Source organism: Drosophila persimilis, unplaced genomic scaffold (genome assembly GCF_003286085.1).
Source record: "Drosophila persimilis strain 14011-0111.01,24,50 unplaced genomic scaffold, DperRS2 tig00000746-arrow-arrow-pilon, whole genome shotgun sequence".
Taxonomy (NCBI): domain Eukaryota; kingdom Metazoa; phylum Arthropoda; class Insecta; order Diptera; family Drosophilidae; genus Drosophila; species Drosophila persimilis.
Window position 1 is genome coordinate 273,471 of NW_020825348.1, and position 288,358 is coordinate 561,828.

At 43.3% G+C, this 288,358-nt stretch overlaps 1 protein-coding gene across 2 annotated transcripts; it reads right to left on the reverse strand.

The window, feature by feature from the left end:
• Nucleotides 1-30,751: 30,751 nt before the first annotated feature.
• Nucleotides 30,752-211,376, reverse strand: LOC113566534 (ran-binding protein 16-like). Of its 2 annotated transcripts, none has more exons than XM_026992561.1 (4): nucleotides 211,235-211,376; nucleotides 142,022-142,141; nucleotides 91,537-91,607; nucleotides 30,752-30,995 (listed from the first exon to the last, which is right to left on the reverse strand). In XM_026992561.1, exons 1-4 carry the CDS (start codon nucleotides 211,339-211,341, stop codon nucleotides 30,946-30,948), a joined length of 348 nt encoding a protein of 115 aa, XP_026848362.1. In that variant the 5' UTR covers nucleotides 211,342-211,376; the 3' UTR covers nucleotides 30,752-30,945. The 2 variants fall into 2 exon arrangements, with proteins under 2 accessions (XP_026848362.1, XP_026848363.1); XM_026992562.1 differs by lacking the exon at nucleotides 30,752-30,995 and adding an exon at nucleotides 40,588-40,663.
• Nucleotides 211,377-288,358: the final 76,982 nt, after the last annotated feature.

Below are 288,358 nucleotides of genomic sequence, written 5' to 3' on the forward strand. Positions count from 1 at the left end.
AATATGTTTCGCTGAATAGTGATCTTGAATTTTAGAGATGTACTCAGACTATCTCTGTTATGAATTAATTCACAAAATATTTGTGAAAAGCCGTTCCACTCTTTTTCTTCGCCCGAGAATGTGGGTAGTTCCACTTTCTGAAGATCAGGCAAATCAATATCTTCTTTTTTTACCGGTGCCCCTCTGGTTGTCGAAGCTGTCGTTTGTTTCATAGCTATGATAATACTCCTCAATTTTTGAGCTCAGTCTTTTACTGAGGAACTCAATTTTTTCTTTTCTCATTCTACACTCTCCCATTTTAGCCTGATCAAACCTCTGCATGGTTTGCTCTAAATATGTCCTCAGGTTTTCCACTATTCTGACGATTTCCTCAGATACTTTTTCTATGCTATTGTCAATTTTGGGCTCTATGTCTTCCTTCAAAGTTCCAGTCTCCTCTGGTTGTAAGTTTGTTTTTTCTACCTTTCCTTTCGTTAATTTTTCATTATTTTTTGACTCTACATACTTTTTATGTATGTCCTCTATATTTTTAATCATTTTTTCGTACTGCTGTCTCTTATAGTAGTCATGATCGACTACTCCATATGTTAACAGTGCAGAATTATTGCCTGTAACTTTGTTTTTAAGGTCTCCTAACCTTTGGATTACATCGCTGGTCAAATGATCAGCTTCAATCTTTTTAATCTCCCTTGCTATCGCTGCTTGAGCCTCTAATAGCTTAATTATTTGTTCCGACAACATCTTAGTTTAATTTTTTTTTACTTTTACTTAATTAGGCTTAAAAACAAATTGAAATATGAGACTTAGCTGATGAATTCTGCTTCTGCTGTTGTTGTTACTGCTGCCTCTGAAGTCCCTGCTGCTGATACCGCTGTTGCTGCTGCTGGTGTTGCCTCTGCTTACGTCGCTGCTGCTGATATCGCTGTCGCTGCTGCTGGTGTTGCCTCTGCTTAAGTCGCTGTCGCTGATCTTCCTGTCGCTGCAGTTATTGTTGCTGGCACAGTGGGCACACACAAACCCATTTATATATTTATTTTTCACAGTCACAGTTATTTGCCACTTTTTTTCAATTCTAGCCATTAAGCTTTTTCGATGTTTCGGATTATTATTTTTTTTCTTTCGATGTTCCGGCCTCGAAAACGCCACCGTCGCGAAAAATTTTTATTTTTCAATTACAATAGATATACATATTTCGTTATCCATTAAAATACAGCCTGTCCAGCTCGAATTTTTCAAAATTATTAATTGAAACTTCCGTTTCATTAATTTTTATTTATTTTTTTGTATTCTCCGATCACAATAGATACACCCAGTTATCTATTAAAAATACAGCCTGTTTAGCTCGTATTTTTCCAAACTATTAATTGAAACTTACGTTTTATTAATTTATTTTATACTCTGTTCCTTCCTATAGGAGGGAAATCAAAGTTTTTTATTTTGCTACCTTTAGCTGACAGTGAACTAGACACTTGTTCAGTCTCAAGGAAGCTGGTTTAACTCCGTGCTCTTACCACAAGGGGGAAACAACGGAGAGTCTCGAAGGACCAAAATGTTAAGACCTTAAAAGAAAAGTCTAGACATTTGCGAGTTGAGTTGTAAATTCAAACTAAATTTTATTCTTAAAATCAGAGCCTTATATATGATTTGACAATGAGGTAGGAGGTACAATTTGGTAGTCTATAATTATCGTTAGACATACGCAGAGGATACACTTTACTGAGGGTGTCTATTTGAGTACATGCTTACATTAGTTTTATTTTAGGACCGCATTTGTTAAGTGTTTTCTCCACTTGTGTTTTGTTGTCGTATTAATAGGTTACAGATCTCTGTTTACACCAGTGCAGTCATAGCTTGTCTACTTTATGTGATTTCTTTAGAGATCGGTGTTGTTACATGAGTCAATGTGTATAATAATCTATTTATATTTAAACATTCTGAAAGGGGCCCAAAGTGGCATTGTATTGACGATAATATGTTCATGTTTGAACACCAGGGCTCAAATAATTGAGCTGTTTTCAGAAGACTGGGAGACGACATTAAGAACCCCAGCTTTAAAGTTCAAGATAAAGAAATATTTGCGATTTACGATGTTCCACATTTGATTAAATCGCTAAGGAACATTGTCCGAAATAGAAATCTTTATACCCCTGATGGCGTTGTTTCATGGAAAATAGTCGAAGAACTGTATGAAATCGATTCCAGAAATTCAACGCGACTCTGCCCGAAATTAACAACAAAGCATATGTTCGGAGCAGAACCCAGCCGATTAGTTGCTTGCCAAATAGCACCTAATTCTTGGCCCTCAGCCGCTTATTTTGTTTGTTACTTATGTCTATGTCACTCATTTGTTTGTTAAAGTTTTGCGCGTGCTTGCCCTGCTAAACGCTCTCTGCCAGCTCGCTCTTCGCTATCTCCGCTTTGCGTCTGCCTACCGACGTCAGCCGAGCGAAGCTGCGGTCAACGATCGGAGCGGCAATGTAAAGGGCAGGCAAGCCACACTTGCAATTTGGATGTCACGCATTAAAGAACATATCGTAATTTTATTTCTGCGCCGAGTTTTATTTAATTCGAAATAATTAGTCGGCCGATTGGGGATAAAAAACATTATCTCCACATAAAATTTGGTGACCCCGACGTGATCTCTGAGTTGCAGTGTCAATTAATAATCATTCGCGATCGACATTCGTTAGCCTTAGCAAATTTTCGGCGGTTAAGCACAATGTGGTGCTAAATTCGTATCGCTTCTAGCTCTTGCTTAAGCCGGTTGTGTTTTTTTCTTGCTCCCGCATTCTCCGCCCTTTGCCTAAATATCATACAACATTGTTGTGACTTTGTTTTGATATATTATCGCATCTCTTTAATTTGATGCTACTTTGTGTTAACCACCAGTGTTTTGTTTGTAAACAAGTGTTTAATATAAATTCAATGTTGCAACATAACGCATCGGACTCGTGCAGGCAATTTGTTATTTTTTTTTGCCCAGTCTGCTTTTCGTTATCGCTTCTTCGGTGTGCACTGTTCTCGCGCATCAGCGTTTGCATCGCCCACACTCTCTCTTGAGCATAAGCGGGCTGCTCGCATTGTTGCTCTCACTCTCTCTGGATTGCCTATACTCTCCCTCTCTGTGGACTTTTCTTTTGTGTCTCTGCTTTGGTGAGCTTACTGCTCGTTTTCTGCACTTCGTTGGATCATCTGCTTTGAATTATTGCCGCTGCAGCTGATTGTCTGGCTCGCTCTGCTGTCTGCTCTCCTACTTTACCTGCGATCTCACTCCGTTCTTTTATTATTCGTGCACAGTGATTCTACTGCTGTCAATAATGGCAATCGTTTGTAGTGCAAAGAAATGTGAATTCGGTGGTGTAATCATTAGTGATTCATTTCTTAGCTGCTGGCTGTGCGACAATATTGCCCACATAAAATGTGCTGGTGGTGGAAATTTTGGCCGGCTGAATGATCTGATCACCCTTTCTCTTCAACCCTTTCTCTTCAACCTCTCCTTGGAACAGTCTTGTCTCCCAGTAATTTGGAATGAGTCCTACATCATTCCGCTTCACAAAAAAGGTTCAAGATCAAACATTGAAAACTATCGTGGTATCGCAAAGCTTTCCGCCATCCCGAAGCTTCTTGAGTTCCTGGTCACCCGGCAACTGCAACATCTTTGTTGCAGCTTGATATCTCCGTCGCAACACGGTTTTTTCAGACATCGTTCAACATCGACTAACCTTCTTGAGTTTTCTAACCTAATCCACCGTGGTTTTCAAATTGGTTTGCAGACGGATGTAGTTTTTACGGACTTCAGCAAGGCATTCGATTCTGTGAACCATGCTCTGCTTATTCACAAGCTCTCTTTATTAGGGTTCCCAACGAATCTTCTAGATTGGATTTTGTCCTATCTCTCTAACCGTACTCAACGTGTTTTGTTTTCTAACGTGTTGTCAAATACTGTTAATGTTACTTCAGGTGTGCCACCGGGAAGTCATCTGGGCCCGCTTCTGTTTATTTTATTTGTGAATGACCTTCCTCAAGTTATAACATACTCTACTACACTAATGTATGCTGATGATGTCAAAATCTGTCTTTCTTACTCTGATTGGTATTTGCACACACGCCTTCAATTTGATCTAAGTGAACTACTATTGTGGTGTTCAACTAATCGTCTTTTTCTGAACCTTTCCAAATGCAAACTTATGACATTTTACCGTCGCGCTCCTCATTTTGTCCCATATGTTCTAGGAAATCATTTCCTTGAGCGAATTTCGAGTTCAAATGACCTCGGAGTCCTTTTTGATCATAAGATGTGTTTTAACACCCATATAGCTGCAACTGTAAATAAAGCTAAGCTAAGCTAAGTGTTTTAGCGTCCATCAAGCGTTGGTCCAAGGAGTTTGACGACCCGTACGTTACGAAACAACTGTACATGTCGTTAGTACGTCCTATATTGGAGTATTGTTCTTGTGTGTGGAGCCCGCAGTATAAAGAGCAGCAGGCTGTTATTGAATCCGTGCAAAAGCAATTTTTAATTTTTGCCCTTCGGAACTTTAACTGGGACTCGGATAGAATCTTGCCACCCTACCGGTCTAGGCTAAATCTTATTGACCTGCCGTCGTTGCACCATCGCAGAATATGCAATGGCGTAATGTTCGTGCACAAGCTCCTTCTTGGGGCTGTTGACTCCCAAACTCTCTTGGGTCAGATTGACTTGGCCGTTCCATCTAGACCTACCCGTACTTTTAGGCCTATCCGTCTACCCATATGTAGGTCTAATTATGCTGATCATGAACATTTTCGGGTTTTATGCCATAATTATAACTCCCTCTGTCAAACCCTATCCCCTGAACTGTCTCTTAAACTAATTGCATGCAATATTCATAATCATTTAAACTTAGCTAACTTTTAACTTATCTTTTTCCGCCTTTAGTAACTAAGTACCATTATTAACAGATAATTTGTTAATTTAATAAATAAATAAATAAATAAAAAAAACATACTTACTTACACCTACATACACGCATTGCTGGCTATTAATTTCTCTGTCGCGACAATTCGGTCAGTGCGGTGCAGCGAACTCACTAATACACACAATCGGAGTACAAAGCGGAATCGGACAGCTCGCACAGCCGCACAGCTAAAGGCATTAGCTGTAATCCCTTTGCTTTCGGTTCCCACGTTTATACGTATACAGGGTGTCTTTTTCGGTCGTGCTGAGTGACTCTTTTAAAACATCAACATGGCAGCACCTGAGCCTACCAATGTCGCGAACGCAGCACTGCCGAGTGATGTAGATTTCTACAAGCACAAGGCCGAGTCCATCGCGCGCCAACTAAAGGCCATGGATCGCTTTCTCACCAAGGAAGAGCTTGCCGAGTTAGATGAGGCAGAACTTCAAGCTCGCTTAGAGCAAATCGAGCGAATGAATGCGGATTTCGATGCCGCTCAAACGAGCCTTGAAATGCTGGATTTCCTGCAGTTAGCCCATGATGCCCGACTGGACTTTTCGAATGTTTATGTCAAGGTTAGGTCCAGGCTGTCGCGGGAGTTGATGGCTGCTCGCACGGTAAATGTTGCCAACTCAACGGCTCGGCATACTCTCGAGGGGAATTCGTCGTTGTTCGCCTATAATAGTATAGGCCGTTCTCGAATGCCCGAGTTGCAGCTTCCGCGACTCGGTGGGAACTACATGGGTTGACCAGAATTCCACTCGATGTTCTCGACAATGGTGCACAAAGACCATCGTATACCAATCATCGAAAAATTCCAATATCTTCGTGGATGTCTAGATGGTGCTGCGTTGGAACTTTCTGAGGAGAATTACGACAAGGCGTTGAATTTACTAATGTTGCGATTCGATAATAAACTGTTACATTTTCAGGCACACGTCAAGGCTATTTTCGGGCTGCAATTGGTGGAGAAGGGCTCGGCTATCGGCTTGCGCGCGCTAAGCGACAAAATCAATTCGCACTTGCGTGCACTTCAGACCTTGGCGACCCCGCAGGAGATTTCCGATGGGTTGCTGATCTTCATCATAGGCACGAAATTGGACCACAACACCAAGGAGAAATGGGAAGAGAACTTACCGACGTCAGGATTGCCTCGGTGGTCAAGCATGGCCTCATTCTTGGAAGCAAGATGTCGGATGCTAGAAAGTTTGGGATCGGCTATGGTAACAATTACTAGCCAGCAGGTGGGAGAAAGTAAACCTAGCACCCTAATCACCTCCATTAACGATCATAATAACTCGACATGCAAGTATTGCAAATCCTCCGATCACTACATATCCCGATGCCAGGCATTTCTAGATCTCCCTGTTTTTTCTCGATACAAGGAGATGAAGAAGCGGCATTTATGTCTAAACTGCCTCAACAAAGGCCAGTCATTGCAACGCTGAAAGTCAGGGGCATGTAGAAATTGCCAAGCCAAGCATCACACACTGCTCCACATGCAGTCGGGCGCTGACGCTGAGTTGCCGACGCCGAGCACGGAATCGACCCAGCATGATCCTGCGATTGCCCTAGTAGCAAGCAAATATACTAGCCCTCCCCCCTCGAGTCAGAAATCTCAGCCTAGCCAGAACGTGTTGCTACCTACTGCCCTCGTCCATGTAACAGATCGTTATGGAGCACTTATCCCATGTCGTGCCATTTTGGATCCTGCATCACAGGCAAGCTTTGTAACATCTAGACTTGCTAATCAGTTGCAGTTGGATCACCGCTCGTCTTATATTAACATCTCCGGTATCGGAGATTCCATTCTACCTTCGAGCAAGTCTGTACATATAGTTGTACAATCCCAGGACGCAAGCTATCGAGATTCCTTCGCTGCAATTGTCACCAACTCAATTACGGAAATGCAGCCTAACTTCGGCCTAGACGCAAAGGATTGGCCCATGCCGATTAATCTAAAACTAGCTGCTCCTAATTTCTCCAAGCCCCAACGTATCGATCTGTTGATAGGTTGTGGTTTGTTCTTCGATTTAATGTGCGTCGGACAGATTCGACTATCAGACCAATTGCCAACATTGCAGGAGACAAAACTTGGTTGGATAGTGTCAGGAAGCATTGATAGCTCGGAGAATAAGCGTGCAGTTTTAGCCGCTTTTGAAAATTCCTCTTGCATCTCTAATGACGATTTTCGGCCCACAACGCTGGAGTACCAAAACTTAGAGCAGCAATGCAGGAAGCAGCTGCTCGAGTGCCAGGTGCAAGTGGAAAAACTGCGATCGGAGAATCAATAACTGCAGCGCGAACTTTTCGATATATTAAAAACCTACATATCCACGCTAAATGAAATTCAACTTTCAACAATTTCTACATTGCCAAATTTCTTGCCATTCTATGCAATTACAGAGGTTTCCGATAATCAAGATGTAATCACGACAAGGCGCCTTCGTAAAGAAGCGTCGATTGCTGCATTCGACGATCATCCCAGCGTAGCCGCCAGCTGCGCCGAAGCAAGCATCTTCAAGAGGGCCGTTGGAAAAATAGCGGTTCTGCACCTTCAGGATGGATCTGTTGAAAGCCTTTGCCTTCCAATGGGGGGTGAATGTTCGGAGCAGAACCCAGCCGATTAGTTGCTTGCCAAATAGCACCTAATTCTTGGCCCTCAGCCGCTTATTTTGTTTGTTACTTATGTCTATGTCACTCATTTGTTTGTTAAAGTTTTGCGCGTGCTTGCCCTGCTAAACGCTCTCTGCCAGCTCGCTCTTCGCTATCTCCGCTTTGCGTCTGCCTACCGACGTCAGCCGAGCGAAGCTGCGGTCAACGATCGGAGCGGCAATGTAAAGGGCAGGCAAGCCACACTTGCAATTTGGATGTCACGCATTAAAGAACATATCGTAATTTTATTTCTGCGCCGAGTTTTATTTAATTCGAAATAATTAGTCGGCCGATTGGGGATAAAAAACATTATCTCCACATAAAATTTGGTGACCCCGACGTGATCTCTGAGTTGCAGTGTCAATTAATAATCATTCGCGATCGACATTCGTTAGCCTTAGCAAATTTTCGGCGGTTAAGCACAATTCGGTGCTAAATTCGTATCGCTTCTAGCTCTTGCTTAAGCCGGTTGTGTTTTTTTCTTGCTCCCGCATTCTCCGCCCTTTGCCTAAATATCATACAACATTGTTGTGACTTTGTTTTGATATATTATCGCATCTCTTTAATTTGATTCTACTTTGTGTTAACCACCAGTGTTTTGTTTGTAAACAAGTGTTTAATATAAATTCAATGTTGCAACATAACGCATCGGACTCGTGCAGGCAATTTGTTATTTTTTTTTGCCCAGTCTGCTTTTCGTTATCGCTTCTTCGGTGTGCACTGTTCTCGCGCATCAGCGTTTGCATCGCCCACACTCTCTCTTGAGCATAAGCGGGCTGCTCGCATTGTTGCTCTCACTCTCTCTGGATTGCCTATACTCTCCCTCTCTGTGGACTTTTCTTTTGTGTCTCTGCTTTGGTGAGCTTACTGCTTGTTTTCTGCACTTCGTTGGATCATCTGCTTTGAATTATTGCCGCTGCAGCTGATTGTCTGGCTCGCTCTGCTGTCTGCTCTCCTACTTTACCTGCGATCTCACTCCGTTCTTTTATTATTCGTGCACAGTGATTCTACTGCTGTCAATAATGGCAATCGTTTGTAGTGCAAAGAAATGTGAATTCGGTGGTGTAATCATTAGTGATTCATTTCTTAGCTGCTGGCTGTGCGACAATATTGCCCACATAAAATGTGCTGGTGGTGGAAATTTTGGCCGGCTGAATGATCTGATCACCCTTTCTCTTCAACCCTTTCTCTTCAACCTCTCCTTGGAACAGTCTTGTCTCCCAGTAATTTGGAATGAGTCCTACATCATTCCGCTTCACAAAAAAGGTTCAAGATCAAACATTGAAAACTATCGTGGTATCGCAAAGCTTTCCGCCATCCCGAAGCTTCTTGAGTTCCTGGTCACCCGGCAACTGCAACATCTTTGTTGCAGCTTGATATCTCCGTCGCAACACGGTTTTTTCAGACATCGTTCAACATCGACTAACCTTCTTGAGTTTTCTAACCTAATCCACCGTGGTTTTCAAATTGGTTTGCAGACGGATGTAGTTTTTACGGACTTCAGCAAGGCATTCGATTCTGTGAACCATGCTCTGCTTATTCACAAGCTCTCTTTATTAGGGTTCCCAACGAATCTTCTAGATTGGATTTTGTCCTATCTCTCTAACCGTACTCAACGTGTTTTGTTTTCTAACGTGTTGTCAAATACTGTTAATGTTACTTCAGGTGTGCCACCGGGAAGTCATCTGGGCCCGCTTCTGTTTATTTTATTTGTGAATGACCTTCCTCAAGTTATAACATACTCTACTACACTAATGTATGCTGATGATGTCAAAATCTGTCTTTCTTACTCTGATTGGTATTTGCACACACGCCTTCAATTTGATCTAAGTGAACTACTATTGTGGTGTTCAACTAATCGTCTTTTTCTGAACCTTTCCAAATGCAAACTTATGACATTTTACCGTCGCGCTCCTCATTTTGTCCCATATGTTCTAGGAAATCATTTCCTTGAGCGAATTTCGAGTTCAAATGACCTCGGAGTCCTTTTTGATCATAAGATGTGTTTTAACACCCATATAGCTGCAACTGTAAATAAAGCTAAGCTAAGCTAAGTGTTTTAGCGTCCATCAAGCGTTGGTCCAAGGAGTTTGACGACCCGTACGTTACGAAACAACTGTACATCTCGTTAGTACGTCCTATATTGGAGTATTGTTCTTGTGTGTGGAGCCCGCAGTATAAAGAGCAGCAGGCTGTTATTGAATCCGTGCAAAAGCAATTTTTAATTTTTGCCCTTCGGAACTTTAACTGGGACTCGGATAGAATCTTGCCACCCTACCGGTCTAGGCTAAATCTTATTGACCTGCCGTCGTTGCACCATCGCAGAATATGCAATGGCGTAATGTTCGTGCACAAGCTCCTTCTTGGGGCTGTTGACTCCCAAACTCTCTTGGGTCAGATTGACTTGGCCGTTCCATCTAGACCTACCCGTACTTTTAGGCCTATCCGTCTACCCATATGTAGGTCTAATTATGCTGATCATGAACATTTTCGGGTTTTATGCCATAATTATAACTCCCTCTGTCAAACCCTATCCCCTGAACTGTCTCTTAAACTAATTGCATGCAATATTCATAATCATTTAAACTTAGCTAACTTTTAACTTATCTTTTTCCGCCTTTAGTAACTAAGTACCATTATTAACAGATAATTTGTTAATTTAATAAATAAATAAATAAATAAAAAAAACATACTTACTTACACCTACATACACGCATTGCTGGCTATTAATTTCTCTGTCGCGACAATTCGGTCAGTGCGGTGCAGCGAACTCACTAATACACACAATCGGAGTACAAAGCGGAATCGGACAGCTCGCACAGCCGCACAGCTAAAGGCATTAGCTGTAATCCCTTTGCTTTCGGTTCCCACGTTTATACGTATACAGGGTGTCTTTTTCGGTCGTGCTGAGTGACTCTTTTAAAACATCAACATGGCAGCACCTGAGCCTACCAATGTCGCGAACGCAGCACTGCCGAGTGATGTAGATTTCTACAAGCACAAGGCCGAGTCCATCGCGCGCCAACTAAAGGCCATGGATCGCTTTCTCACCAAGGAAGAGCTTGCCGAGTTAGATGAGGCAGAACTTCAAGCTCGCTTAGAGCAAATCGAGCGAATGAATGCGGATTTCGATGCCGCTCAAACGAGCCTTGAAATGCTGGATTTCCTGCAGTTAGCCCATGATGCCCGACTGGACTTTTCGAATGTTTATGTCAAGGTTAGGTCCAGGCTGTCGCGGGAGTTGATGGCTGCTCGCACGGTAAATGTTGCCAACTCAACGGCTCGGCATACTCTCGAGGGGAATTCGTCGTTGTTCGCCTATAATAGTATAGGCCGTTCTCGAATGCCCGAGTTGCAGCTTCCGCGACTCGGTGGGAACTACATGGGTTGACCAGAATTCCACTCGATGTTCTCGACAATGGTGCACAAAGACCATCGTATACCAATCATCGAAAAATTCCAATATCTTCGTGGATGTCTAGATGGTGCTGCGTTGGAACTTTCTGAGGAGAATTACGACAAGGCGTTGAATTTACTAATGTTTGCGATTCGATAATAAACTGTTACATTTTCAGGCACACGTCAAGGCTATTTTCGGGCTGCAATTGGTGGAGAAGGGCTCGGCTATCGGCTTGCGCGCGCTAAGCGACAAAATCAATTCGCACTTGCGTGCACTTCAGACCTTGGCGACCCCGCAGGAGATTTCCGATGGGTTGCTGATCTTCATCATAGGCACGAAATTGGACCACAACACCAAGGAGAAATGGGAAGAGAACTTACCGACGTCAGGATTGCCTCGGTGGTCAAGCATGGCCTCATTCTTGGAAGCAAGATGTCGGATGCTAGAAAATTTGGGATCGGCTATGGTAACAATTACTAGCCAGCAGGTGGGAGAAAGTAAACCTAGCACCCTAATCACCTCCATTAACGATCATAATAACTCGACATGCAAGTATTGCAAATCCTCCGATCACTACATATCCCGATGCCAGGCATTTCTAGATCTCCCTGTTTTTTCTCGATACAAGGAGATGAAGAAGCGGCATTTATGTCTAAACTGCCTCAACAAAGGCCAGTCATTGCAACGCTGAAAGTCAGGGGCATGTAGAAATTGCCAAGCCAAGCATCACACACTGCTCCACATGCAGTCGGGCGCTGACGCTGAGTTGCCGACGCCGAGCACGGAATCGACCCAGCATGATCCTGCGATTGCCCTAGTAGCAAGCAAATATACTAGCCCTCCCCCCTCGAGTCAGAAATCTCAGCCTAGCCAGAACGTGTTGCTACCTACTGCCCTCGTCCATGTAACAGATCGTTATGGAGCACTTATCCCATGTCGTGCCATTTTGGATCCTGCATCACAGGCAAGCTTTGTAACATCTAGACTTGCTAATCAGTTGCAGTTGGATCACCGCTCGTCTTATATTAACATCTCCGGTATCGGAGATTCCATTCTACCTTCGAGCAAGTCTGTACATATAGTTGTACAATCCCAGGACGCAAGCTATCGAGCTTCCTTCGCTGCAATTGTCACCAACTCAATTACGGAAATGCAGCCTAACTTCGGCCTAGACGCAAAGGATTGGCCCATGCCGATTAATCTAAAACTAGCTGCTCCTAATTTCTCCAAGCCCCAACGTATCGATCTGTTGATAGGTTGTGGTTTGTTCTTCGATTTAATGTGCGTCGGACAGATTCGACTATCAGACCAATTGCCAACATTGCAGGAGACAAAACTTGGTTGGATAGTGTCAGGAAGCATTGATAGCTCGGAGAATAAGCGTGCAGTTTTAGCCGCTTTTGAAAATTCCTCTTGCATCTCTAATGACGATTTTCGGCCCACAACGCTGGAGTACCAAAACTTAGAGCAGCAATGCAGGAAGCAGCTGCTCGAGTGCCAGGTGCAAGTGGAAAAACTGCGATCGGAGAATCAATAACTGCAGCGCGAACTTTTCGATATATTAAAAACCTACATATCCACGCTAAATGAAATTCAACTTTCAACAATTTCTACATTGCCAAATTTCTTGCCATTCTATGCAATTACAGAGGTTTCCGATAATCAAGATGTAATCACGACAAGGCGCCTTCGTAAAGAAGCGTCGATTGCTGCATTCGACGATCATCCCAGCGTAGCCGCCAGCTGCGCCGAAGCAAGCATCTTCAAGAGGGCCGTTGGAAAAATAGCGGTTCTGCACCTTCAGGATGGATCTGTTGAAAGCCTTTGCCTTCCAATGGGGGGTGAATGTTCGGAGCAGAACCCAGCCGATTAGTTGCTTGCCAAATAGCACCTAATTCTTGGCCCTCAGCCGCTTATTTTGTTTGTTACTTATGTCTATGTCACTCATTTGTTTGTTAAAGTTTTGCGCGTGCTTGCCCTGCTAAACGCTCTCTGCCAGCTCGCTCTTCGCTATCTCCGCTTTGCGTCTGCCTACCGACGTCAGCCGAGCGAAGCTGCGGTCAACGATCGGAGCGGCAATGTAAAGGGCAGGCAAGCCACACTTGCAATTTGGATGTCACGCATTAAAGAACATATCGTAATTTTATTTCTGCGCCGAGTTTTATTTAATTCGAAATAATTAGTCGGCCGATTGGGGATAAAAAACATTATCTCCACATAAAATTTGGTGACCCCGACGTGATCTCTGAGTTGCAGTGTCAATTAATAATCATTCGCGATCGACATTCGTTAGCCTTAGCAAATTTTCGGCGGTTAAGCACAATTCGGTGCTAAATTCGTATCGCTTCTAGCTCTTGCTTAAGCCGGTTGTGTTTTTTTCTTGCTCCCGCATTCTCCGCCCTTTGCCTAAATATCATACAACATTGTTGTGACTTTGTTTTGATATATTATCGCATCTCTTTAATTTGATTCTACTTTGTGTTAACCACCAGTGTTTTGTTTGTAAACAAGTGTTTAATATAAATTCAATGTTGCAACGTAACGCATCGGACTCGTGCAGGCAATTTGTTATTTTTTTTTGCCCAGTCTGCTTTTCGTTATCGCTTCTTCGGTGTGCACTGTTCTCGCGCATCAGCGTTTGCATCGCCCACACTCTCTCTTGAGCATAAGCGGGCTGCTCGCATTGTTGCTCTCACTCTCTCTGGATTGCCTATACTCTCCCTCTCTGTGGACTTTTCTTTTGTGTCTCTGCTTTGGTGAGCTTACTGCTTGTTTTCTGCACTTCGTTGGATCATCTGCTTTGAATTATTGCCGCTGCAGCTGATTGTCTGGCTCGCTCTGCTGTCTGCTCTCCTACTTTACCTGCGATCTCACTCCGTTCTTTTATTATTCGTGCACAGTGATTCTACTGCTGTCAATAATGGCAATCGTTTGTAGTGCAAAGAAATGTGAATTCGGTGGTGTAATCATTAGTGATTCATTTCTTAGCTGCTGGCTGTGCGACAATATTGCCCACATAAAATGTGCTGGTGGTGGAAATTTTGGCCGGCTGAATGATCTGATCACCCTTTCTCTTCAACCCTTTCTCTTCAACCTCTCCTTGGAACAGTCTTGTCTCCCAGTAATTTGGAATGAGTCCTACATCATTCCGCTTCACAAAAAAGGTTCAAGATCAAACATTGAAAACTATCGTGGTATCGCAAAGCTTTCCGCCATCCCGAAGCTTCTTGAGTTCCTGGTCACCCGGCAACTGCAACATCTTTGTTGCAGCTTGATATCTCCGTCGCAACACGGTTTTTTCAGACATCGTTCAACATCGACTAACCTTCTTGAGTTTTCTAACCTAATCCACCGTGGTTTTCAAATTGGTTTGCAGACGGATGTAGTTTTTACGGACTTCAGCAAGGCATTCGATTCTGTGAACCATGCTCTGCTTATTCACAAGCTCTCTTTATTAGGGTTCCCAACGAATCTTCTAGATTGGATTTTGTCCTATCTCTCTAACCGTACTCAACGTGTTTTGTTTTCTAACGTGTTGTCAAATACTGTTAATGTTACTTCAGGTGTGCCACCGGGAAGTCATCTGGGCCCGCTTCTGTTTATTTTATTTGTGAATGACCTTCCTCAAGTTATAACATACTCTACTACACTAATGTATGCTGATGATGTCAAAATCTGTCTTTCTTACTCTGATTGGTATTTGCACACACGCCTTCAATTTGATCTAAGTGAACTACTATTGTGGTGTTCAACTAATCGTCTTTTTCTGAACCTTTCCAAATGCAAACTTATGACATTTTACCGTCGCGCTCCTCATTTTGTCCCATATGTTCTAGGAAATCATTTCCTTGAGCGAATTTCGAGTTCAAATGACCTCGGAGTCCTTTTTGATCATAAGATGTGTTTTAACACCCATATAGCTGCAACTGTAAATAAAGCTAAGCTAAGCTAAGTGTTTTAGCGTCCATCAAGCGTTGGTCCAAGGAGTTTGACGACCCGTACGTTACGAAACAACTGTACATCTCGTTAGTACGTCCTATATTGGAGTATTGTTCTTGTGTGTGGAGCCCGCAGTATAAAGAGCAGCAGGCTGTTATTGAATCCGTGCAAAAGCAATTTTTAATTTTTGCCCTTCGGAACTTTAACTGGGACTCGGATAGAATCTTGCCACCCTACCGGTCTAGGCTAAATCTTATTGACCTGCCGTCGTTGCACCATCGCAGAATATGCAATGGCGTAATGTTCGTGCACAAGCTCCTTCTTGGGGCTGTTGACTCCCAAACTCTCTTGGGTCAGATTGACTTGGCCGTTCCATCTAGACCTACCCGTACTTTTAGGCCTATCCGTCTACCCATATGTAGGTCTAATTATGCTGATCATGAACATTTTCGGGTTTTATGCCATAATTATAACTCCCTCTGTCAAACCCTATCCCCTGAACTGTCTCTTAAACTAATTGCATGCAATATTCATAATCATTTAAACTTAGCTAACTTTTAACTTATCTTTTTCCGCCTTTAGTAACTAAGTACCATTATTAACAGATAATTTGTTAATTTAATAAATAAATAAATAAATAAAAAAAACATACTTACTTACACCTACATACACGCATTGCTGGCTATTAATTTCTCTGTCGCGACAATTCGGTCAGTGCGGTGCAGCGAACTCACTAATACACACAATCGGAGTACAAAGCGGAATCGGACAGCTCGCACAGCCGCACAGCTAAAGGCATTAGCTGTAATCCCTTTGCTTTCGGTTCCCACGTTTATACGTATACAGGGTGTCTTTTTCGGTCGTGCTGAGTGACTCTTTTAAAACATCAACATGGCAGCACCTGAGCCTACCAATGTCGCGAACGCAGCACTGCTGAGTGATGTAGATTTCTACAAGCACAAGACCGAGTCCATCGCGCGCCAACTAAAGGCCATGGATCGCTTTCTCACCAAGGAAGAGCTTGCCGAGTTAGATGAGGCAGAACTTCAAGCTCGCTTAGAGCAAATCGAGCGAATGAATGCGGATTTCGATGCCGCTCAAACGAGCCTTGAAATGCTGGATTTCCTGCAGTTAGCCCATGATGCCCGACTGGACTTTTCGAATGTTTATGTCAAGGTTAGGTCCAGGCTGTCGCGGGAGTTGATGGCTGCTCGCACGGTAAATGTTGCCAACTCAACGGCTCGGCATACTCTCGAGGGGAATTCGTCGTTGTTCGCCTATAATAGTATAGGCCGTTCTCGAATGCCCGAGTTGCAGCTTCCGCGACTCGGTGGGAACTACATGGGTTGACCAGAATTCCACTCGATGTTCTCGACAATGGTGCACAAAGACCATCGTATACCAATCATCGAAAAATTCCAATATCTTCGTGGATGTCTAGATGGTGCTGCGTTGGAACTTTCTGAGGAGAATTACGACAAGGCGTTGAATTTACTAATGTTGCGATTCGATAATAAACTGTTACATTTTCAGGCACACGTCAAGGCTATTTTCGGGCTGCAATTGGTGGAGAAGGGCTCGGCTATCGGCTTGCGCGCGCTAAGCGACAAAATCAATTCGCACTTGCGTGCACTTCAGACCTTGGCGACCCCGCAGGAGATTTCCGATGGGTTGCTGATCTTCATCATAGGCACGAAATTGGACCACAACACCAAGGAGAAATGGGAAGAGAACTTACCGACGTCAGGATTGCCTCGGTGGTCAAGCATGGCCTCATTCTTGGAAGCAAGATGTCGGATGCTAGAAAGTTTGGGATCGGCTATGGTAACAATTACTAGCCAGCAGGTGGGAGAAAGTAAACCTAGCACCCTAATCACCTCCATTAACGATCATAATAACTCGACATGCAAGTATTGCAAATCCTCCGATCACTACATATCCCGATGCCAGGCATTTCTAGATCTCCCTGTTTTTTCTCGATACAAGGAGATGAAGAAGCGGCATTTATGTCTAAACTGCCTCAACAAAGGCCAGTCATTGCAACGCTGAAAGTCAGGGGCATGTAGAAATTGCCAAGCCAAGCATCACACACTGCTCCACATGCAGTCGGGCGCTGACGCTGAGTTGCCGACGCCGAGCACGGAATCGACCCAGCATGATCCTGCGATTGCCCTAGTAGCAAGCAAATATACTAGCCCTCCCCCCTCGAGTCAGAAATCTCAGCCTAGCCAGAACGTGTTGCTACCTACTGCCCTCGTCCATGTAACAGATCGTTATGGAGCACTTATCCCATGTCGTGCCATTTTGGATCCTGCATCACAGGCAAGCTTTGTAACATCTAGACTTGCTAATCAGTTGCAGTTGGATCACCGCTCGTCTTATATTAACATCTCCGGTATCGGAGATTCCATTCTACCTTCGAGCAAGTCTGTACATATAGTTGTACAATCCCAGGACGCAAGCTATCGAGCTTCCTTCGCTGCAATTGTCACCAACTCAATTACGGAAATGCAGCCTAACTTCGGCCTAGATGCAAAGGATTGGCCCATGCCGATTAATCTAAAACTAGCTGCTCCTAATTTCTCCAAGCCCCAACGTATCGATCTGTTGATAGGTTGTGGTTTGTTCTTCGATTTAATGTGCGTCGGACAGATTCGACTATCAGACCAATTGCCAACATTGCAGGAGACAAAACTTGGTTGGATAGTGTCAGGAAGCATTGATAGCTCGGAGAATAAGCGTGCAGTTTTAGCCGCTTTTGAAAATTCCTCTTGCATCTCTAATGACGATTTTCGGCCCACAACGCTGGAGTACCAAAACTTAGAGCAGCAATGCAGGAAGCAGCTGCTCGAGTGCCAGGTGCAAGTGGAAAAACTGCGATCGGAGAATCAATAACTGCAGCGCGAACTTTTCGATATATTAAAAACCTACATATCCACGCTAAATGAAATTCAACTTTCAACAATTTCTACATTGCCAAATTTCTTGCCATTCTATGCAATTACAGAGGTTTCCGATGATCAAGATGTAATCACGACAAGGCGCCTTCGTAAAGAAGCGTCGATTGCTGTATTCGACGAACATCCCAGCGTAGCCGCCAGCTGCGCCCAAGCAAGCATCTTCAAGAGGGCCGTTGGAAAAATAGCGGTTCTGCACCTTCAGGATGGATCTGTTGAAAGCCTTTGCCTTCCAACGGGGGGTGAATGTTCGGAGCAGAACCCAGCCGATTAGTTGCTTGCCAAATAGCACCTAATTCTTGGCCCTCAGCCGCTTATTTTGTTTGTTACTTATGTCTATGTCACTCATTTTTTTGCTAAAGCTTTGCGCGTGCTTGCCCTGCTAAACGCTCTCTGCCAGCTCGCTCTTCGCTATCTCCGCTTTGCGTCTGCCTACCGACGTCAGCCGAGCGAAGCTGCGGTCAACGATCGGAGCGGCAATGTAAAGGGCAGGCAAGCCACACTTGCAATTTGGATGTCACGCATAAAGAACATATCTTAATTTTATTTCTGCGCCGAGTTTTATTTAATTCGAAATAATTAGTCGGCCGATTGGGCATAAAAAACATTATCGCCACAGCATATATATCCGAAAAGCTTTGAAAAAATGAAGGTCAAATAAGCCACTCAAGTGTTTAGCCATAGTGTGGCCGCTGCTCTTCGAACAATGATTAGTTCTGGAGCATTCTTAAAGTGCAAAGAAAATGCAGAAGCGACGGCTACATTTATTGCAAAAATGAATAGATTATTCGACTGTCTAAATAGTCATGTCCTCTACGATAGAAACCCATTTAGGAGTGCACTGCAAGACAAAAATCTTGTCAATGAGACCCTGTCGGATATGCGAAAATATTTTGAAGAATTTAAATATCCACAGGAAGTCTACTGCATAAAGGGTATGATTTTAACAATCAACTCCATACTTTCAATGGCCCAAAATGTTTTGAGTGAAAGTGCTGAAGTTTTTTATATTGCTACATCCAAATTAAACCAAGACCGATTAGAACATTTATTTTATTTAATCAGATCTCGCGGTGTTACCAACAATAATCCAACTATGTATTAATTTAATGTAATTATTAGTAAAATGCTTTCTATGAAAGTTCTAACTTCCACTACAGTATTTGGGAACTGTTCGCCCGATGAAGATACGATGTTAATTAACATTATAAAAGATAATGTGTCAAGTGAGTCGGCATCAGAGTCTAAAACATTTTGTAAAATGTATGTATAAGTTTATTATATTTTGCTTATTATACCCGATACTCAAAATGAGTATTGGGGTATATTAGATTTGTGGTGAAAATGGATGTGTGTAAAGTCCAGAAGGAGTCGTTTCCGACCCCATAAAGTATATATATTCTTGATCAGCATCAATAGACAAGTCGATTGAGCCCTGTCTGTCCGTCTGTCCGTCCCCTTCAGCGCCTAGTGCTCAAAGACTATAAGAGCTAGAGCAACGATGTTTTGGATCCAAAATTCTGCGATATGTCACTGCTACAAAAATATCTCAAAATTTCGACCCGCCCACTTGCGCCCCCACAAAGGAGGAAAATCTGTGACATCCACATTTTTAAAGATACGATAAAACCAAAAACGCAGAATCGTAGAGGATGACTAAGTATATCTTCTAGAGTGTAAAATCTCAACCAGATCGTATAATTATTATAGCTAGAATCAAAAAAACAATTTCATTCTTTATCGCTCTGTCTCTTTCTCTAACACACAGGTTTCATGTTCGGTTTTGCCAATTGCAAAATATGATTTCAAGGATCTCAGAACCTATAAGAGCCAGAGCAACCAAATTTGGTATCCACACTCCTGTGATATCGGACCTTGACCGTTTCGTCAATTTCGCCACACGCCCTTCCGCACCCGCAAAGGACGAAAATCTGGGTCATCCACAAATCTCAGAGACTATTAACGCTAGTGTAACCAAATTTGGTATGCGCACTTCTGTTAGATCTCACTATAAAACGTATTTCTCAAAATTTCGCCCCACCTCCTTCCGCCCACACAAAGAACGAAAATCTGTTGCATCCACAATATTGCACATTCGAGAAAAATAAAAACGCAGAATCATAGATAATGACCATATCTATCAGATTGCTGAATCTGGATCAGATCGGATCATTTTTGTAGCCAAAAGCAAGAAATCAATTTGCAGTGGCTACGCAGCGCCCGACGTCACGCTCAGACTGATTTTCTGTCTCTCTCGCACGCACACTTTGTCGTGTCGTTCGATATTAGCGGCATCTGCCGGAGGAGAGCTATACTGACTATGTATCGGGTATAAATGTAGAGTTGCGGTCTCCGCAGCAACTCACAACGTTCCCCCTCGTTTTTTATTTTCATTTATATGTATGTACATATGTATATCTAACAGATTTAATTTTAGGCGGGGAACATGGATGTGACTTAATTACTTAAAAGTCTTGAAATGAAGTCATATCAAGTCGACTCAAAGGTCAGATTAATTTTTGACCCCATTTAATATATAATGGCCTCCTCGTGGTGTTCCCTGGGTACCGATCTTTAATCGGGAGCCAATTTGAGCGGCGACTTTAAGTACATATGTATTTACGAATATATATGTAGTTATATATATGAACATTCTTAAGGCGTAACCTCTCTTTAGAGAAAGAAATATATATATTTATGCATATTTATTTAAGTATATATATATTTTTTCTTATGTTGTATATTTAGATATGTACATCATTGTTTTAGTTATAATAAACAAAAAAATCGAGAACCGACGGCGTTTGCATAATTTGTATAATTTATAATCAACGTGCTTAAGATAAGGAAATAAATGTGTAATTATATTATTGTAATATTTTATATTTTGTGGTATAAATCAAACAAAAAACAGCTTTTATTTCATTTCCCGCGCCCTAGTGTACCATACCATGAACTGGCACATCTATATACCGTATGGTTAGTGGTAGGAGTCTGTATTCCTCATAGACGATCCCTTCGTTCGCTTGTTTGGCGATCTTAAAGAATTCCTTGAGGTTGTCCCTTTGAAGAGAGAGATCCCGGCTCCACCAGAGTGGCTTGGACCTGTTTTTCGTCCTCGAGGGTTTGCACGATGTTTGGTAGGCATCCAGTAACGCGTTGTATAGGGTCTCTAGAGACTTCTCTATGTCCTCCGCGGATTTCACTGTGCCCGGACTCGCGAGCCTCGAAGTAACTGTCTTTTTAAACTTTTCCCAGTTTGTATTCCGGGGGTTTCTATAGACTGTAACCTTCGAAGAATGTTTGAAGTCGCACTTAAACTGAATGTACTTGTGATCTGAGAAGGAGGGTATTTCGGGGACCCTCCACCTAGATACCGTAGTACTGTTTCCCGTTGCAAGTGTTAGGTCTAGCACGTTGGATGAGGTCGGACCTACGAAGGTATGCTCCTCCCCAACGTTTGCTATATATAGATTAGTTGCTAGTGGAAAGTCTAAGAGTGACACACCTCTGTCATTGATGTCGGTGCTTCCCCACATATTGTGATGGGCATTGGCTTCCGTCCCGATGACGAGTTGATAGTTTTTGGTGCCGGCTTCTGTCACCAGGCTCCTGAGTTCGTCGGGTGGTGCGGGTCTGTCGTGAGCCATGTAGCAGGAAGCCACCAGAAGGCGCTTTTCCTCACTTTCCAGCATCACAACCGTCAGGTCATCCGAGCTGTAATGAGACATAAGGTAAGCATGGATTCCTTTTCGTACGAGTACGACGGTTCTGTTCCTGCTTACCGATGTTGAGTAGAACAGGCTGTGATTTGAGGACTTTAGCCCGGGTGACTGGCTCACTTGCACCTGACGGGTTTACTACTAGCGTCAGGTCACCGTCTTCCTCTTCTTCGTCTTCACGCGCAAGACCCTGGGCGGCCTCCACGATGGACTCGAGACCTAAGTCCTTTTCCTGCAGGGTATGCGCGTCCTTGTCCTCAGGGTGGCGCTTTTTGAGGCGCTTTTTGGGATACAGCAGATCCTCTGCTTCATTGTTTATTTGGAAGATCACACATTGGCCCCCCTCGTTGGGTAGTGGGCTACCAATGTGTAGGATCCTCCAATCGGTCGTTGGCACGTCCGCGTTTTGCCGCTGAAGGAGCTTCAACGCTCGGTCCCCCTGGATTGTGATGGGGAAGAGTACCTTCGCCTTAGGCTTGGACGGGATAAGCTCCCGCTCCACAACCTCAAGCTGGCAGACCGTACGCGTCAGCCACCTTAGGGTTGGATCGTCGTTGCACTTTAGGATCTTAACCCCATTTAGCCACCCAGCACCATCCAACATGGGCATTGGGGCCGCGCTCCCTCGCTCCGGTCGATGAGTGCCACGATCAAATGTCGTTTGATTACATCGCTTTCGGTTTCGTTGGCTTCTTGGCCGCTTTCGGTGGAGGGGCTGCACTCTTGGCCCGCGTTGCCGCTTGCTCGCTGGAGTGTCTTTAATGGCACTCTCAGTCGAGCGTTGCCTCTTGGTGGCCATCATCACCTCCACCTTATTGGCATATTCGCCATTCGACGCTCTCATCTGTGGCACCTGAGCGTAATGTAGCCAGCCCTCCTCTACTCGCTGCTCGGCCCAAGCTAGCTTGACCTTCTCCTCCTGGGAGATGTCTGCTTTACCTTGCAGCCGGCTTTTGATTTTGAGGGCCGCTTTGTATTGTGCTTTGGCCTTCATCCCCTCGTTGGAACGCTTCGGCCCTTCCCTACGCAGGGAGCTGGTGCCTGGTTCCGGCGAGCGGAGAAGGCTCTCTTCCTCCGTCCTGCTTAGAGAGAGCACGCTCTCCAGATCCATGTCTGTGTCGACTACGGCATCTGTGCGGCTCAACTTGCAGGCTGCGGAGTGAGTTGTTTTTGTTGTAGCAGTAACTTTACAACTGACCTGGCCTGCTCCCGCCAAGACTGAGGTGTGACCGCTGGCGACACGCAGAGAGGATTTTTCGTCCCCGTGCCCGCCGGTGGTAGCAGTCACGCTTCCCACCGATGTTTGGGTTGACATCCCAACCTGTGCTTCATCCATCTTCGCCTCCATATTTGGCCCGAGGGTCCATACTGGCTAATATTTTTCGGGGGGACCACCCCCTAGCGTTTTAGGCCTCACCGCCAGGCACCTCTAGCCATGGCCCTGGTTCGGTTCCCCCCACATTGAATTAGGAAGACGCCGGACCATAGCCTTAGCTAGTCACTGGATAGAGCAAGCGACAGTGCATTACCCTTGTCCGGGGTAATGCAGTGTCCAATGCCCAGCCGGCACCCTCGTGAAGGGTTCAGCTAGAGGATTTTCGCCAGCCAGGAATCATAATAATAATAATATTAATAATCTAGGCCATAAGAAGAATTAAAGTAGCACGAAGACTACAAACGATAGCACTTCCCTACCCACTGTAATTGATTGTAAATGATTATCTGTACTTGTAATTATAGCTATAAAGAAAATGTACACAAAAGGTTAACAAGGATGAAAATACAAAGCCATGCTACTTTCGGCCCTTTGCAGAATGTTGAAACATGAACATATTATCGTCGAAACCATGCCACTTTCGGACCCTTGCAGAATTTTCAAACATAAACATGTTATTGTAAACATTCACTCATGTATCCAAAAAAAGGATCTCTAAAGAAATCACATAAAGTAGATAAGTAATGACAGTTCGGGGTAAACAAAGATCTGTAGCCCATTAAAAGATACTACAACAAAACATAAGTAGGGAAAACACTTAACCAATGCATTCTTAAAATAACCCACTCAAATAGACAGCCGCAGTAAAATGTATCCCTTGCGTAGGTCTAACGATGATTAGAGAATACAAAATTGTACCTCCTACCTCATTGTCAAATCATATACATATATGGCTCTAATTTTAAGAATACAATTTAGTTTGAATTTACAACTCAACTCAAATGTTTTTCAAACTTTTAAGATCTTAACATTTTGGTCCTTCGAGACTCTCCGTTGTTTCCACCTGTGGTAAGAGCACGGAGTTAAACCAGCTCCTTTGAGACTAAACAAGTGTCTAGTTCACTGACAGCTAAAGGTAGCAAAATAAAAAATTCTGATTTCCCTCCTATAGGAAGGAACAGAGCATTAAATAAATTAATAAAACGTAAGTTTCAATTAATAATTTGGAAAAATACGAGCTAAACAGGCTGTATTTTTAATAGATAACTAGGTATATCTATTGTGATCGGAGAACACAAAAAAATAAAAATTAATGAAACGGAAGTTTCAATTAATATTTTGGAAAAATACGAGCTGGCTGTATTTTAATAGATAACGAAAGATTTATATCTATTGTAATTGAAAAATAAACATTTTTCACTGACGTTTTCGAGGCCGGAACATCGAAAGAAAAAAATAATAATCCAAAACATCAAAAGTTCTTAATGGCTAGAAATTGAAAAAAAGGTAGCAAATAACTGTGACTGTGAAAAAACCAATAAAATAAATTGGTTTGTGTGTGCCCACTGTGCCAGCAACAATAACTGCAGCGACATCAGCAGCAGCGACATCAGCGACAGCGACTTCAGCAGCATCGACATCAGCAGCAGTGACAATAGCTGCAGCGACAACGACATCAGCAGCAGCGACTTCAGCAGCATTAAAAACAACAGCAGAAGTGGAATATATCAGCTTAGTCAGATATTTTAAATTTGTTTTGTTAAGCCTAATTAAGTAAAAAATTAAATTAAGATGTTATCGGAACAAATAATTAAGCTATTAGAGGCTCAAGCCTCGATAGCAAAGGAGATTAAGAAGATTGAAGCTGGTTATTTGACAGGCGATGTAATCCAAAGGTTAGGAGACCTTAAGAACAAAGTTACAGGCAATAATTCTGCACTTTTAGCATATGGAGTAGTCGATCATGACTACTATAAGAGACAGCAGTTCGAAAAAATGATTCAAAATATAGAGGAAATACATAAAAGTATGTAGAGTCAAAGAATAATGAAAATAATGAAAGTCATATAAAAGGACAAAAGAGATCCAAGCATTGCCAGATGTAAGGGAATTTTTAGAACAACGGTGCACTTCTCTTTACACGTCGCAGGATGAAGAGTGGAAACCGTTGAAAAAAGTAGTGCAATATGGTAAAATAAAAGAAAATTGTCCGCTATGTAAAATGGCAGGACATACCATAATTCACTGCTATAAGTTTAAGGGAATGAGTCCGATAGATAGAGGCCAGTTTATTAAAACACAGAGCCTTTGCACAAAATGCTGTAGGCATGATATGTATAAGAAGTGCTTATCTGAAATTTTATGTGGGACTTGTAAAAAACCGCATCATACGATGCTAAATATTCCCTACGAAAAGAGGGAAAATGTTAACACTTGCTTGACAAAAGAACAAGCATTCTTAGCCGCAGCACTTATGAAAGTAAGGTCAAGGAATCAAGGAATGGCTATCAAAGCCTTATAGCTCTAATTGAGCACTCATTGAGCTCTCATCGCAATGTACCATACTTTCAGAAGAAGCTGCGCAAATATTAAACTTAGTACGAAAAAGAGCGAACACCGAGGTAAGTGGAGTGTTACTTATGATACTTAATTTTTGACAGTGATGGAGATTAAGAGCACCAAATTATTAATAGTAAAACAACAACAAGCTATCCAATTCAGTTCCGAAGTAGCTAGCCTAATTAATAAAAAGGAAATAGAAACAAAAAATAAACTATTAAGCTTAAATTAGTTTTTAGACAAAGATGAGTTGTTACGAGTTGGAGGTAGATTGCAAAACTCCAATGCGGAATTTGAAGTTAAGTATCCCTTAATTTTAGATAAGTGTCACTTGACATCTTTCATTATCCATGATGCACATAAAGTAACATTGCACGGTAGAATTAATCTGATGCGAAACTATATCCAGAGAAAGTTTTGGTTATTTGGGCTAAGATATTGTTTAAAGAAAAATCTTAGCGAGTGTGTCACCTGTGCTAGGATTGACTAGAATATTGCAGAACAAATTATGGGAAATCTTCCGAAACACAGAGCTACAATGTCGCAATATCGTAGGTATTTGGGAAGCTGGGGTAAAATCAGTGAAATATCACTTAAAAATAGTAATTGGTGACGATAATTTAACCTATGAGGAAATGGCAACTCTATTATGGCAAATAGAATCGGTATACAGCTAAAAATTATTTTGCCGATCTGGATGTATTAACATATAGAACATATAGGGCATTTTATTATTGGAAGGCCAATATTTGTCCCGATTGAAACAATTTCAGAGGAACAAATCGGAAATCTGGATAGGTGGATATTAATTCAGAAAATGAAAAGACAATTTTGGATTCAATGGAAAGAAGATTATTTGCACACACTGCAACAAAGAAATAAATGGAAAATAGGAATGCAGAATATTAAAAAAAGGAAAAATTGTATTAATAAAAGATGAAACCTGTCACCCAGCTAGATGGCCCTTAGGAAAAATAGAAGGAATATATAAAGATAGGGACGATAGAGTCAGAGTAGTAACTATAGAACATCAAGACGGGTTGATAAAACGACATATAACTAAAACTTGTCCATTAGGTAGAATTGAGCCAGAAGAGCAAGACTCAGAAATGAATCCAAAAGAAACCAAAAGATCATTTAAATTGCTTAAATAGAAAGATAGCAGAGACAAGGTCATTTTGGGTCAAATTAGAAAGACAGGGTAGTTGGCTCTTCAAAGTTACAATAAACACTAATGCTAGAATTCAATGTAGTAACTCAAATCAATAACTAATTGATCTTCCGCAACAAGGAATTTTAGCAATAATAAATGGTTATACTTTGCGAGCCGATGATAAGTATGATAATAAAATATAAAGTTTCAGCCCAAACGACAACGACAAGATACGATATTTGGCCAATGGTTGCTATGGCAGCTGTACTATATATTGCTCTGATCGGATAGATTTTTGTTTGCGATTTATAACATTAAAATATAATCAAGCCCCCAAAAATTCAGCCCGATTGGTTAATATTTAAGCCAACAATAGGTATGAAAGCAAGTTAATCGAAAACGCACAGTTTATAGCTGTTTCCACTGGTTTTTGGGTTCTACATCCATTGAAGGAGGTATTTGGTATTTTTCCCGATAGGCTTCCATCACACATGCAGCAGTCAGCTTGATGACTAGAAAGCAATAAAATTCCGTCTGCAGTCCATCCGCAGTCAGCATCCCACTACCTAATTCGTTGGAAAGGTAAACGGAGGAAAAAGCCAGTGTGACCGTTCCTCTCCTCAGCTTTTGGGAGAATGGGAGAAGTGCCATTGGAATCACTCATTGTTTGAGAGCCTTTACCAAATAACCCGAGTTGATCCAATAATTGAATTCCAGCCAAAGCTCGAGCCCTTTCCGTCTATGACGACAATAGTGGTTACAAAAAAAAAAAATTCTTTCTGCTCTTTTTGTGGTGTCCGTATCCACTCTCCGTATCCACTTTCCATATCCATCCAAGGTTGTGGCCAATCGTCCCACACTTCCGCATCCGATTTGGAGATATTTTTCTGCGTATGATTGCCTAATATGCCAACAGGTCGAGAGAAGACCAAAAAACCTTTGCCGGTGAACCCTCAAAGTTTGAAAAGTCCACGAAGATCTTCCGCCCTAGAAACGGCCACCTCGGTGACTCGCAAAGTGAAGTCCTCAGGTACTCCAGGGTCCACCACAAACTCCGCTGGTTCGACGACCAAATCGGTCCTGTTCCCGTCGCCGGTCACGCTGAAAGTGCCAGTTCGTACTCAAAACAGTACAATCAGCGCTCGACACACCATCGCAATGGCCCAATCCGCTGTCTCCTAAGCGCGGGCCAAATTTGTGCAGCCATCGATCGGCTGACCAATTTGGAAGCCCGACTTACCACTCCCTGTACCAGCACTTTGTCCGCCCAGACCAACTGCAAAGCATGTGGGCAAAGGTGGATGCGGAGTTCGGGGCCTGTTCCATAGCATTGGTGGACGAGGATCCAAAGGCCAAGAAAGTCCTCCAAGACATGTATGGCGATTGCTATGAGCGTTATAAGCAGTGCATAGCTGATCTCACTGATCAGCTACAACAATCAGCACCACGTACTTTCGCACAGCCAGACTTCCACGGCGGCTTAACCGCACTGGCACCCCCCAGGGTCTCAACCGAAAATTGGGACAGCTTGCTGGTAACTATTTGCGCCTCCAAATTACCGAGGGGCATGGGCTTTGTGGGATGATTCCGTCACCAGAAAGAAAGAAATGATAGAATTCTTCCTCAGCCAGTGATATGTGATGCTCGAAACCATCGAGGGCAACCCGTCCGCTTTACACAGTTCGAAATGCGATTCAAATTCAAAGGAAGTCCTTATCCTAGGAGGGTTCACTCGTTCCAGACCACAGTGAATCCAAAGAGGAGCACGTGTGATCTCCGCTACGAAGAGAATCACCCTATCCGGCTATGCCATCACTTCCTCCAGATGAACGCTGATGCTCTTTTCAGCTGCATCAAACAAAGACAGCTTTATCTCAACTGCTCCGCACGATGCCATCAGATCCGGGAATGCCAATGTGCCCATAGCTGCATTACGTGTGATGACCGACACCACACGCTGCTGCACCGTGGCAATCCAATTTCCAGGGAATCCACTTCGGCAGTCGTACCAAATCCGAGCTCTTCCGACGCGCCGCCCAGCTTTCAAAATTATTTCGCCTTCGGCCAAAAAGCTGTCCTTCTGGACACGGCAATCATTAATATTTGCCCGCGTTTTAATCAACCCGCGATCCGAGACAACGTTTATCACGGAACGTCTCTTCAATAGAATCAAGTTTCCGTTCCAGCTCATCCTGGCACAGGTCTTCGGCCTCAATCAGACTGGACGGTTTTCGAAGGGTTAAAACTACAAAGATAGTGAGAGCTCTCTAACTGCGATTGCCCACTCGAAGAACGGCTTCGTTTCATGCTAGGGCGGCGTAACCTCGTCTCCGATCACCAAGAACATTATTCGTTTGCGTTTCGACGAAATCACAGCAACAATCAAGCAGTTGCAGCTGGCCGCGCTTAAACCCGTATTACCCATTAAACTGTACCCTATACGCGATTACGATTAAAGTTTAAGTTGATTGAAGTTCAAATGAATAAATCTCGAATTCTCTATATCGTGAAGTACATTATTAAACGCAAAGATTACCCATAGCATTTCTGCTCAACATTGAAATCTCGTATCGAGGATTTCACAACACAGACAGTATCCGCTCAATCCAAGAAGCTCTGTCATTTGGCCATCCGTTCCCGACGATGCCGGGCTTGCACTTTGACGATACAGCCTACGTTCTGCCAGAACTGGCGTGTAACCTGCCATCCTATCCGATCACGCAAAATTCGTTGCAAGACCTGGCGAACCTGGCATGGGCGGATCCGACATTCGACTGGGTACGCACAGGCCCAGTGCCTAAGGTGACGAATCCAATCTCATCGTTTTCGCGTCAAATTTCCAGACAACCTTTCAAACGAGTAAAAGACTCGGGCTCCTTTTACAAACGCAATTTCCTTCCAGCTCCCTCCGCAGAATTTCTCGAACGGCCTCCTACGCTGGACCGAAGGTAATATTTCCAAAATATTCACTGTATGAAAGTTCAACGCTCGGTTCCGAGTTCAAGCTTGAACTTGAATGTGAATCTGTCCTTAGCCCAACATAGCTTCATCAGACAATGTAACCGCGTTGCAATTTCCAATGTCCTAAATGTGCCTCCCATCCCTTCCAAGCTCGGTACTAATGTGTCTTCGTAGCTTTCCGTGTCCAGAGATGGACCCACGTTTTGGGTCTTTCTAACAACTGCCTGGCTCAGCAGCACTCCGAAAAGGACTGCCGAAGCAGCTATCGGTGCAAGAAGTGTCACCGGAACCATCATACGTTCTTGCACCAGGACGATGGCCCACACACGCGCTTCTCTCGACTAACAACTAGCGCAGCATCTCCAGCACGGTCTCCACCTCTTGAATCCTCGAAAAACAAGGCCCACGGCAACTCATGCACGCAATTGTGGAGTCCCGTCCACCTTTTGCAGCCTTGCAAGGGCGGGGGGAGAGAATGCTCAGGACAGCAGCTGTAACCCCAGGCTAATAGCCTGTTATCGCTGCTGGGTACTGCACTCAGTTAACAGCCGGTTACATCGCTCTGCCTTGTTTTCGCTCTCTTGGTTTTGTGCGCTCTTACGCACGTCGCTCACCGTTGTCTGAGCATATATGTGTAGCAAGGTAATAAATAGTGAGGCATTCAACTAGTATTTAAAATAGCATACAGCGCGCATTGGTATTTACCGCACCATCGATACACTCGGCGGGAAATACCAATAGTGAGATATCGGATAAGAAACATCGATAATAGAGTAAGTGCACTTTGTAAATGGCGATTGCGAGAGACGGACGCGCAGCTAATAAAAAAGAGTTACATCAAATCGCCGGGCTTGTGTTTTTATACCTATACAGTTCACTCACGCACCGATATTGGTCACTACAATTCCCGGGTTAGACGGCCTACATATGTTAGAATCAGTTACGTTTCCACCCTCGTTTCAACCTGTCGCGTCGTGCACATATTCATACACAATTATCATAAATACGAAAATACACTGAATCATTTTCTTTTCTTGGAGCAACAACAACTTGAATCTTTTCTTTTGGATATTTTCCCACTCGTCGCTGGTTACCAGCTCCGGTGATCCGCCCTCCTACAAACAATAATTAAAGAACTTTTGGAACTAAATAGTGTGAATATTTTTTTTATATTTAGAGTAAAAAAATTGTTAAAAGTACAATAGTTTTTATATATATATACATTTTACTACATACAAATGTATTTATTATCATAGAAAAATTATTATGTTTATGGTAATTATTCGGACCACTTAATTGAACTTTGATGTACATATATAAACCTTTCTTATAAAGCTATCATTCGTAACAAGTTCAATAATATCTGAGTCAGATTTAAAGTTACAAAAAATTGTGTATGTCTAACAGTAGGGCTTTATTTCTGAAACAATTTTAGTAAACGAACATCTAAACTGATATTGAGTAGTTTGTTTCTGTGTAGGCCTGATAGGAATTTTCTGTAAAAGATAAAAAATGTATAGCATTAGTAAATATGTGTGTTGTAGATGTTCAAATTGCTTTTATTCATGTAACAAATACAAAACAATAGTCTTAAAATTATGTAAAGTTATGAAAAGTATTTGTTTTTGGCAGACAATACGCCTTTGACTTAAACTCATAATTATCAAAGCCATGCAATTTTTTGCTGCTTAATTCTTAATTCTTAAGTCTTATGACCTGCCAAGACGATCATCTAGTGGTCCACAGAATGAGGCTATCAATATTAAAAGTTGATGAAATCTATTTATTTATTTATTTATTTATTTATTAAATTAACAAATTATCTGTTAATAATGGTACTTAGTTACTAAAGGCGGAAAAAGAGAAGTTAAAAGTTAGCTAAATTTAAGTGACTATAAATATTGCATGCAATTAGTTTAAGAGACAGTTCAGGGGATAGGGTTTGGCAGAGGGAGTTATAATTATGGCATAAAACCCTAAAAGGTTCATGATCAGCATAATTAGACCTACTTATGGGTAGACGGATAGGCCTAAAAGTACGGGTAGGTCTAGATGGAACGGCCAAGTCAATCTGACCCAAGAGAGTTTGGGAGTCAACAGTCCCGAGAAGGAGCTTGTGCACGAACATTACGCCATTGCATATTCTGCGATGGTGCAACGACGGCAGGTCAATAAGATTTAGCCTAGACCGGTAGGGTGGCAAGATTCTACCCGAGTCCCAGTTAAAGTTCCGAAGGGCAAAAAATAAAAATTGCTTTTGCACGGATTCAATAACAACCTGCTGCTCTTTATACTGCGGGCTCCACACACAAGAACAATATAGGACGTACTAACGAGATGTACAGTTGTTTCGTAACGTACGGGTCGTCAAACTCCTTGGACCAACGCTTGATGAACGCTAAAACACCCTTAGCTTTATTTACAGTTGCAGCTATATGGGTGTTAAAACACATCTTATGATCAAAAAGGACTCCGAGGTCATTTGAACTCGAAATTCGCTCAAGGAAATGATTTCCTAGAACATATGGGACAAAATAAGGAGCGCGACGGTAAAATGTCATAAGTTTGCATTTGGAAAGGTTCAGAAAAAGAAGATTAGTTGAACACCACAATAGTAGTTCACTTAGATCAAGTTGAAGGCGTGTGTGCAAATACCAATCAGAGTAAGAAAGACAGATTTTGACATCATCAGCATACATTAGTGTAGTAGAGTATGTTATAACTTGAGGAAGGTCATTCACAAATAAAATGAACAGAAGCGGGCCCAGATGACTTCCCTGTGGCACACCTGAAGTAACATTTACAGTATTTGACAACACGTTAGAAAACAAAACACGTTGAGTACGGTTAGAGAGATAGGACAAAATCCAATCTAGAAGATTCGTTGGGAACCCTAATAAAGAGAGCTTGTGAATAAGCAGAGCATGGTTCACAGAATCGAATGCCTTGCTGAAGTCCGTAAAAACTACATCCGTCTGCAAACCAATTTGAAAACCACGGTGGATTAGGTTAGAAAACTCAAGAAGGTTAGTCGATGTTGAACGATGTCTGAAAAAACCGTGTTGCGACGGAGATATCAAGCTGCAACAAAGATGTTGCAGTTGCCGGGTGACCAGGAGCTCAAGAAGCTTCGGGATGGCGGAAAGCTTTGCGATACCACGATAGTTTTCAATGTTTGATCTTGAACCTTTTTTGTGAAGCGGAATGATGTAGGACTCATTCCAAATTACTGGGAGACAAGGCTGTTCCAAGGAGAGGTTGAAGAGAAAGGTCAAGGCTTTGCAAAGGGACTGGGCACAGTGTTTTAAAATCCAACTTGGTACCTTATCTGGACCCGCAGAAAACGATATGTCCATAGATGACAAACCTTCCAGAACAACGTGTTAATGTGTGTGTGTGTGTAGGAAGCTGGGTTGCATACGGTACATAAACCGTCTACAGTTTGGACGTCGCAACTAGAACTTGAACCAGTTGGACTGCGGAGTGGGTATCCTACGGTGCGCAAGGGAGGGTCTGAAGACACGGCGGCAGCCTCTGATGATTGCGATGGAAGATGAGTGACAGGCAGTTATGGTACTGTTTCTGATACTGATTTTATTGACAAAAATGATTCTTATTTATAGGTAATAAAAGGTACAAAAGTGCTGAGTCTGTAAAATATATGTTTTGTGTATTATGGATAATTTTAGTGTCTGGTGGGCAATTGCGACATTTTATTGGTCAGCAACTGCCTCCGCTGTCTTCGCACTCTGCGGAGAGAGTGCATTGTCAGCAGAACTCACTGCAGTGGCGGAGAGAGTGCATTGTCAGCAGAACTCACTGCAGTGGCTAGTGTGTTGTCAGCAGAACTCACTGCAGTGGCTAGTGTGTTGTCGTGAGGTATTATATTGCATGTTAAATGGAACACTGTGTCGCGGTGTCACTGTGTTATGCCGACGGGTCTTATAAGCTATTACTTAAGCATACTTCTGCAACTGAACATTCTCCCGGCCGTTGAAACTGTGTTCAACCATCGTTCAAGTCGACGGTAAACCGGCGTGCAAGGGGTATAGGGGGTGATGACATGGCTGGATCGGGATTTGATGGCCTTGGTTTCCATAGTTGATACTTCTTCCGGAAAATGAAGGCAATGATCAGTAGAATTGATATTGCTAGGGCTGCATAAGCAACGAGTTGATGGTGCTGCACGGTGGTGAGATGGTGTGGCAGCTCGTGCTGATTGATGGCTGATAGTTGCTGGCGTAGATCACCAAGCTCTTGAAGGAAGTCTGATGTCTGGTTCTTCAGTTGCCACATTGGTGGCGAGGGTGATGTCTCCGGTGGGTTCACGTCACCAAATCGAGTGTAAGTCGATTTTACTTCGCTGATTGTGGTGCTGAAGGTACTGATGCTTACTTTAGGATTGCGAGCAGTGCAACCAGGGGCCATGGAGAGTAGCCCAGTTCCTTCCAGTGTTATGGTTGACGGAACTCCGTTGCATACTGCTTGAAGTTTAGTTGTAGAATGCGTTGCGAAGATCCATTTATTTGGATGCTGAGTTTTTAGCCACACCGTGTCAGCCTTTGTGTGTGTTACCTGACACAGTGTTTCTGTTTTATTGTTAAACAGTTGAAACTCACAGCGATTGTCCACATTGAAGATCGTCTGGTGGTCAAAGCAGATGAACTCCTCGTTGTGTACTTTAAGACAACGTCGGAATTCCTCTTGGGTAGTGCCCATGAACTGGTCTCGGTGGATGTTAACTGTTACTATGGTGGTCCTGAGGTCAAATAGACTCCAGCTTGTTGAATCCCAAAACGGAATTGGGATGATGCTGAAGACTTCGAGCTGAGCTGTTGAGACCAGCGGTAGCGTCAGCTTGAAGATGACGTGCTTTGCAGTAGGGGTTCCTTCGGCTCGCATGATTCTGTATAGTTGAATCACCTCCTTCGTTGTGACCGGCAGCATTTGATCTTGTGGCAAATGATCCCGTATCTGGTCTAGTTGGTCTATTAGTTGCTCGGGCGACACCAGAGTGGGGCTTATTCTCCGATGATGAATACCGATTGGGACATCAGATATGTCGGACTGCATTCGTTGGAGAGTTGTTGTGAGCAGCGTTAATTGTGCTATTAGTCCTAAGTACGCTTGAGTCAGATGATCGCTGTGATACGACCCTCTTTCTCGGTTGATAGTAGCCAAATGCTGTTCCAAAGTTTTTAGGCGATTATCAGTTGTTAATTTGTCCTTTCTGACTACGTTTATTGTCGCGTCGACAATTGATGTTTGGTTTTGGAGCAGATGTAGTAGAAAGTCTTCATTGGTTTTCACTTTCTCAATCACTTGAGTCATCTCTTCTGCGTATTTTGCGTCGAGAACACCAAACAGGCTGCTTGCTACATTTCCTATGATGTCCAGCGGCGATCTGCGTTTTCGAGAGTTTTTCATTAAAACGCTTCCTGCTTGTAGCTCGTTATACACATGTTGAAAGTGTTGAACTATGGAGTTGCATGCCGGAACATTTTTTAGTTCAGGGCACATGTATCGTAACTCTGAAATTCCGGCAGACATTAGTTGCATATCCTTCCAATATGGGTCCAAGTCATAGTATACGATTATGGTCCACTCAGACGTTGCTATTCTTGATGTTCCAAGTTTTTCATAAAATATTCCAGGCTTGTTTGCGAATTGTGTCACATTTATTGACTGTGACAATGCTAATGGAAGCATGAGCAACAGCACCACTAACGTTGATGTTAGTGTAGGTGACAATTTTGTTGTTCGCTGTGTGGGTGGCTCATCAATCTCCGTGGTGTCACTGATCACGTCGGGGTCACCAAATGTTAATGTGTGTGTGTGTGTAGGAAGCTGGGTTGCATACGGTACATAAACCGTCTACAGTTTGGTCGTCGCAACTAGAACTTGAACCAGTTGGACTGCGGAGTGGGTATCCTACGGTGCGCAAGGGAGGGTCTGAAGACACGGCGACAGCCTCTGATGATTGCGATGGAAGATGAGTGACAGGCAATTATGGTACTGTTTCTGATACTGATTTTATTGACAAAAATGATTCTTATTTATAGGTAATAAAAGGTACAAAAGTGCTGAGTCTGTAAAATATATGTTTTGTGTATTATGGATAATTTTAGTGTCTGGTGGGCAATTGCGACATTTTATTGGTCAGCAACTGCCTCCGCTGTCTTCGCACTCTGCGGAGAGAGTGCATTGTCAGCAGAACTCACTGCAGTGGCGGAGAGAGTGCATTGTCAGCAGAACTCACTGCAGTGGCTAGTGTGTTGTCAGCAGAACTCACTGCAGTGGCTAGTGTGTTGTCGTGAGGTATTATATTACATGTTAAATGAAACACTGTGTCGCGGTGTCACTGTGTTATGCCGACGGGTCTTATAAGCTATTACTTAAGCATACTTCTGCAACTGAACACAACGCTTTCCTCGAAAAAGGGCAGAAAAATGCTGTTAGCTTGAGGTAGCTGGTACGGATACGGAGTGGATGCGTTGTAAATTTGAGACGAGTACGTTGTTTTGAAAAAGGTAGCGAATAAATTTGCAATACCATCAGCAGAAGCTTCTGTTTTGTTATGGTAATGAAGGGACGGAGGAAAAGCATTTTTTAGGATCACTACGAAAGTTACTACTTCATTGTGAAAGGTAATGATTATAACACTGACTATCAACGGCAAGGAACAGAGAGCGAGCGGAGGAGTATAGAGCTAAGGCCGACGTGGAGCCCGACTTCTGGTACTTTTTATAGAGCCGGGATTTATTGTTTTTTAAGTATGAAAAATACTTAGAGAACCAGGGAGGCTTGGACGATACGGGTACAGTGATATCTGGAACAAATGTATTTAGGGAGGAGTAAATAGAGCTATAAAACGAGCTAACAGTTGCATCTATGTTCGGTAATGAATAAAGAAACGACCAATCAACACGAGAGATGTAGATCTAAATCGATAAAGTTTGTTTTGCGAAAACACTTTATGTGACAAGGAGCCTTGGAACTGTCAGCACCTCCAGATTGTGTACACTCCAGGGATATCGACAAAGTTGGATGGTAAGGATCTTCAGGGAGTGATATTGGGCTTGCTCTAGATACCGTAGCAAGAGAAGCATCGTTAACAAAAACGAGGTCAAGAAGTCTGTCCCTAATGTTTTTAACGGCATTAATTTGGACAAAGGAAATATCCGTTAGCCCATTGATAAAGTCATTATGGCAATTGGGAAACAACAGGTTAGCGTCATCACAAGGCAGCTAAGAAAGAAATGGGAGGTTAAAGTCCCCCATGACAATAAATTCGATCATTGCACCCTAATGCAGATACGACAGTATTAATTGCTGAGAGGTGGTGTAAGTAAGTAAGTAAGTAAATAAAGCCACCGTTGGCGGATTTACAGATAACGGCGAGCCATGAGGCAGGTGGGTACCAATCGGATTAGGTTGCAAGAGATTGGTATCATTATGCGGAATTTTCCGTCTAGGCGATTCGCTCAAGAGTTTGAGCCCAAGAAACTGTGATTCAAGGGCAAGAAAATTTCTCGTTGAGAGCCAAAAATTGTTTTCGGACATCCAGAAACCCAGTTCGATTCTGTCTCATAAATGTGCGCATTTCGGCCTCAATCTCCCGACAAGCCAGACATGACCAAGACAGGCCCATGCGTTTCGAGATCAGATCATTCAGCTGGCCAAAATTTCCGCCACCAGCACATTTTATGTGGGCAAAATTGTCGCACAGCCAGCAGCCTGCACGAGTCCGATGCGTTACGTTGCGAATATTGAATTTATATTAAACACTTGTTTACAAACAAAACACTGGTGATTAACACAAAGTAGAATCAAATTAAAGAGATGCGATGATATATCACAACAAAGTCACAACCGGCTTAAGAAAGAGCTAGAAGCGAATCTATGGAATGGTTTTTGGACGTTAGGAAAAAAAATGATTCGTAAAGAAATATCTTAAAATTCATGATGCTGTATGCATTTCAACTAAGCAAATAAAAAACATTTTCTTTGAATATTTGGTTTATCAACGCAATGGATGCCATGATTTCTTCCACTCCACTATGGTCCAGAATTTGTTTTTTTTTGGCATAAAGTCGAAATTTTGATTTGAATGGATTAGTTTTTTCTTACAAATTCTCAAAGTAAACTCATCATAGATGTTAAAAATTAAAAAAATTATTATTAAGCTTCCCTAAAGCTTATTTCGAGCTTTTGAAAGTGAGCAATCGATCAGCTTATTGTGATACAAAAATTGGCGCCAAATTACTTGTTTACATTTTTAAGTGACGCTCGAGTAGATTTGCTCAAAAAAATGAAAAATGAAGATAAAGGTATGTAGTATCTGATGTGTATTCCTAAGATTCAAGTTTTGTTTAATGTCCAATTTATGTGTATTTTTGTAGAAAATTTAGCTGCGTCCCCTGTGTTTCGTAGAATATAGCTAATGAACTTTGTTCTGCTGAGAAAAACTAACTACGTGAGCTTGTACCTACAAATGTTGTAATTGACTGGAAAGTAACATGTTTGGCCCGTTTTGGCACCTTTTCTTTAAATTTGTTAATATTCAGGAAAGTTCGAGTTTTTTCAACCACATTTGGCGAAACAGCAATCGACAAAAAAGTCTTTCTCACATTGGATTATCAGTAAAATCAATAACAACCATTTGGAAAATAAAAAAAAAGAGAAATACATTTTTAAAAATTTAATTTATATTAGTTTTAATTTTAATTAATTTTTAATTTAATTTTAATTTAATTTTATTAATTTAAAAAAAAAACGTTCCCCGTTGTGAGTTGCTGCGGCAAACGCAACTCTACATTTATACCCGATACTAAGTCAGTATGGCTCTCCTCCGGCATTCGCCGCTAGTATTAAACGACACGACAAAGAGTGCGTGCGAGAGAGACAAAAAAATAGGGTGAGCGTTTCGTCGGGCGCTGCGTAGCCTCTGCAAATTTATTTGCTCCTTTTGGCTATACAAATGATCCGATCTGATCCAGATTCAGCGATGTGATAGATATGGTCATTCTCTATGGCTGTGCGTTTTTAGTTTTGTCGAATCTTCAATATTGTGGATGCCACAGATTTTCATCCTTTGTGGGGGCGGAAGGGGTGGTGCGATACTTTGAAGTATACGTTTTATAGTGAGATCTAACAGGAGTGTGGATACCAAATTTGGTTACTCTAGCCTTAATAGTCTCTGAAATTTGTGGATGCCCCAGATTTTCGTCCTTTGCGGGGGGAAGGGGGTGTGGCGAAATTTTTGAAGAAACTTGTCAAGGTCTTATATCACAGGAGTGTGGATACCAAATTTGGTTGATCTAGCTCTTTTAGTCTCTGAGATCTTGGAACTCACATTTTGCAATAGGCAAAGCCGACCATGAAACCTGTGTGTTAGAGAAAGAGACAGAGCGATAAAAAATGAAATTGTTTTCTTGATTCTGGCTATAATAATTATACGATCTGGTTCAGATTTTGCACTCCAGAAGATATAGTCATCCTCTACGATTCTGTGTTTTTCTCGTATCTTTAAAATGGTGGATGCCACAGATTTTCGCCCTTTGTGGGAGTGGAAGTGGGCGGGGCGAAGCTTTGAAATATACTTATAACAGTGACATAACACAGAAGTCCGGATATAAAATGGCGCTCTAGCTCCTATAGTCTTTGAGCACTAGGCGCCTATAGGGGCGGACAGACGGACAGACAGACAGGGTTCAATCGACTCGGCTATTGATGCTGATCAAGAATATGTATACTTTATGGGGTTGGAAACGATTCCTTCTGGACGTTACACACATCCACTTTTCACTCATTTTGAGTATCGTGTATAGTAATTTTGAATCCTCCATTAAAAGAACCCTTCTGAAGTGCAACAAAATGATGGAACGACTTCTAAAATAACAATTATTGGTGATGAAAATTGTAAGACACCAAAGATAATGGGACGTCCAGCATTACATTATAGAAATGTAGGGACAAGATTAAAAAGAAAACTGGCACCTGATTCTGCAAATGATAATAATAATTGCACGAAGAAGAAGATTCATCATGAATGTATGACCTCGCTGCGGCAGTTTCTGCTCAGAAAGAACGCAGGACCGACGTGGCTTTTGTTCTGACAAAAACGATTAGAACACCTGAATACCCGACTGAATCGAGAAACCATCTTCAATTGCAAAAGACCATTCCACTTACACCAGATAAAGCTTTAGCTTACCTCCTGGAAAATTCACTCAACAAGCAGCAGTATACAAACACTAGGCTTTTAAATAAAAGTCATAACTGCGACATTTATCCTAGCTATAATCAAGTAATGGAAGCTAAATTGCTAATGCTCGAGTGCCAGTACAAAATCTTTTCGATCATACAGCACATCGTATAATTAAATTTCAATCCGATGGTTTCAAGCAGTTCCCAGATGCTTCTGAAATCAAATTAATTTTGTAGCTATGGATTTGATGGTTCAACGGGTCATAGTATTACAAGCAGAATTTTTTAACTGAAATATCTGATAGTCAATATTAAGATAATTCTTTATTTGTAACTTCTGATATACCCATAAAAATTACAGACACCTTTCATCGGAACACCCGGACAAATAGAACACCGCAGATTTAGAAGACGGAATAAAATGTAAAAAAAATACAGATTATCACATTCAAGGAAAAATAGTCCGGTAAATACTATGAAAAGGAAAGGAAAAACAAGAAAAAGCATGTTTCCAAAGAAGTATTAAGTCTTCTGGAGTTGCCGTCTACAGAAAACAAAGATTCATGTGAATACGAAAACGACTCGCAATCTGATTCTGATATGTACGAAATATAACTAGAAGAAGAAGAAATTAAAATTAAAAACACAAATTAATGTATAATAAATTTCCATAGATAAAAAATAAATATAACAAACTTTAAATAAAATATTAAATATAATGATTTAACAACAAAATGTAATAAATTTGACGTATGTAATTTAATTTTCCGACTTTATGAAAAAAATACGATTTCTGGAGGGTGGTGAGGGGAGGTGTGCTGCAAGTACAAGTACAAGTATACAAGTATATGTACAAAATTTGAAAGCGCTAGCGTTAATTTGGAGCTCTGTGCTAAAAAAAACTGAGTTGCTGGCTATAGCATGCTGGGGAAGGGGGGTGATGGCGTGGTCGAATCTAAAAAAAAAACGAAAAATGATAAAAATACTCAAAATAATTGTGAAAAGTTTCAAGGCTCTAGCTTTACAACTAGACTTTATGACAAAAAAACGACTTCTGGATCATAGTGCAGTGGAAGACAAAGCTCTTGTTTGACTGGCAATTATTATTATTTATTGTGGCACGGAGACTGGCAGTCGTAGTCAGAGTATTTTGTGTGAACTGTCCAGAATTTTGATTGGATTTGTATTTTCCTCATACTGGGGTGGGCAGTGTGGTGCCACAGTACTGTCATTGATGTAATTAAGTATATTTATTGATTATGTTTAGTTAACAATTACTCAGAAGCGTTAGCTAGCTGAGTAATATTAAACGTTAGGGTTATAATTGTTATCGAACTCGGTAGAGAGAGAATTAATTGATCAAGGGCGAGCGATACGCTGCGCTTTATTTAAATTCAAACTTAAGACTGATCATTAATAAAATTAAAAGCTATGATTGCAGACGGCTTCGCGGACAGTGCTGCCGCGGCGCTGCCGTCACTGCAGAATCGTCGCCGCCGTTCCAAGAGCTCCAACGTCGCTGGCAACTGTTCGGCACCCGTGGGAACTGCTGGCCTTCGCCTTTTGGGTGGTGTTGAATTGCTGCAGCTGCTGCCAACATTGTTGCGACACATCCGTCGCACCTGTGACTCTGATCGTAGACCTCGCTAATATGCTAGATCAGCACACGTCCAGTGTCGGTTGTTAACTACTCCCCCTCTCAAGATCGACCGCCCTCGGTCCCGTCATAGTTCTGGACTATTTCGGAGACTTGTAGAGCGTTGCGACGTCTTCTTGCGAAGTAGTATGCTCCCGAGCCCAAGGCGCATACCACTACTACTAGGCCGAGTGATATCGTTGAGGTGGTAGCTGTCTCTGACTTCATTGATAAAGTTCAGATTCTCTGCGCTCAGCCGGTGAATAGGGTAGGCTAAGTGTTGTGTCGTGGCCGCTGATGTTTAGACGGTGGGGGTTCGATTCCGAATGCTGTTTCGGTTTAGGAATCGAGCGTTGTCGACGGTGGCAAATGAACGGAATGTGATGAGGTTTGTTCCATGGACCCTTATGGGAGCACAGTCGTCAAACACACAGTGACAGGGTCGAGGTGGCTTGGTTGCGTCTGACAGTGAGCGATGTCCCCTGAATGGAGAGCTGGCGCACTGGTAACGTTCTCTGACCCCTTGCAGTATGGGGTACTTGTCATAACGCCCACGGGCGTTAAGACACTAAATTTTGTGTCATAAGGCCCTCGGGTCTTAACACCCCTGGGCATTATGACATGCACCCTGCAGAATGTGGCTGTCGCTGTTTGGGTGCAATTCGTCGCGGCCATGACCTTCCCGTTGCATTCGGCTACCAGGTTGTCTTGTAGCTGGAGTACCAGCCCGTTGTGCGCGACTGGGTAGATGGTGATTTTCCTGATAGCATGCTTACAATGGGGAATCGGATTCTACAATTTATGATGTTTTCTTTACGATCCATCTTAATATTAGACACTTTCATTAAGTCTGTAGTAGAGGTCCCTGTATCTTGATCAGTGAGAATTGATTCGATATTAGTGTGGTCTATAATCTCTGGATAAATTACGTTAACCTTTTCAAGAGTTAAGGTGAGCATGAGAGCCCCCAATTCGGTTATTAGCATTCTATTGCGCGTAGTGAGAGTCTCGAACAGGTGACCCGTGTCCACCTGCTGGTCTTTTGCGGTCTTCAGTATTTTATTTACTGTGTCCGTGAGCTGGCTAATTTTTTCTTGCGTCCTGGTGTTAATGTTGATTAGTCTATTTTTTGCAGTGACTAGCTGCGTCTGTATTCGTTCTATATTCCTAAGGTCGTTTGCGTCTGGCGTACCCGCTACAGCCTTAAGAGCTTTCCCCAGGAAGTCAAGGCTTCTTACCCTTCTATGGTGAATGTCGAGGGCAGTTGGCATGTCTTGTACGTGTCCCGTGTCTATCTCCAACAACTTCCTCATGTGGGATTGTGGAAACAAGACTGTCAACTTCATTGTCTCGTCGGTCATGGATCTGTAGTCGGTGAGGTTAGTCGAGTGTCGTAAGTACCCTTACTGTCCATGATGGGAATATAGTTCGAGGGCGTGTAGTCCGTTACCCGTGCCGTCGTCGTGGTCAAGAGTGAAAGTGTCAGTATTATAGGCCTAAAATGTTATAAGGAAGAAGGGATTAAAATTAGACATTACCGACAGAGATTGTCCTTGTGGACCACCCTCCCCTTGATGAGGACCGTTGTCCCCAAGTCCGCTTCAACCGTTCTTTCATCACAAAGGGGCGAAAGTTTGTTTCCTAGCCTGCGGCTGGTTCTTACTAGGACTCCTTCGCTTACTTCGAATACCCTGTTCTGTCGGTTTTTATTTATTCTGGCATTTTGCTCGACCTGGGCTTCTTCTATCTTTTTTATAATGCCCTGGATGCATTCCGGCGAAGCAGGGGTTACGACATCCTTGGGCCTTTGCTCAGTTACCGAATGAATGGAGCTGTTATATTCGACAGGCTCATTATCGCAATAGACTTGCGTTGTCGTATCAGTAGAGAGGGTCGTAGGTCCTCTATTGTCCTGGATGCAATGGATTGCACCATTGCGAACTTGGATAGTTTGTCTATGCTGGTGAGGAAGAATTTTTTGTCTGTGTGTGACTCTCCGGCCTGTGAGGGAATCGGCGTTTGGCCGAGCTTTTGGTTTTTTGGGTGCCTATCGTACTTTGCTCTTTCGCAAACTTTACAATTTAGGACCACCTCGTTGGATAATGTAGACATTTTGGGGAAATAATATTCTGTCATTATTTGTTTGACATTTTCCTGCGCTGCCCTGCGCTGCCCTGTGGGCTCTGTTATGCTCTTTGGTGATTATTTCTCTTCTGTCACTAGCGTTGAATACGTCAGCCACGAGGATCTTGCAGTGCCAGAATTTTGTGGCTGGGAAGGCTTTTATCACCCCGTGTTGGGTTTTGACCAGTGCTGGCAGGCTGCAGTGAATTGCATTTATTACGCCTCGATTGATGACAGACTTGACTGTCTCCACTAAGGTTTCTTTGTCGGTGGAAGGTTACGGAAGCAATTCAACGGTTTGTCAGTCGTGTCGATTGTGTAGGTCAGGGACAACTCACTGTGGATCGTGGCCGCATCGGACTCCGGCTACTGGTGGTTGTTTTGTGGGGCGTCAACGTTTTGGCGCGATAGAGCATCGGCCACGTGGTTTTCTTTGCCTGGTTTGTAAAAGAGCTTGGCCCCTGTTTTGTCTTTCCAGCGTATGATTTTGGCATTTGGGTTGCTGTCAGATACTGAGAACGTGAGCGGCTGATGGTCGGTAAATATGTTAATATTTTTCGCACCGCAAAGGAAATGCCGCAGTGGCTAAGGCTCAGACGATAGCTAGCAGTTCTCGCTCGTTAGGAGCGTAATTTGCTTCTCTATCTTTCAACGATCGAGATATCATTGTTATTGGGCGGCCGTTCTGGAACAGAACGGCTCCGATGCCATAAGCCGAGGCGTCTGTGGTCAGGTTTTAATGGCTTTTGGTGGTCAGGGTACATGAGGGTAACGTCCTCCGAAGCTAGAATGTTTTTTAACTTTTCAAACGCGTTGCGTTGGGCCTCATTAAACTGTACCTGGATCTTTTTTGATCTGACCTTGCTGACGGATCCGTTTTCTCCTTTAAGAATGTCGGAGATTGGTTTCGCGATTGCTGCGAAATCCTTAATAAAACAATGGTAATAGCTGGCTAGACCCATGAATGATCTGACGCTAAGTACCGTTTTAGGCTCAACGTAGTGCTGAATGGCTTTCACCTTTTCAGGGTCCGTTTTTGCGCGGTGTTTAGTTACGATAAAGCCGAGGTACTCGACGCTCTCTTTAAAAAATTGTGACTTTTCGCGGGCCACCCTCATGTTTGCACTATGAAGGTTTTTTAATACCCAACCAACGTGTTTGACGTGATCTGCCTCGTTTTCGGAGAAGACGATGACATCGTCAACGTACACGTAGCACGACTTATCGATTTGTTCCCGTAGAACGTCATCGATCGTGCGCTGGAAAATACCTCCGGCATTTTTTAAACCGAAGGGGAGTCGACAAAATTCGTACTTCCCCCCGCTAAATGAGATTGCCGTTTTCTCACGATCAGATTCTGCCAGAGTGATCTGGTGGTATCCTGATTTGAGATCGAGAGTGGTGAAGTACTTTGCTTTACCTAAGTTTGCCAGTATCATGGTGATGCTCGGCATGGGGTATGTGTCGGAGATGGTTTTTAGATTCAGTTTCCTGAAACCGATTACTAGGCGTTTCCTCCTATTGCCCGTCTCGTCTGTCCCCTTTTGGTCCACTACCCATACCGGATTGTTGTATGGCGATCTGGACTTCCTGATGATGCCATTTCGTAAGAGATCGTTGACCTCTGAAGTTACGAAATCTTGGACACCTTTGGGATATGGGTACAGCTTTGAGTAGACCGCGTTTTCGTCGGTCGTACGGATTGTAGCCACTACGGCTGTGTTATAAGGCAGCGACTCGTTAAAGTCTGCGAAAGCCTTTTGGTAGCGGTCAAGCATTTTTAGGAAATCTGCTTTTACCGCAGTTGGTGCTTGTATATCTTCGTTTTTAGTGTGGTTGACGTTAGTACATTTGAGGTACTGCAGCGCCTCCGAAGTTGCACCTATTTTTATTGTGCCTTCATCAAGACATAATACTGCCCCTACTTGTTTTAGTAGGTCAAGTCCTATGATCCCATCGAATGTAGTCATGGAATCTAATAGGAAGAAGAAGGTGTCGTGACGAAACATGGGTACCTTGCATTTCTGCGTGATGTTGTTTGAGCCATGAATGGAGTGCACGGCGAAAAGGGATTCGACAGGGGTAACGTTCTTTAGCCGTTCGTTTGGTCTGATATAATTTTTGGCCGAACCCGTGTCGATTAGGAAAGACATGTCTATCCCTGCTATTCTGCGCCAAATGAACGGCAGCAGGGACCTTTCCCTAAAAAATTGGCGTTGTCGCTATCTATGTCAAAGTCGTTGCCGTCGTCTATTTCGGCTACCGCTTCCTGTGCTACTTGAGCTTTTTGTAATGGGGATTTTTACCCTGGTGGTTCTGGTTGGACTGGTTCGTGCCTTGGGATTACTAATTCTGACGGCCGTGTTGCCGTTGGTCAGAGCGTCCCCTTTCTTCCACACCCCTAGCATAGCTTGTTGCGAAAGCATATCTTTCGTGGTTTGCCTCCAACTCGGGGGGTGAGCGGAGAACAGTACGTCCGTCAATTTCCGCTTCAGCCCAGAGATGAATACACGGAGTGGGTCGCCTCTGAACTTTTCGCATATGCCCTGTGCCAAGCTAATGTCGTAGGTCATGTGGGCCTTGTTGGTCAAAAAAGTAAGTTTCTTTTCAACCTCATCATAGCTGCAGAATCGGCATTCCGCCTTGATTCAGCGTGTCCATTAATCCGGATTATGAGTATGGCCTGGTAATTTCGGGAGCTTCCGTCATACCCTTTCAAAATTTTGTTTGTGGCATGGGACGCCTGTCTCCATGCTACGTATGTTTTCTGAGTTCCGTGGAACTCAGGGACACACTTCACTGCGTCGAGAGGCTCATCGCAAAGGACCCCGTCGGTTATTTCTACATCCCAATAGACTTTCACCTCGGGTAGCGCGAGGAGTGGGTTTTGTATTTTAGAGTTTACTAATGCTATTTCTTGCTGAAACTCCTGTTTGAGGACGTCCTCCCTCCTAGTGTTCTCTTGCGCCTGCACAGTGAGTGCGCTTTGGACGGCCGTGTCAATTATAGCTCTGAGATGTTCAGCGTCCATATTTGTTTTTTTGGTTTGGTCAGGTACTTGGTCAGGTACTTGTAGCTCAATGAACCCCCAAGCAAACTTTGCTAACGTTCTCGCACCAAGTTCATGTCGTTTCTGTTGTTTAGTCTATATCTGTCCATTCGGTTTTAAGCAGATTTATTGCAATACTACGTCATGAATGGTCACCGAAATGAAAATTTACTAGCTCACTCGCTTTAGTTTTATTTTTACTTTATTTAAAATTGACTTTTTCTCAATATTATCGAAATCCTCACTTTTCAAATCACTTACATGCTTTCTAACTTAGAAATATCCAGCGCAGCAGTCGTGTTAATATTTGAGCGTATAATTGTTTAAGCTTTCACAATAACAAAATTTTTACACTTTTGTTTGGGTTCTTTTTATGTTCGGCGCCAATGATTTAATTACACGACAACACAACGCGTATGAACAGAAGCGTTAGCTAGCTGAGTGATATTAAACGTTAGGGTTACACTCGTTAGTAGCCACCATTGAGAACGCTCTTCACAATAAATAGTATGCACTGGAAGTATTTGTGGAAATATCTGGAGCATTCAATAAAGCGGCCACAGCCACAATAACAAATCGCCTAGAAGCGATTAACATACACCTAGCGATCAACCTTTGGATCAAGAACCTCCTAAGTTGTAGACGGGTGCAATCGGAGTGGGGCACCGCTTCCATGGGAAAAGGGGCTCACAGAGGCACACCTTAGTGTGGAGTCTTGTCGCCCCTCCTGTGGATGGAGGGGTATCTGGCGATCAACAACCTCATCAAGAGATTTTAAAGGATTATTACGGGTGTATGTCCATCGACCCTCAGCCCATTAATGGAACGTACACTCAGGGAGATTCGTGAGTGGGTGGAAGAGGTAGGACTCGGTATCAACGCGGACAAGACGGAGCTCATCCTTTTTACCAAGAGATACAAGGTAACGATAAGCAATCGAAACCCTACTTGGAATCGACCCCCTGGACATTTACGCTCGTCTGACTGCAGGAAAGGCAGTGCAGCATATTACCGCACCAGAAAACATGTTGTCACAAGGATACGGACATAGTTCAAATGGCAGGGATATGACTAGATCTACAGACTACATAACCCCCCAACCTTGTCTCGATATCAAAACTATCTCATCTCTGGTACCCGAAGACTGGAAAATTGGAAGGGACCAAGCTGAGCACCTCAACATATTCACAGACGGCTCCAAGATGGTCGGAAGGGTAGGAGCGGGCCTATACTGCACAGAGCCTGAGATAAGGCAGCATATTCGAGACGGAAGTTTTCGCCCTCAGGAAAGCAGCAGAGGTCGCTTAGCTTATAGAACAAGCACACGATGCGGTCAACCTAATCGTCGACAGCCAAGCGGCGATAAGATTCATGCAGTCGTCCGCGGTCAGCTCCAGAAGTGTCTTGGCGAGCATGGAGGCACTAGACAACCCTAGCAAGGCAAAGTCGAAACTAGGCAGCGGACGTACTAGCTAAGAAAGGTGTCGGGTTGGCAAATGGGAGAACCGAGAACGTGCCTGTCTCTCTTAGAACGCTACAAAGCGATTTAGAGAAGCCGGCCGGCTCACAGACAGAAAGTAGGTGGAGGAGAGTACCACCACCTACAGAACCTCGAAAACCATGTGCAAAACTGCACCTGCCACGGAAGGACTTCAGATTGTTAGTGGGAATACTTACAGGTCACTGTCTGGCTGCGCCACATACAGTGAAGCTAGGAATCACCAAAACCACCAAAAATCATCTCATCTGCGACTGCCCAGATCCTTTCCAATCTTTTCGATTTCTCCGTGAGACAGTTTTTCGAAGTTTATACTTGGGTCTTTACATTTTCCTTTAAGCGGAACACATACACGTACACTCTAAGCAGCTTGAGGTGTGACGAAAATCCTCGATGACATCTAAAAGCTCCGAGCTTCGCGTAGCAGCGGTCCACCCGACCGCAGTCTTCATCTTTGCCAGCTCGAAAGGTTCGAAAAGAGAGTTCTTGGGCCAGTTTTCTTCTTCCTTGTTTAGTCCTTCGAACCAAATTGACTGAACGATTTCGTTGGCGTCACAAAATCTTGAGAAAATCAGCCAGGCTCCGTTTTTCACATTCACAAAAGTTTTCCGATTTATGTTTAAATACACATAAATTGGGGCTCCCGTTTTCACATTCCGCAAGATTTATTCGTTTTTAAATCGAATATATTTTCGTTGACAAAATGAAAAGTATACAACGAAACGAACCTTAATTGCAAAAGGAAAAATAGATGACTTATTGCTGCATTAACATAAACTTAACACCTATATCAGGGTACTTTAACTTTTGCTTTCTTTATAAATAATTGTATTTTAAACCAATCTCAAATTTGGCTCTGAAAAATTTGGCCAGGGAAATAAAAATTTTCGTTTTGGTGCAAACAGAAAAAATATGTGAAAGCTGGAGAACCTTAAAACGAAACGTTTTCGCGGCATATATCAAGCCTTGGGAGTGTTTTGGTCTTAAGCGACGGTACTTTGGACTTGGAAGTCAACAATGATATTTTTAAACCTTCTGCAGTTCTGCTACCTATATAGACGCACGATCTATATGGTGCGTCAGCAAAAGCATGTATTTGAACCGGTGACATCGGATCGAAATACACAAGCCGAGATTTTGATATGTCTTCCAATTGAGACAGTGAAAATTTCAACCTATTCCATGCTGTTTCCAAATGTAGCGGAATCGACTCATTCCAATCTAGTTTTTTAAGCCAAAGGTGCTGAAATAGGATCTTGGCTTATATAAGAATAGGACTAGGCTAGCCAAGGGGGTCAAAAAATTTTGATTTCACCGAAAGTATGTTCCGTTTTGTCGCTCAGCGAACCATAACTGAATTGTCAATTTTGAAGTTAAATGCAGCGTCATTAGGTAACCATAAGATTCCTAACGGCTTTGTTGACTCTGTATCCGAGATTGTCATGAGTTTGGCTGTGTTCTCAGATGCGGTGATCTCGGGTAAGTTTGAAAACCACTAGCTCAACTCAAACGCTGCGGTCTGAAAAATTTGAGACACTTCCGACTTAATTGCCCTTAGCTTCTGTACGCATGCAGTACCAATCAACAAGTTATCAAAGTAAAAGTCGGACCCAATAACGTTAGCAGCTTTAGGGAATGAGAGCTTCACAGACTCACTCAATCTTTTCAAACACCGGATAGCCAAGAATGGGGCTGGTCCAGTCAGATAGGTTACAGCGTTAAACTAGTATAATCTCAAGGATTCAGGAAGGTATCTTCTCCACACTAAGAGCTGAAAGTGCCGATAAGCTTCATTCAAACCTCTCGAGACAGAAACGGAGCAGTGTCGAGGATAGTTCCTCTTGAATGGTAGGTACCGATCATTAGAAAATCATTTAAGGCCACCTGTGAGGGCGTCTTGGACGGAGCATCGAACACGACACGAAGCTTTTTAGACGTACTTTGGGGCCTCAGGGATGATGAGGGATGACGTAGTGTGAAGTAGAAGGAATCGTATTGTCAGTAGGAGACGTGTGACCTAAGGAGAGGTTCTCTTCCATGAATTCCAAGTACATTTTCTTCAACTAAGGGTCACGATACATTTAGCAACCTCAAAGGAGATGCCTAAACAACTTGGATCTCATTTAAGCGGCGGCCTTACTTCGAACCGACCTGATGACCTGATTCGTCTTACGATAGTGTTCTTCACATAACTTGTTCTCAGGTGTGGCAATTTTCATAGTAGATGGCATTTCTTCCAGTGACCTAAACTTTTTCAAGGTCCTATCGATAGATACTAGCAGCTCTTCGCTGCAACTCAAAATATTTTAAATTTGGGGAGCAGAACTCTTCGAAACATATTTTCCCGGAACAACCAAGCCAAGAAGGGTTTTCTGAAGAGTTAGAAAGTCAGGACCTTGCTTAATTTGACCAACAGCTAATAATTCAAAGAGTGAAATTAGTACTGATACCTCTTCTTCCTCGTCGCGACAACTCCTGCAGAAGTCATTGTCAGTCAATTCTGCTAGTGTCCCGTGATGGCTCGAGCAACTGCAGAGCTGTGCTCTGCTGTGTCTATACAGCTCTTCAATCGATATGACCGAATCAATTTCGAGACTTTACAGGAAACGGTTTGCTGCCATCTCCTATTTGCACTTTGCTCGAATAATTTGTGTGTGAGAAGCCTGCCCGTAACCAAAAGCATCGCTACTTGCTCCCTCTCTGATAAGAGGAACTAAGGAAGGATGGAAAATATATTAAAAGCAATTTGTCAAGACCTTAAAAGAAAAGTCTAGAGATTTGCGAGTTGAGTTGTAAATTCAAACTAAATTGTATTCTTAAAATCAGAGCCTTCTATGTGATTTGACAATGAGGTAGGAGGTACAATTTGGTAGTCTGTAATTATCGTTAGACCTACGCAGAGGATACACTTTACTGAGGGTGTCTATTTAAGTACATGCTTACATTAGTGGTATTTTTTTTGTTTTCTCCACTTTTGTTTTGTTGTCGTATTAATGGGTTACAGATCTCTGTTTACACCCGTGCAGTCATAACTTGTCTACTTTATGTGATTTCCTTAGAGGTCGGTTTTGTTACATGAGTGAATGTGTACAATAATATATTTCTGTTTAAACATTCAGCAAGGGGCCGAAAGTGGCGTTGTATTGACGATAATATGTTCATGTTTTGAACATTCTGCAAAGGGCCGAAAGTGGCATTGTTTTGTATTTTGACTCTTGTTAACCTTTTTGTGTACATTTTCGTTATAGCTATAATTACAACTACAGATAATCATTCACGGTCAATTTCAGTGGGTAGGGAAGTGCTATCGTTTGCAGTCTTCGTGCTACTTTAATTCTTCTTATGGCATAGATTATTAATATTATTATTATAATGATTCCGATAATCAAGGCCGCATGTCCAGATACATGATGGAACTTAAGTCCTTTTAAATCATGATGCCCTTCTTTTAACAATTTAAATTCGTCTCTTAACTTCTCCATTTCTTCTGTATGTTTAATTAATGGTACTCTTAATGGATTCCAAACAATTTTTGATATTTTACTTATATTACTTGTAAAAAAGGATGAAATTGGCCAATTGGCCTTTACCTTGACCAATTCTTGTTCATGCTCAAGCGGCATTGGAATTATCCTAAATGAATGAGATGCGTGCCTACCAAACAGGGGAATCTTCACATTCAGAATTAATTTGTGATCAACAAAAATTCATTGCGCTGTTAAGGCTGTTAAGGCTGCAAATTTCCTTCAATTCTTTTCCTGTTCTTTTTCCTGGAAACACCAATGTTTCTAACAAGTTATCTTTTATTTTTGCTATTTCTCCCTTTAGCTGTATAAGTTTTAAAATATTTGGATTTAGTCTACCATGATTAATATCTATCAGTAGATTAATAACTGCTGATTGAATTTTGTCGCACTCTTCAATCAAGGAGCTTAGTTGCTTTGTTACCATAAAGAAATTTATAGATTTTTTGTACACATAAAAACTTTCTTTTAATGCTTCCGTTATGTTTTCTACTCTAGCGCTCATACTTCTAAAGTTTAAATTTATTTTCTCGCTAGTTCTTTTGAGGATATTTACCGTTGACTCTGCTACTGATGTTTTTTTTCTTGATTAAATCATCTAGGTTGTGTAAGTTTTCTAGTAAATTTGTCATATTTCCTTCCAAATTTTCCTAATCTTCGGCCTCCCGAATATTATCCCAAACAATATATGATAAAGTGAGCCCATAAACTCAATGGTGCTCGCATCTTTCTTTTATTCTCCTTAGTCATGAAAAGTTTATTATTTGCCTCCAAGTCTGCAATTTGTCTTTCCGCGTTATCTAATACATTATTGCATTGATCTTCAAAAGTATAAAGTTTACCACACCAAACTCTCATTTTCCCAATTAATTCTTTCCCCTTTTTATCATTTGAAAATACGGGTCCATGTTATAATAAACAATTAAATCCCAGGATGAGGCGACTATTTCAACCTCCCCCATCGGGTCCAAATATATTGAAGTGGAACTGTTCATTTTTTCAATTGACCACTTCGCCTTTCCTCTGGCAACAAGGTTTGCATTTGATACTTGGAAACATAACACAAGCACTAACAATGCTGGCATTAGTCCCAGCTTAGACATTTGAGGTCTACTACGAGTACTTCTGGTCTCTTTTGGAGTCATTCCTGAGTCTTGCTCTTCTGACTCAATTCCAGCTAATGGACAAATTTTAGTTATGGGTCATTTTATCAACCCGTCTTGATGTTTTATAGTTACTACTCTGACTTTATCGTCCTTACCGTTATGTATTTCTTCTATTCTTCCCAAGGGCCATCTAGCTGGGTGACAGGTTTCATCTTTTATTAATACAATCTGACCTGTTTTAATATTCTGTATTCCTATTTTCCATTTATTTCTTTGTTGCAGTGTGTGCAAATAATCTTCTTTCCATTGAATCCAAAATTGTCTTTTCATTTTCTGAATTAATATCCACCTATCCAGATTCCCGATTTGTTCCTCTGAAATTGTTTTAATCGGGCCAAATATTGGCCTTCCAATAATAAAATGACTTGGTGTTAATACATCCAGTTCGTCAATATCATTTGTAGCTGTATACAAAGGGCGTGAATTTAGTACCGCTTCAATTTGACATAATAGAGTTGCCATTTCCTCATAGGTTACATTAATGTCCCCAATTACCCTTTTTAAGTGATATTTCACTGATTTTACCCCAGCTTCCCAAATACCTCCGAAGTGAGGTCCTGCCGGGGGAATAAAATACCACTCGATCTGTTCTCTTTCTAATATTGGAACCACTTTTATGTTGTCTTTGAGGGCTTTTTGCTTTCCCCGCTAATTTGCGCGAAGCTCCCACAAAGTTGGTTGCTCTTTTTGAAAAAAATCTTCTAAGTGCAGCTAGAAATGCATCTGAAGTAAGATCGCTGACTACTTCCTAATGAATAGCCTTTGTCGCCATGCATAAGAATACGGCAATATATCCCTTATACGATTTCTGCCCCCGGTTTTTAGAGCATCGGATATGGTAAGGACCGGCGAAGTCTACACCTGTATTTGTAAACGGGTGCGACATTGTAGCTCTGTGTTTCGGCAGATTTCCCATAATTTGTTCTGCAGTATTCTGTCGATACCTAGCACAGGTGACACAATCTTTAAGTTTTTTCTTTAAGCAATTTCTTAGCCCAAATATCCAAAACTTTCGCTGGATACAGTTTCGCATCAGATTAATTCCACCGTGCAATGTTTCTTTATGTGCATTCTTGATAATTAAAGACGTCAAGTGACACTTATCTAAAATCAAGGGATGTTTAACCTCAAATTCCGCGTTGGAGTTTTGCAATCTACCTCCAACTCGTAACAATCCATCTTTATCTAAGAACGGATTTAAGCTTAATAGTTTATTTTTTGTTTCTATTTCCTTTTTATTAATTAGGCTAGCTACTTCGGAACTGAATTGGATAGCTTGTTGTTGTTATACCCGATACTCAAAATGAGTATTGGGGTATATTAGATTTGTGGTAAAAGTGGATGTGTGTAACGTCCAGAAGGAATCGTTTCCGACCCCATAAAGTATATATATTCTTGATCAGCATCAATAGCCGAGTCGATTGAGCCATGTCTGTCTGTCCGTCTGTCCGTCCGTCCGTGTGTCCGTCTGTCCGTCCCCTTCAGCGCCTAATGCTCAAAGACTATAAGAGCTAGAGCAACGATGTTTTGGATCCAGACTTCTGTGATATGTCACTGCTACAAAAATATTTCAAAACTTTGCCCCGCCCACTTCCGCCCCCACAAAGGGCGAAAATCTGTGGCATCCACAATTTCGACGATACGAGAAAACCAAAAACGCAGAATCGTAGAGAATGACCGTATCTTTTAGACTGCAGAATCTGAACTGGATCGTATTATTATTATAGCCAGCATCAAGAAAACAATTTCATTTTTTCTCGCCCTGTCTCTCTCTAACACACAAGTAGCATAGGCGGCTGTTGACGCCCCTTAAAAGAATATAGGATTAAATTACTTTATAATGGTTAACAATTTGAAGATTTGAATTAATATGTAAATAGTACTAAAATTGTGAATTAATTTGAAGTTGGCGCGTTACATTATGTACGTATAAAGAAGCGCAATCGATAGTATCAATAGTATCGAGCCAAAACGATCTGAATTATGATCACTAGATTTAAGAGATATATACGAAATAAAACGAACGAGCAAGGAACTACATCGAGCGGATTAAGGAAGGTCTGAATTGTGTAGGCGGATTCCACTGGAAAACTGTTGGAGGGACTTAGCTCGTACATTTGGCGCCCGAGCAGGGACCTTTGGAGAAGGTTCAATTACCGGATGGAGTTCACGACTGGAACTCAATAAATATTTCACCCTGAGTCTGGCTGACGGCGAGTGCGACAGCGGCTTCGGTATCGAATTGTGAGTGTGAACTGCTTTGAGCATCTAATATTTCTTGCAGGCATGTTTAGTTCCAATTCGATGTGTGTGAATAATCTTAAAACAATACAATTGTGTTAGTGTCAAGTGGTCGCGGCTTTGAGACTTCTGCGCTTTAATTGTTCTGTAAGCGGGGTCTCGTGTAGAAAGCAGATTACAATTACAGTTAGCTTGAGCGCTTAGGTATCTGCATACACACATACAGCCTATTGCGTGCACTGCTATACGTTGAAGCAAGGCACATACATACTTGCATATATATGCAGTTACAAGCCGGCACTTAAAGAACAGTAATTGCTATTTGACATTGATTTAACTTTGTAGTCGTTTCTTCTTTGACTGCCGGTTCGTTCGGGCGCAAGTACACATTTTGGTACAGTGGCGCACAGTGGTTAATTGTTGATCAATTATTGAATTGGGCAGTGTAGTGAGAATTTAAAGTTAGCCGATTATTGAATAGAGTGGCTAAACTTGGTACCGGGTTACTTACTCATGCCAATATTGAGTATTTTTTATTGTTAAATTGTCACGGGTAAAACCGGTGTAAATAGTCAGTGCAAATGGCACCTAGAAAGGGTAAAGATGCGGAGGTGCTCACTTCTCGAACGGCGTTAATGAATTCCTTTGTCCGTAACAAGGTCTATATCGAAAAAAATAGCGACTCCATGACGGCTGCGGAGCTGGAAGCCAGGTTAAGTCTAATTGAGACAAACTTTAATCAGTTCTGCAACATTCAGGCTAAAATTTAACACGATAGCGAGGACGCCAGCGAATATGAAAGCCTCTATGAAGCTGAGGAGGTTTATTGCGATATAAAGGCCAAGTTACTAAGCTGTCTTGGACATAGGGGACGGCGGCAGTCCAATGTAGGTGATCTTCTAAATAGCACACAGGTGTCTCGTTCATCGAGACTTCCCAAGCTAAAGCTGCCTGAGTTCGCTGGAAAGTTTACGGAATGGACCAGCTGGTACAACACCTTTGCTACTCTAATAGAATCAGACTCTGAATTGGATGAGTTGTCTAAATTTATTCATTTGAGATCAGCGTTAGGAGCTGGACCGTTAAGTGCGATTGAGGGTTTGGAATTAACAGGGCCTAATTATCGCAAGGCACTACGATTATTGAAAGATCGCTATGAAAATAAGGCAATTATTCTGCAATCACATGTACAGGAGCTATTCAACTTAAGGTGGCTAAAGAGACCCGACTCAGAGGGACTGAGAGTGCTGGTAGACAATGTAAATGCCCAATTAGTAGCACTCAACTCGTTAAGCGACGATAAGGAGATTCTGGATGCAGTAATTTTCCATCTGATTCGCACAAAGCTTGATGAAGATACAATGGATAGGTGGGAAGTTGAGTGGGATTGCCAAAAGTTACCGTCGTGGTCATTGTTATCGCAGTTTCTGATAAACAGAGGAGTCAATATGGCAAATAGGGAAGTTCGGCGAGGCAATGGAGCCCGACCCAGTGGTAAAGGTGAGATGAAAAATGCGACCTTAGCTGCAACAATAGGCAGCAATGGCTGCTACGTTTGTCCTGGGACCCATGGATTGAAAGGGTGTCAAAGGTTTAACGAACTATCACCAGTACAACGTTACCATGAGGCGAAGAAGCATTCGCTGTGCCTGATTTGCTTTAGCAAGCGACATACAACTAGAAACTGTAATGGTTCGCGTTGTAGGATTTGCAGCAAGCCGCATCATGAACTTCTGCATCGAGAGATACCTATTGTTGCCAAGGAGCCGGGGCTCAAAGGGCAGGAGTTGCAAGAGCCAAAGTCACTGCATAGCTCCCTATTGTCTAGATCATCCACCAACTTTCTTGCGACCGCTGTAGTTCACATCAAAGCTATAGACGGAGGATATCGCAATTGCAGGTGCGTGTTAGATTCCGGTAGTCAATTAAATTTTCTGACGGCTAGGATAGTCTCGGCCCTGGGCCTAGAAATGCGCGACTCAGTCATACAACTCAGTGGTATTGGAAATGCAACATCTCAAGTTATGGGAGAGGTGCAAGCGACGTTTAAATCTAGAGTCACCAGATATATGGCTACCGAGGACTTCTGTGTGCTGAAGGAAATAACTCAGTATAACCCAACAAGCTCAGGAATTTGTTCGGAGTGGGTTCCACCCAAGGGAGTTACGCTGGCCGACCCTACATTTCAGTCCGGGGAAGATATTGACATGCTAGTTGGAGTCACATTGTTTTTCAAGCTAATTGTAGCAGGGCAAATTAAACTAGGAGCACACCTTCCAAGGCTTCAAAAGTCTCTGTTAGGCTGGGTCGTCGTAGGTGAATTCACGAAATCTTCTGAAGTTGCACTGTTAGCAACTGACATTGAACGAAAGGGGTCGAAAAATGATCAGCTGCAAGAGCTCGTACAAAGGTTTTGGAAGTGTGAAGAAGTCCCTGAAACAGTAGATAAGTTCACTGAGGAAGAAAAACAGTGCGAAGATTGTTTTGTGACGCATGTTAAGCAGGAGGCCTCAGGACATTTAGTGGTAGCTCTGCCCTTTAAGAATCCTAAAGTTGAGTTAGGCGAAACTTATCAAATCGCACTTACCAGGTTCTTGAATTTAGAGAAGAGGTTAAATCGTAGCCAAGCGCTGAAGGAACAATATGTTCAATTTATTGAAGAATATCGCCAGTTAGGGCATTTAACGGCAATAGAGCCCGCCGGACAAGAAAAGGTCGAATACTTCATGCCACATCATCCGGTTATTCGCCCAGAGAGTTTGACGACCAAGTTACGGGTCGTATTTGATGCCTCATGTAGATCTAGCAACGGCAGGTCACTGAACGACGCAACTTTGGTTGGTCCAACGTTGCAGCCAGATCTGTTCGAGACTTTGACCAGGTTCCGTTTCTATAGATACGCCCTTACGGCCGACATAAAGAAAATGTACCGTCAAATATTGGTTGCGGAACCACATAGAAACTATCAATGCATTCTATGGCGATGCAACGTTTCGGATCCTATCCAGGTGCTACGCCTAAACACGGTCACTTATGGAACAAATTCGGCGCCGTTCCTGGCAGTACGTTGCCTCTATTACTTGGTCGATAGGTACGCGGAAAAGTTTCCGTTAGCTAGAGAGGCAGTAAAGCGAAGTTTCTATATGGATGATATGCTGTGTGGAGCCGAATCAAAAGAGGAACTAACAAAGTTGAAAGAACAAGTGACCGAATTATTAGGGCTAGGAAAGTTCGAGCTGCACAAATGGCGCAGCAATTATCAAGGAATGGACAACAACACCAGCGTAGAGCCCCTGATGCTAAAAACAGAGGACGCAGCTAAAACTTTGGGGATATATTGGTCAAGTCTAGAGGACAAATTCCAATTTTGCTTTAACATAAAGGTCTCCGCAATCGCCACGAAGCGATCAGTGCTGTCCGAATTGGCTCAGGTGTTTGATCCGTTAGGGTTCTTGAGTCCCTTGCTGATCTTGGGCAAGATCTTTGTTCAGGAACTTTGGCTTCTAAAGCAGGATTGGGACGAGGAGTTACCAGCAAGCTACGCAACTCAATGGCTTCGATATAGAGAGGAACTGAAACTAATTGACAAATTTTCAATTCCGCGATCCTCAATTCCGATTACGGCCGACCTAGGCACTTTGCAACTGTTTGGTTTCTCTGACGCATCCAACAGAGCTTACGGCGGCGTAATTTATGCTCGTGTTAGGGATGAAGGGGGAGGAATTTCGGTGCGACTGGTAACGGCCAAGTCCAAAGTAGCCCCAGTTAGGGTAACCTCATTGCCACGCTTAGAGTTATAAGGGCATTATTAGTGGCCAAGCTAATGGCAAAGGTATGCGCCTGTCTTCACATACCAGTAGAGAAGGTTAACTATTTCACGGATTCCACAATTGTGTTAAATTGGCTGTCGTCACATGCTAGTCGATGGACCACCTTCGTTGCCAACAGGGTGGCTCAAATACAAGAGCTCACACGTGTACAGGATTGGTTCAAGGTCGACACAAAATCAAACCCTGCAGATATTGTATCTCGGGGATTATTGGTAACCGAATTGAGCAAGTCAACGATGTGGTGGAACGGTCCAGAATTTTTAATGGACGCAGCAGATGACTGGACCAAATTTAATTGGAGTGAGGAAATACAAACAGTTCCAGAGGAGAGGAAATGTAAGTTCTCGCTGACAGTTGGAAAGGTAGAAAGTAATGAGAAGTTAGATGTCGTGGGGAGATGCAAATTTGCAAATGATTTCCTCAAATTGCAGCGAGTTTTTAGCTATATTTTTCGCTGGCGTAGAATATCGTTGAGATCAAACTCAAATGAAACAGGCAACCTTACTGCAGCTGAAATGGAGGTAGGATTGCGCTATATTGTGTATAATGTGCAGCAGTTGAGCTTGCATGAGGAATTCATTAAGCTTAAAGAGGGAAAGGTGATAAAATCAGCGAGAATTCAGAGTTTAAGCCCGTTTTTACAAGAGGAAGAGGGAATAGCTATTATTCGAGTCGGCGGAAGGTTGTCCAATGCCGAATTGCCATTTGACACAAGGCATCCCATCTTAATGCCGAGCAACCATAAAGTGGTAGAGGCGCTTGTTGAACTCACACATCGAAAGAATTTACATGCTGGGGCACAATCGCTATGTGCCTTTTTGCGACAGAGATATTGGGTAATCAATTGCAGGAAACTTGCCCGCAGGGTGATCCGTGGCTGCATACCATGCTTTCGTCGTCGGCCGCTCGCTGCAACACAGCTGATGGGAGCGCTGCCAGCTAACCGAGTGCGAGGCAATATCTACCCCTTCGAGCGCGCTGGACTGGACTTTGCTGGACCAATATGGATGCACTTTCACATGCGAGGAAAACGCCCAGTAAAGGTGTATCTGTGCATATTTGTATGCTTTGCAACAAAGGCCTGCCATATAGAGATCGTGTCGGACTTAAGCTCAAATGCGTTCATCGCGGCGTTAAAACGGTTCTTTGCAAGACGTGGATTGAGCTCTGACCTATATTGCGACAACGCCACCAATTTTGTAGGTGCGTCACGAGAGCTCAACAGAGCTTTCGACTCGCCAAGTCAGAAGCTCATTGACGACGAATGCAGCCAGCGAGGAGTCAGGTTTCACTTCATCCCCCCACGCTCCCCTCACTTTGGAGGATTATGGGAGAGCGCCGTGAAGGTGGCCAAACAGCTGCTGGTGAAATGCACCAACAGCACAGCACTTAACTACGAAGATCTTGCGACTGCCATCACACAAGTAGAAGCGGTGATGAATTCTAGACCTCTGCATCCCTTGTCATCGGACCCGAATGACTTCGAGGCGCTAACTCCCGGTCATTTCTTGGTTGGCCGACCCCTGAACGCGTTAGTAGGACCAGTAGACGACGCACTGTTGAAACTGTCCATGAGCAACCATTGGAAACGCATTCTAATGGTACACCACATGTTCTGGCACCGCTGGTCGGCGGAATATTTGACGTTGCTGCAGAAGCGGACAAAGTGGAGCACTGTAGCCAACAACATTCAACTTGGTACACTGGTCCTTATTGCGGAAGACAACGCTCCGCCCGGACAATGGCTGCTGGGAAGAGTTGCAGAGTTACACCCAGGAGCTGATGGTGCAGTTCGGGTTGTAACACTCAAGACCAAGACTGGATTATTTAAGCGCAACGTACATAAGCTCTGCCCGCTGCCTACAGATGCCGATGAACTTAATGTTGGAAGGAGCTTCCAAGGTGGGGAGAATGTTGACGCCCCTTAATAGAATATAGGATTAAATTACTTTATAATGGTTAACAATTTGAAGATTTGAATTAATATGTAAATAGTACTAAAATTGTGAATTAATTTGAAGTTGGCGCGTTACATTATGTACGTATAAAGAAGCGCAATCGATAGTATCAATAGTATCGAGCCAAAACGATCTGAATTATGATCACTAGATTTAAGAGATATATACGAAATAAAACGAACGAGCAAGGAACTACATCGAGCGGATTAAGGAAGGTCTGAATTGTGTAGGCGGATTCCACTGGAAAACTGTTGGAGGGACTTAGCTCGTACAGCGGCTTTGCTTAGAGTAAAACATTAGCGCCTAGATCTCAGAGACTATAAAAGCTAGAGCAACCAAATTTGGTATCCACACTCCTAATATATCGGACCGAGACGAGTTTGTTTCAAAAATTCGCCACACCCCCTTCCGCCCCCGCAAAGGATGCAAATCTGGGGATATTCACAAATCTCAGAGACTATTATGGCTAGAGTAACCAAATTTAGTATCAGCACTCCTGTTAGATCGCACTATAAAACGTATATCTCAAAATTTCGCCCCACCCCCTTCCGCCACCAGAAAGCACGAAAATCTGTTGCATCCACAATATTGCAGATTTGAGAAAACTAAAAACGCTAAATCATAGATAATGACCATATCTATCATATTTTTATAGCCAAAAGGAACAAATCAATTTGCAGTGGCTACGCAGCGCCCGACGCCACGCTCAGACTGATTTTCTGTCTCTCTCGCACGCACTCTTTGTCGTGTCGTTTAATATTAGCGGAGCTGCCGGAGGAGAGCCATACTGACTTAGTATCGGGTATAACTGTAGAGTTGCGGTGTCCGCAGCAACTCACAACGTCCCCCCTCGTTATACCCGATACTCAAAATGAGTATTGGGGTATATTAGATTTGTGGTAAAAGTGGATGTGTGTAACGTCCAGAAGGAATCGTTTCCGACCCCATAAAGTATATATATTCTTGATCAGCATCAATAGCCGAGTCGATTGAGCCATGTCTGTCTGTCCGTCCGTCCGTCTGTCCGTCCCCTTCAGCGCCTAATGCTCAAAGACTATAAGAGCTAGAGCAACGATGTTTTGGATCCAGACTTCTGTGATATGTCACTGCTACAAAAATATTTCAAAACTTTGCCCCGCCCACTTCCGCCCCCACAAAGGGCGAAAATCTGTGGCATCCACAATTTCGACGATACGAGAAAACCAAAAACGCAGAATCATAGATAATGACCATATCTATCAGATTGCTGAATCTGGATCAGATGGGATCATTTTTATAGCCAAAGGAAACAAATCAATTTGCAGTGGCTACGCAGCGCGTGACGTCACGCTCAGACTGATTTTCTGTCTCTCTCGCACGCACTCTTTGTCGTGTCGTTTAATATTAGCGGCGTCTGCCGGAGGAGAGCCATACTGACTTAGTATCGGGTATAACTGTAGAGTTGCGGTGTCCGCAGCAACTCACAACGTTCCCCCTCGTTTTTTATTAATTTGGCGATAGTCAACTACTAATCGCCATTTTTTATACCCGATACTCAAAATGAGTATTGGGGTATATTAGATTTGTGGTAAAAGTGGATGTGTGTAACGTCCAGAAGGAATCGTTTCTGACCCCATAAAGTATATATATTCTTGATCAGCATCAATAGCCGAGTCGATTGAGCCATGTCTGTCTGCCCGTCTGTTCGTCCCCTTCAGCGCCTAGTGCTCAAAGACTATAAGAGCTAGAGCAACGATGTTTCGGATCCAGACTTCTGTGATATGTCACTGCTACAAAAATATTTCAAAACTTCGCCCCGCCCACTTTCGCCCCCACAAAGGACGAAAATCTGTGGCATCCACATTTTTAAAGATACGATTAAACCAAAAACGCAGAATCGTAGAGAATGATCATATCTTTTAGACTGCAGAATCTGAATTGGATCGGATTATTATTATAGCCAGCATCAAGAAAACAATTTCATTTTTTCTCGCCCTGTCTCTCTCTAACACACACGTAGCATAGTCGGCTTTGCTTAGAGTAAAACATTAGCGCCTAGATCTCAGAGACTATAAAAGCTAGAGCAACCAAATTTGGTATCCAGACTCCTAATACATCAGACCGAGACGAGTTTGTTTCAAAATTTCGACACACCCCCTTCCGCCCCCGCAAAGGACGAAAATCTGGGGATATTCACAGATCTCAGAGACTATTAACGCTAGAGTAACCAAATTTGGTATCCGCACTCCTGTTAGATCTCACTATAAAACGTATATCTCAAAATTTCGCCCCACCTCCGTCCGCCCCAACAAAGGACGAAAATCTGTTGCATCTACAATATTGCAGATTCGAGAAAACTAAAAACGCAGAATCATAGATAATGACCATATCTATCCGGTTGTTGAATCTGGATCAGATCGGATCATTTTTGTAGCCAAAAGCAAGAAATCAATTTGCAGTGGCTACGCAGCGCCCGACATCACGCTCAGACTGATTTTCTGTCTCTCTCGCACGCACTCTTTGTGGTGTCGCTTAATATTAGCGGCGACTGCCGGAGGAGAGCCATACTGACTTAGTATCGGGTATAACTGTAGAGTTGCGGTGTCCGCAGCAACTCACAACGTTCCCCCTCGTTTTACTATTAATACTTTGGCGCTCTTAATCTCCTTCACTGTCAAAAATTAAGTATCAAAAGTAACACTCCACTTACCTCGGTGTTCGCTCTTTTTCGTACTAAGTTTAATATTTGCGCAGCTTCTTCTGAAAGTATGGTACATTGCGATGAGAGCTCAATGAGAGCTCTAAGGTTTTGATAGGCACTATTCCTTGACCTAACTTTCATAAGTGCTGTGGCTAAGAATGCTTGTTCTTTTGTCAAGCAAGTGTTAACATTTTCCCTCTTTTCGTAGGGAATATTTAGCATCGTATGATGCGGTTTTTTGCAAATCCCACATAAAATTTCAGATAAGCATTTCTTATATGCGTTTATCCAGGATAGCACAACGGTGGAATCACTCCAAAAGCATCCTGGAACCGTGTTAATGTCCATGTACAGATCCTGTCGGACTCGGTTTCTGAGTTCGGAACCAAGGACTGCAGCACACAGTTCTAACCGTGGTAGTGATTGTTTGGCTGTCGGCGCCACACGTGATTTGGAATGTAGCGCGTACATATACTGCTGCGCCATATGCTCGTTCTGATGACTCTACAAAAGTATGGAGTTCTTGGATAACTGGAATTTTACGATCATAGATAAGCCGGAATTTTGCATTTTATTTAATGTATGTAAGTCTTCCCGGTATTCTTTCTATTGGGTTTGGTGTTGTAATGGTAATTCGTCATCCCAATCTAGTTTGAGATCCCAAAGTTGTCGCATGAATATTTTGACTTTTGCTACCACCGGTGCAAAGAGTCCTAGTGGGTCAAAGATTTGGGCCAGTTCGGAGCACACCACCCGTTTGATGATACGTGTAGCCTGGCTTTTCTGTGTTCGTCCACACAATTTATCCTTCTTTGGCATCCAGATGAGACCCAGAGTTTTCACGCTGTAGTGCTCTAGTGTCTCTCCTAGTTTGACATCACTTACAATGTCCTCTTGAGGGATTCCTTGAAGAAGTTGCTCATTGGCTCCAGACTATCATCTGATGAAATTGATCCTCCAGATTCATCCACACTTGTCGATACATCTTTTCTATGTTCGTTGTGTATACGTACTTATGAGTTCGAAATCGTAACAGGATGGACATAAGTTCGCTCTGAACTGTGGGTCCAGCATGCAGAATGTCGTTCAAAGATTTCCCCGCTTGATGGCTTGCATGAGGCATCGAATACTACCCGAAGCTTTGGGGTGGTGCTCTAAGGTTTAAGTACACAGTGATGTGGAATAAAGTTGTGTTTTTTAAGAACATGTGTTACTGGCACCATCTTCATGTCTCCTAGTCTTTCATACTCTTCCATGAAGTCCACTTAACTCTTCTAAGTTTCTGTTGAGATTCGACGCTCCAACGCTAGGAATCTTTTTTTGCAGTTTCCAAAGACTCCCCCAGGGATGAAGGGTGTTCGAAAAATCCCAGTTTTGTGTTTTGTAGCAACGGGCCTCATATCCTTAGCTGCTGTTGATCTGGTTGTAGCAGCCTGTCGAAATTACCTGTCTTATGGAAGTTTTGATTTGCCAGTGGAAGCTTGCTTGGTAAGTTCAAGTTCTCTGAATCGAGTGCCTGAGCTGGTTGATCCGCTATTAATTGTGGTAATACGAAAGCTTCAATTCTTTGCGTAAAACCATTGTGAAGGGATTTCATGAGCATATTTACTTGTGTCCTCATGCTCTGCAGTAATGTGTATTTTTGTTTGAGTGACAACATTGATGCTATTCGTTCAGAGATCAAGTTTATCTGTGACACTGAACCTTTTTCTGTGGCCAGTAGATTGTAGCTATTGTTAGTTGCTGCACCAACCGTCGGTGCACTTCGGTAGCTGCGCCCGATGCTGTTTCCAGATTTAGCATCGTGTTGTGCTTCCTGTCGATTTTGAAGCAGTTTCGACCTGCGCATGCGTTTGTTTTTTGATTCGTTGTCAAACAATTAACGCCCATTTTTTTGTTTTTGTACACAATTTAGTCGTTCTGATGGAAATTTGGAGCGAAACTCTTCGTATCCGTAGAGCGAATGGCTTGCTTTCTTGCAGAATGTGCATAAGGGTGCTCGTGCTCTCCCTGTGTTTGCTGATGCACATGTAGTGTCTTTTAGCTCTCTCCTCGGCTCGATCGACTCGAAATGAGTATAGGGTATATTAAATTTGTGTTGTAAGTGGATGTGTGTAACGTCCAGAAGGAATCGTTTCCGACCCCATAAAGTACATATAGTTAAATATGCGACACTGCAGTTTGCGTTTTAAAAAAGATTTTATTCTTTCACTTAAACTTAGTGCACATTGATTAGTTATTTCCCCGACGATGACTTATGTCTAGTGTCTTGAACGGAATTAACTTATGTTGAGTTCTCCGACGGTGTCGCGATTGACGTTTGTCTTGAACAGAACTGATTTGCCTTCCCAAATGTAGACTATTTATATGATGATGCTCGGCTTGGGATTCGGATTTGGATTCGGAGGCGTTGGCTTCGACTTCGGCTTTGGAGTTGGAGTACGTGACTCGATCGATATGTGGGAAAGGCGGCTTTTGATGAAAGGCTTCCGCTGCGTATGATCGGTGTTGCATTACTTGGGGGTGGCTGAAAATAGGGCCTCTGATTGGTCAGCTACGATGGCGTGGTTCTTGAGAATCGATTAGTAATTGATCTCTGAAGAGTGGCGTGATTCTAGTGCGGCTGGATTTAGTGCGACTGGATTCTAATGCGGCATCTATTGTTTTATGTTCCACTTCTAGCTTAGGGTGTTTGTTTACATTGCCTGCAATCGGTTACGCGTGGTCCATTTCGAGCGTGAGATTGTTTATGGGGTTTCGAAGCTGAGAGTGTCGGATTGTTTATAGTATTGTGGGTGCAGGGTAATAGACATAGACAAGGGTATGCGGAGCATGGACTATAGATATGTCACTCCCCCATTGTTAGATTTAAGCCTGTCCTCAGGCGATTATCCTTGGATATAGTTCGGGTGCGTCTAAAACTGTGCCTGCTGGGGATTCTTCGTCTTCGTCTAAGGATGTTTCTATGTGCGGGTTGGTTTTAGGCTTATTGCTTTTACTTAGACTAAACAATTTGTAGCTTAATCCTATTATGATTATGACAAATAGTAGTATTAAGCTTACATGTAATACATTATTTAATTGCGTACTTTCTATTACAATTTCTTTGGTTTGCAAATAAGACAGTGGTTTAATTTTTGTTACGTTATTGTTGATGTATATGCTCTGTGCAAATTCTGGTATTGAGTTGGATATTAAGAACTCGTTTAATTGTACGCTGCAATTATGTATTTTTATTAATGCGTTACCTTCTACTTTTATTTCTTGGTTTAGGCAATCTTGGTTTAATAAGGTTTTAGGTAATTTCCAAGTTAACAATATATTGGGTTCTATGAAATTTATTTGGAAGTTTTGGTGTGCCTTGGTGTATGGACATTTTGTTTCTACTTGTTTGACTATTCCTGAAATACATTCGTCATTTATTTTTCGTTTCGATTCTTTTTCATATACCTCGTTTTCTAGAATGTAATAATTGTTTTGCGTTAGGTCAGTGAGGATGTTATTATCTTCATCTGGATATGGAACAATTTTAAGTATAGGAATATTTCTGATCTCTCGTGGGATGTTGGAAATTATTAGTATTTCGTTAGTGTCTGATTTCAACCAAGTAGATGTTTTAATATTTAATAGTTTCTCTGAATCGATGTGTTTCAGGTAATCTTGCCTCAATAATTTCGGATTAAAGATACCTAATCTTGTTAGCTGCATGCCTAATTCGATATCCTCTATGTACTCAGTAAAATGTTGAAGGTTAAATATTAATATTTCTAGTTGTTTATTTCTGTCATTATCTTTGTTTAACTTATTGACAACTTCTATGCCGGAATTTACTGCTTGAATTATTAAGTTTAATTCGTTAACTTGAACACTGTGGCTAGCCAGATTGTCTAATTTCCCTTCTAATTCGACCTTATCATCTTGATCTAACGTTCCAAATAGATATTTATATATTGTGCCTACTGCATTTATAAGGCCTCTTCTGTTTCTTTTGGCTATTTTTATGCCGTTGAATTCACGTTGCAATTTCTCGACTAAATATTGAACTTGGATTTCGTTATCAAATTGGGTTGCCTGTTCTAGTAAACTCTGGTATGTTTCATCTGTTTTTGTTATATTAATTGTTAGATAGTGGTATTCATAGTTAATGGGTATGTTAATGGTATTCGTTTTGAATATGAGATATCCATTCTGTCCGGTAGCTTGTAGGACGGTGAACATTAGTAAGATTATAATCTTAATTATGTTGTAGGTCCGGATTCCCAGTACTCTGTTCGGGTACTCTGCAATTATCGTATTTACTTGTATTAGATTTCTTCTTTCGTTTGAATTTTGTTTTATAGTGAGTTATTTTCCTACCCCTATTCTTTTCTTCATAATGTTTTTCGTCTACCTGTCTAATTTCGCCCGTCCTTTTGAAAGGATTTGTTACTTTAGACTTAACTAGAGGTGATAGTTTATAGCGGGTATCTACTTCATACTCTATGCGGTTTTTATTTAGTTGAGTGATTTTATTCACTTTATTTAGTTGTGTGTCATAATCGGGTGAGCCTGCATAAATGAATATATCAGCTGGTGTCCTATTTGTGGTATTATGTTTGGTTTTATGATTATAAGTATACAAAATTAATTCAAACTTCGTGAATCTATCTTCTGGGTTATCCTCGCTAGCTATTATTCTTAATTTTTCATTTACTGTTTTATGAAATCTTTCTACGTCAGCTACTCCATTTTTGCTGGAAGTGATCTCTATTTTGACATTTTCCGCATTCAACCATGCTTGCAATGCTGCGCACATAAAGGCTGAATCTTTGTCGGCTTTAATTCCCTGTGGCTTGCCCATTTCGTTAAAGACTTTCATGATGGCTCTCTTTGTTTCTAACCAGTCACGACTCTTAACTTCTACAAGGGTAGCGAATTTAGAATATACATCAATGCATGATAGGAATTGTTGATTGCCTACCAGATAAAAATCCATGACATACTTTTCTCTGATATTTTGTATTTCCGGGGTGATTTCGAAGGTTAGATTGGTGTTACGATGCTCTGTTTTAGCAACGTTGCACGTAGGACATTCATTGATAATATTTTGGATTAATTTTTGATAATCGGGGTAGTAGAATTTTCCTTTAAACCAATTAGTGGTCTTTTCGATACCTGGGTGAAGTAGCTCTTTATGCTTCTTCAATATTTGTTCCTTGAATTCGGAGTAGTTTGGAATATCTATGAGTTTGGTACTGGATTTAATCAGTTTTGTGAAGTTATTTGGACTGATTATCTCCAGGAATGCCTTTTGGAACAGTGGGAAGTCTACTTCGTTATGGAAGTATAGTGCACTCTTTTTGGTACACACATATTCCTTTATTATATCTTTCGCTAATGACTCTGTCATTTCAGTATATGTGATTTTTATCAGTATCTGGTGGAAATAGTGGGATATTTCTACCTTATCTTCATTACTTTTAATCAGTTCTATTTGTCTATTATAGTAATTGATTGGTCGCTCTGTAAGTGGAATATAATTTGTATTATCTTCTTGCGCGCTATGGACCGTTGCACAATCACTATTAATGGTTTCCCCGAGGAGGTTTTCGTTAATCTTTACTCTTGATAGCGCATCGGCTACATGGTTCTCCTTTCCTGGTAAATATTTTATTTTGAAGTCAAATTCATTTAATTTGATCTTCCATCGTTGTAGCTTCATATTTGGCTCCTTGAGGTTATTCAACCAAATCAAGGGTTTGTGATCACTTAATATCTCAAACGTTCTACCAAACAGGTATGATCTGAAATACTTAGTTGCCCAAACTATGGCTAGTAATTCCTTTTCTATTGCTGAATAATTGATTTCATGTTCGTTTAAGGTTCTACTTGCATAGCAAATTGGTTTGTGGTCTTGCGACAACACTGCTCCTAATGCAATGTTACTTGCATCGGTTGTTACCGTAAACATTTTGTTGAAATCTGGGAATGCGAGGATGGGGTCTGAGGTGATAAGTATTTTCAACTTTTCGAAGGCCTCGACGTATTTTTCCTCGGTTGGGTCTATGACTGCTCGGTTCTTTAACTTGAGTGTCATTGGTTTTGCTATATTAGCAAAATTGGTAATGAATTTCCTATAAAATCCACATAAACCTATGAATGATTTTATTTTTGTGGTTGTATCGGGTATTGGGAAGTTTATTATGGCGGATATTTTCTTTGGATTAGGAACTATGCCGTTAGTTGTTACTACATGGCCTAGGAATTCCGTTTCTTTCTTAAGGAATTCACACTTATCCATTTGAAGTTTGAGGTTTGCATCTCTCAACTTTCCAAAGACCCTTTTAAGAGACAACAAATGTTCTTCCAATGATGTGGAATAGATAATGATGTCGTCTAGATACACAAGGCAATCTTTGAAGATTAAATCTTCTAACAGATTGTTCATGCATCTTTGGAATGTGGTGGGGGCAGTGGTTAGCCCAAGAGGCATACGAGTGAACTCGTAATGACCATGCTTCGTGGAGAAAGCTGTTTTTGGGATCGAGCTAGGTTCCATGGGAATTTGATGGAATCCCTTAGCTAAATCGATTGTTGTAAAATATTGGCACCTACCTAGTTTATCTAGGATTTCGTCCATTCTGGGTGTAGGAAATTTGTCCTTGATTGTCACCTCGTTTAGACTTCTATAGTCTACTACCATACGATATTTCTGCTTTCCCGAAGCATCTATCTTCTTTGGTATCATAGCAATGGTATCATAGCACAATAGGGAGAATTCGACTTACGAATGATTCCCTGTCTAATCATATCTTTTATTTGTTGGGTCACTTCCTGATCGTGTATTTGAGCATACTTATATGGTCGACGATATACAGGATCTTCGTGATGGGTTTTAATTTCGTGCTTTATAGTGCTAGTGAAGGTCAAAATGTCACCTTCTTTATACTGCACGTCCTTAAATTCGTAGAGAACTTTCTTTAGTTTCTCCTTTTCTTCTTCATTTAAATGTTCCAACCTTAGCTGGTTACATTCCCTTAATTCATTCTCTAATGCGGAAGCGAAGTATTGCTCTCCTTCAGGAGATGGGTCAAGGCACTTGGGTGTAGTTGTATCTTCCTTTGAAGATGACTTATCACCTTTGTGTGCGGTCTTGCCGTCGGCAATTGCTTCTCCACTTTGGATGATTGGGTATGACCTTTCTCCTAACGTTACCGTTCCATTTCGGTAATCGATGACGGCTTTGCTGGCCATCAAATATTCTCTGCCTAAGAGTATGTCATAATTTTCAGAAAAATTATGAATATAAAATTTTTGTTTTGTCGGACAGGTTTTGGTTGCATTACGTGTAATGCTCTGAGTCAGACGGACGGGTCCTTTGATGGTATGGACGGTAAGGTTGTCGCTATCGACTTTGGAATCTGTATAGTTTTCTTTTATTATATTTATCGACGATCCCGAGTCCGCGATACCTCTTAACTTTTTATTATTTACAATTATTTCTATATATGGTCCTCCTCGATTTCTTCCGAGGCACTCTGCTGAAAATTTACATCCATTTTCATATGTCCACTTTGGCTTTCCCTAGATCGTTTGACTGGCTGATTCGGTGCACTGGTACCTGCCTGAGTCTGGTTAATTTGATAGTTAGTGGGATTCTGTGCTCTGCCTTGGTTTAAGGAATTTCTAAATTCATTAAATAATCCTTTATTATTTACTGCATTATTTCCTGAATTATTTCGATTCGTTCCATGATTATTTCTGGAAGTATTTGGGCTTTGATTGTTATAATCGTTACTACTATAGCGAGGGTAATAAGTTCCAACGTTCCTACGATGGTTATTTCCGTTTCTTGAGTGTTCGTGATTCTTGTTATCATTTACGAAATTTTCGTAGATTCCTAACTCTTGAGCTGATTTTTCTAGTTTAGCCATAGTAGAAATGTCCTTCTTTGCTAAGATAATGAATAGTCTATTGGGTAGAGCATCTTCTATGGTATGTCTGGTGGCATTTTCCAGAGCGTTTTTAAAGATTATCTTATTTTCTGCGCTAGTTTCCAGATTTAGTTTGCTTATTATAACATTGGACTTAATTTCTAGTTCCTCTATGAACTTACGAATACTCCCATTGAATTTGGTGTCGTGTAATTGTTGTAGTAGCGTCTCGTATGGAGTGTGGTTGTTGAATTTGCTGATTAGGGCTTCCTTTAGATCACTCCAGGTGTTGGGTTGAAGGCTCTGTGATAAAAGTTGTGCTCGTCCGCACAGTTGACCCTCAGTGGCTCCGTACATGATGCTTTGTTGTCGGAGGTCTTCTGTTGGGTACAATCCGGAGATGTACTCAATTCTGCTTATGAACGAACTCAGACGTTCTTGGCATCCGTCGTATGGTGGAATTTGCCTGATTGACTTCAAGGCTTGGTTCAGGTGTATTTCTGATAGCGGCATGTTGATTTGTTTTTATTTATTGGTTTTTTCTAATATTAATTGAGTTTGAATCGTGTGTAGAATTTTTGGCGGATCTCTTTAGTATTAGCGTTACTTTTTCTCTGATCACTGTAGGTTATTACGCACTGTAACTGTCACTACGCCAATTGATCGTCTTAAAAAAAGGGTTCACTTTTAACTGAGATCCTACCGACTGCGCCAGTTAAATATGCGACACTGCAGTTTGCGTTTTAAAAAAGATTTTATTCTTTCACTTAAACTTAGTGCACATTGATTAGTTATTTCCCCGACGATGACTTATGTCTAGTGTCTTGAACGGAATTAACTTATGTTGAGTTCTCCGACGGTGTCGCGATTGACGTTTGTCTTGAACAGAACTGATTTGCCTTCCCAAATGTAGACTATTTATATGATGATGCTCGGCTTGGGATTCGGATTTGGATTCGGAGGCGTTGGCTTCGACTTCGGCTTTGGAGTTGGAGTACGTGACTCGATCGATATGTGGGAAAGGCGGCTTTTGATGAAAGGCTTCCGCTGCGTATGATCGGTGTTGCATTACTTGGGGGTGGCTGAAAATAGGGCCTCTGATTGGTCAGCTACGATGGCGTGGTTCTTGAGAATCGATTAGTAATTGATCTCTGAAGAGTGGCGTGATTCTAGTGCGGCTGGATTCTAATGCGGCATCTATTGTTTTATGTTCCACTTCTAGCTTAGGGTGTTTGTTTACATTGCCTGCAATCGGTTACGCGTGGTCCATTTCGAGCGTGAGATTGTTTATGGGGTTTCGAAGCTGAGAGTGTCGGATTGTTTATAGTATTGTGGGTGCAGGGTAATAGACATAGACAAGGGTATGCGGAGCATGGACTATAGATATGTCACTATATATATATTCTTGATCAGCATCAATAGCCGAGTCGACTGAGCACTGTCTGTCTAGTACGCCTAGTGTTCAAAGACTATAAGAGCTAGAGCAACATTTTGTATCCAGACTTCTGTGATATGTCACTGTTGCAGTGTATTTCAAAAATTCGCCGCACCCCCTTCCGCCACCACAAAGGACGAAAATCTGTGGCATCCACAATTGTAAAGATACGAGAAAACCAAAAACGCAGAATGGAAGAGAATAATTTTATCTTTTAGACGGCAGAACCAGATCGTATCATTATTAAAGCCAGAATGATGAAAACAATTTATTTCTCGCTCTGTCTCTCTCTCTCTCTAACACACGCGTTTCATGGTCGGTGTTTCCTATCGCTTAAAGTGAGCGCGTAGATCTCATAGACTATAAGAGCTAGAGCAATTAAATTTGGTATCCACACTCCTGTGATATCGAACCTACTTTAGTGTATTTCAAAATTTCGCTAGAGCAAAGCTAGAGCTAGTGTGGTATCCACACTTCTGTTAGATCTCACTATTACAAGTGTATTTCATAATTTCGCCCTACCCCCTTCCGAACCCACAAAGAACAAAAATCTATGGCATCCACAATTTTTAAGATACGGGAACTATAAATAAACACAATCATACAGAGTGACCAGATTGCCGAATTTTGATCAGATCGGATTATTATTATAGCCAAAAGTAACAAATAAATTTTCCGTCGCTACGCAGCGCTCGATGACACGTTCAGACTTATTTCTGTCTCTCTCGCACATTGCCGCTCAATGTCTGGTGGCGGAGATTTGGGTTTTTTTCAAGTTTTTGTATTTTTTTGATGGGTTTTCTATGCAAGGCTTTTATACCCGATACTCAAAATGAGTATTGGGGTATATTAGATTTGTGGTAAAAGTGGATGTGTGTAACGTCCAGAAGGAATCGTTTCCGACCCCATCAAGTATACATATTCTTGATCAGCATCAATAGCCGAGTCGATTGAGCCCTGTCTGTCTGTCCGTCTGTCCGTCCGTCCGTCTGTCCGTCCGTCCGTCTGTCCGTCCCCTTCAGCGCCTAGTGCTCAAAGACTATAAGAGCTATAAGACTATAAACAACGATATTTTGGATCCAGACTTCTGTGATATGTCACTGCTACAAAAATATTTCGAAACTTCGCCCCGCCCACTTCCGCCCCAAAAAGGGCGAAAATCTGTGGCATCCACAAATTCAAAGATACGAGAACGAGAAAACTAAACGCAGAATCGTAGGGGATGGCTATATCTTCTAGAGTGCAAAATCTGAACCAGATCGTATAATTATTATAGCCAGAATCAAGAAAACCATTTCATTCTTTCTCGCTCTGTCTCTCTCTAACACACATGTTTCATGGTCGGTTTTGCCAATTGCAAAATATGAGTTCAAGGATCTCAGAACATATAAAAGCTAGAGCAACTAAATTTTGTATCCACACTCCTGTGATATCGGACCTTGACCGTTTTGTGTCACAATTTCGCCACACCCCCTTCCGCCCCCGCAAAGGACGAAAATCTGGGGCATCCACAATTCTCAGAGACTATTAAGGCTAGAGTAAACAAATTTTGTATCGGCACTTCTGTTAGATCTAACTATAAAACGTATATCTCAGAATTTCGCCCCACCCCCTTCCGCCCACACAAAGGACGAAAATCTGTTGCATCCACAATATTGCAGATTCGAGAAAACTAAAAATCATATATGGCAGAATCATAGAGAATGAACATATCTATCCGGTTGCTGAATCTGGATCAGATCGGATAATTTGTGTAGCCAAAAGCAAGAAATCAATTTGCAGTGACTATGCAGCGCCCGACGTCACGCTCAGACTGATTTTCTGTCTCTCTCGCACGCACTCTTTGTCGTGTCGTCCGGCGTCTGCCGGAGGAGAGCCATATTGACTAAGTATCGGGTATAAATGTAGAGTTGCGGTTGCCGCAGAAACTCACAACGTTCCCCCTCGTTTTAATGTATAAAAATGGTATTTTTTCTTTTTTTAGAGGTAGTGCTTCTTTTTTCACAGAACCATTTGGTTTGGCCATCAGCAACCATCATTGGGTGTTAGAGTATGATCAACGGTTGACGTATTGGCTCGCCATAACTTTGGATTACGGCTGGCCCTGACACTGCCGGATGCCTAGAAATGTATTTCCGAGGGGGTGCTTGGTCACTAATATGCGAACTCTGAATACTCTTGAGGCAGCAAGCCGAAAAGCCAACAGGGCCAATCCAAGTCGGGAGCCTCAGGGAAAACCGGTTACCGAGGTGTCTGGTAAGCGCCTTGGGACCGTGAAGCAACCCTATCTGGCGGTGCTCCTGTCTCGAAGGATAAGCCGAAGTTTCAGGGAAAAACGAGCGGGAACGTTGTGGGTTGCTGCTGCGACCACAATTGTACATTTATAACCGGTGCATAGTCAGTATAGCTGCATTGCGTGCGGGAGAGCCAGAAAACGTGTCTGAACGTGTCGTCGGGCGCTGCGTAGCAAATGCAAACTTTGTGCGGGTGGAAGGGGGCGGGACGAAATTTTGAAATAAACTTGTAAAAGTGAGGTCTAACTGGAGTGTGTATACAAAATTTGGTTGCTCTAGTTTTAATAGTCTCTGAGATCTGTGGATGCCACAGACTTTCGTCCTTTGCGGGGGTGGAAGGAGTAGGGCGATATTTTGAAATACACTTGTGCAGGTTCGATATCACAGGTGTAATATTCGACGCCTGTGGTGCCTTTTTATTTGAATTATCAACGGCTAACTCCAAATTTACAGCCTAAAACTAGGCCGTACGAAAATTCGGGTTAAAGATCGTGTGAGCTTTGGTAAAGTTTAGCAACAGCTGTTTTGCGACCAAGTGGCAACACTCTAGTATGCCCTTTTTTCGGCCGTGCATTATATGTTTTTAAATATTGCTTTGCGTAGATTCTGTATAACAGAAACCGACCATAGAAAGTGTGGAAAAAACGTGGGTTGCTGTATTTGGTAGTCCCAGCCTCGTTCTTTTTCTCCTCGTGGCCGTCATAGTGACCGGTAGTGCAAACATCTCCGCTTAAAGCCGGCTTCGTACCATTCGAAGGGCAAGCCAAATTCACGGATCACTGCCAGTGCAACGTGCAAAGATCCTTTCCAGTGCAAAGTGTTAGGTCCACGTCGTGGAGAAAATATATATCCCCAATGCGTTGATCGCCGTCCGACAATTGGAAACGAGCGCTCCAGTGGGTTAAGATTTTTCTCAAATAGTGGTGCAATTCTGTTGAGGATTAGCACCACTAGTTTCAACGAATTGGAACGCCTAGCGGATTGGGTTTTCCCGGAGACCCCTATTGGACACGTGCCCGTACCAAAGTACCACCGGTTGAACCCCCCACCGACGCGTGGATGAGGCAGTAGCCGAGGGGATTGAATTGATCCTCCAATAAACCAGATCGGTGTGATCTACAATCTTCGCCTGGACAAGTTCGACCCCTGGGGATGATCTGAGTGACGCTTCAAATACACCCGTCGCCCCACGCTCGATCTATTTGTGCATGCGTACATAACCTCACGTCGTAGATCGACCACGGTCATTGACCCTTGGCATCGGAAGCAGCTGATGTTACCTGTGCCCGGAATAATCTTGTGCCAACTGCAGACCTCGAGTAGGAACTCGGTCTCCAGCCGGGAAGCATCACCTTAGCTCGGATTTAGTTTTATGTTCTATCTTTCTGTCGAAATTAGACCCGATATGTGAAACCCTGTTTTTTTATCCGCTTTCTGTTAAACAAAGTTCTTTTGATACGGCAAAAATGTGCAAAAGCCAAGTAAATCCGGTATAAAAAAAAAGGCAATTCCTGTCCATGGGCTAAGTCGAACTAGACACAAATGAGTAGTGTATTAATACCGATTATTGTTCCAGTTTTTGATTTTGGTTGCCACGCATTCATCTCATCATCTATGCAGCTACTCATCACAATCACACACATCATCATACTCATCCACCCATCAAATCACCTCATCCAACACACAACGAAAGATCTTTTTGCGTGGGAGCCAAAGTTATTAATCGTCTCGTAAGTGATTATAATGAAACAAGTAAGCCATATGAAAAACATGAATGTGCGGTAACTATTCGTTGGTCTTCAACCATGATCACGGTGTTATACATATATTACTCATGCCTTTGACGACTATCCATATACCCGGTTTTTGTCTGGTTTTGGCGCTGACCAAGTTAACGTAATGCAGTTTAAAGTTTTCTTGTTCCTATGATGAACACGTTACATAGCCATGCATGCCACTATATATACACACTCCTAACCATTTTTATAGATTTAAGATAATTATACCCTACCTCGCCCCTAGGATACTCTTTCGTATATGCTGTATAGTAATACCCTTTACAAGTAAGAAAAAATCGAATTACAGGCTTATATTGGCTTAGTTTGGAAATAAACCAAGGCTAAATATATTTTAGCGGAACAATGCAACCTCGTCTGACGGAGATGTGACCCACCGCAGTCTTTGTTGGAGGGATCCTGTCGATTAGTGGGTGGCCCCGCAGGATCATGGTAGGGTGGGCGTTCTCGCCAATGGGCGATACCGCAGCCAACAAAGAGCTGACGGGTGATGTTCTTCGTTCATGCTGATCTGTCCCCTTGACCCCCTTTATCTCGTTTCCTAGTATCCTTTCTCGAACTTTTGCCAGAGCTCTGAATTGGGAGTAAACTGTCCCCCATGCCCACACCCCGCCGACCAGAGACAAAAGCCGAAGCCAGCGTGTACTTCCCACTCCAGTTTAGTGTACATCGGATCCTAGAACCTGTACATTGTATGTTACACAGGAGTGTGGATACTCTAGCTCTTATAGTCTCTGAGATCTAGGCGCTCACTTTTAACGATAGGCACAGCCGACTATGAATCGTGTGTGTTAGAGAGAGAGACAGAGCGAGAGAAAATTAAATTGTTGTCTTCATTATGGCTATAATAATGATACGATCTGGTTCATATCCTTCAGTCTAGAAGATATAACCATCCTCTACAATTCTGCGTTTTTGGTTTTCTCGTATCTTTGAAATTGGGGATGCTACAGATTTGTGTTTTTTGTGGGGGCGGAAAGGGACGCGGCGAAGTTTTGAAATACACTTGTAACAGTGACATATCACAGAAGTCTGAATACAAAATGTCGTTGCTCTAGCTCTTATAGTCTCCGAGCACTAGGCGCTCAAAGGGATGGACAGACAGACGGACGGACAGACATTTCTCAATCGACTCGGCTATTGATGCTGATCAAGAATATACATACTTTATACGGTCGGAAACACTTCCTTCTGGACGTTAAACACATCCACTTTCACCAAAAATCTAATACACCCCCTGCAACACGGGTCTTCGATGACTTAGCTGCTAGGCATAGTTGATGACATTGTCATCGAGCATTTACGAAAAATCATGCATTTAATAAGCGGTGATTTTTACCGAAAAAATAATGCATTTTATAAGTGACGATTTTTGTCGAAAAGTCATGCACTTAATAAGCTATGATTTTTGTCGAAATATACATACACTACTGGCGAAAATAATAAGTACACGCTTATGAGCTTTTTTCACGTCCTATAAAACTTTTGTAATAAACACAATTAAAAAATCAAATTTACTTTTAGTTTTCTAACCTACAATAGACTATAAAAATGTTTATCATAAGCATTTTTCATTTCAAATATATATTTTATGATCGATTAAACCTTAAAATCATATATAAAGGCTGGCCAAAATAATAAGTACAGCAATTCTACAAAGCGAAAAACTAAAAGCGTATCAAAATTTGTCCACTGTTTTCTTAGAATTTATAATCTTTTAATAGTATCCTATATAACCACACTTATTTTTGATGATTTCGGCCATTCTTCTTGGCATACCAGCAATAAGTTTGCGGCAAGTCTCCACTGGAATCTCACACCACGTTTATTGCACAACTTCTCCACAATTCTTTTTCTTTTCGAAAAGCATTTTTACCATTTGACGTTTTAAGTCACCCCAAAGGTTTTCAAATGGGTTTAAATCAGGAGACTGACTTAGCCAAGCCATAACGTTTACATTTTTTCCCGTAAACCAAGCCTTCACCACCTTTGAGGTGTGCTTTGGGTCATTTTCTGGTAGAAAGACCCATCTCAAGGGCATGTTTTCCATAGCATTAGGTTGTATAATGTCTGTCAATATGTTTTTATAGCCGAATTGGATCACATGATCAGTTATGCGATGTACCGGCTCAACGGCATGCCAAGAAAAATAGCCCCAGATACTTATACATCAGAATCCGTTCTTTAACCGTTTTCTTTGTGTACCGGAAGTCGAATCCTTTGCCTTTGGGTCCTTGCATACATCTTCTGGAGTCATTATCAAAAAGATTTATTTTTGTTTCGTCTCTCAATAATATATTATTCCACTTTTAAGACCCATCTGACCCAGACCATGCCAAATGATTTTCAACGAGTTGTTGCCTCATCTTCAAAATTTTTACTCGGAGTAAGGGAGCTTTTCGGACTATACGTCCTGTTAGGTCTGTATATTGTAGTCTCCGACGAACCATCAGACCTGATTTTTCTTTCCCAATTTGAGCGTATTTGGCCTTGGAAGACATGAACTGATCCTTTTTTGCAAGACTGATGATGCGGGTGTCCGTTGTTTGTAAAGATTTCTTCTTCCATCCTCGATTTTCAATAAGCACTTTAGATTTGAAAGTATTCTGAACCAAAAATACCGATCGTCCAAGACTTTTCGCAATTCCCCGGAGAATTTTCCTTTCTTTTTGAAGACTTATGGAAAACTTATTTTCTTCAGGAGTACGGCCTATCTAAAGAATTTTTTTAACTCTCATGTACTTAAATATGAAGGAACTCAATAAAAACCAACAATCCTTTGACCAAATCCTTATCTAATCCTTTCAAATATATAAATAACACCAGTGTACTTATTATTTTGGCCAGACCAAAAATGTCCATTCAGCAAAAATGTATGCATAGAATTTTATTAAGATGGTTCCCCACTTTAATTTTTGATTTAAATATTTGGCAAGACCTTTCCAAATATAAACAATTGGCATCCATACATTTACAAAAATTCGAGCTATTCCATAACAAACTAGCACGACACCGATGTACTTATTTTTTTGGCCAGTAGTGTATGTACCTGCTTGAGCCAAGCGTCGCAAATAAGGGTTATTTTTGGTTGCTTTTGTTTTTCTGCTGGACTGCTCACATATAGACCTTCGTACTCACCGCAGATTATAACAATTTAATTCGCTAATCCGGATTTACATTCTATTTCTTTATTCTTCTTTTATTCCCGGTCATAAGGGAAGAATAAAGTCATATGTATAATGTGATTGCAGCGAAACATTAATATAATTTGAATACAGTTATTTCACAAATTTAACTTTTTATATAAGTGAGATTTTTTTTATTTACCACGCGCAAAACACATATTAATAAAATTACAGCACTTAATTTCGCTTCGTTTGCGCACAATTTGCAGATTGCAGATAGCAAATGTAAAGCGAACAAAGCAAAAGAGTTCTGACGACGCAAGCGCAAAAGAGACAAAAAGTAAAAACGAAGTTCTCTTCTACTTCTACTTTCGGCACGCGCGGAAAAGAAAGAAACAAAAGAAAAAACGAGGCTGAACGTTTTGAGTTGCTGCGGAGACCGCAACTCTTCATTTATACTCGGGTACTTAGTCAGTATGGCTCTCATCCGGCATACGCCGCGAATATTAAACGACACGACAAGGAGTGCGTGCGAGAGAGACAGAAAATCAGTCTGAGCGGGACGTCGGGCGCTGCTTAGCCAGTGCAAATTGATTTGTTCCTTTTGGCTATAAAAATGATCCGATCTGATCCAGATTCAGCAATCTGATAGATATGGTCATTATCTGATTGTGTGTGTTTTAGTTTTCTTGAATCTGCAATATTGTGGATGCAACAGATTTTCGTCCTTTGTGGGAGTGGAAGTGGGCGGGGCGAAGTTTTGAAATATACTTATAACAGTGACATATCACAGAAGTCCGGATATAAAATGGCGCTCTAGCTCCTATAGTCTTTGAGCACTAGGCGCCTATAGGGGCGGACAGACGGACAGACAGACAGGGCTCAATCGACTCGGCTATTGATGCTAATCAAGAATATGTATACTTTATGGGGTCGGAAACGATTCCTTCTGGACGTTACACACATCCACTTTTACCACAAATCTAATATAGCCCAATACTCATTTTGAGTATCGGGTATAAAAACAAACAGTTGGATTTGGCTGGCGTCAACGCCTAGATGACATTGTATATGACATTCGTTATCGCTCACTGCAGGGCCCCTATACTCATTTTGAGTATCGTGTATAAAAAAACATCCTAGCTAACGACGATCTCTGAATCGAGTCGAGGCGATGGACCAAAACGGTCTTGCCAGACTACAAGCCAGCCAAATCTAGCGCAGCCAAGGGTTCAAACAACGGCAACGCTCAACGGAGGATCCCGCAATAAAATATAAAGTTCTAGCCCGATTATACAACGTTTAGAGGTGCCGACTTGAGGTGAATGTTGACAAAATCAATGGTTTCTATGGCAACTATACCATATATCGCTCTGATCAAATTGCATTTTTCTTGCCATTTAAATTATTAAAATATAATTCATCCTCTTAAATTTCAGCTCGATTCAGCTACATTTAAGACAATAATTAATAGTTCACATTTAACATTTTTAAATCTAATGTGCAATTACACGTGTAGATTGTTAAAATATCGAATTGCCACCTTCGTCTACCCAAAATACTTTCGGAATGGGAATGAAGTGGAGAATAATCACGGTAAAATCAAAGAAGCCTGTTTTGATACAACTGCATACAAATCTGGAACCATTTCCATTTCTTGAAGATTTAACGGCAGTACGTTCCGCCTAGAGAAACTATTAGACAAAAGACTCTTATACCTCCCATGCAGACATCAAACCAGTGAAATACATTTGCGGACAGCATTTGAGTCACATGCCGAAGTTACATAAGGTAAAAACATTGCATTTTTTGTCAGATTTAAAGATTCCTGGAAGACTATTGAACAAATCAAGTTTAAGTTTGGTGTGACTGATCAGTACGTTGCAACGCATTTAAATGACAGAAGAAATGCAATAATTAACTTCTGTCAAGTTTAATTGAGAAAACTCATTTACGTACTGATTACGTTCAATTGTTAGAGTTAACTCAGGTTTTTTTTAGGATTCGTTCCGAAAGGTAATTTTTCCGACTCCCTGGACCAATGTACCATCCACGCTGGATGTATAAGGCGATTTAAGTTTAAGTTAACAACTTGAAAAGTAAAATATTTGCGCGACGTTTCTATTTGTATAGTGCGTTCTTATATAAATGATTGGTTTCGGTCAACATTAGCTGTTGAAGCTCCAATACTGGACCTTTAATTTATATTCAAAATGTACAAATATAACGAAATTGATCCAAAAATGGCAAACGTCGTTTTAAGAAAGACCTGCAGCCATTTATGTAATTATATGATGAAAATATCGCACTTGCATTTTTTGACGATAAAGTTACTTTCATGGAGAAACGAGAATGGGCAAAGCAGTTCTTGGCACTTTGTGTTGAAAGAATTTTGAAAGAAAATGATTTACCCACGGTTATTACATGAAACCTATCGAAGATGCACATTATATTTTTTTTAACAAATATTCTTAATGGAAAACATAGAGGAACAACTTGATCGATGTCAAGAGATAAATGCAGCAATGAAAAGAGCAATTCCTAAAGATCTGCAGCAACTACTTCATGAATATCATGCGTTGTTCAGGCTGTTCAGGCATGCCAAATGATGACCACAAAGAAGTGATCAGAGCGGATAAGCGACCATCTGGAACACACGAACGCAAATTTAACGCTCCAACATGGTGAAAACATGTAAAGACGTGATACTGGGAAACTGCAAAAATATTTGAAACACATCTTTCATATGACACGTTGCAGTACCCGCTCATGTTTTGGCAAAAAAAAAAGATGGATATCATTTTAATATCAAAATAATAAATCCATTGAATGGTGAAGAGATTACAAAGAAAGTTTGCTCTATGAATTATTATTCATGATTAATAATTCGACAAAATGCTGACAGCTTTTAACTTTCATAAGGTTGAGCCAACGCAAATTGCGTTCTGAAGAGTATATGCATTTACGTGATGCAATTGGTAAACTAACTATTCTGCCGGCGACGAATATAGGTAGTCCACGTCATATGCATAAAGATGCAATGACATATGTTATTACTATATTACTTACTACTTACTTGCTCTATATTACTTTTACCTATAATCCAAAATGGATAGAAATTGTTCAAGTGCTGCTTTCCGGACAAACATCAAGTGATCGATACGCCATTACGTGTATTCAGCCAAAAAATCAGGTTACTGATGAACTACATTGTTAAAGAACGCGAATCTGGAGATACTCGATGCTGGATGTATTCAATCTACTGGAAAAAACGAGGCCTGCTAGTCTTATTTTGTTAGTGGAAAGAGTTCAACCAGACTAATTAGATGATATCATAAGTGCTGAGATTCCCGAAGCCGATTCAGACCTATATGATGTCGTAATCAATCGCCAACCAATCGTCTTGCATGGTCGACGGCAAGTGTTCCAAACGATATCCACGGATATTAGCGGCGGTGCCCATCACTGAAAGCGACAGTTATCCACTGTATCGGCGTCGATCACCCGACGATAACGGTCTAAATAGTTAGTTAGTAGTGATAGACTAACTAACTATTTCCAAAACGTTCAAGACTCATTGCAACGTTGAATATTGCAATTCTGTAAAGTCTATAAAATAAATTTGCAACTGTGTCACGAAAGGAAGCGATATAGCGGTTTTTGGCATCCAATCATCCAATACCAACGATGAAATTACGCGCTATCAAGTTGGTCGTTATGTGAACTGTAATGAAGCAATTTGGCGTATATTCTCATTCCTTATTCAAGAACGTCATCCTACTGTTGTGCATTGGGCGGTGCATCTGGATAATGGTCAACGAGTATATTTAACGGCATCAAATATTGTTCAACCTGCTGAAACACCTCCAGTTTCTTTGCCATCTGACAAAGCGATCTATTTGCACGAACTTTGCTATACTCGAAGATGCTACGCTACAATATTACAATTGGAATGCTTTATCGAAGAAATTTCAACGACTGAACTATGGCGATGCAGTTCCAACCTGTGGCATACAAGGATAATATGTTATAAAAAATTTTACATCAAAATCCCGATCTTGAAATTAATGAGGAGATACAAAATCAAGCTTTAATACTGATCGAAGACATGTGTTACCTCCCTCATATGCGGTAGTTTATTATTCAGGTTAGGAATGCCAGCGTCAAATCGTGGAATAAATGACGCATTTAATCGAGAATTGGAACGGGAACGATAATATGATCACCAAGAATCCCCAACAAAAGGAAGTTTATGATACATTAATGAAGGCAATTGATAATGGAAATGGTGGTTTTTATTTCCTGGATGCCTCTTTTGGAACTGGTAAGACATTTCTCAGGTCAATGGTTTAATCTACTGTTCGGCTCATTCAGCATTAAAATTACCGTTAAATCTTCAAAATATTGCAGAACCTATATGTAATATTGCAAAAAACTCCGCAATGGCCAAATTTTTGTCAGCATCGAAAATAATCATGTGGGGCGAATGCACAATGGCGCATAAACGTGCACTAGAAGCACTCAACCAAACATTGAAAGATCTACGCAATGACTCCAGATATTTTGGAGGCGCTATGATTCTACTGTCTGGCGCTTTCCCCCAAACACTGCCAGTAATTACATCATCAATGCCGACGAAATAAACACTTGCCTAAAATCATCATTCCCAAACATTATTTCCAACTACAAAAATTAAGCATGGTTGCGTGAACGAGCAATTTTAGCTGCTATGAATAAACATGTAGATGAACTTGACTACATAATTCAGACCGAGAACATTGGAACAATGCATTCATTCAAATATATTGATTGTGTTACAAATGACGATGAAGTAACTGTGAAGAACTATCCAACTGAATTTTTATGCTCTTGGATGTCCCAGGCTTACCACCGCACAATTTACGACTAAGGCTTGGCTCCGTAGTAATCATGCTTGAAAACATAAACCAACCAAAACTGTGCAACGGTACGCGTTTTATGGAAAGAAAATTGATGAACAATTTGATTTACGCGACGATACTCAAAGGAAAATTGGAAGGAGAGGTTCTCATTCGCAGGATTCCGATGATCCCAACAGATATGCCGTTTGAGTTTACGTCTTGCATTTGCCATGACTATTAACAAATCAGAAGACCAATCCTTGAAAGTATGTGGTCTGAATCTGGAAAATCCATGTTTTTCCTATGGCCAATTATATGTGGCATGTTAACGGGTCGGAAGACTATCTGCGTTGCCTAATAATAAAACAAAAAAGTTTGTGTGTAACAAGGTGATTAACTGAAGAAAAAAATAAAGCCTACATAATTAAAAAAACACCTATTAACGCATCGTTAAAATACAAAAATTTACATGATAAAATCAAAAGTCTGCCTATTGCCTCTAAGGCGGAAAAAAGTTCACCAGATCATCTAAAAATTGTTCGCTATAAATTAGCCACATTCAATTAAGAACATTTGGTTGTTGCATGGCAGAACAACGTCTGCCGGGTTCGCTAGTTTATTATATTTTATTATTCTAAATCACATACAAAGTACATTCCGATCAGAGCGATATGTATAGCTGCCATAGGAACCATAGGCCAAATATCGTATTTTTCAAATTTGACCTCAAGTCGGCACCTCTAAACGTTATCGAATCGGGCTAAAACTTTATATTTGTAGACCCTGAGACAAATAAGACATACAAATAAGCACAACCCTAATGTATATGAGTCAAGACCTTAATCACACGGTTCTGAAGCTTGAAAGCCTCTATCGGTGTCTTAAGTCTGATTTTCAGAATGCCCTTTCGCACAATTCACTTGAGCGGGTGAAGCCGATTACTCTAAGGAAGAATTTGAACAGGCCAAAGCGGGCGACCGACTTAATGTCTCCACGGTTAGTGACCCCAACATCGGCTGAGGTCATTGACTTGGGATCTGCTGCTGCTCCCCCACCTGATTTAGAGGGCTTTGTTACAGTCAGAAGGAGAGTGAGGAAGAATCGGAAGAAACATGCCAATCGTCTGGTTGGTGTTGCTCCGAGCTGCGAACAGCTGAGTGTGATGCAGAGCGCCAAATACCTGCATATTGGTCAATTTTCTACCGCTACGGGGCCAGAGACGGTGGTGAAATTTGTTGCCGATAAGCTCAAGGTGCCGGTGGCGGAAATTTCTTGTTTGAAATTAGTCAAGCGAGAAGTGCTTGCGTCAGCAGTAAAGTGCATTTGCCGCACGAGATTCTTTTGATAGATGATTGTTTTAGTATGGTATAGTATAAATAATGTTTTTAATAGGCTAAATAAGATTCTAGACTTAATTTTTGTTAGTTCGGATATAGATTGCCATGTTACATATCGCGAACTGCCTATCGCGGATTGTGACATGCATCATATGCCGTTAGAATTCTCAGCTAATTCCCAGTCTTACTCGCCTTTGGCGGAACCATATTATGAATACTTCTTTTCTACTTTAAGACTGAATGCTATTCGGGGTAGTTTGTTAAACGTTAATAGGCCTTCTGTTCTCTCACATCCTAGTGCTGACACTTCCTATAGTGTTTTCCTGCATACGGTCTGTCGTATTATTGTTAACAATGCTTCCAAAAGGGTGCATGGCTCCTATAGGCTACCGTGGTATACGAAAGGTCTTGTGAAATATAAGAATCTGCGTAACAAGTATTTGTAACGATTTGGTAAGACCCGGGACCCTGTAGACTGGGCGAGATATGTGCAGCATAAGAGGGAGTTTGATGAATAATTCTTCTAATCAATAATTTTAATAAATCCGACTGTGATGGCATTTCTGCCTTTCTGATTCGCAACTGTGATGTTTCGCTCTGTGAACCTCTTAAAATTCTCGGTTTATTGGCAAGTGGAAAGCTGCCGCGATTACGCCAATCTTTAAGAAAGGTGCCAAAAACCTCATATATAATTATAGACCAATTGCCAAACTCGGTAATGTTTCAAAACTTCACTTTCTTCATGAAGTCGTACATTAGCCCAAATCAGCATGGTTTTATGCCGGGTAGATCAACGACCACCAATCTCATCGCTTTCAGTAATTTCTGCAATGCTTTCTCAAGTAGATGTTGTGTATACTGTCTTTGCTAAGGCCTTTGACAAAGTCTCCCACTGTGCCTTAAAAGCCAAGCTGCATCGGTTAGGAATTCATTCCTTCCTACTCAGTTGGTTTAGGTCATATCTTGAGCGGCGAGAGTTTGTAATATTGTTATATGGGAAGCTTTCGTTCGGATAGAGTTTCTCGTTGGTGCAGACTTAATTCGCTCCCACTCAACGTTAGCAAATGCTGCTTTGTTTCCCTTAGCAAGTGTATCTTCAAGGTGCTGGCCTCATACTCTATAGATGGCAATCCTCTCTTAAAGCAGAAGGAGATACTTAACCTGGGGGTCTTATTCGACTCAAGATTTCTTTTTGCTGAGCATCTGAATTTTATATTGCCAAAAGCCTATGCTATGTTTGGCTTTGTTAAGCGCAATTCACCCCAGTTCAAGGACCCATATACGAGGGTGAGCTTGTACTCATTACTTGTGCGCTCGCCCCTTGAGTACGCTTCCATGGTGTGGAATCCCAGTGGGGTCGTTCAAATTTCATGCATCGAAAGATCGCAACGAAAGTTTCTCAAATTTGCACGCTGCCGTCTTATGAGTGCCGACATCTGCACTCGTTCATCTCTCCTCTCTCGAGGATAGCAGGACCATTGCGGCTCAGATTGACATTTTAGTGGGTAACATTGATTGTCCTGACCTGTTTAGTAGGATTTGCTTCTGTGCCCCTGCTAGGATCCTAAGGGACCAATTATGGGCAATTAATGTGCCCATTTGTATGGCGCTTCGACAGCACAATGCGCTGCCAGCTGGAATGCATTTTGACTTTTGCCAGGGGAAGGGAGCCGTCAGACGGTTGCTTGTAGACCTCTTCCTTTACCATAATTAGCTCTTGTAAGGTAGTCTAGCCAGATAAGGATTTTTTGATTCCGTTGACGAATAAGAAAAAAAAAATAAATAAGACCAACCAAACTCTCCTCCTCACACGCCGCTGCGCTCATCGCAGACTGCAAGGCCAAGGTCATCGACGGCAAAGCACACGACTGTCAGTGGGAAAGCACGGACACTACTAAAAGGGCTGAGTCCCTTCTCAGTTATCTACTGACCACTCAGATGGTCCTTAAAACGGGCAAATGATCCCAACTTAGGCCTCACACTTGCCTTTCACAACATACAGAGGAACATAGCATCCTGCAGTATCCTTACATAATACTCGTTCGCGGACCACAGGTACGTGGAAACTGCATTCTCTTTTTTCTCCTTACCGAGTCCAGTTCAATTCCGGAACCTCAGGAGGACAAACTGGACTCGGTAATCAGATCACCTGGGCTGCGTTCCCCCTGAGTACCCCCTGAGGATGAGATTTCACGGGTAGCCACGTTGTTAAAAAATTTACCGACGACTGCAGTGAGGCCCTTAATAAATCCTGCCCCTCTAGTAAAACCAGAGGCAGGAAAAAACCCTAATGCTGCACTCCGAAACTACGGGAACTCCGGAAAAACTCGCGGAGACCTTTCAACAGAACTAAAGCTCTAAATGTTGAGCAGAACTGGAAGAGAGTAAAAACAGTCCATCTACCTACAACCAAGGAAACAACAAATTAATGAAGCGAAAAGTGCCTCATGGGGAAAGCTCTGCTAAGAAATCGAGAAGCTTCGCGCTTGCGCAGAGTTCTCTCGAGGACAACACCCACCCTGCGCTACCTGAAGAAAGCCGACTAGTCTTGGACAACGTCCAGCAACGAGTAGTTAAACCTTCTCTTTAACACCCACTTCTCTGCCTGCGACGTTAACATATTTAATATGTTTTAATTAGTATCCAGACTATCGATGTAAGGAAAACGTTAGTTGCGTAATCCAAAGATTTAAGACCTACAAGTCTGCTGGAACAGATGATCCAAACTGATCCACGCCGGAACGAGAGCCACTTACTGGCTCAAAAGTATCTACGAAGGAGTTTTCTCCCACGGGCACATCCCAGACGCCTGGCATTAGATCAAAGTTGTTCTCAGTCCTACGGCAGGCAAGACCTCACACACCAACCCCAAACTTTTCAGACCCATAAATCTCTCGTCTCTCTGAAGACGATGGAACGATGGAAATGGGGTTACATCTCATGTCTTACTGCTGAAATGCTGCAATCGATTCCCAAAACCGATAAACTGAGGCTGTATCCTGGAGATAGAGAGGTGACCGAAATAGAGGTGACCAAAGATTCTTCAAGAGTTCGGGGCAGACATAGAGCAACTCTCATAATGGTTCGGATACAGAAAATAATGTTTGAGGAAGCAGTCAGTAAGGCGTTAACTTATGAAGCATTGTTCTTAATATGCTGTCCAGGGACGTAAGTGCATCTTTTATGGACTGAGGTGGATGATGGTAAACGATTGATAAGAAACCAGGGGCATGGAGTATTCAACGAAAGGTGCTTCCTCTGCAATAATACAGGACATATGGCAAAAAACTGTTGTGATCGACAAAACGGTGCCAGATTTCGGGAGCTGAAAGCATCTCCAGAACAAATAATGGATTCGAGATTTGGAAATCTGACTATTAGAGGCGTAATGGATGGAAATGAATGTGTGTTGACTTTGGACACAGGTGCGTCTCAATTAAAAAGTAGAAGGGGCTTACCTAAAGGAAATGTGGAGCCTCTTAATGGAATACGACTACAAACAGCTGCAGGTGGAGACACGCAGAAAAAGGGAAAAATTACACAGAAGCTTGGAATTGTAAAGACGATCCTAGAGCACGATTTTATTGTAGCTGTTATAATGAACGACATTATCATAGGAGTATATTTTATGACCCTTTATGGTTTTATATTCGACGTGAAGGAATGAGTTCTTAGATATGTCCACAATTGTCCATATGTGAAAACGGTGACAACGGGTATGTGAGAAAGATTTACGCATCGTACAACGAAATGTCAAGGAAAAAGATTGACACTGCAGTTCACACCGAAAGACCTAAACACGTTGTAGAATTTATCGGGAATTTATAGGGTTTTGACTCGCGGGGTGAACCAGAGCTGTAGGCGGCAAAGACGAGAACGAAAAACATGACTGTTTTTAATCAGTTCGACATTGCGACCCTCTTCAAGATTATTTTTTGACCAGGCTATGCTGCGGCGTATGTTGCCCAACATCGTTATGTTGCTTTATAAGTGTGAATGCATGTAAATATGTTAGGCGCTATCTTAGGCGGTAGCGTCTTCATTGTCTCTTCTTATTTCATCTCTAGTTTAAATCGCCAGCTTCAGGTTACCGTCTGGAAAATATTACGATTTTAAATTCAAAATTGATATTTTTTTGTGGTATTTTTTTCAAGATGTTGACTATAAAAACTTAAGAAGTGTAGTTAAATAGGCGTGAAATATACTTGTGCACGTTCGTCATCACAGGAGTGCAGGTCCCAAATTTGGTTGCTCTAGTTCTTGTAGTCTCTGAGGTCTAGTCGCTCACTTTTAGCTATAGGCAAAGTCGACCATGACACGTGTTTGTTAGAGAGAGACAGAGCGAGAGAGAATGAAATTACTTCAGTCTGGCTGTAATAATGGTATCAGATTCTGCTATCTAGAAAATACAGTCATTGTCTACGATTCTGCGTTTTTGGTTTTCTCGTATCTTGAAAATTGTGGATGCCACAGATTTTCGTCCTTTGCGGGGTGGGGTGTAATTTTGAAATACACTTGTGCAGGTTCGATATCATAGGAGTGTGGATACGCTAGCTGTTATAGTCTCTGAGATCTAGTCGCTCACTTTTAGCGATTGGCAAATCCGACTATGAAACCTGTGTGTTAGAGAGAGAGTTTTTTGTATCTTTGAAATTGTGGATACCAAAGATTTTCGTCCTTTATGGGGGTGGAAGGGGCGGGGCGAAGTTTTGAAATACACTTGCAACAGTGACATATCACAGAAGTCTGAATACAAAATGTCGTTGCTCTAGCTCTTATAGTCTCCAAGCACTAGGCACTCATAGGGATGGACAGACAGACGGACGGACAGACAGACATGGCTCAATCGGCTTGGCTATTGATACTGATCAAGAATATATATACTTTATGGGGTCGGAAACGCTTCCTTCTGGACGTTACACACATACATTTTCACCACAAATCTAGTATACCCCTAGTATACTCATTTTGAGTAACGGGTATAAAAAAAACAAATTCATTGAAAAATTTTGAAAAAGTCGGATTGGTTCGTGGCGTAAAATCGTTTTGAATAGCTTGAATAATTTTTAATTAAGGTGTAACAAAAGTCTTGCAACGAGATTTTGGAAAACGAGTCGATGTGCGGCGCAGCCGGCCATCTTAGTTTCTGGTCTAAGTCAAAATTTATTTTTAAATTAGCAACCAATAGTAAACCGACGGGAAAGTGGTCGAAAGCCAATAGGCGCACTATTCAAAACATAGAAGGTTGGATTCACCGCTGTGGATTTAGCGTTCTTATTGGATTATATGTTTTTCGTTTATCTAAATATTAAAGGGCTAAAATATAATATTTCAATACACACCTGTTGAATATGCCATTGTTTTGGGAAGGTTAACTACGTCGCGACGAAATGTAGACAGGTTTTGCGTAAACCTAAAATAATAGAAAATATATGAAAATATATGTAACGTGAGGGGCATAAATGCCGGTACCCGTCCCTCAGTTTTTGATCTTATGATTTATCTTACTCATATAGTATATTCCTGCATTTTGTCTCTACCCTCTTCCACCTAATTACGCATATAGTCTATTACGCATTAGTCCGACACGTGCAGCTCCAGATCGCCAAAACTGCTGGATCAGCGTCTGGACGATATCCACCAACGGCGAGGGATTCCGAGCAGGGACCCGCGCGTGAAACGATAGAGCAAAACGGTTTCTAAGTTCGCGTACTCGGATTAATTAAAACCCTTATGTTAATTGTGACGACGGCATATCAGTGGACCGACGTGTAACGACAGAACAAAACGATTTCTAAGTTCGCGTATTCGGACCTACTAAAAAACACTTAATTGTGTCAGCTACAATTTGGTGGACCAGAGGACTGTAGATCCGCTCGCAGGACACCTTCACTGGATTGTGGAAACCGAGGCAAAAGTAGGAAAACCAAAAAGGAATATGCTCGGACCATCTGCAGGAACGGCCACATCCCTAACCTTACTGTAAGCTAGTTAATAGACCCTATAAACAATCAAAAGAAAAATCATAAGACAAAATAAATCGTTTCAAATTGCAATCTAAAATTATCCAAAGTAGAAGGAAGAACCCAGCCACTGGGTTTAATAGAAATACACTTACATATAATAAACAAAAAACAATGTGAAACCTAAAGCCACAAGCACAATAAAGGCAAATAAAAAATCAACACAAACAAAAAAATAATAAAAATTGTTAAATAAAACAGTACATTATCAACCCCAGTGGGCCAAAATTTTCATAAACCATAGATAGAGTTGGCATATTAATCCCACAAATTACAATCGAAAATATAACCCACACAATCATACTCTATATTATTTACATTTATATATAACATTTTTGACGGTGACGGTGATAAATTTGGTCCGCGCCGAAAAATTTGTGTAACTAATCAACCAAGTTCATGGCAAATCCGAACAATCTTATCCAACCCCCTGTACTAAATTTAGCACAACAGGAACAGGAGGGCGACCGAGAATGTCCCGGCTCAAGGAATCAGTACAGAACAAAGAACAAACTTATCAGACTTAGATAAAATACCGGACGTAGTCAAATGCATTCGGTAATTCTCAGGAGATCCATGTCAATTTAGCTTGTGGAAAAAAGGAGTAGATAGGATTCAAAATTTACGTCTTTAAAGTGGACTGCAAAGTATTTCGGCATTTTACATACCATTAGAAACAAAATAACCGGAAATGCCGACTCAGCACTACAGTCATACAATTTCCCGATAGATTGGGGCGCAATGTCAAAAGTTGTAACGCTTCATTATGCTGACAAACGGGATATAAGCACTTTGGAATACCAAATGCAACGATCGTTCAGAGTAACAAAAAAACCGTTGAAGAATTCCATCAGACAGTCTTTAGACATTTAATGTTTATTTAAAAAAAATCGGATGAATGGAGGTAATACGAGAATCCGCAGCATTACTCACAAAAATTTACCGAGACAAAGCCTTTGTTCGAGGACTTAAAGGCGATCTTTCACGCCTTCTCGGCATAAAAGAACCGCTAGACCTTCCAAATGCTCTGCATTTGTGCTTAAAATTGGAAAATTAATATTATAGCACCACTCATGCAAACGGTAGGACACAAATGTTCCGGCCTATGGACCAAAGACCGGTAGCAGCACCAAGAACAATACAACCATTTCATAACGAAGTGCAAAGACAACCTCCATCCGTTCCACCACGGAACTCGACCCTATAATACCCTAATAACACAATACGGTACAACTATCAAACCCAACCGCACATTGCATCACGACAATACTATCCGCAATTCAGGGAGCAACCATTAGCTGCGACAGTATCCCAATTACCAATACGCACAACAATCAGCCCCATCTCGACCTATAGCACCCAAACCGTTACCGCACCCAGAGCCAATGGACGTGGACCCAAGCATTCAGACTAGACATGTGAATTACATGAACAAACCTCGATTCGAGGCAGACAAAAGACCACCACCGCCAATAAACCAAACGGACAAGCGACAAAGGAACTTTAACATAAAAATACGAACAGGTAGAACCAGCCATTGCCGAAACATACTCTACCATTGCTGATTATGAAAATGCAATTCAAGACTACGAAACTCAGAATGACCATGAGCAAACATTAGACGATTAAATAGCACAAATAGACGGCAACGAAGGGGAGGGCACCAACCATTATGACCAATAGGCACTTAATTTTTTAGAGTAAAGAACTCCACCCTACCATATTTTGAGTGTAAAGACGGGGGGCAGAGAAACACTCAAAATCCGAATAGACACAGGATCAAAAAGAAACTATATTCAACCTAAATGGGTACCAAATCCGAAAATCAATAAAAACCCATTTAACGCTATTACTGTAAGGGGCAACGTTCCAATAAATCATCAAAAAAAATTATACCCTTAAAAGAGATTGTTAAGACCTTAAAAGAAAAGTCTAGACATTTGCGAATTGAGTTGTAAATTCAAACTAAATTGTATTCTTTTAATCAGAGCCTTATATGTGATTTGACAATGAGGCAGGACGTACAATTTTGAATTCTATAATTCTGCTGCGCAATACTCTTGTGGGCAGCCGGCTTGAAACAACCCTTTTTTCTCGGTTCTTCTTTTCACCCACTCGCTGTCTCGCTTCCTCTGCTTGCGGCTTCTGAGAGTCAAATGCGCAGTTTTTTTGCACCGAATTTTTGCTTTTCCGTCTCGCTTCGTCTGCTGTCGGCTTCTGAGACATGAGACACACAATTTTTGATTTTTTCCACTTTACACAGGCAGTACGCGACCGGTTGAGCCCCCAAATGTAAGATATTATTTAGAGTATTGTTTATTCGTATTATTATCGCGGTGGCCTGGTATGTGTGCTTACAAAAGTTCTTAATGTTACGGCTTATTTCTGCTGATTTTCTGCTGCTTGCTTGAGTCGCGTCCGTATGCTGCTGTTCTCTCCTTTTCACTGCCTCGCTCTGTTCCTCTTCTTCTCTGTCCGCTGTTGATCTGCTGCTGTTACTACTGCTGTTGCTACTGCTGTTGCTGTTGCTGTTACTACTGCTGTTGCTGCTCATCAGCTGTTCCTCTGCTGCTGTTATTACTGTTGTTGCTGCTCCCCGCTGCCCCTTCAATAGGCCAGCTGGCCCACTCCTTCTTACATACATTAGCGTTATTTAAAGAATGCGTTAAGTTTTTTTCCCACTTGTCTTTTGTTGTAGTATCTTTTGATGAGCTACCATTTTACCATATTGCACTACTTTTTTCAACGGTTTCCACTCTTTATTCTGCGACGTGTAAAGAGAAGTGTACCGTTGTTCTAAAAACTCCATTACATCTGGCAATGCTTGGATCTATTTTGTCCTTTTTATATAACTTTCAAACAATTGTAAGGTATCTTTGTTGAACTTTGAACACTATGTGCGCGAAAATCACATCAACTTCTTCTGTTAATTGTGACTTTAATTTGATTAAATGTATTGACTCATTTATAGAATTAGAAAACCATTTAATATGTTTCGCTGAATCGTGATCTAGCAGTGGTAAGTCTAGTAAACGATTCAGCTGATCCGAAAATATTTTTAGTTTATTTTCATACCGCTTGGTCAGCAATTGCCAAGCGGCATTATAATTCTCCAGCGGCCCAGTTAAAAGGTGAGCTACCATACTCCGTGCCTCAGGTTTTCCACTATTCTGTTGATTTCCTCAGATACTTTTTCTATGCTACTGTCAATTTTGGGCTCTATGTCTTCCTTCAAAGTTCCAGTCTCCACTGATTGTAACTTTGTTATTTCTACCTTCCCTTTCGCTAGGGTTTCATTATTTTTTGACTCTACATACTTTTTATGTATGTCCTCTATATTTTGAATCATTTTTTCGAACTTCTGTCTCTTATAGTAGTCATGATCGACTAGTCCATATCTAACAGTGCAGAATTATTTCCTGTAACTTTGTTCTTAAGGTCTGCTAACCCTTGGATTATATCGCTGGTCAAATGACCAGCTTCAATCATAATCTCCTGTGCTATCGCGGCTTGAGCCTCTAATAGCTTAATTATTTGTTCCGATAACATCTTACTTTAATTTGTTACTTAATTAGGCTTAAACAAATTTTAAATATCTGACTTAGCTGATGAATTCTGCTTTTGTTGTTACTGCTGTTAAAGTCGCTGCTGCTGATACCGTTGTCGCTGCTGCTGGTGTTGCCTCTGCTTATGTCGCTGCAGCTATTGTCACTGCTGCTAATGTCGATGCTGCTGAAGTCGCTGTCGCTGATGTCGCTGCTGAAGTCGCTGTCGCTGCTGCTGATGTCGCTGCAGTTATTTATTTATTTTTTCACAGTCACAGTTATTTGCCACCTTTTTTTCAATTGCTAGCCATTAAGAACTTTCGATGTTTCGGATTATTATTTTTTTCTTTCGATGTTCCGGCCTCGAAAACGCCACCGTCGCGAAAAATTTTTATTTTTCAATTACAATAGATATATTGTAATATCTTTCGTTATCTATTAAAATACAGCCTGTCCAGCTCGTATTTTTCCAAAATATTAATTGAAACTTCCGTTTAGCTCGTATTTTTCCAAATTATAATTTGAAACTTACGTTTCATTAATTTATTTTATACTCTGTTCCTTCCTATAGGAGGGAAATCAGAATTTTATTTTGCTACCTTTAGCTGTCAGTGAACTAGACACTTGTTCAGTCTCAAAGGAGCTGGTTTAACTCCGTGCTCTTACCACAGGGGGGAAACAACAGAGAGTCTCGAAGGACCAAAATGTTAAGACCTTAAAAGAAAAGTCTAGACATTTGCGAGTTGAGTTGTAAATTCAAAACTAAATTGAAAACACTTAACCATTGTATTCTTTAAATCAGAGCCTTATATGTGATTTGGCAATTAGGTAGGAGGTACAATTTTGTATTCTATAATTATCTTTAGACCTACGCAAAGAATACATTTTACTGCGGGTGTCTATTTGAATGCATGCTTACATTACTGTTATTTTAAGAATGCAATGGTTAAGTGTTTTCCCCACTTGTGTTTTGTTGTAGTATCTTTTGATGGGCTACAGATCTTTGTTTACACCCGAACTGTCATTACTTATCTAATTTATGTGATTTCTTTAGAGATCCGTTTTTTGGATACATGAGTGAATGTGTACAATAATATGTTTATGTTTGAACATTCTGCAAGGGGTCGAAAGTGTCATGGTTTTGACGATAACATGTTCATGTTTGAACAAGAAAGAATACGATGCTGTCAATAGCATCATTACAAGAACAGAACATCTGACAGAGAAAATAAAAGATGACTTGTCAAAACTCACCCAAACCTTTAGCGGACCCCAACCCAAAACTGACTTACGCAACCAACGTAAGAGCACGTTCACGTCGGGCACACCCGTTTTTTTTAAATTCTACCAATATCCCATGTCCTTAAAGGACGAGGTAGACATGCGAGCTAAAGAATTAAAAAATTACGGAATAATTCAACCCTCAAGATCTCCATACAATTCACCAGTGTGGATTGTACACAAAAAGGAGGATGCTTCAGGAGTAAAAAAATATAGAATGGTAATAGACTTTTGAAAACTTAATAAAGTCACAATAGCGGATAAATATCTGATTCCAGAGATAAACGAATTGCTTGCCCAATTGGGAAATAACAAGCTTTTCTCCGTGTTAGACCTCAAAAGTGGATTTCATCAAATCCCGATGAAAAAGTCAGACATAGAAAAAATCTCCTTCTCCGTTAACAACGGAAAATATGAGTTTACACGACTCCCCTTTGAACTTAAAAATGCGCAATATTTCAACGCGCACTAGATGACACTAGAACATTAGATGAACATATTGGAAAGATATGTTAAATTTATATATTTATATACTAAAAATCTAAATACCATTTTCGAACTCTGCTAGATGCAAACATAAAGTGTCAGTTGGACCAATGCGAGTTCTACAAAACCAAAGTAGAATTCCACGGTTTTGTAATTTCAGATAAAGGCATCGAAACCAATCCAACTAAAGTTCTGGAAATAACCAACTACCTACAGCCTAGAACCTTAAAAGAATTAAGAGCATTTCTAGGACTGGCTGGATACTACAGGAGGTTCATCAGAAATTTCGCCTTTTAAGAGGGGAAGACGGACGAGTGTCCAAAAGAGAGTTCGCAAAAAAAAAACTATTAAGCTTCATAGAGAAGCTGTAGAAGCCTTCAGCAAATTTAAAAATGCATTGGTATCTGATGAAGTAATCCTCCATTATCCTGATACCAACAAAGAATTCCAACTTACAACCGATGCTTCTAATCTCGTCGTAGGCTCTATGCTATCCCAGAACAATCGTCCTATTTCTTTCCTTTCCTGAACGCTGTCAAGAGCCGGGGAGAACTATGCCACTATTGAAAAGGAAATGTTGGCCATAGTTTGGGCTCTGAAAGCCCTCAAAAATTACCTATACGGTAAAGCAAGGGCTAAGATCTACACGGATCATCAGCCATTGACATACTAGCAGTTGGAACGGAAACGCTAGGATTAAACGATGGAAATCATATTTAGAGGAGTATAATGCTCCTCAGCTCGGCAATGCTCCGTTCTCTTTCGTAGTGATCAGACGTGTTTTTGTTTTGCGCTCCGCATTTTTTCCTTTTGTTTCGAATAAACAGCCGGTGTTTTCCTAACTAAATTCTAATTATACTCCCTAACCAGACAACAATCTGGAAACCAATTCTTTTACGCGAGTGCATGCCTTTTGATTTGTGTTAAAATATTATTTAACTTTTTATTTTTCGGCGTCGGCTTGTGTTGTGTTGTTGCAGTGAGTGAGTATTGCATTGCAGTCCGCTCTCGTCTGGTAGCTTTTGTTGTTTTATCACTCTCTCGCTATCACCTCAACTTCAATAACTGTTCTTTCTTTCTCGCTCTTTAAACTTTCTGAGCAATAGCGCTCTCTGTTTAGTAGCTCTCGCTATAACCGCTCTCCACTCTGCTCTCTTTTTTTTTCTTACCAATTCCGCTTTGAGCGTTGTCTGGCACATTGGTCTGATACCAATTTGTTTTGGAAATTTTAATTTTTTTAATTTTAATTTTTCTTCGTAAATTTTCTTAAGAAAATATTTAAATAATAAAAATGGAATTCGCTGTGGTCTGCGCCAAAAAAACCTGCAAGAAGCAGATCACTCACGATCAGCCGAATGTCCCCTGCTGGCTCTGCGACAGCGTAGTCCACGCAAAATGCGCGGGATTTTCTGGCCTCGTGAGTGATGCTATAGCCAAACGTAATGGCTTGCATTACAGTTGCGAGGCATGCCGTGCGGTGGAGAAGGAAATGGTATCTTTCATGAGGCAGACGCGGAGTGGCTTTAAGGAGCTGACCGTGGGTTTCAAAAACCAATACGATCGGCTCCTAGCCATGGAGGTTCAGTTTAGCGGTTTAAAACTGCTGAATGAGTCTCCGAGGCGCAAAAAGGTCACTCCGCGGGACCTGCAAGTGCCAACCGTCACTCAGCCGTGCGCCGCCGAAAAACTGACTCCGACCACTCCAAGTGTGCAGCAGTTGATCTCGTTTGCCACTCCAAAGGCAACGACAGCTGCTGGTGATGCAGATTCGGTAGCCGAATTCATCGCTTCGGAGAATGTGCAGCCAAGTACGTCTGCAGCGTCCGTGTCCGTGGTGTCCGCAAGTTCACTAGTTGTCCCGTCTATCCCGATCCCACCAGTAAATAGACGTTCCGGACCTCCGGATATTGCCACCACAGGTACTAGACCTGTGGTGACTAAACCACTGGTGGGAGTCCCACCAAAACGACAAGTTTTTGTTTCACGGCTGGCCCCTGACCTCACATCTAATGATGTAACTGCTTTTATTCAAAGCAAAATAAAAGCCGTGGGTTTAAAGGTGGAGAAATTTAACTTCTCTTATGCCAGGGAGATAGCGTCGTTTAAGATAAGCATCTCCCCAACTCAATTTGACACCATTTGCTCCACCAAATTTTGGCCGGAGCATTTGGTGGTGAAGGAGTTTAAGGCTAAGAAGAAGAATAGGCCCCCCATATCGCTTCCAAATCTTTCCAGCGTGCCACCCTCAACCTCAACTTCCTCTTCCTCAACTTCCCGTCTTGCTCCAACCTTTCCAAAAAACTAACTTCTCTTTTAGTAACCTATCAGAATGTAAGAGGCTTGCGTAGTAAGCTCAGCATTCTTTTCCGGGATAGTGTTGCATTTGCTTCCCACGTTATTGTGTTTACTGAAACCTGGTTAAAGCCGGACATTCTTAGTTCCGAGGTTTTGGCAGGTCGGTACACAACTTTTAGAAAGGACCGTTCGTCTCGACGTGCAGGAGGGGTTCTAATTGCAGTGGACTCTTACTTCACGTCAGAACACTTCACAGTCCAAGTTCAACAGGAACTGGAATTCCTGTGTGTAAAACTGATTCTTCCCGCTTTCGCTATATTCATTACTTGCTCGTATATCCCACCTTCTTCGGATATTTCAATTTATGAGCAGCACTTGTCCGCTTTAACCGCTGTTGCTTCCTTGCTATCTGATAAAGATCGTATGATAGTTCTTGGTGACTTCAACTTGCCAGGAACTGTTTGGTCTTCGGTAGACGAGTCTAGTATCCTAGTGCCCATGTCACGACATGACTTTGTTGACGGCTTGCTTGACCTGTCCCTGTCTCAAGTCAATCATGTGAAAAATTCCTTGAGTCGATTGCTTGATCTATGCTTTGTATCGGATCCGACCATAGTGTTGTTAACCCGAGCCCTTCCGCTCACTATACCTGAAGACGCCTACCACCCTACTTTCGAGGTGTCGCTAGACATAGGACCAACTGTATTGGATCGGTCGAGTAGACTACCTGAACGTGTCCGCTGCTTTCGTAAAGCCGAGTTTGCGAAGCTTAATAACCTAATTAGGGATTTTGATTGGTCCGCTTTGTAGTTGTGCACTGATGTCACAAAAGGCACAAACATTTTTTACAATGCTCTTGGCACATTTTTTGATTCTTGTGTCCCGCTTTCTTGTCCGATTAGATCTGGAAACCCCCCTTGGTTTACCAAAGAGTTATCCAGTCTAAAAAACTTAAAATCAAGACTTTATACAAAATTTCAAGAAGTGGGTTCTCCTACTTCTCACTCTCGTTATGTAATAGCTCGGTCAAACTTTTCAGTTCTTAATGCTCAATGCAATAAGAACTACCTATCTCGTTGCAGGATACGTTTTTCTCAGGACCCTAAACAGTTTTACTGCTTCGTAAACAGTAAGCGTAGAACATCCGCACACCCATCCTCGCTATCATTTTGTAATACGTCGGCAAATAATGATGAGGCAATTGCCGATCTTTTTGCCCAATTTTTCCAAACCACCTATTCTGAAGAACGCTACTCTGGTCAACCGTACCCATACGGATTACCGAGGTCGAACGGCATTTTCAGTCCCTTGTAAAATGAATATTCCCTACTTCAAGATCTTCGACTAGTTAAGCCGGTGTTTTCACCGGGTCCAGACGGGGTTCCAGGTTGTGTACTCAGGTACTGCGCCGAGGCTCTGTGTGGACCCTTGCTTAAACTATTCACCCTGTCCATTGATTCCTCTTGCTTCCCCCCAATCTGGAAGGAATCGTTTATAATTCCTCTCCATAAAAAAGGTAGCAAGTCTGATGCAAAAAATTATAGAGGTATAGCAAAGTTATCCGCTATTCCCAAATTGTTTGAGAAGGTTTTAACTCCGCACTTGCAACATCTCTGCAAGTCACTTATATCTCCAACTCAGCATGGATTTATAAGGCGGCGATCAACCACCACGAACTTGTTAGAGTTTACCTCTTTCATTATTAAAGGCTTTCAAGGTAACTTACAGACGGATGTTATTTACACCGACTTTAGTAAAGCATTCGACTCTGTAAACCATTTCCTTTTAGCACATAAACTTGACCTTTTAGGGTTTCCGCCCAACCTCCTGAGATGGATTTATAGCTATCTTTGTTCTAGGTCTCAAAGAGTCCTCTTCAAAAACTCCCTCTCTTTACCAGTAAAGGTTTCTTCGGCAGTACCACAGGGCAGCCATCTAGGCCCCTTACTCTTCACACTCTTTATTAATGACTTGCCTTCAGTATTAACATACTCTCGAGTACTTATGTATGCGGATGATGTTAAACTCTGTGTCCAGTACAAGGACATTTCATTTCATTCTCGCTTGCAATCCGATCTCAATAGCTTTCAGTCATGGTGTTGTGCAAACTTGTTACACCTTAATGCCTCGAAATGCAAAGTTATGACATTTCATCGTTCTAGCCCTTTGTTGGCTCCCTACACCCTATTTGGGGGTTCTCTTGAGAGAATTACCCTGGTGGATGATCTGGGTGTTATGTTAGACCCCAAGTTAAAGTTTTCCGAACACATTTCTACCATGGTAAATAAGGCCATGGGCGTGCTTGGGTTTATAAAGAGGTGGTCAAAGGAATTTGACGACCCCTATATAACAAAGACTCTCTACACCTCGCTTGTTCGTCCGATCTTAGAATACGGCTCCTGTGTATGGTGCCCTCAGTACAAAGTACACCAGGACCGTATAGAATCAGTACAGAAAAACTTTTTACTCTTTGCTCTGCGGGGCCTTAACTGGGATGCGGGTGTAAGACTCCCATCTTACTCTAGTAGACTATTATAAGTAAACCTCCCATCCTTAGTTAACCGTAGAAAAATGCTTGGTGTGATATTTATGCACAACTTGATCGGGGGTGACATAGACAGCCCTGATCTGTTGAGCCGCATAAACTTCACGATTCCTATTAGACTGACTAGAAACTTTATACCGTTGTTCCTTCCACTTTGTAGATCGAATTATTCCTTGCATGAACCGTTTAGGGTCTTATGCTCGGATTATAATTCCCTCTACCATATTATATCCTCCACTAATTCTCTTCCTCTTATTAAATTACTAATCCTTACACACCTTTCTAGTAATTAGTAATTGTAGTGGTATTTGTATTTTGTATTTTATTGCATGCTTAATTTCTTAATTAGTTTAGTGCTAATTTTCCTCGAATGTTAGTCTAATATCTATCTTTCTTGCATGTTCGCGTTTGGTTCGGCTACGCACCGCGCGTCATGCGGCAGCGCCCCTCGGTCGGTTGGGCGGGAGGAGGGCTGCGTTTTGCCTGGGATCCGCGCGTAACAGCCTTCTGCTGGTGTCACACGGGCCACTTGACGGTGCAGCAATTGCATCGCCTCTTGATAGATGCAGTCATAGCATGTCAACGTCCAATTATAATTACAAGCTGTTGTACAAACCAGGTACAAGCAATGTAGTTGCTGACGCACTGTCAAGGGTTAGCCAAATTAACTCTGTAGCATCTACACAACACAGCTCTGAAAGCTCATCAGAATTTTTACTTCGAAGCATGGAGCCCCTATTAACGCATTCAAAAATCTCATATATATTTATTTACAAAGGACAAACTACTCGTTTAATATTCCGATCCCAACCTTCCGTAGACATATAATTTACCAACCAAATTATACAAACGAAGATTCCCATCTCTACAGGTCAAAGACCTTGTTAATGAAACTGAACAGGACGAAGCAACTCTTCAGCTTCATAATAGAGCCCATCGCAATGCCCAGGAAAATAAAATTCAACTTTCAGAAAAGTATTACTTCCTCAAAATAAAAAGGAAAATAACAGATTTGATTAAGCAATACCGCGTTTGTAAAGAGCAGAAATATGACAGACATCCCCCAAATCCACAATTAAAAGAAAACCCTATTTCAAAATATTCTGGACAAATAATACACATAGACATATACTCTACTGAGAAAGTACTGGTCCTGACTGCAATAGATAAATTTTCGAAACTTTCCCAAGCTAAAATCATTAAATCAAAGGCCATAGAAGAAATAAAAAAACCTTTACATGACATTTTATTCTATTACGTTCGGCGTACCCGGGTACGTAGTAATGGACAACGAAAAATCCCTCAACTCTAGAACAATAACCTTTATGTTACAAGATCAGATACATTTTAAAATATTTAAAGCACCAACTTATAAGAGCTCTGTTAACGGGAAAGATCATGAGATGCATAAAAATAAAGCATGAACTTTGGAACATACAATTACTCTGTAACAAACAAAAGACCACTAGACGTATTCTTTGGACGAAACGTAACTACTAACCCAGAACAATACGACAGAAGAAGGCAAAATAACATTTACAGAATTAAACAGAAACAAACAATATACCTAGAAAACCACAATAAAAATCGTAATAAAAAACTCGGTCTCAGGACAGGAAATATTTGTTAAAAGAAACACAAGATTAGGTTTAAAACTACCACCGTGATTCCAAAAGGAAATAGTTAAGATAAATCATGACACGACAAGTAATCTCAAATATATCTAAATTTCAGACTCGCAATAACATGAGTAATAACTAGAACGAATGGATCATTGGAGATTACCAAGAACACAGATGCGAAGACAAGAATCATCCATCTTATTAATTTAAAGAAAATAGAAAAAGCATTAGATACACTGACATTTCACACAGAACAAGGCTTAAAAACTGGTTATCTCTACTACACATTAAATCATGAAATTAAACAAACATACTCCACCTTCTACACCATAACCTCTTCCTTTCATAAAAGAACACCTAGAGCTATCAATATGTTAGGAACAGCGTGGAAATACGTAGCAGGGAGTTCTGACCATGACGACTTCATACAATTAGAAGAACACATTAATAAAGTAATTTTGAATGGCAATAATCAAGTAATCGTAAATAAACAATTAGAGCAAAGATTAAATAGTCTGACCACGATCACCAATACAATAACAAATACAATAAGAAAAGACGATAGATTCAAAAGCGAAATTGCAATTAGCCTACAAAATAATATAAGATTAATCAAAGAAGAGGTCATTAATATAAAATACGCCATACAATGGGCCAAAATAAATGTAAAAAACACTTTCCTGATAATGGAGAACGAAATAGACCAAATATTTAAATCTGGAAATATGCCCTCTCTATCAATCGAGGAAATGTTAGAGTTCTCTGACGTATCAATTTTACATAATAAACCCACATTGCTTTATGTCATTAAAATACCAAACTTGGAACAAGCCGAATACGAGAATATTTTAATAAAACCAGTAGTGAACGAGGGGGAACGTTGTGAGTTGCTGCGGACACCGCAACTCTACAGTTATACCCGATACTAAGTCAGTATGGCTCTCCTCCGGCAGACGCCGCTTATATTAATCGACACGACAAAGAGTGCGTGCGAGAGAGACAGAAAATCAGTCTGAAAGTGACGTCGGGCGCTGCGTAGCCAGTGCAAATTGATTTGTTTCGTTTCGCTATAAAAATGATCTGATCTGATCCAGATTCAGCAACCTGATAGATATGGTCATTATCTATGATTCTGCGTTTTTAGTTTTCTCGAATGTGCAATTTGTGGATGCAACAGATTTTCGTCCTTTGTGTGGGCGGAAGGGGGTGGGGCGAAATTTTGAGATATACGTTTTATAGTGAGATCTAACAGGAGTACGGACACTAAATTTGGTTACTCTAGCCTTAATACTCTCTGAGATTTGTGAATATCCCCAGATTTGCATTCTTTGCGGGGGCGGAAGGGGGTGTGGCGAAATTTTGAAACAAACTCGTCTCGGTCCGATATATTAGGAGTGTGGATACCAAATTTGGTTGCTCTAGCTTTTATAGTCTCTGAGATCTAGGCGCTAATGTTTTACTCTAAGCAAAGCCGCCTATGCTACGTGTGTGTTAGAGAGAGACAGGGCGAGAAAAAATGAAATTGTTTTCTTGATGCTGGCTATAATAATAATACGATCCAATTCAGATTCTGCAGTCTATAAGATATGGTCATTCTCTACGATTCTGCGTTTTTGGTTTTATCTTATCTTTAAAATTGTGGACGCCACAGATTTTCGGGCGGGGCAAAGTTTTGAAATATTTTTGTAGCAGTGACATATCACAGAAGTCTGGATCCAAAACATCGTTGCTCTGGCTCTTATAGTCTTTGAGCATTAGGCGCTGAAGGGGACGGACAGACGGACAGACGGACGGACGGACAGACGGACAGACGGACGGGCGGACAGACGGACGGACGGACAGACAGACATGGCTCAATCGACTCGGCTATTGATGCTGATCAAGAATATATATACTTTATGGGGTCGGAAACGATTCCTTCTGGACGTTACACACATCCACTTTTACCACAAATCTAATATACCCCAATACTCATTTTGAGTATCGGGTATAAAAATAGGAAAATGATCAATTAGGTTCAATGAAATTTTGTCAAATAAAAAAAGCTATTTTTGGAATAATTAACAATTGTCAAAAATATAATAACATTAAGATTTGCAGTAAGAACGATGTTGTAAACCTTAGAAATAATACATGTTTGCCTAGGCTCCTATGAGGAGAAAAATAACTGTGCGAGTTCAGTAACGCCGATCACATTGAAAAAATAGAAGAAGCGGACTCTTGATGTAAAACGAGTTAAACCTAACATCAGCGGAACAGCACGACAAGTTTGGCCGGGATGTACCCCGTCAACTTCTTGAATGAGTCCATATCACACCTTTTCTAATCTAATATAAAATCGCTTGAGGACAAGCTCCATTCAGAGGGGGAAGATTTAACGAAAAAGTTGCCAAAACACCAGCAACCGACACGTGCCACTCCAGATCGCCAAATCTGCTGGATCAGCGTTTGGACGATATCCGCCAACGGCGAGGGATTCCGAGAAATACCTCGCCACGGCTAAACTGCTGTCGTTGCATCGCTGCAATATTCCGCGGTCGCGAACCCACAGTAAGAATAGGGCCTCTAAATATATTGTAAAGCAGTCTTCAATTATTCGTCAAATAAAGAACATGAAGCTCGTCCGCAAAAAACTCAATACGTTGAATTTATAAATATAAAAATATAACTTATATATTTGGCGGAGCGACCAGGAATCGTTGCTGGGCAAGAAAGAGTGTGAGAAAGCGAGCACGAGGCAGGGTATAATAACACAGACCAACAGAAAAAAAGTGTCGTGACCAGAATATCATATCCCTATGTATTTTGGGTCCCTGAACAATCGAAGGTCAGATTTGCTCCATCACGTCAGGCTTTTTTTTCTATCCTGTTGCATTCTAATAAGTTTACGCCATATTTTGACCATATTGATTTTTTTACACCAAAGCGGACGGCTATTGGGCATCTGCCACGGAAGACGATATAAAACACGGCCCCACAACTGAAGACGAGCTGCTAAAAGCTTGTAAAATACAAACTAGAAGCCATCTAGGAAGAAAAACGTGTATGTTTAGGGTAGCAGCTGTAACAGGCAACCGAGCTGTTAGCACCCCAGTCTAATAGCCTGTTATCGCTGCTGGGTACCGCGCTCAGTTAACAGCCAGTTACATCGACCTCTGCCTCGCTCGCGCTCGGTTCGCGCCCGGTTCTGTGCGCTCTCACGATCCGCACGTCGCTCACCAGTCATAGCATGTAAGAATCAGTTACATTTTTCCTCCCCGCTACAAGCTGACGTCATGCACATACGCGCGAATTACCAGTTCCTCCTAGGATTGGTGGAGTATGGTGTTAAGTGTAGTTGTAACTGGAAAGCTTTTTGCATTCGCCAAGGTTTGCTGCTATATTTCCGAATAAATTATTTATAATATAATTATTAATTATATTTATATATAATTATATATAACCGGGTTCCAGATTCGATGCTGTTTATATTGAATGTGTAGGCGGTTGTTAATGCTGCGGGAGGTAAAGTGTTGCAACAGTCAAAGTGTTGTGATGGACATTACAAATTATTGATTTCCGTTTGAATATCCATACGAGGGTTGTGGCTGCAAGCAGGATTCCGATGAGCACATAGACGGCTGTCAAGTGTGCAGTTGCTTGATCTCTTAACCGGATTACCTCCAGGCTGTTCTCCAGATCGTTTAGGTGTAAGTCCTAGAGGCTCAATTTTTTAATTGAGGTGAATGTCGTTAAGTTTTGGATATGTGGCATGTCGATCTGGAGTTTGTCTGCTATGGTGGTGGCGGCGTCGATGTATTTGATGCCGTCCGCGGAGATTGAGCAGTTCTCATAGTGGATGACCATGGAACCGCTGAACGTCTTGTCTGACATGCAATCAGACGTAATATTTATATTCTTGGTGTTGAAGATTAGTAGTAGGCCCTTTATTGGCACGAATATTTGCGGTTGGTGTCCGCCCTCGATGGTATTGCAAGTAGCTTTGTTATTGTTGAGAAGGTTGAGTAAACTTTCGGGATTTTTTGGTATTGTCGGGGTTTCACATACATTTAATTTGCCCAGTTTAATACAAGGTTAATTTAAAATCTTAATTTCTGACTTATTTTTAATAATGTATTGTGGGAGGATTACAAATTTTGTGTTGTTGAACGGTAAAGGTATTAACTGTTATAATTGCTATTGTTCTTGCGATAGCAATGGGATTCTAATTTAAAAAGTTCGAGTTTTCTTCACTGTTGTTGATTCCAGTGAGAGTACGTTATATAATTCATGGTCAAACTTTATTGTAATATTTTGTTGTGTCAGTAATTGCTTAATTTTTTGGATCTCCTCTGAATTTAAAATATATTTCGAGATTAGTTTTAATTTAATATATAGCAGGCTCTCCGCTATGTTGCTTAGGTGATTATATAATCAGACATGCTCCGTTTTTCACTTAATTTTGCGGATTACGTTTTCAGCCCAAACGTTTCGTTGTTGTTTTAAGGTGTTGTAGTTGTTGGCCTGGCCAATTTTTTCCGAGCCAAATTTGAGGTTGGGTTAACATAAAATTATTTATAAAGAAAGCAAAAAATAAATTACCCTGATATACAGGGTATAAATTACCCTGAATCTTCACCAGGGGACCTAAGCCCGGTGCGGTGAAACCGCCCCAGATCATGATCGAAGCGCCACAATGTTTAACGTATTTATGTATTTTGGGTTTAATTGTTTGTTGGGAGGACGTCGAACATATAGTTCATCACTTCTAAAGACATTAAACTTGGATTTTTCGATCCAATCGTATTTCAAAAATTGGGACCTTGGTGAGTATGCACTGTGGCGAATTGAAGGCGCTTTTTAACATTCGTGATGTACAGCAATGGGCTTAGGTCCCCTGGTAAAAATTCAAGGTATTATGAACGCCGAAATGTAGAGACATTCTGAGTAACAAATTATCTGGAGAATATGCCGATAATTTGCCACTTGCCTGGATATTTTAACAGGAAAACGACTCGATACATTGCTCTGGATAGTCAAGTCGTGGCTTAACCAAGAGGGAATCAATGTTTTTCAATGGCCACCGCAGAGTCCCGACCTGAACCGTATAGAGAACTTGTGGGGAATTCTAAACCAAGTCGTTGCCCAAAAAAAAAACCAGCAATTAAAAGGATTTGTGTCGAATTTTACAGGAAGAATGGAAGAAAATCACCCCTCAACAGTACGCACGTCTTGTAGATCCAATACCAAATCGTTGCTCCACTGTTCTTAAGAAGAAAGGTCATCCTACTCAATATTAAAGTTATTTTATTAAAAATACTAGGAATATTGGGCAAATTTTAACTTTTTTAATCATTTTTTTCCAGGTGGCTTAAGTATATGAGCAGGACATTTTAGAGATGGTTTCAGATTTTTTAATTATTTCGCTGACTATATATGTATTTTCATTACTTGGTTATTGTTGTATTAGAACACTGACATATAGAACTAATTTGAGACAACAAATGGGACCTGTAAAATAAAAACTTTTCTTGATTTTCGTTTAAATTCTTGGTGTAGTTCTTGTGGCTTAAGTGTATGAGCACCACTGTAGGTGTCAAGTTAATGTTAATGCATCTATAAGTCATATATTTGTTCCTTTTGCAATTAAGGTTCATTTCGTTAGATAAAAAGCCATTTACTTATCATTTCGTCAACGAACATTTTTTCGTTTTGAAAAGGAATAAATCTTGCGGAATGTGAAAACGGGAGCCCCAATTTATGTGTATTTAAAAGTAATTCGGAAAACTTTTATGAATGTGAATAACGGAGCCTGGCTGATAATGTCTATATTGTAAGTTATTCGATTAATATGTTGTACAAGTTGCATAGTGCTAATTTTCCTCGAATATTTGTCTAACAGCTATCTTTCCTGCATGCTCGCGTTCCGCGCGTAACAGCCTTCTGCTGGTTTCAGACGGGCCACTTGACGGTGCAGTAATTGCATCGCCTCTTGTAAGATGCAGTCATTGCAAGTCAACGTCCAACTAGTGTATTGTTCTGAATCTAGTTCTTTAGAGATTTTATTTTGATAATTGTTTATGAAATTGCTGATTGTTTCTTGTTCGATATTAATATGGTTTGTGATATTTTTGAATCTAATTAATGTCTCTTTCCTAAACTTCTGACTGAGCTCTACATTTTTGTTAATATTTGCCAAGTCATTGGATATTTTTATCTCATCGTCGGCATCCATAATGCCCGAGACGATCTTCACTATGCTACCTAGTAAATTAATCAATCCTCTCCTCGGTCTGTTATATGGGAGTAAGTTGTTCAATCTTTCTAAAACTTGCTGTATGTTTTCGTGTTCTGTCAGTTTTAAGTCAGGGAATTCCTTGTCGTTAGGTAAGTTGTCGATTACTTTGATAATTTTTTCCGCTGTTACTTCGTAGTCGTCTAAGTGGATGTCATGGTTTATTGTTTTAAATGAATTTACTACTCTAGCCGGTCCCAAGCTGACCTTTATTAAGGGCTGGTCCTTATCCAAAATGTCGAGTAAAAGTCGTTGTGCATGCCCAGTTAGTCTGTAAGACTTTAGTTTAAGAAGTAGTTAGTGCATGCTGTAAAAATTTAGCTTTTGTTTGTGTTTTTTTATTATTTTTTTGTTTATATATTTTTCTTTGTTTTAAGTGTTTGTTATCGTCTTCGTTAATTTCCTAATCTTTTTTTCTGAAATTTCTGTTTCTTAGCTGTTCGTAGGGTTGTCCCGTTGTCTACTAAAGCTTAATTAGCCGTTGGTACAATAGCAGCCTTTTATGAGTCTGGGTTTCCATGTTTAACTTAACGGCTGGGTAAAGTGTAGTTTGAAATTCCTTGTTTTGTCAAGTAGCAGCTCGATATTGTATTGCTGAAGAAAGTCCTTAAAAACAGCTCCCGCAAATTCGGCGCCTTGGTCGAATATTATCTTTTTAGGTAAGCCGAAGTGGCTCATGAAATCTTTGAATCTGTTTGTCAGCTTGCGCAAATTCAGAATATGTATCAATATTTGTCCGGTTGTAATTATTGTTGATTGTGTAGATGTCTGGGTGAATGATATCTAATGGTCCGTTCGGTATTTCGGGTAAAACAAGGCGGTTTTTGTGATTTTCTATAATTTTTAAGGGTTAGGCATACTTCGCAGTTTCGAATTATTTGAGATATTTCGTTTCACAATTGAGGTATATAGAACTCCCGTTTCAGGTGTTCGTATGTCTCATCGAATCCCCCTGTGGTTATTGTACGTGTGGTAGGTTTCAATAATGTCTTTAGTCTCGCCTGGGTCTGTTGGTTTTGTGAGGAAAATCAAGCACCTACAAATCTTGTAAAGGTTGCTGTCCGAAAAATATTTTAAAAGCGATATTATCGAATATTTCGTCGGTAGTGTGGATCGCCAAGGTTTTGTTAGGTATGAGTAAAGTTTTTAATATAGTAGAGGCAAAGCAATAACAAATCTCCTGGTAGAGACTAATACACACCCAGCGATCAACCTGTGGATAAGAAACCTCCTAGGTTGCAGACGGGTGCAATCAGAGTGGGGCACCGCTTCCATGGTAAAAGAGGCACACAGAGGCACACCCCAGGGTGGAGTCCTGTCGCCCCTCCTGTGGAATCTGGTGGTCGACGACCGCATCACGAGATACGAAAGGAAGGCCCCAAAAATAACAGCTTATGCAGATGACATAAGCATACCTATTACAGGTGTATGTCCATCGACCCTCAGCTCCTTAATGGAACGTACACTCAGGGAGCTACGTGTGTGGGCGGAAGAAGTCGGTATCAACGCGGACAAGACGGACCTCATCCTCTTTACCAAGAGGTACAGGGTAACGATATGGACCCCCCGAAAATTGACCAAACTACGCTGACCCAAACACACAGGTCAAATACCTAGGCAGATTACTGGACAGCAAGCTGGCATGGAAAACCAATGTAGTGGAAGGGGCGAAGAAGGTTACCATTGTGCTTTATGCATCCAAGAAGATGCTCAGCAGCACATGGGGCCTGTCACCTGCTCTAATGCACTGGATTTACATCTCGGTGGTGCGACCTACTCTGTTGTATGGAGCCTTAGTGTGGCGGCAAGCTACTGAAAAGAAGACATTCCATAAGCTTATGGAAAAGGCTCAGCGACAGGCTGCTCTGCAAAAGCACTCGAAAATCTACTTGAATCGCTTAACGCTCGTCTGACTGCAGGAAACTGCTCATCGTGACAAGGATACGGGCATAGTTCAATCGACAGGGAAATTACCAGAACCGCTGATTACATGACCCCCCAAACTTGCCTCGACGTCAAAACAACATCATCTTTGGGACCTAAAGACTGAATAATTGGAAGGGACCAAGCTGAGCACATTAATATATACACAGACGGCTCCAAGATGGACGGAGGAGTAGGAGCCGACCTATACTATACACACCTTCAGGCTGTCAAATAAGCTACCGGACAAATACAGCATATTCCAGGCAGAGGTTTTTGCCATCAGGAAAGCAGCAGAGGTCGCTCTTCTCACAGAACGAGCACCCGATGCGGTCAACCTATTCGTCGACAGCTAAGCGGAAATTAGATCCATGCAGTCGTCCGCCGTCAGTTCCGGAAGTGTCTTGACGAGCAGGGAGGCACTAGATGCCCTAAGCACGATAAAGTCAGTACGGATCTACTGGGTTCTCAGCCACCAAGGCATCGAAGGAAACGAGGCGGCAGACGTTTTGGCTGTGGAAGGCGTCGGGCTGACGAATGAGAGAACCGAGAACGTGCCTGTCTCCTTTAGAACGCTACAAAGCGACTTAGAGATGCAGGTCAGACTACAGACTGAAATCAGATGGAGGAGCACTACCACCTGCAGAACCTCGGAAAACATGTGCAAAGACCGCAATGAGAAACTCAGCCAGAAGGACTGCAGATTCTTAGTGGGAATATTAACAGGCCATTGTCTGGCTGCGGCGCATGCAACAGGGCTAGGCATTACCAGCAGAGACATAGGAAATATATAGGAAATGTGATGAACCCAGGGCAACCGAAACCCTGGAACATCTCATCAGTCCTGCTCTCTCAAGGGCAAGGAGGAAATACCTGGGCGCACCGGTGCTGGCATCCAAGAGGACGCCACAGCAACTACTGGCCTATGTGAAAAATACCTCGACTCTCGAGGATTTTAAAATCCCCTAAAATCCCTTAAAATCCGACGGTTCATACCCCCCTATCCGGACAACTATAGGCCTATGTGGCCTATGTGGCCTATGTGGCCTATGTGGGGCTCCGCTGAGGGCCGTCCGGGTCAACCTAACCTAGCGTAGAGGTTTTTTTTGGTTTTGTAATTCTAGCGAAATCTCTGATAAGTTTTCTGTAATATCCCAGGAACCCTAAAAAGTGTTTCATTTGTTTGGTGGTTTATGGCTTTTATCTTGTCTGAGTTTGGTTTAACACCTTCTTGGGTAAATATATGTTCCAAAAAGTTTATTTCTTTTCTAAGAAAGTTTGATTTTGTTATCTGTATTTTTAAGTTAGCTTCCCGCAATTTTCGGAAGACGGATTTTAGGTCTGTCAAGTGCTTTTGGAGGGAGCCAGAGAAAATGATGATATCGTCAAGGTAGACGACACAAATATCCGCTTTCTCAATCCGAAGGGAATTCTCGCAAATTCGTAGTGCCCATTTTCGACTGAGAAGGCCGTTTAAGGCATGTCTTTGGGGTGCATTTCAATTTGGTGAAATCCACTTGCCAAATCTAAGGTGGAAAATTATTTGGCCCTGCCTATATTATCTAGGATATCGTTGATGTTGGGTATATAACTTCCTAAAATCAATTACCAATCTCTATTTCTTTTTGTCCGGGGAATCGGACATCTTTGGGAGCACCCAAACAGGTGCTCCCCAAGGGGAATAGCTCTTTTTTCTATAATATTTTGTTCCAACATTTTTTTGATCTGTTTCCGAACTTCCTCCTTGTGTATATGTATATATATGTAAGATATTATTAAGAGTGTTGTTTATTCGTATTATTATTGCGATGGCCTGGTGTGATAACAAAAGTTCTTAATGTTACGGCTTATTTCTGCTGATTTCCTGCTGCTCCTATTGTGTTTTTGGCTATCGACCATTGCGAAGATGTACTTGCACTGCTTTGAAGTAGCATCCATAGGCTCAAGGTGATCCACATGTATAGTATACAGCGGTTGTGATCCTTTGTCGATTTGATGCAGAAATCCCTCTTTTTTGCACAGCTTTTTGTTGTAGATTATACATTTCATACAGTTTCCTGTGATCTGCATTACTTTTCCTTCCAGATGTGGAATCCAATAGCTCTGCTGTACGGTATGCATTGTTTTTTGAGCGGCAAAGTGTTCTGCGTTGTGAGCGTCGGTTATTATTTATTATACCCGATACTCAAATTGAGTATTGGGGTATATTAGATTTGTGGTAAAAGTGGATGTGTGTAACGTCCAGAAGGAATCGTTTCCGACCCCATAAAGTATATATATTCTTGATCAGCATCAATAGCCGAGTCGATTGAGCCATGTCTGTCTGTCCGTCTGTCCGTCCGTCCGTCGTCCGTCCGTCTCTCCGTCCCCTTCAGCGCCTAGTGCTCAAAGACTATAAGAGCTATAAGACTATAAACAACGATATTTTGGATCCAGACTTCTGTGATATTTCATTGCTACAAGAATATTTCAAAACTTTGCCCCGCCCACTTCCGCCCCCACAAAGGGCGAAAATCTGTGGCATTCACAATTTCGACGATACGAGAAAACTAAAAACGCAGAATCGCAGAAGATGACTATATCTTCTAGAGTGCAAAATCTGAACCAGATCGTATAATTATTATAGCCAGAATCAAGAAAACAATTTCATTCTTTCTCTCTCTGCAATTGGCAAAACCCACCATGAAACCTGTGTGTTAGAGAGAGTAACACACAGGTTTCATGGTGGGTTTTGCCAATTGCAAAATATGAGTTCAAGGATCTCAGAACCCATAAGAGCTAGAGCAACCAAATTTAGTATCCACACTCCTGTGATATCGGACCTTGACCGCTTTGTGTCAAAATTTCGACACTACCCCCTCCGCCCCCGCAAAGGACGAAAATCTGGGGCATCCACAAATCTCAGAGACTATTAACGCTAGAGTAACCAAATTTAGTGTCCGCACTCCTGTTAGATCTCACTATAAAACGTATATCTCAGAATTTCGCCCCACCCCCTTCCGCTAACACAAAGGACGAAAATCTGTTGTATCCACAATATTGCAGATTCGAGAAAACTAAAAACGCAGAATCATAGATAACGACCATATCTATCAGATTGCTGAATCTGGATCAGATCGGATAATTTGTATAGCCAAAAGGAACAAATCAATTTGCACTGGCTACGCAGCGCCCGACGTCACGCTCAGACTGATTTTCTGTCTCTCTCGCACGCACTCTTTGTCGTGTCGTTTAATATTAGCGGCGAATGCCGGAGGAGAGCCATACTGACTTAGTATCGGGTATAACTGTAGAGTTGCGGTGTCCGCAGCAACTCACAACGTTCCCCCTCGTTAAATTAATAGCTCCTAATCCATCACTTAAAATCACAGCCTTTTTGTAATTATATTTAAAACATAGTTCGCAGGCCTTTTTAAGGCCTACGAGCTCGGCACCTACTGAGGATAATCTGTTTTCTATTTTGTACTTGTGGATATTTCCACTTGGCCATTCTACTATTCCTATGCCACAAGTACTTTCTGTAACTGAGGCATCTGTTGATAGAATGTCGTCCAGTCGTCCTTTCTGTACTTGTTCAGAATCTCATAAAATATAGTTTTTATACCCGATACTCAAAATGAGTATTGGGGTATATTAGATTTGTGGTAAAAGTGGATGTGTGTAACGTCCAGAAGGAATCGTTTCCGACCCCATAAAGTATATATATTCTTGATCAGCATCAATAGCCGAGTCGATTGAGCCATGTCTGTCTGTCCGTCCGTCCGTCTGTCCGTCTGTCCGTCCGTTCGTCTGTCCGTCTGTCCGTCCCCTTCAGCGCCTAATGCTCAAAGACTATAAGAGCTAGAGCAACGATGTTTTGGATCCAGACTTCTGTGATATGTCACTGCTCCAAAAATATTTCAAAACTTTGCCCCGCCCACTTCCGCCCCCACAAAGAGCGAAAATCTGTGGCATCCACAATTTCGACGATACGAGAAAACTAAAAACGCAGAATCGTAGAAGATGTCTATATCTTCTAGAGTGCAAAATCTGAACCTGATTACAGCCAGAATCACGAAAACAATTTCACTCTTTCTCGCTCTGTCTCACTCTAACACACAGGTTTCATAGTCGGTTTTGCCAATTGCAAAATATGAGTTCAAGGATCTCAGAACCCATAAGAGCTAGAGCAACCAAATTTGGTATCCACACTCCTGTGATATCGGACCTTGACAGTTTTGTGTCAAAATTTCGCCACACCCCCTTCCGCCCCCGCAAAGGACGAAAATCTGAGGCAACCACAAATCTCAGAGACTATTTAGGCTAGAGTAACCAAATTTGGTACACACACTCCTTTAAGATGTCACTATAAAACGTATATCTCAGAATTTCGCCCCACCCCCATCCGCCCCCACAAAGGACGAAAATCTGTTGCATCCACAATATTGCAGATTCGAGAAAACTAAAAACGCAGAGTCATAGAGAATGACTATATCTATCCGGTTGCTGAATTTGGATCAGATCAGATAATTTTTGTAGCCAAAAGGAACAAATCAATTTGCATTGGCTACGCAGCGCCCGACGACACGCTCAGACTGATTTTCTGTCTCTCTCGCACGCACTCTTTGTCGTGTCGTTTAATATTAGCGGCGAATGCCGGAGGAGAGCCATACTGACTTAGTATCGGGTATAACTGTAGAGTTGCGGTAACCGCAGCAACTCACAACGTTCCCCCTCGTTTTTCTAATGACTTCGGTATTGCCAGCAAGTCCGTGCCTTGCACTATTTTGTATACGAGACCAGCTTTCCACTTAAAGTTGTCATATGGTTTACTTTTCAAAATTTCGGAAACTGCTTTGATCATCGTATCCTCCTGCTGGACTTTCTTAATTCTTGCTGTGACTTCCGAAGATACCATCATGACATCAATTGGGTACCTACTCAGGCAATCCACATGCTTCAGCCGTTCTCCTGGTCTGTGTTCCACTTCGTAGTCGTAGTTCTGCAGGTACAGGACCCATTGGGCTAACTCCCGCGGAACGTCCTTCTTGCATAAAGTTTGCTTGAAAGCAGCGCAATCCGTTACGAGCTTAAAGTTGGTTCCAAGTATGTACTGACGAAATTTTTTGCACGCTAGGAAAATTGCTTTGGCTTCCTGTATATAGCTATGCTGTTGTGCTTGAGACTCCGATGTTTTCTTACTCCAAAATAAGATTGGATGCAATTGTTCTTCGTGCCATTGTAACAACGCCGCTGCAAACCCGTCCTTTGACGCATCAGTGTGCATCTCGGTTTTTGCATTCCTGCGATAAAGTTTCGAGACCGGCTCTTTCACCAATGCTTCCTTTAATGTAGCAAACGCCTGCTGCTCCTCCAGACTCATTTTAAATGGGACATCTTTTCGCAGCAGATTGGTCAGTGGTTTGGCGATTAGCGAATAGTTTCTTATGAATTTACGGAAAAACCCAGTTAATCCTAAAAACGACTGCACAGCCTTTATGTTTTTCGGCATCAGGAACTTGCTGACGGCTTTGGTTTTCTCCAATCCAGGCTTGTTTTCACCTCCTCCAACTTGATGACCCAAAAATGTAATGGTCGACTGCAGAAATCGGCACTTCTTCCGAATCATCTTCAGCCCGTATTCAGCTGCTGTATCAAAAACCTCATTCAGCTTTCCCAGGCATTCGTCGGAGGTTTCAGCGTGTATAACGATATCGTCCATGTACAGGTCAAGAATGTTTTCATTTATAAGGTTTTGAAATACAAAACTTATAAAACGGATGAAAACTGCTGGCGAATTGCAAAAATCGAAAGGCGCACGGTTGAACTCAAAGAGGCTTTCCTTCGTTATGAACGTCTATTTTTTGCTGCTTTCTTCCACAGGAACGTGGAAAAACCCATTTTCTAAGTCCATGATGGTGAACATCTTAGCATTTTCCTGTTTTTCCAGCACCTCTTCAACGATTGGAACGGGAAAGCAATCTTTCAAGACCATCTTGTTCAACTGACGTAGTCCACGCAGACCTGGCTGCTCCCATCCTTTTTCTTGACAATTACAGTCCGACTGGCGAAATTTGATGATGAGCGTCGTATTATCCCAGCGTTGGCCCATTCATCGATCTGCTGCAACGTCGGCTTCGCTGATGGCCACTCGACTTGGCGAATGTCGAAACGGCACTATTTTCTCGTCCGGTACGATCTTCAGCACGATCGGACACATTGCAGTCTGCTTCTTTTCAGTAAAGTCCTGAATCATTGATTGGACGGCATCTCTGAACTGCGATGGAATGTGTATGTCAGTATTTGCTTCGACCACGTTGTAAATACTTATCTGTTTGGTGTCCTCAGTTTCCTCCCCCGGCAGGGGAGAAAACTTATCTCCTCCTGGCGTTGATGTCATTGTGAACTTGGATATAAAGTCGTGTCCAAGTCGTGTCGCATCCGACGGCATGATCGGCCACCACAAGGAATTTGTGTGCCAATCGCATTCCGTCGATCTCCACTTCTGCCGTAAACTGCCCAGCGGAGCGTGTGATGTTGATTCCAAGTTCCCTCAAAGTTGACGAGCTGGCTTGCAGATGGACACCACTCATTTTGCCGAACACTGACATCTTTAATAGGGAAACATCTGCACCGGTGTCTATGAGCCCCTTGACTTGCACGTCGTTAATTTTTATAGACTTCAGGCGTTTTTCCTCGTATGCAACGTTTACGGCAGCAGCACTCGGGCAATCCTTAGACATGTGTCCAGCCTGATTGCAGCGGAAACACTTTAATGCAGCTCGGCAATCCTTGCGTATATGCTCCTGGGATCCACAATTGTAGCAGTGTTACTTCCTTTCATATTTGGTGAAATTGGACTTCTTTCCGAACGGCAGTGAGTCTTTTTGTTTTGGGGCCAAACCCCCATCAACCGCGAGCGTTCTTTCGTAGATTTCGTACTTCTCTCGCAGCTGCTTCTATGAGCTGCATCCATACAAGGTGTACTTGTAATCCGTTTTTAAATTCAGTCCGTCGACAATGTATCGAATCACCGACTCCGTGTCTGTTGTCCCACGTGCAGCAATGCGTTTCATCTGCAGTATATATTCGTGAAAACTTTCGCCGGCAATATTCACTCGCAGAGACAATTGATTGTGAATTTGCGCACTGCATAAACGCTCACACTCGAACTCATGTAAAAGTTGGTGACGCAATTGGCCGTATTCATTCACTGCTGTGGACTTGAGAAAAAGAGCGGCTGTACCTGTCATTTTTGCTCGGGCTTGCACGTATTTTTGTTTGTCATTTGGTCCGTATGCTTCAGCGTTTAGTTCGAAGTAAATAAACCACTGCTGTACCGATATATTTTCTCCGTTGAATTCTGGAATAATTTTGGCAATATTTTCCACTACCAGCTTTGCATCATTTTTCTTGTCTATTTCATCAGCATTTATTTTCAACGAGAGCATTTGAACCAGCTGTTAGAGCGTCTGTGTGTTTTCGTCTAGGAGTGTTGACCTCATCGCTTTCTCGTTCGCGTTTTGCTGGCGATTGATCCTGTTTGCTTCTGATCCACTTGGGCCTTCGTTTTGCTGCATATTCCCGGCTGGTGGTCCACTTGTACTTTCCATTACAATTCTACTGCGCAATACTCTTGTGGGCAGCCGGCTTGAAACTACCCTTTTTTCTTGGTTCTTCTTTTCATCCACTCGCTGTCTCGCTTCCTCTGCTGGCGGCATCTAAGAGTCTAATGCGCAGTTTTTTTGCACCTAATTTTCGTTTTTCCGTCTCGCTTCGTCTGCTGTCGGCTTCTGAGAAATAAGACACACAATTTTTGATTTTTTCCACTTTACACAGGCAGTAAGCGGCTGGTTGAGCCCCCAAATGTATGATATTATTTAGAGTATTGTTTATTCGTATTATTATCGCGGTGGCCAGGTATGTGTGATTACAAAAGTTCTTAATGTTACGGCTTATTTCTGCTGATTTCCTGCTGCTGCTTGAGTCGCGTACTGCGACTCAGTATGCTGCTGTTCTCTCCTTTTCACTTCTCCTCTCGGTTCCTCTTCTTCTCTGTCCGCTGTTGATGTGCTGCTGTTACTACTGCTGTTGCTGTTCCTCTGCTGCAGTTATTACTGCTGTTGCTTATCCCCGCTGCCCCCTCAATAGGCCAGCTGGCCCACTGTATATGTATATGTATATATATATATATAGATATATATATATATGTATATATATATATATATGTATATATGTATATATATATATATATATGTCTATATATATATATGGGTAAGTCTATGTATAAGTCTAAGTATAAGTATAAGTCTTAACATGGATCGGTAAATTGTCAGTTGTGGGAATCTGGTGTTAAGCTATGTTGGAAAACGTCAAAGCCGAAGTGTCATTATAGAAAAAAACGAGGGAAAACGTTGTGAGTTGCTGCGGACACCGCAACTCTACAGTTATACCCGATACTAAGTCAGTATGGCTCTCCTCCGGCATTCGCCGCTAATATTAAACGACACGACAAAGAGTGCGTGCGAGAGAGACAGAAAATCAGTCTGAGCGTGTCGTCGGGCGCTGCGTAGCCAATGCAAATTGATTTGTTCCTTTTGGCTACAAAAATTATCTGATCTGATCCAAATTCAGCAACCGGATAGATATAGTCATTCTCTATGATTCTGCGTTTTTAGTTTTCTCGAATCTGCAATATTGTGGATGCAACAGATTTTCGTCCTTTGTGGGGGCGGATGGGGGTGGGGCGAAATTCTGAGATATACGTTTTATAGTGACATCTTAAAGGAGTGTGTGTACCAAATTTGGTTACTCTAGCCTAAATAGTCTCTGAGATTTGTGGTTGCCTCAGATTTTCGTCCTTTGCGGGGGCGGAAGGGGGTGTGGCGAAATTTTGACACAAAACTGTCAAGGTCCGATATCACAGGAGTGTGGATACCAAATTTGGTTGCTCTAGCTCTTATGGGTTCTGAGATCCTTGAACTCATATTTTGCAATTGGCAAAACCGACTATGAAACCTGTGTGTTAGAGTGAGACAGAGCGAGAAAGAGTGAAATTGTTTTCGTGATTCTGGCTGTAATCAGGTTCAGATTTTGCACTCTAGAAGATATAGACATCTTCTACGATTCTGCGTTTTTAGTTTTCTCGTATCGTCGAAATTGTGGATGCCACAGATTTTCGCCCTTTGTGGGGGCGGAAGTGGGCGGGGCAAAGTTTTGAAATATTTTTGGAGCAGTGACATATCACAGAAGTCTGGATCCAAAACATCGTTGCTCTAGCTCTTATAGTCTTTGAGCATTAGGCGCTGAAGGGGACGGACAGACGGACAGACGGACGGACGGACAGACGGACAGACGGACGGACGGACAGACAGACATGGCTCAATCGACTCGGCTATTGATGCTGATCAAGAATATATATACTTTATGGGGTCGGAAACGATTCCTTCTGGACGTTACACACATACACTTTTACCACAAATCTAATATACCCCAATACTCATTTTGAGTATCGGGTATAAACACGGAAGTCTATGCAAACCGTCCGTGAACCTTCCGTTTCTTTTGTATTTAGGTATCTGATTTGAATAAGGTCGAGAAAGCGTATGTTTTCGCATAGGGGTTCTGAGTGTAATGCAATATTATGTATTTGATCATAAGATTCCTCGTCGTAGGGAGTTACATATAGTGGTTGGTCCAAATAATATATTTGTTCTAAATTGGAATTGTTGGTGATTTTAAGAAAACTGGAACCGACGGTGGCTATGTATAAGCCTCCCGAAATGGAAAGATTAGTATCGAATGCTGTTGAATTACAGAGGAAGTCCCCCTCATTGACGTCAACTGGAAGATTAACCCGAGTTATAGTTTGTGGGTGTATTAAATAGAAGTCCGATTAGTTTCGGTAAAGATGTCGAGGGAAGTGTGTGGTGTGTCGAGTTAAAATGTTTCCATGTTTATTTTTGCTTTTTAGGATGTTGAGAAGTCCATACCTAGGAGGCCATTGAAATATGGGTGAAATTTAAAAAGCAATTGGCTTAGTTTGCCAGGTTCGTTCAATTCGGTTGGTAATTTTTTCGCTTAGATCCAGTATACTGTCCTTCTTGGCGAAACTTGGGTCGATGAATAAAAAGGTGGAACCGGTGTCTATCATAAATTTGAAACGAGCTTTTGACTTGAAAGGGTTTAGAAGAACATAAGGAAGTGTGGACCCAGGGGTTTTTTGCCCAGAGCTGTTACGATTTTGGTTGTTCTGTGAGTTTTGACCGGTCTGTTGGCGATTCTGATTATGATTGGGTTGTTGTCTAAATGCGTTAGAGTTTGGTGAGTTTGAAACATGTTTGTTCCATCTAGAATTGGGTGCGTTATTAGTCTGGTTGGAGTTCCTTTCATATGGTCTAGTTCTATTTACATTTTTGGTATTTTGTGCGCTGTTCTCCCCCTGGTAAGAGAAGCTTTTTTTGGCTTGGCACCATTCGTATGCCTCCTCGATAGTAGCTGGGTTCCTGGTCCTAATCATGATTTTGAGGGGGTCACGGAGCCCAACTAAGAATGCATGAAGACTCTTCATATTCCGTCATAAAAGGTTTTTTTATCTGCCGCGCTTGTGCTTTCAAACTGATGGCCATTAGTGGGGGCAAGGTTCAGTAGTTGGCTTCTTCGCTTCGTAATTTCGAAGAAATGTTTCCCCAATGTTAATTTAGGTAGGTTTTGGATTTCTCGGACGATGATGGGTTCTGTTTTCTTGCATCCGTGCATGTGGTTTAGGTTCAGTTTAATGTTGTCCCATTCGAGTCCCAAGGTTACTTAGTGCCTGCCCTGCTCTCCCTGTAACTTTATTACGAATTGTTCGTAGCAGTAATTGCCCTTACGGTGTCTGATCCGTTCCTCTAATAAGCATAATGATTTCCTCTACGCTTGCGATGAACCTATTGAGAGTACCAGCGGTTCCGTCACATGTCGGTAGATATTTCACAAAAGTGTTGAAGTATTGAGGGACGTGCTGCTTCTAGACGGGTTGGTTACGTTTCCAGAGTTTGTCATTGTTACCGTCCGTGGTGGTTCTGCTTCTTCTCTAATTTCTAGTAAACTAGTGCTGCTTCTAAGGCCTAATCTGGACTTGGTCTTGCTATGTTACCTTTAGACATTTGCAAAAGAGATTATTAGATGTAAAAGTTTGACTTTTCGTTACTTAGTATTAGGTTCAAATAGGAATGGGAACTTAACTTATTTTTGTATATATTGTTATAAAGTAGTTTTTTTTTTATATACATTTTTTAAATTAAGTAAGAGAATTTATTGGTGTATATACAAGAATTAATTTTACTTGTTTGTTACCCCTTCTCCTTTTCTTCGCTTTTTTTTTGTGTTGGCAGTTTTGTTTATTCATTAGTTGTTGGTATTAATTGTCGGCTGTGGAGGAACGTTAAATTCGATCCCACCATTGCAATGGTGTGCATTGTGCACACAATGCATTGTGTAAAAATTATCCAACTTTTTACTTCGTATAACGGCAATGATCTGCTCTAGATGTTTGCACAGTTACACAGATCATTTAACGTTTTACCCGATACTCACGGCAATGATCTGCACTGAAATGGTATTGTTTTTCAAAACATTCCCCCTGAGGATCAATACACTTTTGCATTCGCTTGAACCATTGGTCATAGCAGTTTTTCCACTCCTCTTGAGACACCTCCAAAACATGGTTTTTAAACTCTTCAACTGCTTCTTCGGCGCTCGTAAAACGTTGACCACGCAGTTTTTTTTTATGTTAGGGAATAAAAAGAAGTCATTGGGTGCCAAGTCAGGACTGTAGGTAGGATGAGTCATCAATTCGACGTTTTGACTGCTTAAAAATTCACCTGTTTGTCGAGATGTGTGCGAGCTCGCATTGTCATGATGGAGAATGATTTGTGCTCGGCAGTTGGTTTTGCGAATTTCTCCCAAGACCTCCGGCAAACAAATGGTCGTGTACCACTCAGAATTGACAGTCCTACGTTTCTCTAGCGGAACAGTGGCCACATGACCCATTCTCCAGAAGAAACAGGCGACCATTTGCTTCGAAGTGCTTCGTGCTCGAACAACTTTTTTTGGATTTTGCTCTTCTTGAAACTCCCACACGGTCGATTGCTATTTAGTTTCCGGCTCATACGCATATATCCATGATTCATAGCCTGTCACGATTTTACAAACATCTTTTGAAGCACCTCGGTTGAACTTTTTAAGCATTTCCTTACTCCAATCGACGCGAGCCTTTTTTTGAGCGATTGATAAGTTATGGGGTATCCAACGAGAGCAAACCTTTTTTACAACTAAGTGTTCATGTCTTCACACAAAATTAAAAGAATTTTTGTCGGACGAAGCAGTACAAAATTCAGACTATTTGCGAATTATATATTCGACCTGAGCTGTAAAAGGATCCAACCCATTCGAGTCTTGAAATGAGCACAAGCCGGTAAAATATTGGAAAATTTTCGTTTGATCGCGTCTCGACTCCTACTACATAAACTTTAAATTTTAGAATCCCGTGACTCTACAGAGAGCTAACTCCGACATCAACAATCTGCCTATTCCGAGCATAGCCGAAATTAAATGGCAGAATTATACATGGGGCGTACCCGAAAGTACTAGGGGCTTTCGTCGGTGTGTTCCAAAACTATCGAGGTCTTGAGATGGAAGTCGACCCACACGATTGTGTACCCACCCTTCCATGATTTCCAGTTGTGCGAAGGTTCTGGAAATCCCAATAACTCTCACCCTACCCCATTACGTCACCATGTCACTAGGAAATCAGAAGGCTACTCCATATTCATGGCTGACAAAATTCAATATATTGCTCTGTACTTTATACTAGTCATGTTGCTACATAATCAAAAACGAGCGAACCCGAGTTTCACTACCGAAAATAACACAAGTCCTTAATTACAACCAGTAGGCAAATCAAGGATAAAAAAAATTAATGGAATGGAAAAAATATGAGGCTTAATCACTAAAAGAGGAAGAGAAAAGTTTTAGATAGATGTATATGTAAACGATAGAGTATATGAATGTAATATATGATATTAGAAATAAGGAAATTAAATATGCATAAAGAAAATACGAAAAAAAAAAAAATTATAAAAAGCAGCGGGGGTCAGACCAGCGATCCGCCATGGTGAGCCAAAACGAAAATGAATTAAAAATTATAAACTTTTTTTGTTGGTTTGAGGAGATTTAAAAAAATTGTATTTTGTGGAAACTGTGGAAACAATGTTAATGTGTGCCCCGGTCGGAGGGGGAATGGTAAATGGGGGAGGTGATCTCTATGATTAAGTTTTTCTTTCTTCAACCAGCACAATAAAGTCAGTTTTGGGAACTTTCACGGCTATCGAGGTATGTGGACTGTGGCGCAGCGTTAATGAAAGTTACATAGGCATATAAGGGTTCAGAAGGAACCAAAGAAAATGACAATTAAAGCTACACTATGCTACAAAATCTGGGTCCGGATCTGGTTAGCGGCGCCTACGGGGAGGGGGGTGATCTCTATGCCCTCTAGGCGCGTATGTGCGGGATGGCGCAAGGGTTACGGCCGGTGGAGGTTATGTAGCCGGGCAGGTGGACCTTCCAACGATTTCCAAAGGAGAAAAAAAATCTCTGCCCCACACCAAGGTCGACTCCCGAAGAGTACTCCCGTCAAGGGTGGGAGTTTGTTGTGGGGGGCAGAACTTTGGGAGAGCTAGGTGGGCTACCGCTCGTGGCCAGGGCCCTATGGGCGAAACAGAACAAAACCACGAGGGCTAAGAAAAAATCTAATTTTTCCCTACAGGGCACTTTAACATACCGTTTTTCCGACTTTTCCACGGAGACACGAGTGTTGTTCGCTCCTGGCAGAGCTGTGTGACGCACGGGTAGGCGACAAAAAAACTCTTTGTGGCGAGGCGAGGCAAATATGCACTTTACGCCAGGGTAGGTATCTTGCCAGCTTTCTCAGCGCACGGTTATCAATTTAACCCGAGCGCACACCGCGTGGGATTTTCACCGTTCCGTTTTATTCCGTTTTGGTTTGTCGTTGTGGGAAGTTATTTGAGTTTTTTTTCTGATTGCACGTGGTCGATTTAGATATATATTTGCTACCGACGCGGAGATAATCACCGGCTGCTCAGATTCAAGTTTTCAAAAGAGAACGCTCTGGGGCTTTTGCACTGCTTAAATAAGAGCTTACCGATCTTAATGATCGGCTTCGAAAGCTCCGTTGCGATGCGCTGCACAGCACTTACGGAAGCTTAGCTCAGCTGTTCCCTACTTCGAGCTTGCCTGCACACACCCCAACTATGCTATGCCATGCAGCGATAATTGGCCCAAGGTTTTTGCATGCGATATACCCGAGCACCATAGCGATAACCTACCCTGAATCGGTACTGTCCAACCGCAACCGTTACAAACTTCAGTATATTTTTCGGTACTTAAAAACTAGGCATTCTACCACATATTCATGAAGCAACTAGCAAACACAAATCTTCCTACCAAATATAACAAAAGTATTTCATTGCGAATACAATTCTACGGTTCTGCGTTTCTGGTTTTCTCGTATCTTTAAAATTGTAGATGCCACAGATTTTCGTCTTTTGTGTTGGCGGAAGGGGGTGGGGCGAAAATTTTAAATACACTTGTAACAGTGACAAATTACAGAAGTTTGGATAAAAAATGCCGTTTCCTTAGCTCTTATAGTCTCTGAGCACTAGGCGCTCATAAGGACAGACAAACAGACATGGCTCAATCGACTCGGCTATTCATGCTGATCAAGAATATATATACTTTATGGAGTCGAAAACGCTTCCTTTTGGACGTTACACACATCTACTTTCACTACAAATCTAATATACCCCTATACTCATTTTGAATATCGGGTATAAAAAAGGAACAAATCAATTTCTAGTGGCTATGCAGCGACCGACGACTAGTGTTGTGTTGCTCATGACTGAGTGAACAAAAAAGAGTTGTCCACTTAAGTGAGCAACTGAACATGTTCCTTCCAAACTGTTGTTTTTTGCTCACTTCTATTTTTTTCACTAGCTAATTTTTGCGCTCTTTATCTCTACTAATTTTTTGCGCAATTCTGCTCTTCAAAGAGCATTTTGCGTTCTGGCAGCTGTTGCTTATATTTGCATTTACTTCACACTTTTTGTATTACCGGCAAAGTTGTTTACTCTTTTAAAAATTCAGTATATCACTAATTCGAAAGTATACTGAGTAAGTCAGCAACTCACTCATATTGCGAGTGAGAAAGAGAACTAAAAGAGAACAAGTGAACATGTTCACCGAAATGAGCAATGTTTACCCAACACTACCGACGATACGCTTTGACTGATTTTCTGTCTCTCTCGCACGCAATCTTTGTCGTTTCGTTCAATATTAACGTCGTCTGGTGGTGGAGAACCATACTGACTATGTATCGGGTATGAATGCTATAAGCGATCGCTGCAGAAAAGCAGTTACACATCAGGTTGATATCTCTAACGCATATTTCAGCGGCAAACCATAAATAGAACCCACACAATGTACTCTATGGATAAGCATGCGCTTTAAAAGAAGGCAACACGAGCCAAGTCTATACATCAAACAAGGCTTCAGTTATATAGCAGTTTACGTCAACGACTTGATAATCATCTGTCCTAAAGATAAGGACGTCAGCGCGATGAAGCAAGAGATCGCATCCGCTTGTGAGATGAAAAATGGAGGTCAGCTCAATTTTTCCTAGGCATGGAAATACATCGAAAAGGCAAACCAGGCGCCCCCTTTAGTTCTGTCAGGAGAAGTTTGTTGAAAGCGTTTTGAATACTTTTGGTATGCAGGATTGCCGTCCAGTCGCAACACCACTTGACCCAGGTTTTCAATCAATAATTGGTTCAGCTGCTAGGGAAGCAGTGTATCTACAAGGTCTGCTGCAAAAGAATGGCTGCTCAAATTAAGAGCCGATGACTATCTATGGTGATAACCTCAGTGCAAGAAAATAGATTTAAAATATCATTTTGTTAGAGATAAAGTAGAAAGTAGAGAGATAAAACATGAAAACGTATTAAAAAACTCAAAAGTATTAGGGCAGCATCCAGTAGTAGTAGTAGTAGCTGTTTATCTTTTTGCAAGCCAATAAGATAATAAAATAAACGAGGGGGAACGTTGTGAGTTGCTGCGGACACCGCAACTCTACAGTTATACCCGATACTTAGTCAGTATGGCTTTCCTCCGGCAGACGCCGCTAATATTAAACGACACGACAAAGAGTGCGTGCGAGAGAGACAGAAAATCAGGCTGAGCGTGACGTCGGGCGCTGCGTAGCCAATGCAAATTGATTTGTTCCTGTTGGCTATAAAAATTATCTGATCTGATCCAGACTCAGCAATCTGATAGATATGGTCATTCTCTATGATTCTGCGTTTTTAGTTTTCTCGAATCTGCAATATTGTGGATGCAACAGATTTTCGTCCTTTGTGGGGGCGGAAGGGGGTGGGGCGAAATTCTGAGATATACGTTTTATAGTGAGATCTAACAGGAGTGAGGATACCAAATTTGTTTACTCTAGCCTTAATAGTCTCAGAGATTTGTGGACGCCCCAGATTTTCGTCTTTTGCGGAGGCGGAAGAGGGTGTGGCGCAATTTTGACACGAAACGGTGAAGGTCCGATATCACAGGAGTGTGGATACCAAATTTGGTTGCTCTGGCTCTTATAGGTTCTGAGATCCTTGAACTCATATTTTGCAATTGGCAAAACCGACCATGAAACCTGTGTGTTAGAGAGAGACAGAGCGAGAAAGAGTGAAATTGTTTTCTTGATTCTGGCTATAATAATTATACGATCTGGTTCAGATTTTGCACTCTAGAAGATATAGTCATCTTCTACGATTCTGCGTTTTTAGTTTTTTCGTATCGTCAAAATTGTTGATGCCACAGATTTTCGTCCTTTGTGGGGGCGGAAGTGGGCGGGGCAAAGTTTTGAAATATTTGTGTAGCAGTGACATATCACAGAAATCTGGATCCAAAACATCGTTGCTCTAGCTCTTATAGTCTTTGAGCATTAGGCGCTGAAGGGGACGGACAGACGGACAGACGGACGGACGGACAGACGGACGGACGGACAGACGGACAGACAGACATGGCTCAATCGACTCGGCTATTGATGCTGATCAAGAATATATATACTTTATGGAGTCGGAAACGATTCCTTCTAAACGTTACACACATCCACTTTTACCACAAATCTAACATACCCCAATACTCATTTTGAGTATCGGGTATAAAAAGCTTGGATCATACCGTCAGCTTTTCTATCCTAATATATAAATATCTATTAAAATAATATTACAACACGCTAACTATTTTACTCCTATATGTCATTGCCCTTTCGATTTAGTCTCCCAAATTGCTCTATCCAATATTATCATTTAGCGCTGTAAATATTTCGTCTTCCGTAGAATTGGGCATTTTCATACGCTCAATGCTACATTTTGCCAGCTCATTTCGGTTGCAGGGTGAGCATACTTCTCCTTTTATTGTGTTCAATGGGCAACCAAAGGAGGTCTCCTACAGCTTTGAGAATCCATTTTATGGTGGGCTGTTTTTCATTTGGTTATATTAAGTGAAAATTTAAGCTATATATGTGTCCCTCCTCCAGCCCTGCATCGATCAAAATGTAGTTGGGTGTACTGTCAGGCAATTTAATTATACTTTTTTGTGAAATATCTGTGCAGCTTATCCACCTCTTCAGATGTCTCACCTCACCACACTTGTGCACCGTAGCAAGGAATAGCACTGCTTATGGCTTTGAATACGTTCCATTTGGAGATGAGGATTACACTTTGCCTATCTATAAAGCTACTCCACAATGAGTTTATGCTTGCCTTAGCTTATTTTGCTTTGGCTGAAACGTTTTGGCTGCAAATTAAAGCGCGAAGAGTAGCGGCGACAGAAGACCACACTGTTTGACTCCCGGTTGGGTTTGAAAATTCATCACCTATCCACACCGAGCTCCATTTATTTTAAGAAACATTTCTGATCATTGCTATCATTTTCGTTGACACTCCTAGACGCTGAAATTTTTATATGAGCAATCCTCTAAGCACACGGTCAAACGCAGCCTTGAAATCTGCAAAGTATGCATATACCTTCGTTTCTGCGATTCGGAACTTGGAACTTGTGTAACTTCCCGTGTTTTTCTACCCATGATGATAGCCTGGTGGTCAGAATGCTCATTAGTATTTGTTCGGGCCAGCCGCTGAACTAACCGTAACTTTAACATTATTATTGTATGAGCAGAGAGAGCCGCCTATGTTGTAAAACGTTGACTTTCTGCAGAGCTGCTGCGCTCTCCCGCTAAAGGGGCTCTCTGCCGCCGCCACTTCGGCAACTACTTTGATCTGCTGCCGCCACTTCGGCAATCACTTTGATCTAACGCCGTCGTCTATAGTTTAGTTCTATGCTAACCCCTCTGCGCATTGGTTGCATATCGATCTCGCATAAATTTTATTTGGCAAAAGCAAGAAATCGGCTTCCGCTAAGCCACCAAGATTAAATACGAATTATAAAGTTTAACCCAAAATCTCTTTTAATTTTTAAAACACATAGGTGCCAAAAAAGCTTGGCATCTCAAACATTGGTGACCCCCCGACGTGATATAAAACCATTGCTTAATCGCGTTTCGTTAAAACACTTATTAATTATACAATATTTTGTTGTTGGGTAGTTTAACTACCAACAAATACGTTTGGGTGCACGTTGAAAAACAGTTTAAAGTGCAAATTCAGTGAGAGTGCGGCTGGAATATTTATATACAAATTCCGGTACTTTAAGCGTCGAATTTCTCATTCTCTGCGCAGCTGCAGCCGCGGTTCTTGACTTTTCGTGTCTTTCATTCTCGCTCTCGCGTCTATACATCGTCGCTTAAGCGGTATTTCATTTTCCGTTGTTGTGTCGAATTGCACAACGGTTAACATGGACAACGATCCGAATACAGGCGCGGGCGGAAATATTGTGGTGGCTGATTCCAGACTGAGTCTGTATAATCGTAAAAGTCAGTCATTATATGATCGATTGCACAGGCTTGGCGAATCCTTCGCGGGGAATAAAATCGATAAGCTGACCGCCGCGGAAGTCAAGGTGCGCCTTGATATGTTGGCAGAAATTCGAGAGGAATTTAATAAGGCCCATAATGAATTGGAGGCTCTCGATCAAAACGAGATTGGGAGTGAGCTGCGGGAAATCTTCGATACTCTTTTCATATCGTTGAAAGCTGAGTTGCTGGCTGCTGTTGAAGTAAGCCAGTCACACGCCGCTGCCCATTCTATGATTCTGCCAAGCCATTCCGGACCTAGTACCATCATCATGGCTCACAAGCAGCGACTTCCTGAGCTGAAGGTGCCTAAGTTTTCTGGTGGATACGTCGAGTTCTCGGATTTTATGGCAATGTTCAAATCGGTGATTGAAGCGGATGCGGATCTCAGTGACATCGAGAAATTCCAGCACCTTCGCTCTTGCCTCGCTGATGCGGCTTTGGATTCGGTTCGATCGTTGGAGCTCTCCAGTGCCAATTATCGTGCGGCTCTGGATATACTTAATAAACGCTTTAATAACAAAAGACTTGTTTTCCAGGCACACATCAAGAAGATGCTTGGGCTAAAGAGGGTAGACTCGCCTTCTGCTAAAAGGCTTCGGGAGTTTTCGGATGCAGTCAATTTACACATGCGAGCGTTGCAGACATTGGGAACTGCTGAGGAGATTTCAGGATTCATGGTCATCAACATGCTGCTGCAGAAGTTGGATTCGAAGACGCAAACCAAATGGGAGGAGCACACATCGTCGGATGCTATACCTACCGCAGAGGAATTCTTCGAATTCTTGCAGCAACGCTGCCAGAAAATGGAGCGATTGGAATATGCTACAGCGACACACGGTAGTAGCGATCAGGTGGGAAAAAACCATTCCTATACGCAGGCTAAGAAAACGTTTGTAGCTTCCAACTCTCTTGCCACTCAGCGGGCCATGGAATATACTCGTGCAAGATATTCGGAAATCTCTCACCGTTGCTGCGCCACAAAGAAGTGAAGAAGCTTTACCTATGCTTCAATTGCCTAAAACCGGGGCACCGGACCCGCGCTGCAATAGTGGAAAATGTCGAGTATGGGGCGGTAGGCATCATAGTTTGTTGCACTTCGATAGTATACAGCCCACAACACAAAGCTGCCCAGGTATTACTCCTCCCGATCTGGCCGTTCAACCGGAAACTCTTTCCGTTGCTCAAAATTCTGCTAGCAGCTCGTCTCTACCTTCGTCTACCTCTCTTGCTGCCCAAGGTCTTCACTCTGATGTCGTGCTTCTGGCTACAGCCGTGGTTCTCGTGAAGAATCGGTCTGGCGTTTTAGTTCCTTGTCGTGCCATCTTAGATTCAGGATCGCAGCTGCATCTCGTCACATCCAGGTTCCCCCAGCAGCTTCAGCTTAGGAGAACTCAATCGTCTGCACTTGTGTCTGGGCTGGGCGATACCAGCGTTTCTACTGAGGGATCCACCATACGCATTTGTATGCATTCTCGCACCTCTGCTTACACTACTACGCTTACTGCTCTCATCGCCCCCACGATTACCGATTCTCAACCAAGTATGACAATAAATGTATCCGATTGGAGTATTCCATCTAACATTCAGCTCGCTGATCCTGCATTTTTCAATCCTCAACGGGTTGATCTTCTTATTGGTACGAGCGTTTTTTATGATTTCCTCGGCGTAGGGCAAATCAAACTCACCGATGGACTGCCTCTTCTGCAGAAGACCCGGCTTGGGTGGATCTTATCTGGCGGTGGACAGAAGGTATCAAGCTCGGCGCTTTTGGCCACGCACAATTGTCCAGATTCGATAGCTGAGATGGAAGCAAGGTTGGATAAAACTCTTCGTATGTTTTGGGAATTCGAGATTTGTGTGGAGGCTGGGTTGAATACCAAAGAAGAAGACGATTGTGAAGCACATTTCGTAAGCCACCGTTCACGGTTGCCATCCGGGGAGTATGCAGTTCGTTTGCCGCTAAATAACAATACTGATCGTTTAGGAGAATCTTATGCTCAGGCTTATCGACGGTTCATCAGTCTGGAGCGAAAACTGGAGCGTAATCCTACACTCAAGGAGCGGTATTCCGCCTTTATGAGGGAGTACATTGATTTGCATCATATGCACCAAGTCAACCCTGATTCCCGTAGCCTCTGCAAATATTTCTTGCCTCATCACTGTGTCCTAAAGGAGGACAGTACGACGACAAAACTCCGTGTCGTTTTCGATGGATCCGCAGCTACATCAACTGGATATTCTCTAAATGATGTGATGATGACAGGCCCTGTTATTCAGCCTGCATTGTTTAACATATTGATTCGCTTTCGAACATATCCAGTCGCTCTCACTGGGGACATTTGTAAAATGTACCGCTGCGTACGAGTGTCTCCACCCGACAATTTGTATCAGTGCATCCTATGGCGAGATTCCATCGAGTCCGAGGTTCAAGTCTACACATTAGACACCGTCACATACGGGACGAGGGCTGCATCATTTTTAGCGGTCCGCGCAATGCACCAGCTGGCCGTCGACGAGGGTGAGTCCTACCCTCTTGGCTCAGCTGCTCTGCGGCAGGAGTTTTACGTGGATGACCTTATTTCGGGCGGTAATTCGGTCGCACAGGTCATGGACAAGATGCACCAAACATTAGCTTTACTGTCCCGTGGTAATTTTAGACTTAGGAAATGGTGCTCCAGTCACCAGGAAGTACTTGAGGGAACCCCTGAACATGACATAGAGAAGTTCCTAAAGTTTAATGATGGAAGCGACATAGCCAAAACTCTCGGCTTAGCGTGGGACCCTGCTTCGGTGCATTCAGGTGCATTGTCAGGTGCAAAATCTTCCTTCAGCAGCTTTGGAGAGAAAATTTGGATTGGGATGAAAGCCTACCCTCAGCGTTGTCGGTTCTATTGCTGGTCGGATTCGTCAACAGCATTATCTTGGATTAGGGACGAGCCAGCTAAATTTCAAGTTTTCGTGGCAAATCGAGTGGCATCAATTCAGGAGTTGACGGCAGCCATGGAATGGCGCTATGTTCCCACATCTTTAAATCCTGCTGATATTCTCTCGGGAGGCTCGCTTCCCAACCATCTTATCCAGTCAGAGCTATGGTTTCACGGCCCATTCTTTTTGCTAGGCTCCAAGGATAAGTGGCCTGTATCTCCTACTAACAACATAGCAACTTTGGAGCTTCGCAAGAGAGGATTGCTAATCACGTCTCCACATGCCGATCTCACATCCGGATGCAAATTTGCGAATTCATTCTTTCGCATGCAGCGCACATTCGCCTACATGCATAAATTTATACATCGTCTTAGGCATCCAGGACTCACCGTTTCTGATATTCGGCAAGGAACGCATCTTCTAATTCGACACATTCCGCTGGCAAATTTGTGGATGGACATAAAGGAGATTCGGCACAATGGTCAAGTCATGAAATCCAGTTCTATTAGTTCACTCAACCCGTTCATCGATCATTCTGGACTACTTAGAGTTGGAGGTCGTCTTGGCAACTCATCGCTAGGATTTGACGCTCAGCACCCGCTCATCCTGCCAAAGGGACATTCCATTATCTTTGCGCTGATAAGATATTATCACGAAAGAAATCTCCATGCCGGACCTCGCGCCTGCTATCCACATGGTTGAATACATCATGTGAGACCTACCTAAGGAACGTTTGGAAGGATCTCGAGCTTTTGAAGTCACTGGAGTAGATTACTGTGGACCTTTTTTGTACCGATCAGAAATCCGCACGAGGCCTCCGATCAAGTGCTACATTAGCGTATTCATCTGCTTCACTTCTAAGGCTATACACATGGAGCTCGTAAAGGATTTGACCACCGTTTCTAGGCGCACTAAAGCGTTTTACTTCCACTCGAGGAAGGCCAAGTCAAATTTGGTCGGACAATGCGACAAACTTCGTTGGGGCCAAGAACGAGCTTCTGGAGCTAAAGAAGCTTTGTCTGAGCGAACCGCATATGAAGGAGGTCCACGAATCCTGCTTGGCTGACTCGATCGACTGGCGTTTCATCCCACCTCGCTCTCCGCATTTTGGCGGGCTGTGGGAAGCGGCCGTGAAGACCGCAAAATATCACCTGTACCGCTCAGTTGGACCATCTGTGCTTAGCTTCGACGAGCTGCGCACTCTGATCTGTCAGATCACTGCAATTGTTAACTCTCGCCCTTTGCTCTCGCTTTCAGAAAATCCTGATGATTTAGACGTTTTGACTCCTGCTCATCTGCTTTTAGGCGGCCCCCAGGAGCAAATCCTCGAGCCTGACCTAACGAAGCTGAACTACAATCGTCTGGATGGCTGGCAGCGGGTCACCCAACTACAACAAATATTTTGGAGCCGTTGGCGCGAAGAGTATCTCACTTTTTTTCAAGAGCGCGCGAAGTGGCGTACCCCCGCGCAAAACATCTGCAAGAACGACCTCGTTCTGGTGAAGGACGAAAATCTTCCTCCAATGCGTTGGCCACTGGCTAGAGTGGTCGATGTCGTTTTGGGCAAGGACGGAGTGTGTCGCGTCGCTGACCTGAAGACATCCTCAGGAAACTTCAGGATGGCCGTCACTCGGCTATGTTTGCTGCCCCTTAAGGAATCTGTTGAGAGACTAGCTCCCAACGGGGGTAGTATGTTCGGGCCAGCCGCTGAAGAATAACCGTAACTTTAACATTATTATTGTATGAGCAGAGAGAGCCGCCTATGTTGTAAAACGTTGACTTTCTGCAGAGCTGCTGCGCTCTCCCGCTAAAGGGGCTCTCTGCCGCCGCCACTTCGGCAACTACTTTGATCTGCTGCCGCCACTTCGGCAATCACTTTGATCTAACGCCGTCGTCTATAGTTTAGTTCTATGCCAACCCCTCTGCGCATTGGTTGCATATCGATCTCGCATAAATGTTATCTGGCAATAGCAAGCAATCGGCTTCCGCTAAGCCACCAAGATTAAATACGAATTATAAAGTTTAACCCAAAATCTCTTTTCATTTTTGAAACACATAGGTGCCAAAAAAGCTTGGCATCTCAAACAGTATTTTTACTTCACAAGTCATGAAGTAAATGCCACGATAATTTTGTACTTCATTTATGTTTCTTGAAAATTAGGAAGATAATACATTCTACGAAAGTGTTCCTCTGATGTGTATAGAGAAGGTTACTAGCGTATTCTTAAAAGTCTCTCGCGTCTATGGCTTAGCAGACCCTTATTTTTCGTTCTCTTATTTCTTTAGCCAGCCTCCTCCAGTCTTTGCTTTTGGGATTCGGGATCGGTGCTTCTAAGTTGTAAATATATTTTTCTTTGCTGCTTCGCAAAGCTGTACATTCTTCATTGTAGTTTTATGTAGGATTCCTTATCCTCCCGAGAGTCCGTTGTCCGGAAGTTCTTTAGCGCAGTAAACACCTTTTTGTCTTCTCTTAGCAGTTATGATTGTAACACTTGATTTTGCAACGCTTTTCGATTCGTATGCAGACTATTTATTATCTCCGTAGAGCCCATCCGACCGAATCTACTCAAACGGGTTGCTGGCTGTCAGTACGTACAAAAGGGGCTGAAAAATTTTAATTGTTGAGCTGCTTCTCTTCCACAAGGGTTAAAGATATCGGCTCCTTCTAGAAATGTAAAGAATTCTCTAAATATTTTTTTTTACTATCCATGAACATTATATGCTACAACTTTTAAAGGGGACATTACATTAACATTTTCGGCATTTACATTTGGTGGGATATTTTTACTAGCTAGTTTTTTGAATGATTGTATTCTAATAAGTTTTTGTATACTAGGGGTATACCACTCAGTTTTTAGCCATGAACTTCTTCCAGAATCGTAGCTGCATAGCGCTATCTGCCTCTTAAATATATGGTTTTCATCGCACATCATCAAATGAGATTCATGCATTTCCAACCGTAGCTCTTATGTTGTCATCCCGTTGTCTTATCAAACTTTTTAGGTTAAGAAGGTATTTTTTCTGTTTTTTTTTTGTTCCTTGCTTCTTTGATCTTTTTTCACATGAGCGGTAGTGCTTGTAAGCTTCTTGGTGTTTTTAAGTACTGTATTTGGTCCATCTTCAAAATGAATTTCCACCCTTATTAGAATTTCGAGTCCACGCTTGCTCAGAATCCTGGAATCCTTTTTTATTTATTTATTTATTAAATTAACCAATTATCTGTTAATAATGGTACTTAATTACAAAAGGCGGAAAAAGAGAAGTTAAAAGTTAGCCAATTTAAGTATTGCATTCAATTAGTTTAAGAGACAGTTCAGGGGATAGGGTTTGGCAGAGGGAGTTATAATTATGGCATAAAACCCTAAAAGGTTCATGATAAGCATAATTAGACCTACATATGGGTAAACAGATAGGTCTAAAAGTACGGGTAGGTCTAGATGGAACGGCCAAGTCAATCTGACCCAAGAGAGTTTGGGAGTCAACATTGTCAACATACGCCATTGCATATTCTGCGATGGTGCAACGACGGCAGGTCAATAAGATTTAGCCTAGACCGGTAGGGTGGCAAGATTTTACCCGAGTCCCAGTTACAGTTACGAAGGGCAAAAATTAAAAATTGCTTTTGCATTTGGAAAGGTTCAGAAAAAGAAGAAGATTCGTTGGGAACCCTAATAAAGAGAGCTTGTGAATAAGCAGAGCATGGTACACAGAATCGAATGCCTTGCTGAAGTCCGTGAAAACTACATTAGTCTGCAAACCAATTTGAAAACCACGGTGGATTAGGTTAGAAAACTCAAGAAGGTTAGTCGATGTTGAACGATGTCTGAAAAAACCATCTTGCGACGGAGATATCAAGCTGCAACAAAGATGTTGCAGTTGCCGGGTGACCAGGAACTCAAGAAGCTTCGGGATGGCGGAAAGCTTTGCGATACCACGATAGTTTTCAATGTTTGATCTTGAACCTTTTTTGTGAAGCGGAATGATGTAGGACTCATTCCAAATTACTGGGAGACAAGACTGTTCCAAGGAAAGGTTGAAGAGAAAGGTCAAGGGTTTGCAAAGGGACTGGGCACAGTGTTTTAAAATTCAACTTGGTACCTTATCTGGACCCGCGGAAAACGATATGTCCATAGATGACAAACCTTCCAGAACAACGCTTTCCTCGAAAAAGGGCAGAAAAATGCTGTTAGCTTGAGGTAGCTGGTACGGATACGGAGTGGATGCGTTGTAAATATGAGACGAGTACGTTGTTTGGAAAAAGGTAGCGAATAAATTTGCAATACCAACAGCAGAAGCTTCTGTTTTGTTCTGGTAATGAAGGGACGGAGGAAAAGCGTTTGACTTATGCTTAGAGTTAACGAACGAATATAATTTTTCAGGAGCACTACAATAGTTTGTACTACATTGTGAAAGGTAATGATTATAGCACTGACTATTAATGGCAAGGAACAGAGAGCGAGCGGAGGAGTATAGAGCTAAGGCCAACGTGGAGCCCGACTTTTGGTACTTCTTATAGAGCCTGGATTTATTATTTTTTAAGTATGAAAAATACTTGGAAAGCCAGGGATGCTTGGACGATACAGGTACAGTGATATCTGGAACAAAAATGTATTACGGGCGGAGTAAGTAAAGCTATAAAACGAGCTAACAGTTGCATCTATGATCGGTAATGAATAAAGAAACGACCAATCAACACGTGAGAGATGTAGATCTAAATCGATAAAGTTTGTTTTGCGAAAAGACTTTATGTGACAAGGAGCCATGGAACTGTCAGCATCACCAGATCGGGTACACTCAAGGGATATCGACAAAGTTGGATGGTAAGGATCTTCAGGGAGTGATATTGGGCTTGCTCTAGATACCGTAGCAAGAGGAGCATCGTTAACATCGTCAAGAAGTCTGTCCCTACTGTTTTTAACGGCATTAATTTGGACAAGGGAAATATCCGTTAGCCCATTGATAAAGTCATTATGGCAATTTTGAAACAACAGGTTAGCGTCATCACAAGGCAGCCAAGAAAGAAATGGGAGGTTTAAGTCCCCCATGACAATAATTCGATCATTGCACCCTAATGCAGATACGACAGTATTAATTGCTGAGAGGTGGTGTAAGTAAAGCTCAGCATCAGACCAGGGAGGAATGTAAGAGCAGGTTAACTAGAAAAATGCCGAGCCAACACGAACTTTGACTGCAACAAATTCAATTCCATGGATGTTATTGAATGGGAATAGCTCAGATGAGAAAACAGATTTGACTGCAATCAGAACCCCACCTGCAAAAGATGGGCGGTCCATTCTATAAATAGTGTAACTATCAATGAAAATTTAATGATCATTGACAGAAGATATGTTCAGATTTGGCAATTTCAGTGTTTCATGGCAGATATTTCTTATCTTCGCTTTTGATGAGCCATCGGGGGTGCGATGCAGGCCGCCTTTTCCTATCATTGTATGCCTGGATTGCTGCAATATATATTGTGTCACGATATATGTACTGCTTTTACTGACTGCAGTGCTTGCACTTCTTCTTAGACTGCGCTACCGACCACTCGTACTGCTACTTCTTACCAACTCTTCTCCGATCTGGTATCCTCCTGCTCTCTTTGAGTCCGACAAAAGTTCGTCACCAGGTTGGCTGAGAGTCGAGATCTCACAATAAAACTCACAACAAATCCAAGGGCTCGCGCTTTTATTTCTGGAGGCTAAGTATTAGATTATTTCGATTGGATTGCTTCATTGGGTAGTTTCACTGCACCACTCTTTTACTCATTAGCACAATTGTGGCACCATTTGATTTCTGCACTTTTCGGCAATTTCTTTACAAAGCTTTCTGCAGTTCGTCAGCTTTCTCTTACTCTCTTTCTTACATAAACAGCGCGAGCCTCAGTTATCTCTATCTATATATATTTGCTATTAATTTACAGGAAACAAATTAACTTATTGGGAAAAGTTTAGTTTAAAGTTAATTTTTTTCTTCCCTTTCGTCAAATTACAAAAAAAGGGTTAAAAAAGTGTGATTTTAAAGATAAATTGTTTCTTAGTAAATGACTATGATGAACAAACAAATTTGTACGGAATTTTGTTTGCCAACAAAAAAAATACAAATTGCACGATAGCATAGCATTTGCGAAAACCGACTAGAGAAGTCACAAATGCATGCATTTTCAGAGTGCGGTGTTTTTTCTCTGGGTGCGTACGTTTTCTTGCTTTACCATGAACAAATTGTATTTTTTTTTGCGTCAAATAAAATACAATATTCAATAAAAATCGGTTTTCCCTGTTTATAGAACAAAACTTGATGATTTAAATCATCCGAATCTAACTGAAAGCTGGATTCGTAACGATTGAAATTGAGAATTTAAAGGTACTAGTCGATTTTAATATTTATTACCGAGCCCATGTTTAATGCAGTGTATGCTCGGTGTGGAGATAATGTTTTTTATCCCAATCGGCCGACTAATTATTTCGAATTAAATAAAACTCGGCGCAGAAATAAAATTACGATATGTTCTTTAATGCGTGACATCCAAATTGCAAGTGTGTATTGCCTGCCCTTTACATTGCCGCTCCGATCGCTAAGCGCAGCTTCGCTCGGCCGACGTCGGTAGGCAGACGCAAAGCGGAGATAGCGAAGAGCGAGCTGGCAGAGAGCGTTTAGCAGGACAAGCACGCGCAAAGCTTTAACAAACAAATGAGTGACATAGACATAAGTAACAAACAAAATAAGCGGCTGAGGGCCAAGAATTATTTGCTGTTTGGCAAGCAGCTAATCGGCTGGGTTCTGCTCCGAACACTCGTAATACATTCATTTCTATACCCGATACTCAAAATGAGTATTGGGGTGTATTAGATTTTTGGTGAAAATGGATGTGTGTAACGTCCAGAAGGAATCGTTTCCGACCCCATAAAGTATATATATTCCTGATCAGTATCAAAAGCCGAGTCGATTGAGCACTGTCTGTCTGTCCGTCTGTCCGTCCGTCCCCTTCAGCGCATAGTGCTCAAAGACTATAAAAGCTAGGGAAACGACGTTTTATATCCGGACTTCTGTGATATGTCACTGCTACAAGTATATTTCAAAACTTTGCCCCGCCCCCACAAAGGGCGAAAATCTGTGGCATCCACAAATTCAAAGATACGAGAACGAGAAAACTAAACGCAGAATCGTAGAGGATGGCTATATCTTCTAGAGTGCAAAATCTGAACCAGATCGTATAATTATTATAGCCAGAATCAAGAAAACAATTTTATTCTTTCTCGCTCTGTCTCTCTCTAACACACAGGTTTCATGGTCGGTTTTGCCAATTGCAAAATATGAGTTCAAGGATCTCTCATATCGGACCTTGACCGTTTTGTGTCAAAATTTCGCCACACCCCCTTCCGCCCCCGCAAAGGACGAAAATCTGGGTCATCCACAATATTGAGGATACGAGAAAACTAAAAACGCAGAATCATAGATAGTGACCATATCTATCACATTGCTGAATCTGGATCATATCAGATCATTTTTATAGCCAAAAGGAACAAATCAATTTGCAGTGGCTACGCAGCGCCCGACGTCCCGCTCAGACTGATTTTCTGTCTGTCTCGCACGCACTCTTTGTCGTGTCATTTAATATTAGCGACGTCTGCCGGAGGAGAGCCATACTGACTTAGTATCGGGTATAAATGTAGAGTTGCGGTGTCCGTAGCAACTCACAACGTTCCTCCTCGTTTTTTAACTATATTTTTTTAGAATATTTGTTAGTGCATGCAAAAAAGGATTGATAGATTTTGCAACTATAATTTTATATACTATATGTTATGTATTATATACTATAGACTATATGTTTTATATACTCACTTCTCCTTATTTTTACTGGAAACATTGCGTTCGATTCCTAACATCAAATCATCAAACCATTGAGCCATTGTGTGTTGTTTTTCAACTGGTTGTCCACAGATAATGCTCTCTTTTAAGGAACTTAAAGAACAAAATAATTCTATAATGTATATGTATTTATACGATTTTTTGTATTTGTCCAGATTAAGGCACAAGCAAGAAGAAATAGCTTCGGGTGACAAAATTTCTAACACCGTTGAAAATCAAGTTGTCAATGCCTTGCCGTATTTGTTAACTCCCGATGTTAATATCCCCTTGTATATAAAATATTATTCTCCTACCATTCCTATACGCTTAGCAGCTATTTGACAAAGTAAATCGATTTTTCGCGAAAAAAGTTTGAAGTATGTATCTACTACTGTATGCAGTATTCAAATATTTTTCTACATTTTTAGATATTGTTGAAAAAAAATGTTTCGATTTACTTTTGAAACCGCAAAAGTTTGTACTTTTTTAGTTTTCACAAAACGCAAGATTTTTTCGTTTTCAAAACCGAAACATTTTCCTCGTTATTGTTTTTACTGAAACATGTTTAAAGCCGCACATTCTTAATTCCGAAGTTTTGTCAGGTACACAAATTTTAAAAAGGACCGTTCGTCTCGCATTGGGCTCTTCACGTCGGAACACTTCACAGTGCAAGTTCAACAGGAACCGGAGTAAAACTGATTCTTCCCGCTTTCGCTATATTCATTACATGCTCGTATATTCCACCTTTTTCAGATATCTCAATTGATGAGCAGCACTTGTCCGCTTTAACCGCTGTTTCTTCCTCGCTATCAGATAAAGATCATATGATAGTTTCCAGGAACTGTTTGGTCTTCGGTAAACGAGTCTAGTAACCTAGTGCCCATGTCACGACATGACTTTGTTGACGGCTTCATTGACCTGTCCCTGTCTCAAGTCAATCATGTGAAAAATTCCTTGGGTTTCCTTGATTTGTGCTTTGTATCGGATCTGACCATAGTGTTGTTAACCCGAGCCCTTCCGCTCACTATACCTGAAGACGCCTACCATCCCACTTACGAAGTGTTGCTAGATATAGGACCAACTGTATTAGATCGGTCGAGTAGGCTATCTGAACATGACCGCTGCTTTCGTAAAGCCGAGTTTGCGAAGCTTAATAAACCCATTAGGGATTTTGACTGGTCTGCTTTGCACTTGTGAACTGATATCTTAAAAGGCACAACCATTTTGTACAATCATTTATCACATTTTTTGATTATTGTGCCCCGCTTTCTTATGCGACTAGATCTCGAAAACTCCCTTGGTCTACCAAAGAGTTATCCAGCCTAAAAAACTTAAAATCAAGACTTTATAAAAAATTTCATGAAGTTGGTTCACCTACTTCTCAATCTCGCTATAAAATAGCTCGATCAAACTTTTCAGATCTTAATGATCCAATGCTAGTTTTTCACAGGACCCAAAACAGTTTTACAACTTCGTAAACAGTAAGCGGAGAACGTCCGCACACCCATCCTCGCTATAATTTTGTAATACGTCGGCAAATAATATTTTGCCCAATTTTTCCAAACGACCTATTCTGAGCAAAGCATTTTCAGTCCCTTGTTAAATGAATGCTCTTTACTTCATGATCGTCGACCAGTTAAGCCGGTGTTTTTACCGGGTCCAGACGGGGTTCCAGGTTGTGTACTCAGGTACTATGCCGAGGCACTGTGTGGACCCTTGCTTAAACTAATCACCCTGTCCATTGATTCTTCTTGCTTCCCCCCGATCTGGAAAGAATCGTTTATAATTCCTCTCCATAAAAAAGGTAGCAAGTCTGAAGCAAAAAATTATAAAGGTATAGCAAAGTTATCCGCTATTCCTAAAATGTTTGAGAAGGATTTAACTCCACACTTGCAACATCTCTGCAAGTCACTTATATCTCCAGCTCAGCACGGATTTATAAGGCGGCGATTAACCACCACGAACTTGTTAGAGTTTACCTCTTTCATTATAAAAGGCTTTCAAGGTAACTTACAGACGGATGTTATTTACACCGACTTTAGTAAAGCATTCGACTCTGTAAACCATTCGCTTTTAGCACATAAACTTGACCTTTTAGGGTTTCCGCCCAACCTCCTGAGATGGATTTCTAGCTATCTTTGTTTCAGGTCTCAAAGAGTCCTCTTCAAAAACTCCCTCTCTTCAGCAGTAAGGGTTTTTTTTCGGGAGTACCACAGGGCAGTACCACCTAGGCCCCTTTGTAGAAAAAGAATTGAAATATAATTTAAACAGAGAAAACACTTCTGTTTAGTCGTTTGTTTTTGGTAGGAATGAATCCAATTTATTCTTCATAAACTTCTTTAGCCTAAAAGTACATAATATTCTTGGTTGAGTTTTGTCGCTAAGAGCAGCGGTAGAATGTTTGTTAGAATTTATATGCAGAAGGCATATACAATGGAATGCTCATTTGGCCACTTGGAATATATTGCCGACACTGCAGTTCTCACGCTGCAGGCCAGTCCACATACAAGTAACTGATCGTATTACAGCTCTTGAGTGCGGCTGTGTTACGTAAACATTGCGACAAAGTGTCTTTATGTTTATGAGCGTGATACTCTACATTAACTTTGGGCATATGACCACTTGACATATTGTATACACTACAATCCTGTGGGCATATGCTTATTTGGCATACAACATACTACACCTTACTCTTCGCACTCTTTATTAATGACTTGCCTTCGGTATTAACATACTCTCGAGTACTTATGTATGCGGCTGATGTTAAACTCTGTGTCCAGTATAAGGACATTTCATTTCATTCTCGCTTGCAATCCGATCTCAATAACTTTCAGTCATGATGTTGTGCAAACTTGTTACACCTTAATACCTCGAAAGGCAAAGTTATGACATTTCATCGTTATAACCCCTTGTTGGCTGCAAATACCCTCTGTTGTGGTTCTCTTGAGAGAACGTGATCTGTTGGGCCGCATAAACTTCACGATTTCTATTAGACCCACTAGAAATTTTAAACCGTTGTTCCTTCCACTTTGTAGATCGAATTTATTCCTTGCATGAACCGTTTAGGGTCTTATGCTCGGACTATAATTGCCTTTACCATATCATATCCACCACTAATTCTCTTCCTCTTATTAAGTTACTAATCCTCACACACCTTTCTAATAATTAGTAATTGTAGTGTTATTTGTATTTTGAATGCATGCTTAGTTCTCTTAGTGCTAATTTTCCTCGAACATTAGTCTAACAGCTATCTTTCCTGCATGCTCGCGTTCGGTTCGGCTACGCGCCGCGTGTCATGCGGCAGCGCCCATGACATGCAATGACTGCATCTTACAAGAGGCGATGCAGTTAATGCACCGTCAAGTGGCCCGTGTGACAGCTGAAGGCTGTTACACATGGATCCCAGCCAAAACGCAGCACTCCTCCCGCCAAACCGACATAAGGACGACGCATAACACGCGACGCGTAAACCGATTCGAACGGGAAATCCAGGAAAGATAGCTATTACACTAATATGCGAGGAAATTTAGTACTAAACTTACTTAGAGAACTAAGCATGTAGTCAAAATACAAGTACCACTGGAATTACTAATTACGAGAAAGGTATGTGAGTATTAGTAATAATTCTTCAAAATAATTCTTCAACGTCCAGCAATGAGTCGCTAAATTTTCTCCTGAACACCCACTTCCCTGGCTGCGACGAAGACAGACCTAACTACATCGCGCCCCCTTCTGTTTCCTCGACTGAGTGCTATCCTGAAACTGCAAGGTCAGGAGGACAATCAAAAGCTTTAAACTCTACAAGTCTGCGATACCAGAGGGCATCATCCCTACTCAACTGATCGACGCTGGACAAAAAGCCATTAATTGGCTCAAAAGGATTTACGAGGGAATCTTCTCCCACTGGTACATCCCTAACTCCTGGCTTCAGACCAAAGTCGTTTTCATTCCCAAGTCAGGTAAGCTATCGCACACTGCCCCCAAAGATTTCAGATTCATAAGTCTATAGTCTTTCCTTCTGAAGACGATGGAATAGCTGTATCTCATGGAGAGTACTTCGCCCAGTCTAATATCAGACTCCCAGCATGTACACTCCAGGGAAGTACAAAATACCGGCACTGACTCCCCCAAAACTCTGTGGGGAACCGCTAGCCCTAAGCAATAATGCGAAGTATCTTTGCCTGATCTTCGTCAAAAAGCTCGATCTTGGCCATCTATACATGTAGAAAAATCTTCGGACTAAAATGGGGAATGACAGCGTAAATAATTCGGCCACCATACGACCAATCATGCTCTATGTAGTGGTAGTATGGTGGCCAGCCCTAGACAAACGAGCTTGTCTCAAAAGACTCAGCAAAGTTCAACGCATGGCATACTCCAGTGGAGGCACTGAATACCGTGCTGGACCTCCTTACCGTAGATCTCATGGGAAAGAAGGTTGCAACCTTTCCGTACTCAAAATGAGAGAGAAGCCAAACTATAGAAAGCATCCGAGCTTGAGCACTCAGGAATCCTGATGTGACTCCCGCAATTACCAGAGAGAACGGATTACTTTGGATTACTATCGCTTCTCGCTTCCGGATCATTGTAGTATGTGAGGAGATTGAGGCAATCAAAGAGGCTATTTCTATTGTCATAAAACTCCCCCTAGACAGGCATTTATTGTGCGTCTTCTCGCACAGCCAAGCATCTATTGAAGCACTAGGCTCAATATCGTCAAACCAATCAGACCAATCAGCCTATCGTTCTTCCTCCTCGAAACTTTTGGGAGACTTGTCGGGCTAAAACTGAGGACAACTATAGACCCTCAGATGGTGGCAGGCGCACAGCCTACCGAAAAGGAAAATCCACGGAGACGGCACCACTTGAAGTAATCTCAGTGGTAGAGAAATCTCAGCATCTCAGTACCACAGCAAACAGGTCATCCCTCAGAGAGGCGAATGGCTCGATGGACTCCCAGGCCCAGATGGGGCAATAAACATCGGGCTCCAAGAAAGTCATTGCAATCAGGAAGCTCTGAACTGCCTTCAAACAGTTGCCGTTATGGCAACCTAGTTAAACATTTATAGCGACAGCCAAGCTGCGATTAAATCGCTAAATGCCGTGGCAAACTGCCGCCAATCTCTTCACGAGATGGCTCAGCAATTTGCTATCAGCCTTACATGGGTCCCGGGCCACCGGGACATTGAGGGCAACTGTATAGCGGACGAGCTGGCTAGATCTGGTACTAAAACCCCTCTTTTACAATAAAAGGAGGATATTTGTATTCCTATGGCCACCCGTAAGCTTTTCATAAAGGAGCAATACAAGCGACTGGCAGACGTTAAGTGGCGCGTTAAGTGGCGCGTTAAGTGGCGCGTTAAGTGGCGCGTTAAGTGGCGCGTTAAGTGGCGCGTTAAGTGGCGTTAAGTCACGCTGTCCCACAACTCGGTTAACATTGCCGGCCTCTGAGTTCTGCAAACAGGCAGAAAAAGGTGCGCGCAGTCATACGTTCCCTCACAGGACATTGGCTAATTGGCATCCACGCTTATAGTCTAGGTGCCTCACATAATGATTTCTGCCGTAGCTGCAGAAACGAGGAAGAGGTGGAGACTGTGGAACACCTGTTCTGCTCCTGTCCAGCTCTCAGCAGAAGAAAGCTTAAACACTTGGGCTCGCCCATCTTAACTGACATTTCAGAGATAACTACACTATGTCGCAGCAAGGTCTCTAACTTTTTTAGATCATCTGGATGGGATAACTGCTAACATCAGGGCTCACAACGCAGGATAAGGAAAATCCCAAGCGGCATCACAACGGCCAGAAACCGACCTAAATGTGGGAGCCGCCTATTCCTAGATATTCCTCGATGGATGCATATTTTACAGAAAACTAGATATTAGACCAACTTTTAGAATACAACAATTTTTTATAAATACAAAATAAATATATATATATATATTTTATAGTTCTATTTACTCCGCCCTAAATACGTTTGTTCCAGATATCACTGTACCTGTATCGTCCAAGCCTCCCTGGTTCTCCAAGTATTTGTCATACTTAAAAAATAATAAATCCAGCCTCTATAAAAAGTACCAGAAGTCGGGCTCCACGTTGGCCTTAGCTCTATACTCCTCCGCTCGCTCTCTGTTCCTTGCCGTCAATAGTCAGTGTTATAATCATTACCTTTCACAATGTAGTAGAAACTTTCGTAGTGATCCTAAAAAATTCTATTCGTTCGTTAACTCTAAGCATAAGTCAAACGCTTTTCCTCCGTCCCTTCATTACCAGAACAAAACAGAAGCTTCTGCTGTTGGTATTGCAAATTTATTCGCTAACTTTTTCCAAACAACGTACTCGTCTCATATTTACAACGCATCCACTCCGTACCCGTACCAGCTACCTCAAGCTAACAGCATTTTTCTGCCCTTTTTTGAGGAAAGCGTTGTTCTGGAAGGTTTGTCATCTATGGACATATCGTTTTCTGCGGGTCCAGATAAGGTACCAAGTTGCATCTTAAAACACTGTGCCCAGTCCCTTTGCAAACCCTTGACCTTTCTCTTCAACCTCTCCTTGGAACAGTCTTGTCTCCCAGTAATTTGGAATGAGTCCTACATCATTCCGCTTCACAAAAAAGGTTCAAGATCAAACATTGAAAACTATCGTGGTATCGCAAAGCTTTCCGCCATCCCGAAGCTTCTTGAGTTCCTGGTCACCCGGCAACTGCAACATCTTTGTTGCAGCTTGATATCTCCGTCGCAACACGGTTTTTTCAGACATCGTTCAACATCGACTAACCTTCTTGAGTTTTCTAACCTAATCCACCGTGGTTTTCAAATTGGTTTGCAGACGGATGTAGTTTTTACGGACTTCAGCAAGGCTTTCGATTCTGTGAACCATGCTCTGCTTATTCACAAGCTCTCTTTATTAGGGTTCCCAACGAATCTTCTAGATTGGATTTTGTCCTATCTCTCTAACCGTACTCAACGTGTTTTGTTTTCTAACGTGTTGTCAAATACTGTTAATGTTACTTCAGGTGTGCCACAGGGAAGTCATCTGGGCCCGCTTCTGTTTATTTTATTTGTGAATGACCTTCCTCAAGTTATAACATACTCTACTACACTAATGTATGCTGATGATGTCAAAATCTGTCTTTCTTACTCTGATTGGTATTTGCACACACGCCTTCAACTTGATCTAAGTGAACTACTATTGTCGTGTTCAACTAATCTTCTTTTTCTGAACCTTTCCAAATGCAAACTTATGACATTTTACCGTCGCGCTCCTCATTTAGTCCCATATGTTCTAGGAAATCATGTCCTTGAGCGAATTTCGAGGTCAAATGACCTCGGAGTCCTTTTTGATCATAAGATGTGTTTTAACACCCATATAGCTGCAACTGTAAATAAAGCTAAGGGTGTTTTAGCGTTCATCAAGCGTTGGTCCAAGGAGTTTGACGACCCGTACGTTACAAAACAAATGTACATCTCGTTAGTACGTCCTATATTGGAGTATTGTTCTTGTGTGTGGAGCCCGCAGTATAAAGAACAGCAGGCTGTTATTGAATCCGTGCAAAAGCAATTTTTAATTTTTGCCCTTCGGAACTTTAACTGGGACTCAGGTAGAATCTTGCCACCCTACCGGTCTAGGCTAAATCTTATTGACCTGCCGTCGTTGCACCATCGCAGAATATGCAATGGCGTTATGTTCGTGCACAAGCTCCTTCTTGGGACTGTTGACTCCCAAACTCTCTTGGGTCAGATTGACTTGGCCGTTCCATCTAGACCTACCCGTACTTTTAGGCCTATCCGTCTACCTATATGTAGGTCTAATTATGCTGATCATGAACCTTTTAGGGTTTTATGCCATAATTATAACTCCCTCTGTCAAACCCTATCCCCTGAACTGTCTGTTAAACTAATTGCATGCAATATTTATAATCATTTAAATTTAGCTAACTTTTAACTTATCTTTTTCCGCCTTTAGTAACTAAGTACCATTCTTAACAGATAATTGTTAATTTAATAAATAAATAAATAAAATAAATAAAATATTAGAGTGTCCCTTATTTTTCGAAAGTAAAATTTGAACACGCATACCCTCTATTTTTTTTACTTTTGTATCCAAATAACTAAAAAAAATTATTTTGGCTTTTTTTAATTACATTAAACCGTGCCGAATCGTGTTAGAAGTTGTGATTTTAATCGCGCATAAATTTTACATTTAGGCGACTAAATAATAATGACTAAATATAATATATAAAACAAATATATACATTTAAAATTATATGTTTTAAATATATATAACACACATGTATAACAAAAAGGTTAAATTTAAATCACAACGAATACGTTTGAAAGAAGAAACCCGGCAAAGAAAGCATGATTCTTCATTGGATGCTCCTTCTTTGAATTTTGATCTTCACACACAGGTAATTTATATGAAATTGTTCTTAATTATTTTTAGAACTTCACTATTTAACTTTGTAGGATGATTCACTGTCAAGCTTGGAAGATAGAGCTGAAAGCTCTCATAACTCCATGATAACCGAAAGTGGTCAGCCTCAAAACATAAAAAGACGTGGTAGCAAAAACTTCATCACTCCGAAGCTCGTGGCTGCCTTAGATAGGTGCCAGCTTAGTGTAAGGGACTCTGTTTACGTTCTTCAAGCTACTGTAGATGCACTTGGTTACAATTTTGATGAGCTTAGTATTAACAAGTCTACCATTCAACGAATTTGTACAGAAAGTCGGAAGAAACGTGCTATAGCGATAAAAGAGGATTTCAACAATAATATCCCAGAAGTTGTCTGTCTGCACTGGGATGGAAAGCTTTTACCAGCTCTAGATGGTTGAAGCTGTAAGGAGGAACGTCTTCCAATTGTAATCGCATTTGACAATACAGAACAACTCATTGCAGTGCCACATCTGCAAAATTCGACAGGTAAAGAGCAAGCACAAGCTGTTTGGAATGCGGTTCTCAAATGGAATCTTGAAGATTGCGTAGAAATTCTTTGTTTTGATACAACAGCTTCAAACACACGTCGGTTTAACGGCACGTGCTTATTGTTAGAGCAAAAATTTAATAGAGATTTGCTATATTTTGCCTGTCGCCATCATATCTACGAGCTTGTGCTGAAAAGTGTTTTTGAAGTAAAAGTTGCAGAAATAGCAAGAAGTCCAGATATTCCCCTTTTTAAAAAGCTTAAGGATACTTGGAAAAATCTGGACCTTTCAAAAATACAATCTGGTCTACAAACTGTGGAAGCGCACTTTAGCCGTTCTAAATATAATGAGGGGTTGGCATTTTTTCAAGCGAAACTGAAAGAAAATTTTGCTAGAGGAGACTTTCGGGAGTTAATTGAACTCTCCATAATATTCCTAGGTGGCGATATTGGACGGGAGCAGAAAATAAGACCTCCTGGCGCGATGCATCAAGCTCGATGGATGGCACGAGCAATTTACACCTTAAAAATGGCAATTTTAAGCTCTCAGCTCAAGCTCAGTAAAAAAGAAATCGCAGCTATATACGACCTGTCATTGTTCATAGTATCTACCTATGTGAAACTATGGCTTGAAAGTTCCTCGGCTGTGAAAGCACCGTATCAGGATTTATGCTTTTTAAAATCATTGAAAGAATATGAAAGTATTGATGAAGCTATATCAAAAGAAGCTTTGAAGAAATTTTGTCACCATTTATGGTATCTACATGATGAAATATCAATTCTCGCACTTTTTGATGACGACGTTACTTTTGATGTAAAGGAAAGAATGATCACGAATTTGACTAAAAAAAATAGATCCAGTTTAGAAAAACGATATTTACCATTGATGGAAGATCTTAACGGTGCACTTTTTGGTAATTAATATTAAAACCTTTTAGTATTAACTCAAATATGCAATTTTTTGTTTTCTTTCCATTTTAGACAAACACATGGACGATTTTATATCTATAAAAAGCAGGACATCATTTGATCGCCTTAAAATTTATGACAGTTTTTTAAGTCTGTGCCCTTCATCATAGAACAGTAACCAATCTTACTTAAAAAGCAAGAAGAGTCTTTCATTACTTAAGGCAGTAAATGATACAGCAGAAAGAGCTGTAAAATTGACTAAAAGACTTTCACGGCCGTCTAACAGTGGATGAGGAACAAAAAGAGTTTTTGTTACGTTGCGTTCAGGAGCATAGAAAAATGTACCCGGATTGTAAAAAGGAGACTTTTTACGCTCCTTTTCGGACCCCTACAGGATACTTTAAAAAATATCAATATCAATATCAATGGGAAAGAGATATTGTCAAGGCCTACCGTATTCCTAAACGGACAGAATAGATCAGCATTTTTGTAAAACCGTGAAAAATATGATACTTGACCGCCGGAAGGGGACATCCATCATACGGGAGTACTAGAGGAAGCGGCACCAATGCCCTACAGAAAGCATTTCCACAAAATCCAATCGCAATTCACTGTGGACACTAAAGCTAAGCGAAATCAGAGAGGAATCGAGGAAACTCTTCAACAAAGCCCATGTGAAGAGCACAGAAGTAATATATATCGAAGCTCTATCGATGCATATCATCCATAGACAGCACCACAGAGGCGCCTAGGCTTTGAAGAATACTGTCCAAGGCGCTTATCAAAGCTGGCCTGCTGCGCAACTAGGACGGAACGTTCGCACAAAGTTTCCAAAAATCTCTGGAAATCCTCATAAAATCCCTCTTTCCTGGTTGCTTGGATGCTACTGGCGGCAAACCCAACGCATCCGCCGACGTAGAGTGACAGCAGGGAGAGGAAATTGAGGATATCGTAGGCCATTAAATCAGACACCAATAGACATCTACCTCAAGTTTCAGGCTGAGAGGCTGCACGGTTCTTCAAGTCATCGCCATCGCCACTATACTCCGTAAGGAAGAAAGTGGAACGGTTGGGCAAAGTGACTACTGCGTGTCGAAACTATCGTGGAATAGAAATTAAAATGGGCATATACAGGTTTGGTAGGAATGTCTGTCCTTAGGTTCCATTTTTCTGACGGCTCAAAGACAGCGGAGGTGACGCCAGCTGGGATCGTTTGCGAAGATCTGGCGACCAACATATCCCTAAGACTACAAGACTGGAGCAGTTTAATGCAGGCAGAGGTGTATGCAGTAAGGCGAGTGGTGAAGTTGATAAAAACCTTGGATATACCTCCTAGGAACATAGCAATCTACGTTAACAGCCAAAGTCTTAGTGGTCTGGAAGGCCACAAGCAGACTCGTACGCGAGACAGTGGACGCACTGAACCAAATCAGGCGACATTTACTCACACTCATGTGAATCCCGGACCACGCCGACATCGCGGCCAACGAGAGCGCGGGCGAGTGTGTCAGAACTAGAACAGCCAACTACTATTCAGTGAAATATACGAGGCGATAAGATGTAAAAATCAGCCTTGGTGCGCATAACCGCTATATTTGGTAAAAATATGCGTTGGGATTTAGCACAGGTCATCGGTTCGGTCCCAGACAGTGGGGGTGCCGTCCAGTTAGCGCCCACGGAAGGAGTATCTAGAGCAGGGCCAGGCATATCCCACTGAGCAGTAGGGGTGAGGCCTATGCCTAAAGCCTGCCGAATCGTCGCATACTAAAAGATTGGGAGGGGAATGAGGCAGGTAGAATCAATCTAGATGCTGGTGCTAATAGTGGTCCTGAAGGGAGTTTTCCTCTTAAGAGCGAATGTAAGGCTGGTGACTCTCCTCAAATGTCGAATGCAGCGGTGGCGCAATTATAGCACACGAAACAATGTAAAAGCGTTTGTTGTTGCGCACGCGGTTGCGGAAGAGCGCCAGCGAGATGTTTTTGTATCGAAGAGGATGGCCGAATATTACAGCATGCTGTTGCTCATAGTGAACAGGCCAAAAATTGCCTGGCGATCATGAAAACAGAGATGCAGCTTACCAAAGGGTCCTGTCACTGCTGTCGCAGTCGAGGTTGGGGCCACTAACCGTGGACACAGTAAGTCGGCCGCCGTTATGGACTTATTGGCATCCTTCCTAGGAGATATCTGCTACACCCGCTTATTTGAATTGAAAGTCTGAAAATCAGACTTGAGATCGGATAAAACGCACGGCGCACAGTGGGAAATCAGCCCAAAAAGATGGCAAAAGTAGATGGCAGAAGTAGTAGTAGATGAACGCCCACGGGCGTTAAGACACTAAATTTTGTGTCATAAGGCCCGAGGAAATTTTACATAGGAAAATATTCACATTATGGTGAAGCTTTTAGACACACATCCACTCTCCCACAAACAGAGTCGCAATTTAAAGTGTATTAGAAACGGTCGTCCTTTTTGTTGTTGTCTTCGCCGCCTACAGCTCTGTTTTACCCCGCCAGTATTCGGTGTCCCAAGCCCAATTCAAGGCATTTAAACTAACATAATATATTCCAGCAAAATTCTACATGGCACCCGAGCAAGGAGCTTCGGATTACATTTTCGGTGCCGCAAATTTTCATTTAGACCAGATCAGAAGACCATCGGAGAAGGAAGAGCACCGTCAAGAGCCACATCGAAGACCATAAGGAAGGTGAATATTGAGTTGCCATCGCCCATGGAAGTGGATTCAACCGACGATCAGGTAACAATGCCAAAGGAATAGTACCGAAAATAATAGCGAAAATACTTAATGACTTGGCATTGAACAGCACATGAACTTGTGCCCAAACGTTTGAATATTCGTGTGTCGCTTTGTAAAAAAAGGAAGAGTATCACAACGCGCCAACGCCAAATTTTACCGCTTATTTCGATTCTTGGGTTGCAATATTTCCTCTATCGTTTCAAGAAAACATTGACCCTTGCAGCGGTAAACTAATGAGCATTGCATTGTCGTGTTCTGTAAAAAATTCGTCTAATTAATGCACCACATACGCGTCCCTTTATTGTCGCATCTTTACCCTGATCACAGCTTGCCGTTTCGTTTCGTAGCTTACTTTCGCAGCTTCGTTTGTCATATCTGCTCTTTTTCTGGCCTCGCTCAGCTTGCGTTTCGTTCGTATGTCAAGAAACGATCATTTCGGTCTCTTTCATTTGGGGATTCAATTAGAACATTAGTGTGGAAGGCTGTTTAAACATCATTATCCTGAATTTGTGGAATTAAGTGAAACATTGTTTGTCGCTTCGTCTTCTGGTCAAACGTTATTCTAACTTACGTATTTCTGCGCCCGTTTTGCGTTTCATTGTACGCTTCATATCGTGTCGAACGTGGTTCGAACTTGATACGTCGAGCCAAAGCGTGGCTATTTGTGGCGTGCGCTTTAAACGGTTCGGAATGCTTTCGTTCCACCGTTTCGAATCGAAATTAATTCGTTTATGCGTTGGTATTTTTAACGAATTTATGCGTGCTTAATTCGGAAAATTTTGTTCTGGTTGAACGCAGTGCATTTAATTTCAGCATTTTATTGCCGCAAAAGCTCTTAATTACGTCTGCCCTCTTCAATTTGAATTAAACTAGAATAAAGCTCAGCCAACGTTTGTTCAATTTAATTTAAACAAATATAATTAAAACCAAGAATAACAATTAGAACAAAATGGCGCAAAAGTCTGGTGAAAAGAAGCCAACCGCGGGCGGTCTGTTGTACACGTAGCGGGAAAAGGCTAGCGACGATATTAATCGAATGAGAATAGCTTTCGAGGGGGGTGCAATTTCGCTAGATCAACTACAAATTGAATGTCATTTGGAAATCTTAGATTCGTACATTACCAAAGCAGTAGCCCTGCAGTCCGAAATCGACAGTTTAGATCTAGATAACTTCCGAACCACACGGAAATTTAGTTCCCGTGCAGCAGCGTTCTAATTTGCCAAAATTAAAGTTTCCAAAGTTCATAGGAAAGCACGCGGAATATAAACAATTTATTAATTTGTTCGAAAGTTTGGTAGATTCCGACCGGTCATTGTCCAACATAGAAAAGTTCAACCATCTCATTTCGTGCTTATCCGTTGAAGCCTTGGGAACTATACAGGCATTCCAAGTTTCAGATGCAAACTATTCAAACGCTATAGCAAGTTTGAAGGGGGTGTATGACAACAAGTACTTTATATTTTGATACACTTGCCCAGTTGTTATATATCCCGGCCATGACTTAGTCTTCCGCCTCTTATCTGCGATTAGTTATAGATTCCGTGTCAGCAATTTTCGAGTCGATTTTATCATTAGGAGACGAGCGAGAGGTTGCAAACACCATGATCATATAAAAAATCAAATATAAGAAGCAGCTGGACTTTGATGGGCTGCCCCGCTGGTCCGATTGTGCAAACACTTGTAACAGGGGGTACCAGCACCTTTCAGCATAGGAATCCTGCAAAGAAAGAGGAAAACCTGTTCGACATGCCTTCGACCAGCAAGGAAAAAACTAGGTCGCCGTTTTCTTGCGCAAGGGCAGAAAATTCTAGCGATCCAAACTGCCTATATAATGGCTCCAACCATTCCATTGTAAATTGTCATGGGTTTGGGGCGATATCCGTGCTGGAGCTGTTGCAAAGGACAAGCAGCTGCGCATTAATTGCCTTAATTGCATAGGGTTTCCCAGTGCACATCCTCAAAGTGCAGAGTTTGTTCACAGGGCATTACACACAATTGCACAGATATGGCGTCTCGAATGGAAATCAGAGATGCGCAAGGTCGGGCCAATAGAGTACAGGCATCGTTACATCCTGCGCAGGTTCAACGTGTTTCCACTGAGCCCGCGCAGGTCATTCTGGCCACAGCAGTGGTTCGAGTTCGAGACAGGTTCGGCCAAGTTCAGTTCACAAGAGCACTATTGGACTCAGGCGCGCAAGCCAATTTCATGACGAAAGGGCTATCCGTTGCTTGACAGTAACATGCGTAGGAAAGTCAAGATCGGTCTCGATGAGTGTAGTGTCGACTGCAATATACTCAAGGTTAAATAATCATAGTTTCCTAGCCGATATCTGCGTTCTCATTAGATTAGTAAAAATGTTTTCAATCTGAATTCAGGGCGTTTTGAAGTTCGCCTGATTTTTAAATCTGATCCTCATATGCTTGGATCTTTGTTCGATGTGGCTAAGCACCGATTCTAATCGTTAGAGCGTAGAAGTCTGAATGACAATTCGCTTCGCGAAATGTACGTTGCTTTTTTGAAGGACAACCTCGGCTCGGTCATGTGTCTCCAACAGCCATTATTATGCCACTAGGACCGAACTATTTCATACCACATCAATGCGTGCTGAGTGCTGATAGTACGTCAATCAAACTTCGACGCGTCAGCAAAGACTACTTGGGCGCAGTCATTAAAAGACATTTTAATGGTGGCCTACTATTCAGATGGAATTGGTATTAGTAGTAGTTGTAGTTATCAACAACAGATATATCGAAAATGTACAGGCAAGTGACGATGACTAAAGACGATCGGAACTTTCAGCTCATAGTATGGCGAGAGAATCCATCTGATGTGGTAAACATTTTTCGTTAAAATGCTGTCACCTACGGAACGGTTTCAGCTCCATTTCTTGCCATCCGTTGCTTGCAAGAACATGGAGTTCGTTACAGAGACACACATGAGATCGGTTTCGACATATTTTGCAACGATTTTTATGTGGACGACATGCGTATTGGAGCCGATGAAATTGACAGGTTGAATGTGATGTGTAATCAAGTGTCCGAAATCCTAAATCACGGTTGCTTCCAGCTGTCTAAATGGTCTTCAAACCATCCACAGCTAGCTGAAGGGATCAACATGGAAAATCCCTTAATTTCAATGATGCCGATTCGACCAAAGCCTTAGGTATGCGGTGGAGCCCGTGGAGACACATTCCGCTTTCATTTGGATGAAATTTTTATGGAAGTGACTCCAAAGTGACTACAAAGCGCACAATTCTCTCAGTGAGTGCATGATTACTCGATCCGTTGGGATTGCTGTGCCCCATTGGCATAACGTCAAAAATTCTCCTCCAAAGACTTTGGCAACTCCAATTAGAATGGGATGAAGCGATTCCGATGGAATTACAGACAGGTTGGGAGGTCTTGAGGAAGAATTTGCGGAATCTTCACGCAGTGACCATTCCAAGGTACACTTTTGCCAGTGGATGCTCAGCTGTCCAAGTTCAGGGTTTCGCAGACGCTTCTAGTAAAGCATACGGCTGTTGCATTTATATTCGAGCAATTGAAAGTGGTCAAGTCTGTTGTCGATTGTTGGTAGCAAAAGCTAGAGTTGCTCCACTAAAGACAAAAACCATACCAAGGCTTGAACTATGCGCCGCCACAAGTGCTTGACAAATGCAGAATCGAGAGCGTTTATTTCTGGACGGACTCCGAAAAAACGCTACATTGGATAAAGACTCTGCCATCGTCGCTTGCTGTTTTCGTGTCAAATAGGGTAGCCACAATTCAGGAGTTATCAGAAGGGATTACATAGCGTCATGTGCCTTCGCTGTCAAATCCAGCGGACATAGCCTCACGTGGAGGCGACGTCCCTGAACTCCTTAAGTAATTTTGGCTAGAAGGTCCTAACTTTGTATGTGAGCCAGAGCACTGTTGGACAGAGAACTCGCAATTTAAAATCCCAGCCGATGTAAGGGATTCGGAGGTAAAAAAGTCCGCCCAAGTTTTAATTAGTGTTGAGACTAAATTCAAAATCAGACATTTTCTGATTTTGCCACTTGAGGCGAAATTTCCAATTCTACAGCTCACCAAGAGTCACTTAGTCTAATTTTTTCTGAGGAATTTGCACTTAAAAAATTGTCATGCCCATGCAAAGACACTGGTCAGTCTGCTGAGACAGGGGATTTAGGCTCGTACATGAACGTCGGGAATGCACTCAAATAGTTAGGAGATGCATCCACTATTTTCGCTACAAACCGAAATTAAAGAGTCAGATGAACGGCAGACAGGCTTAGAGAAGGCGGTCCATTTCTGATATGTGGTGTGGATTTTTGTGGCCCTGTTAACGTTATTCGTTCGAATTCGAGGACGTCTGCCCGTCACAATGTATATCGCGGTATTTGTGTGTTTCGCTTTGAAGGCCGCCCATTTAGAATTGGTCCCGGACGTGTCAACTAATTGTGTTCTTGTGTCGTTAATCACAAGACGTGGCGTTCCGCACTACGGCGGTTTGTGGGAGGCGGCTGTCAAGTCGGCGAAGCAAATCGTCGTCCGGTCCCGAGCAGGGACCTTTGGAGAAGGTTCAAATACCGGATGGAGTTCACGACTGGAACTCAATAAATATTTCACCCTGAGTCTGGCTGACGGCGAGTGCGACAGCGGCTTCGGTATCGAATTTTGAGTGTGAACTGCTTTGAGCATCTAATTTTTCTTGCAGGCATGTTTAGTTCCAATTCGATGTGTGTGAATAATCTTAAAACAATACAATTGTTTTAGTGTCAAGTGGTCGCGGCTTTGAGACTTCTGCGCTTTAATTGTTCTGTAAGCGGGGTCTCGTGTAGAAAGCAGATTACAATTACTGTTAGCTTGAGCGCTTAGGTATCTGCATACACACATACAGCCTATTGCGTGCACTGCTATACGTTGAAGCAACATACTTAAAGAAGAACACCTAAAGCACCTAAAGAACAGTAACTGCTACTTGACATTGATCTAACTTTGTAGTCGTTTCTTCTTTGTCTGCCGGTTCGTTGGGGCGCAAGTACACATTTTGGTACAGTGGCGCACAGTGGTCAATTGTTGATCAGTTATTGAATTGGGCAGTGTAGTGAATTTGTAGAATTTAAAGTTAGCCGATTATTGAATAGAGTGGCTAAACTTGGTACCGTGTTACTTACTCGTGCCAATATTGAGTGTGTTTTATTGTTAAATTTTCAAGGGTAACACCGGTGTAAATAGTTAGTGCAAATGGCACCTAGAAAGGGTAAAGATGCGGAGGTGCTCACTAATCGAACGGCGTTAATGAATTCCTTTGTCCGTAACGAGGTCTATATCGAAAAAATAGCGACTCCATGACGGCTGCGGAGCTGGAAGCCAGGTTAAGTCTAATTGAGACAAACTTTAATCAGTTCTGCAACATTCAGGCTAAAATTGAACACGACAGCGAGGACGCCATTGAATATGAATATCTTCTAAAGCTGCCTGAGTTCGCTGGAAAGTTTACGGAATGGACCAGCTGGTACAACACCTTTGCTACTCTAATAGAATCAGACTCTGAATTGGATGAGTTGTCTAAATTTATTCATTTGAGATCATCGTTAGGAGCTGGACCGTCAAGTGCGATTGAGGGTTTGGAATTAACAGGGCCTAATTATCGCAAGGCACTACGATTATTGAAAGATCGCTATGAAAATAAGGCAATTATTCTGCAATCACATGTACAGGAGCTATTCAACTTAAGGCGTAAGACAATGTAAATTCCCAATTCGTAGCACTCAAGTCGTTAAGCGACGATAAGGAGATTCTGGATGCAGTCATTTTCCATCTAATTCGTACAAAGCTTGATGAAGATACAATGGATAGGTGGGAAGTTGAGTGGGATTGCCAGAAGTTACCGTCGTGGTCATTGTTATCGCAGTTTTTGATAAACAGAGGAGTCAATATGGCAAATAGGGAAGTTCGACGAAGCAATGGAGCCCGACCCAGTGGTAAAGGTGAGATGAAAAATGCGACCTTAGCTGCAACAATAGGCAGCAATGGCTGCTACGTTTGTCCTGGGACCCATGGATTGAAAGGGTGTCAAACGTTTAAAGAATTATCACCAGTACAACGTTACCATGAGGCGAAGAAGCATTCGCTGTGCCTGATTTGTTTTAGCAAGCGACATACAACTAGAAACTGTAATGGTCCGCGATATAGGATTTGCAGCAAGCCGCATCATGAACTTCTGCATCGAGAGATACCTATTGTTGCCAATGAGCCAGGGCTCAAAGGGCAGGAGTTGCAAGAGCCAAAGTCACTGCATAGCTCCCTATTGTCTAGATCATCCACCAACTTTCTTGCGACCGCTGTAGTTCAAATCAAAGCTATAGACGGAGGATATCGCAATTACAGGTGCGTGTTAGATTCCGGTAGTCAATTAAATTTTCTGACGGCTAGGATAGTTTCGGCCCTGGGCCTAGAAATGCGCGACTCAATCATACAACTCAGTGGTATTGGAAATGCAACATCTCAAGTTATGGGAGAGGTGCAAGCGACTTTTAAATCTAGAGTCACCAGATATATGACTACCGAGGACTTCTGTGTGCTGAAGGAAATAACTCAGTATAACCCAACAAGCTCAGGAATTTGTCCGGAGTGGGTTCCACCCAAGGGAGTTACGCTGGCCGACCCTACATTTCAGTCCAGGGAATATATTGACATGCTAGTTGGAGTCACATTGTTTTTCAAGCTAATTGTAGCAGGGAAAATAAAACTAGGAGCACACCTTCCAAGGCTTCAAAAGTCTCTGTTAGGCTGGGTCGTCGTAGGTGAATTCACAAAATCTTCTGTAGTTGCACTGTTAGCAACTGACATTGAACGAAAGGTGTTCAGCTGCAAGAGCTCGTACAAAGGTTTTGGAAGTGTGAAGAAGTCCCTGAAACAGTAGATAAGTTCACTGAGGAAGAAAAACAGTGCGAAGATTGTTTTGTGACGCATGTTAAGCAGGAGGCCTCAGGACATTTAGTGGTAGCTCTGCCCTTTAAGAATCCTAAAGTTGAGTTAGGCGAAACTTATCGAATCGCACTTACCAGGTTCTTGAATTTAGAGAAGAGGTTAAATCGTAGCCAAGCGCTGAAGGAACAATATGTTCAATTTATTGAAGAATATCGCCAGTTAGGGCATTTAGAGGCAATAGAGCCCGCCGGACAAGAAAAGGTCTTCATGCCACATCATCCGGTTATTCGCCCAGAGAGTTTGACGACCAAATTACGAGTCGTATTTGATGCCTCATGTAGATCTAGCAACGGCAGGTCACTGAACGACGCAACCTTGGTTGGTCCAACGTTGCAGCCTGATCTGTTCGAGACATTGACCAGGTTCCGTTTCTATAGATACGCCCTTACGGCCGACATAAAGAAAATGTACCGTCAAATATTGGTTGCGGAACCACATAGAAACTATCAATGCATTCTATGGCGATGCAACGTTTCGGATCCTATCCAGGTGCTGCGCCTAAACACGGTCACTTATGGAACAAAGTCGGCGCCGTTCCTGGCAGTACGTTGCCTCTATTACTTGGTCGATATGTTCGCGGAAAAATTTCCGTTAGCTAGAGAGGCAGTAAAGCGAAGTTTCTATATGGATGATATGCTGTGTGGAGCCGAATCAGAAGAGGAACTGACAAAGTTGAAAAAACAATTGACCGAATTATTAGGGCTAGGAAAGTTCGAGCTGCACAAATGGCGCAGCAATTATCAAGGAATGGACAACAACACCAACCTAATGCTAAAAACAGAGGACGCAGTTAAAACTTTGGGGATATACTGGTCAAGTCTAGAGGACAAATTCCAATTTTTCTTTAACATAAAGGTCTCCGCAATAGCCACGAAGCGATCAGTGCTGTCCGAATTGGCTCAGGTGCTTGATCCGTTAGGGTTCTTGAGTCCCTTGCTGATCTTCGGCAAGATCTTTGTTCAGGAACTTTGGCTTCTAAAGCAGGATTGGGACGAGGAGTTACCAGCAAGCTACGCAACTCAATGGCTTCGATATAGAGAGGAACTGAAACTAATTGACAAATTTTCAATTCCGCGATCCTCAATTCCGATTACGGCCGACCTAGGCACTTTGCAACTGTTTGGTTTCTCTGACGCATCCAACAGAGCTTACGGCGGCGTAATTTATGCTCGTGTTAGGGATGAAGGGGGAGGAATTTCGGTGCGACTGGTAACGGCCAAGTCCAAAGTAGCCCCAGTTAGGGTAACCTCATTGCCACGCTTAGAGTTATAAGGGCATTATTAGTGGCCAAGCTAATGGCAAAGGTATGCGCCTGTCTTCACATACCAGTAGAGAAGGTTAACTATTTCACGGATTCCACAATTGTGTTAAATTGGCTGTCGTCACATGCTAGTCGATGGACCACCTTCGTTGCCAACAGGGTGGCTCAAATACAAGAGCTCACACGTGTACAGGATTGGTTCAAGGTCGACACAAAATCAAACCCTGCAGATATTGTATCTCGGGGATTATTGGTAACCGAATTGAGCAAGTCAACGATGTGGTGGAACGGTCCAGAATTTTTAATGGACGCAGCAGATGACTGGACCAAATTTAATTGGAGTGAGGAAATACAAACAGTTCCAGAGGAGAGGAAATGTAAGTTCTCGCTGACAGTTGGAAAGGTAGAAAGTAATGAGAAGTTAGATGTCGTGGGGAGATGCAAATTTGCAAATGATTTTCTCAAATTGCAGCGAGTTTTTAGCTATATTTTTCGCTGGCGTAGAATATCGTTGAGATCCAACTCAAATGAAACAAGCAACCTTACTGCAGCTGAAATGGATTGCTATATTGTGTATAATGTGCAGCAGTTGAGCTTGCATGAGGAATTCATTAAGTTTAAAGAGGGAAAGGTGATAAAATCAGCGAGAATTCAGAGTTTAAGCCCGTTTTTACAAGAGGAAGAGGGAATAACTATTATTCGAGTCGGCAGAAGGTTGTCCAATGCCGAATTGCCATTTGACACAAGGCATCCCATCTTAATGCCGAGCAACCATAAAGTGGTAGAGGCGCTTGTTGAACTCACACATCGAAAGAATTTACATGCCGGGGCACAATCGCTATGTGCCTTTTTGCGACAGAGATATTGAGTAATCAATTGCAGGAAACTTGCCCGCAGGGTGATCCGTAGCTGCATACCATGCTTTCGTCGTCGGCCGCTCGCTGCAACACAGCTGATGGGAGCGCTGCCAGCTAGCCGAGTGCGAGGCAATATCTACCCCTTTGCGCGCTGGACTGGACTTTGCTGGACCAATATGGATGCACTTTCACATGCGAGGAAAACGACAAGTAAAGGTGTATCTGTGCATATTTGTATGCTTTGCAACAAAGGCCTGCCATATAGAGATCGTGTCGGACTTAAGCTCAAATGCGTTCATCGCGGCGCTAAAATGGTTCTTTGCAAGACGTGGATTGAGTTCTGACCTATATTGCGACAACGCCACCAATTTTGTAGGTGCGTCACGAGAGCTCAACAGAGCTTTCGACTCGCCAAGTCAGAAGCTCATTTATGACGAATGCAGCCAGCGAGGAGTCAGGTTTCACTTCATCCCCCACGCTCCCCTCACTTTGGAGGATTATGGGAGATCGCCGTGAAGGTGGCCAAACAGCTGCTTGTGAAATGCACCAACAGCACAGCACTAAACTACGAAGATCTTGCGACTGCCATCACACAAGTAGAAGCGCTGATGAATTCCAGACCTCTGCATCCCTTGTCATAGGACCCGAATGACTTCGAGGCGCTAACTCCCGGTCATTTCTTGGTTGGTCGACCCCTGAACGCGTTAGTAAAACCAGTAGACGACGCACTGTTGAAACTGTCCATGAGCAACCATTGGAAACGCATTCTAATGGTACACCACGTGTTCTGGCACCGCTGGTCGTCGGAATATTTGACGTTGCTGCAGAAGCGGACAAAGTGGAACACTGTAGCCAACAAAATTCAACTTGGTACACTCAGGACCAAGACTGGATTATTTAAGCGCAACGTACATAAGCTCTGCCCGCTGCCTACAGATGCCGATGAACTTAATGTTGGAAGGAGCTTCCAATGTGGGGAGAATGTTGACGCCCCTTAATAGAATATAGGATTAAATTACTTTATAAAGGTTAACAATTTGAATATTTGAATTAATTTGTAAATATTACTAAAAATGTGAATTAATTTGAAGTTGGCGCTTTACATTATGTACATATAAAGAAGCGCAATCGATAGTATCAATAGTATCGAGCCAAAACGATCTGAATTATGATCACTAGATTTAAGAGATATACGAAATAAAACGAACGAGCAAGGAACTACATCGAGCGGATTAAGGAAGGTCTTAATTGTGTAGGCGGATTCCACTGGAAAACTGTTGGAGGGACTTAGCTCGTACACCGTCGAAGCGAGAATTATTGCTCCTCGTTGGAGGTCTTAGACAATCTAAATTTACATAAAACTGAAAGTCTTAATATTAAGTCCCCGGCCGCCGGCTGTGCATTAATCTGCTGACATGGCACACGCGCCGGTGTTATGTTGAGCAGCGGCAGTTTCCCACGTTCCACGGCCCCATAGTTGTTGTTGGGCTGTCTGGGCAAGTGTCTCTGTCAACGCTGCAACTCTCGTGTTCTATTACGCGACGAGGCATGTGCTGTATTTGGTTCATATGAAAATGTTTAAGCTCATTGACACGCTGTAGGGTCGAGAACCAAATACAGAAGGAGGGGTATCCGGCTGGATTGGATAACTTGCATACCAAATGTGTTAATGGAATTGGATTCGACGCGACGCATGTATGTAATTTTAGAGCTCTATGTGTCCTTTTTCTCCTTTTTTGTAGGCCTTCTTCAAGTGGACTGTATTTTGTTTGTGATTGTATTTTAGTAAATGGATCTCCTTCTTTCAATAATCTTCAATCTTATTTGTCAACATTGACTTTAAAACATATATAAATATTTATATGTGTTCTTTAAATATTCCTTTTTCTAGTTAAGTTCAAAAGCACATTCTGCGGTTCGGACCTGATCGTTTTTACTGACACAACCTCGCACGAAAAACGGTCAAATTATGATTTTATAGGGGTTTCTATACCTGCCAAAGCCCTTTTTGAGAGATAAATTAAGATGAATTCTTAATGAATCAGACAATGTACATTAAAAAACTTTAAAAACGGGCACAATTAACTAAAGAGTAAATCAACATTTCTATACCCGTAACTCCAAATGAGTAGATCAGATTTGTGGTGAAAAAGGATGTGTTTAACGACCAAAAGGAAGCGTTTCTGACCCCATAAAGTATATATATTCTTGATCAGCATCAATAGCCGAGTCGATTGAGCCCTGTTTGTCTGTCCGTCCGTCCGTCTCTCCGTCCCTATGAGCACTCAGAATGCTCAGAGACTATAAGAGGTAGAGCAACGACATTTTGTATCCAGACTTCTGTGATATGTTACTGTTACAAGTGTATTTTAAAACTTCGCCCCACCCACTTCCCCCCACATGCACAAGTGTATTTCAAAACTTCGCCCCAACAACAATATTGAAAATACGAGAAAATTAAAAACGCACAATCATAGAAAAAAACCAGTTTACCGAATCTGAATCAGATCGGATCAAAGATCCGATTCCAAAAGGAACAAATCAATTTGCAGTGGCTACGAGGCGCCTAACGAAACCTTCTGACTGATTTGCTGTCTCTCTCGCACGCACTCTTTGTCGTGTCATTTAATATTAGCGGCGTCTGGCGGAGGAGTGCCATACTGATTAAGTATCGGGTATAAATGTAGAGTTGCGGTCGCAGCACCAACTCACAACGTTCCCCCTTTTTATCATTAAAGGCTTTCAAGGAAACTTTCAGATGAATGTTACTTGCACTGATTTCAGTAAAGCAGTCGACTCTCTAAACCACTCCCTTCTAGAACAAAATCATGACTTTTAGGGTTTCCGCCCAACCTCTTGAGATGGATTTCTAACCGTTTAGGGTCTTATGCACTTATGCTTATAATTTGCTCTTCTCTTATTAAATTACTAAGACTCAAATACCTTTCTTGTAATTAGTAATTGTATTTGTATTATTATTTTAATGCATGCTTAGTACTCTTAGTAAGTTTATTTATAATTTTACTCGAATTTTAATCTAACAACTATTTTTCCTGCATGTTCGCGTTCGGTTCAGTTAACACGCTGCGCGTCATGAGGTAGCGCCTCTACCTTAATTGCCAATCTGAGAGCTCTAAAGAGTGTAGGGAAAAGGGAGCAGGTTGTTGAAAGCATTGTGATACACTGCCTGATCACGGCAGACGCCACTGGTTTTTCAGGGTCGGTAAACCAACAACCACAACGCAGCAGCAGCCAAAGAGAGACGAGGGAAACACTGAGAACCAAAAACCCAACAACAACAACGCAACAGCGGCAAAAGATAGACGAGGAAAACACCAAGAATCGAAATCCGACCGCACCGATGCAGCAACGGCAGAGGAAAAGCGCTGAAAACGGTAAGCCAACAGCATCGACGCAGCAGCGGCAGAGGAGAAGCGCCGAAACGGTAAGCCAACAGCAGCAATGGCAGAAGAGAAACGCCGAAAACCAAAACCAAGCAACGACGCGCCAGCAGCGGAAAAAAAAGACGAAAGTCACCGGCGCAGTACAGACGCCGAAGGAGACTAGAAACAACGGCGCCAGCCTTCTGCCGCAGCGAGAATGACGACGCTGGCCGCCCACGGTGACGCTGGATCGGCAGAGCCAGCAAAACGCCGGTTCTGAGCTGGGAAAACGTAGAGATATGGGGGAGTCGATTGGAGATGGCCGTACGAGCCAGACGTACCCGCGGAAAGTTCAAGTGGTTTGCGAAAAGTTAAAACATGTGGCGTACGAGATCCACGCCAACGCGATCAGTGGTACGCGAAAAGAGGAGAAGAAGCTTTCGACGAATACAAGCGTGGGAATTCAGGGGTAAGCGAGTCTCTAGTCGTGTATACGGGCTGCTGAGCGGTGCGATAGGTAGGGAAATGAGAGAATAATGTGAAAATGTAATCGATATAACGAAAACATAGCCTGGCCACCAACAGACAGATACATTAGGGAAACTGGATGTCCGGGGCTTCGCCTTCTCTGCACATCCCTACGCCTCTGGCCCGAGTCTCCTCTTTCCCCACCCACGTGGTGATCCGTATTCGTTACAGATGTCCGTCGGTACCCCGCGTGACTCCCTCCAGTAGTTCGTAGCCCGGCAGGAGCCGTCCGTCGATTGCCTAAGCGCTCTCGGTGACCCCTGTCGATCCCCTCCCGTAGTTTGTAGCCCAGCAGGATCCCGAGTCCGCTGTCCGGCGATAGCCAAGGCGTTCTCGGCGACACCTGTTGGCGTCCCCCTCCGTATGATTCCCTCCAGTAGTTCGTTACCCAACAGGATCCCAGGGCCGCTATCCGGTGACTATCCTTAGGGATACCTGTTGGCGCTCCCGAGTGATCCCCCTCCCGTAGTTTGTAGCCCAGCAGGATCCCGAGGCCGCTGTTCGGCGATTGCCAAGGCGCTCTCGGTGACACCTGTTGGCGCCCCGTATGATCCCAGTAGACCGACAGGGTCCCGTAAGTACTGTCCGGCGATAGCCTAGGTACTCTCGGCGATACTTGTCGGTATCTCCGTATTGCAAAGTTCAGCGTCGTAGTAATTCTTAGTCCGGTAGGGTCCCGAGAGCGCTATCCGGCGATAGCCTAGGCACTCTCGGTGATACTTGTCGGTATCTCCGCATAGCAAAGGCCTTCGTAGTAATTCTGAGTCTGATAATATCCTGAAAGCGCTATCCGGCGATTGCCTAAGCGTTCTCGGCGAAACTGGCTGACACGCCCCGTACGGTTCTCCTTCACCTCGATCGCTCCCGTCTGCGGGACTGCCTCCCCGTCCCCATCGTCGGTCCGAAATTCGGAGTCCCGGCAATTTATAAATATTGCTGTAATTTCGACCCTGGAGTATATTGAGATATGTACCCCAGCCAAGATCGCTTCCTTACAAAGTGTATGTCGTTCTCGATCTTGTTGATACTAAACAGCACACGCTACTTTATTTCGAAAGTTTCTCTGCCTCAAATTCCACGATTGTCAGCGATACCCTCTGACGTTGAACGTACTGCAGCATCGTCAGCCACGTTGCTTTTGGCCCTGAGGCACAGACGGGACGTTGTGTAACACTACGCAAAAACACATTTCCGCTGTGAACCATACCGACCTTTTCTGATAGATTTGGCGCTTTAAAAAGATGTACTGCCTTTATTTTTTGTTCCCCAGGTTTGGTTTTTATACCCGATACCCGATGAGTATAGGGGTATATTAGATTTGTGGGGAAAATGGATGTGAGTAACGTCCAGAAGGAAGCGTTTCCGACCCCATAAAGTATACATATACGTATCTGTTTGTAGAGGGGTGGATCGAGGTTCAATTATCCAACGGCAAGGGTATGTTCCAGTTTAAACTCCTAGCAGTCGTCACAGAAAGGAAAGGCCGATGGGTTTCGTTGTGTGTATATATATATATATATATTGTTCATGTATTTATTGGGTATTCGCGCGGTAGGTGGACAGGTTGAAGCGGGGGTGAAAACGTAACTACTTAACTCTATGCCTTATGGTGCTTTTTCTGCCGTGAGCGCCGTGTGAATCGTGGATTGTGGATCCGAGCGCCCCTCCGAGCGCGCGAGAGCGAGCCGGGACCGAGGCGCGCGGAGCCGGCACAATGCCCGTAACTCCAAATGAGTAGATCAGATTTGTGGTGAAAAAGGATGTGTTTAACGACCAAAAGGAAGCGTTTCTGACCCCATAAAGTATATATATTCTTGATCAGCATCAATAGCCGAGTCGATTGAGCCCTGTTTATCTGTCCGTCCGTCCGTCTCTCCGTCCCTATGAGCACTCAGAATGCTCAGAGACTATAAGAGGTAGAGCAACGACATTTTGTATCCAGACTTCTGTGATATGTTACTGTTACAAGTGTATTTTAAAACTTCGCCCCACCCACTTCCCCCCACATGCACAAGTGTATTTCAAAACTTCGCCCCAACAACAATATTGAAAATACGAGAAAATTAAAAACGCACAATCATAGAAAAAAACCAGTTTACCGAATCTGAATCAGATCGGATCAAAGATCCGATTCCAAAAGGAACAAATCAATTTGCAGTGGCTACGAGGCGCCTAACGAAACCTTCTGACTGATTTGCTGTCTCTCTCGCACGCACTCTTTGTCTTGTCATTTAATATTAGCGGCGTCTGGCGGAGGAGTGCCATACTGATTAAGTATCGGGTATAAATGTAGAGTTGCGGTCGCAGCACCAACTCACAACGTTCCCCCTTTTTATCATTAAAGGCTTTCAAGGAAACTTTCAGATGAATGTTACTTGCACTGATTTCAGTAAAGCAGTCGACTCTCTAAACCACTCCCTTCTAGAACAAAATCATGACTTTTAGGGTTTCCGCCCAACCTCTTGAGATGGATTTCTAACCGTTTAGGGTCTTATGCACTTATGCTTATAATTTGCTCTTCTCTTATTAAATTACTAAGACTCAAATACCTTTCTTGTAATTAGTAATTGTATTTGTATTATTATTTTAATGCATGCTTAGTACTCTTAGTAAGTTTATTTATAATTTTACTCGAATTTTAATCTAACAACTATTTTTCCTGCATGTTCGCGTTCGGTTCAGTTAACACGCTGCGCGTCATGAGGTAGCGCCTCTACCTTAATTGCCAATCTGAGAGCTCTAAAGAGTGTAGGGAAAAGGGAGCAGGTTGTTGAAAGCATTGTGATACACTGCCTGATCACGGCAGACGCCACTGGTTTTTCAGGGTCGGTAAACCAACAACCACAACGCAGCAGCAGCCAAAGAGAGACGAGGGAAACACTGAGAACCAAAAACCCAACAACAACAACGCAACAGCGGCAAAAGATAGACGAGGAAAACACCAAGAATCGAAATCCGACCGCACCGATGCAGCAACGGCAGAGGAAAAGCGCTGAAAACGGTAAGCCAACAGCATCGACGCAGCAGCGGCAGAGGAGAAGCGCCGAAACGGTAAGCCAACAGCAGCAATGGCAGAAGAGAAACGCCGAAAACCAAAACCAAGCAACGACGCGCCAGCAGCGGAAAAGAGAGACGAAAGTCACCGGCGCAGTACAGACGCCGAAGGAGACTAGAAACAACGGCGCCAGCCTTCTGCCGCAGCGAGAATGACGACGCTGGCCGCCCACGGTGACGCTGGATCGGCAGAGCCAGCAAAACGCCGGTTCTGAGCTGGGAAAACGTAGAGATGGCCGTACGAGCCAGACGTACCCGCGGAAAGTTCAAGTGGTTTGCGAAAAGTTAAAACATGTGGCGGCACAATGCGCGAAAACTGTCTACTGCTGGCCTGAACAGTATCGATAACCTTTCCACAGTTAAAGTAAAGTAGCCAAGTTCTCACATTGGACTCCTTATTTGTGGGATCATTGTCCTGATAAAACTTGAATTTGGCTTTATTGTCCGTAAGGAGCCCAAATTTTTTCGCACATCTTTTTAGATTTGTTTTTAAAATTTGGATGTACTGTTTGGTATCTATCGTGTTCTCTATAAATGCAATACTTCCCACTCCTCGGCTAGAGATACACCCCCAAATCATAACCAACACTTTTCCAAACTTCAGACTGTAGAATGATGTTTCGGTGATGGCTTGCGCCATACTCTGGGTTGACCATTATTGTAATAAAGCATAATTTTTATTTCGTAGCAAAATATGACGTCATCCCAATACTCTTCCGGCTTACTGATCTTGTCAACAGCAAAAGTGAAGCGCTTTTCCACATTGACCGCCGAAAGCACCGGTTTTTTCGTGCAACTCTGGAAGAGTACTTATGACGTAGAATGGCCTGGCGTACTGTTTCGTGTGAAACCAGAGTCCCGACCGATATTTCAGAATTTCGAGTAAATTTCCGCATGATTAGGCGATCTGCCCGTTTGTTAATCTTCTTTTTACGGCCACCTCGTCTTTTTGTTTCTAGTCTCCCTTCGATTTTCGCGCGACTTGGGACATTGTAAATGGTTTTCCTTGATACGGAAAACATGTCTACCATGTCCACAACAGATTTTTCCAACTGGTGATTAAAGTAAATCAATTGGACAATGTCAAAGCTTGGTTTTTTGAAAGGCATTTTAAAAATTTCAGAAAATTAGTCTGTAGATGTGCACCGTTCAAAATTTTGCAACCAAATCAAAGGCAATGCAAAAATATAGCAGCAACTGAGCAACGCCAAAAGCATAGTTTACGGTAAAGTCCCTTTTTTCTAATAACGAGATGAAAACAGAGCTCAAAAACGAAGTGTGTATAGAGTTTCTTGACAGTGTCAAAAATGAGTCATCATTGTTTTGGTTGTTTTGTAAGTTACCTATTTATAGTTTTGTTATTCTTTTTTCACAAACTACTTTATAATTAATCACCCACTTCCGCCCCCAAAAAAGACGAAAATCGGTGGCATCCACAATTTTAAAGATACGATAAAGCCAAAAGCGCAGAGCCTGAATTGGATCGTATCATTATTATAGCAAGAATGAAGAAAAAAATTTAATTTTTTTTCGCTCTGTCTCTAACACACACGTATCATAGCCGGCTTTGCTTAGCGCAAAACATTAGCGCCTAGATCTCAGAGACTATTAAAGCTAGAGCAATTAAATTTTTGACCCACAGTCCTGTGATATAGGACCTTGACGAGTTAGTTTCAAAATTTCGCCACACCCCCTTCCGCCCCCGCAAAGAACGAAAACCTTGGGCATCCACAATATTTAAGATACTAGAAAACTAAAACGCACAATCATAGAGAATGACCATATCTATGTAAGAAGGAGTGGGCCAGCTGGCCTATTGAGGGGGCAGCGGGGATAAGCCACAGCAGTAATAACAGCAGCAGAGGGACAGCTGATGAGCAGCAACAGCAGTAGTAACAGCAGCAGATCAACAGCGGACAGAGAAGAAGAGGAACCGAGCGAAGCAGTGAAAAAGGAGAGAACAGCAGCATACGGACGCAACTCAAGCAGCAGCAGAAAATCAGCAGAAATAAGCCGTAACATTAAGAACTTTTGTAAGCACACATACCATATCTTATATTTGGGGGCTCAACCAGTCGCGTACTGCCTGTGTAAAGTGGAAAAAATCAAAAATTGTGTGTCTCATGTCTCAGAAGCCGGCAGCAGACAAAGCGAGACGGAAAACCAAAAATTCGGTGCAAAAAAACTGCGCATTAGACTCTCAGAAGCCGCAAGCAGAGGAAGCGAGACAGCGAATGGGTGAAAAGAAGAACCGAGAAAAAAGGGTAGTTTCAAGCCGACTGCCCACAAGAGTATTGCGCAGTAGAATTATAATGGAAAGTACAAGTGGACCACAAACACACAGACGCTCCAGCAGCTGGTTCAACTGCTCTCGTTGAAAATAAATGCTGATGAAATAGACAAGAAAAATGATGCAAAACTGGTAGTGGAAAATTTTGCCAAAATTATTCCAGATTGTCTCAATTGTCAATTGTCTCTGCGAGTGAATATTGCCGGCGAAAGTTTTCACGAATAAATACTGCAGATGAAACGCATTGCTGCACGTGGGACAACAGACACGGAGTCGGTGATTCGATACATTGTCGACGGACTGAATTTAAAAACGGATTACAAGTACACCTTGTATGGATGCAGCTCATAGAAGCAGCTGCGAGAGAAGTACGAAATCTACGAAAGAACGCTCGCGGTTGATGGGGGTTTGGCCCCAAAACAAAAAGACTCACTGCCGTTCGGAAAGAAGTCCAATTTCACCAAATATGAAAGGAAGTAACACTGCTACAATTGTGGATCCCAGGAGCATATACGCAAGGATTGCCGAGCTGCATTAAAGTGTTTCCGCTGCAATCAGGCTGGACACATGTCTAAGGATTGCCCGAGTGCTGCTGCCGTAAACGTTGCATACGAGGAAAAACGCCTGAAGTCTATAAAAATTAACGACGTGCAAGTCAAGGGGCTCATAGACACCGGTGCAGATGTTTCCCTATTAAAGATGTCAGTGTTCGGCAAAATGAGTGGTGTCCATCTGCAAGCCAGCTCGTCAACTTTGAGGGAACTTGGAATCAACATCACACGCTCCGCTGGGCAGTTTACGGCAGAAGTGGAGATCGACGGAATGCGATTGGCACACAAATTCCTTGTGGTGGCCGATCATGCCGTCGGATGCGACACGACTTGGACACGACTTTATATCCAAGTTCACAATGACATCAACGCCAGGAGGAGATAAGTTTTCTCCCCTGCCGGGGGAGGAAACTGAGGACACCAAACAGATAAGTATTTACAACGTGGTCGAAGCAAATACTGACATACACATTCCATCGCAGTTCAGAGATGCCGTCCAATCAATGATTCAGGACTTTACTGAAAAGAAGCAGACTGCAATGTGTCCGATCGTGCTGAAGATCGTACCGGACGAGAAAATAGTGCCGTTTCGACATTCGCCAAGTCGAGTGGCCATCAGCGAAGCCGACGTTGCAGCAGATCGATGAATGGGCCAACGCTGGGATAATACGACGCTCATCATCAAATTTCGCCAGTCGGACTGTAATTGTCAAGAAAAAGGATGGGAGCAGCCAGGTCTGCGTGGACTACGTCAGTTGAACAAGATGGTCTTGAAAGATTGCTTTCCCGTTCCAATCGTTGAAGAGGTGCTGGAAAAACAGGAAAATGCTAAGATGTTCACCATCATGGACTTAGAAAATGGGTTTTTCCACGTTCCTGTGGAAGAAAGCAGCAAAAAATAGACGTTCATAACGAAGGAAAGCCTCTTTGAGTTCAACCGTGCGCCTTTCGATTTTTGCAATTCGCCAGCAGTTTTCATCCGTTTTATAAGTTTTGTATTTCAAAACCTTATAAATGAAAACATTCTTGACCTGTACATGGACGATATCGTTATACACGCTGAAACCGCCGACGAATGCCTGGGAAAGCTGAAGAAGGTTTTTGATACAGCAGCTGAATACGGGCTGAAGATGATTTGGAAGAAGTGCCGATTTCTGCAGTCGACCATTACATTTTTGGGTCATCAAGTTGGAGGAGGTGAAAACAAGCCTGGATTGGAGAAAACCAAAGCCGTCAGCAAGTTCCTGATGCCGAAAAACATAAAGGCTGTGCAGTCGTTTTTAGGATTAACTGGGTTTTTCCGTAAATTCATAAGAAACTATTCGCTAATCGCCAAACCACTGACCAATCTGCTGCGAAAAGATGTCCCATTTAAAATGAGTCTGGAGGAGCAGCAGGTGTTTGCTACATTAAAGGAAGCATTGGTGAAAGAGCCGGTCTTGAAACTTTATCGCAGGAATGCAAAAACCGATATGCACACTGATGCGTCAAAGGACGGGTTTGCAGCGGCGTTGTTACAATGGCACGAAGGACAATTGCATCCAATCTTATTTTGGAGTAAGAAAACCTCGGAGTCTCAAGCACAACAGCATAGCTATATACAGGAAGCCAAAGCAATTTTCCTAGCGTGCAAAAAATTTCGTCAGTACATACTTGGAACCAACTTTAAGCTCGTAACGGATTGCGCTGCTTTCAAGCAAACTTTAAGCAAGAAGGACGTTCCGCGGGAGTTAGCCCAATGGGTCCTGTACCTGCAGAACTACGACTACGAAGTGGAACACAGACCAGGAGAACGGCTGAAGCATGTGGATTGCCTGAGTAGGTACCCAATTTATGTCATGATGGTATCTTCGGAAGTCACAGCAAGAATTAAGAAAGCCCAGCAGGAGGATACGATGATCAAAGCAGTTTCCGAAATTTTGAAAAGTAAACCATATGACAACTTTAAGTGGAAAGCTGGTCTCGTATACAAAATAGTGCAAGGCACGGACTTGCTGGCAATACCGAAGTCATTAGAAAAACGAGGGGGAACGTTGTGAGTTGCTGCGGTTACCGCAACTCTACAGTTATACCCGATACTAAGTCAGTATGGCTCTCCTCCGGCATTCGCCGCTAATATTAAACGACACGACAAAGAGTGCGTGCGAGAGAGACAGAAAATCAGTCTGAGCGTGACGTCGGGCGCTGCGTAGCCACTGCAAATTGATTTCTTGCTTTTGGCTATACAAATTATCCGATCTGATCCAGATTCAGCAACCGGATAGATATGGTCATTCCCTATGATTCTGCGTTTTTAGTTTTCTCGAATCTGCAATATTGTGGATGCAACAGATTTTCGTCCTTTGGTGGGGCGGAAGGGGGTGTTGTGAAATTCTGAGATATACGTTTTATAGTGAGATCTAACAGGAGTGCGGACACTAAATTTGGTTACTCTAGCGTTAATAGTCTCTGAGATTTGTGGATGCCCCAGATTTTCGTCCTTTGCGGGGGCGGAGGGGGGTGTGGTGAAATTGTGACGGTCAAGGTCCGATATCACAGGAGTGTGGATACTAAATTTGGTTGCTCTAGATCTTATGGGTTCTGAGATCCTTGAACTCATATGTTGCAATTGGCAAAACCGACCATGAAACCTGTGTGTTAGAGAGAGACAGAGCGAGAAAGAATGAAATGGTTTTCTTGATTCTGGCTATAATAATTATACGATCTGGTTCAGATTTTTCACTCTAGAAGATATAGTCAACTTCTGCGATTCTGCGTTTTTAGTTTGGGGCAAAGTTTTGAAATATTCTTGTAGCAGTGACATATCACAGAAGTCTGGATCAAAAATATCGTTGTTTATAGTCTTATAGCTCTTATTGTCTTTGAGCACTAGGCGCTGAAGGGGACGGAGAGACGGACGGACGGACAGACAGACATGGCTCAATCGAGTCGGCTATTGATGCTGATCAAGAATATATATACTTTATGGGGTCGGAAACGATTCCTTCTGGACGTTACACACATCCACTTTTACCAAAAATCTAATATACCCCAATACTCAATTTGAGTATCGGGTATAATAAATAGTAACCGACGCTCACAACGCAGAACACTTTGCCGCTCAAAAAACAATGCATACCGTACAGCAGAGCTATTGGATTCCACATCTGGAAGGCAAAGTAATGCAGATCACAGGAAACTGTATGAAATGTATAATCTACAACAAAAAGCTTGGCAAAAAAGAGGGACTTCTGTATCAAATCGACAAAGGATCACAACCGCTGTATACTATACATGTGGATCACCTTGGGCCTATGGATGCTACTTCAAAGCAGTGCAAGTAAATCTTCGCAATGGTCGATAGCCACAAGCACAATAGGAGCAGACGAAGTTCTCAAGAAGTTAAGGGAGTGGTCTGATGTATTTGGTAATCCGGCACGCATAGTAAGCGATCGTGGAGCAGCATTTAATCTTCAAGGAGGAGGAGGAGGAGGAGTTTGTCAAGGAAAAGAACATCGAACACGTATGGAGCACCACAGGGGTACCAAGAGGAAACGGACAAAATGAACGCGTAAACCAATCTATTCTGAGCATCTATAAGTTCGTACCGCGAGTTCAGAGGGCTATTAACAGCACTGTTCATGTGTCTACAAAGCGTTGTCCATTTGAGCTGATGATCGGGGTAAAAATGCGTTGTGGACCGGATAGAGACATACTTCAGCTGAAAGAAAAAGAGATGGTTGATAATTTTGAAGACGAGAGAGAAAAGATGCGACAAGAGGCAAAAGAAAATATTCAGCAGGCCCAGGACAGTTACAAGGAACAATTCGATAAAAAACGGAAATGCGAATACGGAAACAAGGTCGTAGCCATACGTAGAACACAATTTTTAACCTGAAGAAAGATGGCCAGCGAATTCTTAGGACCATACGAAATAACCAACGTGAAACGAGGCGGACGCTATAATGTTCGGAAGGCGGCAGACGTCGAAGGACCAAGCAATATGACCACAAGCAACGATAACATACAACTATGGAGCTTTTCTGTAGAAAACGAGGACGCATGTTCATCAGGGACGGATGACTAATCAGGATGACCGAGTGGAAGAAGGAGTGGGCCAGCTGGCGTATTGAGGGGGCAGCGGAAGACAGCTGATGAGCAGCAACAGCAGTAGTAACAGCAGCAGATCAACAGCGGACAGAGAAGAAGAGGAACCGAGCGAAGCAGTGAAAAAGGAGAGAACAGCAGCATACGGACGCGACTCAAGCTGCAGCAGAAAATCAGCAGAAATAAGCCGTAACATTAAGAACTTTTGTAAGCACACATACCAGGCCACCGCGATAACAATACGAATAAACAATACTCTAAATAATATCTTACATCTATTAGATTGCTGAATCCGGATCAGATCGGATCATTTTTATAGCCAAAAGGAACTAATCAAGTTGCAGTGGGTACGTAGCGCACGACGACACGGTCAGACTGATATTCTGTCTCTCTCGCCCGCACTCTTTGTCGTGTCGTTTAATATTAGCGGCGTCTGTCGGAGGAGAGCCATACTGACTAAGTAACGGGTATAAATGTAGAGTTGCGGTCTCCGCAGCAATTCACAACGTTTCCCCTCGTTTACAATTGTGTTTGACTTTTTCAGCTTTTTCAATGTTGCCAGCGGTTACATAAAAAGTGTGAAAATTTGGCCGGTTGATCATTATTGTTTAACGATATTTGCCAATACTACCACTAGTTTAACAGATAATTTAGAAATTCTAAAACAGGTTGACTTTGTTCTTCGACAGTACCAGGTTTTGGAGTATGGCATACTTCTGAAAAGATTCTAATGAGAGGCGCAGATTTCTTGACCTGTCAGCTGTTGCACTGCACACTGCATCCTTCTATCCTTCTATGGTCAAACGCGGAAATTGAGCGGGTATTAAGCCAGGTTAATCTGATTAGGACAAAACTAAGGAATTCCAGGAAACTATGAAACTCCAGGAATTATATTTATTCGATCTCTTTCGTAGAACAGACGCGTTTTTGTTATGCGCTCCACATATTTCCCCTTTGTTTTGCATAAACAACCGATGATTTTTTTATAAATAAACAATAAATACCTTCCTAGTCCAACCTACTATCTGGAAATCTATTGTGTTCCGCGAGGCCATGCCTTTTGATTTGTGTTTAATCATAATTTATTGAACTTCAAATTTTTCGGCGTCGTCTTGTCGTGTTTGTGTTGTCGCCGTGAGTACATTACATTGCATTACAGCTCTCTCTCTCGTCTTGTAGCTTTTGTTCTCTCGCTATCACCTCAACCTCAATAATTGTTCTTTCTCTCTCGCTCTTTAAACTTTCTGAGCAAAAGCGCTGTCGCTATAACCGCTCTCCGTTCTGCTCTCTTTTATACTAATTCCGCTTTGAGCGTTGTCTGGCACATTGGTCTGATACCAATTTGTTTTTGAAATTTTCTTTTTTTTTTCCCAAATAAGTAAATAAATAAATAATAATTATGGAATACGCTGTGGACTGCGCCAAAAAGACTTGTAAGAAGCAGATCACCCACGATCAGCCGAATGTCCCCTGCTGGCCTCGTGAGTGATGCTATAGCCAAACGTAATGGGTTGCATTACAGTTGCGAGGCATGCCGTGCGGTAGAGAATGATATGCTGGTTTTTATGAGGCAGCCGTGGAAGGGCTTTAAGGAGCTGACCGTTGGCTTTAAAAAGCAATACGATCGGCTCCTAGCCATGGAGTCTCAATTTGGCAGTCTGCAACTGCTGAATGAATCTCCGAGGCGTAAAAAGGTCACTCCGCGGGATCTGCAAGTGCCAACCGTCACTCAGCCGTGCGCCGCCTCTCTTGATCTCGTTTGCCACTCCAAGGGCAACGACAGCTGCTGGCGATGCAGATTCGGTAGCCGAATTCATCGCCTCGGAGAATGTGCAACCAAGTACGTCTGCAGCGTTCGTGTCCGTGGTGTCCGCAAGTTCGCTAGTTGTCCCGTCTGTCCCGATCCCACCAGTAAATAGACGTTCCGGACCTCCGGATATTGCCACCACAGGTACTAGGCCTGGGGTGACTAAGCCACTGGTGGGAAACGAAACCAAAACGACAAGTTTTTGTTTCACGGCTGGCCCCTGACCTCACATCTAATGATGTAATTGCTTTTATTCAAAGCAAAATAAAAGCCGTGGGATTAAAGGTGGAGAATTTCCACTTCTCTTATGCCAGGGAGATAGCCCTTCCACCTTTCCAAAAAACTAACTTCTCTTTTAGTAACGTATCAGAATGTTAGAGGCTTGCGTAGTAAGCTCAGCATTCTTTTCCGGGATAGTGTTGCATTTGCTTCCCACATTATTGTGTTTACTGAAACCTGGTTAAAGCCGGACATTCTTAGTTCCGAGGTTTTGGCAGGTCGGTACACAACTTTTAGAAAGGACCGTTCGTCTCGACGTGCAGGAGGGGTTCTGATTTCAGTGGACTCTAACTCCACGTCGGAACACTTCACATGCCAGGTTCAACCGGAACTGGAATTCCTGTGTGTATAACTGATTCTTCCCGCTTTCGCTATATTCATTACTTGCTCGTATATTCCACCTTTTTCGGATATCTCTATTTATGAGCAGCATTTGTCCGCTCTAACTGCTGTTTCTTCCTCGCTTCAACTTGCCAGCAACTGTTTGATCTTCGGTAAACGAGTCCAGTAACCTAGTGCCCATGTCACGAAATGACTTTGTTGACGGCTTGCTTGACCCTGTCTCAAGTCAACCATGTGATTGCTTGATCTGTGCTTTGTATCGGATCCGACCTTACTGTTGTTAAGCCGAGCCCTTCCGCTCACTATACCTGAAGATGCCTACCATCCTACTTTCGAAGTGTCGCTAGATATAGGACCAACTGTATTGGATCGGTCGAGTAGGCCACCTGAACATGTCCGTTGCTTTCGTAAAGCAGAGTTTCCGAAGCTTAATAAACCCATTAGGGATTTTGATTGGTGCACTTTGTACTTGTGCACTGATGTCATAAAAGGCACAAACATTTTTTACAATGCTCTTGGCACATTTTTTGATTCTTGTGTCCCGCTTTCTTGTCCGATTAGATCCGGAAAACCCCCTTCGTTTACCAAATAGGTATCCAGCCTAAAAAACTTAAAATCAAGACTTTATAAAAAATTTCAAGAAGTTGGTTCTACTACTAAAACTAAACTAAACTAAACAGTTTTACTGCTTCGTAAACAGTAAGCGTAGAATGTCCGCACACCCATCCTCACTATCATTTTGTAATACGTCGGAAAATAATGATCAGGCAATTGCCGATCTTTTTGCCCAATTTTTCCAAACCACCAATTCTGAGGAAAGCTACTGTGGTCATCCGTACCCATACGGTTTACCGAGGTCGAACAGCATTTTCAGTCCCTTGTTAAATGAATGCTCTTTACTTCATGATCTTCGACTAGTTAAGCCGGTGTTTTCACCGGATCCAGACGGGGTTCCAGGTTGTGTACTCAGGTACTGCGCCGAGGCCCTGTGTGGACCCTTGCTTAAACTATTCACTCTGTCCATCGATTCTTCTTGTTTCCCCCCGATCTGGAAGGAATCGTTTATAATTCCTGTCCATACGAAAGGTAGCAAGTCTGAAGAAAAAAATTATATAGGTTTAGCAAAGTTATCCGCTATTCCCAAAATGTTTGAGAAGGTATTAACTCCGCACTTGCAACATCTCTGCAAGTCACTTATATCTCCAACTCAGCATGGATTTATAAGGCGGCAACCAGTAAGGTTTTAAGGTTTCTTCGGGAGTGCCACAGGGCAGCCATCTAGGCCCCTTACTCTTCACACTCTTTAATAATGACTTGCCTTCCGTATTAACATACTCTCGAGTTCTTATGTATACGGATGATGTTAAACTCTGTGTCCAGTATAAGGACATTTCATTTCATTCTCGCTTGCAATCCGATCGCAATAACTTTCAGTCATGGTGTTGTGCAAAATTGTTACACCTTAATGCCTCGAAATGCAAAGTTATGACATTTCATCGTTCTAGCACTTTGTTGGCTCCCTATACCCTATTTGGTGGTTCTCTTGAGAGAATTAACCTGGTGGATGATCTGGGTGTTATGTTAGACCCCAAGTTAAAGTTTTCCTAACACATTTCTACCATGGTAAATAAGGCCATGGGCCTGCTTGGGTTTATAAAGAGGTGGTCAAAGGAATTTAGCGACCCCTATATAACAAAGACTCTCTATACCTCGCTTGTTCGTCCGATCTTAGAATACGGCTCCTGTGTATGGTGCCCTCAGTACAAAGTACACCAGGTCCGTATAGAATCAGCACAGAAAAACTTTTTACTCTTTGCTCTGCGGGGCCTTAACTGGGATGCGGGTGTGAGACTCCCAACTTACACTACTAGACTGCTATTAGTAGACCTCCCATCCTTAGTTAACCGTAGAAAAATGCTTGGTGTGATTTTTGTTCACAACTTGATCAGGGGTGACATAGACAGCCCTGATCTGTTGAGCCGCATAAGCTTCACGATTCCCATTAGACTTACTAGAAACTATATACCGTTCTTCCTTCCACTTTGTATATCGAATCATTCCTTGCTCTCTCCGTCGGGTTTTCTTGGGGGCAATACGGGGCTGTGTGTTGCAGCTGCGCTTCGCATGAATGTTCTGAACGATCGGCTGGTGAACTGGGTTCCGTTGTCGCAGACGAATAGATTCGGCACGCCGAAGCTGCTCAGTATTCGTTCTCTGAAGGCTCGTTCGAGGCTTGTTGTTGTCACTTTCTTGAGGGGTACCAGTTCGACCCACTTGGAGAAAGTGTCGAAGAATACCAGTAAGATGGTGTTCCCGTTCTTGGACCGTGGTAATGGTCCGACGAAGTCGGCACACAGGGTGGCGAAGGGTTCTTCGGCTTTACGTGTGAGCATCCTGCCCACGGCCTTGCGCTGCGTGTAGACCTGACCTGGTGTAGACCTGGCCAGTAGTATCGTTGTGTTGCCCTCAGGATGGTTTTCCGGACGCCAAGGTGTCCTGCCGTTGGTTCGTCATGGCATTCGCGGAGTACTCTCGTCCGGCCGTTTTTAGGCACGCATAGTTTCCACGGTATGTAGTCGTCGTCGTCGGTTCCGTGTCCTAGATAGCGGTATAGCTGCCCGTTTTCGTGCGTGTAGTCCGGGTACTTCTGGGGTTCGTTTTGGACTTGTTGGATCCTTTGCTTCAGCCAGGTGCATGCTGTGTCGTCTTCCTCGATGCGGGAGAGGGTCTCCAATGGTTGCGGCCCGATAATGCACGTCGTATTGGTATTGCTGTAGTTCGAGCGCCCATATTGCTACTCTACCGTAAGGGCTCTCGAGGGTATTCAGCCACTTTAGTGCGAGATGATCGGTTATGACGTCGAATCGGTAGCCTTCGAGATAGCATCGTAGTTTTCGGATCGCCCAGATGACGGCGAGGCATCCCTTGTCGGTGGCCGAGTAGTTTTCTTCTGCCTTGTTGAGGCGTCGACTGACGTATGCGATGACCCGCTCTTTCCCTTCGATCTCTTGGGTGAGGACCGCGCCTACTCCAAGGTTGCTTGCGTCCGTCTGCAGGGAAAATTTGACGTTAAAGTCTGGGCAGGCGAGTACTGGTGCGGTGGTGAGCAGTGTTTTCAGCTTGTCGAAGGCGTCTTGTTGTTCTTGGCCCCATGTCCATGCTTTCCCTTTCTTCAGCAGCAGTGACATTGGTTGGACCACGGTGGCAAAGTTGGCATGCCTACGCATTGTCGTAGCTCCTTCAGGTTGGACGGCGGCCTCAGATCCTTTACGGCTGCGATTTTGTCGGGGTCCGTGTGGATACCTTCTTCGCTGATCATATGGCCCAGGTATTTTATCCGGCGTTGGAAGAAGGCACATTTGTCCGTATTGACCCGTAGGTTTGCCTTCCGCAGTCGTGCGAAAACTTCTTTCACGTTGTTCAGGTGTTCCTGGAAGCTTTTCCCGACGATGACGATGTCGTCGAGATATGCGAACGCGAATGGTTCCATGTCTGCGCCGATAACGGCGTCGAGGGTCCGTTGAAACGTGGCTCCCGCGGAATGTAAACCGAAGGGCATTACTTTCCATTGGTATAGCCCTCTGCCGGGTATCGTGAATGCCGTGGCTTCCCGGCTGTCCCGGGCCATTGGTATCTGCCAGTACCCGTTTTTCAGGTCCAGGGTCGTGATGAAGTGGGCATTTCGGAGTCGCTCTAGTATGTAGTTGATCCTGGGTAGCGGGTACGCGTCCGGGATAGAACGCTCGTTTAGCTGCCGATAATCTACACACATGCGCCATCTCCCGTCCTTTTTGCGGACCAGGACGATTGGCGCGCTGTGGGGGCTCCGGGATGGTTCGATTAGGTCCTTTGCTATCAGTTGGTCGACCTGTTCATCGATGATCCGCCGCATGGCTGGATTTTTCGGGTAGTACCGCTGTTTTATGGGTCGGTTGTCTCTCATGACGATGGTGTGTTCCGTTAGATCCGTCGTCCCTCGGAGGCCTGCGAGTGTCGGCAGTTCTTCGTATAGAAATTCCTGTATTCTCGGAGCGATGTCGGGAGGCCATGGGTTGGAGATTCGTTCCGACTCGTCCTCCGGTGGTTCGTCGATTCCTGGGTCGCAAGTGTGGTCGCTGTTCTCGGGGAGGATCGTTGTGTCGAATGCGCTTGGTGGTTCGACTTCGCGAGTGTATTCGCTTATGCTGGCGACGACGGCGGGTGCGTCGCTCAGGTGTGGGGTGCTCGTGTGTGTCCTGGGGGGTGCTTGCGCGACGTTGTACTCAGGGTGATGTACGAACGTGCGGGTCTCGATGCTAGCGTTTGACCAACGGCTAGTTTGGGCGATGAAGGTTACCGACATGGCTCCAGGCGTGGTGCTGGTCCGCATGCCGGCGCCGTACGAGGTGTTGCCCGGGAGGCGTTCCATGATGTCGGTGACGATCGATGGTGTGTCGGCTCCAGGTGCGGCGGGGTTCCGATTGATGCCTCGTGCGGCGGTGATCGCCACTCCCGGTTCCTGCCTGAGAGGACGCGGGAGTAGCGGGTCGGTCGATGTCGTGGAGATAGTTTTCACGTCGAGGGCGGTGTCGACGCGTTCGTGGGCCAGGGTGGCGGTCGGAGGTGGTACCTCGAGCGCCTGGCTGCTGCGTGGCGGCTGTCGTTGCTGGGGCCGGGTTTTCTTCTGGAGGGGCGTCCTGCATTCCTTTCCCATCGTCGGAGGAACCGCGTCGGCGCCCTCGGGAGGCCGGCTCGCTTTCTTCGTGGCTCTGCTTAGTTTTGGGTTTCTCGGAGTGAGCCTGGGGCTGGTGTGCCTCGTTGTGGCCATGGGTTCTGTGTTCCTTGTTCCTTGTGCTCGTGTCTCGTGTCGTGGCGGGGGATTCGTTGGCGGCGGGGGTCTCAAGTTCTTGGGTCCGTGGGCGTGTACTTGGCTGGCGGTGATCATCGGCGTGTTTGGGAGGGGGCGTTGAAAGCCCTGGAGATGGAGGCGTGTGTTGCCACATTGTATTGTGGTTTCGATGGCGCACAGGAAGTCCATCCCTATGATGGCTTGCTATAGCATGTTGGGCAGCACCAAGAGCGGCACCTGTACCTCTTGCTCGTCTAGTTCGACGCGCGCTAGCAAGATCTGAGTTATCTCGCGTGCCGAGCCGTCGGCTAGGCGTATCGGGATGCAAGCGTCGCGCAGGTCGTTGTCGTGGCCGAGTTGGCGGGCGAGGTCTGCGTTGATGTAACTTCGGGACGCCCCGGTGTCGACCGTGGCTTCCGTGCGCCGTCCTCCGATGGTCACTCCCGCCACTATCCGGCCGTCGTGTACTTGCAGCGGGTTTCTTAGTTGGCGGCAACAGCCCACGGTGCGTGTTCCGCGCTTGCCGCATTCCCAACAGAAGAGGATCGATGGGTTGGTGCAGTCGCGAGATACATGTCCCGCTTCTCCGCAGCGTCGACAGGCTGCGTGCGGGTTGGCGATGGGGGTGGTGATCATTCGATGTGTCGCTTCCTGTGCTGAAGCGCCGGCTTGGTGCGGGCTCCGAGGTGTTCCAGTGGGGCTTTCGGAATTGGGCCCGATTCGTCCCGCTTTCGTGTTGTTGTGTCGTTGGCCGCGTGTACCTGGGTGGTTGTCGATAGGGGATGAGGATCGCTGGTACGTTTCGTTCCTGGATGCTCTCGAACTCTGTGGCCAACATTGTCAGTTGCGTCAGACCCCTCAGTTCGTGCCTTCGCACATACAGCTGGTACGCCGGGAGGGTGTTGTCATAGATCCGGCTTAGTTCTTTGGCTTCGTCGTACCCGGCGTGGTGCATGAGCAACCGGAGCTCGATGACGAAGTCCTTGAACCCGCCGCTTGTTTGCGGTCCCTGATCTGGTCTTCCAATTGCTCGAAGTACCGGGGAGGCAGGAAAAAGGCTAGGAATTCCTGGCGGAAATCGGCCCATGAGGCGCTCTGGAGTCGGCTGGTGCGGAACCACCGATTGGCTCGGTCTGTGAGGAGCTCTGCCATGGCTCGCGGCACGTAGTTCATGTCTACCCCGTACGAGAGGGCACGCTCTTCTAGTAGTTCTACGAACGACAGTGGGTCGTCCTGCCCGTCGAACTGGATTCCCCACTTTCGGATCCGTTCCGCCATCTGTGCGGCGTGACTGTAGTAATGGCCGTCTGTGGGGCCATTTCCCCCTGAGGTGTCGGGCTGGGGCGATCTGGCTCGTCCTGGCGATCTGGCGTACTGCCGCTCGAGCTCTGCCAACCTGACCCAGGCATCGTGTTCGAGGGGCCCGGCGACTAGTTCGGCGAAACTCCTCCGCAAATCTTCCACGTTACCCTCGCGGCTGAATCCGAATTCCTCCGCGAAGGACTCCAGCTCCTCTCGGCGACGTTGGTGTATCCAGCCGGTACTCACCCCTGGGTTGGCGACGAATTCTCCAGGGTAATACCCACTGGGCTGTTCGTCTGTATGGGATTCCATCGCTCCGATTGTTGCTCGAGTTGGCTGTTTCGCTGGGCTTGCGCTTTTCCTTCACTAGGGCACTGTGTCGAGCTTCTCGGCTGACGCTTCGAATTTCTGCTCAGGGTGACGGCACTGTTCGCGTTTCTCGGTCGCTGTGTCGCTCTTTCGTCTGCTCGTTGCGCAACTCTTGCCGTTGATATTGCGCGAGGTCGTGGTTTTCTTTGGGTTGTTCTCTCGTGTTCTCGCTCTAGTGGCTGTGGGGTTTTATTCCACAAACCCTCGCTGACGTTCCCTTGGGTCCCTGCTCGGGCGCCACTTGTGATGGACCTATTTCAGGCTGAGGTAAGCTCAGTCCCGTCCAGGCGTCAATCTACAAGTGCATACGAAACGGCTGCGTGGACTCGGGGCGGGGTGGCGTCGGTGCCTCGACTGATCGGAGTGAACTTACGCAATCGGGTGTTTTACTTTGATAATTTGACACTTTATTGTACTTATTAGTAGTTTAAATGAACTTATTTTACTTCGTCGCCGATGTCTTCTCGTGAGTTTCGGGTACCGCGTCTGTACTCCGGACCGGGTCTCTGCGTAAGTTGTTGGTACAACGACCGTACTGTGAGCCGGATTTCTGCGTAAGCTGTTCTCGTTCTCGTCGCCGTCTTTTTTATAGGCCCGTACTGCTGGGTCTGCGGGTTTGACAAATGCACCGTCGGGGTGCACTTTGCCGTTCTTGGTGATCGTCGCAGATTTTCCCGGCGTCGACTTTCCTCCGTCGATGAACCCGGAAGACCGCACTCGGTCGATGGCTTGGCCTGGAGTGGGGAAAGTTCGCGTGACCTGATGTCTTTGGTCATCGTTATGGAGTTGGCGCGTGTTGATCGGTGGTTGCTTGCGGAGGGGGGCGTTAGTTGCGGGGTGTGGTGCGATGCTCTCATTATAAGTCGGGGGACGGATTGTATCGAAACCTTTTAGGTTCGTTACAACCGTTTAGGGTCTTATGCTCGGATTATAATTCCCTCTACCATATTATATCCACCACTCTTCCTCTTGTTAAGTCACTAATCCTCACACACCTTTCTAGTAATTTGTAATTGTAGTGGAATTTGTATTTGTAGTTTGAATGCAGCTTAGTTGCGTAGTAAGTGTTGAGCTAATTTTCCTCGAATATTAGCCTTACAACTATCTTTCCTGCATGTTCGCGTTCGGTTCGGCTACTCGCCACACGTCATGCGCCAGCGCCCCTCGGTCGGTTGAGCGGGAGGAGGGCTGCGTTTTGTCTGGGATACGCGTCAAAATTAGACACTGGCTCGGACTCCAAGAATATCATTTTTTCAGACAAATAGTACGCCTCAGCACTTCCCACTTCTGCACGGGGATAGAATATCAATAAAAAACGTTTAAAATCTTCCCGAATTTATCAGCCGATATTTTTACTTCATTTTCCCTGCGTTCGTCCACCTCTATTTTGAGGGTTAAAAGCTGCAAGCCAATTGGGCCAATCCACGTCGGGGGCCCCAAGGTCCCAAGAGCGATATCGCGGCTGGCAGATCCCTTGGGGCCAGGGACCCTGTAATAGACAGGTGCTCTAAAGACGAGCAGATTCCTCTGGACAAGTGGCACCTCGTAGAAAACGAGCTCCAGGACCGCATCCTCCAGGAGTTGGAGGAAAATGGAGGACCACCACCCAAGTGTGAGGAAGCCGGGTGGCTCCAAGGCAAAGTGAAAGCCATCGCCTGCCAAGATGCTCGCTCGGCGGCCCTCTACACGAAGACGGTAGCATCGCTCAAGGAGGTCTACCCAGGAGCCAAGCCGTAAAATGGGAAGACATCGTCAGCAAGCCGAGGGCCAGAGCTAAGGTCTCGGAGCCATACTCGGAGATCCCTAGCATGGAGCCGACATAGTCCTCATTCAGGAGCCCTGGATCCTCGGAAACAAGGTCTCTGGTCTGAGGACTCCTGACTATAAGCTATACGTAGCTGACACCGCAGGTAAAACCCGCACCTGCATTCTTGCAAAAAGAGATTTGTACTTATTTTTTCTCCAAAATTTCAGCAATGAAGACCAAACAGCAGGGAGCTTCGAAGGCCATGGGCGCTCACTGAGGATCTGATCCTCGGTCACGACCAACCGACCCACCTCCACATGCGCTCCGGGTGCTAATCGCAGACTCCGAGGCCAAGAACACCATCCTAATCGTAGGGTGCGACGCCAACGCACATTCACTGTCAGTGGGGAATCACTGACACTAACGAAAGGGGTGAGTACCTTTTCAATTATTTACTGACCACCCAGGTGGTCCTATTAAATCGGGGGAGTGATCCAACCTTCATTATTAAAAACCGCAAGGAGGTTCTGGACCTCACACTTGCCTTTCATGAGATACATGGGTACATCGTATCCTGGAGCGTCCTGAAAGGGCATTCCTTCTCGGACCACAGGTACGTGGAAACCGTATTCTCTTTTTCACCACCGAGACCAGCTCAATTCCGGAACCTCAGGCGGACAAACTGGACTCGGTACTCAGACCACCTTTGTCGTGTTCTCCCTGAGACTCCACCTGAGGAGGAGTTTTCCAGGGAGGCCACGACTCATCTCGTTAAAACATTTACCGACACCTGCAATGAGGCGCTCGATATATCCTGCCCATCTGGCAAGAGCAGAGGCCGGAAGAAAACTGAATGGTGGACTCCTAAACTTAGGGAGCTCCGGAAAGCCTCCCGGAGACTCTTTAACACAGCTAAGGCTGAGAACGTTAAGCGGAACTGGGCCGAATACAAGGTCAGTCTGTCAACTTATAATAAAGAACCTAGGAAAGCCAAACGCGCCTCATGGCGTAAGTTCTGTAGCGAAATCGAGAATAACTCAGAAGCCTCGCGCTAGCGGAAAGTTCTCTCGAAGACTACACCCACTCTGGGCTACCTGAAGAATGCCGACCAATCGTGGACAACGTCCAGCAATGAGCCGCTACATCTTCTCCTCAACACCCACATCCCCGGCTGCGATGAAAACTCCTTCCATTGCCTCAAGTGATATCAGTGATATCACAAACCTGCTAAGCCAGGAAAACATTTCCTGGGCAATCAAAAGCTTCAAACCATACAAGTCTGCGGGGCCAGATGGCATTATCCCTGCCCAACTGATTCACGCTGGACAAAAAGCCACTAATTGGCTCAAATGGGAATCTTCTCCCATGGATATATCCCGGAAACCTGGCTTCATACCAAAGTCGTCTTCATTCCTAAGGCAGGCAAGCCCTCGCATACTGCCCCCAAAGATTTCAGACCCATAAGTCTATCGTCTTTCCTTCTGAAGACGATGGAACTCCTGGGGATGCATCTCACGGTGAGTATTCCGCATAGTCTAGTCTCAGATTCCCAGCATGCCTATCGGAAGGGAAGATCCACCGAAACGGCCCTACACACGGTCACATCGATTATAGAAGCGTCCCTTAACTGTAAGGAGTACACCCTCGTAGCCTTCCTCGACATAGAAGGCGCCTTTAATAACATCCTCCCGACCGCCATCTCGGGTGCACTGACGGACCTGGGGATTGACTCCCAGACGGTGAGCCTGATCGATCAGATGCTACAATGCAGGACGGTTGAGGCATCACTAGGGAAGTCAACGTTCATCAGATTTGTCAGCAGAGGCACCCCTCAGGTCGGAGTCCTCTCGCCCCTCCTATGGAACGTGGCAGTGAACGAGCTGCTGCGGGATATAGAGGGGGTGGCCGCCGCGTGGTGGCGTATGCGGACAATGTTGCCACAGCATTCTGCGGTAAATTTCCGCAGACGCCGTGTGAGTGCTTGACAAGCACACTCATGAAGATGTCAAAATGGGCAGACAAATGCGGTCTAGGTGTCAATCCGTTTTAAACGGAACTTGTGCTTTTCACTAGGAAGTACAAAACCCCCAAAACTATGTGGGGAAGCGCTAGTCTTTATCAACAACGCCAGGTATCTTGGCCTAATCTTCGATAGAAAGCTCGACTGGAAATTGAGCATAGAGGATAGAGAATACACTTGCAGGAAAACCTTCGGAATGACCCCTTATATAGTTCGGTGGCTTTACACCGCCATCATACGACCAATCATGCTCTATGGAGTGGTGGCATGGTGGCCAACCTTAGACAAAAGAACACGCCTCAATAAATTCAGCAGAGTTCAATGCATGGCAGAGCTATGCATAACTGACGGGCTACGCACTACCCCAAAAAAAAAAAAATCCTCGATACCATGCTGGACCTCCTTCGCGTAGACCTCATGGGAAAGAAGGTTGCAACACTTTCCGCCCTCAGAATGAGGGAAGCCAAACTATGGAAAGTATCCGCATTTGGTCATTCGGGAATCCTGACAAGACTACCGCAATCCCCAGAGAGGACAGATTATTGTACCCCTAGGGACCATCTCTCGTCGCCTTTCGAGGTATCAATCCAACCTAGGGAGGACTGGGAGATGGGCGAACCGAGACCGCGTTGGTGGCATCACTCGGGACGTCAACGTCCACCAGATTTGTCAGTAGAGGCACCCCGCAGGGCGGAGTCCTCTCGCCCCTCCTATGGAACGTGGCAGTGAACGAACTGCTGCGGGAGATAGAGGGGGGTGGCTGCCGCGTGGTGGCGTATGCGGACGATGTTGCTATAGCATTCTCGGGTAAATTCCCGCAGACGCTGTGTGATTGCCTGACCAGCACACTCATGAAGATGTCAAAATGGGCAGACAAATGCGGGTTAGGCGTCAACACGTCTAAAATGGAACTGGTGCTTTTCACTAGGAAGTACAAAGTTCCGGTACTGGTTCCCCCTAGACTATGTGGGGAAGCGCTAGTTTTCAGCAGCAATGCCAAGTATCTTGGCCTAATCCTCGACAGAAAGCTCGACAGGAAATTGAGCATAGAGGACAGAGTAAAGAAAGCCACAGTGGCCCTCTATACTTGCGGAAAAGTCATCGGACTAAAATGGGGAATGACCCCCTATATAGTTCGGTGGCTTTACACCGCCATCATACGACCAATCATGCTCTATGGAGTGGTGGCATGGTGGCCAACCTTAGACAAAAGAACACGCCTCAATAAATTCAGAAGAGTTCAACGCATGGCAGAGCTATGCATAACTGGCGGGCTACGCACTACTCCAAGTGAAACCTTCGATACCATGCTGGACCTCCTTCGCGTAGACCTCATGGGAAAGAAGGTTGCAACACTTTCCGCCCTCAGAATGACGGAAGCCAAACTATGGCAAGCATCCGCGTTTGGTCACTCGGGAATCCTGACAAGACTACCGCAATTACCAGAGAGGACAGATTACTGTACCCCTATTGACCACCTCTCGTCGCCTTACGAGGTATCAATCCCACCTAGGGAGGACTGGGAGATGGGCGAACCGAGACCCGCAAACGCGGTCCACTTCTACACTGATGGCTCAAAGTTAGACGGCCGCATTGGTGGCGGTGTCTACTGCAACGAGCTAAACATCAGTCATTGCTTCAGGCTCCCGGATCACCGTAGTGTATTCCAAGCTGAGGTTGAGGCAATCAAAGAGGCCATCTGTATCGCCTCCAAACTATCCCTAGATACTCAGGTGGAGAGCATTTTCTCGGACAGCCAAACAGCTATCACAGCGCTAGGCTCACTATCGTCAAAATCAGCGACAGTAAATGACTGCCGCAGGTTTCTGCGCAAGATCGCAGAGCAGTTAGATCTCTTGCTTACATGGGTCCCCGGACATAGAGACATCGTGGGGAATGATGCCGCCGACGAGCTATCCAGGCAGGGCACTACAATTCCTCTCTTATCAGAGAGGGAGCAGGTAGCGGTGCCTTTGGCCACGTGTAGGCTTATTACGCAGTTATCAAATAGGCACTCACGCCTCTAGGCTGTCAATCCCTCACAATGACTTATGCAGGAGTTGTCGCTACGAAGAAGAGGAGGAATCGGTCTCCGGAGCCCTTTCCTCACTGACATTTCGGACCTTTCCGAAATCAAGACTGGGACCTTGTCTAAATTCATCCAAGCCTCCGGATGGGACTACCCTTAATTTGCAACAGTTTAGTCTCCACCGTTTTAGGCATTGAGAAATTTTGTTTGCTTATCGGTTAAGTCTGCGCATCGGCTAACATATATTTTTCATCCCGATCAGACCACTCCTTCGGGTACCTCCCAAATACCTATGCCCTTTTTTTTTTGAGGTACCCGAAGGAGTGGTCTGATCGGGACCAAGATCGCATCGCATGATTCCCTTTTAGCTCGACTTCTTTTGTGGAGTGGAAGTTAGTAGGAAAATATTATCATAACTAACCGCCCGCATATCGCTGTAAATAAAACCTAGTAAAATGTATACAGTCCACTCATTCATAACCAGTCACAAACAAAATACGGTCCACTTGAAGAAGGCCTACAAAAAATGAGAAAAAGGACACATACAGGCAGGATCAGTTTTTCACATACTTTTTCGTTCTAAGGTGCTCCAGTTTTCACATTTTTTTTGTTATCGATATGTTAAAAACAGCTGAACTGGCTGCTTTGTAAAAATGCAGCGTGATTAAAATGGCCTAAAGTGAAATTACGTGTTCTAAGAACATCTAGACGTCTTAGATGCAACACTTGTGTCTGAGGAACTGTGAGTAACAGCATGCAAATTGCAAATTAAATTTCTAATGGTCAAGATTTCAAACTTTTGAAGTCATTTCGGATCGACAGACAAACTTTCAAAATGATTTTGAAGAAAGATGATTTATGCTTTGCCTTGGATATAAAGAACAAAACGGTAATTTTAAAATAACAAATTAATTTGCTGCACCTAATTTTCAAGTCCGAATTAAATAGGGCGGGAAACAGATGTGTTCACCCAGATGTTCTGTTAAGCGCATGTTACAAGCACAGTCAGATGTTACATGCTCATTTGTGCTGTTATGCGTAAAAATTTATTTCTTGCCAACGTTTCGATAACCAAATCGGACTGCGTCAGCTGTTTGCAACAAAACGAAAACTGTTGTTGCCTTGGCCAACTTTTTCCGAGCGAAATTTGAGGTTGGGTTCAAATAAAATGGTTTATAAAGAAAGTACAAATCAATGCATCAATAAATCATATATTTATTTTTTTTGCAATTATTGTTCGTTTTGTTGTACAAAAAGCCGTTAAATTTTCATTTCGTCAACAAAATGATTTCGTTTTGAGAACGAAGAAATCTTGAGGAATGTGAAAACGGAAGCCTCAATTTATGTGATTTCAAAATTAAATCGGAAAAATTTTGTGAAAGTGAAAAACGGAGCCTGGCCGATAAATAGTTATAAAATTCCATAAATTTGTCGCGTTGAATCCAATTCCATTAACACATGTGGTATGCATGCATTAGGTGTCAACAATGAGAGCGCACTCTTTGTCGTTCAATGTCAGCGCCGTCTGCCGGAGGAGAGCCATATTGACTAAGTATCGGGTATAAATGTAGAACCGGAGGAGAGCCATACTAACTAAGTATCGGGTATAAATGTAGAGTTGCGGTCGCAGCAGCATCTCACAACGTTTCCCCTCGCTTGGTTTGTATTTAGTTATAGTCTTCCATAAATTTAACCGCACTCCACTCTGCTCTCTTTTTTTACCAATTCCGCTTTGAGCATTGTCTGGCACATTGGTCTGATACCAATTTGTTTTGAAAATTTTTCTGTTTTTCGTAAATTTTCTTTAGTAAATAAATAAATAATAAAAATGGAATATGCTGTGGTCTGCGCCAAAAAAAAACCTGTAAGAAGCAGATCACCCAGGATCAGCCGAATGTCCCCTGCTGGCTCTGCGACAGCATAGTGCACGCAAAATGCGCTGGATTTTCTGGCCTTGTGAGTGATGCCATTTCAAAGCGTAATGGTTTGCACTACAGTTGCGAGGCATGCCTTGCGGTGGAGAAGGAAATGGTATCTTTCATGAGGCAGACGCGGAGTGGCTTTAAGGAGCTGACCGTTGGCTTTAAAAAGCAATACGATCGGCTCCTAGCCATGGAGTCTCAATTTGGCGGTCTGCAACTGCTGAATGAGTCTCCGAGGCGCAAAAAGGTCACTCCGCGGGATCTGCAAGTGCCAACCGTCACTCAGCCGTGAGCCGCCGAAAAACTGACTCCGACCACTCCAAGTGCGCAGCAGTTGATCTCGTTTGCCACTCCAAGGGAAACGACAGCTGCTGGCGATGCAGATTCGGTAGCCGAATTCATCGCCTCGGAGAATGTGCAGCCAAGTACGTCTGCAGCGTTCGTGTCCGTGGTGTCCGCAAGTTCGCTAGTTGTCCCGTCTGTCCCGATCCCACCAGTAAATAGACGTCCCGGACCTCCGGATATTGCCACCACAGGTACTAGGCCTGGGGTGACTAAACCACTGGTGGGGAACGAAACCAAAACGACAAGTTTTTGTTTCACGGCTGGCCCCTGACCTCACATCTAATAATAATGTAATTGCTTTTATTCAAAGCAAAATAAAAGCCGTGGGATTAAAGGTGGAGAAATTCAACTTCTCTTATGCCAGGGAGATAGCCCTTCCACCTTTCCAAAAAACTAACTTCTCTTTTAGTAACGTATCAGAATGTTAGAGGCTTGCGTAGTAAGCTCAGCATTCTTTTCCGGGATAGTGTTGCATTTGCTTCCCACATTATTGTGTTTACTGAAACCTGGTTAAAGCCGGACATTCTTAGTTCCGAGGTTTTGGCAGGTCGGTACACAACTTTTAGAAAGGACCGTTCGTCTCGACGTGCAGGAGGGGTTCTGATTTCAGTGGACTCTAACTCCACGTCGGAACACTTCACATGCCAGGTTCAACCGGAACTGGAATTCCTGTGTGTATAACTGATTCTTCCCGCTTTCACTATATTCATTACTTGCTCGTATATTCCACCTTTTTCGGATATCTCTATTTATGAGCAGCATTTGTCCGCTCTAACTGCTCTTTCTTCCTCGCTTCAACTTGCCAGCAACTGTTTGGTCTTCGGTAAACGAGTCCAGTAACCTAGTGCCCATGTCACGAAATGACTTTGTTGACGGCTTGCTTGACCCTGTCTCAAGTCAACCATGTGATTGCTTGATCTGTGCTTTGTATCGGATCCAACCATAGTGTTGTTAAACCGAGCCCTTCCGCTCACTATACCTGAAGACGCCTACAATCCTACTTGCGAAGTGTCGCTAGATATAAGACCAACTGTATTGGATCGGTCGAGTAGGCCACCTGAACGTGTCCGTTGCTTTTGTAAAGCCAAATTTTAGAAGCTTAATAATCTATTTAGGGATTTTGATTGGTCCGCTTTGTACTTGTGCACTGATGTCATAAAAGGCACAAACATATTTTACAATGCTCTTGGCACATTTTTTGATTCTTGTGTCCCGTTTTCTTATCCGATTAGATCTGGAAAACCCCCTTGGTTTGCCAATGAGTTATCCAGCCTATAAAACTTAAAATCAAGACTTTATAAAAAATTTCAGGAAGTTAGTTCTCCTACTTCTCACTCTCGCTATGTAACTGCTCGATCAAACTTTTCAGTTCTTAATGCACAATGCTATAAGAACTACCTATCTCGATGCAGGATACGTTTTTCTCAGAACCTTAAACAGTTTTACTGTTCCTAAACAGTAAGCGTAGAATGTCCGCACACCCATCCTCACTATCATTTTGTAATACTTCGGCAAATAATGATCAGGCAATTGCCGATCATTTTGCCCAATTTTTCCAAACCACCTATTCTGAGGAAAGCTACTGTGGTCATCCGTACCCATACGGTTTACCGAGGTCGAACGGCATTTTCAGTCCCTTGTTAAATTAATGTTCTTTACTTCATGATCTTCTACTAGTTAAGACGGTGTTTTCACCGGGTCCAGACGGTGTTCCATGCTGTATACTCAGGTGCTGTGCAGACTGTATGGACCCTTGCTTAAAGTATTCACTCTGTCCATTGATTCTTCATGCTTCCCCACGATCTGGAAGGAATCGTTTATAATTCCTGTCCATACGAAAGGTAGCAAGTCTGAAGAGAAAAATTATATAGGTTTAGCAAAGTTATCCGCTATTCCCAAAATGTTTGAGAAGGTATTAACTCCGCACTTACAACATCTCTGCAAATCACTTATATCTCAAACTCAGCACGGATTTATAAGGCGGCAAGGACATTTCCAAGAAAGGTTTTTAGATTTCTTCGGGAGTACCACAGGGCAGCCATTTAGGCCTCTTACTCTTCACACTCTTTATTAATGACTTGCCTTCCGTATTAACATACTCTCGAGTACTTATGTATACGGATGATGTTAAACTCTGTGTCCAGTATAAGGACATTTCATTTCATTCTCGCTTGCAATCCGATCGCAAAAACTTTCAGTCATGGTGTTATCCAAACTTGTTGCACCTTAATGCCTCGAAATGCAAAGTTATGACATTTCATCGTTCTAGCACTTTGTTGGCTCCCTATACCCTATTTGGTCGTTCTCTTGAGAGAATTACCCTGGTGGATGATCTGGGTCTTATGTTAGACCCCGAGTTAAAGTTTTCCTAACACATTTCTACCATGGTAAATAAGGCCATGGGCCTGCTTGGGCTTATAAAGAGGTGGTCAAAGGAATTTAACTATATAACTATATAACAAAGACTCTCTATACCTCGCTTGTTCGTCCGATCTTAGAATACGGCTCCTGTGTATGGTGCCCTCAGTACAAAGTACACCAGGACCGGATAGATCAGCACAGAAAAACTTTTTACTCTTTGCTCTGCGGGGCCTTAACTGGGATGCGGTGTAAGACTCCCATCTTATTTATTTATTTATTAAATTAACAAATTATCTGTTAATACTGGTACTTAATTACTAAAAGATAAGTTAAAAGTTACCTAAATTTAAGTGATTATAAATATTGCATGCAATTAGTTTAAGAGACAGTTCAAGGGATAGGGTTTGGCAGAGGGAGTTATAATTATGGCATAAAACCCTAAAATGTTCATGATCAGCATAATTAGACCTACATATGGGTAGACGGATAGGCCTAAAAGTACGGGTAGGTCTAGATGGAACGGCCAAGTCAATCTGACCCAAGAGAGTTTGGGAGTCAACAGTCCCAAGAAGGAGCTTGTGCACGAACATTACGCCATTGCATATTCTGCGATGGTGCAACGACGGCAGGTCAATAAAAATTAGCCTAGACCGGTAGGGTGGCAAGATTCTACCCGAGTCCCAGTTAAAGTTCCGAAGGGCAAAAAAAAAAAATTGCTTTTGCACGGATTCAATAACAACCTGCTGCTCTTTATACTGCGGGCTCCACACACAAGAACAATACTCCAATATAGGACGTACTAACGAGATGTACAGTTGTTTCGTAACGTACGGGTCGTCAAACTCCTTGGACCAAAGCTTGATGAACGCTAAAACACCCTTAGCTTTATTTACAGTTGCAGCTATATGGCTGTTAAAACACATCTTATGATCAAAAAGGACTCCGAGGTCATTTGACCTCGAAATTCGCTCAAGGACATGATTTCCTAAAACATATGAGACGAAATGTGGAGCGCGACGGTAAAATGTCATAAGTTTGCACTTGGAAAGGTTCAGAAAAAGAAGATTAGTTGAACACCACAATAGTAGTTCACTTAGATCAAGTTGAAGGCGTGTGTGCAAATACCAATCAGAGTAAGAAAGACAGATTTTGACATCATCAGCATACATTAGTGTAGTAGAGTATGTTATAACTTGAGGAAGGTCATTCACAAATAAAATAAACAGAAGCGGGCCCAGAAGACTTCCCGGTGGCACACCTGAAGTAACATTAACAGTATTTGACAACACGTTAGAAAACAAAACACGTTGAGTAGGACAAAATCCAATCTAGAAGATTCGTTGGGAACCCTAATAAAGAGAGCTTGTGAATAAGCAGAGCATGGTTCACAGAATCGAATGCCTTGCTGAAGTCCGTAAAAACTACATCCGCCTGCAAACCAATTTGAAAACCACGGTGGATTAGGTTAGAAAACTCAAGACGGTTAGTCGATGTTGAACGATGTCTGAAAAAACCGTGTTGCGACGGAGATATCAAGCTGCAACAAAGATGTTGCAGTTGCCGGGTGACCAGGAACTCAAGAAGCTTCGGGATGGCGGAAAGCTTTGCGATACCACGATAGTTTTCAATGTTTGATTTTGAACCTTTTTTGTGAAGCGGAATGATGTAGGACTCATTCCAAATTACTGGGAGACAAGACTGTTCCAAGGAGAGGTTGAAGAGAAAGGTCAAGGGTTTGCAAAGGGACTGGGCACAGTGTTTTAAGATGCAACTTGGTACCTTATCTGGACCCGCAGAAAACGATATGTCCATAGATGACAAACCTTCCAGAACAACGCTTTCCTCAAAAAAGGGCAGAAAAATGCTGTTAGCTTGAGGTAGCTGGTACGGGTACGGAGTGGATGCGTTGTAAATATGAGACGAGTACGTTGTTTGGAAAAAGGTAGCGAATAAATTTGCAATACCAACAGCAGAGGCTTCTGTTTTGTTCTGGTAATGAAGGGACGGAGGAAAAGCGTTTGACTTACGCTTAGAGTTAACGAACGAATAGAATTTTTTAGGATCACTACTACATTCTGAAAGGTAATGATTATAACATTGACTATTAACGGCAAGGAACAGAGAGCGAGCGGAGGAGTATAGAGCTAAGGCCGACGTGGAGCCCGACTTCTGGTACTTTTTATAGAGCCGGGATTTATTATTTTTTAAGTATGACAAATAATTAGAGAACCAGGGAGGCTTGGACGATACGGGTACAGTGATTTTTGGAACAAATGTATTTAGGGAGGAGTAAATAGAGCTATAAAACGAGCTAACAGTTGCATCTATGATCGGTAATGAATAAAGAAACGACCAATCAACACGCGAGAGATGTAGATCTAAATCGATAAAATTTGTTTTGCGAAAACACTTTATGTGACAAGGAGCCATGGAACTGTCAGCACCACCAGATCGGGTACACTCAAGGGATATCGACAAAGTTGGATGGTAAGGATCTTCAGGGAGTGATATTGGGCTTGCTCTAGATACCGTAGCAAGAGAAGCATCGTTAACAAAAACGAGGTCAAGAAGTCTGTCCCTAATGTTTTTAACGGCATTAATTTGGACAAGGGAAATATCCGTTAGCCCATTGATAAAGTCATTATGGCAATTTTGAAACAACAGGTTAGCGTCATCACACGGCAGCCAAGAAAGAAATGGGAGGTTAAAGTCCCCCATGACAATAATTCGATCATTGCACCCTAATGCAGATACGACAGTATTAATTGCTGAGAGGTGGTGTAAGTAAAGCTCAGCATCAGACCAGGGAGGAATGTAAGAGCAGGTTAACTAGAAAAATGCCGAGCCAACACGAACTTTGACTGCAACAAATTCAATTCCATGGATGTTATTGAATGGGAATAGCTCAGATGAGAAAATAGATTTGACTGCAATCAGAACCCCACCTGCAAAAGATTGGCGGTCCATTCTATAAATAGTGTAACTATCAATGAAAATTTCATGATCATTGACAGAGGAGTTAAGCCAGGTTTCGGTAAACGCGATGGCATCGAAATCAAAGGACGCACTATTAGTATGAATTTGACGTAATTTTCCCAACAAACTGCGAACGTTCTGATAGTACATGGAAAAATGGAACTGAACGAATCAAATGAATCTGTTGATGTAGATTCACTTGATTCTGTGGTGATTGTCAATATGACAATCGTATGCTGAAAATGTTATGTATGTATGCTACCGGTTCATGTACCAGTAACAAATGGTCGCCGCAATCGGTACTTGAACAAATTGGGCTTCGGAGATGTGAATACGTCAGAGTTTTCTTTCGTACTGATTTTATTTGGTAAAATGCAAGGTTTATATACAATTTCTATGAGTATGATTGTTTACTTAGGATCTTAGGTATGTTTAATTAGCTCTGAGTATCATATTGCTAGGGAAATGTGTTATCTCTATTTAGGACTAATCAATTACTACAAATCCAACAGTGGAATATTCCAAGGGTCATATTTATGACGGTCACAATGGTTATCATGCAGATGGTGTGAGATTTGACCACATGCAGGTCATCCAGAATGTGTTTTATGATAGTGCCGTAAATATCTTAACAGTGTATGTACACAAATGCATGCAGCTGTCCGTTGTATATTTATTTAGGTCAGTAGTGCATGTCACATATTTATATTTAGAGCATATTATCGTTTATTTCTTTAGGTGGCTGGGAAATCTTAACCTATTTATGGTTAGTTATTTGTCTAGGTCTAATCGTACGATTTTGTACTTTAGTTGAAATCGTACATCCTCCCGGCCGTTGACCATAGTATGTTCAACCATCATCAATATTGATTGTGTTCGGCTGTGTCCTTTTCCTAGGCTGTCTGTCCTCGGATGATTCTTCGTTTTCTGATGGATCATCTATCGGATGTTTATGTGTGGGTTCCTCTTCGTTGAATAGTGGAGCTACATGTTGGATCTCTCGTTTGAAAATCCCCTTTGCCGTTTTTACTTCCACCACTCGTACAAAATTGTCCTTGCCATGAAACAATCGAATGATTCTTCCTAGTGGCCATTGTAATACTGGTGTATTGTCTTCCTTTAGTATTACTAATGTTCCTTCCTTAATGTTAGCCGAAGACTTCCTCCACTTTTGACGCTGTTGCAACTGCTGAAGATATTCATTGGACCATTGTGTCCAGAATGAGTGCTTCAACTTTGACACTGCTTGCCATCGATTTCCTAGCGTCTTTGGCTGCTGGGATGGCTCACTGTCAGCTTGTGCGGTTAACGGCTCTCCTATCAGGAAATGCCCTGGCGTTAGTGCTGTTACGTCGTTTGGGTTGTCAGATATCGGTGTTAATGGTCGAGAGTTTAGTATGGCCTCTATTTCGACTATAACCGTTTCTAACTCCTCATAAGTTAGATTTGCCGTCGTCACATTTTTTAAGAGGAGATGTTTGGCAGATTTTACTGCAGCTTCCCATAAGCCGCCGAAGTGTGGTGCGCGAGGAGGTATAAATTTAAACTGTACCCCTTTGTTGTTGCACTCTTGTACAATATGTTCTTTTGCCTTTTCCGAGAATATGGCTTCTTCTAATTCTTGAAGTTTGTTCCTGGCTCCTACGAAATTCGTAGCATTGTCGCAATGGAGCACTTGACATTTTCCTCGACGAGAGATGAACCGCCGAAGTGCCGCTACAAATGCTTCTGTGGTGAGATCACTGACAAGCTCCAGATGTACTGCTTTAGTCGCGAAACAACAAAATATAGCTATGTACGCTGTATTAGGCTTCTTTCCTCGAATTTTATAGTGGATTTTGAATGGCCCACAGTAGTCAACACCAGAATTGAGGAATGGCCGTGCTTGGGTGACTCGAAGAGGTGGCAGATTTCCCATGATTTGTTCTAGTAGTTTAGGCTTGGCTCTAGTGCATTTCACGCAGTTCTGCACAATACTTCTGGCCATGTTTTTTCCTTTGAGTATCCAGTACTGTTGTCGTGATGCTGTCAGCAATGCCTGTGGGCCGCAATGCATGTTTTCCTTGTGTATCTTACCAAGGATCAACTTCACAATTGGATCGTTGTAGGGCAGGAGCATTGGGTGTTTGGCGTCAAATGAAATGTTTGCCGCTTCCAGTCGACCACCTACTCGTAAGATTCCCTCCTGATCCATGAATGGTGTTAGAGAGTTAATCGAACTTCCCTTTTGTGTTTCCTTATGTTTTGTTAGGTGACGTATGTCTTCTTTGAAGTCATTCTGTTGTATGTAACGAATGACAATTTTCTGAGCTTCTTTCATCTCATTGACTTGGACAGTCTTGCTTGTGTGCGTTTTCTTTCCTCGAAAACGCATCATGTAAGCTACTATTCTCAATAGCTTGTTGTATGAGTTGTTGTGCTTTATTTTGTAGATTAGGTCATCCTCCCGAGTGATAGTCATAATTGATGACTGACCAATCTTTTGGGGATTTGCACTGATCAACTCCTCTTTTGTAGCCACAAATGGTGGTGGCCATGTAGATGTTGGGCCGTGTAAAAATAATGGTCCATAAAACCACATGCTATGTTTTATGAACTTCGTCGCCGTCATTCCTCTGGAGAGTACATCTGCTGCATTATTTTCGGATGAGACATGCCTCCACTGTCTTTGTATCGTCAATTCTTGAATCGTAGCTATTCTTGTAGCTACGAATTTGTCTCGGATGGATGACGAGCAGTTAATCCATGATAATACGATCCTTGAGTCAGACCAAAAGAAGGTTGATGCATCTTCCATTGATAACTCTTCCTTTACTTTTGCTGTCAATTGAGCACCTAACACCGCCGCTTTTAGTTCCAAACGGGGTAATGTTAATGCATTGATGGGCGCTAAATGTGATTTGGCACATAGCAATTGAATCGTTGCCCGCTTATCCTTATGTATTGCTCGGATATATACTGCAGCTCCAAATGCTTTCTCCGATGCGTCAACAAAGGTATGTATCTCCGATGATATCGGAATTTGTCCTTGGAATATATGACGTGGTACTTGTATGGAGTTTAATAATTTTAACTCCTCCCTGTACCTTTTCCATTCCTCCTGGAGATGAACTGGAAGCGCTTCTTTGTAGTCAAAACCTTCCTTTGTGAGATGCTGCATAAAGATTTTTGCTTTCATCACAACAGGTGAAAACAATCCAAGCGGATCGAAGATCCTAAAAATTTCGGATACGACATCTCTTCTGGATATTGTTTCCTTAGTGGCAATCTCCGTTTTTCCACAGAAATGGTCGGATTTAGGCATCCACGTTATTCCCAGGGTCTTCACGCTGCAGTCTTCATAAGTGGTATCCTCCAGTTGTACATTTGGAATCATGTCTTCCTTCGGAATGTTCTGTAGTATGTGCACGTTGTTTGTGCACCATTTTCTCAGCTTAAATCCAGAATTTTGTAGGAGTTGGTTAAGTTCCTTCTGTTTCTGGAGGGCCTCTGGTATGGAATCTGCTCCTGTTAAGCAATCATCCACATAGAAATCCTTTTCTAGTGCATCAGCTCCAGCCGGGTATTCTCTCTTGCCCTTTTGAGCAAGATATTGTAGGCATTTTGTGGCTAAATATGGAGCTGCCTTAGTTCCGTATGTTACAGTTTTGAGTCTGTAATATCTCAGATCTTCTGATGGATCATTTCGCCATACAATTGTTTGATAGTACTGGTCCTCAGGATTGACCCAGATCTGACGATACATTTTTTCGATGTCTGCCGTAAATACATATTTGTGCATCCGGAATCGAAGCAATATTGAAAATATCGAACTTTGCACAGTCAGACCTGTATGCATCAAATCGTTGAGTGATTTGCCGGACGACGTAACAGAAGAAGCATCAAAGACAACTCTCAATTTTTTTGTAGAGCTGTCATGTTTCATCACACAGTGATGTGGAATAAAATAGCGTGATCGTGCTATTTCTTTAGTGTGCATTTCCTTCATATGCCCAAGTGCCTCATATTCTTTCATGAATTGCACATAGCTTGCCTTGGTTTCCGGATCTCGTGACAGTCGTTTTTCCAGGCAACAAAGTCGACGTGTAGCCAAATCACGGCTCTCCCCTAAGGACGAAGCATCTTCCAAAAATGGGAGTCTGACAATGAATCTCTTGTCACATGCCATTTGAATATTTTGAACAAAATATTGCTCACATCGCTTCTCTAGAGGAGATAAGCCTGGTGTGTTGCTCGGGAATGAGTCCAATTCCCAAAACTTGGAGATTTGCTGATCCACCTTGTCCTCCTCAGTCAAAACTGCACACGTGCTTTGGCTCTTTGACTCCTGTCTTAGCTTGCCAGCCACTATCCAGCCTAGTCTCGTTTCCTGAAGCCTGGGCAATCCTTTTCCAATTGATACATGCTTGTCTTGCATGATTTCGAAGTAATGTTCTGCTCCCAACAGTATGTCTATTCTTCCAGTCTTGTCAAAGTTGGGATCCGCCAAAGTGATATTTTTCGGAAGCTTCCAACGAGACGTATCAATTGACTGTGCTGGTTGATCTGCCACTATGTGTGTCAATACTATTGCTTCTAGTCTTGTATTAAACTTGTTATCTTGTGAAGTAAGCATAACATTGACTCTTGCTTTTGACGTTTGTGTTCGTCCGCCAATTCCATTTATTTATAGTTCTGATTTTGTGACTTTCAGATCTAATATTTTCAATGCTCTTTCAGAAATCACATTGACTTGAGAGCCTGAATCAAGTAGGGCTCTAAATTCACCCATTTGTCCATTGTTGCCTTTTATTGTAACAAGAGCAGTGGCTAGTAATACATAAGAGTTTTGACTACTATTTGCTGATGCTGCAGTTTTGGCTTCAGACTTGATTTCCAAATGTAGTAGAGTGTTGTGTCCTTTATTGCACTTAACACAATCTCTTCTTTGGCAATTCTTTGCAGTGTGATCGCGTTTGAAACATTTGACGCAGAGTTGGTTCTTTTGAACCCAATTTAACCTCTCTGCGACAGGTTTTTTTAAAAACTGCGTGCATTTGTAAATAGCGTGATTTGGCTTTTCACAAAAATAGCAGACATACTGACTTTCAGTTCCTGCTGAGGCACATGTGATGGGTTTCTTTGTTTTTTCCCATCCAATGGCTTCCAAGGTAAGGAACCTTTGTTCGAGAAATTTCATTAATTCGCTCAAAGGCTGTAATTTCTTTGTACTTTGTATGGATTGTTCATACAAAGTGTGAGTCTGACGATCTAATTTTTTTGTCAAAACACATAGAAGAATCGGATCCCATCCAGCTGTCTCTATATTTATGTTATTGAGTGCTGATAATGTTTCCTTTACATTATCGTGCAAAGCCTTTATGGACTTTGCATCATTGGAAGTGCTTGGTTGATCCAATAATCTTTGAATTAGTGCGTTACTAAGCACTCTTTTGTTGCTGAAACGCTCTTGAAGCATGTTCCATGCCGTTGTGTAATTATTTTCTGTTAGCGAAAGGTGGCGTATTAAATTTTCCGCTTCTCCCGTAACATTGGTTTTTAAATACCACATCTTCTGAATGACGGGTACCGATGCTTCATGAATCATTTGCTTAAAAATGTCATGAAACTGTTGCCATTTTAAGTAGTCACCATCAAATTTAGGGATAGCAACCTTAGGCAGGGGTAATGTATTATGCATATGTGGAGCAGCGATAATTTGTTGAACAGCGTCTGCTTCAGTCATTGTTTGGACTGTTAATACTGCATCTTCAGCTGCAATGTACCTGTTAATGTTATATCCCATTTTCACAGGATCAATGCATTTTTTATAAATTTTAACGTGGATCGCTCTAATCTCATCCCAATATTTGATTATTATTGGTTTGAAGTCCTTTCGCGTCTCATTCGTCATTCTGTTTATGATGCGCTCTAGACTTTCAAGCAGCACCTTTTGTTCTCGGATCATGGGCTCTATTTCAGGCTCACTCTCCATAGATGTAATGGATCCTGTATCTATATCCATTTCTAGTGCAGCTAACTGCTTTGTAAATTCGTCTTTATATCTGACGACCAACTCTTTTGTGTGTTTGAAATATTCGTTAGAGAAATAACTGTGCTCAAATTTTGAGTTTTGAGTTATTTTTTTGATATTACATTCCTCCATTGAAAATGCGTCCCAGAGCTTTGATATGTTCTCAATGCGGGATTTAAAATATTCTGGTTTCTGCTTCCTTTCAGCAGAATCCTTTTTATAATTTCGTACCAGGCTCTGAATCTCTTCGCCTGTGGCAAGCTGCCTGTCTAGCATAACATTAATGCTTGATGATGCCATTTTATTTTATTTATTTTAATACTTTGACCCGATGGAGGTAATTTGTTTGTCACTATGACTGGTTGTGCCTCTACTCACAACCACGAAGATGGTCAAAGTATCTCAATAAATATTTATGACACTGGAATTCTTATTTCCAATTCAACCTTAGTCGCCTAGTTGACTGTGATGGTTGAGTTAGATCCAAATAACTCCAATTACGTTTTCCTTCACCGAAGGTTTTAAATCACAACTGTGAGTGTTGTTGTATGTATGTAAATTGGTCGCCAAGTTGACCAATTATGTAGGATTTTCCAACTAAATCCAAGTTCCAAATCGGGAACAAAATCCAGATGAACGGTTAAGTGTCCAAAAGTCGGGGGTCACCAAATGAACGAATCAAATGAATCTGTTGATGTAGATTCACTTGATTCTGTGGTGATTGTCAATATGACAATCGTATGCTGAAAATGTTATGTATGTATGCTACCGGTTCATGTACCAGTAACAAATGGTCGCCGCAATCGGTACTTGAACAAATTGGGCTTCGGAGATGTGAATACGTCAGAGTTTTCTTTCGTACTGATTTTATTTGGTAAAATGCAAGGTTTATATACAATTTCTATGAGTATGATTGTTTACTTAGGATCTTAGGTATGTTTAATTAGCTCTGAGTATCATATTGCTAGGGAAATGTGTTATCTCTATTTAGGACTAATCAATTACTACAAATCCAACAGTGGAATATTCCAAGGGTCATATTTATGACGGTCACAATGGTTATCATGCAGATGGTGTGAGATTTGACCACATGCAGGTCATCCAGAATGTGTTTTATGATAGTGCCGTAAATATCTTAACAGTGTATGTACACAAATGCATGCAGCTGTCCGTTGTATATTTATTTAGGTCAGTAGTGCATGTCACATATTTATATTTAGAGCATATTATCGTTTATTTCTTTAGGTGGCTGGGAAATCTTAACCTATTTATGGTTAGTTATTTGTCTAGGTCTAATCGTACGATTTTGTACTTTAGTTGAAATCGTACAGGAACATTAGTTTTTTGGAGCAGGTTCGGTAATTCTTGGATTCGACTTCGAATCTTTGCGAAGGAACTCATGCATAATTGTATGCTCAGGCCATATTCACGGTTCTAGAGAACTGGATAGTAAAGAATCAGGGAGAAGAATTTTAAAGGATGATATGTTGCGCTTATGTTTAAATGTAAATTTAGTCACAACTACATATATCATCAGGCTTACTCTAGTAGACTGCTATTAGTAAACGTCCCATCCTTAGTTAACCGTAGAAAAATGCTTGGTGTGATTTTTATGCACAACTTGATCAGGGGTGACATAGACAGCCCTGATCTGTTGAGCCGCATAAACTTCACGATTCCTATTATACCTACTAGAAATTTTATACCGTTGTTCCTTGCACTTTGTAGATCGAATTATTCCTTGCATAAACCGTTTAGGGTCTTATGCTCGGATTATAATTCTCTCTACCATATTATATCCACCACTAATTCTTTTCCTCTTATTAAATTACTAATCCTTATACACCTTTCTAGTAATTAGTAATTGTAGTGGTATTTTTATTTTGAATGAATGCCTAGTTCTCTTAAAAACTTTAGTGATAATTTTCCTCGTATATTAGTCTAACAGCTATCTTTCCTGCATGCTCGCGTAACAGCCTTCTGCTGGTGTCGCACGGGCCATTTGACGGTGCAGTAATTGCATCGCCTCTTGAAAGAAGCAGTCATTGCATGTCAACGTCCACAACAATAAAAACTAAGCAGGACCAATAGCATTCTGTGCATAAGGTAAAGTTTTATTGTCAGTGAAAGGCAATGAATAGTTTTTATTTAAATATACAGGTATGGCTTGTGACGACTTGGAAAATGCTGTTTTGACTACGTAGCACCACATAATTACCTACGCATCATTTTTACTACCAATTCGTAGGAATACGAATCGGAAGCTAGCCCCACAGAGCTGGATGAGCTAATGACAACGTTATTTACGCTGTTTTTTTTTTATATTTTGTTTGAACATTTTCAGGATTTTTATTTTTTTTTCGTTTTCTTCAAATTAGAAATAGCTGTTTTTCTGATAAAAAGTTAGCCATGCTGACTAAGTATCAGGTTTAAATGTAGAGTTTCGGTCGCTGCAGCAACTCAAAACGTACCCCCTCGTTTCCAATTTGAATTCAAAGTATTTACCGTTGCGAGAAGCAATTGGACAAATTTGAAAATGGTCAAATAAAGGGGCTACATGACTTCTATACGCATAAATTTTATCTGGCAATAGCAAGCAATCGGCTTCCGCTAAGCCACCAAGATTAAATACGAATTATAAAGTTTAACCCAAAATCTCTTTTCATTTTTGAAACACATAGGTGCCAAAAAAGCTTGGCATCTCAAACATTGGTGACCCCCCGACGTGATATAAAACCATTTCTTAATCGCGTTCCGTTAAAACACTTATTAATTATACAATATTGTGTTGTTGGGTAGTTTAACTACCAACAAATACATTTGGGTGCACATTGAAAAACAGTTTAAAGTGCAAATTCAGTGAGAGTGCGGCTGGAATATTTATAGACAAATTCCGGTACTTTAAGCGTCGAATCTCTCATTCTCTGCGCAGCTGCAGCCGCGGTTCTTGACTTTTCGTGTCTTGCATTCTCGCTCTCGCGTCTATACATCGTCGCTTAAGCGGTATTTCATTTTCCGTTGTTGTGTCGAATTGCACAACGGTTAACATGGACAACGATCCGAATACAGGCGCGGTCGGAAATATTGTGGTGGCTGATTCCAGACTGAGTCTGTATAATCGTAAAAGTCAGTCATTATATGATCGATTGCACAGGCTTGGCGAATCCTTCGCGGGGAATAAAATCGATAAGCTGACCGCCGCGGAAGTCAAGGTGCGCCTTGATATGTTGGCAGAAATTCGAGAGGAATTTAATAAGGCCCATAATGAATTGGAGGCTCTCGATCAAAACGAGATTGGGAGTGAGCTGCGGGAAATCTTCGATACTCTTTTCATATCGTTGAAAGCTGAGTTGCTGGCTGCTGTTGAAGTAAGCCAGTCACACGCCGCTGCCCATTCTACGATTCTGCCAAGCCATTCCGGACCTAGTACCATCATCATGGCTCACAAGCAGCGACTTCCTGAGCTGAAGGTGCCTAAGTTTTCTGGTGGATACGTCGAGTTCTCGGATTTTATGGCAATGTTCAAATCGGTGATTGAAGCGGATGCGGATCTCAGTGACATCGAGAAATTCCAGCACCTTCGCTCTTGCCTCGCTGATGCGGCTTTGGATTCGGTTCGATCGTTGGAGCTCTCCAGTGCCAATTATCGTGCGGCTCTGGATATACTTAATAAACGCTTTAATAACAAAAGACTTGTTTTCCAGGCACACATCAAGAAGATGCTTGGGCTAAAGAGGGTAGACTCGCCTTCTGCTAAAAGGCTTCGGGAGTTTTCGGATGCAGTCAATTTACACATGCGAGCGTTGCAGACATTGGGAACTGCTGAGGAGATTTCAGGATTCATGGTCATCAACATGCTGCTGCAGAAGTTGGATTCGAAGACGCAAACCAAATGGGAGGAGCACACATCGTCGGATGCTATACCTACCGCAGAGGAATTCTTCGAATTCTTGCAGCAACGCTGCCAGAAAATGGAGCGATTGGAATATGCTACAGCGACACACGCTAGTAGCGATCAGGCGGGTTGTGGGAAGCGGCCGTGAAGACCGCAAAATATCACCTGTACCGCTCAGTTGGACCATCTGTGCTTAGCTTCGACGAGCTGCGCACTCTGATCTGTCAGATCACTGCAATTGTTAACTCTCGCCCTTTGCTCTCGCTTTCAGATAATCCTGATGATTTAGACGTTTTGACTCCTGCTCATCTGCTTTTAGGCGGCCCCCATGAGCAAATCCTCGAGCCTGACCTAACGAAGCTGAACTACAATCGTGTGGATGGCTGGCAGCGGGTCACCCAACTACAGCAAATATTTTGGAGCCGTTGGCGCGAAGAGTATCTCACTCTTTTGCAAGAGCGCGCGAAGTGGCGTACCCCCGCGCAAAACATCTGCAAGAACGACCTCGTTCTGGTGAAGGACGAAAATCTTCCTCCAATGCGTTGGCCACTGGCTAGAGTGGTCGATGTCGTTTTGGGCAAGGACGGAGTGTGTCGCGTCGCTGACCTGAAGACATCCTCAGGAAACATCAGGAGGGCCGTCACTCGGCTATGTTTGCTGCCCCTTAAGGAATCTGTTGAGAGACTAGTTCCCAACGGGGGGAGTATGTTCGGGCCAGCCGCTGAAGAATAACCGTAACTTTAACATTATTATTGTATGAGACATAGGCGGCATGTTGTAAAACGTTGACGTTCTGCAGAGCTGCTGCGCTCTCCCGCTAAAGGGGCTCTCTGCCGCCGCCACTTCGGCAACTACTTTGATCTGCTGCCGCCACTTCGGCAATCACTTTGATCTAACGCCGTCGTCTATAGTTTAGTTCTATGCTAACCCCTCTGCGCATTGGTTGCATATCGATCTCGCATAAATTTTATCTGGCAATAGCAAGCAATCGGCTTCCGCTAAGCCACCAAGATTAAATACGAATTATAAAGTTTAACCCAAAATCTCTTTTCATTTTTGAAACACATAGGTGCCAAAAAAGCTTGGCATCTCAAACAGAAACAATAAAACGTCTTATTTTGATCGTTTTATGGGTTTCTATCTCAGCACTGAATCGCCAATTCTAGCTATAAAATGCTATAACTCATTATTATATCAAAATATAATTATAATAAGTAATGTTTGGAATTATGATTATGGATAGATATACACTTTATAAAAAATTAGCGAATATAGTTATAGAGATATTGAAGCCGAGGTTTTGTATCACTGAGAATTTGAATTCGATTGGATGAGCTGTTTAAAATAGACAAGTGCGTAAGCACTGTAAACAGCTCTGAAAAAATAAGAATATTCTTACCGATAAAAATCCTCGTATAGTAATATGAGTACCAGCAATGGGCGTGACATGGACCACTGATTTCGACAATCCTCGGCCAGAACATTGTTTAACAATGAAGACATCATACTTTGAAGCAATTCAGAGTTTATCTCGACCACCTAAAAATATATTATCCATTAAATTAATAAATTTAAATAATTCTGCTTTGCTATTTGAGAATTTGGTATAAATAAATAATGCAAAACTTCGAGCTTTGATGCGCCGAAGTTTAAGTCCCGATAAAGTTCGAGGATCATTCCAAATATGGCTGCTCAAATTTAATTAATAGTACTAGTCAACAAACGATGGGGAACGTTGTGAGTTACTTCTCCGACCGCAACCCTAAATTTATACCCGATACTTAGTCAGTATGGCTCTCCTCCGCCAGACGGCGCTAGCATTGAATGACAAAGAGTGCGTGCGAGAGAGACAGCAAATCAGTCAGAAGGTTTCGTTGGGCGCTGCGTAGCCACTGCAAATTGATTTGTTCTTTTTATACCCGATACTCAAAATGAGTATTGGGGTATATTAGATTTGTGGTGAAAGTGGATGTGTGTAACGTCCAGAAGGAATCGTTTCCGACCCCATAAAGTATATATATTCTTGATCAGCATCAATAGCCGAGTCGATTGAGCCCTGTCTGTCTGTCCGTCCGTCCGTCTGTCCGTCTGTCCGTCCCCTTCAGCGCCTAATGCTCAAAGACTATAAGAGCTAGAGCAACGATGTTTTGGATCCAGACTTCTGTGATATGTCACTGCTCCAAAAATATTTCAAAACTTTGCCCCGCCCACTTCCGCCCCCACAAAGGGCGAAAATCTGTGGCATCCACAATTTCGACGATACGAGAAAACTAAAAACGCAGAATCGTAGAAGATGACTATATCTTTTAGAGTGCAAAATCTGAACCAGATCGTATAATTATTACAGCCAGAATCACGAAAACAATATCACTCTTTCTCGCTCTGTCTCACTCTAACACACAGGTTTCATGGTCGGTTTTGCCAATTGCAAAATATGAGTTCAAGGATCTCAGAACCTATAAAAGCCAGAGCAACCAAATTTGGTATCCACACTCCTGTGATATCGGACCTTGACCGTTTCCTGTCCAAATTTCGCCACACCCCCTTCCGCCCCCGCAAAGGACGAAAATCTGAGGCAACCACAAATCTCAGAGACTATTAAGGCTAGAGTAACCAAATTTGGTACACACACTCCTTTAAGATGTCACTATAAAACGTATATCTCAGAATTTCGCCCCACCCCCATCCGCCCCCACAAAGGACGAAAATCTGTTACATCCACAATATTGCAGATTTGAGAAAACTAAAAACGCAGAATCATAGATAATGACCATATCTATTAGATTGCTGAATCTGGATCAGATCAGATCATTTTTATAGCCAAAAGGAACAAATCAATTTGCAGTGGCTACGCAGCGCCCGACGTCACGCTCAGACTGATTTTCTGTCTCTCTCGCACGCACTCTTTGTCGTGTCGTTAAATATTAGCGGCGTCTGCCGGAGGAGAGCCATACTGACTTAGTATCGGGTATAACCGTAGAGTTGCGGTGTCCGCAGCAACTCACAACGTTCCCCCTCGTTGGTTTTAATAATGATGTGACCTGATCCAGATTCGGCAATCTGATGCATATGGTCATTCTCTTTGATGAGGCATTTTTAATTTTCTCGTATCTTCAAAATTGTGGATGCCACAGATTTTCGTCCATTGCGGGGGCGGAAAGAGGTGGGACGAAATTTCAAAATATACTTGTAACAGTGAGATCTAAAAAAATGTGCGGGGCCTAAGAAACCAGAACACGAAGCCGATTGGATTTTTTCGTGCCGACATAGAAGTAGATCAGCTGCGAACCAAACACAATTTCCTGGTGATTCCAAAAAATGCAGTGGAATGTGATGGACTATTGGACTACGAATTTATAAAGAAGTTCACGCTTATGGCCGATGCGATCTCTTTTCTAGGCCTGGAATAGCAGAAAATGTCGGAAGATGAGTATTGCATGGTTTACAATGTGATCGAAACTCCTCTTAGAGGACCAGAAGAAAAAGGTCGATCCAGCAGTTGAAATCCTTTCTGGTAACCGAGAAGTACTTGTCATCCTTAAGCAGATGGAGCGCGATTTGATTAGGACTGCACACAATACTGGTCACTTTGCAACACGAAAAACGATGCATAATATTCAGCAGCAGTCTTACATCCCCCCACTTAGAGGGAAAGGAAAATAATTTTAGAGCTAGTTGCATAAGTTGTATAATTCACAGCAAAAAGATGGGGAAACCAAGAAGGCCTTTTGCTTTGCATCGACAACCGCGATGTACCACTCCATACGGTGCATATCAATCACTTGGGTCCGATGGATGCGACGTCGAAACAGTACAAGTTTATTTTGGCAGTGGGGTGGTTGATGGCTTTTCAAAGATTGTCTGGATGTTTCCAACGAAGTCTACAGGCTGCGAAGAGGTAATCAAGAAGCTCACCGAGTGGTCCAACGTTTTGGATTCCCGAGGCGCATGATAAGCGACAGAGGCGTTGTATTCATGGCCAATACATTTACTGAGTTCCTCATTAGCATGCCTGGTCAACTACTGGTGTTGCAAGAGGTAATGGTCAAGTCGAAAGGGTCAACCGCTTAATCCTTTCGATCATATCAAAGTTTTCAGCAGAAGAGCCGTCAAAATGATCTAAGTATGTACCGTCTGTGCAAAAAGCAATTAGCTCCCACATTCACATGTTGACGAAATTATCACCGTTCGAAGTTTTGTTCAGCACAAAGATGAATTCCAAGGCTTTTTTTGTTATTTTTTATTAAAAATCAGCATTACTTAAACTATTATCTAATGCTAATGATGTTTGAATTGGCTTACTACATATTTTAAGAGTTTCATTGTTAGGTTTATATGTATATGTACATCTCTAGCTGCTTCGTTTTGATGGTTATCGTTGTATCGACTGCTATGATGGTTAATTTGATCGCCAACTTTTGGGATGAGGAGATCTCTTTCCAGCATTGTGGAAACCACGGGGCACCTGTCATCGCCCTTAGAGCCCTCGCTTGCATGACTCTGATTTTATTAAGATGCGTCTTCGCTGAACGTCTCCAGGCGTATGTCAATATAGGGATTATCATTGCCTTGTACAACAAGACTTTACTGCGTAGGAGAAGCTTACTTTTTGAGTTGATGAGCCAGTGCAACTTTTAAAGTTTTTTTTTGGCATTTGATGACTGTAGTTCTGATATCCCCATATCAGGCTTTTAACGAAGTGGAGAAGTGTGATGTTCCATTTTGTTGACCATTTTTCCACGGATTCGAGGTAAATTTGGAGTTGTTCAGCAACGGCTCCGTAGCAGGTGGATGTTGGGAGAATGGCAGTATCATCAACGTAAGTGGCGACCAGCAAGTTACCTGGGTTGACGTGTGGTAACGGCATGTCGCATGTGAATATAGTGCACAGAAATGGCCCAAGAATGCTGCCTAGTGGAACTCCAGCTCTGACAATTTTTAAGTCTGACATAAACGTTCATTCACTCAGAAATGATTTTATGTCTGAATACTGTGAGCGGCCAAGATTGGCACCAGAACGCTGCCTTGTGGAACTCCTGCTCTGATCATTATACCCGATACTCAAAATTAGTATAGCGGTATATTAGATTTGTGGTAAAAGTGGATGTTTGTAACGTCCAGAAGGAATCGTTTCCGACCCCATAAAGTGTATATATTCTTGATCAGCATCAATAGCCGAGTCGATTCAGCCATGTCTGGCTGTCCGTCCATCCGTCCGTCCCTATGAACTCCTAGTGCTTAAAGACTATAAAAGCTAGAGCAACAAAATTTTGTATCCAGACTTCTGTGATATGTCACTGTTACAAGTATATTTAATAAGTTCGCCCCGCCCACTTCCGCCCCCAAAAAAGACGAAAATCGGTGGCATCCACAATTTTAAAGATACGATAAAGCCAAAAACGCAGAATCGTAGAGAATCACCATATCTTCTAGACTGCAGAGCCTGAATTGGATCGTATCATTATTATAGCAAGAATGAAGAAAAAAATTTAATTTTTTCTCGCCCTGTCTCTCTCTAGAGTGACCAAATTTCATATCCACACTCCTGTTAGATTTCACTATAAAACGTATATTTCAAAATTTCGCCCCAGCTCCTTCCGCCCCCTTAAAGAACGAAAATCTGTGGGATCCACAATATTGAAGATACGAGAAAACTAAAACGCACAATCATAGAGAATGACTATATCTATTAGATTGCTGAATCTGAATCAGATCGGATCATTTTTATAACCAAAAGGAACAAATCTATTTGCAGTGGGTATACAGAGCCCCCTCGACACGCTCAGACTGATTTTCTGTCTCTCTCGCACGCACTCTTTGTCGTGTCGTTTAATATTAGCGCCGTCTGCCGGAGGAGAGCCATACTGACAATGGATTGGGTATAAATGGAGAGTTGCGGTCGCCGCAGCAACTCACACCGTTCCCCCTCGTTTTTATGTCTGAAATAGCGTCCTTGATTGTGAAAATATTTTTTGGTTTCATAAGCGTTGAGGATGTGTTGAGCCACTCTGTGAACTTGTTCGGGGGTCCCGTGCTGTCTACTAAAACTGAATTGCTGCTGTGGAATAGCTTTCTTGACGAAACTTTCCGCCCCCATTCTGCTCAAGAATATTCTTGCATTCATTTCATTCGACGAATTCATTTACAAATTATAACTTTATTACATCCTTTCTTCTTATATTTAATTTTATACAGTGTTTTATAATCTTTCTTCTCTCGCTTTCACTTACGCCGCGCACCGAGAACACACTCTCTCTCATAGCTCAAACTCTACTACCACCGATTACTCGATCCTCGTTTCTATTCGATTCTCTCTGTGTTGATGGTACTCTCGTTACTGCCTTTCCTACAGGAAGCAGGTTCCTCTGATCGAAACTTCTGCTTATATAAGCTTTGAACAGTAGGTCCATCGAATGCGTAGCTTACTATTTCTCATTTCAGATATAAACTCTTTTTGCAGGACCAATATTTTTTCGACTTTATTTTTTTGCATCGAAACCTGAGAAAATTTTCACAGAATTCTATTTGAGTTGGTCTGCAAATCGTGTTGACTACTTAAAGTGCTGAATATGGGGGGAAAATGTTGCAGCCACGAGCTTTATTGATATGCTGTTTGGTAAGTCCATTTTGGAACAAAGACGCCAATGCTTCTTCGGGGGTAAGGGTATAATCACCGAAAATGGTTGGCCTCCTGTCGTGATCGCTGTCTGTTCTTCCCTGATTACATTTAACTCGTTAAACAAATCATCCTTTTAACCTTTTTCGCAGAAACGGAAGCAGCATGAATTAATTGCTGCTTTGAAATATATGTGTCGGATACAAGATCACTTGCAAATTTATGTTTTAAACGCATTCCAGCCTGGCTATAACTTAGTGTTGTTCTACCGATTTTAGAGGGAGATGGGTCCGTAAGCTCTTCATACAATGTTATAACAATCACCTGCGAAAGCCACCTTGAATGATTAACTTTAAACCTTTACATCATTCGATTGCATTTAGGCAAATATTTCTTAACGTGTGCTAGAAAACTGCCCACAGCTTCCTCAAATAAAATTCGTCTGTAGATTACCTTGAAAGCCTTTGATAATGAAGGAGATAAACTCTAATACTCTAATAAGATAAACTCTTTTGGTTGTTGATCTCCGCCTTATAAAAACGTGATGAGCTGATATAAGTGATTTGCAGAGATTTTGCAGGTGCGGAATTCAAATCTTCTCAAACATTTTAGGAATAGCGGATATATTAGAAATACTTATTTTATTCTTCGCGTCAGTCTTGCTTCCTTTCGTATGGACAGGAATTATAAGCGATTCCTTCCAGATCGTGGGGAAGCATGAAGAATCAATGGACAGAGTGAATAGTTTAAGCAAGGGCCATACAGAGCGTCTGCACAGTACCTGAGTATACAGCTTGGAACCCCGTCTGGACCCGGTGAAAACACCTGCTTAACTAGGCGAAGATCATGAAGTAAAGAACATTCATTTAACAAGGGACTGAAAATGCCGTTCGACCTCGGTAAACCGTATGGGTACGGATGACCATACTAGCTTTCCTCAGAATAGGTGGTTTGGAAAAATTGGAAAAAGATCGGCAATGGCCTGATCATTATTTGCCGACGTATTACAACATGATAGCGAGGATGGGTATGCGGACGAAGCAGTAAAACTGTTTAGGGTCCTGAGAGCGGAAGGGCTCGGATTAACAACACTATGGTCGGATCCGATACAAAGCACAGATCAAGCAATCAAGCAGATGCTGCTCGTTAATTGAGATATCTGAAGAAGGTGGAGTATGTGAGCAAGTAATGAATATAGCGAAAGCGGTAAGAATCAGTTTTACACATAGGAAATCCAGTTCTTGTTGAATCTGGACTGTGAAGTGTTCCGACATGAATTTTGAGTCCACTGCAATCAGAACCCCTCCTATACGTCGATACGAACGGTCCTTTCTAAAATATGTGTACCGACATGCCAAAACCTCGGAACTAAGAACGTCCGGCTTTAACCAGGATTCAGTAAACACAATAACGTGGGAAGCAAATGCAACACTATCCCGGAAAAGAATGCTGAGCTTACTACGTAAGCCTCTAACATTCTGATAGGTTACTACAAGAGAAGTTAGTTTCTTGGAAGGGTGGAAACAGGACGGGAAGCTGAGAAACATTGGGCACATTGGGATGATTTGTAAGAGGCTTATGGGGGGCCTATTCTTCTTCTTAGCCTTGAACTCTGCTCTGGCCAAAATTTGGCAGAGAAAATGGTTTTAAAATCAGTTGGGGAGACACTTATTTGGAATGAAGCTATCTCTCTGGCATAAGAGAAATTAAACTTCTCCACCTTTAAACTTACGGCTTTTATTTTTCGTTGAATAAAATCAGTTACATCATTAGATGTGAAGTTAGGGGCCAGCCGTGAGACAAAAACTTGTCGTTTTGGTGGGATCCCCACCAGTGTTTTAGGCACCACAGGCCTAGTACCTGTGGTGGCAATATCCGGAGGTCCGGAACGTCTATTTACTGGTGGGATCGAAATAGACGGGACAAATAGAGAACTTGCGGACACCACGGACACGAACGCTGCAGACGTACTTGGCTGCACATTCTCCGAGGCGAGCTGTCGTTGCCCTTGGAGTGGCAAACGAGATTAACTGCTGCACACTTGGAGTGGTCGGAGTCAATTTTTTGGACGCCAGCGGCTGAGTGACGGTTGGCAGCGACCCTTTTACGCCTTGGAGACTCATTCAGCAGTTGCAGACTGCGAAATTGAGACTCCATGGCTAGGGGCCGATCGTACTGCTTTTTAAAGCCAACGGTCAGCTCCATAAAGCCCTTCCGCGTCTACCTCATAAATATGACCATATCAGTCTCAACCGCACGGCATGCCTCACAACTTTAGTGCAAGCCATTACGTTTTAATATGGCATCGCCCACGAGGCCCGTAAGCCCAGCGCATTTTGCGTGCACTACGCTATCGCAGAGCCAGCAGGGGATACTCGGTTGATCATGGGTGACCTCTTTCCGACAAGATTTTTTGGCACATACAACAGAAAACTCCATAATAAAAAATTTGAAAAAAATTTAAAAAAATAATACATATCTCAAAACAAACGGATATCAATCCAGTTATTGACGTTGGGGTGATAGGGAGAGAGTAATAAAACTAGACTGCTATTAGTAAACCTTCCATCCTTAGTTAACCGTAGAAAAATGCTTGGTGTGATTTTTATGCATAGCTTGATCAAGGGTGACATAGACAGCCCTGATCTGTTGGGCCGCATAAACTTCACGATTCCTATTAGACCTACTAGAAATTTTATACCGTTGTTCCACTTCCACTTCCACTTTGTAGATCGAATTATTCCTTGCATGAACCGTTTAGGGTCTTATGCTCGGATTATAATTCCCTCTACCATATCATATCCACCACTAATTCTCTTCCTCTTATTAAATTACTAATCCTTACACACCTTTCCAGTAATTAGTAATTGTAGTGGTATTTTTAAGTTTATTTTGAATGCATGTCTAGTTCTCTTAGAAACTTTCGTGCTAATCTTCCTCGAATATTAGTCTAACAGCTATCTTTCCTGCATGCTCGCGTAACAGCCTTCTGCTGGTGTCACAGGGGCCACTTGACGGTGCAGTAATTGCATCGCCTCTTGAAAGATGCAGTCATTGCATGTCAACGTCCAATAAAACAACCAAAGCTACAAGACGAGAGCTGTAATGCAATATAATGCGAACTCACTGCATCAACACAAACACGACAAGCCAATGCCGAAATTAGAATTAGAAGTTAAATAAATAATGTTTTAAAACAAATCAAAAGGTATGCACTCGCAGAATAGAATAGATTTCTAGATTGTAGGCTGTTTAGGAAGTTAATTAAAGTTTATTTATGAAAACACCGGCTGTTTATGCGAAACAAAAGGGAAATATGCGGAGCGCAAAACAAAAACGCGTCTGATCTACGAAAGAGAACAGACGATTTACGAAGCTGTTAAACTGTTAACTGCTGTTAATTCCTATAGTACTTTGCGCTAAGAAGGGAGACATTTTACCGCGCTATTACGTAGCCAGAGAGAGAAGGAGAACCAACTTTTGGAAAATTATTATAAAGTCTTTGGTAAGCCAAGGTGATTTCCAAGATGTAATCGGAAAAGAAAGGTACTCAAGTATTAAAAAGGGTGTCGAGTACATTGAAGAAAATGTTTGTGCATTTTATGACGCCAGTACAAGACCACAGAGCGGACCATTTAAAATATCTTATGAGGTTATTAAGCTTCGTAAACACGGCATTACGGACACAAGCAACGGACACATAGACCACTCGCTCGATCCAATATCGAGTAGGATGTTAGGAGTCTTTAGATATAGTAAGCTCGAAGAGCTCGGGTTAACAATACTATGGTCGTATCCGAAACAAAACACAGATCAAGAAAACTTTTTATTTTTTTTGTAGATATTTTATTTATTTATTTCGTCTCCACTTTTAAAAAAGGAACAGTGATCAAATCTTATTATACGGTCATACGGCCCTATAAGAAATCTGTCGCTGAGCAGGCTGTTCGTTGCGCTGCAGTCGTCAGTGTCTGTAATCTTGGAGTAGCGATCTTGCAAGGGGATTCGGATTGAAGGTGATTTTTTCTTAATGTTTGCTGTCCGTTTTAGTATCATCATTTACGCGATTGATGCACAAGTGTATATGGTTCTCAGGATTCTGCTTCTGCTTGTGGTGCCCCATAACTCGGAGCCATACGTCTAGATTGGTTTCAGCACGGAGTTGTAGTTGTTTATAGTCCATGTTTACAGGAGAGCGAGCGCTTCTTAGGCAGTGCAGGTTTCTTGCTTCAATTGTAAGATACGTCTTCTTGGGTTTCCGTTGGCTTGCGTGGGACGTGCCATGTTTAGAAACAAGTTTTTTTTCGTTTACTTGTATGCGTCAATCTGCAAGCCAACTCTGCACATTTAATAGACGGGGGTCTAGTTGGGAAGTTACCAAAGTTACATAAGTTTGGCTAGCCAGACTCGGTCGAATGCTTAGTCGACATCTAGGAATAGTGCCGTACAATATTCCCGTTGTGCTAGTTTAGATGTATAGGTTGACGCGCAGCAGGACTTTTTTAAATAGATTTGAAAGACAAGAAATAAGGCTTATTGGTCTGTGCGACGATGATCATCATAACTTTAATCGACTTCCTCCATTTTTGTGGAAAGTACCCGTGTCTTTTGTCTGTTCTATCATCGCTTCCGGAAGTTTTATGTCAAAACTAGATGACTTTCGGGGCTTTATATGCTTTTCGATGATTTTTAAGAGTCTGCTTAGCCGAAATTCGATAAGCTCTGAGGGCACTTGTAAAGTGTCACTTAATCACGATGGGACCACGTTTGAAATAGTTGAAGGATTCGGACTAGCAGATGGACTCTTTCTTCGTCACTTCGGGACCTACTGCCCTTGGGATCTCGTAATGGCATGAATGTTTCTATTGGAACGCTTAAATTTGATGGGCCCTCCACAGTGGATGCATTGTGCTTATTGGTGACAGTTTCTGCATGTAGCGGAGTTGGGCGTCTTCTTCTCTTTTTAGAGCCTTAGTGAGATTGCGCGTATAATCTTTTCGCCGTTGCTTTGAAGATCGCGATCTGTACGACTGCCATTCACTTCGCAATCGTCGTTTTTCCAATACAAGTTGTTCGATTTCCAGATTAGTTCTGTTTTGGTTGGTTTCCACAGCCATCTCTTGAGGTGTGTGAGAACTTTGCTGCGGTAGCGAGTACAGATTTCAGTGCATCAGCAGAGTCGTCTTTAATGTTTATCTGCGCCAAGGCCTCTGACAAAATACATCCGGGAAAGGAGATCCAGCGCAGTTAAAGAAGTTGTTGAACTTAGATTAGGTTAGGCTATGGCGGTAGCCGGGGATGGGGGATAAAACACCCACCCCCAAGCTCACTTGGACCTGTTAAAGGTCAGTCAAAGGCAGTTCCATCCAGAGGCTTGGATCAAAGACTATACAATACCAAGATGTTGCATGAGCGACCAAAAAGCTGTTCTATGGCGGGTCCTAACATTAGAACCCAAAAGGCACGAGGGAGCGCGCGGGGTTTCAATTCCCTTTTCGCCTGTACTTCGTCTCTACCGCGACCCCGCTGCCCATCGGTTTCGTCTGTTCGGCAATTCTGGAATCTCGAGCCTCAGCACCGTCGAAGCGGTGGTCGCGGATCGCCGATTTCTTTGGAGCGGCACAGTGGGAAAATTCGATTGGAAAATTCTCTATTAGAATTGATCTAAAGCACTCATACAATTTTTTTACTATTTCGGCTGAGTCCCCACTGTGCCGCGCCAAAGACATCAGCGACCACGCTGCCCTACGGTTTCGTCACGCAGACGATTCATATTTTGTTTTTGTATTCTTTCTCTTGAGACACACCGACTCGACGCTGACCGAGGCATTGACGAAGCCGAGTAGCATTTCCGAGGCGAAGGTAGCGTAAAAGAGAATTGAAGTAATAGACCCGCGCGCCCGTACCATGAAGCGTCAAACGAAAATTGAAAAAGAATTTGTTCCTCATGCAACATCTTGGTATTGTATAGTCTTTGCTTGGATGAATTTGGACAAGATCCCTGGTTTGATTTCAGACAGGTCCAAAATGTCCGTGAGGAAAGGGGCTCCGAGAAGCCGAAAACTGTACACACCGGTGGAAGTGCGACTACACTCTCCCCTTGAGGTCGGCTGGAAACAGGTCCTGGCACGGTCATGTCTCTGCCAGGATGCTGGCGAATGGTAGTCGGGCGGAGAGAAGAAAACTCTCAGTGAAATTACCCCAATCCAAGGTGACACTGTTATATGCCGAGGGATGCATGGCCGGGGGGGTGCCCGGTCACTAATATGCGCACTCTGGATACCTGCCGACCTCCAGTTTAAATTAGGCTTCCCGGGGCAAGCGGGCTATGCCTCGGCTGACCAACCCCTACCCGCCTACTCGTGGGATCAAAAAATGCCAAATATATCAAAAATACATAATAAAAACACCGCAAAGGAGCTCGGTACTCCTCTTAAAGTACCGGAGGGACAAGCCAATCCCTCTGTACCAGCGCCTGGGAAACCAGGTCCAAAGAAGACGGGGAAGGAGACTGAGTCGGTCCACCGTCTTCAGGCAGCGGCCGCAGCGAGGGGGGGCCCGAAAAGCCAATCGGGTCCTTCCAAGTCGAGTGGCTCCAAGGGCGAATCGGAGACCGGGGTGGCTGCCAAGCAGAGCGTAATCGCGGCTGGTAAGCGCACCGGGACCGAAGAACCCATGGGAGCCCCGGCGGGCAGCGTCTCTGCACCACGGGGAGGAAAGCCGTCGTACCAGGACAGGAGACGAGCGGCTTTCATCCTGTCCAACGAAGACCCGAACTTCAAGGCGTCAGTACTTCCATTGTTCCAGCCAGCCAAAGCCGGAAAGGGCGCCGCCAAGGCCCCCAACAAGCGGCAACGCTCAGCGGAGGACCCCGCAAATCAGCCAGGCCAAGCCCAGCAAGCCAAGCGGGTGAAGACCCACCTCACGAACCGGTCGTTCGCTGAGGTGGCGAGGGGCAAGTTCCTGATCGGTGTCCTGGACAGGGGCGCCGAGGACGGCCATGTCCCTCGCGATAAGTGGTACCTGGTGGAGAACGAGCTCCAGGACCGGTTCCTACAGGAACTGGAGGAGAACGGCGGACCACCGCCAAAATGTGAGGACGCAGGGTGGCATCAAGGCAAGGTGAAAGCCATCGCCTGCCAAAACGCTCTGCGGCCCTCTACATGAAGGCTCTGAAAGAGGTCTACCCAGGGGCGAAACTGGAGGCTGGAGGCTGGATGGGAGGATGTTCCCAGCCGCCCGAGAGCCAGAGCATGGGTATCGGCAAAACCTGCAGAGCCTGAGAAAATCCTCAGGCTACTGCAGGTCTGCAACCCGCACCTTACCACAGCCGATTGGAAGGTGGCCAAGGTAGACGATGTCGGACGACATCCTGGACGACTACGCGTTCGACGAGAGCGACCTAGCCAGAGGTCTCAGCCACATCGTTGTCGGGGAGGAGCTGGATTCCCCCGACAGCGATCTAGAAGCAACAATGGTGGAGGTGAGCCTCAGGAATATCACTGACGATCCTGCAGATAAACCTCCACCATTGTAAGGCAGCATGCGCTGCTCTACTGCTCCACCTGGCCAAGGGTGGAGCCGACATAGTCCTCATTCAGGAGCCCTGGATCCTCGGAAACAGGGTCTCCGGTCTGAGGACTTCTGACTACAAGCTATACGTAGCTGAAACCGCAGGTAAAAGTCGTACCTGCATTCTTGCAAAAAGAGAGTTGCACTTATTTTTGCTCACAAATTTCAGCAATGAAGACCACACCGCAGTGAGCCTCGAAGGCCAGGAGCGCTCACTGAGGATCTGCTCCGCATACATGGGGCATGATCAACCAGACCCCCCTCCACACGCGCCTCTTCGGGCTCTAATCGCAGAATGTTCGGCCAAAGACATCGGCCTAATTGTGGGGTGCGACGCCAATGCACATCACTGTCAGTGGGGAAGCAATGACACAAACGAAAGGGGTGAGTACCTTTTCAATTATTTACTGACCACTCAGATGATCTTATTAAGCCGGGGTAGTGATCCCACCTTTATTATTAAAAACCGCAAGGAGGTCCTGGACCTCACACTTGCCTCTCATGAGATTCAGAGTAACATTGTATGCTGGAGGGTCCTGGAAGATCACTCCTTCTCGGACCACAGGTACGTGGAAACTGTTTTCTCCTTCTCAGTACCAAAGCCAGTTCGTTTCCGGAACATCAGGCGGACAAACTGGACTCGATACTCTGATTACCTCTGTCGTGTTCTCCCCGAGCCCCCATCTCCACGGAGGCCACGACCCGTCTTCTTAAAATCTTTACCGACGCCTGCAATAAGGCGCTCGACAAAGCATGCCCCTCTGGCAAGAACAGAGGCCGGAGGAAACCTGAATGGTGGAATCCGAAACTGGATAAACTCCGGAAAGCCTCCCGGAGACTCTTCAATAAAGCTTAAGCTGAGAACGTTGAGCAAAACTGGGCCGAATACAAGGCCAGTCTGTCAATCTACAACAAAGAACTTAGAAAAGCCAAACGCGCCTCCTGGCGTAAGTTCTGCAGCGAAATCGAGAGTAACTCAGAAGCCTCGCGCTTGCGCAGAGTTCTCTCGAAGACAACACCCACCCTGGACTACTTGAAGAACACCGACCAGTCGTGGACTACGTCCAGCGATGAATCGCTAAATCTTCTCCTAAATACTCACTTCCCTGGCTGCGATGAAAACAGACGCAACTACTTCGCGCCTCCTGTCGTCTCAAATGCCCTCCTGAGCCTGCTAAGCTAGGAGAACATCTCCTGGGTAATCAGAAGTTTTAAACCTTACAAATCCGCGGGCCCAGACGGCATTTTCCCTGCCCACCTGATTCACGCGGGACTTAAAGCCATTAACTGGCTCAAAATAATTCAAGAGGGAATCTTTTCCCACGGGTGCATTCCTGACACCTGGCTTCAGACCAAAGTCGTATTCATACCCAAGGCAGGCAAGCCCTCGCACACTGCCCCAAAAGATTTTAGGCCCATTAGTCTATCGGCTTTTCTTCTAAAGGCGATGGAACGGCTCCTGGGGCTGCATCTCACAGCGTGTATTCCGTCCAGTCTGATCTCAGACTCCCAGCATGCCTATCGGAAGGGAAGATCCACCGAAACGGCCCTACACTCGATCATCGAAGCGTTCCTTAACTTTAAAGAGTACACCCTCGTAGCCTTCCTCGGCATAGAAGGCGCTTTTAACAACATCCTTCCGACCGCCATCACGGGCGCACCTGTTAAAGGTCAGTCAAAGGCAGTTCCATCCAGAGGCTTGGATCAAAGACTAGACAATACCAAGATGTTGCATGAGCGACCAAAAAGCTGTTCTATGGCGGGTCCTAACATTAGAACCCAAAAGGCACGAGGGAGCGCGCGGGGTTTCAATTCCCTTTTCGCCTGTACTTCGTCTCTACCGCGACCCCGCTGCCCATCGGTTTCGTCTGTTCGGCAATTCTGGAATCTCGAGCCTCAGCTTCGTCGAAGCGGTGGTCGCGGATCGCCGATTTCTTTGGAGCGGCACAGTGGGAAAATTCGATTGGAAAATTCTCTATTAGAATTGATCTAAAGCACTCATACAATTTTTTTACTATTTCGGCTGAGTCCCCACTGTGCCGCGCCAAAGACATCAGCGACCACGCTGCCCTACGGTTTCGTCACGCAGACGATTCATATTTTGTTTTTGTATTCTTTCTCTTGAGACACACCGACTCGACGCTGACCGAGGCATTGACGAAGCCGAGTAGCATTTCCGAGGCGAAGGTAGCGTAAAAGAGAATTGAAGTAATAGACCCGCGCGCCCGTACCATGAAGCGTCAAACGAAAATTGAAAAAGAATTTGTTCCTCATGCAACATCTTGGTATTGTATAGTCTTTGCTTGGATGAATTTGGACAAGATCCCTGGTTTGATTTCAGACAGGTCCAAAATGTCCGTGAGGAAAGGGGCTCCGAGAAGCCGAAAACTACTGATTCCTCGTCTTCCTCGTCGCGACAATTCCAGCAGAAGTCATTGTGATGGGTTGACAGTATAAAGGCGTGAGTGCCGATCTGCCGGTGTCCCGTGATGGTTCGAGTAACTGCAAAGCACTGTGCTCTGCTGAGCCTATACAGCCCTGCCAAGCGCTTCTTCGATCGATATGGCCATATCGATCTCGAGAGGAAATTGTTTACTGCCATCTCCTATTTGCACTTTGCTCGAATATTTCGTGCATAAGAAGCCTGATCCCTCTCTGATAAGAGAGAAATCGTAGGGCCCTGCCTGGCTAGCTCGTCGGTGGCATTATTCCCCACGATGTCCCTATAACCGGGTAAGGAAAATATCTTACTGCTCTGCGATCTCGACGAGAATATTGAGCATAAAGCTTTAGTAGGTGCTTGGCTGTCTGAGGAGACAAACACTAAATGCATGTCTAGGGTAGTTTGGAGACAGCGGAAATGGCCTCTTTGATGGCCTCAAGCTCCGCTTGGAACACACTACAGTGATCCAGGAGCTTGAAGCAATAACTGATGCCGTCTAGCTTTGAGCCATCAGTGTAAAAGTGGTTCGCCCATCTCCCAGTCCTCCCTAAGTGGGATTGAATAGGGAATACAGTAATCCGTTCTCGTTGGTAACTGCGAGAGTCAAGTCAGGATTACTGAGTTTCTAGTACATAGTTTGGCTTCTCTCATTCTGAGGGCGGAAAGTGTTGCAACCTTCTTTCCCATGAGATCTGCGAGAAGGAGGTCTAGCACGGTATCCAGGGCTTCACCTGGAGTAGTGCGTAGTCCGTCAGTTGCGCATAGCTCTGACATGCGATAGACTCTACAAAGTTTGTTGAAACAAGTTTTTTTTGTCTAGTGCTGGCTACTATACCACCACTCCATAAAGCATGGTTGGTCGTTTGATGGCGGTATATAGCCACCGAATTAATTACACTGTCATTCCCCATTTTAGTTAGAGGATTTTTCTACAGGTATAGAGGGCTACTGTGGCCTTCTTTACGCTATACTCTATGCTAATTTTTCAATCGAGCTTTCTGTCGAGGATCAGGCCAAGATACTTCGCATTGTTGCTTAGGGCTAGCGCTTCCCCACAGAGTTTTGGGGAAGTCAGTGTCGGAATTTTTTACTTTCTGGCGTAGAGCATCGTTCCGTTTTCGACGTGTTAACACCAAGCTCGCACTCTTTATCTCCCACAGTAGTAGGGGAGAGACGAAGCCGCCTTGCTGTGTACCTCTGCGGACTAATGGTGGACCGGGAATCGTTAGTGCACCCGTGATGGCGGTCTGGAGGATGTTATTATAGGCGCTGTCTATGTCGAGGAAGGCTACCAGGGATTAATCCTTGGTCTGAAGCCAGGTGGCAGAGATATACCCGTCTTTTTGTACAACGTGGATCAGTTGGGCAAGGCTGATGCTATCTGGTCGCGCAGACTTGTAGTGCTTAAAGCTATTGATCGCCCAGGATATGTTCTCCTGGTTCAGGTTCAGGATAGCATTTGAGGCAACGGAAGAAGACGCGAAGTAGTTGGGAAGTGTGTGTTAAGGAGAAGATTTAGCAACTTATTGCTTGACGTTGTCCAAGACAGGTCGGCGTTCTTCAGGTAGCCCAGGGTTGGTGTTGTCTTTGAGAGAACTTCTGAGTTATTTTCGATTTCGGTACAGAATTTACGCCATGAGGCCGTTTGGTTTTCCTAAGTTCTAAGTAGGTGAACGTTATGAGTTACTGCTGCGACCGCAGCTCTACATTTATACCCGATACATAGTGTGGCTACATTGAGCGACAAAGATTGCGTGCCGGAGCGACAGAAAACGTGTCTGAACGTGTCGTCGGGCGCTGCGTAGCCACTGCAAATTGATTTGTTCCTTTTGGCTATACAAATTATACGATCTGATCCAAATTCTGCAATCTGTTAGATGTAGTCATTATCTATGATTGTCGTTGCCCTAGCACTTATAGTCTTTGGGCACTAGGCGCTCATAAGGACGGACAGACGGAGAGACGGATATGGCTCAATCGACTCGACTACTTATTAATGCTCATCAGGAATAAACATATAGACTTTATCGGGTCGGAAACGTTTCCTTCTGGACGTTACACACATCCATTTTCACCACAAATCTAAAATAGCCCTATGCTCATTTTGAGTATAGGGTATAAAAACATGTTACCACTATCCTTGGTATCAATGGCGCCTTCACTGATTCGACTTTTTTTTTCAGATTTTTTTTTCGATAGTGGTAAAAAATCCACTATTGAAGGATTATATGTATATTATATATGTATGTGGCCGTCAGCCATCGGGTGCTACAGGGGGACAAACAGATGACGGGTCGGCTCGCACAACTATAAACTCGGAACTGAGGCGCAGCGGCTCCGGTTAGTAATAGCCGGTGAGGCCTGCGTCCCACACCACCCAGAACACAGAGGGTTGCGAGCGAACCGTCACCCGCCGTAACTGTACACACCGGTGGAAGTGCGACTACACTCTCCCCTTGAGGTCGGCTGGAAACAGGTCCTGGCACGGTCATGTCTCTGCCAGGATGCTGGCGAATGGTAGTCGGGCGGAGAGAAGAAAACTCTCAGTGAAATTACCCCAATCCAAGGTGACACTGTTATATGCCGAGGGATGCATGGCCGGGGGGGTGCCCGGTCACTAATATGCGCACTCTGGATACCTGCCGACCTCCAGTTTAAATTAGGCTTCCCGGGGCAAGCGGGCTATGCCTCGGCTGACCAACCCCTACCCGCCTACTCGTGGGATCAAAAAATGCCAAATATATCAAAAATACATAATAAAAACACCGCAAAGGAGCTCGGTACTCCTCTTAAAGTACCGGAGGGACAAGCCAATCCCTCTGTACCAGCGCCTGGGAATTCAGGTCCAAAGAAGACGGGGAAGGAGACTGAGTCGGTCCACCGTCTTCAGGCAGCGGCCGCAGCGAGGGGGGGCCCGAAAAGCCAATCGGGTCCTTCCAAGTCGAGTGGCTCCAAGGGCGAATCGGAGACCGGGGTGGCTGCCAAGCAGAGCGTAATCGCGGCTGGTAAGCGCACCGGGACCGAAGAACCCATGGGAGACCCGGCGGGCAGCGTCTCTGCACCACGGGGAGGAAAGCCGTCGTACCAGGACAGGAGACGAGCGGCTTTCATCCTGTCCAACGAAGACCCGAACTTCAAGGCGTCAGTACTTCCATTGTTCCAGCCAGCCAAAGCCGGAAAGGGCGCCGCCAAGGCCCCCAACAAGCGGCAACGCTCAGCGGAGGACCCCGCAAATCAGCCAGGCCAAGCCCAGCAAGCCAAGCGGGTGAAGACCCACCTCACGAACCGGTCGTTCGCTGAGGTGACGAGGGGCAAGATCCTGATCGGTGTCCTGGACAGGGGCGCCGAGGACGGCCATGTCCCTCGCGATAAGTGGTACCTGGTGGAGAACGAGCTCCAGGACCGGTTCCTACAGGAACTGGAGGAGAAGGGCGGACCACCGCCAAAATGTGAGGACGCAGGGTGGCATCAAGGCAAGGTGAAAGCCATCGCCTGCCAAAACGCTCTGCGGCCCTCTACATGAAGGCTCTGAAAGAGGTCTACCCAGGGGCGAAACTGGAGGCTGGAGGCTGGATGGGAGGATGTTCCCAGCCGCCCGAGAGCCAGAGCATGGGTATCGGCAAAACCTGCAGAGCCTGAGAAAATCCTCAGGCTACTGCAGGTCTGCAACCCGCACCTTACCACAGCCGATTGGAAGGTGGCCAAGGTAGAGGACATCCAGGGGCAGAGGCGCCAGATTATCCTCGTCCTAAATGAGGAGTCGCTAGAGCCCCTCGCCAAAACGGACGGTGTGGTCGATTACTGGTACAAAAAGGTCACCATTACCACCTATAAGTCGGATCGCAAGGGCAGGCAAGCGGAGGTCAAGCCAGACCCGGAGCTGCCGAAGATCCCGAAAGAGGGGGCCTCGTGCGAGGAAGACAATCCGGCGTCGGATGCGGCGTCCATGATGTCGGACGACATCCTGGACGACTACGCGTTCGACGAGAGCGACCTAGCCAGAGGTCTCAGCCACATCGTTGTCGGGGAGGAGCTGGATTCCCCCGACAGCGATCTAGAAGCAACAATGGTGGAGGTGAGCCTCAGGAATATCACTGACGATCCTGCAGATAAACCTCCACCATTGTAAGGCAGCATGCGCTGCTCTACTGCTCCACCTGGCCAAGGGTGGAGCCGACATAGTCCTCATTCAGGAGCCCTGGATCCTCGGAAACAGGGTCTCCGGTCTGAGGACTTCTGACTACAAGCTATACGTAGCTGAAACCGCAGGTAAAAGTCGTACCTGCATTCTTGCAAAAAGAGAGTTGCACTTATTTTTGCTCCCAAATTTCAGCAATGAAGACCACACCGCAGTGAGCCTCGAAGGCCAGGAGCGCTCACTGAGGATCTGCTCCGCATACATGGGGCATGATCAACCAGACCCCCCTCCACACGCGCCTCTTCGGGCTCTAATCGCAGAATGTTCGGCCAAAGACATCGGCCTAATTGTGGGGTGCGACGCCAATGCACATCACTGTCAGTGGGGAAGCAATGACACAAACGAAAGGGGTGAGTACCTTTTCAATTATTTACTGACCACTCAGATGATCTTATTAAGCCGGGGTAGTGATCCCACCTTTATTATTAAAAACAGCAAGGAGGTCCTGGATCTCACACTTGCCTCTCATGAGATTCAGAGTAACATTGTATGCTGGAGGGTCCTGGAAGATCACTCCTTCTCGGACCACAGGTACGTGGAAACTGTTTTCTCCTTCTCAGTACCGAAGCCAGTTCGTTTCCGGAACATCAGGCGGACAAACTGGACTCGATACTCTGATTACCTCTGTCGTGTTCTCCCCGAGCCCCCATCTCCACGGAGGCCACGACCCGTCTTCTTAAAATCTTTACCGACGCCTGCAATAAGGCGCTCGACAAAGCATGCCCCTCTGGCAAGAACAGAGGCCGGAGGAAACCTGAATGGTGGAATCCGAAACTGGATAAACTCCGGAAAGCCTCCCGGAGACTCTTCAATAAAGCTAACGCTGAGAACGTTGAGCAAAACTGGGCCGAATACAAGGCCAGTCTGTCAATCTACAACAAAGAACTTAGAAAAGCCAAACGCGCCTCCTGGCGTAAGTTCTGCAGCGAAATCGAGAGTAACTCAGAAGCCTCGCGCTTGCGCAGAGTTCTCTCGAAGACAACACCCACCCTGGACTACTTGAAGAACACCGACCAGTCGTGGACTACGTCCAGCGATGAATCGCTAAATCTTCTCCTAAATACTCACTTCCCTGGCTGCGATGAAAACAGACGCAACTACTTCGCGCCTCCTGTCGTCTCAAATGCCCTCCTGAGCCTGCTAAGCTAGGAGAACATCTCCTGGGTAATCAGAAGTTTTAAACCTTACAAATCCGCGGGCCCAGACGGCATTTTCCCTGCCCACCTGATTCACGCGGGACTTAAAGCCATTAACTGGCTCAAAATAATTCAAGAGGGAATCTTTTCCCACGGGTGCATTCCTGACACCTGGCTTCAGACCAAAGTCGTATTCATACCCAAGGCAGGCAAGCCCTCGCACACTGCCCCAAAAGATTTTAGGCCCATTAGTCTATCGGCTTTTCTTCTAAAGGCGATGGAACGGCTCCTGGGGCTGCATCTCACAGCGTGTATTCCGTCCAGTCTGATCTCAGACTCCCAGCATGCCTATCGGAAGGGAAGATCCACCGAAACGGCCCTACACTCGATCATCGAAGCGTTCCTTAACTTTAAAGAGTACACCCTCGTAGCCTTCCTCGGCATAGAAGGCGCTTTTAACAACATCCTTCCGACCGCCATCACGGGCGCACCTGTTAAAGGTCAGTCAAAGGCAGTTCCATCCAGAGGCTTGGATCAAAGACTATACAATACCAAGATGTTGCATGAGCGACCAAAAAGCTGTTCTATGGCGGGTCCTAACATTAGAACCCAAAAGGCACGAGGGAGCGCGCGGGGTTTCAATTCCCTTTTCGCCTGTACTTCGTCTCTACCGCGACCCCGCTGCCCATCGGTTTCGTCTGTTCGGCAATTCTGGAATCTCGAGCCTCAGCACCGTCGAAGCGGTGGTCGCGGAAAGTGGGAAAATTCGATTGGAAAATTCTCTATTAGAATTGATCTAAAGCACTCATACAATTTTTTTACTATTTCGGCTGAGTCCCCACTGTGCCGCGCCAAAGACATCAGCGACCACGCTGCCCTACGGTTTCGGCACGCAGACGATTCATATTTTGTTTTTGTATTCTTTCTCTTGAGACACACCGACTCGACGCTGACCGAGGCATTGACGAAGCCGAGTAGCATTTCCGAGGCGAAGGTAGCGTAAAAGAGAATTGAAGTAATAGACCCGCGCGCCCGTACCATGAAGCGTCAAACGAAAATTGAAAAAGAATTTGTTCCTCATGCAACATCTTGGTATTGTATAGTCTTTGCTTGGATGAATTTGGACAAGATCCCTGGTTTGATTTCAGACAGGTCCAAAATGTCCGTGAGGAAAGGGGCTCCGAGAAGCCGAAAACTACTGATTCCTCGTCTTCCTCGTCGCGACAATTCCTGCAGAAGTCATTGTGATGGGTTGACAGTATAAAGGCGTGAGTGCCGATCTGCCGGTGTCCCGTGATGGTTCGAGTAACTGCAAAGCACTGTGCTCTGCTGAGCCTATACAGCCCTGCCAAGCGCTTCTTCGATCGATATGGCCATATCGATCTCGAGAGGAAATTGTTTACTGCCATCTCCTATTTGCACTTTGCTCGAATATTTCGTGCATAAGAAGCCTGATCCCTCTCTGATAAGAGAGAAATCGTAGGGCCCTGCCTGGCTAGCTCGTCGGTGGCATTATTCCCCACGATGTCCCTATAACCGGGTAAGGAAAATATCTTACTGCTCTGCGATCTCGACGAGAATATTGAGCATAAAGCTTTAGTAGGTGCTTGGCTGTCTGAGGAGACAAACACTAAATGCATGTCTAGGGTAGTTTGGAGACAGCGGAAATGGCCTCTTTGATGGCCTCAAGCTCCGCTTGGAACACACTACAGTGATCCAGGAGCTTGAAGCAATAACTGATGCCGTCTAGCTTTGAGCCATCAGTGTAAAAGTGGTTCGCCCATCTCCCAGTCCTCCCTAAGTGGGATTGAATAGGGAATACAGTAATCCGTTCTCGTTGGTAACTGCGAGAGTCAAGTCAGGATTACTGAGTTTCTAGTACATAGTTTGGCTTCTCTCATTCTGAGGGCGGAAAGTGTTGCAACCTTCTTTCCCATGAGATCTGCGAGAAGGAGGTCTAGCACGGTATCCAGGGCTTCACCTGGAGTAGTGCGTAGTCCGTCAGTTGCGCATAGCTCTGACATGCGATAGACTCTACAAAGTTTGTTGAAACAAGTTTTTTTTGTCTAGTGCTGGCTACTATACCACCACTCCATAAAGCATGGTTGGTCGTTTGATGGCGGTATATAGCCACCGAATTAATTACACTGTCATTCCCCATTTTAGTTAGAGGATTTTTCTACAGGTATAGAGGGCTACTGTGGCCTTAAAATCTTTACCGACGCCTGCAATAAGGCGCTCGACAAAGCATGCCCCTCTGGCAAGAACAGAGGCCGGAGGAAACCTGAATGGTGGAATCCGAAACTGGATAAACTCCGGAAAGCCTCCCGGAGACTCTTCAATAAAGCTAACGCTGAGAACGTTGAGCAAAACTGGGCCGAATACAAGGCCAGTCTGTCAATCTACAACAAAGAACTTAGAAAAGCCAAACGCGCCTCCTGGCGTAAGTTCTGCAGCGAAATCGAGAGTAACTCAGAAGCCTCGCGCTTGCGCAGAGTTCTCTCGAAAACAACACCCACCCTGGACTACTTGAAGAACACCGACCAGTCGTGGACTACGTCCAGCGATGAATCGCTAAATCTTCTCCTAAATACTCACTTCCCTGGCTGCGATGAAAACAGACGCAACTACTTCGCGCCTCCTGTCGTCTCAAATGCCCTCCTGAGCCTGCTAAGCTAGGAGAACATCTCCTGGGTAATCAGAAGTTTTAAACCTTACAAATCCGCGGGCCCAGACGGCATTTTCCCTGCCCACCTGATTCACGCGGGACTTAAAGCCATTAACTGGCTCAAAATAATTCAAGAGGGAATCTTTTCCCACGGGTGCATTCCTGACACCTGGCTTCAGACCAAAGTCGTATTCATACCCAAGGCAGGCAAGCCCTCGCACACTGCCCCAAAAGATTTTAGGCCCATTAGTCTATCGGCTTTTCTTCTAAAGGCGATGGAACGGCTCCTGGGGCTGCATCTCACAGCGTGTATTCCGTCCAGTCTGATCTCAGACTCCCAGCATGCCTATCGGAAGGGAAGATCCACCGAAACGGCCCTACACTCGATCATCGAAGCGTTCCTTAACTTTAAAGAGTACACCCTCGTAGCCTTCCTCGGCATAGAAGGCGCTTTTAACAACATCCTTCCGACCGCCATCACGGGCGCACCTGTTAAAGGTCAGTCAAAGGCAGTTCCATCCAGAGGCTTGGATCAAAGACTATACAATACCAAGATGTTGCATGAGCGACCAAAAAGCTGTTCTATGGCGGGTCCTAACATTAGAACCCAAAAGGCACGAGGGAGCGCGCGGGGTTTCAATTCCCTTTTCGCCTGTACTTCGTCTCTACCGCGACCCCGCTGCCCATCGGTTTCGTCTGTTCGGCAATTCTGGAATCTCGAGCCTCAGCACCGTCGAAGCGGTGGTCGCGGATCGCCGATTTCTTTGGAGCGGCACAGTGGGAAAATTCGATTGGAAAATTCTCTATTAGAATTGATCTAAAGCACTCATACAATTTTTTTACTATTTCGGCTGAGTCCCCACTGTGCCGCGCCAAAGACATCAGCGACCACGCTGCCCTACGGTTTCGTCACGCAGACGATTCATATTTTGTTTTTGTATTCTTTCTCTTGAGACACACCGACTCGACGCTGACCGAGGCATTGACGAAGCCGAGTAGCATTTCCGAGGTGAAGGTAGCGTAAAAGAGAATTGAAGTAATAGACCCGCGCGCCCGTACCATGAAGCGTCAAACGAAAATTGAAAAAGAATTTGTTCCTCATGCAACATCTTGGTATTGTATAGTCTTTGCTTGGATGAATTTGGACAAGATCCCTGGTTTGATTTCAGACAGGTCCAAAATGTCCGTGAGGAAAGGGGCTCCGAGAAGCCGAAAACTGTACACACCGGTGGAAGTGCGACTACACTCTCCCCTTGAGGTCGGCTGGAAACAGGTCCTGGCACGGTCATGTCTCTGCCAGGATGCTGGCGAATGGTAGTCGGGCGGAGAGAAGAAAACTCTCAGTGAAATTACCCCAATCCAAGGTGACACTGTTATATGCCGAGGGATGCATGGCCGGGGGGGTGCCCGGTCACTAATATGCGCACTCTGGATACCTGCCGACCTCCAGTTTAAATTAGGCTTCCCGGGGCAAGCGGGCTATGCCTCGGCTGACCAACCCCTACCCGCCTACTCGTGGGATCAAAAAATGCCAAATATATCAAAAATACATAATAAAAACACCGCAAAGGAGCTCGGTACTCCTCTTAAAGTACCGGAGGGACAAGCCAATCCCTCTGTACCAGCGCATGGGAAACCAGGTCCAAAGAAGACGGGGAAGGAGACTGAGTCGGTCCACCGTCTTCAGGCAGCGGCCGCAGCGAGGGGGGGCCCGAAAAGCCAATCGGGTCCTTCCAAGTCGAGTGGCTCCAAGGGCGAATCGGAGACCGGGGTGGCTGCCAAGCAGAGCGTAATCGCGGCTGGTAAGCGCACCGGGACCGAAGAACCCATGGGAGCCCCGGCGGGCAGCGTCTCTGCACCACGGGGAGGAAAGCCGTCGTACCAGGACAGGAGACGAGCGGCTTTCATCCTGTCCAACGAAGACCCGAACTTCAAGGCGTCAGTACTTCCATTGTTCCAGCCAGCCAAAGCCGGAAAGGGCGCCGCCAAGGCCCCCAACAAGCGGCAACGCTCAGCGGAGGACCCCGCAAATCAGCCAGGCCAAGCCCAGCAAGCCAAGCGGGTGAAGACCCACCTCACGAACCGGTCGTTCGCTGAGGTGGCGAGGGGCAAGTTCCTGATCGGTGTCCTGGACAGGGGCGCCGAGGACGGCCATGTCCCTCGCGATAAGTGGTACCTGGTGGAGAACGAGCTCCAGGACTGGTTCCTACAGGAACTGGAGGAGAACGGCGGACCACCGCCAAAATGTGAGGACGCAGGGTGGCATCAAGGCAAGGTGAAAGCCATCGCCTGCCAAAACGCTCTGCGGCCCTCTACATGAAGGCTCTGAAAGAGGTCTACCCAGGGGCGAAACTGGAGGCTGGAGGCTGGATGGGAGGATGTTCCCAGCCGCCCGAGAGCCAGAGCATGGGTATCGGCAAAACCTGCAGAGCCTGAGAAAATCCTCAGGCTACTGCAGGTCTGCAACCCGCACCTTACCACAGCCGATTGGAAGGTGGCCAAGGTAGACGATGTCGGACGACATCCTGGACGACTACGCGTTCGACGAGAGCGACCTAGCCAGAGGTCTCAGCCACATCGTTGTCGGGGAGGAGCTGGATTCCCCCGACAGCGATCTAGAAGCAACAATGGTGGAGGTGAGCCTCAGGAATATCACTGACGATCCTGCAGATAAACCTCCACCATTGTAAGGCAGCATGCGCTGCTCTACTGCTCCACCTGGCCAAGGGTGGAGCCGACATAGTCCTCATTCAGGAGCCCTGGATCCTCGGAAACAGGGTCTCCGGTCTGAGGACTTCTGACTACAAGCTATACGTAGCTGAAACCGCAGGTAAAAGTCGTACCTGCATTCTTGCAAAAAGAGAGTTGCACTTATTTTTGCTCCCAAATTTCAGCAATGAAGACCACACCGCAGTGAGCCTCGAAGGCCAGGAGCGCTCACTGAGGATCTGCTCCGCATACATGGGGCATGATCAACCAGACCCCCCTCCACACGCGCCTCTTCGGGCTCTAATCGCAGAATGTTCGGCCAAAGACATCGGCCTAATTGTGGGGTGCGACGCCAATGCACATCACTGTCAGTGGGGAAGCAATGACACAAACGAAAGGGGTGAGTACCTTTTCAATTATTTACTGACCACTCAGATGATCTTATTAAGCCGGGGTAGTGATCCCACCTTTATTATTAAAAACCGCAAGGAGGTCCTGGACCTCACACTTGCCTCTCATGAGATTCAGAGTAACATTGTATGCTGGAGGGTCCTGGAAGATCACTCCTTCTCGGACCACAGGTACGTGGAAACTGTTTTCTCCTTCTCAGTACCGAAGCCAGTTCGTTTCCGGAACATCAGGCGGACAAACTGGACTCGATACTCTGATTACCTCTGTCGTGTTCTCCCCGAGCCCCCATCTCCACGGAGGCCACGACCCGTCTTCTTAAAATCTTTACCGACGCCTGCAATAAGGCGCTCGACAAAGCATGCCCCTCTGGCAAGAACAGAGGCCGGAGGAAACCTGAATGGTGGAATCCGAAACTGGATAAACTCCGGAAAGCCTCCCGGAGACTCTTCAATAAAGCTAAAGCTGAGAACGTTGAGCAAAACTGGGCCGAATACAAGGCCAGTCTGTCAATCTACAACAAAGAACTTAGAAAAGCCAAACGCGCCTCCTGGCGTAAGTTCTGCAGCGAAATCGAGAGTAACTCAGAAGCCTCGCGCTTGCGCAGAGTTCTCTCGAAGACAACACCCACCCTGGACTACTTGAAGAACACCGACCAGTCGTGGACTACGTCCAGCGATGAATCGCTAAATCTTCTCCTAAATACTCACTTCCCTGGCTGCGATGAAAACAGACGCAACTACTTCGCGCCTCCTGTCGTCTCAAATGCCCTCCTGAGCCTGCTAAGCTAGGAGAACATCTCCTGGGCAATCAGAAGTTTTAAACCTTACAAATCCGCGGGCCCAGACGGCATTTTCCCTGCCCACCTGATTCACGCGGGACTTAAAGCCATTAACTGGCTCAAAATAATTCAAGAGGGAATCTTTTCCCACGGGTGCATTCCTGACACCTGGCTTCAGACCAAAGTCGTATTCATACCCAAGGCAGGCAAGCCCTCGCACACTGCCCCAAAAGATTTTAGGCCCATTAGTCTATCGGCTTTTCTTCTAAAGGCGATGGAACGGCTCCTGGGGCTGCATCTCACAGCGTGTATTCCGTCCAGTCTGATCTCAGACTCCCAGCATGCCTATCGGAAGGGAAGATCCACCGAAACGGCCCTACACTCGATCATCGAAGCGTTCCTTAACTTTAAAGAGTACACCCTCGTAGCCTTCCTCGGCATAGAAGGCGCTTTTAACAACATCCTTCCGACCGCCATCACGGGCGCACCTGTTAAAGGTCAGTCAAAGGCAGTTCCATCCAGAGGCTTGGATCAAAGACTATACAATACCAAGATGTTGCATGAGCGACCAAAAAGCTGTTCTATGGCGGGTCCTAACATTAGAACCCAAAAGGCACGAGGGAGCGCGCGGGGTTTCAATTCCCTTTTCGCCTGTACTTCGTCTCTACCGCGACCCCGCTGCCCATCGGTTTCGTCTGTTCGGCAATTCTGGAATCTCGAGCCTCAGCACCGTCGAAGCGGTGGTCGCGGATCGCCGATTTCTTTGGAGCGGCACAGTGGGAAAATTCGATTGGAAAATTCTCTATTAGAATTGATCTAAAGCACTCATACAATTTTTTTACTATTTCGGCTGAGTTCCCACTGTGCCGCGCCAAAGACATCAGCGACCACGCTGCCCTACGGTTTCGGCACGCAGACGATTCATATTTTGTTTTTGTATTCTTTCTCTTGAGACACACCGACTCGACGCTGACCGAGGCATTGACGAAGCCGAGTAGCATTTCCGAGGCGAAGGTAGCGTAAAAGAGAATTGAAGTAATAGACCCGCGCGCCCGTACCATGAAGCGTCAAACGAAAATTGAAAAAGAATTTGTTCCTCATGCAACATCTTGGTATTGTATAGTCTTTGCTTGGATGAATTTGGACAAGATCCCTGGTTTGATTTCAGACAGGTCCAAAATGTCCGTGAGGAAAGGGGCTCCGAGAAGCCGAAAACTACTGATTCCTCGTCTTCCTCGTCGCGACAATTCCTGCAGAAGTCATTGTGATGGGTTGACAGTATAAAGGCGTGAGTGCCGATCTGCCGGTGTCCCGTGATGGTTCGAGTAACTGCAAAGCACTGTGCTCTGCTGAGCCTATACAGCCCTGCCAAGCGCTTCTTCGATCGATATGGCCATATCGATCTCGAGAGGAAATTGTTTACTGCCATCTCCTATTTGCACTTTGCTCGAATATTTCGTGCATAAGAAGCCGGATCCCTCTCTGATAAGAGAGAAATCGTAGGGCCCTGCCTGGCTAGCTCGTCGGTGGCATTATTCCCCACGATGTCCCTATAACCGGGTAAGGAAAATATCTTACTGCTCTGCGATCTCGACGAGAATATTGAGCATAAAGCTTTAGTAGGTGCTTGGCTGTCTGAGGAGACAAACACTAAATGCATGTCTAGGGTAGTTTGGAGACAGCGGAAATGGCCTCTTTGATGGCCTCAAGCTCCGCTTGGAACACACTACAGTGATCCAGGAGCTTGAAGCAATAACTGATGCCGTCTAGCTTTGAGCCATCAGTGTAAAAGTGGTTCGCCCATCTCCCAGTCCTCCCTAAGTGGGATTGAATAGGGAATACAGTAATCCGTTCTCGTTGGTAACTGCGAGAGTCAAGTCAGGATTACTGAGTTTCTAGTACATAGTTTGGCTTCTCTCATTCTGAGGGCGGAAAGTGTTGCAACCTTCTTTCCCATGAGATCTGCGAGAAGGAGGTCTAGCACGGTATCCAGGGCTTCACCTGGAGTAGTGCGTAGTCCGTCAGTTGCGCATAGCTCTGACATGCGATAGACTCTACAAAGTTTGTTGAAACAAGTTTTTTTTGTCTAGTGCTGGCTACTATACCACCACTCCATAAAGCATGGTTGGTCGTTTGATGGCGGTATATAGCCACCGAATTAATTACACTGTCATTCCCCATTTTAGTTAGAGGATTTTTCTACAGGTATAGAGGGCTACTGTGGCCTTCTTTACGCTATACTCTATGCTAATTTTTCAATCGAGCTTTCTGTCGAGGATCAGGCCAAGATACTTCGCATTGTTGCTTAGGGCTAGCGCTTCCCCACAGAGTTTTGGGGAAGTCAGTGTCGGAATTTTTTACTTTCTGGCGTAGAGCATCGTTCCGTTTTCGACGTGTTAACACCTAACTCGCACCCTTTATCTCCCACAGTAGTAGGGGAGAGACGAAGCCGCCTTGCTGTGTACCTCTGCGGACTAATGGTGGACCGGGAATCGTTAGTGCACCCGTGATGGCGGTCTGGAGGATGTTATTATAGGCGCTGTCTATGTCGAGGAAGGCTACCAGGGATTAATCCTTGGTCTGAAGCCAGGTGGCAGAGATATACCCGTCTTTTTGTACAACGTGGATCAGTTGGGCAAGGCTGATGCTATCTGGTCGCGCAGACTTGTAGTGCTTAAAGCTATTGATCGCCCAGGATATGTTCTCCTGGTTCAGGTTCAGGATAGCATTTGAGGCAACGGAAGAAGACGCGAAGTAGTTGGGAAGTGTGTGTTAAGGAGAAGATTTAGCAACTTATTGCTTGACGTTGTCCAAGACAGGTCGGCGTTCTTCAGGTAGCCCAGGGTTGGTGTTGTCTTTGAGAGAACTTCTGAGTTATTTTCGATTTCGGTACAGAATTTACGCCATGAGGCCGTTTGGTTTTCCTAAGTTCTAAGTAGGTGAACGTTATGAGTTACTGCTGCGACCGCAGCTCTACATTTATACCCGATACATAGTGTGGCTACATTGAGCGACAAAGATTGCGTGCCGGAGCGACAGAAAACGTGTCTGAACGTGTCGTCGGGCGCTGCGTAGCCACTGCAAATTGATTTGTTCCTTTTGGCTATACAAATTATACGATCTGATCCAAATTCTGCAATCTGTTAGATGTAGTCATTATCTATGATTTTCGTTGCCCTAGCACTTATAGTCTTTGGGCACTAGGCGCTCATAAGGACGGACAGACGGAGAGACGGATATGGCTCAATCGACTCGACTACTTATTAATGCTCATCAGGAATAAACATATAGACTTTATCGGGTCGGAAACGTTTCCTTCTGGACGTTACACACATCCATTTTCACCACAAATCTAAAATAGCCCTATGCTCATTTTGAGTATAGGGTATAAAAACATGTTACCACTATCCTTGGTATCAATGGCGCCTTCACTGATTCGACTTTTTTTTTCACAGATTTTTTTTTCGATAGTGGTAAAAAATCCACTATTGAAGGATTATATGTATATTATATATGTATGTGGCCGTCAGCCATCGGGTGCTACAGGGGGACAAACAGATGACGGGTCGGCTCGCACAACTATAAACTCGGAACTGAGGCGCAGCGGCTCCGGTTAGTAATAGCCGGTGAGGCCTGCGTCCCACACCACCCAGAACACAGAGGGTTGCGAGCGAACCGTCACCCGCCGTAACTGTACACACCGGTGGAAGTGCGACTACACTCTCCCCTTGAGGTCGGCTGGAAACAGGTCCTGGCACGGTCATGTCTCTGCCAGGATGCTGGCGAATGGTAGTCGGGCGGAGAGAAGAAAACTCTCAGTGAAATTACCCCAATCCAAGGTGACACTGTTATATGCCGAGGGATGCATGGCCGGGGGGGTGCCCGGTCACTAATATGCGCACTCTGGATACCTGCCGACCTCCAGTTTAAATTAGGCTTCCCGGGGCAAGCGGGCTATGCCTCGGCTGACCAACCCCTACCCGCCTACTCGTGGGATCAAAAAATGCCAAATATATCAAAAATACATAATAAAAACACCGCAAAGGAGCTCGGTACTCCTCTTAAAGTACCGGAGGGACAAGCCAATCCCTCTGTACCAGCGCCTGGGAAACCAGGTCCAAAGAAGACGGGGAAGGAGACTGAGTCGGTCCACCGTCTTCAGGCAGCGGCCGCAGCGAGGGGGGGCCCGAAAAGCCAATCGGGTCCTTCCAAGTCGAGTCCAAGGGCGAATCGGAGACCGGGGTGGCTGCCAAGCAGAGCGTAATCGCGGCTGGTAAGCGCACCGGGACCGAAGAACCCATGGGAGCCCCGGCGGGCAGCGTCTCTGCACCACGGGGAGGAAAGCCGTCGTACCAGGACAGGAGACGAGCGGCTTTCATCCTGTCCAACGAAGACCCGAACTTCAAGGCGTCAGTACTTCCATTGTTCCAGCCAGCCAAAGCCGGAAAGGGCGCCGCCAAGGCCCCCAACAAGCGGCAACGCTCAGCGGAGGACCCCGCAAATCAGCCAGGCCAAGCCCAGCAAGCCAAGCGGGTGAAGACCCACCTCACGAACCGGTCGTTCGCTGAGGTGGCGAGGGGCAAGATCCTGATCGGTGTCCTGGACAGGGGCGCCGAGGATGGCCATGTCCCTCGCGATAAGTGGTACCTGGTGGAGAACGAGCTCCAGGACCGGTTCCTACAGGAACTGGAGGAGAAGGGCGGACCACCGCCAAAATGTGAGGACGCAGGGTGGCATCAAGGCAAGGTGAAAGCCATCGCCTGCCAAAACGCTCTGCGGCCCTCTACATGAAGGCTCTGAAAGAGGTCTACCCAGGGGCGAAACTGGAGGCTGGAGGCTGGATGGGAGGATGTTCCCAGCCGCCCGAGAGCCAGAGCATGGGTATCGGCAAAACCTGCAGAGCCTGAGAAAATCCTCAGGCTACTGCAGGTCTGCAACCCGCACCTTACCACAGCCGATTGGAAGGTGGCCAAGGTAGAGGACATCCAGGGGCAGAGGCGCCAGATTATCCTCGTCCTAAATGAGGAGTCGCTAGAGCCCCTCGCCAAAACGGACGGTGTGGTCGACTACTGGTACAAAAAGGTCACCATTACCACCTATAAGTCGGATCGCAAGGGCAGGCAAGCGGAGGTTAAGCCAGACCCGGAGCTGCCGAAGATCCCGAAAGAGGGGGCCTCGTGCGAGGAAGACAATCCGGCGTCGGATGCGGCGTCCATGATGTCGGACGACATCCTGGACGACTACGCGTTCGACGAGAGCGACCTAGCCAGAGGTCTCAGCCACATCGTTGTCGGGGAGGAGCTGGATTCCCCCGACAGCGATCTAGAAGCAACAATGGTGGAGGTGAGCCTCAGGAATATCACTGACGATCCTGCAGATAAACCTCCACCATTGTAAGGCAGCATGCGCTGCTCTACTGCTCCACCTGGCCAAGGGTGGAGCCGACATAGTCCTCATTCAGGAGCCCTGGATCCTCGGAAACAGGGTCTCCGGTCTGAGGACTTCTGACTACAAGCTATACGTAGCTGAAACCGCAGGTAAAAGTCGTACCTGCATTCTTGCAAAAAGAGAGTTGCACTTATTTTTGCTCCCAAATTTCAGCAATGAAGACCACACCGCAGTGAGCCTCGAAGGCCAGGAGCGCTCACTGAGGATCTGCTCCGCATACATGGGGCATGATCAACCAGACCCCCCTCCACACGCGCCTCTTCGGGCTCTAATCGCAGAATGTTCGGCCAAAGACATCGGCCTAATTGTGGGGTGCGACGCCAATGCACATCACTGTCAGTGGGGAAGCAATGACACAAACGAAAGGGGTGAGTACCTTTTCAATTATTTACTGACCACTCAGATGATCTTATTAAGCCGGGGTAGTGATCCCACCTTTATTATTAAAAACCGCAAGGAGGTCCTGGACCTCACACTTGCCTCTCATGAGATTCAGAGTAACATTGTATGCTGGAGGGTCCTGGAAGATCACTCCTTCTCGGACCACAGGTACGTGGAAACTGTTTTCTCCTTCTCAGTACCGAAGCCAGTTCGTTTCCGGAACATCAGGCGGACAAACTGGACTCGATACTCTGATTACCTCTGTCGTGTTCTCCCCGAGCCCCCATCTCCACGGAGGCCACGACCCGTCTTCTTAAAATCTTTACCGACGCCTGCAATAAGGCGCTCGACAAAGCATGCCCCTCTGGCAAGAACAGAGGCCGGAGGAAACCTGAATGGTGGAATCCGAAACTGGATAAACTCCGGAAAGCCTCCCGGAGACTCTTCAATAAAGCTAAAGCTGAGAACGTTGAGCAAAACTGGGCCGAATACAAGGCCAGTCTGTCAATCTACAACAAAGAACTTAGAAAACGCCAAACGCGCCTCCTGGCGTAAGTTCTGCAGCGAAATCGAGAGTAACTCAGAAGCCTCGCGCTTGCGCAGAGTTCTCTCGAAGACAACACCCACCCTGGACTACTTGAAGAACACCGACCAGTCGTGGACTACGTCCAGCGATGAATCGCTAAATCTTCTCCTAAATACTCACTTCCCTGGCTGCGATGAAAACAGACGCAACTACTTCGCGCCTCCTGTCGTCTCAAATGCCCTCCTGAGCCTGCTAAGCTAGGAGAACATCTCCTGGGCAATCAGAAGTTTTAAACCTTACAAATCCGCGGGCCCAGACGGCATTTTCCCTGCCCAACTGATTCACGCGGGACACAAAGCCATTAACTGGCTCAAAATAATTTACGAGGGAATCTTCTCCCACGGGTGCATTCCTGACACCTGGCTTCAGACCAAAGTCGTATTCATACCCAAGGCAGGCAAGCCCTCGCACACTGCCCCAAAAGATTTCAGACCCATAAGTCTATCGTCTTTTCTTCTAAAGGCGATGGAGCGGCTCCTGGGGCTGCATCTAACGGCGTGCATTCCGTCCAGTCTGATCTCAGACTCCCAGCATGCCTATCGGAAGGGAAGATCCACCGAAACGGCCCTACACTCGATCACATCGATCATCGAAGCGTCCCTTAACTTTAAGGAGTACACCCTAGTAGCCTTCCTCGACATAGAAGGCGCCTTTAACAACATCCTTCCGACCGCCATCACGGGCGCACTGACGGATCTGGGCGTTGACTCCAGGACGGTGAGCCTGATCGATCAGATGCTACAATGCAGGACGGTTGAGGCATCACTGGGGACGTCAACGTGTACCAGATTTGTCAGCAGAGGCACACCGCAGGGCGGAGTCCTCTCGCCCCTCCTATGGAACGTGGCAGTGAACACACTGCTGCGGGAGATAGAGGGGGGTGGCTGCCGTGTGGTGGCGTACGCGGACGACGTTGCCATAGCATTCTCCGGAAAATTTCCGCAGACGTTGTGTGAGTGCATGACAAGTACTCTCACGAAAATGTCGAAATGGGCAGAAAAATGCGGGTTAGGCGTCAACACGTCTAAAACGGAACTGGTGCTTTTCACTAGGAAGTACAAAGTTCCGGCACTGATTCCCCCAAGACTATGTGGGGAAACGCTAGTCTTCAGCAACAACGCCAAGTATCTTGGCCTAATCCTCGATAGAAAGCTCGATTGGAAATTGAGCATAGAGGATAGAGTAAAGAAGGCCACAGTGGCCCTCTATACTTGCAGGAAAGCCATCGGACTAAAATGGGGAATGACCCCCTATATAGTTCGGTGGCTCTACACCGCCATCATACGACCAATCATGCTCTATGGAGTGGTGGTATGGTGGCCAGCCTTGGACAAAAGGACAGGCCTCAATAAACTCAGCAGAGTTCAACGCATGGCAGAGCTATGCATAACTGGCGGGCTACGCACTACTCCAGGGGAAGCCCTGGATACTGTGCTGGACCTCCTCCCTGTTGATCTAATGGGAAAGAAGGTGGCAACACTTTCCGCCCTCCGAATGAGAGAAGCCAGACTGTGGAAAGCATCCGCGGTTGGGCACTCGGGAATCCTGATGAGACTCCCGCAATTACCAGAGAGCACAGATTACTGTATTCCTAGTGATCACCTCTCGACGCCCTTCCAGGTATCAATCTCACCTAGCGAGGACTGGGAGATGGGCGAACCAGGACCTGCAAAGGCGGTTCCCTTCTACACTGATGGCTTAAAGCTAGACGGCCGCGTGGGAGGCGGAGTCTACTGCAGCGGGCTGAAAATCAGTCATTGCTTCAGGCTCCCGGACCACTGTAATGTGTTCCAAGCGGAGATTGCAGCCATCAAGGAGGCCATTTTTATCGTCTCCAAACTACGTCTAGACACGCACTTAGTGTGCGTTTTTTCGGACAGCCAAGCGGCTATTAAAGCTCTAGGCTCAATATCGTCGAACTCAGCGACAGTAAATGACTGCCGCAGGTTTCTGCGCGAGATCGCAGAGCAGTTAGATCTCTTCCTTATATGGGTCCCCGGCCACAGGGACATCGAGGGGAACGACACCGCCGACGAGCTAGCCAGGCAGGGTACTACGATCCCTCTCCTATCGGAGAGGGAGCAGGTAGCGATGCCCTTGGCTACGTGCAGGCTCCTAATGCACGAATTGTTCGAGCAAAATGCCAATAGGAGATGGCAGCAAACCGTCTCCTGTAAAGTTTCAAGCGCTCAGCAGAGCTGTATAGACTCAGCAGAGCACAGTGCTCTGCAGTTACTCGAGCCATTACGGGACACTGGCAGATCGGCACTCATGCCTCTAGACTGTCAATCCCTCATAACGGCTTCTGCAGGAGTTGTCGCGACGAGGAGGAGGAGGAATCGGTCCCCCACTTCTTCTGCCACTGCCCAGCCCTTGGAAATCGTCGTCTTCGTATTCTCGGGGCCGCTTTTCTCACGGACATTTCGGACCTGTCCGAAATCAAACCAGGGACCTTGTCCAAATACATCCAAGCCACCGGATGGGACTGCCCTTAATCCTGCAGTACTCTGCTCTCACGGTTCAGGCAACGAGAAGGGGCACATGCCCAAGCGGCAACACAACGGACCTTCTATAGGTCCAAGTGAGCTCGGGGGCGGGAGGCTCACATCCCCCCCTCCCGGCTACTTCCTTAACCTAACCTATCCTATATGTATGTATGTACATATATTATATTTATGTATATAAAGATCCTCCTAAACAAACGTAAAGCGCCTGTCTCTTGGCAGTTGAGAAAGATTTCAATTTTGAAAGAACTTGTACAAGTACAATTCGATGACGCTACTGTTCAGCCGTCTTTTGGTTTCTGTGACATAACATTTTATTCCGATAGAGTGTGGTTACCTGCATAACATATCCTGCATATTAAGAAACATAACATTTTTAAATTAGAAGAATCTTTGATTTCCGACAAATAAAAGCCGGATAATTTTGTAATTCTCATTTTTGCAGGAAAAAATATAAAAAAATTGTTATTGTTTTTTATTTAAGTTTCTCCTAAACATAATAATACATATTTAATTTTATTTTCATTACTTGTATTACTGTTTACGGTTAAGGTTAAGTAAGGTTTTTAGATGTTGAATTGGCTTAGTTTTGAATTTTAGTGTGTCAGCGGTGGTTTTTTAACTATTCGGTAGTTGGTTCCATAGGCGAATAGGGTAAATGAAAAAGCGTCTTTTGGAGCTGTTTAAGACAATATTATTTCAAACAATCTTATTTGTTTACCGTTATGCAGTCAACCTTCAAATGTCAGATAAATAGAGTAATAGAGAGTGTTAAGGCAAATCAGTTGCCTGCCTATATATATTTATACATCTATAATTATACCTAAGAGACATGTATGAAATCACGCTCTTGTATTGTAATGTCGTGCGCTCTTATACCATGTTGCTAACGGAGCCTATGCAACCAGCAGCCGCTCATGAAGAGGGCGCCGCTTTAGAATAAACTCACTTATAATTGAAGTGCACAAGTTTTGATCTGTCGGTCTGTCTGATTCCAGTGTCTAATTAAACCCTTAGAAATCGTTCCTAACGGCAGGCTATTTAGCACATCCATTTTTGGCGCCCCCGGGTGGACACTGATTTTCTGGATTGGACAGAAGTTGTACTGGATTAATCTTGGCGCTTCGTTGGATATCCCCATTGGATATCATCCCTCGCTCGTTGCTGTTGCTGTTCCTGCAGCTGTCATTGGTGGCCCGCTGGACTTCAAACTTCGCTACTCTTGAGAGCTGCTTGTGGGTATTCCTGGTTGGTATGAACTTGTGGGAGGGAATGCATCGGTGTTCAAACAACCCTCAACAAGTGCCACAGGTAAATCAAAGTGCCCAATTATTTCATCAAAAGTATATAAATACTTTCCAATTACAAGTAGAAATTGAGGATGTCAACCCAGATTTAGCTTATCGAGCCGAGCTTGAGGATTTATGTACTGAGGCTAAATCCACGCTCAAGTGCATGTCTGCTAAATTTGAGCAACGGACAGCAAATGAGTCGGTATTAAATACGACAATTGCTACAAATAGACATTTGCCGCCAGTAAAATTGCCCAAATTCAGTGGCGATTATACCGAGTATAACAATTTTATCGGCCTATTTAGTAGCATAGTGGATAGCGATCCCACATTAAGCAATGTGTAGAAATTTAATCATTTATTGACTTGCTTAGAGAAAGAAGCGCTAGGAGTAGTAAAGGCTTATCCAGTGACCGAACAAAACTATCCGAAGGCCCTTAGTGCCTTAATGAAGGTATACGATAATGATTGTTTAATATTCTTAAATAGTATAGCCCGTCTGTTCGAGTTGCAAAGCATGCAAGGTCCGTCTGCATCTGGGCTGAGATCCCTTCTTGACACAGCTTCCGCTATTTACGAGCCGCTATTGTCTGTAGGAGATTATAAACAAATTTCGGATGCTTTTCTGATACACATTGTCATGTCCAAGGTAGATCAGAAAACCCGCTTTCGATGGGAAGAGAATATGGCCTATCAATCCGTTTCATATTGGACAGACTGTGTATTTTCACTTAACCAACCTACCAACATTTATCTGCAGAAGAGACGAATTCAGGGCAATCTAGAGGAAAAAAGACAATTCAGGATTCACAGAGCAAGTAATCACAGAGCAAGCAATCTGGAAAGACTTCGTTGACTGTGGCTCAAGCCAAACTTCTCAAGATATGAAATGTTCATTTTGCAAGGCAACTGATCATTTCATCACTTCTCGCTCGGCTTTCGCTGCGGCTTCAGTCGCAACCCGCTTCCAATTTGCAAAGGGAGTTCCGCTATGCATTAATTGCCTACGCAAAGGACACATTGTGTCGAAGTGCAAATCGTCACATTTCAGAGCCTGTTCCAAACCGCATCATACTTTGTTACATCGTTACACAACTGACTCATCTACAAGTCAAGCTGCATTGGACAATCCGCCTGCAAGAATTCTAAACGCACGTCCACTAGTTTCGAATCATGCAATGGCACGCGATAATGACCAAGTAATTTTAGGCACAGCAGTTATCGACATTAAAGGCAGCTCAAGCCAGCGTCAGCCAGCCAGAGTATTGTTGGACTCTGGTTCTCAAGTGAACTTTATCACCGATGAATTGGCAAAAAGTCTGCAGTTAAAGAGAACTGGAAAGCATATTAGTTTGTTAGGTATTGGAAAATCCAGCTTATCGGCACACCAAGTTGTGCAAACCACAATCTGCTCTCGCATACACCCATTCGAAATACTGGCAGATTTCGTGATTTTTATACCCGATACTCAAAATGAGTATTGGGGTATATTAGATTTGTGGTAAAAGTGGATGTGTGTAACGTCCAGAAGGAATCGTTTCCGACCCTATAAAGTATATATATTCTTGATCAGCATCAATAGCCGAGTCGATTGAGCCCTGTCTGTCTGTCCGTCCGTCCGTCTGTCCGTCTGTCCGTCCCCTTCAGCGCCTAATGCTCAAAGACTATAAGAGCTAGAGCAACGATGTTTTGGATCCAGACTTCTGTGATATGTCACTGCTCCAAAAATATTTCAAAACTTTGCCCCGCCCACTTCCGCCCCCACAAAGGGCGAAAATCTGTGGCATCCACAATTTCGACGATACGAGAAAACTAAAAACGCAGAATCGTAGAAGATGACTATATCTTCTAGAGTGCAAAATCTGAACCAGATCGTATAATTATTACAGCCAGAATCACGAAAACAATTTCACTCTTTCTCGCTCTGTCTCACTCTAACACACAGGTTTCATGGTCGGTTTTGCCAATTGCAAAATATGAGTTCAAGGATCTCAGAACCTATAAAAGCCAGAGCAACCAAATTTGGTATCCACACTCCTGTGATATCGGACCTTGACCGTTTCATGTCCAAATTTCGCCACACCCCCTTCCGCCCCCGCAAAGGACGAAAATCTGAGGCAACCACAAATCTCAGAGACTATTAAGGCTAGAGTAACCAAATTTGGTACACACACTCCTTTAAGATGTCACTATAAAACGTATATCTCAGAATTTCCCGACGCCCGACGTCACGCTCAGACTGATTTTCTGTCTCTCTCGCACGCACTCTTTGTCGTGTCGTTAAATATTAGCGGCGTCTGCCGGAGGAGAGCCATACTGACTTAGTATCGGGTATAACCGTAGAGTTGCGGTGTCCGCAGCAACTCACAACGTTCCCCCTCGTTTTAAAATCGATTTCCTCGTACCATCCAGAAAAGGCGGTTCCGCCTGATCCAGTCTTTTACAAGCCACAAAAAGTTGATCTGCTTTTAGGTGCAGACGCCTTTTGTGATATCGTAAGTATTGGTCAAGTAAAACAGGGCAGAGAGGCACTAACCTTAAAAAACACTGTTTTGGTGGTGTCTGGCCGTTGCAAGTCCAAAGGCCCTCAAGCCATATCAACTTGCTCTATGGCACAGTTCAAGCAGCCTGCCCGCTCGACAGCTTGGTCAAACGTTTCTGGGAGTTGGAAAATGTTCCAAATGCATAGAAGGACTGTATACCCCCGAAGAAACTATGTGTGAAAAATCCTTTATCGACACTATCACACGTCTACCCTCCGGTCGATTGAAAGTTTCTTTGCCATTTAAGTCTAGCCCGACATCTCTCGGTTCGCCGTTTGAGACAGCCAGAAGACGATTTTTGTCTTTAGAAAGGCGATTATGCCAAAAACCTGCCATAAAATCGATGTTTATGGACTTTATGGAGGAATACCTGTCGTTAGGCCATATGACTGCAATGGTAAACTCAATCCCGGCAGAGCCGCATTGTTTCATCCCGTATCAATGCGTGGAACGACCACAAAGTACATCCACTAAGCTTAGAGTAGTGTTCGATGCGTCGTGCAAAACAACGAGTCAAGTCTCGCTCAATGATTTACTCATGGTTGGAGAAACCATCCAGCCGTGCCTATACGCAACGTTGTTAAGATTTCGGCGTCGCAAATTTGCCCTTACAGCAGACATTACAAAAATGTACCGTCAAGTCGAACTTGATGAGGCGCATCGCAAATTCCAATTAATTATTTGGAGACGTGCAAGTTCGGATCCCTTGCAAGTGTTTCGTCTCAATGCGGTAACTTATGGCACGGCCAGCGCACCATTTCTTGCTGTCAGGTGCTTGAAGTATCTAAGCGAAACTCATTTAAATTCGCATACACTTGGCTCAAAGTCTCTTGCTTCAGATTTCTATGTTGACGATCTTCTTACAGGCGCAGACACGAAATCCGAACTACTGATATTGCGTCAACAGCTAGTTGAAATCCTAGAGCCAGCCGGGTTTGTGCTGACGAAGTGGACTGCTAATTGTCAACTAGGTGACAGTCAGAAAGAGAATCTGGTTATTTCGAGTGGAGATCAGCAAGATTGCAAAACTCTTGGACTGATTTGGAACCCACAGGCAGACATTTTCAAGTACTGTCTGAAACCAATAGTCTCGTCCGAAACCACAACCAAGAGAGTAATGTTATCCGTCATAGCCAGTCTTTTCGATCCCTGGGGTCTGCTATGTCCGGTGATTACTAATGCAAAAATCTTCTTACAGGAAATTTGGCTTTTGAGCCTTGGTTGGGACGATCCCATTCTCTTAAAATTGCAACAAAGATGGGAGTCGATGGTTTCGGACATGCAAAGGTTGCATGAAGTCACCATTCCACGTTTTGTAGGAGCAAGCAAAAGCACTCGATGTCAAATACATGGGTTTGCAGATGCGTCCACGCGAGCATACGGCTGCTGCATCTCCGTTCGTGTGTAACATTCAAATGGAGTGTCCGTTAACTTATTAACGGCAAAGTCAAGGGTGGCACCCTTAAAGATAAAAACAATCCCAAGATGAGAGCTATGTGCCGCTCATCTGTTGGCAAAGTTGTGGGAGGAAGTTCGATCTATTATTGATTGCCCCGTAGAGGAGGTTATATTGTGGTCAGATTCGGAAGTGGTTCTACATTGGCTGCAAACTCATCCCTCCCAGTTAACAACATTTGTATCAAATCGAGTTGCAGAGATACAGGAAATTACTTCGACTACCTCATGGAGACATGTACCCAGCAAAGAAAATCCTGCAGATCCAGTATCTCGGGGATCATCAGTAGCAGACTTAGATTCACTATTTTGGCTTAACGGCCCGTCATTCCTGCAACAAAATGCCATGGATTGGCCTCAAAATCTTTATTTACGTTTGGCAGAAGCGGACGCGTCAGTAGAGAAGAAGAAGGTAGCCACTTCGCTTGTCGCGGCCGATGGCGAACACAATCCCATCCTCACCCTAATAGAAAACTCATCATCATATATGAAAGTGGTAGTGCACAATTGCATATATCCGCCGGTTCATAAATAAAAGGAAAGGCGTAACTTGGAGTAGTACTTTTCCGTCATCAGAAGAGCTCGGCGCAGCGTTTCTAGCAGCAGTTGAAGCTGTTCAAAGAGACGCATTCCCGCAGGAGATTGACAAAATAAAAAAGTCATTAAAGTTGCAGGCATCACTTCAAAAACTAACTGCCTTCATTTCGGAAGAACAAGTGGGCTCATGATCGTTTTCGTTGGTTCGAGTAGGTGGTCGCCTATTAAACGCTCCTCTAGCCCATAATGCAAAATTTCCACTGTTAATGCCAACAAATTGTAGATTTGTTACCCTCTATCTTAGCTATTTGAATCGAGCCAATTGTCACGCTGGACCCCGTGCACCAGTGGGATTCCTAAGACAGTCCATGTGGCTGATAAATGTACGAAGAGAGTGCAGTTCCATTGTCCGGAAATGCGTACACTGTTTCCACTACAAGCCGAAGCTTCTCTCACAAATCATGGGATATCCGCTTCCCGCTGATCGATTGCGTTCGAATCGACCCTTCGAGATTAGCGGAGTTGATTTGCTTGGACCGGTTCGTGTATCGCTTGGGATTCGTGGCTAGCAGCCTCTTAAGATGTACATAGCAGTGTTTGTCTGCTTTGCATCTAAGGCCGTACACCTAGATATTGTAAAAGACCTGACCTCTAATACATTTATTTTGTGCTTATCCAGGTTTGTTGGACGTCGTGGGCCTCTTGTCAAACTCTATTGCGACAACGCCACGAATTTTTTTGGTGCAGCTCGCATGCTCAAGGAGCGCATGGATGCAGTCAATGCCAAGGACGAAGCCCTCAAGGCGTATGCTGCGGCTCACAGTTTTTCGGTGGAATTCATTGTCCCGCGAGCCCCGCACATTGGAGGCCTGTGGGAATTGGCGGTGAAGTCCGCCAAGAATCTGCTGCTCAGGGCTATGGGCAGCGCAGTGCTCAAGGAGGACGAGCTGCATACGGTTCTCGTGGACGTCGAGGCCGTGCTCAAATCCAGACCACTGGTGGTCGACAATGGTCGCCAACTTGGAGCCAGGCAGAGTGGTGGCAATTCAGGAGGACAACGTGCCCCCTCAAATGTGGCTCACCGCAATAGTGGAGGAAGATATCCCAGGAGCGGACGGGAAGGTTCGCGTGGCCTTGATTAGGACTAAGGCCGGGGTCTACAAGCGATCGATCCATCGCTTGGCGCCTATTCCAGTGGATTGAAGCCTATAGGCTGTCAACGCGGCCGATGTTAAGGCAGATCAGTTGCCTGCCTATATATATATAGTGACATATCCATAACTCCCCACATCCCATACACTCAAGAATCAATAACTGTTTCTTCCCATACTCCAAGCTAGGGCCCCCATAATATAAACAATGGACCCCATTGTTTCATCAACATTAGAATCACGCCACTCTCGAGAAATCGATTCTTTAGAATCACGCCACTCATGAGGACCAATCAAAGCTAGACATAAAACCAAGGAGTATCACATTCCTAGCTCCGTCATGTAATGCAACACCGATCGCCAGCAGTGGATGCCTTTCATCAAAGCCGACGCATCCCCAAATATCGATCCAGGCACGTACGCCACCGACACGTAGATGCAGCCGAGGAAAGCAACGCCCGAAGCCAGAGTCGGGAGTTCCAAGAGATGGGCTCATGGAAACTAGCCAGCAGCAGAGAGATCAGTTCCGTTTGAGACAAGCAGACCCAAAGTCAAGTCGGGGAATTCATTTAAATCTTGTGACATAAAGATATTTAAGTTTGTAAAATAAAAGTCTTTTTTTAAAAACTTAAAATAGAGTTGCGGATATTTAACTGGCGTAAGATTTCGTTTAAAATTAACACCTATATTTTGGTAATGGTCAGCTTGTGTAATTTCTAATTACTGTGATCACGTAATCCCGGAATCGTTAATAAAATTGTGAAATCCGCCAAAGAACCTATGTGTTACGAGCACATACGATTTGCAAAACTAAAATTAAGTGAACTGAAGTAAGCGGAGATAGTGATCCACCTAGAACAGTGAAACACTAAATACAAAATCAAAAAACTTACAAGTGAACCAAAATAAAGTTAAAAACTACTGAAAACAAAACAAAACCCAATCAACACCAACAACATGGCGTTACCACCACTATCATTGAGCGAAATCCACTTGAACCAGGAACTGCTGTCGATCCGACAAATACCTGCCTGACGGATCAACGGCGCTGATCAACGAGTTCAAAAATCACACACCATATGAAGAACTCTTACGACAACTATACACCACCAGATTCAACGGCAGAAAACTTAGAAAACATACCAGAAAATAATGTCATTTATAAAAACGCTTTGAACAACACAATTAAAGATGTCATTACTCGAAAACTTCCTGACAGAATGTTCATGACCTTAGCAAGAAAAGATATTACCACAATGTCTAATCTTAAGAAGGCAGCACAAGAAGAAGGATTGTACGAAGCTAGTACAACAGATTCAGGTACAAATAAAGATCAATCGAAATTGTCTCAATCAAATCGAAAGAATGTTGGAAACTATTATCCAAATTATAATACTACTAACTATCACAATCAAACTCAGAGTTCATCTGGAACAGGTCAGACTAATCAAACAAATCAAAATTCCCAAAATCCTGGATTATACAATGAGTTCAAAAATTCCTTGAATCAAGGTAGGGCTCAGAATCCATTCAATCAGCAAATATCTCAAAACCAAGCTAGTGGGAGTGGACCCAACCAACCTACTAAAAGAGGGAGGGAGAACCAGAGTGGCCAAACGAAGATGGACGTAAATTTTCATCAAGCCGCCTCGGAAGAAACCGAGGAAGACCCTATACAAACATTACCATTAATAAAAGAATATTAAGGTGTATCGCTGACTCGGGATCATCGATCAACATCATGAAAGAAAATTATACAGATTCCGAGATAAAAGACGATAACCTTACGGTCCATACCATCAATGGACCTGTCCGTTTAACTAAGAGTATAATGAGGAATGCGAACAAAACATGTCCGTCCGAACAAAAGTTCTACATACATAACTTTTCCGAAAATTATGATATTTTATTAGGAAGAGAATACTTGATGGCAAGTAAAGCCGTCATCGATTACAGAAATGACACTGTAACACTAGGAGCTAGGTCGTACCCAATAATTCAGAGTGGAGAAGCTATTGAAGCCGGCAAGACCGCACAGAAGTGCACTGATCCCTCTACAAAGGGAGATCAATACTTCGCTTCCGCTCTAGACAGTGAATTAAGGGAATGTAATCAATTAAGATTGGAACACTTAAACGACGAAGAGAGGGAAGAGTTAAAGAAGGTCTTATATGAGTTTAAGGATGTGCAGTACAGAGAAGGTGACAATTTGACTTTCACAAGTACAATCAAGCACGAGATCAAAACTCAACATGAAGACCCGGTCTACAGACGACCATACAAATATGCCCAGATACATGATCAGGAGGTAAACCAGCAAATCAAAGATATGATCAGGCAGGGAATAATTCGAAAGTCGAATTCTCCTTACTGCTCGCCCATATCTATGATTCCGAAGAAGATAGATGCTTCAGGAAAGCAAAAATATCGAATGGTAGTATACTATAGAAGTCTAAATGAAATAACAGTTAAGGACAAATTCCCAACTCCACGAATGGATGAAATCCTAGACAAACTAGGTAAATGTCAGTATTTTACGACAATCGATTTAGCAAAAGGTTTCCATCAAATACCCATGGAACCCAGCTCAATCCCTCCACTAAGCATGGACATTACGAGTTCACTCGTATGCCCTTTGGGCTAACCACTGCCCCAGCTACCTTCCAAAGATGTATGAACAATCTGCTAGAAGAGTTAATCTTCAAAGATTGCTTTGTATACTTAGATGACATCATTGTATTTTCCACTTCATTGGAAGAACACTTGTTGTCACTAAGGAGAGTATTTGGAAAGTTGAGAGACGCCAACTTGAAGCTACAAATGGATAAATGTGAATTCATGAAAAAGGAAACTGAATTCCTAGGTCATGTAGTCACGACTGAAGGAATAGTACCAAATCCAGGCAAAATCTCTGCCATTGTCAAATTTCCAATACCAGAAACGACTAAACAAATAAAGTCATTCTTAGGTCTGTGCGGGTTCTACAGGAAATTCATTCCTAATTTTGCAAACATAGCAAAACCCATGACACTCAAACTAAAGAAAGGAGCTGTCATAGACCCCATGGAAGAAAAGTACGTCGAGGCATTTGAGAGACTAAAAGTACTCATCACCTCAGACCCTATCCTTGCGTTCCCAGACTTTGACAAAATGTTCACGGTAACAACCGACGCTAGTAACATAGCATTGGGAGCGGTTTTGTCACAAGAACACAAACCGATCTGCTACGCTAGCAGAACCCTAAATGAACATGAAATAAACTATTCAGCCATCGAAAAGGAATTATTAGCGATCGTATGGGCAACCAAGTATTTCCGTTCATACCTGTTCGGTAGAACATTCGAGATACAAAGCGATCATAAACCCTTGATTTGGTTGAACAACCTCAAGGAGCCAAATATGAACTTACAAAGGTGGAAAATAAAACTGAATGAGTTTGATTTTAAAATGAAATATCTACCAGGCAAAGAAAATCATGTAGCTGATGCCTTATCAAGGGTAAAGATTAATGAAAATCTCCTTGGAGAAGCTTCCAATAGCGTTGGTGCAACTGTACATAGCGCACAGGAAGACAATCTAAATCACATTGCTATCACGGAAAGACCAATTAACTATTACAATCGGCAAATTGAGCTAATAAAAGGCAATGAAGATAAGTAGAAACAATTCGTTATTTTCACAAGCTAATCATCAAGATCACGTATAAGGAAATGACTAACACCTTAGCGAAGGATATACATAATAAAGGAATATCTATGCACCAAAAAGAGCGCATTATATTTCCATAACGAAATAGATTTTCCTCCATTCCAAAAAGCCTATTTAGAAATCATTAATTCTAACAATATAACCAAAGCTATTAAATCAAGCACGAAACTCCTAGATATTCAGAATTACGCTGAATTTAAAGAAACCATATTTAAGAATCATAAAGGCTTACTCCATCCAGGGATAGAGAAAACCGTCAATTGGTTTAGGGGAAAATACTATTACCCGGATTATCAAAAACTAATCCAAAACATCATAAACGAATGTCCTACTTGTAATATTGCCAAAACAGAGCATAGAAATACAAAGTTGGCATTCGAAACTACACCGGAAATACTGAACATCAGAGAGAAATACGTCATGGATTTCTATATGGTTGGTAACCAACAGTTCCTATCATGTATTGACGTATACTCGAAGTTTGCCACTCTTGTAGAAGTAAAAAGTCGTGACTGGTTAGAAGCAAAACGTCAAAATAGAGATCACTTCCAGCAAAAATGGAATATCTGACGTAGAAAGATTTCATAAAACAGTAAATGAAAAATTAAGAATAATATCTAGCGAGGATAACCCAGAAGATAGATTCACGAAGTTTTAATTAATTCTTTATACTTATAATCATAAAACCAAACATAATACCACAAATAGGACACCAGCTGATATATTCATTTATGCAGGCTCACCTGATTATGACACCCAACTAAATAAAGTGAATAAAATCACTCAATTAAATAAAAACCGCATAGAGTATGAAGTAGATGCCCGCTATAAACTATCACCTCTAGTTAAGTTTAAGGTAACAAATCCTTTCAAAAGGACGGGCGAAATTAGACAGGTAGACGAAAAACATTATGAAGAAAAGAATAGGGGTAGGAAAATAACTTATTATAAATCAAAATTCAAGAAAAAGAAGAAATCTAATACAAGCAAATATAATAATTCCAGAGAAACCGAGGAAGTTAATGGAATCGGCGAACTTCAACACAATTAAAATCCTCATCTTCCTCATAATTACCATCGTAATGGCACAGGGCCAAAACATAGAAATAAATCTATAAAATCCCAAAACGGATATATGATCTTCAAAACTGGATCGATTAACATACCTATCAATTACGAATACCATTATCTAACTGTTAATGTAACTAAAACCGAAGAACTATACCAAAATTTGTTAATGCAAGCCACTAAATTCCAGGACATAATCCAAATAAAATATCTAGTAGACAAATTGCAAAGAGAAATGAACGGGCTAAAAATAACCAAAAGAAATAAAAGAGGCCTAATCAATATAGTAGGAACAGCCTACAAATATCTGTTTGGAACACTAGATCAGGAAGATAAAGTCGATTTGGAACAAAAAATAGAAAATTTTGCCAGCCATAGCATTCAAATGAATGAACTAAATTTGGTAATAGATGCTGTTCGGAGCAGAACCCAGCCGATTAGCTGCTTGCCAAATAGCACCTAATTCTTGGCCCTCAGCCGCTTTTTTTTTTTTTGTTACTTATGTCTATGTCACTCATTTGTTTGTTAAAGCTTTGCGCTTGCTTGCCCTGCTAAACGCTCTCTGCCAGCTCGCTCTTCGCTATCTCCGCTTTGCGTCTGCCTACCGACGTCGGCCGAGCGAAGCTGCGCTTAGCGATCGGAGCGGCAATGTAAAGGGCAGGCAAGCCACACTTGCAATTTGGATGTCACGCATTAAAGAACATATCGTAATTTTATTTCTGCGCCGAGTTTTATTTAATTCGAAATAATTAGTCGGCCGATTGGGGATAAAAAACATTATCTCCACATAAAATTTGGTGACCCCGACGTGATCTCTGAGTTGCAGTGTCAATTAATAATCATTCGCGATCGACATTCGTTAGCCTTAACAAATTTTCGGCGGTTAAGCACAATTCGGTGCTAAAACATACTTACATACACCTACATACACGCATTGCTGGCTATTAATTTCTCTGTCGCGACAATTCGGTCAGTGCAGTGCAGCGAACTCACTAATACACACAAACGGAGTACAAAGCGGAATCGGACAGCTCGCACAGCCGCACAGGTAAAGGCATTAGCTGTAATCCCTTTGCTTTCGGTTCCCACGTTTATACGTATACAGGGTGTCTTTTTCGGTCGTGCTGAGTGACTCTTTTAAAACCTCAACATGGCAGCACCTGAGCCTACCAATGTCGTGAACGCAGCAATGCCGAGTGATGTAGATTTCTACAAGCACAAGGCCGAATCCATCGCGCGCCAACTAAAGGCCATGGATCGCTTTCTCACCAAGGAAGAGCTTGCCGAGTTAGATGAGGCAGAACTTCAAGCTCGCTTAGAGCAAATCGAGCGAATGAATGCGGATTTCGATGCCGCTCAAACGAGCCTTGAAAGGCTGGATTTCCTGCAGTTAGCCCATGATGCCCGGCTGGACTTTTCGAATGTTTATGTCAAGGTTAGGTCCAGGCTGCCGCGGGAGTTGATGGCTGCTCGCACGGTAAATGTTGCCAAATCAATGGCTCGACATACTCTCGAGGGGAATTCGTCGTTGTTCGCCTATAATAGTATAGGCCGTTCTCGAATGCCCGAGTTGCAGCTTCCGCGATTCGGTGGGAACTACATAGATTGGCCAGAATTCCACTCGATGTTCTCGACAATGGTGCACAAAGACCATCGTATACCAATCATCGAAAAATTCCAATATCTTCGTGGATGTCAAGATGGTGCTGCGCTGGATACGATTCGTTCCTTGGAGCTTTCTGAGGAGAAAGCTATCGGCTTGCGCGCTCTCAGCGACAAAATCAATTCGCACTTGCGTGCACTTCAGACCTTGGCGACCCCGCAGGAGATTTCCGATGGGTTGCTGATCTTCATCATAGGCACGAAATTGGACCACGTATAAGGAAATGACTAACACCTTAGCGAAGGATATAATAAAGGAATATCTATGCACCAAAAGGAGCGCATTATATTTCCATAACGAAATAGATTTTCCTCCATTCCAAAAAGCCTATTTAGAAATCATTAATTCTAACAATATAACCAAAGCTATTAAATCAAGCACGAAACTCCTAGATATTCAGAATTACGCTGAATTTAAAGAAACCATATTTAAGAATCATAAAGGCTTACTCCATCCAGGGATAGAGAAAACCGTCAATTGGTTTAGGGGAAAATACTATTACCCGGATTATCAAAAACTAATCCAAAACATCATAAACGAATGTCCACTTGTAATATTGCCAAAACAGAGCATAGAAATACGAAGTTGGCATTCGAAACTACACCGGAAATATTGAACATCAGAGAGAAATACGTCATGGATTTCTATATGGTTGGTAACCAACAGTTCCTATCATGTATTGACGTATACTCGAAGTTTGCCACTCTTGTAGAAGTAAAAAGTCGTGACTGGTTAGAAGCAAAAAGAGCCATCATGAAAGTTTTTAACGAGATGGGCAAACCAATTGAAATCAAAGCCGATAAAGATTCAGCTTTTATGTGCACAGCATTGCAAGCATGGCTGAATGCGGAAAACGTCAAAATAGAGATCACTTCCAGCAAAAATGGAATATCTGACGTAGAAAGATTTCATAAAACAGTAAATGAAAAATTAAGAATAATATCTAGCGAGGATAACCCAGAAGATAGATTCACGAAGTTTGAATTAATTCTTTATACTTATAATCATAAAACCAAACATAATACCACAAATAGGACACCAGCTGATATATTCATTTATGCAGGCTCACCTGATTATGACACCCAACTAAATAAAGTGAATAAAATCACTCAATTAAATAAAAACCGCATAGAGTATGAAGTAGATACCCGCTATAAACTATCACCTCTAGTTAAGTTTAAGGTAACAAATCCTTTCAAAAGGACGGGCGAAATTAGACAGGTAGACGAAAAACATTATGAAGAAAAGAATAGGCGTAGGAAAATAACTTATTATAAATCAAAATTCAAGAAAAAGAAGAAATCTAATACAAGCAAATATAATAATTCCAGAGAAACCGAGGAAGTTAATGGAATCGGCGAACTTCAACACAATTAAAATCCTCATCTTCCTCATAAATACCATCGTAATGGCACAGGGCCAAAACATAGAAATAAATCCTATAAAATCCCAAAACGGATATATGATATTCAAAACTGAATCGATTAACATACCTATCAATTACGAATACCATTATCTAACTGTTAATGTAACTAAAACCGAAGAACTATACCAAAATTTGTTAATGCAAGCCACTAAATTCCAGGACATAATCCAAATAAAATATCTAGTAGACAAATTGCAAAGAGAAATGAACGGGCTAAAAATAACCAAAAGAAATAAAAGAGGCCTAATCAATATAGTAGGAACAGCCTACAAATATCTGTTTGGAACACTAGATCAGGAAGATAAAGTCGATTTGGAACAAAAAATAGAAAATTTTGCCAGCCATAGCATTCAAATGAATGAGCTAAATTTGGTAATAGATGCTGTTCGGAGCAGAACCCAGCCGATTAGCTGCTTGCCAAATAGCACCTAATTCTTGGCCCTCAGCCGCTTATTTTGTTTGTTACTTATGTCTATGTCACTCATTTGTTTGTTAAAGCTTTGCGCTTGCTTGCCCTGCTAAACGCTCTCTGCCAGCTCGCTCTTCGCTATCTCCGCTTTGCGTCTGCCTACCGACGTCGGCCGAGCGAAGCTGCGCTTAGCGATCGGAGCGGCAATGTAAAGGGCAGGCAAGCCACACTTGCAATTTGGATGTCACGCATTAAAGAACATATCGTAATTTTATTTCTATTGGGGATAAAAAACATTATCTCCACATAAAATTTGGTGACCCCGACGTGATCTCTGAGTTGCAGTGTCAATTAATAATCATTCGCGATCGACATTCGTTAGCCTTAACAAATTTTCGGCGGTTAAGCACAATTCGGTGCTAAAACATACTTACATACACCTACATACACGCATTGCTGGCTATTAATTTCTCTGTCGCGACAATTCGGTCAGTGCAGTGCAGCGAACTCACTAATACACACAAACGGAGTACAAAGCGGAATCGGACAGCTCGCACAGCCGCACAGGTAAAGGCATTAGCTGTAATCCCTTTGCTTTCGGTTCCCACGTTTATACGTATACAGGGTGTCTTTTTCGGTCGTGCTGAGTGACTCTTTTAAAACCTCAACATGGCAGCACCTGAGCCTACCAATGTCGCGAACGCAGCAATGCCGAGTGATGTAGATTTCTACAAGCACAAGGCCGAGTCCACCGCGCGCCAACTAAAGGCCATGGATCGCTTTCTCACCAAGGAAGAGCTTGCCGAGTTAGATGAGGCAGAACTTCAAGCTCGCTTAGAGCAAATCGAGCGTATGAATGCGGATTTCGATGCCGCTCAAACGTGCCTTGAAAGGCTGGATTTCCTGCAGTTAGCCCATGATGCCCGGCTGGACTTTTCGAATGTTTATGTCAAGGTTAGGTCCAGGCTGCCGCGGGAGTTGATGGCTGCTCGCACGGTAAATGTTGCCAAATCAACGGCTCGACATACTCTCGAGGGGAATTCGTCGTTGTTCGCCTATAATAGTATAGGCCGTTCTCGAATGCCCGAGTTGCAGCTTCCGCGATTCGGTGGGAACTACATAGATTGGCCAGAATTCCACTCGATGTTCTCGACAATGGTGCACAAAGACCATCGTATACCAATCATCGAAAAATTCCATATCTTCGTGGATGTCAAGATGGTGCTGCGCTGGATACGATTCGTTCCTTGGAGCTTTCTGAGGAGAAAGCTATCGGCTTGCGCGCTCTCAGCGACAAAATCAATTCGCACTTGCGTGCACTTCAGACCTTGGCGACCCCGAAGGAGATTTCCGATGGGTTGCTGATCTTCATCATAGGCACGAAATTGGACCACGTATAAGGAAATGATTAACACCTTAGCGAAGGATATAATAAAGGAATATCTATGCACCAAAAGGAGCGCATTATATTTCCATAACGAAATCGATTTTCCTCCATTCCAAAAAGCCTATTTAGAAATCATTAATTCTAACAATATAACCAAAGCTATTAAATCAAGCACGAAACTCCTAGATATTCAGAATTACGCTGAATTTAAAGAAACCATATTTAAGAATCATAAAGGCTTACTCCATCCAGGGATAGAGAAAACCGTCAATTGGTTTAGGGGAAAATACTATTACCCGGATTATCAAAAACTAATCCAAAACATCATAAACGAATGTCCTACTTGTAATATTGCCAAAACAGAGCATAGAAATACGAAGTTGGCATTCGAAACTACACCGGAAATATTGAACATCAGAGAGAAATACGTCATGGATTTCTATATGGTTGGTAACCAACAGTTCCTATCATGTATTGACGTATACTCGAAGTTTGCCACTCTTGTAGAAGTAAAAAGTCGTGACTGGTTAGAAGCAAAAAGAGCCATCATGAAAGTTTTTAACGAGATGGGCAAACCAATTGAAATCAAAGCCGATAAAGATTCAGCTTTTATGTGCACAGCATTGCAAGCATGGCTGAATGCGGAAAACGTCAAAATAGAGATCACTTCCAGCAAAAATGGAATATCTGACGTAGAAAGATTTCATAAAACAGTAAATGAAAAATTAAGAATAATATCTAGCGAGGATAACCCAGAAGATAGATTCACGAAGTTTGAATTAATTCTTTATACTTATAATCATAAAACCAAACATAATACCACAAATAGGACACCAGCTGATATATTCATTTATGCAGGCTCACCTGATTATGACACCCAACTAAATAAAGTGAATAAAATCACTCAATTAAATAAAAACCGCATAGAGTATGAAGTAGATACCCGCTATAAACTATCACCTCTAGTTAAGTTTAAGGTAACAAATCTTTTCAAAAGGACGGGCGAAATTAGACAGGTAGACGAAAAACATTATGAAGAAAAGAATAGGGGTAGGAAAATAACTTATTATAAATCAAAATTCAAGAAAAAGAAGAAATCTAATACAAGCAAATATAATAATTCCAGAGAAACCGAGGAAGTTAATGGAATCGGCGAACTTCAACACAATTAAAATCCTCATCTTCCTCATAAATACCATCGTAATGGCACAGGGCCAAAACATAGAAATAAATCCTATAAAATCCCAAAACGGATATATGATATTCCAAACTGAATCGATTAACATACCTATCAATTACGAATACCATTATCTAACTGTTAATGTAACTAAAACCGAAGAACTATACCAAAATTTGTTAATGCAAGCCACTAAATTCCAGGACATAATCCAAATAAAATATCTAGTAGACAAATTGCAAAGAGAAATGGACGGGCTAAAAATAACCAAAAGAAATAAAAGAGGCCTAATCAATATAGTAGGAACAGCCTACAAATAACTCTTTGGAACACTAGATCAGGAAGATAAAGTCGATTTGGAACAAAAAATAGAAAATTTTGCCAGCCATAGCATTCAAATGAATGAGCTAAATTTGGTAATAGATGCTGTTCGGAGCAGAACCCAGCCGATTAGCTGCTTGCCAAATAGCACCTAATTCTTGGCCCTCAGCCGCTTATTTTGTTTGTTACTTATGTCTATGTCACTCATTTGTTTGTTAAAGCTTTGCGCTTGCTTGCCCTGCTAAACGCTCTCTGCCAGCTCGCTCTTCGCTATCTCCGCTTTGCGTCTGCCTACCGACGTCGGCCGAGCGAAGCTGCGCTTAGCGATCGGAGCGGCAATGTAAAGGGCAGGCAAGCCACACTTGCAATTTGGATGTCACGCATTAAAGAACATATCGTAATTTTATTTCTATTGGGGATAAAAAACCTTATCTCCACATAAAATTTGGTGACCACGACGTGATCTCTGAGTTGCAGTGTCAATTAATAATCATTCGCGATCGACATTCGTTAGCCTTAACAAATTTTCGGCGGTTAAGCACAATTCGGTGCTAAAACATACTTACATACACCTACATACACGCATTGCTGGCTATTAATTTCTCTGTCGCGACAATTCGGTCAGTGCAGTGCAGCGAACTCACTAATACACACAAACGGAGTACAAAGCGGAATCGGACAGCTCGCACAGCCGCACAGGTAAAGGCATTAGCTGTAATCCCTTTGCTTTCGGTTCCCACGTTTATACGTATACAGGGTGTCTTTTTCGGTCGTGCTGAGTGACTCTTTTAAAACCTCAACATGGCAGCACCTGAGCCTACCAATGTCGCGAACGCAGCAATGCCGAGTGATGTAGATTTCTACAAGCACAAGGCCGAGTCCATCGCGCGCCAACTAAAGGCCATGGATCGCTTTCTCACCAAGGAAGAGCTTGCCGAGTTAGATGAGGCAGAACTTCAAGCTCGCTTAGAGCAAATCGAGCGAATGAATGCGGATTTCGATGCCGCTCAAACGAGCCTTGAAAGGCTGGATTTCCTGCAGTTAGCCCATGATGCCCGGCTGGACTTTTCGAATGTTTATGTCAAGGTTAGGTCCAGGCTGCCGCGGGAGTTGATGGCTGCTCGCACGGTAAATGTTGCCAAATCAATGGCTCGACATACTCTCGAGGGGAATTCGTCGTTGTTCGCCTATAATAGTATAGGCCGTTCTCGAATGCCCGAGTTGCAGCTTCCGCGATTCGGTGGGAACTACATAGATTGGCCAGAATTCCACTCGATGTTCTCGACAATGGTGCACAAAGACCATCGTATACCAATCATCGAAAAATTCCAATATCTTCGTGGATGTCAAGATGGTGCTGCGCTGGATACGATTCGTTCCTTGGAGCTTTCTGAGGAGAAAGCTATCGGCTTGCGCGCTCTCAGCGACAAAATCAATTCGCACTTGCGTGCACTTCAGACCTTGGCGACCCCGCAGGAGATTTCCGATGGGTTGCTGATCTTCATCATAGGCACGAAATTGGACCACAAGACCAAGGAGAAATGGGAAGAGAACTTGCCGACGTCAGGATTGCCTCGGTGGTCAAGCATGGCCTCATTCTTAGAAGCAAGATGTCGGATGCTGGAAAATTTGGGATCGGCTATGGTAACAATTCCTAGCCAGCAGGTGGGAGAAAGTAAACCTGTCACCCTCATCACCTCCAGTAACAACCATCCTAACCCCACATGTAACCATTGCAATTCCTCCGAGCATTACATATCTAGATGTCAGGCATTCCTGAATCTCTCTGCGTTTGAGCGATACAAAGAAGCAAAGAAGAGCCGCTTGTGTTTGAACTGCCTCAACAAAGGCCATGAATTGCAAAGGTGCAGGTCAGGACTTTGCAGGCATTGCCAGGCCAAACATCACACGCTACTCCACATTCCATCGGGAACTGGTGCTTCATCTTTCTCTTCACCGGCCGAGGAATTGATCCAGCAAGAGGCCGCGACTGTGCTTCTAGCAAGCGGGTGTTCTAGCCCTCCCCCCTTGATCCAGAAATCTCAGCCTAGCCAGAACGTGTTGCTACCTACTGCCCTCGTCCATGTAACAGATCGTTATGGAGCACTCATCCCATGTCGTGCCATTTTGGATTCTGCATCATAGGCAAACTTTGTAACATCTAGACTTGCTAATCAGTTGCAGTTGGATCACCGCTCGTCTCATGTTAACATCTCCGGTATCGGAGATTCCATTCTACCTTCGAGCAAGTCTGTACATATAGTTGTACAATCCCAGGACGCAAGCTATCGAGCTTCCTTCGCTGCAATTGTCACCAACTCAATTACGGAAATGCAGCCTAACTTCGGCCTAGACGCAAAGGATTGGCCCATGCCGAATAATCTAAAACTAGCTGATCCTAATTTCTCCAAGCCCCAACGTATCGATCTGTTGATAGGTTGTGGTTTGTTCTTCGATTTAATGTGCGTCGGACAGATTCGACTATCAGGCCAATTGCTAACATTGCAGGAGACAAAACTTGGTTGGATAGTGTCAGGAAGCATTGATAGCTCGGAGAAAAAGCGTGCAGTTTTAGCCGCTTTTGAAAATTCCTCTTGCATCTCTAATGACGATTTTCGGCCCACAACGCTGGAGTACCAAAACTTAGAGCAGCAATGCAGGAAGCAGCTGCTCGAGTGCCAGGTGCAAGTGGAAAAACTGCGATCGGAGAATCAGGAACTGCAGCGCGAACTTTTCGATATATTAAAAACCTACATATCCACGCTAAATGAAATTCAACTTTCAACAATTTCTACATTGCCAAATTTCCTGCCATTCTATGCAATTATAGAGGTTCCCGATGATCAAGACGTAATCACGACAAGCCGCCTTCGTAAAGAAGCGCCGATTGCTGCGTTCGACGATCATCCCAGCGTAGCCGCCAGCTGCGCCCAAGCAAGCATCTTCAAGAGGGCCGTTGGAAAAATAGCGGTTCTGCCCCTTCAGGATGGATCTGTTGAAAGCCTTTGCCTTCCAACGGGGGGTGAATGTTCGGAGCAGAACCCAGCCGATTAGCTGCTTGCCAAATAGCACCTAATTCTTGGCCCTCAGCCGCTTATTTTGTTTGTTACTTATGTCTATGTCACTCATTTGTTTGTTAAAGCTTTGCGCTTGCTTGCCCTGCTAAACGCTCTCTGCCAGCTCGCTCTTCGCTATCTCCGCTTTGCGTCTGCCTACCGACGTCGGCCGAGCGAAGCTGCGCTTAGCGATCGGAGCGGCAATGTAAAGGGCAGGCAAGCCACACTTGCAATTTGGATGTCACGCATTAAAGAACATATCGTAATTTTATTTCTGCGCCGAGTTTTATTTAATTCGAAATAATTAGTCGGCCGATTGGGGATAAAAAACATTATCTCCACATAAAATTTGGTGACCCCGACGTGATCTCTGAGTTGCAGTGTCAATTAATAAGCATTCGCGATCGACATTCGTTAGCCTTAACAAATTTTCGGCGGTTAAGCACAATTCGGTGCTAAAACATACTTACATACACCTGCATACACGCATTGCTGGCTATTAATTTCTCTGTCGCGACAATTCGGTCAGTGCAGTGCAGCGAACTCACTAATACACACAAACGGAGTACAAAGCGGAATCGGACAGCTCGCACAGCCGCACAGGTAAAGGCATTAGCTGTAATCCCTTTGCTTTCGGTTCCCACGTTTATACGTATACAGGGTGTCTTTTTCGGTCGTGCTGAGTGACTCTTTTAAAACCTCAACATGGCAGCACCTGAGCCTACCAATGTCGCGAACGCAGCAATGCCGAGTGATGTAGATTTCTACAAGCACAAGGCCGAGTCCATCGCGCGGTAACTAAAGGCCATGGATCGCTTTCTCACCAAGGAAGAGCTTGCCGAGTTAGATGAGGCAGAACTTCAAGCTCGCTTAGAGCAAATCGAGCGAATGAATGCGGATTTCGATGCCGCTCAAACGAGCCTTGAAAGGCTGGATTTCCTGCAGTTAGCCCATGATGCCCGGCTGGACTTTTCGAATGTTTATGTCAAGGTTAGGTCCAGGCTGCCGCGGGAGTTGATGGCTGCTCGCACGGTAAATGTTGCCAAATCAACGGCTCGACATACTCTCGAGGGGAATTCGTCGTTGTTCGCCTATAATAGTATAGGCCGTTCTCGAATGCCCGAGTTGCAGCTTCCGCGATTCGGTGGGAACTACATAGATTGGCCAGAATTCCACTCGATGTTCTCGACAATGGTGCACAAAGACCATCGTATACCAATCATCGAAAAATTCCAATATCTTCGTGGATGTCAAGATGGTGCTGCGCTGGATACGATTCGTTCCTTGGAGCTTTCTGAGGAGAAAGCTATCGGCTTGCGCGCTCTCAGCGACAAAATCAATTCGCACTTGCGTGCACTTCAGACCTTGGCGACCCCGAAGGAGATTTCCGATGGGTTGCTGATCTTCATCATAGGCACGAAATTGGACCACGTATAAGGAAATGACTAACACCTTAGCGAAGGATATAATAAAGGAATATCTATGCACCAAAAGGAGCGCATTATATTTCCATAACGAAATAGATTTTCCTCCATTCCAAAAAGCCTATTTAGAAATCATTAATTCTAACAATATAACCAAAACTATTAAATCAAGCACGAAACTCCTAGATATTCAGAATTACGCTGAATTTAAAGAAACCATATTTAAGAATCATAAAGGCTTACTCCATCCAGGGATAGAGAAAACCGTCAATTGGTTTAGGGGAAAATACTATTACCCGGATTATCAAAAACTAATCCAAAACATCATAAACGAATGTCCTACTTGTAATATTGCCAAAACAGAGCATAGAAATACGAAGTTGGCATTCGAAACTACACCGGAAATATTGAACATCAGAGAGAAATACGTCATGGATTTCTATATGGTTGGTAACCAACAGTTCCTATCATGTATTGACGTATACTCGAAGTTTGCCACTCTTGTAGAAGTAAAAAGTCGTGACTGGTTAGAAGCAAAAAGAGCCATCATGAAAGTTTTTAACGAGATGGGCAAACCAATTGAAATCAAAGCCGATAAAGATTCAGCTTTTATGTGCACAGCATTGCAAGCATGGCTGAATGCGGAAAACGTCAAAATAGAGATCACTTCCAGCAAAAATGGAATATCTGACGTAGAAAGATTTCATAAAACAGTAAATGAAAAATTAAGAATAATATCTAGCGAGGATAACCCAGAAGATAGATTCACGAAGTTTGAATTAATTCTTTATACTTATAATCATAAAACCAAACATAATACCACAAATAGGACACCAGCTGATATATTCATTTATGCAGGCTCACCTGATTATGACACCCAACTAAATAAAGTGAATAAAATCACTCAATTAAATAAAAACCGCATAGAGTATGAAGTAGATACCCGCTATAAACTATCACCTCTAGTTAAGTTTAAGGTAACAAATCCTTTCAAAAGGACGGGCGAAATTAGACAGGTAGACGAAAAACATTATGAAGAAAAGAATAGGGGTAGGAAAATAACTTATTATAAATCAAAATTCAAGAAAAAGAAGAAATCTAATACAAGCAAATATAATAATTCCAGAGAAACCGAGGAAGTTAATGGAATCGGCGAACTTCAACACAATTAAAATCCTCATCTTCCTCATAAATACCATCGTAATGGCACAGGGCCAAAACATAGAAATAAATCCTATAAAATCCCAAAACGGATATATGATATTCAAAACTGAATCGATTAACATACCTATCAATTACGAATACCATTATCTAACTGTTAATGTAACTAAAACCGAAGAACTATACCAAAATTTGTTAATGCAAGCCACTAAATTCCAGGACATAATCCAAATAAAATATCTAGTAGACAAATTGCAAAGAGAAATGGACGGGCTAAAAATAACCAAAAGAAATAAAAGAGGCCTAATCAATATAGTAGGAACAGCCTACAAATAACTCTTTGGAACACTAGATCAGGAAGATAAAGTCGATTTGGAACAAAAAATAGAAAATTTTGCCAGCCATAGCATTCAAATGAATGAGCTAAATTTGGTAATAGATGCTGTTCGGAGCAGAACCCAGCCGATTAGCTGCTTGCCAAATAGCACCTAATTCTTGGCCCTCAGCCGCTTATTTTGTTTGTTACTTATGTCTATGTCACTCATTTGTTTGTTAAAGCTTTGCGCTTGCTTGCCCTGCTAAACGCTCTCTGCCAGCTCGCTCTTCGCTATCTCCGCTTTGCGTCTGCCTACCGACGTCGGCCGAGCGAAGCTGCGCTTAGCGATCGGAGCGGCAATGTAAAGGGCAGGCAAGCCACACTTGCAATTTGGATGTCACGCATTAAAGAACATATCGTAATTTTATTTCTATTGGGGATAAAAAACATTATCTCCACATAAAATTTGGTGACCCCGACGTGATCTCTGAGTTGCAGTGTCAATTAATAATCATTCGCGATCGACATTCGTTAGCCTTAACAAATTTTCGGCGGTTAAGCACAATTCGGTGCTAAAACATACTTACATACACCTACATACACGCATTGCTGGCTATTAATTTCTCTGTCGCGACAATTCGGTCAGTGCAGTGCAGCGAACTCACTAATACACACAAACGGAGTACAAAGCGGAATCGGACAGCTCGCACAGCCGCACAGGTAAAGGCATTAGCTGTAATCCCTTTGCTTTCGGTTCCCACGTTTATACGTATACAGGGTGTCTTTTTCGGTCGTGCTGAGTGACTCTTTTAAAACCTCAACATGGCAGCACCTGAGCCTACCAATGTCGCGAACGCAGCAATGCCGAGTGATGTAGATTTCTACAAGCACAAGGCCGAGTCCATCGCGCGCCAACTAAAGGCCATGGATCGCTTTCTCACCAAGGAAGAGCTTGCCGAGTTAGATGAGGCAGAACTTCAAGCTCGCTTAGAGCAAATCGAGCGAATGAATGCGGATTTCGATGCCGCTCAAACGAGCCTTGAAAGGCTGGATTTCCTGCAGTTAGCCCATGATGCCCGGCTGGACTTTTCGAATGTTTATGTCAAGGTTAGGTCCAGGCTGCCGCGGGAGTTGATGGCTGCTCGCACGGTAAATGTTGCCAAATCAACGGCTCGACATACTCTCGAGGGGAATTCGTCGTTGTTCGCCTATAAAAGTATAGGCCGTTCTCGAATGCCCGAGTTGCAGCTTCCGCGATTCGGTGGGAACTACATAGATTGGCCAGAATTCCACTCGATGTTCTCGACAATGGTGCACAAAGACCATCGTATACCAATCATCGAAAAATTCCAATATCTTCGTGGATGTCAAGATGGTGCTGCGCTGGATACGATTCGTTCCTTGGAGCTTTCTGAGGAGAAAGCTATCGGCTTGCGCGCTCTCAGCGACAAAATCAATTCGCACTTGCGTGCACTTCAGACCTTGGCGACCCCGAAGGAGATTTCCGATGGGTTGCTGATCTTCATCATAGGCACGAAATTGGACCACGTATAAGGAAATGACTAACACCTTAGCGAAGGATATAATAAAGGAATATCTATGCACCAAAAGGAGCGCATTATATTTCCATAACGAAATAGATTTTCCTCCATTCCAAAAAGCCTATTTAGAAATCATTAATTCTAACAATATAACCAAAACTATTAAATCAAGCACGAAACTCCTAGATATTCAGAATTACGCTGAATTTAAAGAAACCATATTTAAGAATCATAAAGGCTTACTCCATCCAGGGATAGAGAAAACCGTCAATTGGTTTAGGGGAAAATACTATTACCCGGATTATCAAAAACTAATCCAAAACATCATAAACGAATGTCCTACTTGTAATATTGCCAAAACAGAGCATAGAAATACGAAGTTGGCATTCGAAACTACACCGGAAATATTGAACATCAGAGAGAAATACGTCATGGATTTCTATATGGTTGGTAACCTATCATGTATTGACGTATACTCGAAGTTTGCCACTCTTGTAGAAGTAACGAGGGGGAACGTTGTGAGTTGCTTCGGAGACCGCAACTCTACGGTTATACCCGATACTAAGTCAGTATGGCTCTCCTCCAGCAGGCGGCGTCTAATATTAAACGACACGACAAAGAGTGCGTGCGAGAGAGACAGAAAATCAGTCTGAGCGTGACGTCGGGCGCTGCGTAGCCAATGCAAATTGATTTGTTCCTTTTGGCTACAAAAATTATCTGATCTGATCCAGATTCAGCAATCTGATAGATATGGTCGTTATCTATGATTCTGCGTTTTTAGTTTTCTCAAATCTGCAATATTGTGGATGCAACAGATTTTCGTCCTTTGTGGGGGCGGAAGGGGGTATGGCGAAATTTTGAGATAAACGTTTTATAGTGAGATCTAACAGGAGTACGGACACTAAATTTGGTTACTCTAGCTTTAATAGTCTCTGAGATTTGTGAATATCCCCAGATTTGCATCCTTTGCGGGGGCGGAAGGGGGTGTGGCGAAATTTTGAAACAAACTCGTCTCGGTCCGATATATTAGGAGTGTGGATACCAAATTTGGTTGCACTAGCTTTTATAGTCTCTGAGATCTAGGCGCTAATGTTTTACTCTAAGCAAAGCCGCCTATGCTACGTGTGTGTTAGAGAGAGACAGGGCGAGAAAAAATGAAATTGTTTTCTTGATGCTGGCTATAATAATAATACGATCCAATTCAGATTCCGCAGTCTAAAAGATATGGTCATTCTCTACGATTCTGCGTTTTTGGTTTTCTCGTATCTTTAAAATTGTGGATGCCACAGATTTTCGCCCTTTGTGGGGGCGGAAGTGGGCGGGGCAAAGTTTTGAAATATTTTTGTAGCAGTGACATATCACAGAAGTCTGGATCCAAAACATCGTTGCTCTAGCTCTTATAGTCTTTGAGCATTAGGCGCTGAAGGGGACGGACAGACGGACAGACGGACGGACGGACAGACAGACAGGGCTCAATCGACTCGGCTATTGATGCTGATCAAGAATATATATACTTTATAGGGTCGGAAACGATTCCTTCTGGACGTTACACACATCCACTTTTACCACAAATCTAATATACCCCAATACTCATTTTGAGTATCGGGTATAAAAAGTCGTGACTGGTTAGAAGCAAAAAGAGCCATCATGAAAGTTTTTAACGAGATGGGCAAACCAATTGAAATCAAAGCCGATAAAGATTCAGCTTTTATGTGCACAGCATTGCAAGCATGGCTGAATGCGGAAAAAGTCAAAATAGAGATCACTTCCAGCAAAAATGGAATATCTGACGTAGAAAGATTTCATAAAACAGTAAATGAAAAATTAAGAATAATATCTAGCGAGGATAACCCAGAAGATAGATTCACGAAGTTTGAATTAATTCTTTATACTTATAATCATAAAACCAAACATAATACCACAAATAGGACACCAGCTGATATATTCATTTATGCAGGCTCACCTGATTATGACACCCAACTAAATAAAGTGAATAAAATCACTCAATTAAATAAAAACCGCATAGAGTATGAAGTAGATACCCGCTATAAACTATCACCTCTAGTTAAGTTTAAGGTAACAAATCCTTTCAAAAGGACGGGCGAAATTAGACAGGTAGACGAAAAACATTATGAAGAAAAGAATAGGGGTAGGAAAATAACTTATTATAAATCAAAATTCAAGAAAAAGAAGAAATCTAATACAAGCAAATATAATAATTCCAGAGAAACCGAGGAAGTTAATGGAATCGGCGAACTTCAACACAATTAAAATCCTCATCTTCCTCATAAATACCATCGTAATGGCACGGGGCCAAAACATAGAAATAAATCATATAAAATCCCAAAACGGATATATGATATTCAAAACTGAATCGATTAACATACCTATCAATTACGAATACCATTATCTAACTGTTAATGTAACTAAAACCGAAGAACTATACCAAAATTTGTTAATGCAAGCCACTAAATTCCAGGACATAATCCAAATAAAATATCTAGTAGACAAATTGCAAAGAGAAATGGACGGGCTAAAAATAACCAAAAGAAATAAAAGAGGCCTAATCAATATAGTAGGAACAGCCTACAAATAATTCTTTGGAACACTAGATCAGGAAGATAAAGTCGATTTGGAACAAAAAATAGAAAATTTTGCCAGCCATAGCATTCAAATGAATGAGCTAAATTTGGTAATAGATGCTGTTCGGAGCAGAACCCAGCCGATTAGCTGCTTGCCAAATAGCACCTAATTCTTGGCCCTCAGCCGCTTATTTTGTTTGTTACTTATGTCTATGTCACTCATTTGTTTGTTAAAGCTTTGCGCTTGCTTGCCCTGCTAAACGCTCTCTGCCAGCTCGCTCTTCGCTATCTCCGCTTTGCGTCTGCCTACCGACGTCGGCCGAGCGAAGCTGCGCTTAGCGATCGGAGCGGCAATGTAAAGGGCAGGCAAGCCACACTTGCAATTTGGATGTCACGCATTAAAGAACATATCGTAATTTTATTTCTATTGGGGATAAAAAACCTTATCTCCACATAAAATTTGGTGACCCCGACGTGATCTCTGAGTTGCAGTGTCAATTAATAATCATTCGCGATCGACATTCGTTAGCCTTAACAAATTTTCGGCGGTTAAGAACAATTCGGTGCTAAAACATACTTACATACACCTACATACACGCATTGCTGGCTATTAATTTCTCTGTCGCGACAATTCGGTCAGTGCAGTGCAGCGAACTCACTAATACACACAAACGGAGTACAAAGCGGAATCGGACAGCTCGCACAGCCGCACAGGTAAAGGCATTAGCTGTAATCCCTTTGCTTTCGGTTCCCACGTTTATACGTATACAGGGTGTCTTTTTCGGTCGTGCTGAGTGACTCTTTTAAAACCTCAACATGGCAGCACCTGAGCCTACCAATGTCGCGAACGCAGCAATGCCGAGTGATGTAGATTTCTACAAGCACAAGGCCGAGTCCATCGCGTGCCAACTAAAGGCCATGGATCGCTTTCTCACCAAGGAAGAGCTTGCCGAGTTAGATGAGGCAGAACTTCAAGCTCGCTTAGAGCAAATCGAGCGAATGAATGCGGATTTCGATGCCGCTCAAACGAGCCTTGAAAGGCTGGATTTCCTGCAGTTAGCCCATGATGCCCGGCTGGACTTTTCGAATGTTTATGTCAAGGTTAGGTCCAGGCTGCCGCGGGAGTTGATGGCTGCTCGCACGGTAAATGTTGCCAAATCAACGGCTCGACATACTCTCGAGGGGAATTCGTCGTTGTTCGCCTATAATAGTATAGGCCGTTCTCGAATGCCCGAGTTGCAGCTTCCGCGATTCGGTGGGAACTACATAGATTGGCCAGAATTCCACTCGATGTTCTCGACAATGGTGCACAAAGACCATCGTATACCAATCATCGAAAAATTCCAATATCTTCGTGGATGTCAAGATGGTGCTGCGCTGGATACGATTCGTTCCTTGGAGCTTTCTGAGGAGAAAGATATCGGCTTGCACGCTCTCAGCGACAAAATCAATTCGCACTTGCGTGCACTTCAGACCTTGGCGACCCCGAAGGAGATTTCCGATGGGTTGCTGATCTTCATCATAGGCACGAAATTGGACCACGTATAAGGAAATGACTAACACCTTAGCGAAGGATATAATAAAGGAATATCTATGCACCAAAAGGAGCGCATTATATTTCCATAACGAAATAGATTTTCCTCCATTCCAAAAAGCCTATTTAGAAATAATTAATTCTAACAATATAACCAAAACTATTAAATCAAGCACGAAACTCCTAGATATTCAGAATTACGCTGAATTTAAAGAAACCATATTTAAGAATCATAAAGGCTTACTCCATCCAGGGATAGAGAAAACCGTCAATTGGTTTAGGGGAAAATACTATTACCCGGATTATCAAAAACTAATCCAAAACATCATAAACGAATGTCCTACTTGTAATATTGCCAAAACAGAGCATAGAAATACGAAGTTGGCATTCGAAACTACACCGGAAATATTGAACATCAGAGAGAAATACGTCATGGATTTCTATATGGTTGGTAACCTATCATGTATTGACGTATACTCGAAGTTTGCCACTCTTGTAGAAGTAACGAGGGGGAACGTTGTGAGTTGCTTCGGAGACCGCAACTCTACGGTTATACCCGATACTAAGTCAGTATGGCTCTCCTCCAGCAGGCGGCGTCTAATATTAAACGACACGACAAAGAGTGCGTGCGAGAGAGACAGAAAATCAGTCTGAGCGTGACGTCGGGCGCTGCGTAGCCAATGCAAATTGATTTGTTCCTTTTGGCTACAAAAATTATCTGATCTGATCCAGATTCAGCAATCTGATAGATATGGTCGTTATCTATGATTCTGCGTTTTTAGTTTTCTCAAATCTGCAATATTGTGGATGCAACAGATTTTCGTCCTTTGTGGGGGCGGAAGGGGGTATGGCGAAATTTTGAGATAAACGTTTTATAGTGAGATCTAACAGGAGTACGGACACTAAATTTGGTTACTCTAGCTTTAATAGTCTCTGAGATTTGTGAATATCCCCAGATTTGCATCCTTTGCGGGGGCGGAAGGGGGTGTGGCGAAATTTTGAAACAAACTCGTCTCGGTCCGATATATTAGGAGTGTGGATACCAAATTTGGTTGCACTAGCTTTTATAGTCTCTGAGATCTAGGCGCTAATGTTTTACTCTAAGCAAAGCCGCCTATGCTACGTGTGTGTTAGAGAGAGACAGGGCGAGAAAAAATGAAATTGTTTTCTTGATGCTGGCTATAATAATAATACGATCCAATTCAGATTCCGCAGTCTAAAAGATATGGTCATTCTCTACGATTCTGCGTTTTTGGTTTTCTCGTATCTTTAAAATTGTGGATGCCACAGATTTTCGCCCTTTGTGGGGGCGGAAGTGGGCGGGGCAAAGTTTTGAAATATTTTTGTAGCAGTGACATATCACAGAAGTCTGGATCCAAAACATCGTTGCTCTAGCTCTTATAGTCTTTGAGCATTAGGCGCTGAAGGGGACGGACAGACGGACAGACGGACGGACGGACAGACAGACAGGGCTCAATCGACTCGGCTATTGATGCTGATCAAGAATATATATACTTTATAGGGTCGGAAACGATTCCTTCTGGACGTTACACACATCCACTTTTACCACAAATCTAATATACCCCAATACTCATTTTGAGTATCGGGTATAAAAAGTCGTGACTGGTTAGAAGCAAAAAGAGCCATCATGAAAGTTTTTAACGAGATGGGCAAACCAATTGAAATCAAAGCCGATAAAGATTCAGCTTTTATGTGTACAGCATTGCAAGCATGGCTGAATGCGGAAAAAGTCAAAATAGAGATCACTTCCAGCAAAAATGGAATATCTGACGTAGAAAGATTTCATAAAACAGTAAATGAAAAATTAAGAATAATATCTAGCGAGGATAACCCAGAAGATAGATTCACGAAGTTTGAATTAATTCTTTATACTTATAATCATAAAACCAAACATAATACCACAAATAGGACACCAGCTGATATATTCATTTATGCAGGCTCACCTGATTATGACACCCAACTAAATAAAGTGAATAAAATCACTCAATTAAATAAAAACCGCATAGAGTATGAAGTAGATACCCGCTATAAACTATCACCTCTAGTTAAGTTTAAGGTAACAAATCCTTTCAAAAGGACGGGCGAAATTAGACAGGTAGACGAAAAACATTATGAAGAAAAGAATAGGGGTAGGAAAATAACTTATTATAAATCAAAATTCAAGAAAAAGAAGAAATCTAATACAAGCAAATATAATAATTCCAGAGAAACCGAGGAAGTTAATGGAATCGGCGAACTTCAACACAATTAAAATCCTCATCTTCCTCATAAATACCATCGTAATGGCACGGGGCCAAAACATAGAAATAAATCATATAAAATCCCAAAACGGATATATGATATTCAAAACTGAATCGATTAACATACCTATCAATTACGAATACCATTATCTAACTGTTAATGTAACTAAAACCGAAGAACTATACCAAAATTTGTTAATGCAAGCCACTAAATTCCAGGACATAATCCAAATAAAATATCTAGTAGACAAATTGCAAAGAGAAATGGACGGGCTAAAAATAACCAAAAGAAATAAAAGAGGCCTAATCAATATAGTAGGAACAGCCTACAAATAATTCTTTGGAACACTAGATCAGGAAGATAAAGTCGATTTGGAACAAAAAATAGAAAATTTTGCCAGCCATAGCATTCAAATGAATGAGCTAAATTTGGTAATAGATGCTGTTCGGAGCAGAACCCAGCCGATTAGCTGCTTGCCAAATAGCACCTAATTCTTGGCCCTCAGCCGCTTATTTTGTTTGTTACTTATGTCTATGTCACTCATTTGTTTGTTAAAGCTTTGCGCTTGCTTGCCCTGCTAAACGCTCTCTGCCAGCTCGCTCTTCGCTATCTCCGCTTTGCGTCTGCCTACCGACGTCGGCCGAGCGAAGCTGCGCTTAGCGATCGGAGCGGCAATGTAAAGGGCAGGCAAGCCACACTTGCAATTTGGATGTCACGCATTAAAGAACATATCGTAATTTTATTTCTATTGGGGATAAAAAACCTTATCTCCACATAAAATTTGGTGACCCCGACGTGATCTCTGAGTTGCAGTGTCAATTAATAATCATTCGCGATCGACATTCGTTAGCCTTAACAAATTTTCGGCGGTTAAGCACAATTCGGTGCTAAAACATACTTACATACACCTACATACACGCATTGCTGGCTATTAATTTCTCTGTCGCGACAATTCGGTCAGTGCAGTGCAGCGAACTCACTAATACACACAAACGGAGTACAAAGCGGAATCGGACAGCTCGCACAGCCGCACAGGTAAAGGCATTAGCTGTAATCCCTTTGCTTTCGGTTCCCACGTTTATACGTATACAGGGTGTCTTTTTCGGTCGTGCTGAGTGACTCTTTTAAAACCTCAACATGGCAGCACCTGAGCCTACCAATGTCGCGAACGCAGCAATGCCGAGTGATGTAGATTTCTACAAGCACAAGGCCGAGTCCATCGCGTGCCAACTAAAGGCCATGGATCGCTTTCTCACCAAGGAAGAGCTTGCCGAGTTAGATGAGGCAGAACTTCAAGCTCGCTTAGAGCAAATCGAGCGAATGAATGCGGATTTCGATGCCGCTCAAACGAGCCTTGAAAGGCTGGATTTCCTGCAGTTAGCCCATGATGCCCGGCTGGACTTTTCGAATGTTTATGTCAAGGTTAGGTCCAGGCTGCCGCGGGAGTTGATGGCTGCTCGCACGGTAAATGTTGCCAAATCAACGGCTCGACATACTCTCGAGGGGAATTCGTCGTTGTTCGCCTATAATAGTATAGGCCGTTCTCGAATGCCCGAGTTGCAGCTTCCGCGATTCGGTGGGAACTACATAGATTGGCCAGAATTCCACTCGATGTTCTCGACAATGGTGCACAAAGACCATCGTATACCAATCATCGAAAAATTCCAATATCTTCGTGGATGTCAAGATGGTGCTGCGCTGGATACGATTCGTTCCTTGGAGCTTTCTGAGGAGAAAGCTATCGGCTTGCACGCTCTCAGCGACAAAATCAATTCGCACTTGCGTGCACTTCAGACCTTGGCGACCCCGAAGGAGATTTCCGATGGGTTGCTGATCTTCATCATAGGCACGAAATTGGACCACGTATAAGGAAATGACTAACACCTTAGCGAAGGATATAATAAAGGAATATCTATGCACCAAAAGGAGCGCATTATATTTCCATAACGAAATAGATTTTCCTCCATTCCAAAAAGCCTATTTAGAAATAATTAATTCTAACAATATAACCAAAACTATTAAATCAAGCACGAAACTCCTAGATATTCAGAATTACGCTGAATTTAAAGAAACCATATTTAAGAATCATAAAGGCTTACTCCATCCAGGGATAGAGAAAACCGTCAATTGGTTTAGGGGAAAATACTATTACCCGGATTATCAAAAACTAATCCAAAACATCATAAACGAATGTCCTACTTGTAATATTGCCAAAACAGAGCATAGAAATACGAAGTTGGCATTCGAAACTACACCGGAAATATTGAACATCAGAGAGAAATACGTCATGGATTTCTATATGGTTGGTAACCAACAGTTCCTATCATGTATTGACGTATACTCGAAGTTTGCCACTCTTGTAGAAGTAAAAAGTCGTGACTGGTTAGAAGCAAAAAGAGCCATCATGAAAGTTTTTAACGAGATGGGAAAACCAATTGAAATCAAAGCCGATAAAGATTCAGCTTTTATGTGCACAGCATTGCAAGCATGGCTGAATGCGGAAAACGTCAAAATAGAGATCACTTCCAGCAAAAATGGAATATCTGACGTAGAAAGATTTCATAAAACAGTAAATGAAAAATTAAGAATAATATCTAGCGAGGATAACCCAGAAGATAGATTCACGAAGTTTGAATTAATTCTTTATACTTATAATCATAAAACCAAACATAATACCACAAATAGGACACCAGCTGATATATTCATTTATGCAGGCTCACCTGATTATGACACCCAACTAAATAAAGTGAATAAAATCACTCAATTAAATAAAAACCGCATAGAGTATGAAGTAGATACCCGCTATAAACTATCACCTCTAGTTAAGTTTAAGGTAACAAATCCTTTCAAAAGGACGGGCGAAATTAGACAGGTAGACGAAAAACATTATGAAGAAAAGAATAGGGGTAGGAAAATAACTTATTATAAATCAAAATTCAAGAAAAAGAAGAAATCTAATACAAGCAAATATAATAATTCCAGAGAAACCGAGGAAGTTAATGGAATCGGCGAACTTCAACACAATTAAAATCCTCATCTTCCTCATAAATACCATCGTAATGGCACGGGGCCAAAACATAGAAATAAATCATATAAAATCCCAAAACGGATATATGATATTCAAAACTGAATCGATTAACATACCTATCAATTACGAATACCATTATCTAACTGTTAATGTAACTAAAACCGAAGAACTATACCAAAATTTGTTAATGCAAGCCACTAAATTCCAGGACATAATCCAAATAAAATATCTAGTAGACAAATTGCAAAGAGAAATGGACGGGCTAAAAATAACCAAAAGAAATAAAAGAGGCCTAATCAATATAGTAGGAACAGCCTACAAATAATTCTTTGGAACACTAGATCAGGAAGATAAAGTCGATTTGGAACAAAAAATAGAAAATTTTGCCAGCCATAGCATTCAAATGAATGAGCTAAATTTGGTAATAGATGCTGTTCGGAGCAGAACCCAGCCGATTAGCTGCTTGCCAAATAGCACCTAATTCTTGGCCCTCAGCCGCTTATTTTGTTTGTTACTTATGTCTATGTCACTCATTTGTTTGTTAAAGCTTTGCGCTTGCTTGCCCTGCTAAACGCTCTCTGCCAGCTCGCTCTTCGCTATCTCCGCTTTGCGTCTGCCTACCGACGTCGGCCGAGCGAAGCTGCGCTTAGCGATCGGAGCGGCAATGTAAAGGGCAGGCAAGCCACACTTGCAATTTGGATGTCACGCATTAAAGAACATATCGTAATTTTATTTCTATTGGGGATAAAAAACCTTATCTCCACATAAAATTTGGTGACCCCGACGTGATCTCTGAGTTGCAGTGTCAATTAATAATCATTCGCGATCGACATTCGTTAGCCTTAACAAATTTTCGGCGGTTAAGCACAATTCGGTGCTAAAACATACTTACATACACCTACATACACGCATTGCTGGCTATTAATTTCTCTGTCGCGACAATTCGGTCAGTGCAGTGCAGCGAACTCACTAATACACACAAACGGAGTACAAAGCGGAATCGGACAGCTCGCACAGCCGCACAGGTAAAGGCATTAGCTGTAATCCCTTTGCTTTCGGTTCCCACGTTTATACGTATACAGGGTGTCTTTTTCGGTCGTGCTGAGTGACTCTTTTAAAACCTCAACATGGCAGCACCTGAGCCTACCAATGTCGCGAACGCAGCAATGCCGAGTGATGTAGATTTCTACAAGCACAAGGCCGAGTCCATCGCGTGCCAACTAAAGGCCATGGATCGCTTTCTCACCAAGGAAGAGCTTGCCGAGTTAGATGAGGCAGAACTTCAAGCTCGCTTAGAGCAAATCGAGCGAATGAATGCGGATTTCGATGCCGCTCAAACGAGCCTTGAAAGGCTGGATTTCCTGCAGTTAGCCCATGATGCCCGGCTGGACTTTTCGAATGTTTATGTCAAGGTTAGGTCCAGGCTGCCGCGGGAGTTGATGGCTGCTCGCACGGTAAATGTTGCCAAATCAACGGCTCGACATACTCTCGAGGGGAATTCGTCGTTGTTCGCCTATAATAGTATAGGCCGTTCTCGAATGCCCGAGTTGCAGCTTCCGCGATTCGGTGGGAACTACATAGATTGGCCAGAATTCCACTCGATGTTCTCGACAATGGTGCACAAAGACCATCGTATACCAATCATCGAAAAATTCCAATATCTTCGTGGATGTCAAGATGGTGCTGCGCTGGATACGATTCGTTCCTTGGAGCTTTCTGAGGAGAAAGCTATCGGCTTGCACGCTCTCAGCGACAAAATCAATTCGCACTTGCGTGCACTTCAGACCTTGGCGACCCCGAAGGAGATTTCCGATGGGTTGCTGATCTTCATCATAGGCACGAAATTGGACCACGTATAAGGAAATGACTAACACCTTAGCGAAGGATATAATAAAGGAATATCTATGCACCAAAAGGAGCGCATTATATTTCCATAACGAAATAGATTTTCCTCCATTCCAAAAAGCCTATTTAGAAATAATTAATTCTAACAATATAACCAAAACTATTAAATCAAGCACGAAACTCCTAGATATTCAGAATTACGCTGAATTTAAAGAAACCATATTTAAGAATCATAAAGGCTTACTCCATCCAGGGATAGAGAAAACCGTCAATTGGTTTAGGGGAAAATACTATTACCCGGATTATCAAAAACTAATCCAAAACATCATAAACGAATGTCCTACTTGTAATATTGCCAAAACAGAGCATAGAAATACGAAGTTGGCATTCGAAACTACACCGGAAATATTGAACATCAGAGAGAAATACGTCATGGATTTCTATATGGTTGGTAACCAACAGTTCCTATCATGTATTGACGTACACTCGAAGTTTGCCACTCTTGTAGAAGTAAAAAGTCGTGACTGGTTAGAAGCAAAAAGAGCCATCATGAAAGTTTTTAACGAGATGGGAAAACCAATTGAAATCAAAGCCGATAAAGATTCAGCTTTTATGTGCACAGCATTGCAAGCATGGCTGAATGCGGAAAACGTCAAAATAGAGATCACTTCCAGCAAAAATGGAATATCTGACGTAGAAAGATTTCATAAAACAGTAAATGAAAAATTAAGAATAATATCTAGCGAGGATAACCCAGAAGATAGATTCACGAAGTTTGAATTAATTCTTTATACTTATAATCATAAAACCAAACATAATACCACAAATAGGACACCAGCTGATATATTCATTTATGCAGGCTCACCTGATTATGACACCCAACTAAATAAAGTGAATAAAATCACTCAATTAAATAAAAACCGCATAGAGTATGAAGTAGATACCCGCTATAAACTATCACCTCTAGTTAAGTTTAAGGTAACAAATCCTTTCAAAAGGACGGGCGAAATTAGACAGGTAGACGAAAAACATTATGAAGAAAAGAATAGGGGTAGGAAAATAACTTATTATAAATCAAAATTCAAGAAAAAGAAGAAATCTAATACAAACAAATATAATAATTCCAGAGAAACCGAGGAAGTTAATGGAATCGGCGAACTTCAACACAATTAAAATCCTCATCTTCCTCATAATTACCATCGTAATGGCACAGGGCCAAAACATAGAAATAAATCTATAAAATCCCAAAACGGATATATGATATTCAAAACTGAATCGATTAACATACCTATCAATTACGAATACCATTATCTAACTGTTAATGTAACTAAAACCGAAGAACTATACCAAAATTTGTTAATGCAAGCCACTAAATTCCAGGACATAATCCAAATAAAATATCTAGTAGACAAATTGCAAAGAGAAATGAACGGGCTAAAAATAACCAAAAGAAATAAAAGAGGCCTAATCAATATAGTAGGAACAGCCTACAAATATCTCTTTGGAACACTAGATCAGGAAGATAAAGTCGATTTGGAACAAAAAATAGAAAATTTAGCCAGCCATAGCATTCAAATGAATGAGCTAAATTTGGTAATAGATGCTGTTCGGAGCAGAACCCAGCCGATTAGCTGCTTGCCAAATAGCACCTAATTCTTGGCCCTCAGCCGCTTATTTTGTTTGTTACTTATGTCTATGTCACTCATTTGTTTGTTAAAGCTTTGCGCTTGCTTGCCCTGCTAAACGCTCTCTGCCAGCTCGCTCTTCGCTATCTCCGCTTTGCGTCTGCCTACCGACGTCGGCCGAGCGAAGCTGCGCTTAGCGATCGGAGCGGCAATGTAAAGGGCAGGCAAGCCACACTTGCAATTTGGATGTCACGCATTAAAGAACATATCGTAATTTTATTTCTGCGCCGAGTTTTATTTAATTCGAAATAATTAGTCGGCCGATTGGGGATAAAAAACATTATCTCCACATAAAATTTGGTGACCCCGACGTGATCTCTGAGTTGCAGTGTCAATTAATAATCATTCGCGATCGACATTCGTTAGCCTTAACAAATTTTCGGCGGTTAAGCACAATTCGGTGCTAAAACATACTTACATACACCTACATACACGCATTGCTGGCTATTAATTTCTCTGTCGCGACAATTCGGTCAGTGCAGTGCAGCGAACTCACTAATACACACAAACGGAGTACAAAGCGGAATCGGACAGCTCGCACAGCCGCACAGGTAAAGGCATTAGCTGTAATCCCTTTGCTTTCGGTTCCCACGTTTATACGTATACAGGGTGTCTTTTTCGGTCGTGCTGAGTGACTCTTTTAAAACCTCAAAATGGCAGCACCTGAGCCTACCAATGTCGCGAACGCAGCAATGCCGAGTGATGTAGATTTCTACAAGCACAAGGCCGAGTCCATCGCGCGCCAACTAAAGGCCATGGATCGCTTTCTCACCAAGGAAGAGCTTGCCGAGTTAGATGAGGCAGAACTTCAAGCTCGCTTAGAGCAAATCGAGCGAATGAATGCGGATTTCGATGCCGCTCAAACGAGCCTTGAAAGGCTGGATTTCCTGCAGTTAGCCCATGATGCCCGGCTGGACTTTTCGAATGTTTATGTCAAGGTTAGGTCCAGGCTGCTCGCACGGTAAATGTTGCCAAATCAACGGCTCGACATACTCTCGAGGGGAATTCGTCGTTGTTCGCCTATAATAGTATAGGCCGTTCTCGAATGCCCGAGTTGCAGCTTCCGCGATTCGGTGGGAACTACATAGATTGGCCAGAATTCCACTCGATGTTCTCGACAATGGTGCACAAAGACCATCGTATACCAATCATCGAAAAATTCCAATATCTTCGTGGATGTCAAGATGGTGCTGCGCTGGATACGATTCGTTCCTTGGAGCTTTCTGAGGAGAAAGCTATCGGCTTGCGCGCTCTCAGCGACAAAATCAATTCGCACTTGCGTGCACTTCAGACCTTGGCGACCCCGCAGGAGATTTCCGATGGGTTGCTGATCTTCATCATAGGCACGAAATTGGACCACAAGACCAAGGAGAAATGGGAAGAGAACTTGCCGACGTCAGGATTGCCTCGGTGGTCAAGCATGGCCTCATTCTTAGAAGCAAGATGTCGGATGCTGGAAAATTTGGGATCGGCTATGGTAACAATTCCTAGCCAGCACGTGGGAGAAAGTAAACCTGTCACCCTCATCACCTCCAGTAACAACCATCCTAACCCCACATGTAACCATTGCAATTCCTCCGAGCATTACATATCTAGATGTCAGGCATTCCTGAATCTCTCTGCGTTTGAGCGATACAAAGAAGCAAAGAAGAGCCGCTTGTGTTTGAACTGCCTCAACAAAGGCCATGAATTGCAAAGGTGCAGGTCAGGACTTTGCAGGCATTGCCAGGCCAAACATCACACGCTACTCCACATTCCATCGGGAACTGGTGCTTCATCTTGCTCTTCACCGGCCGAGGAATTGATCCAGCAAGAGGCCGCGACTGTGCTTCTAGCAAGCGGGTGTTCTAGCCCTCCCCCCTTGATCCAGAAATCTCAGCCTAGCCAGAACGTGTTGCTACCTACTGCCCTCGTCCATGTAACAGATCGTTATGGAGCACTCATCCCATGTCGTGCCATTTTGGATTCTGCATCATAGGCAAACTTTGTAACATCTAGACTTGCTAATCAGTTGCAGTTGGATCACCGCTCGTCTCATGTTAACATCTCCGGTATCGGAGATTCCATTCTACCTTCGAGCAAGTCTGTACATATAGTTGTACAATCCCAGGACGCAAGCTATCGAGCTTCCTTCGCTGCAATTGTCACCAACTCAATTACGGAAATGCAGCCTAACTTCGGCCTAGACGCAAAGGATTGGCCCATGCCGAATAATCTAAAACTAGCTGATCCTAATTTCTCCAAGCCCCAACGTATCGATCTGTTGATAGGTTGTGGTTTGTTCTTCGATTTAATGTGCGTCGGACAGATTCGACTATCAGGCCAATTGCTAACATTGCAGGAGACAAAACTTGGTTGGATAGTGTCAGGAAGCATTGATAGCTCGGAGAATAAGCGTGCAGTTTTAGCCGCTTTTGAAAATTCCTCTTGCATCTCTAATGACGATTTTCGGCCCACAACGCTGGAGTACCAAAACTTAGAGCAGCAATGCAGGAAGCAGCT

Coding starts and splice junctions, on each gene's coding strand:
- LOC113566534 (XM_026992561.1), bottom strand. CDS start 211,341: ATGATGTCTTCATTGTTAAACAATGTTCTGGCCGAGGATTGTCGAAAT. Junction 142,142..211,234: donor CTATACGAGGATTTTTATCG/GTAAGAATATTC, acceptor TTGTTCTTTAAG/TTCCTTAAAAGAGAGCATTA. Junction 30,996..91,536: donor AACAATGGCATATTCAACAG/GTGTGTATTGAA, acceptor TATCTTTTACAG/AAAATTCCTATCAGGCCTAC.